Source organism: Pristiophorus japonicus, chromosome 26, assembly GCF_044704955.1.
Source record: "Pristiophorus japonicus isolate sPriJap1 chromosome 26, sPriJap1.hap1, whole genome shotgun sequence".
Lineage (NCBI taxonomy): Eukaryota > Metazoa > Chordata > Chondrichthyes > Pristiophoridae > Pristiophorus > Pristiophorus japonicus.
The window spans coordinates 2969008-3251993 of NC_092002.1; the positions used below are offsets into that span (position 1 = coordinate 2969008).

The window sequence follows — 282986 nt, forward strand, 5'->3', positions numbered from 1 at the left end:
GCAGCTCACACTGCCACCCAACTTAGTGTCATCCGCAAATTTGGAGATACTACATTTAATCCCCTCATCTAAATCATTAATGTACAGTGTAAACAGCTGGGGCCCCAGCACAGAACCTTGCGGTACCCCACTAGTCACTGCCTGCCATTCTGAAAAGTACCCATTTACTCCTACTCTTTGCTTCCTGTCTGACAACCAGTTCTCAATCCATGTCAGCACACTACCCCCAATCCCATGTGCTCTAACTTTGCACATCAATCTCTTGTGTGGGACCTTGTCGAACGCCTTCTGAAAGTCCAAATATACCACATCAACTGGTTCTCCCTTGTCCACTCTACTGGAAACATCCTCAAAAAATTCCAGAAGATTTGTCAAGCATGATTTCCCTTTCACAAATCCATGCTGACTTGGACCTATCATGTCACCTCTTTCCAAATGCACACGGCGGCAAAAATGGGACTTGGGCGCTGAATCAGGGCTGCAGTGGGCAATCAGTCCAACAATTTTGGCCCCATTGACATTTACAGCATAGAAGGAAGCCATTGGGCACAAAGTCTGCATCAGGAAGCGATTTATAGTACCTTTAAAATCACTATGGTAATGTAGGAAACGCGGCAACCAATTTATGCACAGCAAGCTGCAATGACATAATGATCAGATAATCTGTTTTAGTGATGTTGATTTAGGATAAATATTGGCCCCAGGACACCAGGGATAACTCCCCTGTTCTTCTTCGAAACAGTGGCCGTGGGATTTTTTACGGCTCATTCGAAAGACAGCACCTCCGCTCCCTCAGTACTGCCCCTCCAACAGTGCGGCGCTCCCTCAGTACTGCCCCTCCGACAGTGCAGCGCTCCCTCAGTACTGCCCCTCCGACAGTGCGGCGCTCCCTCAGTACTGCCCCTCCGACAGTGCGGTGCTCCCTCAGTACTGCCCCTCCGACAGTGCGGCACTCCCCCAGTACTGCCCCTCTGACAATACGGCACTCCCTCAGTACTGCCTCTCTGACAGTGCGGCACTCCCTCAGTACTGCCCCTCCAACAGTGTGGTGCTCCCTCAGTACTGCCCCTCTGACAATACGGCACTCCCTCAGTACTGCCTCTCTGACAGTGCGGCACTCCCTCAGTACTGCCCCTCTGACAATGGAGGGCTCTCTCGGTACTGCACTGGAGCGTGGGCCGAGATTTCATCAGAGGAACCTCTCTGTGGCAGGCACGGAAAGGCGAGTCTCTCTCTATGTTTTCATCATCATCATCAGAGGCAGTTCCTCGAAGTGAGGATGACTTGCTTCCACCCCAAAAAGAGATGAGTTCACAGGTGTTTCAAGGACCTAATATTCCGGATCCTGAACTACATCCTGAAGGGTGGAAGATGCCTGTGGGTGGATTGTTTTAACGTGGGGTGACCGTTGTACACCAGCCACCACACGGGGCTTGACAGAGCGAGGTCTTGGTCCAGGGGCAAGGGTTAACCAGGACGACTGGAGACCAGCTCTGCTGCACGGACCGAGAGTGCACACATATCGCAGTGTGGGCTGAGCCCGTGCTGCCCCTGGGCCCTCGCCTCTCCTGGGCCCCGATCACTTCCCTCCACAATCTCTTGCTGCTCCTTCGCTCCTCCTGCTGTGCCTGCCCGCTCTGCAATCACCGACCTGACGTCGTAGCCCTTGCCCTCCTGCAGCAACACGCTTTTGATACACCGTGCTTCTATGAATTAATTCATGAGGCGCCTGATTGCTCTCGGTGAAACAGACACAGCAAACATCGGGGAGTATTTGACACCGGCTGGGAAAGCTGTGACTCAACATCTGCAATCAGCCTTTGGAAGTGAGAGACTGTGATACATGAACACTCTTCATTATTTAGGATGATCTGGAGTTCACCTTCTGTGTTCCGCGACCCTCTTTGTACGCTTGGGATTCCGAAGCCTCGCCAGGGTCTGCTTCAGTCTGTGAAGAAATTATTAAGCAATTCTCCACCAAGCCCTCCTCTGAACTCTGGCCCCTGCACTCTGTTTAAATTCTACCCCACGTCTGCACACCGAGCAAGACTCATCCATCAGTCTCCTCATCCAACTCAATCTTTCCCAAAGCCTCAAAATCAAGGCACTCCTGAACTTCACATCAGCCGTGGCTCTGAGTCAGCAGGTCATGGGTTCAAGGCCCACTCCAGAGACTGGAGCACAAACATTATAGCTGACACGCCAGCGGAGGGGCAGGACTGAGGGAGCGCCGCACTGTCGGAGGGCAGTACTGAGGGAGTGCCGCACTGGCGAGGGGCAGTACTGAGGGAGGGTTGGACAGTCGGAGGGGCAGTACTGAGGGAGTGCCGCACTGTCGAGGGGCAGTACTGAGGGAAAGCCACACTGTCGGAGTGGCAGTACTGAGGGAGTGCCGCACTGTTGAGGGGCAGTACTGAGGGAGGGTCAGACTGTCGGAGGGGCAGTACTAAGGGAGTGCCGCAATGTTGGAGGGGCAGTACTGAGGGAGCGCCGCACTGTTGAGGGGCAGTACTGAGGGAGGGTTGGACTGTCGGAGGGGCAGTACTGAGAGAGTGCCGCAATGTTGGAGGGGCAGTACTGAGGGAGCGCCGCACTGTTGGAGGGCAGTGCTGAAGGTGCCCTCTTTCGGATGAGACATTAAACCGAGGCTCCATCTGCCCTCTCGGTGAATGTAAAAGATCCCACGGCCACTATTTCAAAGAAGAGCAGGGGAGTTCTCCCAGGTGTCCTGGGGCCAATACTTATCCTTCAATCAGCACCTAAAATAGATGATCTGGGTCATTTATTCCATTTGCTGTGTGTGGGAGCTTGCTGTGCTCAAATTGGCTGCCGCGTTTCCCACATTACAACAGTGACTACACTCCAAAAGTACTTCATTGGCTGTAAAGTGCTTTGGGACGTCCTGAGGTAATGAAAGGCGCTATATAAATGCAAGTTCTCTTTTTTTCCTCAGTCTTTTAAAGCATTGACTGGCCATAGCTCGCTCAGTCACCTCGTCCGCTTCTCGTGGTGGTCTGTAAATAACAAGAACGCCTGGTTAATCTCCCGTGCTTTGTGTGCAGAGACACCAAGTGAGTGGGGTTAGAGGGCGAGGGATAATTGGAGCAGGCGGGAGCAAACAAGGGCCTCCGGAATCTCCCCACTGTGGCCGAGAGGCTGAAAGTTATCATTTTATACTTTTTAAAAGCAGGAGGCAGCTACACGCGAACAATCCAAAGCTTTCACTTGTGACCTGTCAAGGCTCCTTTAAAGCCATAATCATGCTCCAGGCACATCTTAGAAACAAGCCAGTGCGATAGGTCAGCCTGTACCTGACTGAACACAGGATATATTATAGGTGTCGGGATTCGGAGCGAGGACAGGAGCTGGCCTGCAGCGTAGCTTTCTAACCTATTTGGATTAACAGTAGAAAGAGAAGGTCAGTCAGCCCAGCGAACCTGTATTTTGCTGACAGGCCATGTACAGCCTGCACTGTTCGTGAACATTGCCTCTTCCAATGAGCCGAGTGCACTGGCTGATTCCGTGCTGAAGTCATCGAGTTACAGTACACTTGCGTCTGCGCACATTCAGAGGCCAAACTCCAAGCCATCGTCAACATCTTCACTGAGGCGTACGAAAGCATGGGCCTTACACTAAACATCCGTAAGACAAAGGTCCTCCCTCAACCTGTCCTCAGCGCACAGCACTGCCCCCCCCCCGCACCCCCTCCCCGGTCATCAAGATCACGGCTCGGCCCTGGAAACGTGGACCATTTCCCATATCTCGGGAGCCTACTATCAGACATCAACGACGAGGTCCAACACCGCCTCCAGTGCACCAGCGCAGCCTTCAGTCGCCTGAGGAAGAGAGTGTTTGAAGACCAGGACCTCAAATCCACCACCAAGCTCATGGTCTACAGGGCAGTAGTGATACCCGCCCTCCTGTATGGCTCAGAGACATGGACTATATACAGTAAACACCTCAAATCGCTGGAGAAATACCACCAATGCTGCCTCCGCAAGATCCTGCAAATCCCCTGGGAGGACAGACGCACCAACATCAGTGTTCTCGATCAGGCCAACATTCCCAGCATTGAAGCACTGACCACACTCGACCAGCTCCGCTGGGCAGGGCCACATTGTCCGCATGCCTGACACGAGACTCCCAAAGCAAGCGCTCTACTCGGAACTCCTTCACGGCAAACGAGCCCCAGGTGGACAGAGGAAACGTTACAAGGGACACCCTCAAAGCCTCCCTGATAAAGTGCAACATCCCCACCGACACCTGGGAGTCCCTGGCCCAAAGACCAGTCCGCCCTAAGTGGAGGAAGTGCATCCGGGAGGGCGCTGAGCACCTCGAGTCTCGTCGCCGAGAGCACGCAGAAAACAAGCGCAGGCAGCGGAAGGAGCGTGCGGCAAACCAGTCCCACCCTCCCCTTCCCTCAACCATTGTCTGTCCCACCTGTGACAGGGACTGTAATTCCCGTATTGGGCTGTTCAGTCACCTGAGAACTCACTTTTAGAGTGGAAGCAAGTCTTCCTCGATTTCGAGGGACTGCCTATGATGATGATGAAGTGCGCAGACCAGATGTGATCCTTGGCCTGTGCTGGGCTCACTGACTGTAATACGTTCAAATCTGCCGCCGGGAATTTCCTTGGACCAGTTCCCACTCCCACGCATCTCCGGCGAAGTTATGGTGCCAATTCGGGAGCCTTTCTGAGCAAATTCTCGCCCTATAACTCGTAGATATTTATATATTTAAGGTGGAGATAGACAGATTTTTGAACGGTAAGGGAGTCAAGAGTTACGGGGAGCGGGCAGGGAAGTGGAGTTGAGGCCAAGATCAGATCAGCCATGGTCTTATTGAATGGTGGAGCAGGCTCGAGGAGCCGAATGGCTGACTCCTGCTCCTATTTCATATGTTCTTATTTCCTTAAACCGAGGCCCTGTCTGCTCTTTCAGATGGATGTAAGAGATCCCACGGCACTATTTTGAAGAAGAGCAGGGGAGTTCTCCCCGGTGTCCTGGGGCCAATATTTATCCCTCAATCAACATCACTAAAACAGATAATCTGGTCATTATCACATTGCTGTGTGTGGGAGCTTGCTGTGCGCAAATTAACTGCCGCATTTCCCACATTACAACAGTGACTACACTCCAAAAGTACTTCATTGGCTGTAAAGGGCTTTGGAACATCCTCAGGTTGCGAAAGGCGCTATAGAAATGCAGTTTCTTTCCTTTTGGCCCGTGTTAGTTCAGTTTGCCAGAGTCGGGCAGTGACTACCGAACTGTTATTTGGGGACTGGGCAGTGTGTGAAGCGGGAGCCTGGGGCAGATCTTCCCTCCTGACCTGTAACCAGGTGGAACATTGGCTTGTTTTCATCTCTCGGAAAAGCTTCGCATAATTTTGTGCTGTCTGAGCAAACTGAAAGTGTGATGCACTGTGCAAGGGAGTTGGAAATACAGCGATGATTATCCAGCGGTAACTGGCTGTAGTAACACCAGGACACGGTGCAGATTGTTAGTCATCTGTGTCGATCTGTCCAATCAGCAATCTATTTCAGATTCAGCCATCCACTCTGGACTTCTGAAGTGTTCAATCAGCCCTGCATTTAGTGTTTCCTAATCCCTCGTCTTGCTTCAGATTTGCTCATTTTATATTCAAGTTCTGGGACCACAGTTTAACTTGTGTACACCTACATATCCTGTGACTTCCAACATTCTGTCAAACAGCTTTCCCCCGATGAGAACAGACTTCACCCCTATAACGGAGTCGTGGCATTAAACTTACATTGGAGGCAGTTCAGAGAAGGCTCACTCGGTTGAATCCTGAGATGAAGGGGTTGACTTATGAGGAAAGGTTGAGCAGGTTGGGTCTGTACTCATTGGAGTTTAGAAGAATGAGAGGTGATCTTATTGAAACGTATAAGATTCTGAGGGGGCTGGACAGGGTAGATGCAGAGAGGATGTTTCCCCCCGTGGGAGAATCTAGAACTAGGGGCATCGTTTCAGAATAAGGGATCGCCCATTTAAACTGAGATGAGGAGGAATTTCTTCTCTCAGAGGGTCGTGAATCTTTGGAATTCTCTGCCCCAGAGAGCTGTGGAGGCTGGGTCATTGAATATATTTAAGATGGAGATAGACAGATTTTTGAACAATAAGGGAGTGAAGGGTTATGGGGAGCGGGCAGGGAAGTGGAGCTGAGTCCATGATCAGATCAGCCATGATCTTATTGAATGGCGGAGCAGGCTCGAGGGGCCGAATGACCGACTCCTGCTCCTATTTCTTATGTTTTATGTTATTCCGGTTGCCTTTCTACCAGCCTTCTCTGACATCCTTCCGAAGATAAGGAACTGGGGAACTGTGTCCTCACCAATGGGTCAAACCATCCTGGAACAAGCCACATCCTGACTATCCCCCCTCTTCCAATCTTTCCCTGAAGACCCCAACTCGTGTTGGTTCTATCGGTCAATTCCACTCTCCTTGGTGACACTACCATGAAAAGAAAACAGACTTGCATTTCTATAGCGCCTTTCATAACCACCGGATGTCCCAAAGCACTTTACAGCCAATGAAGTACTTTTGGAGTGTGGTCACTGTTGTAATGTGGGAAACGTGGCAACCAATTTGCACACAGCAAGCTCTCACACACAGCAATGATCAGATAATCTGTTATGTTGATTGAGGGATAAATATCGGCCCCAGGACACCGGGGATAACTCCCCTGCTCTTCTTCAAAATGGTGTCCATGGGATCTCTTACGTCCATCTGAGAGGGCAGACGGTACCTCGGTTTAACGTCTCATCCGAAAGACGGCACCTCCGACAGTGCAGCATTCCCCCAGTAATGCCCCTCCGACAGTGCAGCACTCCCTCAGTACTGCCCCTCCGACAGTGCGGCACTCCCTCAGTACTGCCCCTCCGACAGTGCAGCGCTCTCTCAGCACTGCCCCTCTGACAGTGCGGCACTCCCTCAGTACTGCCCCTCCGACAGTGCAGCGCTCCCTCAGTACTGCCCCTCCGACAGTGCAGCACTCCCTCAGTACTGCCCCTCCGACAGTGCGGCACTCCCTCAGTACTGCCCCTCCGACAGTGCAGCGCTCTCTCAGCACTGCCCCTCTGACAGTGCGGCACTCCCTCAGTACTGCTCGGGGAGTGTCAGCCTGGAGATTTTGTGCTCCAGTCCCTGGAGTGGGACTTGAACCCACAACCTTCTGACTCAGAGATGAGTGCACTGCCCACTGAGCCACAGCTGACACCATGTGGTGTATCATGTCCAAAACTCACATCCTCACCAACACAGCCTCCAGCAATTCACTGGGTCGGGGTCAAGTAGGGTCCCGGCCCATATACCCCTCCCTGAACCGGGAGTAGTGAGGCTGATTATAGCGCTCTGTTAGCCCCACACAGACTCGGACTGAGCTCTCTGCTCGAGGGCAGTGCCATCACCAACTCTGCCAGAAAAGGCTAAAGGCCAGCCTTTCTATTGCCAGTCTGTGATCCAACATCTAATCGCAGTCTGGGCAGCACTTGCTGAACTCTGGTCCAGAGAACCCCTGTGTCGTGACCCAGACCCCAATATCCCATTGGCCCCTACTGGAGAGAGCTCATGTGCAGTCATCAGGTGTGACCCATACCCCAACATCAGTCTGAACCCCAACATCAGTCTGAACCCCAACATCAGTCCCCATCCCGAACCCCAACATCAGCCCATACACCGAACCCCAACATCAGTCCAAACCCCAACATCAGTCCAAACCCCAACATCAGTCTGAACCCTGTACCCCGCCATCAGTCCGCACCCCGAACCCCAACATCAGTCCAAACCCCAACAGTATTCCGAACCCCAACATCAGTCCCCACCCGAACCCCAACATCAGTCCGAACCTCAACATCAGTCCACATCCCGGACCCCAACATCAGTCCGAACCTCGACATCAGTCCGCAACCCGAACCCCAACATCAGTCCCCATCTTGAACCCCAACATCAGTCAATGCCTGTGGAACCCGTACCCCGACAGGGATGTAGAAAGACACAGATTAATCACAGACACTCAGCACGGATTTGTTAAGGGAAGGTCGTGTCTGACTAATCGGATTGAGTTTTTTGAGGGAGGTAACCAGGAGGGTTGATGAGGGCAGTGTGTATGATGTAGTGTTTATGGACTTTAGCAAGGCTTTTGATAAGGTCCCACATGGCAGACTGGTCACGAAAGTAAAAGCCCCTGGGATCCAGGGCAAAGTGGCAAGTTGGATCCAAAATTGGCTCAGAGGCAGGAAGCAAAGGGTAATGGTTGATGGATGTTTTTGTGACTGGACGGCTGTTTCCAGTGGGGTTCCACAGGGCTCAGGACTGGGTCCCTTGGTTTTTGTGGTATATATCAATGATTTAGACTTGAATGTAGGGAGTATGATTAAGAAGTTTTCAGATGATACTAAAATCGGCTGTGTGGTTGATAATGAAGAAGAAAGCTGTGGAATGCAGGAAGATATCAATGAACTGGTCAGATGGGCAGATCAGTGGAAAATGGAATTTAATCCCGAGAAGTGTGAGGTAATGCATTTGGGGAGGGATAACAAGGTAAGGGAATACACATTAAATGGTAGGACACTGAGAAGTGTAGAGAAACAGAGGGACCTTGGAGTGCAGGTCCACAGATCCCTGAAGGTAGCAGGCCAGGTAGATAAGGTGGTTAAGAAGGCATCAATAACAGATTATAAAAGTTTCCCCAGTTTAAAAAGTTTCTAAAAGTTGCTAAAAGTCAAAGATATAGGTTAATAATAAATGTGTAAAAGTATTTCGGTTGAGAGTCTAAAATGTAAGTTTTAAAACTTGTCAGACTCCAGCTCAGCTGCTGAGGTTGGGCCACGCCCCTGGTCGATATCCCGCTGAAGTAGAAGGCAAGCCGGCCTGAAGGTGCAATGTTGGTGGTCTGGATGCGGCTGGGGTCCCTGGAGCTCCGCTGGGCCGGAGTCCCTCCTAGCTCGCCGTCCCGTTCTTATTGATTTACATCTTAGATTTTTAACAACTCTTAGAAACTTCTTAAAACGTTTTAACAACTCTTAGAAACTTTTGAAATGAATTGGGAACCTTTATACACTTTTAATCTTTAAAATCACTTTGGAAGTCACCTTCCTAATGCCTGCCCCCCCAACCCAGCCTCGAGCCATCTACCATCAATGGCACTACCCGGCACCGAGCTTGTGGCCAACACTTCGCCGTAGGCAATTAGGCTTATCGAGCAGTGCCTGGTTTCCAGGTGTCTTGGACCCCCTTGCCACTGGACCAAGACCTTGCTCAGCTAAGCCCGTGTGGTTGCCCGTGTGGTTACACGGGTCACTCCACGTAAAAAGAACTCACGCACAGACATCTTCCACTCCGTCAGTATGAAGTTCGGGAACTGGAACGTCAGGATCCTCATGGACAATCCCAACAGCAACAGGCCGGAACCCCACACTGCCATAGTTGCCCGGGAACTCAGAGGTTTTGACATTGACATCGCTGTCCTAAGCGAGACCCGGCGGGCAGGGGAAGGTCAGTTGAAGGAACATGAAGAAGGCACATAGAATGCTTGCCTTTATTAGCCGAGGCATAGAATACAGAGCAGGGAGCTTAGAAACATAGAAACATAGAAATTTACAGAGTAAAAGGAGGCCATTTCAGCCCATTGTGTCTGCACCGGCCGACAAAGAACCGTACGGCCTTTGGTCAGCAGCCCTGACGGTTACATATAAACCCATGAACAATGAACAATGACAGAAAGGCAAAGAACAACCAGCCCAACAAGTCCGCCTCACACAACTGCAACACCCCTTACACTGAAATATTCTACACTCCACCCCAACCAGAGCCATGTGATAGAAACATAGATGCAGGAGTAGGCCATTCGGCCCTTCAAGCCTGCACCGCCATTCAATGATTTCATGGCTGAACATGCAACTTCAGTACCCCATTCCTGCTTTCTCGCCATACCCCTTGATCCCCCTAGTAGTAAGAACTACATCTAACTCCTTTTTGAATATATTTAGTGAATTGGCCTCAACAACTTTCTGTGGTAGAGAATTCCGCAGGTTCACCACTCTCTGGGTGAAGAAGTTTCTCCTCATCTTGGTCCTAAATGGCTTACCCCTTATCCTTAGACTGTGTCCCCTGGTTCTGGACTTCCCCAACATTGGGAACATTCTTCCTGCATCTAACCTGTCTAAACCCGTCAGAATTTTAAACGTTTCTATGAGGTCCCCTCTCATTCTTCTGAACTCCAATGTCTACAAGCCCAGTTGATCCAGTCTTTCTTGATATGTCAGTCCCACCATCCCGGGAATCAGTTTGGTGAACCTTCGCTGCACTCCCTGAATAGCAAGAATGTCCTTCCTCAGGTTAGGAGACCAAAACTGTACACAATACTCCAGGTGTGGCCTCACCAAGGCCCTGTACAACTGTAGCAATACCTCCCTGTCCCTGTACTCAAATCCCCTCGCTATGAAGGCCAACATGCCATTTGCTTTCTTAACCGCCTGCTGTACCTGCATGCCAACCTTCAATGACTGATGTACCATGACACCCAGGTCTCGTTGCACCTCCCCTTTTCCTAATCTGTCACCATTCAGATAATAGTCTGTCTCTCTGTTTTTACCACCAAAGTAGATAACCTCACATTTATCCACATTATATTTCATCTGCCATGCATTTGCCTACTCACCTAACCTATCCAAGTCACTCTGCAGCCTCATAGCATCCTCCTCGCAGCTCACACTGCCACCCATCTCCTGGGAGAGGCAAAAACCAGATAAAAACCCAGCCCAATTTAGGGAGAAAAAAATCTAGGAAAATTCCTCTCCGACCCATCCAGGCGATCAAAACTAGTCCAGGAGATCACCCTGGCCGTTTTTGATTCCCTGTAGTACTTACCATTATATCTGCACCATCCAACTTTGCTTGAACTGCATGAAACACTAGTTCGGCCACAGCTGGAGTACTGCGTGCAGTTCTGGTCACCACATTATAGGAAAGATGTGATTGCGCTCGAGAGGGTCAGAGGAGATTTACGAGCATGTTGCCTGGACTGGAGAATTTTAGCTATGAGGAAAGATCAGATAGGCTGGGGTTGTTTTCTTTGGAACAGAGGAGGCTGAGAGGAGACTAAGGTGTATACAATTATGAAGGGCCTAGATAGAGTGGATAGGAAGGACCTATTTCCCTTAGCAGAAGGTCAAGAACCAGGGGGCATTGATTTAAAGTAATTGGGGGGAGGTTCAAAGGGGATTTGAGGGGAAATGTCTTCACCCAGAGGGTGGTGGGGGTCTGGAACTCACGGCCTGAAAGGGTGGTAGAGGCAGAAACCCTCACCACATTTAAAAAGTACTTGGATGTGTACTTGAAGTGCCGTAACCTACAGGGCTACGGACCCAGAGCTGGAAAGTGGGATTAGGCTGGGTAGCTCTTGGTCGGCCAGTGCGGACACGATGGGCCGAATGGTCTCCTTCCGTGCTGTAAATTTCTCTGATTCTATGACATCAATCCACACTGTGGGACCCGTACCCCAACATCACCTCTGTAGAGACCGCAACTTCAGGAAGCAAGGAAAAATTATTTGTGGCTTGGGAATGTTTGGCCGAATGTACTTCAAGAAAGTCTTAACGGGGCTGCAATTCTTGCCGGGTCCTGACATTTCCGTTAAATAAAGGTGGAGTGGGATTTTCTAATTGACACTGTATCTGTCTGTATTATAATGAGACAGTCCACTTCACTCTGTTAAACAAACGGATGTTAATAAACTTGTCAGTGTGTGCTGATAGGAAGCTTAAGGAGACGTTTCATAACTGCAACGCTCACAGTTCCGGCTTATCACCATGCCCCATGAAGATCAGACACCATGCCGAGAGAGCCGCAGATTACTCACAATAATAGGCCACTCAATCAGCTGAGAAATTGTCTCCTTCTTTATTCATGTTCCACTCGCAACCGTCACTCATTTTAAAAGGGTTATTTTTTGGTGAATATTCATGGTTCCAGTGTCAGCATCGACATCCAGTCTCCTCAGCTCAGGGAGGGGGAGACTTAGGGAGCCCTCTCCCAGCATTGCATCCGTACCCCAGTGAGAGTCAGTGTGTGTGGGACCCGTACCCCAGTGAGAGTAAGTGTGTGTGGGACCCGTACCCCAGTGAGAGTCAGTGTGTGTGGGACTGTACCCCAGTGAGAGTAAGTGTGCGTGGGACCCGTACCCCAGTGAGAGTCAGTGTGTGTGGGACCCGTATCCCAGTGAGAGTCAGTATGTGTGGGACCCGTACCCCAGTGAGAGTCAGTGTGTGTGGGACCCGTACCCCAATGAGAGTTAGTGTGTGTGGGACCCGTACCCCAGTGAGAGTCAGTGTGTGTGGGACTGTACCCCAGTGAGAGTCAGTGCTGTGGGACCCGTATCCCAGTGAGGGTCAGTGTGTGTGGGGCCCGTACCCCAGTGAGAGTCAGTGTGTGTGGGACCCGTACCCCAGTGAGAGTCAGTGTGTGTGGGACCTGTACCCCAGTGAGAGTCAGTGTGTGTGGGACCCGTACCCCAGTGAGAGTCAGTGTGTGTGGGACCCATACCCCAGTGAGAGTCAGTGTGTGCGGGACCCGTACTGCAGTGAGAGTCAGTGTGTGTAGGACCCGTACCCCAGTGAGAGTCAGTGTGTGTGGGACCCGTACCCCAGTAAGGGTCAGTGTGTGTGGGACCCATACCCCAGTGAGAGTCAGTGTGTGTAGGACCCGTACCCCAGTGAGAGTCAGTGTGTGTGGGACCCGTATCCCAGTGAGGGTCAGTGTGTGTGGGGCCCGTATCCCAGTGAGGGTCAGTGTGTGTGGGGCCCGTACCCCAGTGAGAGTCAGTGCTGTGGGTCCCATACCCCAGTCATTATTAATAACTTGGACGAGGGTGTACAGGGCAAAATTTCAAAATTTGCAGATGACACAAAATTTGGAAAAATAGTGAACAGTGAGGAGGAGAGTGATAGACTACAGGAAGACACAGACAGGCTGGTGGGATGGGCGGGCACAGGGCAGATGAAATTTAACACAGAAAAGTGTGAAGTGATACGGTTTGGTAGGAACAACGAGGAAAGGCAATATAAACTAAAGGGTGCAATCCTAAAGGAGGTGCATGAACAGAGAGACCTGGGGGTATATGTGCACAAATCGTTGAAGGTGGCAGGGCAGGTTGAGAAAGCAATTAAAAACCTTACGGGCTCCTAGGCTTCATAAATAGAGGCACAGAGTACAAAAGTGTGGATATTATGATGAACCTGTATAAAACACTGGTTCGGCCCCAACTGGAGTATTGTGTCCAATTCTGGGTACCGCACTGGAGGAAGGATGTGAAGGCCTTAGAGAGGGAGCAGAGATTTACCAAAATGGTTCCAGGGATGAGGGACTTCAGTGACGTGGATAGACTGGAGAAGCTGGGGTTGTTCTCCTTGGAGCAGAGAAGGTTGAGAGGAGATTTGATCGAGGTTCAAAATCATGAAGGGTCTGGACAGTAGATAGAGAGAAACTGTTCCCATTGGTGGAAGGGTCGGGAACCAGAGGACACAGATTTAAGGCGATTGGCAGAAGAGCGAAAGGCGACACGAGGAAAAACGTTTTTACGCAGCGAGTGGTTAGGATCTGGAATGCGCTGCCTGAGAGGCTGGTGGAGGCAGACTCAATCGTGGCTTTCAAAAGGGAGTTGGATAAGTATCTGAAGGAAAATAAATTAGCCGGGCTACGGGGAAAGGGCGGGGGAGTGGGACTGGCTGAGGTGCTCCTGCAGAGAGCCGGCACGGGCTCGACGGGCCGAATGGCTTCCTCCTGTGCTGTAACCGTTCTGTGATTCTACGATCCTATGGTGGGGAGGGGAGGTATTGAAGCCTTGGATGGCCCGGATCTGGACAATTATTGACCTTGCATGATGTTGAAATTCCGGCTGGTGAGATGGGGCCTGGTGTGTTGAGGCTTTTAGGGACCGCGGGTAACGGACTCCCAGGGCTGCGTGCAGGAGTGGAGTCTGGTATTGTGCAGCACCGAGAACAATGAAGCACTCAACATTAACATTCCAGACATGCTGACGGTATTGCAGGTAATTATGAGCTGCTGTGAATTCATCGAGTGGAGAAATGGCCCGTGTTTATGGACTAACTGCGACAGCTCACCTCTTCAACCTCATTGCTTTGCAAGCGGTTTTACAATGAGCTTTTTCTTGTGAATTCTCTGCGCTGCAGTGATTAGGAGTCACTGCAACCACTCAGAGACGATTAGGTTCATCCCACTCGAAGTCACGGACTCTCACTGGGGTACTGGCTCCTCAGGCAGAGAGGAAGGGGCACGGATAGTGTGCTGGGGGAGGGGGCACGGGGAGGGAGCTGAGGGGAGCACGGGGGGGGGCATGAGGCTGAGGGAGGGGTGGCACGGGTAGGGGGCTGAGGGAGGCACGAGGGGGCTGAGGGGGGCACGGGGATTGTGCGGGGGGGGCACGGGGAGGGGCTGAGGGGGGCACGGTGAGGGCACAGGGCCGAGGGAGGGGTGGCGCGGGGAGGGGGCTGAGGGAGGCACGGGGATTGTGGGGGGGGGGCATGGGGAGGGGGCTGAGGGGGGCATGGTGAAGGCACAGGGCTGAGGGAGGGGTGGCACGGGGAGGGAGCTGAGTGGGGCACGGGGAGGGGGCTGAGGGGGGCACGGGGAGGGGTCTAAGGGGGAGCACGGGGAGTGGGTTGAGGGGGGCACAGGGAGGGGGCTGAGGGAGGCACAGGGAGGGGGCTGGGGGGGCACGGGGATTGTGCGGGGAGGCACGGGGGGCAGAGGGGGGCAGAGGGAGGGGGCTGAGGGGAGGGGGTATGGTCTGTACACCATAAGAAATAAAGACTTGCATTTATATCGCATGTTTCACAACTTCATGACGTCTCGAAGTGCTTTACAGCCAATGAGGTACTTTGAAGTGCGGCGCTCCCTCAGTACTGCTCCTCCGACAATGCGGTGCTCCCTCAGCACTGCCCCTCCGACAGTGCAGCACTCCCTCAATACATACCCTCCAACAGTGCGGCACTCCCTCAGTACTGCCCCTCGACAGTGCGGCACTCCCTCAGTACTGCCCCTCCGACAGTGCGGCGCTCCCTCAGCACTGCCCCTCCGACAGTGCAGCACTCCCTCAGCACTGCCCCTCCGACAGTGCGGCGCTCCCTCAGCACTGCCTCAGACAGTGCAGCACTCCCTCAGCACTGCCCCTCCGACAGTGCGGCGCTCCCTCAGCACTGCCCCTCTGACAGTGCAGCACTCCCTCAGCACTGCCCCTCCGACAGTGCGGCGCTCCCTCAGTACTGCCCCTCCGACAGTGCGGCACTCCCTCAGTACTGCCCCTTCGACAGTGCAGCACTCCCTCAGCACTGCACTGGGAGCGTCAGCCTGGATCGTGTGTCTGTGAGTCAGAGGTAGGATGCTGCCACTGAGGGAGTAGAAAGAAAGGCAGTATTGGTGGGTCATTGTGATTAGAACGAAGTGTTCACGGGGAGGGTTCGCACGGACTGGCCGGGCTGAATGGCCTGTGTGTGTCTGGGAGTGCACGATAACCACGCCATGGTACACATTGTGTAACACGACAGGGGCAGCGCGTGTACTAAAGTTTTGGCTCATGTTTCTGCAAGCGGTAGGTATCACAGGCGGAGACAATCTCTCGCTATTGTTCGAGTATTTAAACAGCACAAAATAGGCCAATGTAACCTGATCGCTGCAACCTCAAACACCACGTTTAACACATCCTCCCACTCCAAACTCTCTTCCTATTTTACACACTCTCCCCTCCCTACCCCCTCCGCCTCCCTCCCCCGCTTCCTCGCTCATTCACACACTCACACTCACCCACTCACACTCACTCCCTCACACACACTCACTCACTGACACACTCACCCACACACTCGCACTCTCACTCACTCACACACACTCACACTCACCCACACACACACACTCACTCACTGACACACTCACACACACACTCGCACTCTCACTCACTGACACACATACTCACACACACTCACTCACTGACACACTCACACTCACACACACACTCGCACTCTCACTCACTGACACACACACATACTCACTCACACACTCACTCACACACAGTCTATACCCATTCTCTTGTCCCTCAGAAGCCTCTGTCACAATAAACAATGTACAACCCCAGTGAGCCATAAAAACCGTGTCCTTTCCCCCGATTCCTGTTGCTTTATTGCTGATTGTAATGCAATTAAAGATCATCAGTGCAGAACATTTCTGTGCACTTAGGATCGGAATAGTTGTGAATGAATACTGTGTTCGTAGCCTCCCTTACAAAGACTGATGTTATGCTTATCTTCAAATTACCAGGTGCTTTTGTCAAAGCTGTAAAATCAATGCAATAAAACTGCAATCATGTGAGCCCAATCGCATTTTACTCTCCAAATAATAGCTGGCAGGATCCGGAGAGCTGCTTCGAGCTGATTGCCTGCGAGATCTATCACTCCCCGTCTCTCCATTTTCAGGTAATTTCACCGCTGACTTTCCCCGACAAACCCGGCATTTAACATCGGGATCCTGCAGCAAGGCTGAATACGCATCAGGGGAAGTGGTGTTAGGTATTGGTTGAGTTGAATCATTTATTTAAGAGGACCAATAGGTTGGACTGATCCTAAAGAAGAACACGCTGGGAATCTATAACAAATGCTGGAAATACTCAGCGGGTCAGGCAGTGTCTGCGGAGAGAGAAACAGAGTTCACGTCTCAGCTCAATGACCCTTCGGCAGAACTGGAAAAAGTTAGAGGTATTACAGGTGTTTAGGGAAGTGGTGGGGGAGGGGAAGGTCTGTGATAGGCTGGAAGGCAGGAGAGAAAGACTTGCATTTATATAGCGCCTTTCACGATGTCGGACGTCCCAAAGCGCTTTACAGCCAATGAAGTACTTTTGGAGTGTAGTCACTGTTGTAATGTGGGGAAAAGCGGCAGACTATTTGCACACAGCAAGCTCCCACACACAGCAATGTGATAATGACCAGATAATCTGTTTTAGTGATGTTAATTGAGGGATAAATATTGGTCCCAGGACACGGGGAGAACTTCCCTGCTCTTCTTCGAAATAGTGCCGTGGGATCTTTTACGTCCACCTGAGAGAGCAGACGGAGCCTCAATTTATCGTCTTATCCGAAAGACGGCACCTCTGACAGTGCGGTGCTCCCTCAGCACTGCCCCTCCGACAGTGCGGTGCTCCCTCAGCACTGCCCCTCCGACAGTGCGGCGCTCCCTCAGCACTGCCCCTCCGACAGTGCGGCGCTCCCTCAGCACTGCCCCTCCGACAGTGCGGCGCTCCCTCAGCACTGCCCTTCCGACAGTGCGGCACTCCCTCAGCACTGCCCCTCCGACAGTGCGGCACTCCCTCAGCACTGCCCCTCCGACAGTGCGGCGCTCCCTCAGCACTGCCCCTCCGACAGTGCGGCGCTCCCTCAGTACTGCCCCTCCGACAGTGCGGTGCTCCCTCAGCACTGCCCCTCCGACAGTGCGGTGTTCCCTCAGCATTGCACTGGGAGTGTCAGCCTAAATTTATGTGCTCAAGTCTCTGGAGTGGGACTTGAACCCACAACCTCTGAGTCAGAGATGAGCCCGAGCTGACAGAGACACAAGGGATGATGGTGAGAGGGGAAAGGAGGTTGAACTAATGCTGTGTGCTCTCACTAATGATGTTCTAACCAGGGCTGCGCGAGGGTAATTGCTGCCCAAGGCAAACTGTTCTGGCACCCTGCCAATCCCCTCCACCTCAACCAATTCCAATATAAAGGAAAAACGCATTGAAAGATATCTTACAAATACTGGTTTATTGTACACTACATAAACAAAATGATGGTAAATGATACACAATTTATTAAATGCTCCACACTTTTCAATAACCCTGGAACACAAATTACACAACCATCAAGTCTAATACAAGTGGTGATATAAGACATGCAAATAAAAGTAGATCCTCGGAAAGCCAGTAAAACAGCAGAACAAATATTAACAATTCAAGCTAACTTCTGTTAAAGCGACACACCTCTCCAATAGTTTCGGAGTTATTGAAGTGTAATGAATAAGAGGGACGGGCTGAGTTGCTCAAAATGAAATTTTTCTCGCAACAGTTCTGTCAAAAATTATAACTTTACTTTTCATGCTTTGAGTTTTGCAAATTTAGAAACAAGTTCTTTAAGCTGAAGCTTTCCTGCAATTGCCTGTTCTGTTGACGCTGTGGCCAGACAACAAGCCTCTCTTGCAGCATTGAAGAACCAAGGTATTGTTTTGATTAATTCCAAATTTGAAAGACTGCGTTCCCAACTGGCAACAGAAACTGCAAGAGTCAAAAAATGCGGAGAACAATGAGAATGTTGGGAACACCGTCTGTCAGTTTTATATTCACAAACAAATTTCAATACATCTTGAGGTGTAAGACGCTTTGGTAATCAGTGCACAGTGGCCTGCAATTCACTGCACAAATCTCCAGCAGCAATATCTGTGCAATTTCTAGGCTGCAAAACTGACACTAGTTTCATGCAATATTCCATTATCTGTTTTGATGGGTTATTTTGTAAACTATGGATATCGTAGAGGAAACCAAACACGGAATTAAGTTAATGTATCTGCTCAAATCATTCTTCAACTGACTGTATTGCTGTATTGAGGACAGCAAAATAGAAGCTTACTTAGAATTTTTGTTTTGGGTCATGAACTGGCTCATCTTCTGCTTCATATTGAATATATTTAAGGTGGAGATAGACAGAATTTTGAGTGATAAGGGAGAAAAGAGTTATGGGGAGCGGGCAGGGAAGTGGAGCTGAGTACATGATCAGATCAGCCATGATCGTATTGAATGGCGGAGCAGGCTCGAGGGGCCGAATGGCCGACTCCTGCTCCTATTTCTTATGTTCTTATGTTCTTATATATAAACTGCTTCCTCTTTCTTCGAATGTGTACTGGCCCTGATTCAAAGTCTGTTGGTATCTCTAACTTTTCAGCAAGTTCACGAGCATCGACCAGCGTCTCCTCAAACCCTCCGTCACTCCTGCAGTCCACAAAAAAATTCTTGGTGTATTCCAGTTGTTGGGTAGCAGAATATGTGTCAAAATCCTTTGCCTGAAGTTATTTACTAGTCAGGTTGATCTCGAAAAGAATATTATACCACAAAATAAGTGAAGCAACAAATTTGAATTTGCAAAGGCCATTTGCAAGAGCTTTTGCATCAGGACGTGTAGTACTGCCAGATGTGCCTGTGAAGGGAGCCACAACGTGGGTGGACAGTCGCTGGAGGTCGAGCCAACAGTACCACCTGAGGAAGAGAAGGAGGAGGCGCAGGATCAGGAGAAGGATCCCCATCACCCCAGAGCTAAGAGGCGTCGACCTATCGCCACCCTGGAAGGGCCGGGTGCAGACTGGCCAGCACCTTCCTGGGAGGGTGCGTCCTCAAATATATGGAGGTGCCTGACACCTCCCCTGCAATCTCCCTCCATGCATTATGTACTGGCAGTCTGCCAGGTCTCCCCACATCAGGAAACATTCTTCTTCTGTCCTCCACACCGTCCATCAGTGTCTCCAGCTCCATATCGGTGAACCTATTGGCTCTCCTTGCAGCTCTTACACCAGCCCTCCTTCCAACCCCCTTCCCCCCCTCAGGTCAGGGCCTTGCTGAAAACCCGGGTCTTTAAAAAGACCAGGGGGCAACTGGCTCATCAGAAACCCTTACCTGCATGCTGAATTTCTCAGTGGTGATAACGCTCAAATTAAGACAGCCACACCGCTGAAAAAGCCACTTTGGAAGGGTTCGTTAGCGCTGGACCCTGTTTGTTCACTTTCAGTGCTGAATATGGGGTGGCCCAGCCACGAAAACATTTCGGCGCGAATGGCCCCGAAAGGTGGGGGAGCACCAACCTTCCAGCGGGACAGAATTTCGGGCCCATGTGGTTTTCGCTCCTCAGTCTCTGCCCTTCCCCACACCCCCTCGTTGTTTTATATTGACCCGAACCGCTCTCTCAGCCCAGATATCTCCACACAGCGCTACCTAGTGGCTTCAAAATCCCCCAACTCCCCCGTGAAGAGATTCCGCTCAAGGCACGCGCCGCCTGAAAGGGCGGTGGGAGCAGATTTAACAATAACTTTCAAAAGCGAATTGGATAAATACTTGAAAAGGGAACTGTTGCAGAGCTATGGGGGAAGAGCGGGGGGAGTGGAACTGATTGGATCGCTCGCTCACAGAGCCGGCACAGGCTCGATGGGCCCAATGGCCTCCATCTGTCTTGGAAAGCCTACTCCTGCTCCTAATGCTTATGTTCTTATGTCTGTGCTGTATAGTTCCATGTTTATAAATCAAGAAGGAGACAGAGAAAAAGGCATTGCGATGCAGTTCTACAAGTCAATCAATAACCGGCCAAACACCTAGCAACCACAAAACTAATTGACTTCGGTGTCCAGACAGGGAGAAAGCATTGAGACCAAACTAATGGCTGTTTCACAGGCTGGGTGAGAAACAGCAGATCTGCATTATTCATGCCCGGAAATTAGCATCTTAATTTCCAGCGGTGGATCTGACTGTAAAACGTGGAAGGGATTCATACTAAAAATATTATCAATTGCAAAAGGCATCTGATAGAAGCAGAAAGGTCAGCTGCAAATGAATGATAATTCAGGCTCATTTTTCATCCTGTATGTAATGCAGGTTTGATCAGTTGATCTTTCGCCTTGTAAACATAATTCCTTGTCTGCATCACAGCCTCCAGCTTCTCTGCGCGTTTCCTTGCTGCTGCCCGAAGGTGAGAGCCATCACAGGGCATTTCCGGGCCGCAAATTCGCCAGCCTTGTGCCAAGCCGAGCCGCAAAACACAAACTGGGTGAGCCGCATCACGGGAAAGATCCCACGCCTGTCCTGCCTCGTCCTTGGCAGAAAAAATAGAAAAGCAAGTTGTTATTTAAATGGAAAAAGATTGCAAAGTGCTGCAGTACAGAGGGACCTGGGGGTCCTTGTGCATGAAACACAAAAAGTTAGTATGCAGGTAAAGTCCTTACTTTACAGCATGAAACCACACGAGGCACATTCCAGGGACAAGGCCACTCTGTGACCTTGACTCTTTATTACAGGACTCCAGAAGTGATGATCCTGTGTGGGACCTCCCTTTATATACCTGTGTGATCAGGTAAGGAGTGTTCTCCCACAAGTTCGCCCCCTGTGGTCAAGGTGTGTATCTGAGTTGAGTGTATACAGTAATACAGTGGTGTTACATTGTAGTTACAAACGTGACATCACCTTCCCCCCCTCCCCCCCGCAAGTCTTATTGGGATCACAGGTTTAGTCTTTCAGGTGATCTACGCTCCCTCGTGGAGCGCCGCAGTTGGGGCTCTGGTTGTTGGACACTGACGTGAGTGTCTGTCACCTGTGGTGATTCCGGCCTGTCCGGGCTGACCGCAGGGACTGTGCATTCTTCTAATTGCTCTTGTTGCTCGTTCACTGGCGGTGTGGTGAGCTCCATCTCATGGTCTTCTTCAGGTTCTTCCGTGTCGATGCTGAACCTTTTTTTTATTTGGTCCAGATGCTTACGGCATATCTGGCCATTGTTGAGTTTTACCACAAGGACCCTATTCCCCTCTTTGTCAATTACGGTGCCCTCAAGTCATTTGAGCCCCATGGCGTGATTTAGGATGAATACAGGATCATTTATTTCGATACATCTCCCCCTTGAATTACAGTCATGGTACTCATTTTGGGACTGGCGTTTGCCCTCAACTATGTCGGTCAGGACTGGGTGGATGAGGGACAACCGAGTTTTGAGTGTCCGTTTCATTAGTAGCTCTACGGGCGGAACCCCCGTGAGTGAGTGCGATCGGGATCTATAGGCCAGCAGGAGATGCGATAGGCGGCATTGTAGGGAGAGTCCTTGAATCCTGAGCATACCTTGCTTAATGATTTGGACTGCCCGTTCCGTCTGGCCATTGGAGGCCGGCTTGAACAGCGCAGTCCTGACGTGGTTGATGCCATTGCCCGACATAAACTCCCGGAATTCACAGCTCTTGAAACACGGGCCATTATCACTAACCAGGATGTCCGACAAGCCATAGGGTTGCAAAGATCACACGTGGGCTTTCCACGGTGGTGGATGACGTGCATGAATTCAGGATGATGCACTCGATCCATTTCGAGTACGCATCTACTACAATGAGGAATATCTTCCCCATGAACGGTCCTGCATAGTCAATGTGAATGCGTGACCATGGTTTGGTGGGCCAGGGCCACGGGCTGAGCGGGGCCTCCCTGGGGGCATTGCCCAGCTGGGCACAGGTCGTGCACCTGCGAACACAGTGTTCCAGGTCTGAATCAATTCCAGGCCACCACACATGTGACCGGGCAATGGCCTTCATCATCACAATGCCTGGGTGCTCGCTGTGGAGTTCCCTGATGAATGCCTCCCTGCCCTTCTGGGGCATGACTACCCGGCTGCCCCATAGTAGGCAGTCGGCTTGGATGGAGAGCTCATCCATCCATCTGTGGAATGGTCTGACCTCCTCAGGGCATGCTCCATGTGCGGGTGCCCAATCCCCAGTCAGGACACATTTCTTAACCAAGGATAGGAGGGGATCTCTGTTTGTCCAGATTTTGATCTGGCGGGCTGTGATGGGGGAGCCTGCACTGTCAAAGGCATCGACTGCCATGACCATCTCAGCGCTTTGCTCCGCTGCCCCCTCAGTGGTGGCCAGTGGAAGCCTGCTGAGCGCGTCAGCGCAGTTTTCAGTGCCCAGCCGGTGCCGGATGGAGTAGTCATAAGCAGCCAGCGTGAGAGCCCATCGCTGTATGCGAGCTGATGCGATGGCATTGACAGCCTTGCTGTCTGACAGCAGGGATATTAACGGCTTGTGGTCCGTCTCTAATTCAAACTTCCTATCGAAGAGGTACTGATGCATTTTTTTTACACCAGAGACACATGCAAGCGCTTCCTTCTCGACCATCCCATATCCCCGTTCTGCTTGAGAGAGCGACCTGGAGGTACAAGCCACAGGTTGTAGCTGACCCTCAGCGTTACCCTGCTGCAACACGCACCCAACCCCATAGGACGATGCATCACATGTCAGAACTAAATGTTTACAGGGGTCGTACAGGGTCAACAACTTGTTTGAACAAAGTAGGTTTCGTGCCCGATCAAAAGCCCGTTCCTGACAGTCCCCCCAAAACCAATCACAACCCTTACACAGGAGCACGTGTGCTCAAGTTCGGCAGAAAGTTCCCGAAATAGTTCAATAGTCCCAGGAATGAACACAACTCCGATGTGTTGCAGGGTCTGGGTGCTCGTCGAATCGCCTCTGTTTTGGATTCGATGGGCCGAATCCCAGCTGCAGCAACCCTCCTGCCCAGAAACTCAACCTCAGGAGCTAACAACATGCATTTAGACTTCTTGAGTCGCAGGCCTACCCGGTCCAGTCGGTGTAGCACCTCCTCCAGGTTGTGGAGGTGTTCCTCGGTGTCTCGACCCGTGATGAGGATGTCTTCCTGGAATACGATCGTTCCAGGAATGGCTTTAAGCAGGCTTTCCATGTTCCTTTGAAAAATCGCGGCCGCTAATCGAATGCCAAACAGGCACCTGTTATACGCAAACAGTCCCTTGTGCGTGGTGATGGTGGTAAGTAGTTTGGATTCGTCGGCCAGTTCCTGGGTCAGATAGACTGAAGTGAGGTCTAACTTGGTGAACAACTTGCCGCCTGCCAGCGTGGTGAAGAGGTCCTCCACTCTTTGGAGCGGGTATTGGTCTTGTAGGGACACCCGATTGATGGTGGCCTTGTAGTTGCCACAGATCCTGACAGAGCCATCCGCTGTTAGAACGGGAACGATGGGGCTCGCCCAGTCGCTGAATTCAACAGGCGAGATGATGCCCTCTCGCAACAACCGGTCCAATTCGCTCTCGTTTTTTTTCCCGCATTACATATGGCACCGCTCTGGCTTTATGGTGCATTGGCCTGGCTTCCGGGGTGATGTGTATCACTACTTTAGTGTCTTTGAAAGTCCCGAGGCCCGGTTGGAATGATGACTCGAATTGATGTAGGACTTGTGAGCACGAACTTCGCTCCACCGAGGACATTGCGTGAACATCCCCCTATTTCCAGTTCATCTCGGCTAACCAGCTCCTCCCCAACAGTGCGGGACCATTGCCCTGGACAATCCAGAGTGGCAGCTGGTTCACTAACCCATTGTGTGTGCCATCATTGCACTGCCTAGCACCAAAATAATTTCTTCAGTGTAAGTCCGTAATTGTGTTTCAATATGTTCTAATTTGGGTCTACTGGCTTTGAGTGGCCATAGCTTCTCAAATTGCTGAACGTCCATGAGTGACTGGCTGGCCCCTGTGTCCAGCTCCATGCGTACTGCGATACCATTCAATAAAACCTTCATCATCATTGGTGGCGTTTTGGTGTATGAACTGTGAATATTCGCCACATGGACCCACTGAACCTCAGCATCCATCAATTTGCCCCAAAAGTCATCTTGCCTCAAAGAACCCTCTTCTGGTCCATCTGCCTCATGTAATAGTCTGGTTGCAGGCTTTCTGCACATTCGAGCTAAATGGCCACTGAGATTGCAGTTTCTGCAGTCAAACTGTTGGAATCTGCAAGATCTGGCTGAGTGTTTTCCCCCACACTTCCAGCATGAGTTAAAGTTTCCATTATTGGGGACGAAGGGACTATGGCCAAGAATTCCGCACTGACTGTCCCTTTGACTGCTCTTAAGTACCCTATTAGTGGGTGTCAATGGCTCCATCCCGGGCCGCATTGTCCACTGTGATGGCGTGAATGTCCGTTCAGCCTGCCATTGTCTCTGTTGAGATCCTACTCTGAGGTCTATTGCTGCCTGGTAAATGTCGGACTGCCCCTGCCTGCCTGCGGGGCTCTGAGTAGCATTGATGATGTTGACTCCCTGATCCATCGCCGCGTTAGAGGCAGAATTGCGCGCGGAAATCATTTTCGTCTCTTCCTCCCCCGCCATGAAAGTTTGAGCTAACAACACTGTCGCTTCCCAAGGTCAAGTCCTTGGTCTCAATTAACTTGCGAAAAATTCCCACATGGCCGATACCCTCGATAAAGAAGTCCCTTAGCATCTCCCCCCTGCAGGCGTCTGTGAACTTACAGAGACTGGCCAAACGCCGGAGGTCCGCTACAAAGTCCAGTATGCTCTGTCCTTCACGACGTCGGTGGGTGTAGAATCTGTGTCGAGCCATGTGTATGCTGCTCGCCGGTTTGAGGTGCTCCCAGATTAATTTGCTAAGCTCTTCAAAGGTTTTGTCCACCGGCTTTTCGGGTGCCAGTAAGTCCTTCATGAGAGCGTAAGTCTTTGTCCCGCAGCTGGTCAGGAGATGAGCCCGTCGCTTGTCGGCCGCTGCATCCCCCAGCCAGTCTTTAGTTACGAAGCTTTGCTGAAGCCTCTCGACAAAATCGTCCCAGTCTTCCCCAACACAGTACCGTTCCTCTGTGCTACCAGTGGCCATTCTCGTGGGTCGTGAATTCCCGTTTCTTGTCGCCAATGTAAAGTCCTGACTCCACAGTATGAAACCACACGAGGCACATTCCAGGGACAAGGCTACTCTGTGACCTTGACTCTTTAATACAGGACTCCAGAAGAGATGACCCTGCGTGGGATCTCCCTTTATTTACCTGTGTGATCAGGTAAGGAGTGTCTCCCACAAGTTCACCCCCTGTGGTCAAGGTGTGCATCTGAGTTGAGTGTATACAGTAATACAGTGGTGATACATTGTAGTTACATACATGACACAAGTGATCAGGAAGGCCAATGGAATGTTGGCCTTTATTGCAAGGGGGATGGAGTATACAAGCAGAGAAGTCCTGCTACAACTGTACAGGGTATTGATGAGGCCACACCTGGAGTACTGCGTACAGTTTTGGTCTCCGTATTTAAGGAAGGATATACTTGCATTGGAGGCTGTTCAAAGAAGATTCACTGGGTTGATTCTGGAGATGAAGGTTGAGCAGGTTGGGCCTGTACTCAGTGGAGTTCAGAAGAATGAGAGGTGATCTTATTGAAACATATAAGATAATGAGGGGGCTCAACAAGGTGGATGCAGAGAGGATATTTCCAGTCACAGGGGAAACTAAAACTAGGGGACATAGAATAAGGGGCAACCCATTTAAAACTGAGATGAGGAGGAATTTCTTCTCTTAGAGGGTTGTAAATCTGTGGAATTCTCTGCCCCAGAGAGCTGTGGAGGCTGGGTCATTGAATATATTTAAGACGGAGATAGACAGATTTTTGAGCGATACGGGAATAAAGGGTTATGTGATGCTGTGATGCATGTCATGGTCAAACAGCCAGCCGACACTCACCAGCTCCATCCCAGGCACTGAGGGTACTGGAGGGCAACTGATTGTGGTTCAAATGGATCCCAGCCCGGGGGGTGCACAGGGCAGGAGGGGGAGAAGCGGTATTTGTAAGAAAAGGGGAAAAGGTTTAACAATAAGAGTGACATGGAGGGCCGTGGATCTGTGGAATTCTCTGCCCCAGGGAGCTGTGGAGGCTGGGTCATTGAATATATTTAAGGTGGAGATAGACAGATTTTTGAACAATAAGGGAATCAAGGGTTATGGGGAACGGGCGGGGAAGTGGAGCTGAGACCAAGATCAGATCAGCCATGATCTTATTGAATGGCGGAGCAGGCTTGAGGGGCCGAATGGCCGACTCCTGCTCCTATTTCTTATGTTCTTATGGAGTGTCTGTCAGGGATGGCGTTAATGCAAGAAAGGAAAGAAAGACTGTGAATTCGCTGACCTTGCCAGCGACGGCCACATCTGGAGAATGAGCGTTTGAGAAAATATGATTAACAAATGTTGTCATTTAAAACCTAAAGTAAGAACTCCCATTTCTACAGCGCCTTTCACATCATCAGCACATCCCAAAGTGCTTTACAGCCAATGAAGTACTTTTGGAGTGTGGTCACTGTTGTAATGTGGGAAACGCAGCAGCCAATTTGCGCACAGCAAGCTCCCACACACAGCAATGTGATAATGACCAGATAATCTGTTTTAGTGATGTTGATTGAGGGATAAATATTGGCCCCAGGACACCGGGGAGGGCTCCCCTGCTCTTCTTCAAAATAGTGCCATGGGATCTTTTACATCCACCTGAGAGAGCAGACGGGGCCTCGGTTTATCGTCTTATCCGAAAGACGGCATCTCTGACAGTGCAGCACTCCCTCAGTACTGCCCCTCAGACAGTGCAGCACTCTCGCAGTACTGCCCCTCAGACAGTGCAGCACTCCCTCGGTACTGCCCCTCCGACAGTGCGGCACTCCCTCAGCACTGCCCCTCCGACAGTGCAGCACTCCCTCAGTACTGCCCCTCCGACAGTGCGGCACTCCCTCAGTACTGCCCCTCTGACAGAGCGGCGCTCCCTCAGTACTGCCCCTCTGACAGAGCAGCACTCCCTCAGTACTGCGCTGGGAATGTCGGCCTACTCGAGTCACGTTCTGGTGATGATATTGGACCCACAGGATTCTGACTAATTGCGCCACGATTGGCATTTCAATTCTGCACTTTCCCCCGTTGGGTCTGTGTTGACACAGTGTCCTTACTCAGGTGGTTGGCTAGCGAACAGAAGCTTTGCCGCAGGTAGAGTCAGCACTGTCAGGGAAGAAAGGGGAACAACAGTACTGGAGGCAACTCCCTTCTGCAGAATATAATGAGGGTTTCAACCTTTTCAGGTTAACAAAAATTCAACAATGAGCAAGCAAAGCCAGAACCCAGAGTCCAGGCAGAAGTCCAATTCGCTTGCAGCGATGAGCCACTTTTCAAATAGATTAGGGGGATTGTGAGGCCTTCCCATAATTGGCTGTTTGTTGTCGGGCGGATTAACAGGAGACAAATAAGGGATTAGTATTATTCTCAATGTAAATCTGTTTACAACAGGCAGCCTAATATTGAGAGCTTTAACGGTATCAGATTTATTTAAACATAAATCTCATCGGGTTTATCAAACACAGAATACAGAAAATGGAATGGGAGTATCGCGGCAGTGACATAAATAAAGTTAACCCGCGAATCCCCTGGTTCCTCCTCGAGACCAGCTTTCTCCAATTCACGGCACTGTCACACACCTTTTCCAACGTTCCTTTCTCCTGTGCCGTTGCTAACTTCCCGAACCAGTGTCAGGTTCCACGGGGACAGGGAAGCAAGTGGCCACGCTTTGTGAGAGAGTCCTGGCCTTGAGAGTCGGCGCACTATCCAACTGTGGACTGCATCACAGCCAAGCCGGAAACTGTCCACACACCAGATGTCGGCATTTCAGGAACAGGAACTCTGCGGGGAATTGTGGGGTCTTCGATAGTGAGGGATCCTCGAGACTGTGCAATCCTCGGTTGATTCTTTACAATTATCCATCTTGAAATTTATTTATCATGTCGTTGAGGCTCAGTGGGCAGCACTCTCACCTCGGAGTCAGGAGGTTGTGGGTTCAAGTCCCACTCCAAGGAATTTAGCACCAAAAAATCTAGGCTGACACTCCAGTGCAGTGCTGAGCGAGTGTTGCACTGTCGGAGGGGCAGTACTGAGGGAGCGCCACACTGTCGGAGGGGCAGTACTGAGGGAGCGCCGCACTGTCGGAGGGTCAGTACTGAGGGAGCGCCGCACTGTCGGAGGGGCAGTACTGAGGGAGCGCCGCACTGTCGGAGGGGCAGTACTGAGGGAGCGCCGCACTGTTGGAGGGGCAGTACTGAGGGAGCGCCGCACTGTCGGAGGGGCAGTATTTAGGGAGTGCCACACTGTCGGAGGGGCAGTACTGAGGGAGTGCCACACTGTCGGAGGTGCCAAATTTCGGATGAGACGTTAAACCGAGGCCCCGTCTGCTCTCTCAGATGGATGTAAAAGATCCCATGGCACTATTTTAAAGAAGAGCAGGGGAGTTATCTCCGGTGTCCTGGGGCCAATATTCATCCCTCAACCAAAATCACAAAAACAGATTATCTGGTCATTACCACATTGCTGTGTGTGGGAGCTTGCTGTGCGCAAATTGTCTGCCTCGTTTCCCACATTACAACAGTGACTGCACTCCAAAAGTACCTCATTGGCTGTAAAGCGCTCTGGGACATCCGAAGGTCGTGAAAGTCGCTATATAAATGCAAGTCTTTCTTCCTTTAACAACGAGGTGCAGGATTTGCGAGCGAAGGGTGTGTCCGAGGATGTGTCGTTTCCAGGACAGTCAGCCAGGGATGTGAACAATACATCCCAAACACCGCTTTATTCCGAATCAGTTTTGTTTGATCACTGAACGACACGAGCTGTCCCTCACTCATTTAAAAATAAATATTTTAAACCGCTTTTGATTCACTTCCCAATTCATTAACAAAAAAACTGAAAAATCGCCTGTCAATTCAGAACTCATTTGTAGTCAAATTAGGTCCAATTTACTGCAGGTCTTCAGAGGGATGCACACTAACAGTTTACCGTCCATTTAACCAGGGACAGCAATGCGAGACTTGTTCTGACAATGCAGCATGGTCGGAAGAGTCACTTTTGCCTCGTTCTGATCAAAGCCATCAAATGGATTCATTAAAAATGCAAATCTGCAGAACCAGCACGATCCCAGCTTCAACTGTGGGAAGGGGATCAACGAGTGAAATCTATCGATCTCTCCGAGGCTCAACCAGACCGTTGGCAACCTATCTGCCCCTGAGCCAAGCCTCCAACCTCATCTCCGCTCCATCCCCCAGACCACCTCCTCCCACCTCCGTAACATCGCCCGTCTCCACCCCCTGCCTCAGCTCATCCGCTGCTGAAACCCTCATCCGCGCCCTTGTTACCTCCAGACTCGACTGTTCCAACGCACTCCTGGCCGCCTCCCATCTTCCACCCTCCGAAAACTCGAGCTCATCCAAAACTCGGCTGCCCCATGTCCTAACTCGCACCAAGTCCCGCTCACCCATCACCCCCTGTGCTCGCTGCCCCGTGTCCTAACTCGCACCAAGTCCCGCTCACCCATCACCCCCTGTGCTCGCTGCCCCGTGTCCTAACTCGCACCGAGTCCCGCTCACCCATCACCCCCTGTGCTCGCTGCCCCGTGTCCTAACTCGCACCAAGTCCCGCTCACACATCACCCCCTGTGCTCACTGCCCCGTGTCCTAACTCGCACCGAGTCCCGCTCACCCATCACCCCCTGTGCTCACTGACCCCGTGTCCTAACTCACACCCAGTCCCGCTCACCCATCACCCCCTGTGCTCACTGCCCCGTGTCCTAACTCGCACCGAGTCCCGCTCACCCATCACCCGCTGTTCTCACTGACCCGTGTCCTAACTCGCACCGAGTCCCGCTCACCCATCACCCCCTGTGCTCGCTGCCCCGTGTCCTAAATCACACCAAGTCCAGCTCACCCATCACCCCCTGTGCTCACTGACCTCCACTGGCTGCTGGTTAAGCAACGCCTCGATTTCAAAATTCTCATCCTTGTTTTCAAATCTCTCTATGGCCCTCGCCCCTCCCTATCTCTGTAAGCTCCTCCAGCCCCACAACCCCCCGAGATGTCTGCGCTCCTCTAATTCTGCCCTCCTGAGCATCCCTGATTATAATCACTCCACCATCGGTGGCCGTGCCTTCTGTTGCCTGGGCCCCAAGCTCTGGAACTCCCTCCCTAAACCTCTCCACCTCTCTAGCTCTCCTCCTTAACACCTATCTCTTTGACCAAGTGTTTGGTCAACTGTCCTAGTATCTCTTTATGCGACTCGGTGTCTGACAGTCGCTCCTGTGAAGCAGCCTGGGTGGTTTTACTGCGTTCGATGGGCTAATTAAATGCAGGGTGTTGTGTACTATATCCCTCAGTTTATAGATCTTTTATGTCCCTGCTAATTTCCACAATTGCTGCATTTTGTCGTAATTTCTCCAGGCAGGGACCCCCACCCCCGACACCCCTCCCCCCTAGTTCCTGTCGTGTTTTCGCAGTGATTGGACGATCTTTAATGGCTCTCTGGGTGTCGGTATTTTGCAAGAAAGCGCAGATATTTGACTCATGAATTTAGCCCACAGACAAATATTCATTCTGCAGCATTGAGCCTTGTCTGACTGCCTGCATTTGTCATGTGCTTACCCCTCTGTTTGCTTTGCGTGGTGGGAGGCACAAGCGTTGCCAAGGACAAGGAAATAAAAGTTTCCAGACATTTGTCTTCCAGAAAACGAGGCCTTAAATTGCAGCCGTTAAACGCAGAGAGGCAGCAGCACAGGGCGGTGTTAGTGCCGATTGTAGGATAGGTATCGCAACCCGGTTAGTGGGGGCTGGGCGGGGAGGGGAGACACTGGGGGGGGGAGAGAGACTAGGGGGGAGAAAGACTGGGGGGGGGGGAGAGACTGGGGGGAGACTGGGGGGGAGAGAGAGACTGGGGGGGAGAGAGACTGGAGGAGAGAGACTAGGGGGAGAGAGACTGGGGGGAGAGAGACTGGGGGGAGAGACGCTGGAGGGGGGAGAGAGACTGGGGGGGGAGAGAGACTGGGGGGGAGAGACGCTGGAGGGGGGAGAGAGACGAGGGGGGAGAGAGACTGGGAGGCAGAGAGACTGGGGGGGAGAGACGCTGGAGGGGAGAGAGAGACTGGGGGGGAGAGAGACTGGGGGAGGAGAGAGACTGGCGGGGGGGGAGAGAGACTTAGGGGGGGAGAGAGACTGGGAGGGGAGAGAGACTAGGGGGGGGAGAGAGAGACTGGGGGGGAGAGAGACTGGGGGGGAGAGAGACTGGGGGGGAGAGACGCTGGAGGGGGGAGAGACTGGAGGGGAGGGGCTGGGGGAGGGAGAGACTGGGGGGAAGACACTGAGGGGGAGACACTGGGGGGAGAGACTGGAGGGGAGGGGAGGCACTGGGGGGGAGGGGAGACACGGGGGGAGAGACTGGGGGGGAAACACTGGGGGGAGACACGGGGGGGAGAGAGACTGGGGGGAAGACACTGAGGGGGGGAGACACTGGGGAGGGGGTGAGAGACTGGGGGGAGAGAGACTGGGGGGGAGAGAGAGACTGGGGGGGAGAGAGACTCGGGGGGGGGAGACTGGGGGGGAGAGACTGGGGGGGAGAGAGAGACTGGGGGGGAGAGAGACTCGGGGGGGAGAGAGACTCGGGGGGGGGGAGACTGGGGGGGAGAGACTGTGGGGGGGGGAGACACTGGGGGGGGGAGGCTGGAGGGGAGGGGAAACACTGGGGGGGCGAGATGCTGGGGGGGGGGAGACATTGGGGGGGGGGGGGGAGATGCCGGGGGGAGATGGTTGCAGTGGGGTGTGAGACACAGATCCATCGAGTTTAACGTATTGTGGAAGTGTTACTTTGCACAAAGAGTGGAAGCAGATTACAGCTGAGTTTCGGCAATCTAATCTCTCGCTGCCGGTTGGCTGCATGTCCGTCACAAAATCTTACAGCACAGAAGGAGGCCATTCGGCCCATCGAGCCTGTGCTGGCGCTGTGACAGAGTGATCCAATCAGCCCCACTGCCCCTGCTCCTTCCCCACAGCCCGGCAACTTTTCCCTTCCAGTATTTATCCAATTCCCGTTTGAAAGTTGTTATTGAAGCTGCTCCTACCGCCATTTCAGGCAGCGCGTTCCCGATCACACGAGGGGATCCCACGATAGAGCGCCCGCCCCTTTACGGGAAGCTGCATTGCCGCTGTAGGAGGCCACAGTCTCACTGGACCCCCGGGAAAAGCAGCCTTCAGCATCGCCCAGTGGGAGGAAGATTTCCCGAGGGGAATGTTCGATCGGCAGGACACACGGTGATGACGAGCTTACCGCGGATCGACAGCAGCGGAGCGATGGGGGGAGGGGCGGGGATCGGGACACCACCGAGAGACCTCGGGGGGAGGGGGGCAATCGGTCACTCAGCGGCCATTCCACCACGCAGCGCGGCCCAGGTTCACGGAGAGGGGCAAATTCAGTCCCAGGGAGGAGCGAGGCCTTGGCGGGATTCGAAAATAAGGAATTTAACACTAAATGATGACGACCAAAGCCCGATAAGTTGTTTGCAAAGTCAAAGCAGTCAGTGGGTGCGGCGAGGGAGGCTTGTGGGTCAGGGGATGCATCATCATCATCATCATCATCATCATAGGCAGTCCCTCGGAATCGAGGATGACTTGCTTCCACTCTTAAAGTGAGTCCTCAGGTGGCTGAACAGTCCAATACGTGAACCACAGTCCCTGTCACAGGTGGGGCAGACAGTGGTTGAGGGAAGGGGAGGGTGGGACTGGTTTGCCGCACGCTCCTTCCGCTGCCTGCGCTTGGTTTCTGCAATATCTCAGCGACGAGACTCGAGGTGCTCAGCGCCCTCCCGGATGCACTTCCTCCACTTCGGGTGGTCTTTGGCCAGGGACTCCCAGGTGTCGGTGGGGATGTTGCACTTTATCGGGGAGGCTTTGAGGGTGTGCTTGAAACGTTTCCGCTGCCCACCTTTGTCTCATTTGCCTTGAAGGAGTACCGAGTAGAGCGCTTGCTTTGGGAGTCTCGTGTCAGGCATGCGGACAATGTGGCCCTGCCCAACGGAGCTGGTCGAGTGTGGTCAGTGCTTCGATGCTGGGGATGTTGGGCCTGGTCGAGGTCGCTAACGTTGGTGCATCTGTCCTCCCGGGGGATTTGCAGAATCTTGCCGAGACATCGTTGGTGGTATTTCTCCAGCGACTTGAGGTGTCTACTGTACATGGTCCATGTCTCTGAGCCATACAGGAGGGCGGGTATCACTACAGCCCTGTAGACCATGAGCTTGGTGGCAGTTTTGAGGGCCTGATCTTCGAACACTCTTTTCCTCAGGCGGCCACTCAGGGGCTGCACGGTCTCGGGGGGTTCTCGGGCGGTCTTGAGGGATGCTCAGTCTCGGGAGTCTCGGGGGGTTTCGGGAGGTCTCGGGGGATGCTCAGTTCGGGGGGGGGCTCTTGGGGGGCTGCATCCAGCGGGGCGACAAGGCACAGCTGTCTTCCTGGCTGAGCAGAATCTTCAACACTTTGCAAACGCGTTGCCAAATTTCACAGCACTCACTGCTTTGGGAGATCAGTCAGCCTGCATTAAACATTACACTAATCTTCACCCAACCGCAAGGCACAACAGATTGACTCAGAATTAGGAGTCGAGCTGGTTGCTGGTGGCCCAGACTTTGGGCAGCAACAAAAATGCAAGCTTTAGATCTGTTATCAATGCAAAATTAATTGAAACCCTTGCAAAATCACAGCGTTCAACACAAAATTTAATGTGCGTCTAATTGCAGACCATTACAGTGAGGTTATTGGTCATGTTACATCTGACAGTCAGCGCGTGCTGCCGTGACGACAGAAACAGTTCAAAGACTTCGATGGAAATGCAAGAAAGCAGCTGTGTCTGGTTAAAGATCCAGGGGGAGATTTCCCCGGGTACTCTCGGCAATATCGAGCCTCCGAGGCTGCCAAGTTCGGGTCTGAAGCCGGTTCCACCCACGTTTAGCGCAAGACGCCATCTTGGTAAAGGAGTGGACCCCTGCACTGGGAACGGTCGCCCAGAGGATCGTTCAGGGACTGATCGCCCGCTAGCGCTCGGCGAGGAGGCTGCGCGGTATTTCAGTGGCTGCCGCTTGACCCAACGCCCTCCCCTGATTGGATGATTGGGAGGCAACTAGTCATTGCTGAGAACTTCGAGCGTTATTGAACTTTACTGTTCACTCGCTGACGGAGGTTTGAAACACATCGGGAGACTCTGGGACACTTTGTCAAGACTTCACCAACACTCGATCAACATTTATTCCGAAAGTTCTCTGAGGACTTTAGCGAACAAGAGCGAGCGCTGCACTGCTCCACCTTATAGGAGTCACCAGGAGAAGGGGAGGGCTTGGTCATCGGCCTCTCGCTGGTCTGCAGGAGGAATGGGAGGTGGGCATGAGGCCAGGCAGAGCTGCACCAACTGCTGCAAGAGAGGCACAGGGGTGCGAGGTGGAGTCCCTCTCCCCTCTCCCCCTCCGACGCTGCTCCCCTCGGCCCCGCGGGTACAGGATACACGGGCATCCCTCCTCCTCTGGACCTCCTCCTCGGGACCTCCTCCTCGGGACCTCCTCCTCTGGACCTCCTCCTCGGGACCTCCTCCTCTGGACCACCTCCTCGGGACCTCCTCCTGGACCTCCTCCTCTGGACCTCCCCCGCCTGGACCTCCTCCTCGGGACCTTCTCCTCGGGACCTCCTCCTCTGGTCCCTCCCTACCAGGACCTCCAGTGCCATGTGCGAGAACCCGGGTGCCCTCTCACTCTGTCCCTGCGCCGACCTGAAACATGCCGCTATGTGACAGCCACAGCATGCCACACCTTCAATGGAAGTGGGTGCGAGGAGCCCACAGACACCGCTGCACGAAAATTGCTTTAAATCCGCAGCTGAGTTACCTCTACACTTGACACTTCCAACGCACTCCCACATTCTACCCCACGTAAACTAGAGGTGATCCAAAACTCGGCTGCCGAGTGTCCTAACTCGCACCGAGTCCCACTCACCCATCACCCCCTGTGCTTGCTGACCCCGTGTCCTAACTCGCACCGAGTCCCGCTCACCCATCACCCCCTGTGCTCGCTGACCTACATTGGCTCCGGGTTAAGCAACGCCTCGATTTCAAAATTCTCATCCTCGCCCCTCCCTATCTCTGTAACCTCCTCCAGCCCCACAACCCCCCGAGATGTCTGCGCTCCTCTAATTCTGCCCTCCTGAGCATCCCTGATTATAATCGCTCCACCATCGGTGGCCGTGCCTTCAGCTGCCTGGGCCCCAAGCTCTGGAACTCCCTCCCTAAACCTCTCTACCTCTCTTTCCACCTTCAAGACGCTCCTTAAAACCTACCACTTTGACTACCTGCGCTAATTTCTACTTATGCAGTTCGGTGTAAAATTTTTATCGCATAACACTCCTGTGAAGCGCCCTGGGATGTTTCACTATGTTAAAGGTGCTATATAAATACAAGTTGTTGTTGGTGTTGAATGCTGAGCCTGTGGTGAGCAGCTCCAGGCAAGTTCAAGTTACGGTAATCAACAATTCAAACCAAAATTAAATGCTAAATACGGACTTTCACACATGTAATTAGCACGGCTCCCATTTAGTGTCTTTCATCAAAACAATCCCGCAGTGCCTGAGCCAGTCTCCGCAGGGTCCCATCGGTTGCTGACTGTGATTGTCAGGCTGAGCAAGAGCATAGTTTGTCTAAAAAAAATCATTGGACTGCTACAGTTCATCCAGGTGGTAATCTTTTACATCCACCTGAGAGGGCAGATGGGAACTCGGTTTAAAATCTCATCCGAAACACTGCCCCTCTGACAGTGCGGTGCTCCCTCAGTACTACCCCTCCGACAGTGCGGTGCTCCCTCAGTACTGCCCCTCCGACAGTGCGGCACTCCTTCAGTACTGCCCCTCCCACAGTGCATGCACCCTCAGTACTGCCCCTCCGACAGTGCGGCACTCCCTCAGTACTGCCCCTCCAACAGTGCGGCACTCCCCCAGTACTGCCCCTCCGACAGTGCAGCGCTCCCTCAATACTGCCCCTCGACAGTGCGGCGCTCCCTCAGTACTGCCCCTCCGACAGTGCAGCACTCCCTCAGTACTGCCCCTCCGACAGTGCAGCACTCCCTCAGTACTGCCCCTCTGACAGTGCAGCACTCCCTCAGTACTGCCCCTCCGACAGTGCGGCACCCCTCAGTCCTGCACTGGGAGTGTCAGCCTGGATTTGAGTTGGAAACCAGATTTGTTTTTAAGATCTGGCAATCTGAAGTGAGTTGGGCAATGCGGGACTGTATTAAATTCAGTAAATATTACTGCACGTGGGGAGACTGTTAATCCTGAGAGTGAGCACCTCCTCAAGGACAGATTACGGGATCAGTACAGCTAATGGATGATATGAGACAAGGTTCACTTACAGGAGCTGTGGTCTGATGGTTGAGTGAGAAGATAGAACACCTGCCCTACCCCACCCCCGAGCCTGTACAACACCAGCTAGCACAGAGTGGACATAACACGACACTATCAAGGCTCTGTGTGGAATGGAGGGAGAGAGGGATCGGGTACGTTTCAGGTACGAGATATAGGAGTTATCGAACTGTCAGCATGGTGATTCGCTCCAGTGGTAAGGCAAATAAAATTCTGGGCCTCACTAGCAGAGGGATAGAGAACAAATTGAAAGAGATTATATTTTTTCTGTGTAAGGTGTTACATAACTGTGTATGGTTCAGGGCATCAGAGGAGTCCTGGGCCAATATTTATGTCTCAACCAACAACATGAAAACAGACTATCTGGTCCGAATCTCATTGCCGATTGTGGGATCCTGCTATGCGCAAATTGGCTGCTGTGTTTCCTACATTACTTCAAAAAGTTGTGTTAATAATGGAACAAATAATGCAAATGATTCAGTTATAATGTAAAATGTATTTTATTCAGAAGTTTAACAAACATTTGTTTGTACTTAACTTTAATAAAAATATTCTTGTACCAAACTTTAAAGTTTTCAGTTAAGATCAGTTACAAACTCTAAGATCACTTAAAAACTTTAAGATCACTGAAACACTTGTAAACTTGTAAATTTACATAACTTACAAAAAACTTTTAATTTGAGAACAGTTACAACAGTAACAGCAACAACAGCAAAGAAAGACTGCACCCATCTCTCCTCCACCTTACTCCACGACCACCTGCTGCATTTGGTCTTGGTGACTCCACCCCTGCCCGCAGGCATCATTTCTTGGGCCTCTTCAGAGGCTGGTCGGGGGATTGGAGTGGGAGTGGCAGTTGATCCTGTCAATGGGCACGAGGTCTGGGCGTGTTCCCTCATTGCAGCAGCTAACTCCAACATTCCCTCCCTCATGTGCCCCGACATTGTTCCCATTTCTCATGAGAGTGTTGTTACTTCTCCCATCCCACTGATGATGTCCAGGAGTGATCGGGTAAGGTCAATGCTCTCCGCACTCATTGCCATCATCTGAACCACATCTGTTAGATCCTGCAGCTCAGGAGAGTGGGATCGAGCTCTCCTTCCCCTCCTCACCCTGGGTGTGGCTCGCTGCTTCCCATGGGACCCAGAGCCTCGGACAGTGGGGCCCTGGGTGTGGCTCGCTGCTTCCCACTGGGACCCAGAACCTCGGACAGTGGGGCCCTGGGTGTGGCTCACTGCATCCCACTGGGACCCAGAGCCTCGGACAGTGGGGCCCTGGGTGTGGCTCGCTGCATCCCACTGGGACCCAGAGCCTCGGACAGTGGGGCCCTGGGTGTGGCTCGCTGCATCCCACTGGGACCCAGAGCCTCGGACAGTGGGGCCCTGGGTGTGGCTCGCTGCATCCCACTGGGACCCAGAGCCTCGGACAGTGGGGCCCTGGGTGTGGCTCGCTGCATCCCACTGGGACCCAGAGCCTCGGACAGTGGGGCCCTGGGTGTGGCTCGCTGCATCCCACTAGGACCCAGAGCCTCGGACAGTGGGGCCCTGGGTGTGGCTCGCTGCATCCCACTGGGACCCAGAGCCTCGGACAGTGGGGCCCTGGGTGTGGCTCGCTGCATCCCACTGGGACCCAGAGCCTCGGACAGTGGGGCCCTGGGTGTGGCTCGCTGCATCCCACTGGGACCCAGAGCCTTGGGCGGACGTAACTCTGGCAATACGCCAAAAAACGGCATTGGGGAAAATTGAGCCCTTTGTTTTGTTTTGAGCCAGTCTCACGGTCAATAAAGCTTAAAAAAAATCTCAAAGCCCGTGTACTATGAATCTTAAGTTGCCTCAGCAGAAAGCAGGTTTATAAAGGTCATCATTACTGTATAAATTGTATAATGGTCTTATGTTCTGCAATATAATGCTGCTGCCGTTAAATCATTTCCTAATGGAAAGCACTTTACGGGGTGTTTTGGGTTTGATTTGATTCCGATCTGTTCTCATTCTGTATGAATGAGAGCACCAGTCGCTCATTCTCCCAGTTTTTGTAAATAACTATTAATAGGTGAGTTTTGCAGCCCCCGTGTAGAATGCACACACCTGGAGATTAATCACAGTAGGGGGGCAGACAGATGATTTCAGAAAAACCTGATTGAGAATTTATGATCACACTAACTGTATCCGTTTACCAGGATGACTCATAGACAAGGAATTAATTGAAGGACATTCCAGGAATGAAGTTTAACAGATGTGCAATTGTTTATTTGTCTACATTTATAAACCTAATTGCATCTTCTCACAGGACTCCGAAACAACCCATAATTACAATCAGCGGCGTGGAAGAATGAAGAGTCATAATTAGAATATGAGGTCACAAATATTCATTTAAAATATCAGCAAGTGTCTGAGGTGAAGCTAAACTCATTCTGGGGCAATTAAGACCACAGAATTTTCTCCTTGCAAACTGCTCCAAGATGGCTGAAACTGGGTTGACCACTTTTTAGTGACCCACAAGGCTGTGCAAATTCCAAAGACTTTCTCATGAGTTTTAACACCCCACAGCTGCACAAGACATTGCCTGGGAACTGTGGAAAAGGAGAGATAAGAAAATGAAAGACCTATTTGTGGTGAGAGAGTGTCCCTCTGTTTTAAACCTGGACAGTTACGTACACGGTAGGCAGACATCCAGAAAAAACAGTATAAAATGGCTGCAACACGCGAGGTCAAACGGTGCAGTCAAGAGATCGTTAACCTAGCCAGTTACAAGAGAATCAAGGAGTTAATTTACAACCCTTGACCATGGCGGAAGTTAACCCTGCGTGAGTGTCTTTGCTTTCTATTAATCACTTAGCGGATAGGCAATTTTAACCGTTATAAGGAATTATAATGGGATAGGTTAGTGCCGGCTAATAATTAGAAATTATTGTGCATTTGATGCTATCGTAAATTGCTTGTATTTCTTTTAATTATTCTAAGTAAAGATAACCCCCTGGATAGGGCTGAGTGAAGAAACATCCGTGCCCACGTTGCTTTGTTTCACAAGTCCGAACTCTGTAAAGTGTAAGGTCAAGACAAGATCTTACAAGTTAAAATCTGTCCTTATAAAAGATAAGTCTTACAGGCATTTGTTTCCGGTGTCATTGCGGGGATCGTTGCACTGTACAAGTCAAGGAGGAGGTGCTCAATCTCTGTGGGGCCCCACCTTTAGAACTGTGTCCAGTTCTGCTTGGCAAGACACAAGAGACGCTATCGAGCGTTGGAGACAGGCCGAGAGCATGAGGCTAATCCCCAGTGTCGGGGGAGTCTGTGGTACTATGAAAGACCAGACAGACTTTTCAACAAAAACAGCAGTTTCCATTTATATAGCGCCTTTAACGTAGTAAAATGTCCCAAGGTGCTTCACAGGAGCGATTATCAAACAAAATTTGACACCAAGCCACATAAAAATATATTAGGAGAGGTGACCAAAAGCTTGGTCAAAGAGGTAGGTTTTAAGGAGCGTCTTGAAGGAGGAGAGAGAGGTAGAGAGGCAGAGAGGTTTAGGGAGGGAGTTCCAGAGCTTGGGGCCCAGGCAACAGAAGGCACGGCCACCGATGGTGAAGCGATTATAATCAGGGATGCTCAAGAGGGCAGAATTAGAGAAGCGCAGATATCTCGGGGGGTTGTGGGGCTGGAGGAGATTACAGAGATAGGGAGGGGCGAGGGCCATGGAGGGATTTGAAAACAAGGATGAGAATTTTGAAATCGAGGCATTGCTTAACCGGGAGCCAATGTAGGTTAGCGAGCACAGTGGGTGATGGGTGAGCGGGACTCGGTGCGAGTTAGGACACAAGGCAGCGAGCACAGGAGGTGATGGGTGAGCGGGACTTGGTGCGAGTTAGGACACGGGGTCAGCGAGCACAGGGGGTGATGGGTGAGCGGGACTTGGTGCAAGTTAGGACACAAGGCAGCGAGCACAGGAGGCGATGGGTGAGCGGGACTTGGTGCGAGTTAGGACACGGGGTCAGCGAGCACAGGGGGTGATGGGTGAGCGGGACTTGGTGCAAGTTAGGACACAAGGCAGCGAGCACAGGAGGTGATGGGTGAGCGGGACTTGGTGTGAGTTAGGACACGGGGTCAGCGAGCACAGGGGGTGATGGGTGAGCGGGACTTGGTGCGAGTTAGGACACAGGGCAGCGAGCACAGGGGGTGATGGGTGAGCGGGACTCGGTGCGAGTTAGGACACAGGGCAGCGAGCACAGGGGGTGATGGGTGAGCGGGTCTCGGTGCGAGTTAGGACACAGGGCAGCGAGCACAGGGGGTGATGGGTGAACGGGACTCTGTGCAAGTTAGGACACGGGTCAGTGAGCACAGTGGGTGATGGGTGAGCGGGACTCGGTGTGAGTTAGGACACGGGGCAGTGAGCACAGGGGGTGATGGGTGAGCGGGACTCGGTGCAAGTTAGGACACGGGGCAGTGAGCACAGGGGGTGATGGGTGAGCGGGACTCGGTGCAAGTTAGGACACGGGTCAGTGAGCACAGGGGGTGATGGGTGAGCGGGACTCGGTGCGAGTTAGGACACAGGGCAGCGAGCACAGAGGGTGATGGGTAAGCGGAACTGGGTGTGAGTTAGGACACAGGGCAGCCGAGTTTTGCATCACCTCTCATTCACGTAGGCAACCATCGACCTGGAGCAGTGGACTGGGCCAATTACAGTGTGCCAAATCACACATACTTAAGGCCTCCATTTCACGAGTACAATTGTTCAAATGAACGAGATTCCCATTGTACTGCGTGAGTTCCTTCTGAAGAGAATGGGCCAGGCAGCACAGTTCCCTTTAGCCAAGTCTGTCCCCATTGTGGACGCTCAGACCATGATGAGCAATTGGATCATAGAAACATAAAAACATAGAAAATAGGTGCAGGAGTAGGCCATTCGGCCCTTCTAGCCTGCACCACCATTCAATGAGTCCATGGCTGAACATGCAACTTCAGTACCCCATTCCTGCTTTCTCACCATACCCCTTGATCCCCTTAGTAGTAAGGACTACATCTAACTCCTTTTTGATTATATTTAGTGAATTGGCCTCAACAACTTTCTGTGGTAGAGAATTCCACAGGTTCATCACTCTCTGGGTGAAGAAGTTTCTCCTCATCTCGGTCCTAAATGGCTTACCCCTTATCCTTAGACTGTGACCCCTGGTTCTGGACTTTCCCAACATTGTGAACATTCTTCCTGCATCTAACCTGTCTAACCCCGTCAGAATTTTAAACGTTTCTATAAGGTCCCCTCTCATTCTTCTGAACTCCAGTGAATACAAGCCCAGTTGATTCAGTCTTTCTTGATAGGTCAGTCCGCCATCCCGGGAATCAGTCTGGTGAACCTTCGCTGCACTCCCTCAATAACAAGAATGTCCTTCCTCAGGTTAGGAGACCAAAACTGTACACAATACTCCAGGTGTGGCCTCACCAAGGCCCTGTACAACTGTAGCAACACCTCCCTGCCCCTGTACTCAAATCCCCTCGCTATGAAGGCCAACATGCCATTTGCTTTCTTAACCGCCTGCTGTACCTGCATGCCAACCTTCAATGACTGATGTACCATGACACCCAGGTCTCGTTGCACCTCCCCTTTTCCTAATCTGTCACCATTCAGATAATAGTCTGTCTCTCTGTTTTTACCACCAAAGTGGACAACCTCACATTTATCCACATTATACTTCATCTACCATGCATTTGCCCACTCACCTAACCAATCCAAGTCGCTCTGCAGTCTCATAGCATCCTCCTCGCAGCTCACACTGCCACCTAACTTAGTGTCATCCGCAAATTTGGAGATACTACATTTAATCCCCTCGTCTAAATCATTAATGTATAGTTAAACAGCTGGGGCCCCAGCACAGAACCTTGTGGTACCCTACTAGTCACTGCCTGCCATTCTGAAAAGTCCCCATTTACTCCTACTCTTTGCTTCCTGTCTGACAACCAGTTCTCAATCCATCCAGTAATACAGATTGAGGATGAGGAAGTTGTGTCAGAAACGAGAGTACTATGCTTAAACAAAGGGGACTACAGTGGGATGAGGGAAGAGTTGGCTAAAGTAGACTGGAAACAAGCACTAAACGGTGGCACAATTGAGGAACAGTGGAGGACTTTTAAGGAGCTCTTTCATAATGCGCAACAAAAATATGTTCCAGTGAAAAAGAAGGGCGGCAAGAGAAGGGATAACCAGCCGTGGATAACCAAGGAAATAAAGGAAAGTATCAAATCAAAGACCAATGCGTATAAGGTGGCCAAGGTTAGTGGGAAACTAGAGTATTGGGAAGATTTTAAGCAACAGCAAAGAATGACTAAAAAAGCAATAAAGAAAGGGAAGATAGATTACGAAGGTAAACTTGCGCAAAACATAAAAACAGATAGTAAAAGCTTTTACAGATATATAAAACGGAAAAGAGTGACTAAAGTAAATGTTGGTCCCTTAGAAGATGAAAAGGGGGATTTAATAATGGGAAATGTGGAAATGGCTAAGACCTTAAACAATTATTTTGCTTCCGTCTTCACAGTGGAAGACACAAAAACCATGCCAAAAATTGCTGGTCATAGGAATGTGGGAAGGGAGGACGTTGAGATGATCACTATCACTAGGGAGGTAGTGCTGGACAGACTAATGGGATTGAAGGTAGACAAGTTCCCTGGTCCTGATGAAATGCATCCCAGGGTATTAAAAGAGATGGCGGAAGTTATAGCAGATGCATTTGTTATAATCTACCAAAATTCTCTGGACTCTGGGGAGGTACCAGCGGATTGGAAAGCAGCTAATGTAACGCCTCTGTTTAAAAAAGGGGGCAGGCAAAAGGCAGGTAACTATAGGCCGGTTAGTTTAACATCTGTAGTGGGGAAAATGCTTGAAACTATCATTAAGGAAGAAATAGCCGGACATCTGGATAGGAATAGTGCAATCAAGCAGACGCAGCATGGATTCATGAAGGGGAAATCATGTTTAACTAATTTACTGGAATTCTTTGAGGATATAACGAGCATGGTGGATAGAGGTGTACCGATGGATGTGGTGTATTTAGATTTCCAAAAGGCATTCGATAAGGTGCCACACAAAAGATTACTGCAGAAGATAAAGGTACGCGCAGTCAGAGGAAATGTATTAGCATGGATAGAGAATTGGCTGGCGAACAGAAAGCAGAGAGTTGGGATAAATGGGTCCTTTTCCGGTTGGAAATCGGTGGTTAGTGGTGTGCCACAGGGATCAGTGCTGGGACCACAACTGTTTACAATATACATAGATGACCTCGAGGAGTGGACAGAGTGTAGTGCAACAAAATTTGCAGATGACACTAAGATTAGTGGGAAAGCGGGTTGTGTAGAGGACACAGAGAGGCTACAAGGAGATTTAGATAGGTTAAGCGAATGGGCTAAGGTTTGGCAGATGGAATACAATGTCGGAAGTGTGAGGTCATCCACCTTGGGAAAAAAAACAGTAAAAGGGAATATTATTTGAATGGGGAGAAATTACAATATGCTGCGGTGCAGAGGGACCTGGGGGTCCTTGTGCATGAATCCCAAAAGGTTAGTTTGCAGGTGCAGCAGGTAATCAGGAAGGCGAATGGAATGTTGGCCTTCATTGCGAGAGGGATGGAGTACAAAAGCAGGGAGGTGTTGCTGCAATTGTATAAGGTATTGGTGAGGCCGCACCTGGAGTACTGCGTGCAGTTTTGGTCACCTTACTTAAGGAAGGATATACTAGCTTTGGAGGGGGTACAGAGACGATTCACTAGGCTGATTCCAGAAATGAGGGGGTTAACTTATGATGATAGATTGAGTAGACTGGGTCTTTACTCCTTGGAGTTCAGAAGGATGAGGGATGATCTTATAGAAACATTTAAAATCATGAAAGGGATAGACAAGATAGAGGCAGAGAGGTTGTTTCCACTGGTCGGGGAGACTAGAACTAGGGGGCACAGCCTCAAAATACGGGGGAGCCAATTTAAAACCGAGTTGAGAAGGAATTTCTTCTCCCAGAGGGTTGTGAATCTGTGGAATTCTCTGCCCAAGGAAGCAGTTGAGGCTAGCTCATTGAATGTTTTCAAGTCAAAGATAGATAGATTTTTAACCAATAAGGGAATTAAGGGTTACGGGGAGCGGGCGGGTAAGTGGAGCTGAGTCCACGACCAGATCAGCCATGATCTTGTTGAATGGCGGAGCAGGCTCGAGGGGCTAGATGGCCTACTCCTGTTCCTAATTCTTATGTTCTTATGTTCTTATGTCAGCACACTAATAATCATAATCACCCGGCTTGGGCGGAGCCCAGGTCTCCCGGTGCGCAGTTGGATTTGGTTCCAGTTTCTGGCAGGGCGGCCCGTGCTTAGATCTGGATTAATACTGGAGCAGGACTTCCACGTACTGAACATTTGCTAATCTCCAAACTGCCGCTGATTGAAACATTCACTCCGCAATTATAAACAACATTAAAAGCACTCATCAAATAGCAGACACACAGCGCTCAATCTGTCGATGAAAACACCACAGGTGTTCGCTTACATTCAGTGTGCCAAGTATTATAATCAGGTGACTAAACGCATCATCCCACGTGACGTGGAGCCAGACAGTGTGCTGTGTGCTGTTGGCTAGCTGCAGAGGGATGGCAGTGGGAGACTGAGGGGGGCGGGCTTCTGCCACTTTATTGGGACTCCCCTGGAGAGTGCGCGTGAGCACATGTGATGAGGCGCCGATCGGGCTCAGCTGGTGGTCAAATAGACCGACACGCACAGTAAAGACTCATACATAACCTTCAAATTAAAGCCAGGCCGTTCGGGGGTGATGTCAGGGAGCACTTCTTCACACAAAGGGCAGCGGGAATCTGGAACTCCCTCCCCCAAAAGCTGTGGATGCTGGGGGCCAATTGGAAATGTTCAAAACTGAGATTGATCAATTTTTTGGGGGTAAGGGTGTTAGGGGATATGGAACCGAGGCGGGTGGGTGGAGTTAAGCCATGATCTGATTGAATGGGGGAACAGGCTCGAGGGGCTGAATGGCCTTCTCCTGTTCCTCTGCCGCTATGGTGAATGGCCACATGCAGTTATATTATAAGTGGCCCTTTGAAAGACATCCTGCGGTCAACGTCAGGTTAATTTCTGCCGGTGAGGGAAATTTGCAAATTGTTAGGTGCTTGTAAAATTTCTGGTTCCACATCATTCTGCAAACTCGAACCTGAATTAAAGTCAGTGTGACATGCCTGCTCTATTCTCTCCTCGTTTTATCCTCTGTACTGTGATAACTAAAACCGCCTATGTCCATCTCCGTAACATCGCCCGTCTCCGCCCTTGCCTCAGCTCATCCGCTGGGGGTCCTTGTGCATGAATCCCAAAAAATTAGTTTGCAGGTGCAGCAGGTAATCAGGAAGGCGAATGGAATGTTGGCCTTCATTGCGAGAGGGATGGAATACAAAAGCAGGGAGGTCCTGCTGCAACTGCATAGGGTATTGGTGAGGCCGCACCTGGAGTACTGCGTGCAGTTTTGATCGCCTTACTTAAGGAAGGATATACTAGCTTTCGGGGGGTACAGAGACGATTCACTGGGCTGATTCCGGAGATGAGGGGGTTACCTTATGATGATAGATTGAGTAGACTGGGTCTTTACTCATTGGAGTTCAGAAGGATGAGGGGTGATCTTATAGAAACATTTAAAATAATGAAAGGGATAGACAAGATAGAGGCAGAGAGGTTGTTTCCACTGGTCGGGGAGACTAGAACTAGGGGGCACAGCCTCAAAGTACGGGGGAGCCAATTTAACACTGAGTTGAGAAGGAATTTCTTCTCCCAGAGGGTTGTGAATCTGTGGAATTCTCTGCCCAGGGAAGCAGTTGAGGCTAGCTCATTGAATGTATTCAAGTCACAGATGGATAGATTTTTAACCAATAAGGGTTACGGGGAGCGGGCGGGTAAGTGGAGCTGAGTCCACGGCCAGATCAGCCATGATCTTGTTGAATGGTGGAGCAGGCTCGAGGAGCTAGATGGCCTACTCCTGTTCCTAATTCTTATGTTCTTATGTTCTGTTGCCTGGGCCCCAAGCTCTGGAACTCCCTCCCTAAACCTCTCCGCCTCTCTACCTCTCTTTCCTTCTTCAAGACACTCCTTAAAACCGACCTCCCCTGCCTTAATTTCTCCTTATGCGGCTCGGTGTCAAATTGTTAACGCATAATACAGCGGTGAAGCACCTTAGGACGTTTCACTACATGAAAGGCACTATATAAATACAAGTTTTTGTTGTTGTTGTATAAAGTAGGGAAGTTATGCTAAACCTGTATGGAACCTTGGTTAGACCATACATGGAGCACTGCGTACAGTTCTGGTCACCATATTATAAAAAGGATATGGAGGCGCTGGAGAGGGGGCAGAGAAGATTTGCAAGGATGATACCAGAGATGCGAGGGTATACATATCAGGAAAGGATGAACAGGCTGGGCCTCTTTTCTCTTGAATAAAGAAGGCTGAGGGGTGACCTAATAGAGGTCTTTAAAATGATGAAAGGTTTTGATCGAGTGGATACAGAGAGAGTGTTTCCACTTGTGGGGAAGAGCATAACTAGAGGCCATCAATATAAGGTAGTCACCAAGAAATCCAATGGGGAATTCAGGAGAAACTTCTTTACCCAGAGAGTGGTGAGAATGTGGAACTCGCTGCCACAGGGAGGGGTTGAGGCGAATAGTATCGATATATTTAAGGGGAGGCTGGATAAACACATGAGGGAAAAGGGAATAGAGGGTTTACGCTGATAGAGTTAGATGAGGAAAGACGGGAGGAGGCTCGAGTGGAGCATAAACGCCGGCATGGGCTGGTTGGGCCCAATGGCCTGTTTCTGTGCCAAATATCCCGTGTAATCCTGTGTAAAATGTGACGTTTCATGAGTGAGATTTGAAATGTGTTGGACAGTCACAGGGCTGTCCTGGAATAACTCGTTCTGTGCACAGATCTATCCTGACGGTATTTGGAGGCCACACCAGAGAGGCCACAGGTCCCGACTGTTATGTATGTAAACTTTACTAGTGTGTAAGACTTGCCAAAGGGGCGCACTTGTTGGAGGCCCAAGGGTCACCTGCACACTTTGGGCAAGCAGGTACAAAAGGCCGTCTACCATACTGCCTCCTCACTCTGGAGTTACATTAAAAAGACCAAGATCACAACAGTTTGAGCTTACAGCATACAGTCTTGTAGAGTTATTCTGAACATAACAATTGGCGATGAGTAACAGATCACGAACTTTCACGCGGTTATGGTTGCCGTTGGTATTCTTGAGAGATTTGTTGAGGGTGATGATTGGGAAGCCTTCGTTGAGCATCTTGACCAGTACTTCGTGGCCAACGAGCTGGATACGGAAGAAACCGCGGTCAAGCCCAGGGCGATTCTCCTCACCGTTTGTGGGTCCACGATATATGGCCTCATCAAAAATCTGCTAGCACCGACGGAACCAACGGACAAGACATATGAAGAGTTGTGCACACTGGTTCGGGAACACCTCAAACCGAAGGAGAGCACCTTGATGGCCAGTATCGCTTTTATACACACCACCACTCCGAGGGCCAGGACGTGGCGAGCTCTGTCGCCGACCTAAGACACCTTGCAGGACAGTGCGTATTTGCTGGATTTTTGGGGGAAGTGTTGCGGGACTTTTTCGTGCTTAGAATCGGCCACGAGGTCTTTCTTCGCAAACTGCTGACTGCCGAAACCCTAGATCTGAGCAAGGCCATCACGATAGCCCAGGCTTTCATGTCCACGAACGATAACACTAAACAGATATCATTGCAGCATCAGAGCTCACCGGCAAGTACTGTGCATAAAATAACGCCTTCAGCCGGCAGAACTGTACATGGCAGGGCTACACGCCCGCACAGGCCAGACCTAGGATGACTCAGAGCCCACCGTGGGGCGTGAATGCGAATCCATTAACACCATGTTGCGCTGCGAAGGTAATCATTGAGCCCATCAATGTCGATTCAAGCACTACGTGTGCAAAGGCTGTGGAACAATGGGGCACCTCCAGCGAATGTGCAGACGGGCTGCGAATCACCGCGTTGGAATCGGCAGAAGATGACCGATCCGGCGCGGATCACGCTGAACGAGCAGGAGAGGCAACTCAACCCGAGGCTGAAGAGGAAGTGTACGGGGTACACACCTTCACCACCAAAAGCTCTCCGATAATGTTGAAAGTCAAATTAAACGTCATTCCAGTTTCCATGGAATTGGACAAGGGGGCGAGTCAGTCAATTATAAGCCAGAAGGCTTTTGAGAAACTGTGGGGCAACAAGGCACAAAGGCCAAACTAAGCCCGATTCACACAAAGTTGCGCACCTACACCAAAGAGCTCATACCAGTCATTGGCAGTGCGGCAGTGAAGGTATCGTACGATGGAGCTGTGCATGATTTACCACTATGAATTGTACCAGGCGATGGCCCAACGCTGTTCGGCAGAAGCTGGCTGGGAAAGATCCGATGGAACTGGGACGACATCAAAGCACTGTCTTCAGTGGATGACGTGTCGTGTGCCCAAGTGCTAAACAAATTCCCGTCGTTATTTGAGCCAGGCATCGGCAACTTCACAGGCGCCAAAGTGCAGATCCATCTAGTCCCTGATGCACGACCCGTTCATCACAAGGCCCGAACGGTTCCATATATGATGCGAGAGAAAGTCGAGATCAAGCTGGACAGACTTCAGCGAGAGGAAATCATATCGCCAGTCGAGTTCAACGAGTGGACCAGTCCAATTGTTCCAGTGTTGAAAAGCGATGGGACGATCAGAATCTGCGGGGACTACAAGGTAACGACCAACCGAGTCTCGTTACAGAACCAGTACCCACTACCCAAAGCGGATGACCTGTTTGCAACGCTAGCAGGGGGGAAGTCGTTCACCAAGCTGGATCTAACCTCTGCTTACATGACACAGGAGCTGGCTGAACCTTCGAAAAAATTGACGTGCATCAACACAAACAGAGGACTGTTCATATACCACAGATGTCCTTTTGGGATTCGCTCGGCTGCTGCCAGCTTCCAGAGGAACATGGAGAGTCTGCTGAAATCAGTTCCGCGCACCGTGGTGTTTCAAGACGACATCCTGATCACTGGTCCCAACACCACCGAACACTTGCACAACCTGGAAGAGGTTCTAAAGCGACTGGACAGAGTGGGACTCAGGCTGAAACACTCCAAGTGTGTTTTCCTGACGCCAGAGGTTGAACTTCTGGGGAGAAAGATTGCGGCGGACGGCATCAGACCCACGGACTCCAAGATAGAGGCCATCAAGAATGCACCCAGACCACAGAATGTGACGGAGCTGCGTTCATTCCTGGGACTCCTCAACTATTTTGGTAACTTTCTACCGGGGTTGAGCACTTTGCTGGAACCTTTGCATTTATTGCTTCGTAAGGGTGACGACTGGTTTGGGTTAAATCTCAAGCGACAGCCTTTAATAAGGCCAGAAACCTGCTATGTTCTAACAAGTTACTTGTATTGTATGACCAGTGTAAACGTTTAGTGCTAGCTTGTGATGCATCTTCGTACGGGGTCAGTTGTGTGTTACAGCAAGGCAATGTGTCGGGCAAACTGCAACCGGTTGCATATGTGTCCAGAAGTTTATCAAAGGCTGAAAGAGCCCACAGTCTGGTTGAGAAAGAAGCGTTAGCATGTGTATACGGGGTTAAGAAAATGCACCAATACCTATTTGGACTCCGGTTCAAGCTCGAAACCGACCACAAACCGCTCATTTCGCTGTTCTCAGAAAGAAAAGGTATTAACACCAACACTTCGTCCCACATCCAAAGATGGGCACTAACGTTATCTGGGTATGACAATGTAATCCGTCACAGACCAGGCACTGAGAACTGTGCCGATGCCCTCAGTCGGCTGCCATTGCCCACCACCGGGGTGGAAATGGCGCAATCCGCAGACTTGCTTCTTGTAATGGATGTTTTTGAGAGCGAGGGGTCACCCGTCACGGCTCGCCAGATCAGGACCTGGACTAGCCAGGACCCTGAGCTATCGCTAGTAAAAAACTGCATCCTTAATGGGAGCTGATCGGCTGTTCCCGGGGAAATGCAAGACGAAATTAAGCGTTCTACCGACGCAAGGATGAAATGTCCATCCATTTGGATTGACTCCTATGGGGAATCGCGTGGTTTTGCCAAAAAAAGGCAGGGGAATGTTTATATGCGACCTACACAGTACCCACCCAGGCATAGTCATGCTGAAGGCTATCACCAGGTCACACGTTTGGTGGCCCGGCATTGACTCGGAATTGGAGTCATGCGTACACCGATGTAACACTTGCTCACAGTTGAGCAATGCACCAAGGGAGGCCCCACTGAGTCTGTGGTCATGGCCCTCCAAACCGTGGTTCAGGGTCCACATAGATTTCGCTGGCCCCTTTCTAGGAAAGATGTTTCTAGTAGCAGTGGATGCTTACTCTAAATGGATTGAATGTATAATAATGTCGTAATGTATGTCCACTGCCACCATTGAAAGTCTCCGGGCCATGTTCGCCACCCATGGTTTGCCCGACGTCCTTGTCAGTGACAGTGGACCATGTTTCACCAGCTCGGAATTCAACGAGTTCATGACCCGCAATGGCATCAAGCCTGTCAGGTCTGCCCCGTTTAAGCCCGCATCCAAAGGTCAAGCGGAATGGGCAGTCCAAACTATCAAGCAGAGCTTGAAACACGTGACAAACGGTTCCCTGCAGACCTGGTTATCTCAGATTCTGCTCAGCTACCGCACGCGACCCCACTCGATTACCGGGGCTCCCCCTGCAGAATTGTTAATGAAGAGAGCACTCAAAACCAGGCTCTCCCTAGTCCACCCGGATCTCAATGATCATGTAGAAACCCAACGTCACCGGCATAACGTGTACCACGATCGCGCGGCTGTATCGCGTGACATTGAGGTTAATGACCCTGTCTTTGTTCTTAATTACGGTCATGGTCCCAAATGGGTTGCTGGCACTGTGTTGGCCAAGGAGGGGAATAGAGTGTTTGTTGTCAAACTTTTGAACGGACAAACGTGCAGAAAGCACTTGGATCAGCCCAAACTGCGGTTCACTGACAACCAAGAACAGTTTGAAGAGGACGTTACCATCATTGATCCACCCTCACACACCCAACCAGCAATCGACCTCGCGCTCAACCACGAGGATGAACCCACCATTCCCGACAGTCCGATCAGACCAGCCACATCACAGTGCAGCAATGATCCGACCCACTCACCCAGGCCAGGATTTCAACTCAGGCGATCAACCCGGAAACGAAGAGCCCCGGATCGCCTCAACTCGTAAATAACTTGTATCTAAGACTTTGGGAGGAAGTGATGTTATGTATGTAAACTTTACTAGTGTGTAAGACTTGCCACCAGGGGGCACACCTGTGGGAGACCCAAGGGTCACCTGCACACCCTGGGCAAGCAGGTATAAAAGGCCGACTACCACGCTGCCTCCTCACTCTGGAATTATATTAAAGAGACCAAGGTCACAACAGTTTGAGCTTACAGCACATAGTCTTGTGGAGTTATTCTAAACATAACACCGACAGTGTCGAGCAGTCAGAGCCACTCCGGGAACCTCCTGTGACAGCGCTGGGAGTGTACAGAAAGGCTCAGTCCCACCCTGAGCCAAATCCACCCTGTGGATTGGCTTTTCTTTAAATTTAGAACAGAGACACAGCGAGGAATTATCTACCCAAATAAAATGAGATTAATTTTGCAAACCTCTTGAAATTGCAAATTACTGAGCATTTTTCAATAGGGTAATTATCTGGATATTGAGCTACTGGTTCTAAAAATGTTCTCTAATTGGAATCACTGAAATGTACAAAGTACTTACTACGAAATTTTCTGTTACCCTAACCCCAAGTGATTGATCAATCTATTTGAACTATTTAAATGGTAAATACATTAATTATATAGAATTACATAGAATTTACATCACAGAAACATGGCATTAGCCCCAACATCTCCACACCAGCCCCCTCCCATTCCTCTCCGTCTCACCCTATCCCCATATCCTTCTATTCCCTTCTCCCTCATGTGTTTATCCAGCTTCCCCTTAAATGCATCGATACTATTCGCCTCAACCCCTCCCTGTGGCAGCGAGTTCCACATTCTCACCACTCTCTGGGTAAAGAAGTTTCTCCTGAATTCCCCATTGGATTTATTAGTGACTGTCTGATATTGATGGTCCCCACAAGTGCAAACATCTTCTCTACGCCTATCCTATCCAAGCCCTTCATAATGTAAAGCCTTCAATCAGCTCGCCCCTTGACCTTCTCTATTCTAGACAAGCCAGTCCCCACCTGTTCAACCTTTCCTGATAGTTCTGGTATAATTCCAGTAAATCTTTCTTGCACCTTCTCCAGTGTTATGCATCTGGACTTGTATTTACTCTGTACAGCCACCAGATGGCTCATTCCCCGGAGTCCCATGGGATCTCATAATCCCTTGGGAGCACAGGTATTTAAGAGTGCTTCACAGGTTGGAGAGGCACTCTGGAGACCTGCAATAAAAGACCAAGGTCACACGTTACTTTGAGCTCGCAGTGTTCAGTCTGATTCTTTCTCCATACAATACAACTGGCGACGAGATACAGATAGCGAACCCAAAGATGCAGAGAACAGTGGGCACCCTGGAGAAATTCTCGGAGGGAGATGATTGGGAAACTTTTGTGGAGCGACTCGACCAATACTTCGTGGCCAACGAGCTAGATGGGGAAGAGAGCGCTGCCAAACGTAGAGTGATCCTCCTCACCGTCTGTGGGGCACCAACGTATGGCCTCATGAAGAAATATAGAAACATAGAAAATAGGTGCAGGAGTAGGCCATTCGGCCCTTCGAGCCTGCACCGCCATTCAATGAGTTCATGGCTGAACATGCAACTTCAGTACCCCATTCCTGCTTTCCCGCCATATCCCTTGATTCCCCTAGTAGTAAGGACTACATCTAACTCCTTTTTGAATATATTTAGTGAATTGGCCTCAACAACTTTTAGTGGTAGAGAATTCCACAGGTTCACCACTCTCTGGGTGAAGAAGTTTCTCCTCATCTCGGTCCTAAATGGCTTACCCCTTATCCTTAGACTGTGACCCCTGGTTCTGGACTTCCCCAACATTGGGAACATTCTTCATGCATCTAAACCCATCAGAATTTTAAATGTTTCTATGAGATCCCCTCTCATTCTTCTGAACTCCAGTGAATACAAGCCCAGTTGATCCAGTTTTTCTTGATATGTCAGTCCCGCCATCCCGGGATTCAGTCTGGTGAACCTTCGCTGCACTCCCTCAATAGCAAGAATAGAAACATAGAAACATAGAAAATAGGTGCAGGAGCAGGCCATTCAGCCCTTCTAGCCTGCACCGCCATTCAATGAGTTCATGGCTGAACATGAAACTTCAGTACCCCCTTCCTGCTTTCTCGCCATAACCCTTGATCCCCCGAGTAGTAAGGACTTCATCTAACTCCCTTTTGAATATATTTAGTGAATTGGCCTCAACTACTTTCTGTGGTAGAGAATTCCACAGGTTCACCACTCTCTGGGTGAAGAAGTTTCTCCTCATCTCGGTCCTAAATGGCTTACCCCTTATCCTCAGACTGTGACCCCTGGTTCTGGACTTCCCCAACATTGGGAACATTCTTTCTGCATCTAACCTGTCTAAACCCGTCAGAATTTTAAACGTTTCTATGAGGTCCCCTCTCACTCTTCTGAACTCCAGTGAATACAAGCCCAGTTGATCCAATCTTTCTTGATAGGTCAGTCCCGCCATCCCGGGAATCAGTCTGGTGAACCTTCGCTGCACTCCCTCAATAGCAAGAATGTCCTTCCTCAAGTTAGGAGACCAAAACTGTACACAATACTCCAGGTGTGGCCTCACCAAGGCCTTGTACAACTGTAGTAACACCTCCCTGCCCCTGTACTCAAATCCCCTCGCTATGAAGGCCAACATGCCATTTGCTTTCTTAACCTCCTGCTGTACCTGCATGCCAACCTTCAATGACTGATGTACCATGACACCCAGGTCTCGTTGCACCTCCCCTTTTCCTAATCTGTCACCATTCAGATAATAGTCTGTCTCTGTTTTTACCACCTGCTCACTCCAGCGAAACCCACGGAGAAATCGTACGACGATTTGTGCACACTGGTCCAAGAGCATTTGAACCCAAAGGAAAGCGTTCTGATGGCGAGGTACCGGTTCTACACCTACAAAAGATCTGAAGGCCAGGAAGTGGCGAGTTATGTCGCCGAGCTAAGATGCCTTGCAGGACATTGCGAATTTAAAGGACATTTGGAGCACATGCTCAGAGACTTTTTTGTACTTGGCATTGGCCACAAAACCATACTTCGCAAACTTTTGACTAGAGACCCCAACCTTGAGTAAGACCATAGCGATTGCCACCAGTGACAATACGAAGCAAATCTCCTCAGCATACAAGTGCTGCTACCAGTACTGTGAACAAAGTGATGTTGTTTTCGAATCGTAATGTACAGGGCAGGTCACACATACCTGCAGCTACATGTCCGCAGATGTCTCAGAGTCCACCATCAAGGTGATGAATGCAAGGCCATTAACACCTTGTTGGCGCTGCGGGGGTGATCATCGTTTCCATTCATGCCGATTCAAAGGATATATTTGCAAGGGCTGTGGAACAATGGGACACCTCCAACGAGTGTGCAGTCGAGCTGCTAGACCTGCTAAACCTGCAAACCACCACGTTGCAGAAGAGGACAGATCCACGGAGGATCATGATGAAATAGAACCTCTGATAGGAGGCAGAGGTACATGGGGTGCACACATTCACCACGAATTGTCCCCCGATAATGCTGAAGGTTGAACTAAATGGACTCCCGGTGTCAAAGGAGCTGGACACGGGCGTGAGCCAGTCCACCATGGGCAAAAAGACTTTCGAAAGGTTCTGGTGCAACAAGGCCTCAAGGCCAGCCTAAACTCCAATTCGCACGAAACTAAGAATTTACACGAGAGAACTGATTCCTGTCATTGGCAGTGCTGCCGTAAAGGTCTCCTACGATGGAGCGGTGCACAAGCTACCACTCTGGGTGGTACCGGGCGATGGTCCCACGCTGCTCGGCAGGAGCTGGCTGGGAAAGATACGCTGGAACTGGGATGACATCCGAGCGCTATCGCCCGCTGACGACACTTCATGTACCCAGGTCTTAAACAAATTTCCTTCGCTGTTCGAACCAGGCATCGGGAAATTCCAAGGAGCAAAAGTGCAGATCCACCTAATTCCGGGGGCGCGACCCATCCATCACAAGGCGAGAGCAGTACCATACATGATGAGAGAAAGGGTACAAATCGAGCTAGATCGGCTGCAAAGATAGGGCATCATCTCACCGATTGAGTTCAGCGAGTGGGCCAGTCCTATTGTCCCAGTCCTCAAGGGAGACGGCACCATCAGAATTTGTGGCGATTACAAAGTAACTATCAATCGTTTCTCCCTGCAGGACCAATACCCACTACCAAAGGCCGATGACCTCTTTGCAATGCTGGTGGGAGGAAAGACATTTACAAAGCTGGATCTGACTTCAGCTACATGTCGCAGGAACTGGAGGAATCATCGAAGGCCCTCACCTGCATCAACACGCACAAAGGTCTTTTTGTTTATAACAGATGCCCGTTTGGAATCCAATCAGCGGCGATATTCCATAGAAACATGGAAAGTTTACTGAAGTCGGTCCTGCACACCGTGGTCTTCCAAGACGACATCTTGGTCACAGGTCGGATCACAGTCGAGCACCTGCAGAACCTGGAGGAAGTTCTTAGTCGGCTCAACCGCGTGGGGCTCAGGTTAAAACGCTCGAAGTGTGTTTTCCTGGCACCTGAAGTGGAATTCCTGGGAAGGAGGATTGCGGCGGACGGCATCAGGCCCACCACACGAAGACGGAGGCAATCGAGAACGCACCGAGACCACAGAACGTGACCGAGCTGCGGTCGTTTCTGGGAATCTTGAACTACTTTGGTAACTTCTTACCGGGTCTCAGCACACTGTGAGAACCACTAAATGTCTTACTACGAAAAGGGGGCGAATGGGTTTCAGGCAAAGCCTTTGTAAAAGCGAGAAAATTGTTATGCTCAAACAAATTGCTTGTGTTGTATGATCCATGTAAGCGTTGGGTACTAGCATGTGATGCCTCGTCATATGGCGTCGGGTGTGTATTGCAACAAGCTAATGATTTCGGGAAACTGCAACAGGTTGCTTATGCATCCAGGAGTCTGTCTAAGGCTGAGAGAGCCTACAGCATGATTGACAAAGAAGCGTTAGCGTGTGTCTATGGGGTAAAGAAAATGCATCAATACCTGTTTGGGCTAAAATTTGAATTGGAAACTGACCATAAGCCACTTATATCCCTGTTCTCCGAGAGTAAAGGGATAAATACCAACGCATCCAGAGATGGGCGCTCACGTTGTCCGCATACAACTACGCCATCCGCCACAGGCCAGGCACAGAAAACTGCGCCGATGCTCTCAGTAGGCTGCCATTGCCCACCACGGGGGTGGAAATGGCGCAGCCCGCAGATCTAGCCATGGTTATGGAAGCATTTGAGAGTGAGCAATCACCCGTCACTGCCCGGCAGATCAAAACCTGGACAAGCCAGGGCCCCTTATTATCTCCAGTCAAAAGCTGTGTGCTTCACGGGAGCTGGTCCAGTGTCCCAGTGGAAATGCAGGAAGTGATAAAATCATTCAAACGGCGCAAAGATGAAATGTCTATACAGGCAGACTGCCTTCTGTGGGGCAATCGAGTAGTGGTCCCCAAGAAGGGCAGAGACACCTTCATCAACGCCCTCTACAGCACCCACCCAGGCATCGTAATGATGAAAGCGATAGCCAGATCCCAACGTGTGGTGGCCCGGTATCGATGCGGACTTAGAGTCCTGCATTCACAGGTGTAATACATGCTCGCAGTTAAGCAATGTACCCAGGGAGGCGCCGCTAAGTTTATAGTCTTGGCCCTCCAAACCGTGGTCTAGGGTACACGTCGACTATACAGGCCCATTCTTGGGTAAAATGTTCCTTGTGGTTGTAGATGCGTATTCCAAGTGGATTGAATGTGAGATAATGTCGGCTAGCACGTCCGCTGCCACTACTGAAAGCCTGCGGGCCATGTTTGCCACACACGGCTTACCCGATGTCCTGGTGAGCGACAACGGGCCATGTTTTACCAGAGCTGAGTTCAAAGAATTGATGACCCGTAACGGGATTAAACATGTCACATCTGCCCCGTTTAAACCAGCGTCCAATGGTCAGGCAGAGAGAGCAGTGCAAACCATCAAGCAAGGCTTGAAGAGGGTAACTGAAGGCTCACTGCAGACTCGCCTATCCCAAGACCTGCTTAGCTATCGCATGAGACCCCACTCACTCACTGGGATCCCACCTTCTGAACTGCTCATGAAAAGAGCACTTAAGACAAGGCTCTCGTTAGTTCACCCTGATCTACATGAACAGGTAGAGAGCAGGAGGCTTCAACAAAGTGCATACCATGATAGCGCAAATGTGTCACGCGAGATTGAAATCAATGATCCTGTATTTGTATTAAATTATGGACAAGGTCCCAAGTGGTTTCCCAGCACTGTTCGGGCCCAAAGAGGGGAGCAGGGTGTTTCGGGTCAAACTTTCAAATGGACTCATTCACCGGAAACACTTGGACCAAATCAAACTCAGATTCACGGACTATCCTGAGCAGCCCACCTTGGACCCTACCTTTTTTGATCTCCCAACACACACACCAGTGGCAACCGACGCCACGGTTGACCACGAAGCAGAACCCATGATCCACAGCAGCCCTGCAGGGCCCAACACACCAGGCAGCCCAGCAAGGCCAGCTGCACAGCAGCCCAGCGAGGACCCAACAAATGATTCAACAACACCAGCTTTCACACCGAGACAATCAACCAGGGCAAGAAGGGCCCAGATCAACTCACATTGTAAATAGTTACACTATTGATTTTGGGGGGGAATGTTGTTATGTATGTGGACTTGTATTTACTCTGTACAGCCACCAGAGGGTTCATCCCCTGGAGTCCCAAAGTACCCCATAATCCCTTGGGAGCACAGGTATTTAAGGAGGCTTCACAGGTTAGAGAGGCACTCTGGAGACCTGCAACAAAAGACTAAGGTCACACTTCACTTTGAGCTCACAGTGTTCAGTCTGACTCTTTCTCCGTACACTACATCCAGTGCCTTCAAATCCCTTCCATAAGATGGAGACCAGAGCTGCACTGTTGTTCCAAATCTCCTCAAAGGAATCAACCTGCTCACTTGCTTATCCTCTGACCCCTCCTTGACCTCTTTTCCTTCCATCCCATTAGGCTTAGATGTTTGTACTCAAGTCCTTGGAGTGAGACCTGAACCCACGACCTTCTGACCGAGTCGAGGGTGCTGCCCACCATGCTGCTGCTGAGACTGTGAGTTATGTTCAGTTTGAGGTCTGCAATCTGTAAACACATATCCCTGAACTTCACACAATAACGCCTGACAACATCAGGAGCCAAAGACAGATGATTAACAAGCCGTTGGCCTTTATTCTGACCAATAATTTCTTTTTCATTAAAGTAATTACTCCATCACTTGCTCTTTGCACTGACAAAGGGAATGGATTCACCAGCGAGTGCTGCACACTTTGATTCAGTCTGAATTGGCCCACGACTTATCAAAGGGATATAATTACTCTTTGTACTGACAGCTATCTGCTCAACTTTCAGTTCTGAACACGAAATAGTAATTTTCTCTTTGATTGTCCTGAGTGCGCTCCGACTGAAGATTAACCGAGCCACTGTCAGCCCCGCTTCTAATTGCTGTCGTTTGCAGAATATCGCATCGAATGGAGGTGTACCATTGCCCAGTCACCCGCAGACATCTCAGCCTGAGTCTCGCCCAGTGATCTCGCTGTGGGACTGCTGACCTGGCACAGTGCAACTTCAAGCGCCCACGCTGGCAAGCCGTGATAGTGTGCACTGAGTAAAGGCATCACCACCCGTCAGATTGTCACAAACGTCCTCGAGGGGAAAGCACCTGCCCGGGTGGCCTACACGTGACTCCAGTCCTACACTGCATGGTTGAGTCTTAATGCCATTAACGGGAGGAGAGGAGGGGAGAGGAGGGGAGGGGGAGAGGAGAGGAGAGGGGGAGAGGAGAGGGGGAGAGTAGGCAAGGGGGAGAGGAGGTGAGGGGGAGAGGGGGAGAGGGAGAGGAGAGGGGGAGAGGGAGAGGAGAGGGGGAGAGGAGATGAGAGGGAGAGGAGGAGAGTAGGTGAGAGGGAGAGGGGGAGAGGGGGAGAGGAGAGGGGAGAGGAGGAGAGGAGGAGAGGGGGAGAGGAGAGGAGGTGAAGGGGAGAGGGGGAGAGGGGGAGAGGGAGAGGAGAGGGGGAGAGGGAGAGGAGAGGGGGAGAGGAGATGAGAGGGAGAGGAGGAGAGGAGGTGAGGGGGAGAGGGGAGAGGGGGGAGAGAGGGAGAGGAGGAGGGGGAGAGGAGGAGAGGAGGAGAGGGGGAGAGGAGGTGAAGGGGAGAGGGGGAGAGGGGGAGAGGAGAGGAGGTGAAGGGGAGAGGGGGAGAGGGGGAGAGGGAGAGAGGGAGACAGGAGAGGAGAGGGGGAGAGGGGTTGAGTCTGGACCGTGTCTGTAGGAACACTCGTTCCACTGAGAATGTCCACAGATGTTTCCTTAATGAGTCCTAACGTCCCATCAGCAAATCTCATGGATATAAACCTGCTGCCCCCACTCCGCCTCCACACTCGAAACTGTACACCGGATAAACTCCTCTGCTCCCTGTGAAACGATATTGATGTTATATTTCTTTCGTTTCTCTGTCCCTCCCCCAGCCGCCCCCAGAGGCAGTGACCAGGGTGATGGACCTACTATTATGGCCATTATTCATGTGCAGGTCCAGACAGGAGATTCCAGCAGGCTATCTGACCGTGAAAGGCATCACAGTATGCTCCTGCCTTCATCCTCTGGAACCTCAGCCTGGTGCCCGATATTCAAGTGTGAGGCTTGGCTGTCAGTGCATGCAGGTTATTCAACTGCACTCCCTGTGCTCACTGACCCGTGTCCTAACTCACACCGAGTCCCGCTCACTCATCACCCCCTGTGCTCACTGCCCCGTGTCCTAACTCGCACCGAGTCCCGCTCACCCATCACCCCCTGTGCTCGCTGCCCCGTGTCCTAACTCACACCGAGTCCCGCTCACCCATCACCCCCTGTGCTCACTGCCCCGTGTCCTAACTCGCACCGAGTCCCGCTCACCCATCACCCCCTGTGCTCGCTGCCCCGTGTCCTAACTCACACCGAGTCCCGCTCACCCATCACCCCCTGTGCTCACTGCCCCGTGTCCTAACTCGCACCGAGTCCCGCTCACCCATCACCCCCTGTGCTCACTGACCCGTGTCCTAACTCACACCGAGTCCCGCTCACCCATCACCCCCTGAGCTCGCTGCCCCGTGTCCTAACTCACACCGAGTCCCGCTCACCCATCACCCCCTGTGCTCGCTGACCCCGCGTCCTAACTCGCACCAAGTCCCACTCACCCATCACCCCCTGTGCTCACTGCCCCGTGTCCTAACTCACACCGAGTCCCGCTCACCCATCACCCCCTGAGCTCGCTGCCCCGTGTCCTAACTCACACCGAGTCCCGCTCACCCATCACCCCCTGTGCTCGCTGACCTACATTGGCTCCCGGTTAAGCAATGCCTCGATTTCAAAATTCTTATCATTGTTTTCAAATCCCTCCATGGCCCTCGCCCCTCCCTATCTCTGTAATCTCCTCTACACCCAAGCTTTTGGTCACCTGCCCTAATTTCTCCTTATGCGGCTCAGTGTCAAATTCTTTGTCTGACAACAACAACCTGACTTTATATAGCGCCTTTAACGTAGTGAAACATCCCAAGGCACTTCACAGGAGTAGTATGCGATAAAAATTTGACACCGAGCCGCATAAGTAGAAATTAGCGCAGGTGAGTGGTCGGTTTTAAGGAGCGTCTTGAAGGGGGAAAGAGAGGTAGAGAGGTGGAGAGGTTTAGGGAGGGAGTTCTAGAGCTTGGGGCCCAGGCAACAGAAGGCACGGCCACCGATGGTGGAGCGATTATAATCAGGGATGCTCAGGAGGGCAGAATTCACTCCTGTGATGCGCCTTGGGACGTTTCACTACGTTAAAGGCGCTATATGAATACCAGTTATTGTTGTTGTTTCTGCAACTTTAACATTTTTGTTCCGATTTCTTTGTGTTCTGTGAACATTTTTGTGTATGTGTGAGTGTGTGAGTGTGTTTCTGTGTGTGTGTGGTAATGTGTGTGTGAGTGTGTGTGTGTGTTTCTGTGTGAGTGTGTTTCTGTGTGTGTGAGTGTGTGGGTGTGTTTCTGTGTGTGTGAGTGTGTGTGTGTGTTTCTGTGTATGTGAGTGTGTGTGTGTGTGTTTCTGTGTGTGTGTTTCTGTGTGTGTGAGTGTGTGTGTGAGTGTGTGTGTGTTTCTGTGTGTGTGAGTGTGTGTGTGTGTTTCTGTGTGTGTGTGTGTTTCTGTGTGTGTGTGAGTGTGTGTGTGTGTTTCTGTGTGTGTGAGTGTGTGTGCTTCTGTGAGTGTGTGTGTGTTTCTGTGTGTGTGTTTCTGTGTGTGTGAGTGTGTGTGTGTGTGTTTCTGTATGTGTGTGTTTCTGTGTGTGTGTGAGTGTGTGTGTGAGTGTGTGTGTGTGTTTCTGTGTGTGTGAGTGTGTGTGCTTCTGTGAGTGTGTGTGTGTTTCTGTGTGAGTGTGTTTCTGTGTGTGTGTGAGTGTGTGTGTGTGAATGTGTGTGTGTTTCTGTGTGAGTGTGTTTCTGTGTGTGTGTGAGTGTGTGTGTGTGAGTGCGTGTGTGTTTCTGTGTGAGTGTGTTTCTGTGTGTGTGTGAGTGTGTGTGTGTGAGTGTGTGTGTGTTTCTGTGTGTGTGAGTGTGTGTGCTTCTGTGAGTGTGTGTGTGTTTCTGTGTGAGTGTGTTTCTGTGTGTGTGTGAGTGTGTGTGTGTGAGTGTGTGTGTGTTTCTGTGTGAGTGTGTTTCTGTGTGTGTGTGAGTGTGTGTGTGTGAGTGTGTGTGTGTTTCTGTGTGTGTGTGAGTGTGTGTGTGTGAGTGTGTGTGTGTTTCTGTGTATGTTTGTGTGACGGCCAGGCCCAGAAATCGGCCCGGTCCCAGCCTGCAAGACCATCAGCAGCCGGGGCCATTGGAGGGAGCAGCGTGCGACGGTATACCACTGCAGGGAGCAGCGCGTGTTGCTGCAGGAGGGCGACGGCTACAAAGCCAGGTCGCTGATTGCAGAGTGGGCAGGCACAGCAGGAGGGGCGAAGGAGCGGCAAGAGTTTGTTGAGGGACGTGATCGGGGCCCAGGAGAGGCGAGGGCCCAGGGGCAGCACGGGACCAGCCCACACTGCGATATGTGGGCGCACTGGGTCCGTGCAGCAGAGCTGGTCTCCAGTCGTCCTGGTTAACCCTTGCCCCTGGACCAAGACCTCGCTCTGTCAAGCCCCGTGTGGTGGCTGGTGTGCCAATCCACCCACAGGCATCTTCCACCCTTCAGGATGTAGTTCGGGATCCGGAATATTAGGCCCTTCATTGAAACACCTGTGAACTCATCCCTTTTTCGGTGTTGAAGCGAGTCATCCTCGCTTTGAGGGACCGCCTATCACGGTGATGACTGTTGTTGATGTGGGGCATTACAGGGAGCAGAAACATTCCTCAAAAGTATATTAAATGCACTACCATTGAGTAATTTACCAATAATACATCCTTTAATCTCCTTTTTAATGATAATATCTTGCCTAAATTAGCATAAGTTTTGCATTTTCCACTTAATACAGGCAGGGAAAAAAATGGGGATCATTAAATATTTTTAGCATTTTAACACAGCGGCTAACTCACAGATGTATTTTTAATGTGTTCAGAGTGTGATCCAAGGTATCTGGGAATTCAAGCCAGAATGTTCGAACTTAGAAGGAAATAATTACACAAAATTAGCATATTCACACAACCAAAGGAATTGAAAGTTATGCTGATTGGGTGAGGCGATACAGGTCTTCAAATCCGTATTACAACAGTGGCCACACTTCAAACGTACTTCATTGGCTGTACGTTTCAGTGGTCGTGAAAGGCGCTATAGAAATGCAAGTCTTTCTTTCTTCTTTCACGGCTGATTGGTGTCTTACCTCCACCCGCCCGCCCTGGTTCCGTAACCCTTAATACCCTTACCCAACGCAAATCTACCCATCTCAGTGCTGACATTTCCAGCCCCCCCCGTGCCCCCTCTCCCCCGCCCTGCGCCCCCTCCCCCCACCCCCCCGCGCCCCCTCCCACCCCGCGCCCCCTCCCCCCCACCCCCCCGCGCCCCTCCCAGCCCCGCGCCCCTCCCTAGCCTCAACAGCTTTTTGAGGGGCCCAGTTGCAGATGGTAAACAGAGAGGAACACGGAGATAATAAAACTGCAAATGCTGTAAATGCACAGGTTCGTGTCGACCTTTGTCACAGCATCAATCGTCCCTTTTAAAAAATAAAAACGAAACTGGTTATTGGGAATATCTGTGTTGTTTAGCTGATGGTGCACACCAGGGACGGGGAGGTGGGGGGGAGGTGAGACAGTCACACTGCCAATGCTGACATGGGAGGGAATTACAGTCATTATCCCAGAGGGACCTCAACCAGAGCGGAGATAATCCATACCAGTCACACCTCTGGGCTGAGCAATTCACCGCAGGAAGCATTGTTCCAGAGAAAAATACAAGCTACGCCTCTTAACATTACTGAGGATTCTTCCCAACAGTTATATAAGAACATAAGAAATAGGAGCAGGAGTCATCCATACGGCCCCTCGAGCCTGCTCCGCCATTCAATACGACCATGGCTGATCTGATCATGGACTCAGCTCCACTTCCCCGCCCGCTCCCCATAACCCTTTATCCCCTTATCGCTCAAAAATCTGTCTATCTCCGCCTTAAATATATTCAATGTCCCGGCTTCCACAGCTCTCTCAGGCAGCAAATTCCACAGATTTACAACCCTCTGAGAAAAGAAATTCCTCCTCATCTCAGTTTTAAATGGGCGACCCCTTATTCTAAGACCATGCCCCCTAGTTCTAGTCTCCCCCATCAGTGGAAACATCCTCTCTGCATCCACCTTGTCAAGCCCCCTCATAATCTTATACGTTTCGATAAGATCACCTCTCATTCTTCTGAACTGCAATGAGTAGAGGCCCAACCTCCTCAACCTTTCCTCATAAGTCAACTCCCTCATCCCCGGAATCAACCGAGTGAACCTTCTCTGAACTGCCTCCAAAGCAAGTATATCCTTTCGTAAATATGGAAACCAAAACTGCACGCAGTACTCCAGGTGTGGCCTCACCAATACCCTGTATAACTGGAGCAAGACTTCCCTGCTTTTATACTCCATCCCCTTTGCAATAAAGGCCAAGATACCATTGGCCTTCCTGATCACTTGCTGTACCTGCATACTATCCTTTTGTGTTTCATGCACAAGTACCCCCAGGTCCCGCTGTACTGCAGCACTTTGCAATTTGGGACAGTTTCAATCAGCCAATCGATAGTGACTCTCAGCTTCTTAAAGCCATGATTCGGTTTTGTCCCTTTGCCCACGGACACTGAAAACCGTCCCTTCTTCCCCAGAAATGTGCCTCAGGAGCCCAGGATTCGGCTCCCGGTATCTCACGGTTAGAAACGCCACCTAGTTCTGTTTCTTACATTCTCATCCTTGTGTTCCAATCCCTCCGTGGCTCTATCCCCTCCCTATCTCTGTAACCCCCTCCAGCCCCTACACCCTCCCTATCTCTGTAACCTCCTCCAGCCCTACACCCTCCCTATCTCTGTAACCTCCTCCAGCCCCTACACCCCTCCCTATCTCTGTAACCTCCTCCAACCCCTACACCCCTCCCTATCTCTGTAACCTCCTCCAGCCCTACACCCTCCCTATCTCTGTAACCTCCTCCAGCCCCTACACCCCTCCCTATCTCTGTAACCTCCTCCAACTCCTACACCCCTCCCTATCTCTGTAACCTCCTCCAGCCCTACACCCTCCCTATCTCTGTAACCTCCTCCAGCCCCTACACCCCTCCCTATCTCTGTAACCTCCTCCAGCCCTACACCCTCCCTATCTCTGTAACCTCCTCCAGCCCCTACACCCCTCCCTATCTCTGTAACCTCCTCCAACCCCTACACCCCTCCCTATCTCTATAACCTCCTCCAGCCCTACACCCTCCCTATCTCTGTAACCTCCTCCAGCCCTACACCCTCCCTATCTCTTTAACTTCCTCCAGCCCCTGCACCCCTCCCTATCTCTGTAACCTCCTCCATGAACCCTCGCCCCCTCCCTATCTCTGTAACCCCCTCTATGAACCCTCACCCCCTCCCTATCGCTGTAACCATCTCCAGCCCCACACCCCTCCCGATCCCTGTAACCTCCTCCAGCCCCACAACTCTCCGAGATCTCTGCCCTTCTCCAAATCTGGCCTCTTGCCCATCCCCCGATTTCCATCGCCCCACCATCGGCGGCTGTGCCTTCTGTTGCCTGGGCCCCAAGCTCAGGAACTCCCTCCCTAAACCTCTCCACCTCTCTCTCCTCCTTTTAAGACGCTCCTTAAAATCTTTGACCAAGCTTTTGGTCACCAGTCCCAATATCTCCTTCTGCGGCTCGGGGTCAAATGTTGTTCGATAATCGCCTCGGGACGTTTCACTACGTTAATGTAAGTTATTGTTGTGTTGTAACAGACACCAAAACAGCAGTAAAGTAATGAGCTAAACTGGAATAAAGCCCGCAAATGGGAAAGTGTGCAGCAGAATATTCAGCACCTACCCTGTGTTGGTCTCATGTTTATTTAGTGACTAAAGAATTGGAGTCGGCCATTCAGCCCCTCGAACCTGTCCCGCCATTTAATCAGATTATCACTGCTCCCCACCCAACTCCATTTACCCGCCTTGGCTCCGTACCCCTCCATCTCCGCACCCACAAAAATCTATCGATCTCAGTCTTGAAAGCTCCGATTGACGCCCAGCATCCACAGCTTTTGGGGGCGAGAGTTTCAGGCAGGGAGTGCCAGGAAACTATTGAACCAAGAAGGGAATCGCAGTCGTGCTCGATCCTGAACTTACCTGACATTCCCAGCAGGAGTCACTCACGGCTCAGGCTGGTGGGGAATGGGGAATCAGTCCCACTCTGACCGCTATGCAATGGACGCTTTCGTGTCAGCTGTGGCTCAGGGGGCAGCACTCTCGCCTCAGAGTCAGAAGGTCGTGGGTTCAAGTCTCACTCCAGGGACTTGAGCATAAAATCCTGACTGGCACTCCCAGTGCAGTACTGAGGGAGCGCCACGCAGTTGGAGGGGCAGTACTGAGGGAGTGCCGCGCTGTCGGAGGGGCAGTACTGAGGGAGTGCCGCGCTGTCGGAGGGGCAGTACTGAGGGAGCGCCGCACTGAGGGAGCGCTGCACTGTCGGAGGGGCAGTACTGAGGGAGTGCCGCGCTGTCGGAGGGGCAGTACTGAGGAAGCGCCGCACTGTCGAAGGGGCAGTACTGAGGGAGTGCCGCGCTGTCAGAGGGGCAGTACTGAGGAAGCGCCGCACTGTCGGAGGAGCAGTACTGAGGGAGAGCCGCGCTGTCGGAGGGGCAGTACTGAGGGAGTGCTGCACTGCCGGAGGTGCTGTCTTTCAGATGAGATGTTACACCTAGACCCTCTCTCTCTTTCTCAGGTGGATGTAAAAGATCCCAGGGCACTATTTTGAAGAAGAGCAGGGGAGTTCTCCCCGGTGTCCTGGGGCCAATATTTATCCCTCAACCAACATCACTAAAACAGATTATCTGGTCATTATCACATTGCTGTGTGTGGGAGCTTGCTGTGTGCAAATTGGCTGCCGCGTTTCCCACATTACAACAGTGACTACACTCCAAACGTACTTCATTGGCTGTAAAGCACTTTGGGACGTCCGGTGGTCATGAAAGGCGCTATATAAATGCAAGTCTTTCTTTTTTTAAGGGCAGGTGCTGCACGCTTCTTTGACTTTATGTTTTTGTTCCAGGTTAACTCGATACTTTGTTGGTGAACATTGCCACAAGTACTTGCATTTATATAGCGCATTTAATGCAGTAACACGTCGCAAGGCACTTCGCAGGAGCGGTTAAATAGGCTAACGGCAGTCAACCAATCACATCTACGCTTGCAACCAGCCCAGATGACCCAGGCGGCCCGAGGGATCGCGTTTGACTTCGGGAGAGAGAAGGTCACGAAAATAACAAACAAAATGAGAATGTGCATCATTGAATCAACGGGGCAAGAGATTGGTCACTTGACTACAGTCCCATGGTGCTTGGCACTGGGGGAGGGGCAAAGAATCTAAACCGAGAGAAGTTTGTTTCCCTTGGCTGGAGTGTCGAGAAACATAGAAAACATAGAAACATAGAAAATAGGTGCAGGAGTAGGCCATTCGGCCCTTCGAGCCTGCACCGCCATCATTCAATAAGATCATGGCTGATCATTCCCTCAGTACCCCTTTCCTGTTTTCTCTCCATACCCCTTGATCCCTTTAGCCGTAAGGGCCATATCTCACTCCCTCTTGAACATATCCAATGAACTGGCCTCAACAACTCTCTGCGGTAGGGAATTCCACAGGTTAACAACTCTCTGAGCGAAGAAGTTTCTCCTCATCTCAGTCCTAAATGGCTTACCCCTTATCCTTAGACTGTGTCCCCTGGTTCTGGACTTCCCCAACATCGGGAACATTCTTCCCGCATCTAACCTGTCCAGTCCCGTCAGAATCTTATACGTTTCTATGAGATCCCCTCTCATCCTTCTAAACTACAGTGAATAAAGGCCCAGTTGATCCAGTCTCCCCTCATATGTCAGTCCAGCCATCCCTGGAATCAGTCTGGTGAACCTTCGCTGCACTCCCTCAATAGCAAGAATGTCCTTCCTCAGATTAGGAGACCAAAACTGTACACAATATTCCAGGTGAGGCCTCACCAAGGCCCTGTACAACTGCAGTAAGACCTCCCTGCTCCTATACTCAAAGTTATGAAGGCCAACATACCATTTGTCTTCTTCATCGCCTGCTGTACCTGCATGCCAACTTTCAATGATTGATGTACCATGACACCCAGGTCTCGTTGCACCTCCCCTTTTACTAATCTTCTGCCATTCAGATAATATTCTGCCTTTGTGTTTTTGCCACCAAAATGGATAACCTCACATTTATCCACATTATACTGCATCTGCCATGCATTTGCCCAATAACCTAACCTGTCCAAGTCACCCTGCAGCCTCTTAGCGTCCTCCTCACAGCTCACATCGCCACCCAGTTTAGTGTCATCCGCTAACTTGGAGATATTACACTCAATTCCTTCATCTAAATCGTTAACGTATGTTGTAAAGAGCTGGGGTCCCAGCACTGAGCCCTGCGGCACCCCACTAGTCACTGCCTGCCATTCTGAAAAGGACCCGTTTATCCCGACTCTCTGCTTCCTGTCTGCCAACCAGTTCTCTATCCACATCAGTACATAACCCCCAATACCATGCGCTTTGATTTTGCACACCAATCTCTTGTGCAGGACCTTGTCAAAAGCCTTTTGAAAGTCCAAATACACCACATCCACTGGTTCTCCCTTGTCCACTCTGCTAGTTACATCCTCAAAAAATTCTAGAAGATTCATCAAGCATGATTTCCCTTTCATAAATCCATGCTGACTTGGTCCGATCCTGTCACTGCTTTCCAAATGAGCTGCTATTTCATCCTTAATGATTGATTCCAACATTTTCCCCACTACTGATGTCAGGCTAACTGGTCTATAATTACCCGTTTTCTCTCTCCCTGCTTTTTTTAAAAGTGGTATTACATTAGCTACCCTCCAATCAATAGGAACTGATCCAGAGTCGATAGACTGTTGGAAAATGATCACCAATGCATCCACTATTTCTAGGGCCACTTCCTTAAGTACTCTGGGATGCAGATGATCAGGCCCCGGGGATTTATCGGCCTTCAATCCCATCAATTTTCCTAACACAATTTCCTGCCTAATAAGGATATCCTTCAGTTCCTCCTTCTCACTAGACCCACTGTCCCCTAGTACAATCGGTAGGTTATTTATGTCTTCCTTCGTGAAGACAGAACCGAAGTATTTGTTCAATTGGTCTGCCATTTCTTTGTTCCCCATTATAAATTCACCTGATTCTGACTGCAAGGGACCTACGTTTGTCTTCAGTAATCTTTTTCTCTTCACATATTTACAGAAGCTTTTGCAGTCAGTTTTTATGTTCCCTGCAAGCTTCCTCTCGTACTCTATTTTCCCCCTCTTAATTAAACCCTTAGTTTTCCTCTGTAGAATTCTAAATTTCTCCCAGTCCTCAGGTTTGTTGCTTTTTCTAGCTAATTTATATGCCTCTTCCTTGGATTTAACACTATCCTTAATTTCCCTTGTTAGCAACGGTTGAGCCACCTTCCCCGTTTTATTTTTACGTCAGACAGGGATGTACAATTGCTGAAGTTCATCCATGTGATCTTTAAATGTTTGCCATTGCCTATCCACCGTCAACCCTTTAAGTATCCTTTGCCAGTCTATTCTAGCCAATTCACGTCTCAAACCGTCGAAGTTACCTTTCCTTAAGTTCAGGACCCTAGTTTCCGAATTAACTGTGTCACTCTCCATCTTAATAAAGAATTCTACCACATTATGGTCACTGTTCCCCAAGGGGCCTCGCACAACAAGATTGCTAATTAGTCCTTTCTCATTACAACTATCGTGGTGTAATGTATTTGCTTCATGGGTTCTTTGCTTAAGAATTCACAGCAACACATTGCTATTAAGAACGAGTTGGTTTATTAGCAAAGGTTTAACAATCACACGACACATTACCAGTTCATTCACCAGGCTCACAACCACCTGCCCCATTGTGGATCCCCCGAACCCAACTGGCTGGGGTTTTATTGAGTCTTGTGAACATCACAAGCTAAGCCACTCACAACTCAACAGCTCTACAAACCCATGAGTACACTCACCGGGGCAGACATTACAGGGGTCACAGTCTCAGGATAAGGGGTCGGCCATTTAGGACTGAGATGAGGAGGAATATCTTCACTCAGAGGGTGGAGAATCTTTGAAATTCTCTGCCCCAGAGGGCCGTGGAGGCTCAGTCTCTGAGTATATTCAAGGCTGAGATCGATAGATTTTCAGACTCGAGGGAAATCAAGGGATATGGGGATCGGGCGGGAAAGTTGAGTTGAGGTCGAAGATCAGCCGTGATCTCATTGAATGGCGGAGCAGGCTCGAGGGGCCAAATGGCTGACTCCTGCTCCTAATTCTTATGTTCTTAAAAGAAAGTGTATAAATAAATAGAGTAACATTTAATTAAGGTTTAGATTCTCACTGTAAATGCCGTCGGTTCCTGATGCCAGCTGTTGCCGCTATGTTACTACACACCTGTTCGCCGCTCCGACTGCTCACGGACCTGATAAAATCGGAAACTTGAAAATCAGCCAATCTCAATTTGAAGACACCATGGGATTGCGACTAAATGAAGGTTAAACAATGGTAGCAGCTCCCGACAATCAGGCACTTCAAGCAACAGTGTGGCTCAGACAACTGCGATCATTGCCCAGGGCTTCAGGACAAACGGCAAAACAAGAAGAGCAAGACTGAGTCAGGGCTGAGCTCTAAACAGTGAGGCTGCAGCACAACTAACAGGGGAGCCTCGGGGAACAGAAGCGGCAATTCTGCACAGCACTGACCATGGAGTGTCGGTAAATATAGAGGGAAAAGGCAGCAATCAAGGGAAAGAGAGAGAGAGAGAGGGAGATAGAGAAAGAGAGAGCGAGAGATAGAGAGAGAGAGAGAGGGAGATAGAGAAAGAGAGAGCGAGAAATAGAGAGAGAGAGGGAGATAGAGAGAGCGAGAGATAGAGAGAGAGAGATACAGAGAGATAGCGAGACAGAGAGAGAGAGAGCGAGAGAGTGAGAGAGAGAGAGTGACAGAGAGAGAGAGGGAGAGAGGGTGACAGAGAGAGAGAGATAGAGAGAGAGGGTGAAAAAAGAGATAGAGCGAGAGATAGAGAGAGAGAGAGGGTGGCAGAGAGAGTGAGACTGAGAGACAGAGACCGAGAGAGAGACTGAGAGAGAGAGATCGAGAGAGAGAGATAGAGAGAGAGGGTGACAGAGAGAGCGAGACAGAGAGAGATAGAGAGAGAGACAGGGAGAGCAAGAGAGTGAGAGACAGAGACAGAGAGAGAGACAGAGAGAGAGAGATAGAGAGAAAGACTGGGAGCGAGAGATAGAGAGACAGGGAGAGATAGAGAGAGAGAAAGGGGGGTATCATGTATCTCACATTACTGTATATAACTGTATCTTACCATGCTATACATGACTGTAACTGGATATGACCTGTAACAATAAGCATACCTTACCACCAGGGGTGCACTTGCAGGAGACACTCCATACCTGTCCCACTGAGGTATATAAAGGGCGGTCTCAGGCAAGTGCAGCACTGGAGAGCTGGAATTAAAGGTGCAGGTCCTGAGTGACCCTGACTTCAGCCTGTGTCTCGCGTAAGTCAGTACATTAGAGTCAGGACTTTACAGTGGTGACGAGTTACGGGATCACAGAATCCACAGAATGGCTACCAACAGCTCAGATGAGAAATACAATGCTGGAGACAATTGGGATGACTTTATAGAAAGGCTCCAGCAAAGCTTTGTAACCAAAGACTGGCTGGGCGACGATAAGGCAGACAAGAGAAGAGCCCATCTCTTGACCAGCTGTGGCTCGAAAACATACGCTTTAATGAAAGACCTGCTGGCACCCGAGAAACCAGCAAGCAAGTCGTTTGAGGAGTTGAGCACACTGGTGAGAGACCACCTGAAGCCAGTGAGCAGCCTACACATGGCCAGACACAGGTTCTACAACTACAGACACTGTGTGGGCCAAAGCATACCCGACTTCGTGGCGGAACTTCGGAGGCTGGCTAGTTCATGTGAGTTCCCCGATGAACTAAGGAGAGAAATGCTGAGAGACTTTTTTATCGAAGGAATAGGCCACGCAGGCATATTCCAAAAGCTTATAGAGACTAAGAACTTGACTCTAGAGGCAGCAGCACTGGTCGCACAGACGTTCTTGGCAGGCGAAGAAGAAATGAGGCTGATCTATACATCGGGTACGACAACCAACGAGGCATCGGAACAAAGGGTTCACATTGTGAAACAAACCGCTACCCCCACACACAGACAAAGGCAGGAGAGCAGGCCTTCAACAGCAGACAGTGGCGCCAGAAGCCATCAAGGGCCACATGAACGGCCGATCACACCTCATCAACCCACAATGTGAGCAATCAACAACAGATTGAGAGAAGCTCCAGGGAGATCAGCCAGACGCAGCTCATCCTTCGGAAACAATGGAAACGGTCTGTGCTGGAGATGTGGGAGAAGGCACTCAACCAGGGTGTGTCAATTTCAGCATGCCGTTTGCAGAAACTGCAATTACACAGGGCATCTAGCTCGCATGTGCAGAAAAACAGCAGCTTGGCTGGTATATGAATCGGAAGGGTCGGAAAGCGGACCAGAAGACAGTTGGAACAGTGCACGGGACGCCAAGGTACAACGGGTTAACACGATCAATGTCCACTGTTCTTACACCAAGACGCCTCCAATTATGATGAGGGTTCTACTCAACGGGATACCCGTCAACATGGAACTGGACACGGGGGTCAGTCAATCCCGTTCAACAATTTGAACAGCTGTGGCCGCACAAAAGCAACAGACCAAAACTCACAAATATCGACACCAAACTAAGGACCTATACTAAAGAAATCGTCCCAGTCCTCGGCAGCGCCATGCTCTCAGTCACACACAAAGGGATGGTGAACCGACTTTCCCTGTGGATTGTCCCCGGGGATCACGGGCAGGGACACCGACTCTCATCTCCGCAATCTTGAGGAAGTACTAAGTCGATTGGATCGGGTAGGCCTAAGAGTTAAGAAATCCAAGTGTCTGTTTCTCGTGCCTGAGGTTGAATTTTTGGGCAGAAGGATTGCCGCTGATGGAATCCGCCCAACCGAATCCAAAACCGAAGCGATTCGCCTGGCACCCAGGCCCCGGAATGTCTCGGAACTGCGCGCCTTTCTCGGGCTACTCAATTACTTTGGGAACTTTAAGCAGAACTTGAGCACGCTGCTGGAGCCTCTCCACGTGCTACTCAGGAAGGGGTGCGATTGGTTTTGGGGGGACGCGCAGGAACGTGCCTTCAATAAGGCACGCAACCTTCTGTGTTCCAACAGTGTTTTAGCCTTTTTTGACCCAGGTAAAAAGTTAGTCCTTACGTGTGATGCGTCAGCGTACGGGGTCGGGTGTGTTTTACAGCACGTCAATGATGCGGGTAAATTGCAGCCCGTTGCTTATGCCTTCAGGTCACTTTCGCAGGTGGAGCGCGGGTACGGTATGGTTGAGAAAGAGGCGCTCGCGTGCGTGTACGGTGTCAAAAAGATGCACCAATACCTTTTCGGGACCAAGTTTGCGTTAGAAACCAACCACAAACCCCTCACGTCCCTACTATCCGAGTGCAAGGCAATAAACGGCAATGCCTCGGCGCGCATTCAGCGGTGGGCACTCATGCTGGCGCCTTACGACTACACAATAAGGCACAGACCAGGCACAGACAACTGTGCCGACGCGCTTAGCAGGCTACCCCTGGCGACCACAGAAGGGTCTGACGAACAGGACTGTGAGGTGGTCATGGCAATCAATGCCTTTGAATCCACAGGTTCGCCCATGATGGCTCGCCAAATCAGAGCCTGGACGACCAGCGACCCCACGTTATCTCTAGTTAAAAGATGTGTTTTAACTGGTGACTGGACAGAGGTTCGCGATGCCTGCCCCGAGGAGGTCAAATTCTTCCATAGGCGCATGCATGAACTGTCACTATAGGCAGACTGCCTGATGTGGGGCAGCCGAGGAGTTATGCCCTTACGAGGCAGGGAGGCCTTTGTCTGGGAGCTCCATCGCGAGCACCCGGTGATCGTCCTTATGAAGGCCATAGCCAGATCTCATGTCTGGTGGCCTGGCATTGACGCGGACTTGGAGCTCTGCGTCCGTCGGTGCACCATTTGTGCCCAACTCAGTAATGCCCCCAGGGAGGCCCCCCTAAGCTCCTGGCCCTGGCCCACCAAACCGTGGTCGCGGGTGCATGTAGACTATGCAGGCCCATTCAAGAGCAAAATGTTCCTCGTTGTCGTTAATGCATTTTCAAAATGGATCGAGAGCACCATTTTAAACTCGAGAACCACCTCCACCAATGTGGAGAGCCTTAGAACCATGTTTGCAACGCAAGGCATTCCTGACATATTGGTCAGTGATAATGGTCCGTGCTTCACCAGCGCAGAATTTCACGATTTTATAGTTGGCCACGTTATAAATCACATTAAGACGGCACCTTTCAAGCCGGCCTCCAATGGCCAGGCAGAGCGAGCAGTGCAAATCATTAAACAAGGCATGCTCAGAATCCAAGGTCCCACGCTGCAGAACCACCTGTCGCGACTGCTGCTGGCATACAGATCTCGTCCGCATTCGTTGACTGGGGCTCCCCCCGCGCAACTATTGATGAAACGAACCTTAAAGACCAGGGTTCTCATTAATCCTCCAAGACATGCATGAAATTGTTGAGGCTAAGCGTCAAAAGCTAACTGAGTACCATGACCGAAATTCGAGGGGGAGGTGGAATGAGATAGGGGACAAAGTGTTTGTGCTAAACTATGGCCGGGGTCCCAAATGGCTTGCAGGGACAGTAACAGACAAAGAGGGAAACAGGCTACTGGTTGTACAAATGGACAATGGCCAAACCTGCCGGAGGCATGTAGACCAAGTAAAAAGTAGATTCACTGATAACACTAAAGAACCAGAGGCAGACTACAATGTGGAACTCACACCACACCTGGTGGACAGACAGGTGGAACAACCTGAGGAAAGGGCAGTCTCAACAGACAGCCCAGGCGAGTTACCAGCAATCACACTGAACGAAACAGACAGCCCAGGCGAGTTACCAGCAATCACACCGAACGAAAAACAGGCACCAAGGCAAACAAGTGAACCATAACTAAGACGCTCCACGCGAGAGCGCAGACCACTTGAGAGACTGAATCTATAAAGGCAATAAGACCTTGGGGGAGGGTGATGTCATGTATCTCACATTACTGTATATAACTGTATCTTACCATGCTATACATGACTGTAACTGGATATGACCTGTGACAATAAGCATACCTTACCACCAGGGGCGCACTTGCAGGAGACACTCCATACCTGTCCCACTGAGGTATATAAAGGGGGGTCTCAGGCAAGTGCAGCACTGGAGAGCTGGAATTAAAGGTGCAGGCCCTGAGTGACCCTGACTTCAGCCTGTGTCTCGTGTAAGTCAATACATTAGAGTCAGGACTTAACGGGGGGGGGGGGTGAGAGAGGGAGACAGAGAGAGACAGAGAAAGAGATATAGAGTGAGCTAGACACAGAGGCAGACAGAGAGATAGACATAGGAACAGAGAGAGAGCGAGAGAGAGGGAGACAGAGAGAGAGAAAGTGAGATGGGGGCAGAGAGAGAGATGGGGACAGAGAGAGAGACACACAGAGAGAGAGACCGAGAGAGAGAGAGAGAGATGGGGACAAAGAGAGAGAGACAGAGAGAGGGAGAGAGAGACAGAGACAGAGAGAGAGAGAGATAGAGATGGGGACAGACAGAGAGAGAGAGAGACTTGCACCATGTGGCATACACTGAACCTTACACAATGGGGCCTGGGGGGGGGGTTTATTTTAAACACCAGTTCACCGGCACGCTGTCTGAGATTCAAGGTTGAGCCAAACTCCTGAATCCAGTGCCGAGTGGTTGGGTCCAGTCCCGGGGATGTATGGGGTCTCAGCAGCTCCCATTACCTGCGTTGGGGATTATCCCCAAACCTCGCCCTCGATGGCGGGCCTTGGTCTGGTGACCAGTCGTGGTGAGTTTGGCCGATCGGCGAGGCGGCCCTGACCTTCCGCTGGCCGTTCCGTGCCGGTCACATCGTGAATATTACCGCATCGTACTCTGACAAAATCTCCCCCGTCTGATATCCACATCACACACATACCGCGAGAGTAGCCAATCCAGAGTGAGTAGTGACACCACTGCATCAGCCAATCAGCTGGAGGCAGGGCGGGACTTACAACAGGACCCCGTATTTACGAAAGTATATACTTGCTTTGGAGGTAGTTCAGAGAAGGTTCACTCGGTTGATTCCGGGGATGGGGGGGTTGACTTATGAGGAAAGGTTGAGTAGGTTGGGCCTCTACTCATTGGAATTCAGAAGAATGAGAGGTGATCTTATCGAAACGTATCAGATTATGAAGGGGCTTGACAAGGTGGATGCAGAGAGGATGTTTCCACTGATGGGGGAGACTAGAACTAGGGGGCATGGTCTTAGAATAAGGGGCCGCCCATTTAAAACCGAGATGAGGAGGAATTTCTTCTCTCAGAGGGTTGTAAATCTGTGGAATTCGCTGCCTCAGAGAGCTGTGGAAGCCGGGACATTGAATAAATTTAAGACAGAGATAGACAGTTTCTTAACCGATAAAGGAATAAGGGGGTGGGCAGGGAAGTGGAGCTGAGTCCATGATCAGATCAGCCATGATCTTATTGAATGGCGGAGCAGGCTCGAGGGGCTGTATGGCCTACTCCTGCTCCTATTTCTTATGTTCTTATGACTCGCAGCAAGCAGTCTACCTCACAGCAAACAGTCCACAGATTATATTTTGCAGATTTCGGGTGATTGACAAAAGAACCTGAGGCGACACGAGAAGTATGTTTTTACAAAGGGCGGGGGGAGCAGATTCAATCGGAACATTCAAACGGGGAGTTGGATAAATACTGGAAGGGGGAATGTGTGGGGCTGTGGGGGACTGGGACTGATTGGATTGCTCTGTCACAGAGCTGCCACAGACTTGATGGGCCGAATGGTCTCCTCCTGTGTTACATCGTTCCACGATTCTATCTCCAATCTGGCCACAAGTTGTTGTGTCACTATAAGAGGCTGTGTCCCACACGGTGCAAAGGTCGGCAGGAGTTCGAGCCAAGGTGGGACTTTAGCCTGTCGACTGGGGCTGTGGATTGTGCGAGAAAGGAAAGTCTTGCATTTATATAGCGCCTTTCACGACCACCGGATGTCTCAAAGCGCTTTACAGCCAGTGAAGTACTTTTGGAGTGTAGTCACTGTTGTAATGTGGGAAACGCGGCAGACAATTTGTGCACAGCAAGCTCCCACACACAGCGATGTGATAATGACCTGATAATCTGTTTTTAGTTATATTTGTTAAGGGATAAATATTGGAAACACGGGGGCAGGTCAGGGGAAGGTTGGGGGGAGGTCGGGGGCAGGTTGGGGGGAGGCCGGGGGGTTCGGGGGGGTCGGGGGGCAGGTCGGGGGAAGGTTGGGGGAGGTCGGGGGGAGGTCGGGGGCAGGTCAGGAGGAAAGTCAAGGGGCAGGTTGGGGAAGGTCGGGGGAGGTCGGGGGCAGGTCGGGGGCAGGTTGGGGGGAGGTCGGGGGGTTCGGGGGAGGTCGGGGGGGAGGTCAGGGGCAGGTAGGGGGCAGGTCAGGAGGAAGGTCAGGGGGCAGGTCGGGGGGAGGTCGGGGGCAGGTCAGGAGGAAGGTCAGGGCGCAGGTCGGGGGCAGGTCAGGAGGAAGGTCAGGGGGCAGGTCGGGGGCAGGTCGGGGGCAGGTCAGGAGGAAGGTCAGGGGGCAGGTCGGGGGCAGGTCGGGGGCAGGTCGGAGGCAGGTCGGGGGCAGGTCGGGGGGAGGTCGGGGGCAGGTCGGAGGCAGGTCGGGGGGAGGTCGGGGGGAGGTCGGGGGAAAGTCGGAGGCAGGCCGGGGGGAGGTCGGGGCAGGTCGGAGGCAGGTCGGGGGCAGGTCGGGGGGAGGTCGGGGGAGGTCGGAGGCAGGTCGGGGGGAGGTCGGGGTCAGGTCGGGGGAGGTCAGGGGGAGGTCGGAGGCAGGTCGGAGGCAGGTCGGGGGGAGGTCGGGGGCAGGTGGGGGGCGAGTCGGGGGGGTCGGGGGCAGGTCAGGGGGCAGGTCGGTGGGAGGTCGGGGGGAGGTCGGGGGGAGGTCGGGGGAAGGTCAGGAGGAAAGTCAGGGGGCAGGTCGGGGAAGGTCGAGGGCAGGTCAGGAGGAAGGTCAGGGGGCAGGTCGGGGGGAGATCAGGAGAAATGTCTGGGGGCAGGTCGGGGGCAGGTCAGGAGGAAGGTCAGGGGGCAGGTCGGGGGGAGGTCGGGGGCAGGTCGGGGGCAGGTCAGGAGGAAGGTCAGGAGGCAGGTCAGGGGGCAGGTCGGGGGCAGGTCGGGGGGAGGTCGGGGGGGGGGAGGTTGGGGGGAGGTCAGGGGGCAGGTCGGGGGGAGGTCAGGGGCAGGTCAGGGGGCAGGTCGGGGGAGGTCGGGGGTAGGTCAGCGGGCAGGTTGGGGGAAGGTCGGGGGAGGTCGGGGGCAGGTCGCAGGGAGGTCGTGGGAGGTGAGGTGGAGGTCGGGGGAGGTCAGGTGAAGGTCGGGGGAGGTCGGGGGCAGGTCGGAGGCAGGTCGAGGGCAGGTCGGGGGGAGGTCGGGGGCAGGTCGGAGGCAGGTCGGGGGGAGGTTGGAGGCAGGCCGGGGGGAGGTCGGGGGCAGGTCGGAGGCAGGTCGGGGGCAGGTCGGGGGAGGTCGGAAGCAGGTCGGGGGGAGGTCGGGGGCAGGTCGGGGGGGAGGTCGGGGGCAGGTCGGGGGAGGTCGGGGGCAGGTCGGGGGAGGTCGGGGGAAGGTCGGGGGAGGTCGGGGGAAGGTCTGGGGGCAGGTCGGGGGCAGGTCGGCGGGGAGGTCGGGGGAAGGTCGGGGGAGGTCGGGGGAAGGTCTGGGGGCAGGTCGGGGGCAGGTCGGGGGGAGGTCGGGGGAGGTCGGGGGAAGGTCTGGGGGCAGGTCGGGGGCAGGTCGGGGGGGAGGTCGGGGGAAGGTCGGGGAGGTCGGGGGAAGGTCTGGGGGCAGGTCGGGGGCAGGTCGGGGGGAGGTCGGAGGCAGGTCGGGGGCAGGTCGGGGGGAGGTCGGGGGCAGGTCGGAGGCAGGTCGGGGGGAGGTCGGGGGGAGGTCGGGGGAAAGTCGGAGGCAGGCCGGGGGGAGGTCGGGGCAGGTCGGAGGCAGGTCGGGGGCAGGTCGGGGGGAGGTCGGGGGAGGTCGGAGGCAGGTCGGGGGGAGGTCGGGGTCAGGTCGGGGGAGGTCAGGGGGAGGTCGGAGGCAGGTCGGAGGCAGGTCGGGGGCAGGTGGGGGGCGAGTCGGGGGGGTCGGGGGCAGGTCAGGGGGCAGGTCGGTGGGAGGTCGGGGGAGGTCGGGGGGAGGTCGGGGGAAGGTCAGGAGGAAAGTCAGGGGGCAGGTCGGGGAAGGTCGAGGGCAGGTCAGGAGGAAGGTCAGGGGGCAGGTCGGGGGGAGATCAGGAGAAATGTCTGGGGGCAGGTCGGGGGCAGGTCAGGAGGAAGGTCAGGGGGCAGGTCGGGGGGAGGTCGGGGGCAGGTCGGGGGCAGGTCAGGAGGAAGGTCAGGAGGCAGGTCAGGGGGCAGGTCGGGGGCAGGTCGGGGGGAGGTCGGGGGGGGGGAGGTTGGGGGGAGGTCAGGGGGCAGGTCGGGGGGAGGTCAGGGGCAGGTCAGGGGGCAGGTCGGGGGAGGTCGGGGGTAGGTCAGCGGGCAGGTTGGGGGAAGGTCGGGGGAGGTCGGGGGCAGGTCGCAGGGAGGTCGTGGGAGGTGAGGTGGAGGTCGGGGGAGGTCAGGTGAAGGTCGGGGGAGGTCGGGGGCAGGTCGGAGGCAGGTCGAGGGCAGGTCGGGGGGAGGTCGGGGGCAGGTCGGAGGCAGGTCGGGGGGAGGTTGGAGGCAGGCCGGGGGGAGGTCGGGGGCAGGTCGGAGGCAGGTCGGGGGCAGGTCGGGGGAGGTCGGAAGCAGGTCGGGGGGAGGTCGGGGGCAGGTCGGGGGGGAGGTCGGGGGCAGGTCGGGGGAGGTCGGGGGCAGGTCGGGGGAGGTCGGGGGAAGGTCGGGGGAGGTCGGGGGAAGGTCTGGGGGCAGGTCGGGGGCAGGTCGGCGGGGAGGTCGGGGGAAGGTCGGGGGAGGTCGGGGGAAGGTCTGGGGGCAGGTCGGGGGCAGGTCGGGGGGAGGTCGGGGGAAGGTCTGGGGGCAGGTCGGGGGCAGGTCGGGGGGGAGGTCGGGGGAAGGTCGGGGGAGGTCGGGGGAAGGTCTGGGGGCAGGTCGGGGGCAGGTCGGGGGGAGGTCGGAGGCATGTCGGGGGGAGGTCGGGGGGAGGTCGGGGGCAGGTCGGGGGGAGGTCGGGGGGAGGTCGGGGGCAGGTCGGGGGCAGATCAGGAGGAAGGTCAGGGGGCAGGCCGGGGGCAGGTCGGGGGAAGGTCGGGGGGGAGTTCGGGGGAAGGTCGGGGGAGGTCGGGGGAAGGTCGGGGGGCAGGTCGGGGGCAGGTCGGGGGGAGGTCGGAGGCATGTCGGAGGCAGGTCAGGAGGAAAGTCAGGGGGCAGGTCGGGGGCAGGTCGGGGCAGTTCGGGGGGAGGTCGGGGGCAGGTCGGGGGCAGTTCGGGGGGAGGTCGGGGGGAGGTCGGGGGGAGGTCGGGGGGAGGTCGGGGGCAGGTCGGGGGCAGATCAGGAGGAAGGTCAGGGGGCAGGCCGGGGGGAGGTCGGGGGGAGGTCGGGGGAAGGTCAGGAGGAAAGTCAGGGGGCAGGTCGGGGAAGGTCGAGGGCAGGTCAGGAGGAAGGTCAGGGGGCAGGTCGGGGGGAGATCAGGAGGAATGTCTGGGGGCAGGTCGGGGGCAGGTCGGGGGGAGGTCGGGGGGAGGTCGGGGGAAGGTCAGGAGGAAGGTCAGGGGGCAGGTCGGGGGAGATCAGGAGGAATGTCTGGGGGCAGGTCGGGGGCAGGTCGGGGGGAGGTCGGGGGGGAGGTTGGGGGGAGGTCAGGGGGCAGGTCGGGGGGAGGTCAGGGGCAGGTCAGGGGGCAGGTCGGGGGAGGTCGGGGGTAGGTCAGCGGGCAGGTTGGGGGAAGGTCGGGGGAGGTCAGGGGGCAGGTCGGGGGAAGGTCGGGGGGAGGTCGTGGGAAGGTTGGAGGCAGGCCGGGGGGAGGTCGGGGGCAGGTCGGAGGCAGGTCGGGGGCAGGTCGGGGGCAGGTCGGGGGGAGGTCGGGGGAAGGTCGGGGGAGGTCGGAGGCAGGTCGGGGGAGGTCGGGGGCAGGTCGGGGGAGGTCGGGGGGAGGTCGGAGGCAGGTCGGAGGCAGGTCGAGGGAGGTCGGGGGCAGGTAGGGGGCGAGTCGGGGGAGGTCGGTGGGCAGGTCGGTGGGAGGTCAGGGGGAGGTCAGGGGCATGTCAGGGGGCAGGTCGGGGGAGGTCGGGGGTAGGTCAGCGGGCAGGTTGGGGGAAGGTCGGGGGGAGATCGGGAGAAGGTCAGGAGGAAGGTCAGGGGGCAGGTCGGGGGCAGGTCGGGGGGAGGTCGGGGAGAGGTCGGGGCAGGTCGGGGGGAGGTCGGGGGCAGGTCGCGGGGAGGTCGGGGGGAGGTCGGGTGGAGGTCGGGGGCAGGTCAGGGGAAGGTTGGGTGGAGGTCGGGTGGAGGTCGGGTGGAGGTCGGGTGCAGGTCAGGAGGACAAGTCAGCGGAAGGTCAGGGGGAGGTCGGGGCAGGTCGGGGGAAGGTCGGGGGAGGTCGGGTGGAGGTCGGGTGGAGGTCGGCTGCAGGTCAGGGGCAGGCTGGGTAACGCGGGGCGATCTGGCCACAGACACTGAGTTTGCTGCACTGTGGGGGCAGTCAGACTGTGGGCCATGATTCAGGGCGCGGAGGGAAGGCTTGTCTCTCGCCTGTTTCCCATCCTCCAGCATTTACCATTGATTATTTGCTCTGTGCTGCCTTTCCCAGTCCAGCAGCCTGACGAAGGCCCGACTCCCCGAGCTCATTAACCCCCTCGCCCCCTCACTCCGGGATTCCTCTTAAAGTGAACCGGCAGGGGGGTGTGGGCTCCACTATCATCACAATCAAATGAGCCCCTCCCCTCATAAATACAGGCCAACACTCCCAGTGCAGTGCTCAGGGAGTGCCACACTGTCGGAGGGGCAGTACTGAGGGAGTGCCACACTGTCGGAGGGGCAGTACTGAGGGAGCGCCGTACTGTCGGAGGGGCAGTACTGAGGGAGTGCCGCACTGTCAGAGGGGCAGTACTGAGGGAGCGCCGCACTGACGGAGGGGCAGTACTGAGGGAGCGCCGCACTGTCGGAGGGGCAGTACTGAGGGAGCGCCGCACTGTCGGAGGGGCAGTACTGAGGGAGCGCCGCACTGTCGGAGGGGCAGTACTGAGGGAGCGCCGCACTGTCGGAGGGGCAGTACTGAGGGAGCGCCGCACTGTCGGAGGTACCGTCTTTTGGATGAGACATTAAACCAAGGTCCTTTCTGCTCCCCCAGGTGGATGTAAAAGATCCCAGGGCACTACTTATCCCTGGTCCCACATGCTTCCCAGCCCAGCCCCCCTGCCCTTCCCCCGACCTGCCTCTCTGGGTCCTCGGCATTCTGATTAACTCACCTTTAGTGGAATAAACCCACGCTGCCACTTCAGGCTAACCACCGATCGTCCTTTGACTGAAACTACCGATGGTTCCAGTTATAAACGATGAGGACAGGAAGCAGCAGAAGGCGATGGACCCGGCCAATAGCTGCTACAAAAGCTGCATTGATCGAGGAGCCAGGCCTCGGTAACTACCTTCCACAGGACACAACCGCAGTCTCACAAATATCTCCGGTAAAATGGATCTCTGCAAAGCCCCCGCCCCTCTCCCTGAATCTACCCCGCACCCCCCCCCACCCCTTCCTGTCTTTCTCTCTCTCCCCCCTCTCTCCATCTCTCTTTGTCTGTCCCCTGCTTCCTGTCTCTTCCTGTCTCTCCCTCTCTCTCCCTCTCCCTATCCCTCTCCCGCTCTCTCTACCCTCTCCCTTCCTCTCTCCCTCACCCCCCTCTCTCTCACTCTCTCCTCTCCCTCTCCCTCTCAGCTCTCTCTCCCCCTCTCTCTCCCCCTCTCCCTGTCTCTCCCTGACTCTCTCCCTCTCTTCCTCCCTCTCTCTCCCCCTCTCTCTCCCCCTCTCCCTCCCTCTCCCTCTCTCTCTGCCTCCCTCTCCCTCTCCCTCTCCCTCCCTCTCTCTCCCCCTCTCCCTCTCCCTCTCCCTCTCTCCCTCTCCCTCTCTCTCTCTCTCTCCCTCTTTCTCTCCCTCTCTCCCTCTCCCTCTCCCTGTTCCCCCCTCGATGGGTGAGGTAGTGTAGGAGCAGGATCAGTCCTCGAGGGACGTGGCTGGGAACCCTCCCGCCTGGGGCTTCTCCCGAGGGTTGGTGTGAGCGTGGCGAGTGCTGTAAGCCCCTCTCCCGGCACTGCTGAGCTCGGACCCCCCCGACAGTGAGCAGGAACTGACGGGAAGACCTTGGCACAATGGGAGACACAGTGGGAGAAACCACATTATCACAGAGTGTGGGGGAGAGGCGGGAGAGGCGGGAATATTCTCGGGAATGATTGGCAGGGAGTGTTTCCTGTTAGCCTGTGTGAAATGTAACCTTGTCATAAACAGCGTCTTCCATTAACAAGATCTTGTCAACCGTTCCTTTCCCATAAATGGTTTCCTGCTGGAGTCAATTTGCTTTTGGTTCAGTGAGAACCTGCCCTTAATGAACACACCGATTGTCTTGCTATTATCTTATCAGGAGAATATTGGTGAATAATGAAAATGGTGACACGGTATTAGCGCACGGAGCGTGTTACAGGCCTATCACTGAGTGTCTGTAACCTCAAACACGTCACGCGGGAGACCCAATCTCCGCCAAGTCTGCCCCCGCATCAGCCAGGAGCCACACGGCAACCAATCAACCAATCGCAATGTTCCCCCGCCAAACGTAGGCCCCCCCCCCCCCAGAGAAACGCGGAAATTGGACAGACCTTCACACCCGCTGCTGCCGTTACCCCCCCGAACAACAAGTGCGCATTTATATAGCGCCTTTCACCACCACCGGACGTCCCAAAGCGCTTTACAGCCAATGAAGTACTTTTGGAGTGTAGTCACTGTTGTAATGTGGGAAATGCGGCAGCCAATTTGCGCACAGCAAGCTCCCACACACAGCAATGAAATAAATGAACAGACAATCTACTTTAAGAGTTGGTTGAGGGATAAATATTGGCTCCAGGACATAATCCCCTTGAGCACATAATCCATCCATGAGCATTCGTTTTAAAGCTTGCTTCTAATGATCAGCGGTAAACTCGAAACACAGTAAGCCGGACCCAACAGGTTGGTGATCCTGCAGCCCAGCTCAATCCTGCTTCGGTTCTCTCTCTGCTGGCCCTATTTATTGCTTGTTACAGCCCGCAGTGTGAGCCGGGATTGGGAGGCTCAGAGCTGGCCCTGTGGTGTATGAAATGATACGATGACCCGTACTGTGAGCCAGTGACCAGGTGTAACCTGGTCAGTCTTTAACGGCTTCCAGAAGTGAGGATACAAAGGTGAAGCTCAGGTTATATACCGGGCCCAGCACGACCCAATGACCCTAGGACCTCCGACGGTAGTGCCTCCTCTTGGTGGGTAGACCTTATGTACATCATTCCCCCCCCAGTTCTTGGCACAAGTCCATATTACAAGTTGAGACGGTCCGGAACCCTTCGCTCCCTGGTTGACCATCTCAGTACAATCCCAGTGCTTTCCGAGTCTCTCACGACTTGGGGCTGGGTGGTGACCACAGTGGGTTCTTCTGATGGCTGGACGTGAGTTGGTTGGTCGTCTAAGCTCGCGGTGTCTTCTTCCAACTGTTCCGGTTGGTCAGTGTGTCTTAGCTTGATTTGATCAATGTGTTTCCTGCACATCTGCCCATTCTTGAGCTTAACCATATACACCCGGCTACCCTCCTTATCCGTAACATTGCCCGGGAGCCACTTGGGCCCTTGACCATGGTTAAGTACATACACTGGGTCATTTACAGATATGTCACGTGACACTGCGGCGCGGTCGTAATACCATTGCTGGTGTTGACGTTGGGTTTCGGCATAATCATTAAGGTCAGGATGGACTAGAGAGAGCCTGGGTTTGAGGCCTCTCTTCATCAATAGTTCTGCAGGCGGGACTCCGGTGAGCGTGTGTGGCCTTGTCCTGTAACTGAGCAGTATGCGTGACAGGCGTGTCTGCAAGGAACTGTGAGTTACATGTTTCAGGCTCTGCTCGATGGTTTGAACTGCCCGCTTGACCATCGGACGCGGGTTTGAACGGGGCTGACCTCACGTGTTTTACGCCGTTGCGTTTCATGAACTCTTGAAACTCCAGGCTCGTAAAACACGGTCCGTTGTCGCTGACAACGATGTCTGGCAGACCATGTGTGGCAAACAAATCTCTCAGGTTCTCAATGATGGCAGTTGAAGAGCTGGATGACATGATCACACATTCTATCCATTTGGATTATGTATCCACCACCACAAAAAACATTTTACCGAGGAAGAGGCCCGCAAAGTTGATGTGGATTCTAGACCACGGTTTGGATGGCCATGACCACAGACTGAGCAGAGCACTGATGCACACATGACTCTAACTCCGAGTTAATGCCAGGCCACCAAACATGGGACCTGGCGATGGCCTTCATCATGACAATACCGGGATGCGTACTATGTAACTCCCGTACAAATCTCACCCTGCCTTTCTTGGGAATTACAACATGATTACCCCACAGTAAACAGTCGGACTGGATGGAAAGCTCATCTTTGCGACGGCTGTACGGTTTGGTTTCATCACCCGTTTCCTTGGGGATGGTCGACCAGTCCCCGTGAAGAACACAACATTTTACAACCGATAGGGTTGGATCCTGGCTGGTCCAGGTCTTTACTTGTTGAGCAGTGACAGGCAACCCTTCACTCTCAAAGGCCTCCATGACCATGAGTAGCTCTGTGGGCATTGGCGTTTCCACCTCCGGTGTGGGCAACAGTAACCGGCTCAATGCATCAGCGCAGTTGTCAGTGCCTGGTCTATGGCAAATGACATAATCATAGGCCGATAATGTCAGCGCCCATCTCTGGATGTGGGACGACACGGTGGTATTGATACCTTTGTGTTCCAAGAACAACGATATAAGCGGCTTGTGATCGGTTTCCAGCTCGAAGCGAAGCCCAAACAGGTGCTGGTGCATTTTTTTTACCCCATAAACACATGCTAAAGCCTCTTTCTCTACCATGCCATAGGCTCTTTCCGCCTTGGACAGGCTTCGAGCCGCGTATGCAACTGGTTGTAGTTTGCCTGACTCATTGGCTTGCTGGAGTATGCAGCCGACCCCATAGGACGACACATCACAGGCTAAAACTAGACGCTTGTCTGGGTCATACAGTACCAGCAGCTTGTGGGAACACAACAGATTTCTAGCCTTCTCAAAGGCTCTGTCTTGAAGTTCACCCCACACCCAGATGTCTCCTTTCCTGAGCAGCTTGTGCAAAGGCTCTAATACTCTGCTCAATTTGGGTAAGAAGTTACCGAAGTAGTTGAGAAGATCCAGGAACGAATGCAGCTCCGTCACATTCTGAGACCTGGGCGCATTTTTGATGGCCTCTGTTTTCGCGTCTGTCGGCCTGATTCCGTCTGCAGCAATCTTTCATCCAAGGAATTCGACCTCTGGTGCCATGAAAACGCACTTCGAACGTTTCAGCCTGAGTCCCACTTTGTCCAGATGACGCAGAACCTCTTCCAGATTGTGTAGGTGCTCAGCGGTGTCATGACCTGTGACTAGGACGTTGTCTTGGAATACCACAGTCCTGGGGACGGATTTCAATAGGCTCTCCGTGTTTCTCTGAAATATGGCTGCCGCCGAACGAATGCCAAAAGGGCTCCTGTTGTAAATAAACGGTCCTTTGTGCGTGTTGATACACGTAAGTTTCTTTGATGATTCAACCAGTTCCTGTGTCATGTAGGCCGACGTTAGATCCAATTTGGTGAACGATTTTCCCCCAGCTCGCACTGCAAACAGGTCATCAGCTTTCGGTAGCGGGTACTGATCTTGTTTCGAAACTCGGTTGATCGTGACCCTGTAGTCTCCACAAATCCTGACCGTGCCGTCGCTCTTTAACACCAGCACAATGGGACTGGCCCGTTCATTAAATTCGACCAGTGAGATGACCCCCTCGTGTTGTACCCTGTCCAATTCGAGCTCGACCTTTTCTCTCATCATGTGCGGGACCGCCCTGGCTTTGTGATGGATGGGCCTTGCGTCTGGGCCGAGGTGAATCTGCACCTTGGCTCCCCTGAAGCTGCCAATTCCCGGTTCAAACAGTGAGGGAAATTTGCTCAGCACTTGAGCACACAAATCCTCATCCACTGATGACAAAACTTTGATATCGTACCATTTCCATTTTATTTTATCGAGCTAAGTCCTGCCGAATAACGATGGGCCGTTGCCCGGGATAATCCATAATGGTAGATCATGAACCGCTCCCTCGTACACACTCTTACTGCTGCACTACCGATCACTGGTATGAGCTCTTTGGTGTAGGTACGCAACTTCGCATTTATCGGACTCAGCTTGGGTCTCTCTGCCTTGGGCTCCCACAGCTTTTTGAAAGTCCTCTGGCTCATTATCGATTGACTCGCACCCGTGTCTAATTCCATGGATACAGGCACGCTGTTTAATTTTACCTCCATCGTTATCGGTTGGCTCTTTGTTATGAACGCACGTACGCCACACACTTCCTCCTCGGAGCTTTGAAATGCCCGGGCTGCATTGCCAGATCCACGCTGAATTGATCATCATCCACGTGGTGTGTCACAGCTCGCTTGCTCCACTGCGGACACATCCGCTGAAGGTGCCCCATCTTCGCACACCCTCTGCGTACATACTGCCTGAAGTGGCACTGATGGGGTCGGTGATTGCCCCCGCAACACCAACACGTTGAGTTCGGATTTGCGCCCGATGACGGGCTTTGAGCGGCTCCCGTTCTCACATACGCAGTCGAGTAGGCCCTCGATGTCGAACTTTGAGCGGCTCCTGGTCTCGCATACGCAGTCGAGTAGGCCCTCGATGTCGAACTTTGAGCGGCTCCCGGTCTTGCATACGCAGTCGAGTAGGCCCTCGATGGTGAACTTTGAGCGGCTCCCGGTCTCGCATACGCAGTCGAGTAGGCCCTCGATGGTGAACTTTGAGCGGCTCCCGGTCTTGCATACGCAGTGGAGTAGGCCCTGCCATGTGCAGCTCTGTCGGCCATCGATACAATTTTGTGCACAGTACTTGCCGTGGAGTTTCTGTTTTGTCACGATATCTGCTTCGTGCTTTTCTGCGTGGACATGCAAGCTGGGCGATGGTGCTGACCTTGCTGAGGTCCGGCATCTCCGCAGCCAGCAGCTTACTTAAGATCGCCTGGTGGTTGACCCCAATCACGAAAAAGTCACGCAGCATGTCTTCCAACGCAGGCCCAAATTTGCAAGGTCTTGCAAGATGTCTCAGGTCAGCAACAAATGCCGCTACGTCCTGGCCTTCTGGACAAACATGGGTATAGAAACGGGAACATAAAAACTGACTGCAAAAGCTTCTATAGATATGTGAAGAGAAAAAGATTAGTGAAAACAAACTCAGATTCAAGTGAATTTATAATGGTTAACAAAGAAATGGCAGACCAATTGAACAAATACTTCGGTTCTGTCTTCACGAAGGAAGACACAAATAACCTTCCAGAAATACGAGGGGATCGAGGGTCTAGTGAGAAGGAGGAACTGAAGGAAGTCCTTATTAGGTGGGAAATGGTGTTAGGGAAATTGATGGGATTGAAGGCCGATAAATCCCCGGGGCCTGATACTCTGCATCCCAGAGTACTTAAGGAAGTGGCCCGAGAAATAGTGGATTCATTGGTGGTCATTTTCCAACAGTCTATCGCCTCTGGATCAGTTCCTATGGACTGGAGGGTAGCTAATGTAACACTATTTTTTAAGAAAGGAGGGAGAGAGAAAACGGGTAATTATAGACCAGTTAGCCTGACATCAGTAGTGGGACAAATGTTGGAATCAATTATTAAAGATGAAATAGCAGCACATTTGGAAAGCAGTGACAGGATCAGTCCAAGTCAGCGTGGATTTATGAAAGGGAAATCCTGCTTGACAAATCTTTTAGAGTTTTTTGAGGATGTAACTAGTAGAGTGGACAAGGGAGAACCAGTGTATGTGGTGTATTTGGACTTTCAAAAGGCTTTTGACAAGGTCCCACACAAGAGATTGGTGTGCAAAATCAGAGCACATGGTATTGGGGGTAATATACTGACGTGGATAGAGAACTAGTTGGCAGACAGGAAGCAGAGAGTCGGGATAAACGGGTTCTTTTCAGAATGGCAGGCAGTGACTAGTGGAGTGCCGTAGGGCTCAGGGCTGGGACCCCAGCTCTTTACAATATACATTAATGATTTAGATGAAGGAATTGAGTGTAATATCTCCAAGTTTGTAGATGACACTAAGCTGGGAGGAGGTGTGAGCTGTGAGGAGGACACTAAAAGGCTGCAGGGTGACTTGGACAGGTTAGGTGAGTGGGCAAATGCCTGGCAGATGTAGTATAATGTGGATAAATGTGAGGTTATCCACTTTGGTGACAGATTAGGAAAAGGGGAGGTGCAACGAGACCTGGGTGTCATGGTACATCAGTCATTGAAAGTTGGCATGCAGGTACAGCAGGCGGTGAAGAAGGCAAATGGTATGTTGGCCTTCTTAGCTAGTGGATTTGAGTATAGGAGCAGGGAGGTCTTACTACAGTTGTACAGGGCCTTGGTGAGGCCTCACCTGGAATATTGTGTTCAGTTTTGGTCTCCTAATCTGAGGAAAGACGTTCTTGCTATTGAGGGAGTGCAGCGAAGGTTCATCAGACTGATTCCAGGGATGGCAGGACTGACATATGAGGAGAGACTGGATCGACTGGGCCTTTATTCACTGGAGGTTAGAAGGATGAGAGGGGATCCCATAGAAATATATAAAATTCTGACGGGACAGGTTAGATGCGGGAAGAATATTCCCGATGTTGGGGAAGTACAGAACCAGGGGTCACAGTCTAAGGATAAGGAGTAAGCCATTTAGGACTGAGATGAGGAGAAACTTCTTCACCCAGAGAGTTGTTAACCTGTGGAATTCCCTGCCGCAGAGAGTTGTTGAGGCCAGTTCGTTAGATATATTCAAAAGGGAGTTAGATGTGGCCCTTACGGCTAAAGGGATCAAGGGGTATGGAGAGAAAGCAGGAAAGGGGTACTGAGGTGAATGATCAGCCATGATCTTATTGAATGGTGGTGCAGGCTCGAAGGGCCGAATGGCCTACTCCTGCACCTATTTTCTATGTTTCTATGTTTTCTATCTGGATCTGAGGATTCCTTCTGTGGCTTTAAGGAGTTCCCAAACTAGAGCACACAGTTCTTTGCAATCATTTTCTGTCGGAAGAGTGTGTGAGAGCAGATTCTTGATGAGTGCATCGATCGTTGGGGCCACAGACGGTGAGAAGAACTGCTCCGCGCTTCTCTGCAACCTTGTATTTGTTTAGGTCGTTTGCCACAAAATACTGGTCAAGACGCTCCGTGAATTCTCCCCAATCCTCTCCCTCATTGAATCTCTCGAGAATTCCAACAGTACTCGATCGTGCTGTGCTCACCGTACTTTTGCGTGGGTTCGTATTTGCCTCGTCGCCAGTTGCGGTGTATGAAATGATACAATGAACTCCGTACTGTGAGACAGCGAGTAGGTGTAACCTGGTCAGTCTTTAATGGCTTCCAGAAGTGAAGATACAAAGGTGAAGCTCAGGTTATATACTGGGCCCGAGGTACCTGTGACCCTAGGACCTCTGATGGTACTGCCCTCTGTTGGTGGGCAGACCTTATGTACATACATTACAGATCCCACGTGTCGAAGTCACACGGAGGCAGAGGTCGCAGGTCAAAGGCTTCCCCCAGGGCCCTGATTGTACCGCGTGCAGCTCACCTTGACAGAAAGGACTGGAGGACACGAGGTGGGGCTGGGGGGTGTGCTGAGATGGGGAGAAGGGTGTGGGTGGGGTTGATTTATCGCAGAGGGAGGGCATTTCTTGCTCTGAAAAATTCTTATTTCTAGATATTATTAAAAATCTAACAGAGGGCACAGACATCCTGTCCACATTAAATGAAGACAGACTTGCATTTATATAGTGCCTTTCACGACCACCGGATGTCTCAAAGCGCTTTACAGCCAATGAAGTACTCTTGGAGTGTAGTCACTGTTGTAATGTGGGAAACGCGGCAGCCAATTTGCGCACAGCAAGCTCCCACAAACAGCAATGCAATAAGGACCCAGATCATCTGTTTTAGTGATGTTAATTGAGGGATAAATATTGGCCCCAGGACACCGGGGAGAACTCCCCTGCTCTTCTTCAAAATAGTGCCGTGGGATCTTTTACGTCCACCTGAGAGAGCAGACGGGGCCTTGGTTTAACGTCTCATCCGAAAGACGGCACCTTCGACAGTGCGGTGCTCCCACAGTACTGCCCCTCCGACAGTGCGGTGCTCCCACAGTACTGCCCCTCCGACAGTGCGGTGCTCTTTCAGTACTGCCCTCTGACAATGCAGCGCTCCCTCAGTACTGCCCCTCCGACAGTGCGGTGCTCCCTCAGTACTACCCCTCCGACAGTGCGGCGCTCCCTCAGTACTGCCCCTCCGACAGTGCGGTGCTCCTTCAGTACTGCCCTCTGACAATGCAGCGCTCCCTCAGTACTGCCCCTCCGACAGTGCGGTGCTCCCTCAGTACTACCCCTCCGACAGTGCGGCGCTCCCTCAGCACTGCATGTATGTTACACTGTGTAACACGCCCTATCATGTATGTTACGCTGGGTAACACGACCTATTATGTAATTGCACGTGTGTTCATGACTGAATCACTATTATTAATTCTACTATTGACCTCGTGAATACAGTCAAACTTTATGGGAGAGATTTTTGTGCTCACGTCTCGGAAGTGGGACTTGAACCCACGGCCTTCTGACTGAGAGACGAGGGGGCTGCCCTCTACGTCACGGCTGACACTAAAGGGTTAACAATCGCTGTAGAATATCACAGACATGATGTTACACACATTAACCAGGCATTACCAGTAACACACAGAGTCAGAAAGTGACCGATTCTCCAAATTAACAAATGCTGCTGGATGGGTGTAAAAGTTGGAAGGAAGATATTTGTAACGAGGTGTGCAGTGGGAAGGGAGTATTTCCTGAATCTGCAGAGTATTGGGGATTCTGAGAATCACCGAGTGAGGCAGAGCCCGCAATGTGTCCAATTAAATGGGTCTGTGAAGGGTCCCTGTGGATCGGAGCGATTCAGTCTGCAGGCAACTTTGCCCGACACTTTCCCCAGTCACTGCTCCAAGGGCATTGTGCCATCCACAGACACAGACTATTTTAAGCTCCGTAAACCGAGTGTGTAAATAAATCTCTCCATGCGTCGGCCCCTGTGCAAGATTCCGAGCTTTTACATTCCAGAAATACTCTGTCTGCCCTTCCTGATTAAAGTCGGGCCAGAGAGAGGGGGATCTAACATACGTCACTGCTGGGCGATGGGAACAAGCTCTATCATGCATGTTAAACCGTGTAACACCCTCTAGCATGTATGTTACGCTGTGTAACACGACCTATCATGTAATTACACGTGTGTTCATGACTGAATCACTAATATTCTACTATTGACCTTGTGAATACAGTTGAACTTTATGGGGGAGAAATTCCCCCATTTAGGGGGGGAGGGGAGGGGGGTAACCTGATCTGGGCAAGTCCCGCCCCGGCCCTGAAGTTGCCGTTTCCGACCCTCAGAGGAAGCGAAACGCAATCTCGCGCGCTCGGCGCGGTGGGAAACGCTGCACGGAAGCTTCAGCGCCCGTCCCCTTTGGTTAAAGGAGAGGCCGCCGGGCGCACTGCGCGGCCTCCGCAGGCTGACGATGGCGGCCCGGACCAACGCTGGCGCACAAGTATCGGAGCCGAGCGGGGAGTCGGCAAAACCACTAAGATGGCAACGTGGAGCGCAAGGCGAGGGCGAGGGGAGCGGGGCGAGGGGAGAGGGGAGCGGGGAGAGGGGAGAGGGGAGAGGGGTGAGGGGAGAGGGGAGCGGGGCGAGGGGAGCGGGGCGAGGGGAGAGGGGAGAGGGGAGAGGGGTGAGGGGAGCGGGGCGAGGGGAGAGGGGAGCGGGGCGAGGAGTGAGGGGCGAGGGGAGAGGGGCAAGGGGAGAGGGGCGAGGGGAGAGGGGTGAGGGGCGAGGGGAGAGGGGAGAGGGGCATGGGGGAGGGGTGAGGGGCGAGGGGAGAGGGGCGAGGGGCGAGGGGAGCGGGGAGCGGGGCGAGGGGCGCGGGGCGAGGGGTGAGGGGCGAGGGACGAGGGGAGAGGGGTGAGGGGCGAGGGGCGAGGGGAGAGGGGTGAGGGGAGAGGGGCGAGGGGCGAGGGGAGAGGGGCGAGGGGAGAGGGGAGAAGGGCGAGGGGAGAGGGGCGCAGGGAGCGGGGCGAGGGGAGCGGGGTGAGGGGCGAGGGGAGAGGGGCGAGGGACAAGGGGAGCGGGGCGAGGGGTGAGGGGAGAGGGGAGCGGGGAGAGGGGAGAGGGGAGAGGGGCGAGGGGTGAGGGGTGAGGGCCGAGGGGAGAGGGGCGAGGGGTGAGGGGCGAGGGGAGAGGGGCGAGGGGTGAGGGGAGAGGGGAGTGGGAAGAGGGGAGAGGGGCGAGGGGTGAGGGGCGAGGGGAGAGGGGCGAGGGGTGAGGGGTGAGGGGCGAGGGGAGAGGGGCGAGGGGTGAGGGGCGAGGGGAGAGGGGAGAGGAGAGAGGGGCGAGGGACGAGGGGAGAGGGGAGAGGGGCGAGGGGAGAGGGGAGAGGGACGAGGGGAGAGGGGCGAGGGGAGAGGGGTGAGGGGCGAGGGGAGAGGGGCGAGGGGTGAGGGGTGAGGGGTGAGGGGAGAGGGGAGAGGGGTGAGGGGCGAGGGGATAGGGGAGAGGGGCGAGGGACGAGGGGAGAGGGAAGAGGGGCGAGGGGTGAGGGGCGAGGGGAGAGGGGAGAGGGGCGAGGGGAGAGGGGAGAGGGGCGAGGGGAGAGGGGCGAGGGGAGATGGGCGAGGGGTGAGGGGTGAGGGGCGAGGGGAGAGGGGAGAGGGGCGAGGGGAGAGGGGCGAGGGGTGAGGGGCGAGGGGAGAGGGGAGAGGAGAGAGAGGCGAGGGACGAGGGGAGAGGGGCGAGGGGAGAGGGGAGAGGGGAGAGGGACGAGGGGAGCGGGGCGAGGGGAGAGGGACGAGGGGAGAGGGGAGAGGGGAGAGGGGCGAGGAACGAGGGGAGCGGGGCAAGGGGAGAGGGAGAGGGGCGAGGGACGAGGGGAGCGGGGCGAGGGGAGAGGGGAGAGGGGAGAGGGGAGAGGGGAGAGGGGCGAGGGACGAAGGGAGAGGGGAGAGGGGCGAGGGACGAGGGGAGAGGGGAGAGGGGCGAGGGACGAGGGGAGAGGGGCGAGGGGTGAGGGGCGAGGGACGAGGGGAGAGGGGCGAGGGGCGAGGGGAGAGGGGCGAGGGGAGAGGGGCGAGGGACGAGGGGAGAGGGGCGAGGGGAGAGGGGCGAGGGGAGAGGGGAGAGGGAGAGGGGCGAGGGGAGAGGGGAGAGGGGCGAGGGGAGAGGGGCGAGGGGAGAGGGGAGAGGGGCGAGGGGAGAGGGGCGAGGGGAGAGGGGAGAGGGGCGAGGGGAGAGGGGCGAGGGGAGAGGGGCGAGGGGAGAGGGGAGAGGGGAGAGGGGAGAGGGGCGAGGGGAGAGGGGCGAGGGGAGAGGGGAGAGGGGCGAGGGGAGAGGGGCGAGGGGAGAGGGGAGAGGGGAGAGGGGCGAGGGGAGAGGGGCGAGGGGAGAGGGGCGAGGGGTGAGGGGCGAGGGGAGAGGGGCGAGGGACGAGGGGAGAGGGGAGAGGGGCGAGGGGAGAGGGGAGAGGGACGAGGGGAGAGGGGCGAGGGACGAGGGGAGAGGGGAGAGGGGCGAGGGGAGAGGGGCGAGGGACGAGGGGAGAGGGGCGAGGGGAGCGGGGTGCTGGGTGGTAAGGTTCGGCGCGCACGGCAACAATTTTGCGGGGGCTGATCGCGCCCCCCTCCCACCCCCCCTTCCCCCCCCTCCCCCCTCCCCCCCCCCCCCCCCCCCCCCCCCCCGTTGGGGGGCACTTAACGGCATCGAACAAAAGAGACCATTTCGACCCCAATCATTTGGTGAATAGTTTGAAGACAATGTTGAGGATTTTAATGTGGGTGCACAGCGCCGCCAAGTGGCGGGACCTGGGGATTGCAGCAGTGACCATTCGCTCGGCCCGACAGGGCTGATAATCTTCAGCAAGCCAGCGGTATCCCCAACTTGCATTTATATAGCGCCTTTAACGTAGCAAAATGCCCCAAGGCGCTTCACAGGAGCGACTATCAGACAGAATCTGACCCCGAGCCACAGAAGGAGATATCGGGGCAGGTGACCAAAAGCTGGGGTCAAAGAGGTCGGTTTTAAGGAGAGAGAGGCGGAGAGGCGGAGAGGTTTAGGGAGGGAGTTCCAGAGCTTGGGGCCCAGACAGCTGGAGGCACGGCCACCGATGGTGGAACGATGGGAATCGGGGGACACTCCTTAAAACCGACCTCTTTGACCCAGCTTTTGGTCACCTGCCCTGATTTCTATTTATGCGGCTCGGTGTCAAATTTTTTGTCTCATAACACTCCTGTGAAGCGCGTTTCACCACGTTAAAGGCGCTATATAAATACAGGTTGTTGTTGTTGTCGAGGAGGGGGTTGTAACAGAGCGGTGCCCCCTCTCGCCAACTCTCCAGCGCGGCCCGTAACGCTAACACCACGGGCTCGCTCCAGGCCCCGCGTTACACGGGGTGACTCACTGCGCCAGCGAGTGTCGGGGACTGCGAGCACGACAGGCAGATAACGACATGCACCAAGTGTTTGCAGCCATCACCGGTTATGGGAAGCTTAAAAATATAGCTGATGCATTTTACACTTGGGTTTATTTTGAGTGGTGTTGATGAAGAGAAATGTTTAGAGGTGTGAGAAACTGGCAGCGTTTTAACACGATAATTATTACTTTGATGAAATCTTTCACCTTGTAAGTTCTCCACACAATGCCACCTGTCTGATGGTCGCTCGTCCCCTCCCGAGCACTCAGACCACAGCCCAGACTGCCCACGACTACCCTAGACTGACAGCTAGACTCCCTTTCCCCTCCCCACCCCTCCCCTCGGCAGGGGAGACAGGGAACTGTGCCCCGGGGGCGGCCTTTAGCCCAGGGGGAGGGACCTGTACCCCAGGGGGAGACCTGTACCCCAGGGAGAGGGACCTGTACCCCACGGGGAGACCTGTACCCCAGGGGGAGAGACCTGTACCCCAGGGGGAGAGAGACCTGTACCCCAGGGGGAGGGACCTGTACCCCAGGGGGAGACCTGTACCCCAGGGGGAGAGACCTGTACCCCACGGGGAGACCTGTACCCCAGGGGGAGAGACCTGTACCCCACGGGGAGACCTGTACCCCAGGGGGAGAGACCTGTACCCCAGGGGGAGAGAGACCTGTACCCCAGGGGGAGAGACCTGTACCCCAGGGGGAGAGAGACCTGTACACCAGGGGGAGGGACCTGTACCCCAGGGGGAGACCTGTACCCCAGGGAGAGGGACCTGTACCCCACGGGGAGACCTGTACCCCAGGGGGAGAGAGACCTGTACCCCAGGGGGAGGGACCTGTACCCCAGGGGGAGACCTGTACCCCAGGGAGAGGGACCTGTACCCCACGGGGAGACCTGTACCCTAGGGGGAGAGACCTGTACCCCAGGGGGGAGAGAGACCTGTACCCCAGGGGGAGGGACCTGTACCCCAGGGGGAGACCTGTACCCCAGGGAGAGGGACCTGTACCCCACGGGGAGACCTGTACCCCAGGGGGAGAGACCTGTACCCCAGGGGGAGAGAGACCTGTACACCAGGGGGAGAGACCTGTACCCCAGGGGGAGCGACTTATACCCCAGGGGGAGACCTGTAACCCAGGGGGAGAGACCTGTACCCCAGGGGGAGACCTGTACCCCAGGGGGAGAGACCTGTACCCCAGGAGGAGAGCGACCCTCTGGATAGAGGGGCGTTATTTTAAGTCTCAATAAATAATGGGTTGGTGAGTTTTTCACAGGGTGGGATCAGGCTGAATAATTTGCATTTATTCTCTGTTACCTTCAGCCACTGAGTTATTCAGGTCTCCAGGGTGTAAACCCACAGTAGATTATTAATCTGTGCTGTGGTTGGGAGCCTGTTTGATCGATGCCCCACCCATCTGGATAAATGACTCCTCTCTGAAAGGTCGGGGGCTTTTGAGCTAAAGTTAGCTGTAATGTATTTGCTTCATGGGTTCTTTGCTTAAGAATCCATAGCAACACATTGCTATTAAGAACTAGTTGGTTTATTAGCAAAGGTTTAACAATCGCACGACACATTACCGGTTCAAGGCTGACTGGTCTTTGGCCAGGGACTCCCAGGTGTCGGTGGGGATGTTGCACTTTATCAGGGAGGCTCTGAGGGTGTCCTTGAAGCATTCCCTCTGCCCACCTGGGGCTCGCTTGCCGTGAAGGAGTTCCGAGTAGAGCGCTTGCTTTGGGAGCCTCGTGTCTGGGGCATGCAGACAATGTGGCCCTGCCCAGCGGGGCTGGTCGAGTGTGGTCAGTGCTTCGATGCTGGGGATGTTGGCCTGGTCGAGGACGCTAACGTTGGTGCGTCTGTCCTCCCAGGGGATTTGCAGGATCTTGCGGAGACATCGTTGGTGGTATTTCTCCAGCGATTTGAGGGGTCTGCAGAGAACAGCACCAACCCTTGTACATGGCCTTCTTTGACCTTACAAAGGCCTTTGACACTGTCAACCGCGAGGGACTATGGAGCGTCCTCCTCCATTTCGGATGCCCCCAATAGGTTGGCACCATCCTCCGCCTGCTCCACGACGACATGCAGGCCGTGAGCCTGACCAACGGATCCATCACAGACCCAACCCATGTCCGGACCGGGGTCAAGCAGGGCCAACCCTCTTCTCAATCTTCCTCGCTGCCCTGCTCCATCTCACCCTCAACAAGCTCCCCGCTGGAGTGGAACTAAACTACAGAACCAGTGGGAAACTTGCTAAACCACTCACACCTCAACAGCTCTACTAACCTGTGAGAATACTCACAGATGCATATACAGTCTCCAGATCACCAGCCGCTGGTGTATTGGAGTCAGTGCCGGAGACCAGTGACAGTCACATCTCCCTTTATACTCATTCCCGCGGCCCAGGGAGATAACGAGGTCACCATCTCTGGTCACATGACCTCCCGCCTCCGGCCGTCCACCCCTCCCCCATCTCCACTCAACCTCCCTACATTGACTCCCGGTCCGGCAACACCTCGATTTTAATATTCCCGTCCTTGTGTTCAAATCCCTCTGTGGCCCTCGTCCCTCCCTATCTCTGTAATCTCCTCCAGCCCCACAACCCTCCACGATCTCTGCACTCTTCCAATTCTGGCCTCTTGCCCATCCCCCCGATTTCCATCGCTCCATCATCGGTGGCCGTGCCTTCTGTTGCCTGGGCCCCAAGCTCTGGAACTCCCTCCGTAAACCTCTCCGCCTCTCTCTCCTCTTTTAAGACGCTCCTTAAAACCAACCTCATTGACCAAGCTTTTGATCACCTGCCCTAATATCTCCTTATGTGGCTCGGTGTCCAATTTTGTTTGATAATACTCCTGTGAAGCGCCTTGGGACATTTTACTACGTTAAAGGCGCTTATATAAATACCAGTTGTTGTTGTTGTGATAGCAGGGATGGGTTGCAGGCAGCGGGCCGGAACACGAGGACCAGGATCCTGGTAGATGCTGGTTAATGGTTAGTGGGGTTGGTCCATCAGCCAGAGGAATAACACCGAGGCTCACTGCTTTGAGTCCGAATCTGTTTTGAGTTCACTTCACCAGCAGATTTGGTGATTATAAACCTGGGTTGAGTCACTGGATCGAAGCCTCCACCCTCGCGAAGGGTGTGTGGGGGTGATGGGGCCGGTGGGCAGTGAGGGTACAACGAGTCTCCGTGTCACAGTGTCTGCGGCAGAGAGAGAGAGAGAGAGAGCAACACAGAACTCCAGGACATAGTCGACGTATTTACCCGAGGCGTACGAGAGCACGGGCCTTACGCTAAACATCCGTCAGACAGAGGTCCTCCACCAGCCTGTCCTCGCCGCACAGCACTGGCCCCCAGTCATCAAGATCCACGGCGCGGCCCTAGACAACGTGGACCATTTCCCATACCTCGGGAGCCTCTTATCAACAAGGGCAGGCATCAACGGCGAGATTCAACACCGCCTCCAGTGCGCCAGTGCAGCCTTCGGCCGCCTGAGGAAAACATAGAAACATAGAAAATAGGTGCAGGAGTAGGCCATTCGGCCCTTCGAGCCTGCACCACCATTCAATAAGATCATGGCTGATCATTCAACCTCAGTACCCCTTTCCTGCTTTCTCTCCATACCCCTCGATCCCTTTAGCCGTAAGGGTCATATCTAACTCCCTCTTGAATATATCTAACGAACTGGCCTCAACAACTCTCCGCGGCAGAGAATTCCACAGGTTAACCATTCTCTGAGTGAAGAAGTTTCTCCTCATCTCGGTCCTAAATGGCCCACCCCCCCACTCCCAGATTGTGACCCCTGGTTCTGGAACTCCCCAGCAACGGGAACATTCTTCCTGCCTCTAGCCTGTCCAGTCCCGTCAGAATCTTATATGTTTCCATGGGATCCCCCTCACTCTTCTAAACTCCAGTATATAAAGGCCCAGTTGATCCAGTCTCTCCTCATATGTCAGTCCAGCCATCCCGGGAATCAGTCTGGTGAACCTTCGCTGTACTCCCTCAATAGCAAGAACGTCCTTCCTCAGATTAGGAGACCAAAACTGAACACAATATTCCAGGTGTGGCCTCACCAAGGCCCTGTACAACTGCAGTAAGACCTCCCTGCTCCTGTACTCAATTCCTCTCGCTATGAAGGCCAACATGCCATTTGCCTTCTTCACCGCCTGCTGTACCTGCCAACTTTCAATGACTGATGTACCATGACACCCAGGTCTCGTTACACCTCCAGTTTTCCCAAAAGAGTGTTCGAAGACCAGCCCCTCAACACACATACAGCCAAAGTGTCAGGAGTTAGGCCGCTGCCAATGTCGCAGGCTCAGTAAAGGTACCCCACACCGCTGCCCTTTCTCTTTGTTCTTTTATTTTTACGGAAGGCTCCCTGATATTTCAATGAAGACGGTAATTGAACCGTTATATCAGTGTCTGACACAGGATAGCACGGTCCTGGCACAAGGAATGGCAACCCTAGTCAGGCACTGCCATCCAGTGGCTCATTGCAATCATTACAACTCAGTTACAGTCAGCTTAAAACAACAGAAGGCTACACACTCAACTCCTCGCTTCTCCCCTGAAGGTGCTGACTCTCCCTGGGGTAGAGTCCCTGAAGGTGCTGACTCTCTCTGGGGTACAGTCCCTGAAGGTGCTGACTCTCCCTGGGGTAGAGTCCCTGAAGGTGCTGACTCTCTCTGGGGTACAGCCCCTGAAGGTGCTGACTCTCCCTGGGGTACAGACCCTGAAGGTGCTGACTCTCCCTGGGCTACAGTCCCTAAAGGTGCTGACTCTCCCTGGGGTACAGTCCCTGAAGGTGCTGACTCTCCCTGGGGGTACAGTCCCTGAAGGTGCTGACTCTCCCTGGGGTACAGTCCCTGAAGGTGCTGACTCTCCCTGGGGTACAGTCCCTGAAGGTGCTGACTCTCCCTGGGGTACAGTTCCTGAAGGTGCTGACTCTCCCTGGGGGTACAGTCCCTGAAGGTGCTGACTCTCCCTGGGGTACAGTCCCTGAAGGTGCTGACTCTCCCTGGGGTACAGTCCCTGAAGGTGCTGACTCTCCCTGGGGTACAGCCCCTGAAGGTGCTGACTCTCCCCGGGGTACAGTCCCTGAAGGTGCTGACTCTCCCTGGGGTACAGTCCCTGAAGGTGCTGACTCTCCCTGGGGTAGAGTCCCTGAAGGTGCTGACTCTCCCTGGGGTACAGTCCCTGAAGGTGCTGACTCTCCCTGGGGTACAGTCCCTGAAGGTGCTGACTCTCCCTGGGGTACAGTTCCTGAAGGTGCTGACTCTCCCCGGGGTACAGTCCCTGAAGGTGCTGACTCTCCCCGGGGTACAGACCCTGAAGGTGCTGACTCTCCCCGGGGTACAGACCCTGAAGGTGTGACTCTCCCCGGGGTACAGACCCTGAAGGTGCTGACTCTCCCCGGGGTACAGTCCCTGAAGGTGCTGACTCTCCCTGGGGTACAGACCCTGAAGGTGCTGACTCTCCCTGGGGTACAGTTCCTGAAGGTGCTGACTCTCCCTGGGGTACAGACCCTGAAGGTGCTGACTCTCCCTGGGGTAAGAGTCCCTGAAGGTGCTGACTCTCCCTGGGGTACAGACCCTGAAGGTGCTGACTCTCCCTGGGGGTACAGACCCTGAAGGTGCTGACTCTCCCTGGGGGTACAGTTCCTGAAGGTGCTGACTCTCCCTGGGGTAAGAGTCCCTGAAGGTGCTGACTCTCCCCGGGGTACAGACCCTGAAGGTGCTGACTCTCCCTGGGGTACAGTCCCTGAAGGTGCTGACTCTCCCTGGGGTAAGAGTCCCTGAAGGTGCTGACTCTCCCTGGGGTAAGAGTCCCTGAAGGTGCTGACTCTCCCCGGGGTACAGACCCTGAAGGTGTTGACTCTGACCGATTGGGCACGGCGATGTCACTGACCCCCGCGAACTTCCCTGGCGGGTTTGCATGGCGCTAACATCATCATCATCATCATAGGCGGTCCCTCGAACGAGGATGACTTGTTCCACGGCTTCACAGGTGTTTCTATGAAGGACCCGATGTTCCAGTCCTGAACTCTAATTGAGGGGGTGGAAGATGCCTGTGGGTGGGTTTTATTTACGTGGGGTGACCGTTGCACACCAGCCACCACACGGGCTTTAACCAGGGGCAAGGGTTACCCAGGACAACTGGAGACCTGCTCTGCTGCACGGACCGAGTGCGCGCACATATCGCAGTGTGGGCTGGGCCCGTGCTGCCCCTGGGCCCTCGCCTCTCCTGGGCCCCGTACCCTCATCTGTCGCACCTCCGCCACAAACACTCGCCGCTCCTCCGCCCCGACCTTCCCATCCTCTGTACCTGGGCCCCGCCGATGTTCCTGCCCACGCCCCAAAATGGTGACCAGGGTTTGATGATGTCACCCAGTCAAACACTCATCTCAAACACTTACCGCTAACACTTACCGCCTCGCTCTCCCGCGCCCCGTAGACCGTGACGTGATCCGGTGCGCCACGCCCCGTTACTGCCCCGGATGCGATATTCGCTCCCGCCCCCTGCAGCATCGCCGGGCGCCGACAGCAGCAGCGCAGGAGGCTTGGTCACCGCGGGCCGCTCGGGGAGCGAGATTTAACGGCAGCAGCGGTCGGGTAGATGTATATCAGGCGCGGTGTATAACGGGCGGTGTATAACGGGCGGTGTATAACGGGCGGTGTATAACGGGCGGTGTATAACGGGCGGTGTATAATGCACTGGTGTATAACAGGCGGTGTATAATGCACTGGTGTATAACAGGCGGTGTATAATGCACTGGTGTATAACGGGTGGTGTATAACGGGCGGTGTATAATGCGCTGGTGTATAACGGGTGGTGTATAACGGGCGGTGTATAATGCGCTGGTGTATAACGGGCGGTGTATAACGCGCTGGTGTATAATGGGCGGTGTATAACGGGCTGGTGTATAACGGGCGGTGTATAACGGGCGGTGTATAACGGGTGGTGTAAACGGGCTGGTGTATAACGGGCGGTGTATAACGGGGTGGTGTATAACGGGCGGTGTATAACGGGCTGGTGTATAACAGGGTGGTGTATAATGGGCTGGTGTATAACGCGCTGGTGTATAACGGGCTGGTGTATAACGGGGGGTGTATAACAGGCGGTGTATAACGAGGTGGTGTATAATGGGGAGATGTATAATGGGCGGTGTCTAACGGGCTGGTGTATAACGGGCTGGTGTATAACGGGGGGTGTATAACGGGCGGTGTTTAACGGGCGGTGTATAACGGGCGGTGTATAACGGGCGGTGTAACGGGCGGTGTATAACGGGCTGGTGTATAACAGGCTGGTGTATAACGAGCGGTGTATAACGGGCGGTTTATAACGGGCGGTGTATAACGGGCGCTGTATAACGGGCTGGTGTATAACAGGCTGGTGTATAACGGGCGGTGTATAACGGGAGGTGTATAACGGGCTGGTGTATAACGGGCGGTGTATAACAGGCTGGTGTATAACGGGCGGTGTATAACGGGCTGGTGTATAACGGGCGGTGTATAACAGGCTGGTGTATAACGGGCGGTGTATAACGGGCTGGTGTATAACGGGCTGGTGTATAACAGGCTGGTGTATAATGGGCGATGTATAACGGGCGATGTATAACGGGCGATGTATAACGGGCAGTCTATAACGAGCGGTGTATAACGGGCGGTGTATAACGGGCGATGTATAACGGCCAGGGTGTATAACGGGCGATGTATAACGGGCGGTGTATAACGGGCGATGTATAACGACCGGGAGTATAACGGGCGGGGTGTATAATGAGCGGGTGTATAACGGGCGATGTATAACGGGTGATGTATAACGGCCAGGGTGTATAACGGGCGATGTATAATGGGCAGTGTATAACGGGGTGTATAACGGCCGGGTATATAACGGGCGGGGTGTATAACGGGCGGTGTATAACGGGCGGTGTATAACAGGGTGTATAATGGGCGGTGTATAACGGGCGGTGTATAACAGGGTGTATAATGGGCGGTGTATAACGGGCGGTGTATAACGGGCGCGGTGTATAAACCATTGTGAGTTTGGGAGCGAGGGCTTCTCGTCTCTCTGGTCAGACAGCGACTGAGCACAGACTGCAGCAGCTGGCCCGGGAGCAGGGGATCGACACCAGTATTTCTTTAGCTGGTGAATATTATTTGCAAGATCGGAATAACAAGTGCATCGTGAGCTGGAGGAGTGGGGGAAATCTGAGAGTAAGAAATCGTGCTGTGTGATATCAGCAGAATATGATATTTCATTGTCTTCTCCCTTAACACCTTAATTTAAATAGCCCACGGGAAGCTTTTTATAGAATTGTTCTAATGTGTTTTATGCTAATATCACACAGCACTAAATTAATCCATTTATGGCTGGTTTATGTTTTAGAAATTTAAGAACAAAATGATGCATTTAAGGGGAGGCTGGATAAACACATGGGGGAGAAAGGAATAGAAGGATATGGTGATGGGGTGAGATGGAGAGGGGTGGGAGGGGGCTGGTGTGGAGCATAAACCCCGGCACGGAGCGGTGGGACATAAACCCCGGCACGGAGCAGTGGGACATAAACCCCGACACGGAGCAGTGGGGCATAAACCCCGGCACGGAGCGGTGGGGCATAAACCCCGGCACGGAGCGGTGGGGCATAAACCCCGGCACGGAGCAGTGGGACATAAACCCCGGCACGGAGCGGTGGGGCATAAACCTCGGCACGGAGCGGTGGGGCATAAACCCCGGCACGGAGCGGTGTGGCATAAACCCCGGCACGCAGCGGTGGGGCATAAACCCCGGCACGGAGCAGTGGGACATAAACCCCGGCACGGAGCGGTGGGGCATAAACCTCGGCACGGAGCGGTGGGGCATAAACCCCGGCACGGAGCGGTGGGGCATAAACCTCGGCACGGAGCGGTGGGGCATAAACCTCGGCACGGAGCGGTGGGGCATAAACCCCGGCACGGAGCGGTGGGGCATAAACCTCGGCACGGAGCGGTGGGGCATAAACCCCGGCACAGAGCGGTGGGGCATAAACCCCGGCACGGAGCGGTGGGGCATAAACCCCGGCACAGAGCGGTGGGGCATAAACCCCGGCACGGAGCGGTGGGGCAGAATGGGCTGTTTCTGGGCCGTACAACCTACACGTTGACGCTAATGCTGGAGCAGAGGCAACCAGCAAGAAACAGGTAATAGAACAGAATAATGCAAAAAATCTAAAAAGATAATTAAATTAATCAGCATTAATTTCTCCCCTTTTATCCCATCTCTACATGAAACATTCCCCAGGCAGACAGTGATTGGTCGGGCACAGTGGAGAGAGAATCTGACAGACGGAGAGAAAATAAAGAAGTCACCAACTGGTAACTGAGGGCAACAAGGACGAGGCAGACAAAAGAAGGGAGAGTGATACCGGTAGATTTGATATCATGTCACCTTGGGGTCATATTTGACCCTAAAATGAGCTTCTGGCCACATATCCGCAGCATAACTCAGACCGCCTATTTCCACCGCCGTAACATCGCCCGTCTCTACCCCCGCCTCAGCTCATCCGCTGCTGAAACCCTCATCCGTGCCTTTGTTACCTCCAGACTTGACTATTCCAACGCACTCCTGGCCAGCCTCCCACATTCTACCCGACGTAAACTAGAGGTGATCCAAAACTCGGCTGCCCCGTGTCCTAACTCGCACCCAGTCCCGCTCACCCATCACCCCCTGTGCTCGCTGCCCCGTGTCCTAACTCGCACCCAGTCCCGCTCACCCATCACCCCCTGTGCTCGCTGCCCCGTGTCCTAACTCGCACTGAGTCCCACTCACCCATCACCCCCTGTGCTCACTGACCTACATTGGCTCCCGGACAGGCAACGCTGTGATTTCAAAATTCTCATCCTTGTTTACAAATCCCTCCATGGCCCTCGCCCCCTCCCTATCTCTGTAATCTCCTCCAGCCCCACAACCCCCCGAGATGTCTGCGCTCCTCTAATTCAGCCCTCCTGAGCATCCCTGATTATAATCGCTCCACCATCGGTGGCCGTGCCTTCTGTTGCCTGGGCCCCAAGCTCTGGAACTCCCTCCCTAAACCTCTCCGCCTCTCTCTCTTCCTTTGAGACACTCTTTAAAACCCAAGTCTTGGACCAAATGTTTGATCAGCCTTCCTGATATCTCTGTCTAGACATCTGTGAAGCACCCTGGGATGTTTTCTACATTAAAGGATTTTTGTGTTGCTCATTCATCCCCAGCCTTGGCAAACAGGCACCTCGCCCAATGGCTCACCTTGAATATAGTAAACATAACATAAAAACATAAGAAATAGGAGCAGGACTTGGCCATTCGGCCCCTCGAGCCTGCTCCGCCATTCAATAAGACCATAGCTGATTTGATCCTGGCCTTAGTTCCACTTCCCCGCCCGCTCCCCATAACCATTCACTCCCTTATCATTCAACAATCTGTCTATCTCCGCCTTAAATATATTCAATGACCCAGCCTCCACAGCTCTCTGGGGCAGAGAATTCCAAAGATTCACGACCCTCTGAGAGAAGAAATTCCTCCTTATCCCAGTTTTAAATGGGCGACCCCTTATTCTGAAACTATGCCCCCAGTTCTAGATTCCCCCACGAGGGGAAACATCCTCTCTGCATCTACCCTGTCCAGCCCCCTCAGAATCTTATACATTTCAATAAGATCACCTCTCATTCTTCTAAACTCCAATGAGTACAGACCCAACCTGCTCAACCTTTCCTCATTTTCTCAGGAATCAACCAAGTGAACCTTCTCTGAACTACCTCCAATGAAAATATATCACTCCTTAAATACGGAGACCAACACTGTACGCAGTACTCCAGGTGTGGTCTCACCAATACCCTGTACAGTTGTAGCAGGACTTCCCTGCTTTTATACTCCATCCCCCTTGCAATAAAGGCCAACATTCCATCTGCCTTCCTGATCACTTGCTGTACCTGCATACTAACTTTTTATGTTTCATGCACAAGGACCCCCAGGTCCCGCTGTACTGCGGCATTTTGTAATCTCTCTCCATTTAAATAATAATTCTGCCGACCAAAGTGAATAACCTCACATTTTCCCACATTATACTCCATCTGCCACATTTTTGCTCACTCACGTAGCCTGTCTATATCCCTTTGCAGATTCTTTGCGTCCTCCTCACAAGTTACTTTCCCTACTATTTTTGTATCATCAGCAAATTTGGCTACGTTACAATCCGTCCCTTCTTCCAAATCATTAATATAGATTGTAAAACTTCGATCCAACTTGTTCCACTGGCACTGGAGGTGACATCTCAGTATGGTACCTGGACTATACCCAGAAATCACAAATGCAGATTAAAGTATTTTTCTGACAATTCTCACCCAGGGACAATCTGTTCTGACTGATAACATGGTGAAGAATTGCACACAAAGCAGTGTCGGTTTACCCAACACTCCCAGCATGGGGTTAGATACAGAGTAAAGCTCCTTCAACACTGTCCCATCAAACACTCCCAGGGCAAGTACAGCACGGGGTTAGATACAGAGTAAAGCTCCCTCTACACTGTCCCATCAAACACTCCCAGGGTAGGTACAGCAAGGGTTAGATACAGAGTAAAGCTCCCTCTGCACTGTCCCATCAAACACTTCCAGGGCAGGTACAGCACGGGGTTAGATACAGAGTAAAGCTCCCTCTGCACTGTCCCATCAAACACTCCCAGGGCAGGTACAGCACGGGGTTAGATACAGAGTAAAGCTTCCTCTACACTGTCCCATCAAACGCTCCCAGGGCAGGTACAGCACGGGGTTAGATACAGAGTAAAGCTCCCTCTACACTGTCCCATCAAACACTCCCAGGGCAGGTACAGGGGGTTAGATACAGAGTAAAGCTCCCTCGACACTGTCCCATCAAACACTCCCGGGGCAGGTACAGCACGGGGTTAGATATAGAGTAAAGCTCCCTCTACACTGTCACATCAAACACTCCCAGGGCAGGTACAGGGGGTTAGATACAGAGTAAAGCTCCCTCTACACTGTCCCATCAAACACTCCCAGGGCAGGTACAGCACGGGGTTAGATACAGAGTAAAGCTCCCTCTACACTGTCCCATCGAACACTCCCAGGGCAGGTACAGGGGGTTAGATACAGAGTAAAGCTCCCTCTACACTGTCTCATCAAACACCCCCAGGGCAGGTACAGGGGGTTAGATACAGAGTAAAGCTCCCTCTACACTGTCTCATCAAACACTCCCAGGGCAGGTACAGGGGGTTAGATACAGAGTAAAGCTCCCTCTACACTGTCTCATCAAACACTCCCAGGGCCGGTACAGCACGTGGTTAGATACAGAGCAAAGCTCCCTCTACACTGTCCCATCAAACACTCCCAGGGCAGGTACAGCACGGGTTAGGTACAGAGTAAAGCTCCCTCTACACTGTCTCATCAAACATTCCCAGAGCAGGTACAGCACGTGGTTAGATACAAAGCAAAGCTCCCTCTACACTGTCCCATCAAACACTCCCAGGGCAGGTGTCATGTATTCAACTATCATTGCAATCCATGTATAAGCTGACCTAAGTTGTACACCTTGAGAACACTGACCACAGGGGGCGAACTTGTGGGCGACACTCCTAACCTGGACTTTCCGGTATAAAAGGGGAAGCTCCACCCATCTTCAGTCTCTTGAGGTCTTGGTAATAAAGGTAACTGGTCACAGAGTGACCTTCTCTAAAGTATGAGCCTCATGTGCATTTAAACTGTATAGTAAGGGCATATCATTGGCGACAAGAAACTGGGATTTAAAGCACGCGAGCATGGCCACTAGCAGCACAGACGAGAGGTACTGTGTTGGTGATGATTGGGACGATTTTATTGAGAGACTGCAGCAAAGTTTTGTCACTAAGGAATGGTTGGGACAGGATTCGGCCGACAAACGCAGGGCTCATCTCCTGACGGTTTGTGGATCCAGGACGTACTCCCTGATGAAGGACCTTCTAGCGCCAGAGAAGCCGGCGGACAAGACTTTCGAAGAGCTCAGTCAGTTGATCGGGAAACACCTTAAACCGGCGAGCAGCATGCACATGGCGAGACACCGGTTCTACAAGCACCGGCGGCGAGAAGGGCAAAGCGTTCCTGACTTCATGGCAGACCTCCGGCGACTGGTGAGCCTATGTAAGTTCCCAGATGCATGCAGAGTGGAGATGCTGCGAGACTTTTTTATTGAGGGCATCGGGCACGCTGGGGTTTTCAGGAAACTGATTGAAACCAAAGACTTGACCTTGGAAGTGGCGGCTCTGATAGCCCAGACAATTATCTCAGGGGAGGAAGAGACCAGAATGATTTATGGCAAAAATCTTGGCTCAAATGCGGCAAATGACGAGGGAGCCAACATTGTTAAAACGACACACAGTTCTCTACGCAGACAAGGGCAATCGGACATGCCCCAGCATGCAGTCGAACCCAAAGGGAGAATTCAACAGAGACAATGGCTAGCTGAACGGCGATTCATGCCATCGCAATGGACAATGCGGCCAGTAATGGGGCCATCAACACCTGTCAATGGTGCGCTTAAGGACAGTTACAGAGACAGTAATGGACCTTTTGTTTCCAACAATGGGGCCTCCAGCTCATGCTGGAGGTGTGGAGGCAAACACCCAGCCAGAGCTTGCAGGTATCAGCAATATACCTGCAGAAACTGCAACGTCAGCGGTCACTTGGCGCGTATGTGCAGGAAGCCTGCAGCCAGGTTGATGTACGAGGAGGACGGGCCCGATGTAAGCCCTACGAGGCCAAATGAATACTGGGGGAAATCGCTGGAAGCTGAAGTTCAGCGAGTTCATGTGGAGCACGTATACAATTCATACACCAGGACGTCACCGATAATGATGAAAGTGCTCCTCAATGGCATCCCAGTATTAATGGAGCTAGGCACAGGGGCCAACCAGTCCCTGATGAGTATCAAACAATTCGAAAGGTTGTGGGTGTCCAAGGCCAGGAGGCCAAAATTATTGCCGATTGATGCACAGCTACGGACATATACAAAGGAGATAATTCCGGTGCTAGGCAGCGCCACGGTAGTCGTGATCCACAAAGATTCGGAGAACAGGTTGCCACTCTGGATTGTCCCAGGGGATGGTCCCACACTACTGGGGAGGAGTTGGCTTGCTGTCATGAACTGGAAATGGGGCGATGTCAATGCAATTTCTTCTGTGGAGCGAGTATCATGCTTACAGGTCCTGGACAAATTTGACTCATTATTTCAACCCGGCATTGGCACTTTCATGGGGACCAAGGTAGTGATTCACATAAACCCGGACGCCAGGCCAGTACACCACAAGGCCAGAGCGGTGCTGTACGTGATGCGGGAAAAGATAGAATGCGAATTGGACCGCCTGCTGAGGGAAGGCATCATCTCGCCAGTCGAATTCAGTGACTGGGCGAGCCCGATTGTGCCGGTGCTCAAGGCGGATGGGTCGGTCAGGATATGTGGCGATTACAAGGCCACCATCAATCGGGTGTCACTCCAAGACCAGTACCCGCTACCGAGAGCGGAGGACCTCTTTGCGACGCTATCCGGTGGCAAACTTTTTTCAAAATTGGACCTGACCTCAGCTTACATGATCCAGGAGCTGGCGAGTGAGTCGAAGAAGCTGACCACCATCACGACACACAATGGGTTGTTTGAGTAGAACAGATGTCCGTTCGGGATTCGCTCGGCCGCCGCGATCTACCAGCGAAATATGGAAAGCCTCCTCAAGTCGATTCCAAGGACGGTGATTTTTCAAGACGACATCCTCATCACTGGTTGCAATACTGAAGAACACCTCCACAACCTGGAGGAGGTGCTACGCAGACTGGACCGGGTAGCAGCATGCTCGGTTGCCCTCTCAGTGGTGGCTAGTGGGAGCCTGCTGAGTGCATCGGCGCAGTTTTCGGTGCCCGGTCTGTGCCGAATTGTGTAATTATAGGCGGCTAACGTAAGTGTCCAAGTCTGTATGCGAGTCGATGCATTCGCATTTATGGCCTTGTTGTCGGCCAAAAGGGACGTTAGGGGTTTGTGATCTGTCTCCAGCTCAAATTTCCTGCCAAACAGGTACAGGTGCATTTTTTTTACTGCATATACACATGCGAGCGCCTCCTTTTCTACCATCCCGTAGCCCCTTTCTGCCCGGGACAGACTTCTGGAGGCATAAGCTACCGGCTGTAACTGACCCTTGACATTCACATGCTGCAACACACACCCGACACCATAGGACGACGCATCGCACGTTAACACAAGTTTCTTACACGGATCATATAGTGTTAACAGTTTGTTGGAACATAACAAATTGGGTGCTATATCAAAAGCCCTTTCCTGGCTGTCCCCCCAGACCCAATCATGACCTTTGCGTAGGAGCACGTGTAGCGGCTCTAGCAGCGTGCTCAATTTGGGAAGAAAGTTACCAAAATAGTTCAGGAGCCCCAGGAACGAACGCAGCTCCGTCGTGTTACGGGGTCTGGGTGCTCTCTGGATCACTTCCGTCTTGGACGCAGTAGGTCTGATCCCGTCTGCTGCTACCCTCCTCCCCAGGAATTTTACCTCTGGAGCTAGGAAGACGCACTTCACCTTTTTCAGTCGCAGAAGATTTCGAATGCGAAGGCTACCTGTGACAGCCTGTCAGATTAAAGTTTGGATAAATAAAGACCCGCTACTGTCTTTAGTTAAGAAATGTGTCCTGAATGGGGACTGGGCAGCCATGTATGGGGCATGCCTTGAGGAGTTTAAACCATTTCACAGGCGCAAGGATGAACTCTCGATTCAGGCCGATTGCCTACTGTGGGGAAACCGCGTAGTCATGCCCCAGAAGGGCAGAGAGGTGTTTATCAGAGAACTCCACAATGGTCACCCGGGCATAGTCATGATGAAGGCAATTGCCAGGTCACACGTTTGGTGGCCAGGGATAGACGCAGATCTTGAACTTTGTGTTCGCAGGTGCAACACGTGTGCCCAGCTGGGCAATGCGCCCAGGGAAGCCCCCCTTAGCCCCTGGCCATGGCCCGCCAAGCCTTGGTCACGCATCCATGTGGACTCCGCAGGTCCTTTCATGGGAAAAATGTTTTTGGTTGTAGTAGATGCCTACTCCAAATGGATTGAGTGTGACATTTTAAAATCAAGCACATCCTCTACCACGGTAGAAAGTCTACGGGCAATGTTCGCCGCCCACGGTCTACTGGACATCTTGGTCAGCAACAATGGCCCGTGCTTCACAAGCACTGAATTCCAGGACTTCATGGCAGGCAATGGAATTAACCATGTTAGAACGGCACCGTTCAAGCCGGCCTCAAACGGCCAGGCAGAACGAGCAGTGCAGATAATCAAACAGGGGATGCTCAGATTCCAAGGGGGTTCCCTACAAAGCCACTTATCATGCCTCCTGTTGGCCAATTGATCCGGACCACACTCGCTCACAGGGATTCCACCCGTAGAGCTGCTAATGAAAAGGATGTTCAAAACCATTCCTTATACACCCCACGATGAAAAAAATTGTTGAGAGCAGGCGTCAGTCACAATGTGACTACCATGACAGGAATGAAAGGGCGCGATGTATTGATGTCAATAACCCTGTGTTTGTCCTTAATTACGCTGCAGGGCCCAAATGGCTTGCAGGCACTGTGATTGCCAAAGAGGGGAATAGGGTTTTGATAGCTAAACTTACCAATGGACAAATCTGCCGCAAACGCATAGATCTAGCTAAAAGGAGGTTCAGCAACCCCATAGAAGAAGCAGTGGAAGAACACGATATAGAGTTCACTCCTCTACAGGTGACCGAACACCAGAACCAAAGGGAGGAGAGCCCAGTCACTGTGGGCAGTCCGGACAGGCCTGAGGCACTGCAAACAGCAGACACTCAGGCCAGCGCCCAACAACCGGAGCCCCAACTCAGGCGCTCTACAAGGGAGCGTAAACCACCAGAGAGACTCAACCTGTGATCCCAATAAGACTTTGAGGGGGAGGTGATGTCATGTATTCAACTATCATTGTAACCCATGTATAAGCCGACCTAAGTTGGACACCTTGAGAACACTGACCACAGGGGGAGAACTTGTGGGAGACACTCCTAACCTGGACTTTCCGGTATAAAAGGGGAAGCTCCGCCCACCTTCAACCTCTTAAGGTCTTGGTAATAAAGGTAACTGGTCACAGAGTGATCTTCTCTCAAGAATGGGCCTCGTGTGCATTTATACTGTATAGTAGGAAATATCAGCAGGTATAGCACGGGGTTAAATACAGAGTAAAGCTCCCTCTACACTGTCCCATTAAATACTCCCAGGGCAGGTACAGGGGGTTAGATACAGAGTAAAGCTCCCTCTACACTGTCCCATCAAACACTCCCAGGGCAGGTACAGGGGGTTAGATACAGAGTAAAGCTCCCTCTACACTGTCCCATCAAACACTCCCAGGGCAGGTACAGGGGGTTAGATACAGAGTAAAGCTCCCTCTACACTGTCCCATCAAACACTCCCAGGGCAGGTACAGGGGGTTAGATACAGAGTAAAGCTCCCTCTACACTGTCCCATCAAACACTCCCAGGGCAGGTACAGGGGGTTAGATACAGAGTAAAGCTCCCTCTACACTGTCCCATCAAACACTCCCAGGGAAGGTACAGGGGGTTAGATACAGAGTAAAGCTCCCTCTACACTGTCCCATCAAACACTCCCAGGGCAGGTACAGGGGGTTAGATACAGAGTAAAGCTCCCGCTACACTGTCCCGTCAAACACTCCCACATCAGGGAACCTTACAGCAATCAGCAGAGGGAAGGTGACTGGAAGTTGAAAATTAACATTTGAATAGCGATAGTTGAGGTGCATCTGAACATCACGTCACTAATGCTTTGGTAATTTCATTTATTTATATGGTATAAAATTCCACGATAAGAAAAAGTAATATCCCTCGATAGACCAAATGAAACTTTCTGAATGAAGAAGTTTTATAATTGAAGGGCCGAGGCTGCAATCCCCACCTCAGCGGAAGAAGGCAAGCTTCTCTTGGAGCCAATCCTCTGTCAGTTCATCAATGTTCCGGATCTCGAACACCTGTTTTACATCGGATTACACCAGATTACACAGGATTACACAGGATTACATGGGATATACAGCACAGAATCCGGCCATTGGGCCCAACCAGTCCATGCCGGCGTTTATGCTCCACTCGAGCCTCCTCCCGTCTTTCCCCATCTAACTCTATCAGCATAACCCTCTATTCCCTTCTCCCCCATATACTTGTCCAGCCTCCCCTTAAATACATCGATACTATTCGCCTCAACCCCTCCCTGTGGCAGCGAGTTCCACATTCTCACCGCTCTCTGGGTAAAGAAGTTTCTTCTGAATTCCCCATTGGATTTCTTGGTGACTATCTTATATTGATGGCCTCTAGTTATGCTCTTCCCCACAAGTGGAAACACTCTCTCTGTATCCACTCCATCAAAACCTTTCATCATTTTAAAGACCTCTATTTGGTCACCCCCTCAGCCTTCTTTATTCAAGAGAAAAGAGACCCAGCCTGTTCATCCTTTCCTGATATGTATACCCTCGCATTTCTGGTATCATCCTCGTAAATCTTCTCTGCACCCTCTCCAGTGCCTCTATATCCTTTTTATAATATGGCGACCAGAGCTGTACGCAGTGCTCCAAGTGTGGTCTAACCAAGGTTCGATGCAGGTTTAGCATAACTTCTCTACTTTTCAATTCTATCCCTCTAGAAATAAACCCTAGTTCTTGGTTTGCTTTTTATGGCCTTGCTAACCTGTGTCGCGACATTTAGTGACTTGTGTATTTGTATCCGAGATCCCTTTGTTCCTCTACCCCACCCAGACTCTCACCCTCCCAGTAATAAGTGACCTCCCTATTCTTCCTCCCAAAATACAATACCTCACATTTATCGGTGTTGAACTTCATTTGCCAATTACATGCCCATTCTGCAAGTTTATTAATGTCCCCCTGTAGTTTGTTGCAGTCCCCCTCAGTATTGACTGTCCGCCCAATTTGGTGTCATCCACAAATTTAGAAATTGTGTTTTTGATTCCAAAGTCTAAATGGTTAATATAAATTGTGACCAACAGTGGTCCCAGCACCTTCTGCCCCTGTGACTAGCTACCCTTTACCCCTACTCTCTGCTTTCTATCGTGAAGCCAGCCAGCGATCCATTTTGCTACTTGTCCCCTGGCTCTGCATTCCCTGACCTTGTGCATCAGTCTATTATGGGGTACCTTATCAAACAATGAGAGATAATGCAGTGTGAGAGAACCATCTGTACACACATACCTTCCTTATCAAACTCTCAGAAAATCACAGATGGCCCGTCACTGATGTGAAGAAGCTGAAATTGATTCTCAATTATGAAAGAGCAAAACGCAAAAGGTTTGAACGCTTCAGCAGTGTCATCTCGCCAACAAGAATCTGCTTCCCACTATTTTCCTTTCCCTGGATCACACCACCATTATTTTGGAGACTGAGATGATCAGGTAATGGGCCGAGACATCCCGCAGAGAATCTCGTGGGGTTCACAGGGTTTGCAGAGTGGTCCTGGTGGGTGATGGTAGCCCAAGGTACAGGACAGACCAGACCGTCCCAGGTTGGATCCTTTGGTCTAGGGAGAGGGAGGCGAGGGTCCCAATACTGACGGCTCACCGTGGAGTGAGTGCGCATACTGTGGAGTGACCACTGCAATGCCTCACACAGCCAACCTGTCAACACACTAACCTCAGGACCGGTCACCTGGTGAGGTACTGGACCTTCGAGGAACATGCCGAATGTGAAACATTCGACAATCGACGGTATGGATACATGTGTCCAGTTCCTTTCAGTCATGGGGATAAGGGGCTAACAATATCTTTTACACTGCTGGCTGATAGCCCAGGACCTCCAATAGAAATGGGAGTGTTGGGTGGGAATGGGATTGTTGGGTGGGGATGGGAGTGTTGAGTGGGGATGGGAGTGTTGGGTGGGGATGGGAGTGTTGGGTGGGGATGGGAGTGTTGGGTGGGGATGGGAGTGTTGGGTGGGAATGGGATTGTTGGGTGGGGATGGGAGTGTTGAGTGGGGATGGGAGTGTTGGGTGGGGATGGGAGTGTTGGGTGGGGATGGGATTGTTGGGTGGGGATGGGATTGTTGGGTGGGGATGGGATTGTTGGGTGGGGATGGGATTGTTGGGTGGGGATGGGAGTGTTGAGTGGGGATGGGAGTGTTGGGTGGGGATGGGAGTGTTGGTGGAACAATGTCCCCTGGATGAAATCCACCAGAGTTACTCGTTCTGGTCATTTCCAGACCGGACATAGCTCGGCTGTGATTACCCCCACGGTGCAATAGCCTGCCAAACCCACGATCGAGCCTCAAACACAGTGAATGGGCGAGGTGTTGACGGCTGCCTGTGGAATTGCTTCACGACAGAACTCACTACAGCCCGGAGAGAAGGGAACAGTGTCAGCGTTTACAGACCCAGTGAATAGCGCCGGTTTTAGACACACACCCACCTTGGTCAGCTCACCCAGTTGCACCAGTCTGTTTTTGCTCCCAGCGTACATCATCTGCTGTTGGGGGTTGCATCCTGCGGTCCAAGAGGAGAGACATTCAGGGCGATATCAAGCGTGAGTGAGCACCGGGTCAGACACACCGGGAGGCTGTTGGGGTCAACGGTGACCATTTTCATCCCATCGACCATTCTATGTGATGAATAACAAGGACTGGACAGTATGTGTCCCCCCCCCCGCCCCGTCCCCTCCCCTCACTCGTTCGCCACCCCCCCCACCCCCGTGCCCCACCCCCCCCGTCACTCAGCTCCTGACCCAATAGGGCACAGACCCACTCTCTAAGTCTCCATTAGTCCCTGTGGGATAAGCAACTGACTGTGGCTCTCCTTGGCCACAAACTGAGAGGAGGAAGTTACAACGTGAGTAATTCTGAGCTCCATACGGCTCCAGGCGTCAACCAATCACTGTTGCTTTTCCTGATGTGCATTATCCACTTACAGGAGCTTACATGGTCACTGGAAGAATCTGCAGGCCGCTCCTTCACCGTGTCCGGGTGATGGTCGATTAGGCTGCTGCCCCTCTCACATACAATGAGCCCACCTCCCATCCCACCTGCTGCTGAAACTCTCATCCACACTTTCACCACCCACAGACTCGACTATTGCAGTGCTCTCCTGGCCAGCCTCCCATCTTCCATCCTCCATCAAGTTCAGCTCATCCATAAAACTCTGCTACCCGTGTCCTAACTCACACCGAGTCCCGCTCACCCATCACCCCCTGTGCTCACTGCCCCGTGTCCTAACTCGCACCGAGTCCCACTCACCCATCACCCCCTGTGCTCGCTGCCCCGTGTCCTAACTCGCACCGAGTCCCGCTCACCCATCACCCCCTGTGCTCACTGCCCCGTGTCCTAACTCGCACCGAGTCCCGCTCACCCATCACCCCCTGTGCTCACTGCCCCGTGTCCTAACTCGCACCAAGTCCCGCTCACCCATCACCCCCTGTGCTCACTTCCCCGTGTCCTAACTCGCACCGAGTCCCACTCACCCATCACCCCCTGTGCTCGCTGCCCCGTGTCCTAACTCGCACCGAGTCCCGCTCACCCATCACCCCCTGTGCTCACTGCCCCGTGTCCTAACTCACACCGAGTCCCGCTCACCCATCACCCCCTGTGCTCGCTGCCCCGTGTCCTAACTCGCACCGAGTCCCACTCACCCATCACCCCCTGTGCTCGCTGCCCCGTGTCCTAACTCGCATCGAGTCCCGCTCACCCATCACCCCCTGTGCTCACTTCCCCGTGTCCTAACTCGCACCGAGTCCCACTCACCCATCACCCCCTGTGCTCGCTGCCCCGTGTCCTAACTCGCACCGAGTCCCGCTCACCCATCACCCCCTGTGCTCACTGCCCCGTGTCCTAACTCGCACCCAGTCCCGCTCACCCATCACCCCCTGTGCTCGCTGCCCCGTGTCCTAACTCGCACCGAGTCCCGCTCACCCATCACCCCCTGTGCTCGCTGCCCCGTGTCCTAACTCGCACCCAGTCCCGCTCACCCATCACCCCCTGTGCTCACTGCCCCATGTCCTAACTCACACCGAGTCCGGCTCACCCATCACCCCCTGTGCTCACTGCCCCGTGTCCTAACTCGCACCCAGTCCCGCTCACCCATCACCCACTGTGCTCACTGCCCCGTGTCCTAACTCACACCCAGTCCCGCTCACCCATCACCCCCTGTGCTCGCTGACCTACATTGGCTCCTGGTTCCCAAACGTCTCGAATTTAAAATCCTCAGCCTCGTGTTCAAATCCCTCAACCTCGTGTGTACACCCCTCCCTCCTCCAGTCCTCCGAGAGCTCTACGTTCCTCCAATTCTAGCCTCTTGCGCATCCCCTGATTCCCATCGCTCCACCATTGGTGGCCGTGCCTTCAGCTGCCTGGGCCCCAAGCTCTGGAACTCCCTCCCTAAACCTCTCTGTTTTAAGGATTGGCTGTGAAGTACTTTCTCGTCAAATCACCTGGTGACACAATGTCTGAGCTCACACTCAGAGACTGGTTTGTTGGACAAGATACCAGAAGCCCCCAACTACCCAACGTCTAAACCCCAGTAAGAGGCGGGAGATTGGGGAAAGAAGCGAGTCCTTTGTAATATTACACTTTTACTTTGGACCAACCACCCATCACGCAAAGTTTCACAAGAAAGCAAACTCTCGCAATCCCTCCGCCTGGATCGCCGAGCAGGGGAACAGACGGACTGGGAGCACTGACTCCCTCGAGCAGCCCAACAATCCAACAATCACACCTTCCCGTACCTCCGCCATACAGCGTTTCCTGAGATGGGTACAGTCAAGGAAGCTGAGAAAAGGAACAGCAAGTCAGTGTGTAGGGAGCAAGAGCCAGTGGATGGTGGGCGGTGATTTAGCCATTTGGCGATGCCGGTGAGGGCACGCGTATTGGGAACTGCCAAGTGTGCCGGCCATGATTTCCTGGCCTGTGCGGTTGGTGGCTAAGGCTCCTCAAAGGCATCGTGAACACAGATCCTCACCTCTGTTGTGCATCTTCCCTCTTCCCTCCAGAGAGAAACTGTTCCCATTGGTGGAAGGGCCGGGAACCAGGGAACACAGATTTAAGGCGATTGGCAGAAGACCCAAAGGCGACATGAGGGAAAACGTTTTAACGCAGCGAGTGGTTAGGATCGGGAATGTGCTGCCTGAGAGGGTGGTGGAGGCAGACTCAATCGTGGCTTTCAAAAGGGAGTTGGATAAATATCTGAAGCAAAAGAAAATTGCAGGGCTACGGGGAAAGGGTGGGGGAGTGGGACTGGCTGAGGTGCTCTTGCAGAGAGCCGGCACGTGCTCGATAGGCCGAATGGCCTCCTTCTGTGCTGTAACCGTTCTGTGATTCTATGAGTCTATGCTCAGGAATCCTAGCCTAGGGTTAGGGTTCGGGTGAGAAATGAGCACCAGACACAACTTCATAAAACAATGCAGAAACAACCTGGCCATTATCACTGCAAACAAGACAGGCCTCTGATCAGTCACAGTGAGGCCCAGGCCCTTACACCACAGGTGGGCCGAGGGAGGGACTTAGTGCACTTACCCGCTGGGCTGCTGAAAATCAGGCAGAGTGGGTACGACACCCTCTTGTCCTGGTGCACGTATTTATAGCTGTAAACTATGAATCTGATCAGTCGTCAAGGAAAAAATATAAACATTTCCCGCTGCATGAAAATGAATAGGAATAATTAATGGCGATCAGGATCATTAATAATAATAATTAAGAATAATCAATAACAATAACAAAAATAATTATTAATAATAATGGTGAAGAATCAATAGGAAGAAGGAAGAAATAAATTGCATTTCAGAACATAAGAATATAAGAATTAGGAGCAGGAGTAGGCCATTCGGCCCCTCGAACCTGCTCCGCCATTCAATGCGATCATGGCTGATCTGATCATAGACTCAGCTCCACTTCCCCACCCGCTCCCCGTAACCCTCGACTCCCCGATCATGATAAGAACATAAAAAAAAATCAACTTCACAGCAGCCTAAGGTTGGATGTGAACACCAAATCATTAGTCCAGGTTAAGCAGTAATATCACCATTACCCCACCACATCAAGCATTTATACCAAGTCTTTCACATCCTCAGAACACCCAAAGTGCTTCACAGTCAATTAATTACTTTGGAATTCTGGTCACTGTTATGCAGACAAACATGATAGTTAATTTGCAAACAGCATTGAGAAAAATGAACAGTTAATCTTCTTGGGTGCTGCGGTTTGACCAGAAAGATACCAAACACTCCAAACACTCTCAGGGCAGGTACAGCACGGGGTTAGATACAGAGTAAAGCTCCCTTTACACTGTCCCATCAAACACTCCCAGGGCATGTACAGCACGGGGTAAGATACAGAGTAAAGCTCCCTCTACACTGTCCCATCAAACACTCCCAGGGCAGGTACAGGGGGTTAGATACAGAGTAAAGCTCCCTCTACACTGTCCCATCAAACACTCCCAGGGCAGGTACAGGGGGTTAGATACAGAGTAAAGCTCCCTCTACATTGTCCCATCAAACACTCCCAGGGCAGGTACAGGGGGTTAGATACAGAGTAAAGCTCCCTCTACACTGTCCCATCAAACACTCCCAGGGCAGGTACAGCACGGGGTTAGATACAGAGTAAAGCTCTCTCTACATTGTCCCATCAAACACACCCAGGGCAGGTACAATATGGGGTTAGATACAGAGTAAAGCTCCCTCTACACTGTCCCATCAAACACTCCCAGGGCAGGTACAGCACGGGATTAGATACAGAGTAAAGCACCCTCTACACTGTCCCATCAAATGCTCCCAGGGCAGGTACAGGGAGTTAGATACAGAGTAAAGCTCCCTCTACACTGTCCCATCAAACACTCCCAGGGCAGGTACAGCACGGGGCTAGATACAGAGTAAAGCTCCCTCTACACTGTCCCCATCAAACACTCCCAGGGCAGGTACAGCATGGGTTAGATACAGAGTAAAGCACCCTCTACACTGTCCCATCAAACGCTCCCAGGGCAGGTACAGCATGGGGTTAGATACAGAGTAAAGCTCCCTCTACACTGGGCACCATGGGACAGTGCCTTTACTGCACAGTGTGTCATTCCCCACAGATTCTGTGAGTGAGATTATTAATGTTCAAGATTCGTGCCGTGCCCTGACCCCACACCCACTGAGTAATGGGCTAACGCCCAAACACTGAGGGCCTTTATAACCAGCACAGACGTTTCATCTCATCATTGTGGGCCTGATTGAAAGCTGGAGCGGGGGGGGGTGAAAGGACCTCATGCTTCAGACCCAGTGAGCCAGCTGGCAGGCTTAAAGAGACACTGCCAGCCTGGTAAAACGTGCCACCAAATTTACAAAGAGAGAAATACGAAAGGAAGCCTTTGGTCCGATGATGACATTGACAGCTATTTCTGAAAGATCTGTTCTAAGATTGAGACATGGTTTTTGTATGAACTCTTCGGTTGAACTTTCCAGAGATAACTGATGCTGTCACCACACGACCAATTTCTCTATTGCCCCACAATCTCTTCAACAGGGGCAACATTGTGCAATTGGAGACACACAACTGTACAGGGTATTGGTGAGGCCACACCTGGAGTACTGCGTACAGTGTTGGTCTCCGTATTTAAGGAGGGATATACTTGCATTGCAGGCAGTTCAGAGAAGGTTCACTCGGTTGATTCCTGAGATGAAGGGGTTGTCTTATGAGGAAAGGTTGAGCAGGTTGGGCCTGTACTCATTGGGGTTCAGAACAATGAGAGGTGATCTTATTGAAACATATAAGATTCTGAGGGAGCTGGACAGGGTAGATGCAGAGAGGATATTTCCCCTCGTGGGGGAATCTAAAACTAGGGGCATAGTTTCAGAATAAGGAGCCGCCCATTTAAAACGGAGATGAGGAGGAATTTCTTCTCTCTGAGGGAGGTGAATCTTTGGAATTCTCTGCCCCAGAGAGCTGTGGAGGCTGGGTCATTGAATATATTTAAGGTGGAGATAGACAGATTTTTGAACAATAAGGGAGTCGAGGGTTATGGGGAGCGGGCGGGGAAGTGGAGCTGAGTCCATGATCAGATCAACAATGATCTTATTGAATGGCGGAGCAGGCTCGAGGGGCCGAATGGCTGACTCCTGCTCCTATTTCTTGTTCACGCGGAATGGACCAGAATGGTTTCCCCTTTATAAGGGGCAGATGTTCCCCCGAGATCGAGAGGGGACTCACTGCAGCCCAGGTAGCGATGGGTTGCCGCGTGTCGGAGCACAACGGTAGCAACACGATTCGCGCTCAAAGCTGTCCGACAATTGCAAACAATTCAATAGAAATGACACGTAACCAGTCCGTGTTGTGGTTTATCTGCCCCACGAGCGGTCGATCTAATCCCACGTCCTCGCCCTATCCCCACATCCTCCTATCCCCCCTTCCACTTTGGGGGGGCAGAGCGAGAGACTGGGGGGGCAGAGAGAGCTGGAGGGGGGAGAGAGAGAGAGCTTGGGGGTGAAAGAGAGAGAAACTGGGGGGGGAGGAGGAGAGAGCCTGGGGGTGGGGGCGAAGAGAGAGAGAGCTTGGGGTGGGGGGGCAGAGAGAGAGCTGGGGTGGGGGTGAAAGAGAGAGAGCTGGGGTGGGGGGGCAGAGAGAGAGCTGGGGTGGGGGTGAAAGAGAGAGAGCTGGGGTGGGGGGGCAGAGAGAGAGCTGGGGGGGTGAAAGAGAGAGAGCTGGGGTGGGGGAAGAGAGAGCTTGGGGCAGCAGAGAGAGCGAGTTTTGGGAAGGGAGAGATTGGGGGGCGGGGGAAGAGAGTGAGCTTGGGGGGAGGGGAGAGAGAGAGCTTGGGGGTGGGAGCTTGCTGGGTGGGGGAGGGGGGAAGAGAGAGGGAGCTGAGGGGGAGCAGAGAGAGAGAGTTTGGGGGTCGGGGAGAGAGAGCTTGGGGGAGGGTGCGGGAGAGAGAGAGATTGGGGGGTGGAAGAGAGAGAGAGACCTTGCGATCTATCCTAATGCTCAGAGCCAGGGGGAGGTAGCTGAGCTGAGACAAACCAGTGGTAGGCGGACACTTGCTCTCAGTTGCTCAAGTTAATTGGTGACTCATGACATTGTACGGTCGTGATGAGCACAAAATGGCTCCAATGTTTGGCTCTGCAATGTACGCCTCTGTGAGTATGCTCACAGGTTTGTAGGGCTGTTGAGTCCGAGCCAGGGTGTCCCTGGAGATGGATCACACGGTGTCCACTGGCACGCTCGCGGCCATCCGCGAAAGGTGGGCACCGGAGGGACTGGAGTGCTTCATCTCCCCCGGCAACCAAATTTTAATTTGATTGTTTAAAGTTTCATTTGTTTCATTTGTTTAATTTGCCGGTTTTAGTGCCCCTTTAACAAGGGGGCACTTGATTTATAGGTTGACAAAAATAGTTGTGGAGCTGTTCCTGGCACTTGATTTAAAGTTTCTACTCAAATAGTTGTAGAGCTGTTGAGTTGTGAGTGGCACAAGACTCAATAAAACCCTGGCCAGTTGGGTTCGGGGGATCCACGATGGGGCAGGTGATTGTGAGCCTGGTGGATGAACCGGTAATGTGTCGTGTGATTGTTAAACCTTTGTTAATAAACCAACTAGTTCTTAACAGCAATGCGTTGCTATGGATTCTAAGCAAAGAGCCCATGAAGCAAATACATTGCAGGTTCCATAAGAAGGGTAAGCCAAAGTAATTTACTGTCGGTGAAGTGCGTTGGGACAGGATAAGGTCGTTAATTGCTAAAGGATATCGAGGTTGCCTCTCTGGTAGTTCATTCCTTAATGAATCCGGAGAAATGTCCTAAAAGGAAAAGGCAAAGATTGGCAACCCTCACAAGCTCATGATATGCGCGATAAATCCAGGGGCTGCGTGCGGACTGGTGCAAACAATCGCCCTGGTATCATGCATTTACACACGGTGTGCCTGTGCAGCGTCAGCCTGGCCCAGTCTGACACACGGACCGTCACTACTGATGGGCACACCATGAGGGGACAGTGTTCCCCCCCTCCCCCGGCACGTTATCCTGGGATCACTGGTCTCTGGCACAGCTCCGTCAAGGAGCAGTGGGCGACAGATCCATGTGGCACTGAGCACTGCAGGATCACCAAGATCCCGAGTTTGTGCTGACTGAGTTAATCTCAGACAAGGCAGCCACTGCACTTAGCCTCAGTACCAATGGGCTAGCGAGCAGGAAGATCAGCCGGGTGTCCTGCCGTTGGTCACCGTTCAATGGCCCTCCCCCCGCCCCGATGGAAAGTGACATAGGGTGAGGGTAGGAGGGGGTTCCGGGGCCATGGAGCACAGCCTATCAACCCCTCACCCTCACCCCTGAACAGCAGCCATTATCTGCAAGCAACTACAGCCCAACAGAAACTTCCGCGGGGGAGGAGGAACTTGAGAAAAGCTTTGAACCTCCTTTCGTTTCTGTTCATTTTCCAAATGTCTGTTGGAACGAGCGATTCTGTTTGTCTCACGGTCGGGGACTGAATGGGAATGGCTGACACTGCAGAGGAATTAAACCTCAAGCCCACCACTGGCTCCCAACCCGCACTTTGGGCACAAACATATCAACAACTTGCATTTATATAGCACCTTTAACATAGTCAAAACGTCCCAAGGTGCTTCACAGGAGCGATTATCAGAGAAAATTTGATATTAAGCCACATAAGGAGATATTAGCGCAGGTGACCAAAATCTTGGTCACTGAGGTAGGTTTAAAGGAACGTATTAAATAGAGTTAAAGTAATTGGTGGAAGGATTAGAGGGGAGAAGAGGAAATATTTCTTTACCCAGAGGGTGGTGGGGGTCTGGAACTCACTGCCTGAAAGGGTGGTAGAGGCAGAAACCCTCACCACGTTTAAACAGTACTTGGATGTGCACCTGAAGTGCCGTAACCCACAGGGCTACGGACCCAGAGCTGGAAAGTGGGATTAGGCTGGGTAGCTCTTGGTCGGCCGGTGTGGACACGATGGGCCGAATGGCCTCCTTCCGCGTCGTAATTTTTGTATGATTCTATGATTAAAGGAGGAGAGAGAGGCGGAGAGGTTTAGGGAGGACGTTCCAGAGCTTGGGGCCCAGGCAACAGAAGGCACGGCCTCCGATGGTGGGGTGATGGAAATAGGGGATGCCCGAGAGGGCAGAATTAGAGGAGCGCAGAGATCTCGGGGGGTTGTGGGGCTGGAGGAGATTACAGAGATAGGGAGGGGCGAGGCCATGGAGGGATATGAAAAGCAGGATGAGGATTTTAAGATCACCGTCAGTAAGATTACACTCTCTGCCCAAGGTGCCAGACATTATACAAGGCTCAGTTACACGGCTGTGAGATACCCACCTCATGCTCTTCCTCCACCACCATCACCTGGTTTACTTTGTCAACTTTGACTGGAAGAAAGAAGAAAGTGAAATATTGACATTTGTAGCAAGGTAACAGTCCCCTCGAGGGGCCCAGTGGGTAAATGCACGGCACGATATAATTTAATTCATTCTCGGGATGTGGGCGTCACTGGCAAGGCCGGCATTTATTGCCCATCCCTAATTGCCCCTTGAGAAGGTGGTGGTGAGCTGCCTTCTTGCACCGCTGCAGTCCGTGTGGTGAAGGTCTTTGTTGGTGTTTTGATATGACTCAGGGGCTTGTAGGCCAATGTAATGTAGGCCCCTGTGAGTGTGCTCACAGATTTGTAGAGCTGTTATTCCATTATTTGAAGGGGCTGCTCCTGAAATTCTGGCTGCACTTCAGTCCCACACTCCTGATCTTTGGGCACCCTGTGCGGAGGGGAGCGGGTAGGTCCGAGGGCCTCCTCGTAGAACTGCTCCTGGGCACGGCCAAGGGGGCCATCAGCCGGTCCAGGCAGCGGGCGGTCGAGGGGGTCGTTCAGCCCGACTGCCTGCCTCTCTTCCGCGGTTACATCTGAGCTAGGGTGTCCCTGGAGATGGAGCACGCGGTGTCCACCGGTACGCTCGCGGCCTTCCGCGAGAGGTGGGCGCCGGAGGGACTGGAGTGCATCATCACCCCTGGCAACCAAATTTTAACTTGATGTGTTACTATAAAAATGTCATTTGAAATTTGTCGTTCTGGTACACTTGCAGAGGGGGCACTTGATTTTACGTTCAACTAAAAATACTTGTAGAGCTGTTGCATTGTGAGTGGCTTAGCCAGTCACGTGATGACTCAATAAAACCCCAGCCAGTTGGGTTCGGGGGATCCACGATGAGGCAGGTGGTTGTGAGCCCGGTGGATGTGTGATTGTTAAATCTTTGCTAATAAACCAACTAGTTCTTAATAGCAATGTGTTGCAGTGAATTCTTAAGCAAAGAACCCGTGAAGCAAATACATTACGGACACCTAAGAGTCAACCCCGTTTGGTGTGGGTCTGGAATCACAGACTGGGCAAGGATGGCAGGATATCAATGAACCCATTGGTTTATTACAAGAGCACCGAGAGTGCAGCCAATGCCACTCCTTGGCTGTAAACAGGCCTCTGAATTTGGACAAGACTTCGAAGTGAAGCGTTGGGCTGAGAGGATGTGAGTTTGGGGCGCGTTCCTTTACCTGAGAACCAGCTCACATGAGGGGTTGGTTCGGGGTGAGGGGGGGGTCACTATCTGGGGTGGAAGGGGGAATGTTTAAGGACTGGTTTTCCTCCCTCAACCCCCTCCCTGACTGTGGCTGGGCAGCACACAGGTATAGCTGACCTGAAGCCCCCTGTATTTCAGGGTTGGGTCATTATCCATGGTCTCGCTGTCCCCTCCCACCAAACGTCCCTTCCGAATGGGGCAGTGCCCGTTACCCACCCCCACCCCACCTCATTTACATAGGATCAGAATGCACGCGCCCGGGGCAGACATAAGCAGCCCCCCCCGCGGGTGGGGATGGGGAGTGGTTGCGCGGAAGCCCGTCGCCCTGGCGCCCGGCGCACGTACTCACTGATGATGGCGGCGTTGGTGGTCTCTCGGCGGAAGCGGAACTTCTTCAGCCGCTCCAGGAGTTGGGGGTCCACCTCGCACACGACCAGCGAATCCGACTGCCGGGAGAGAGCAACGCAGAAAAAAACATGGCGTCAACCACAAGGCATTGTGGGATGGTGGAGGAATGGCCTCTGACTCAAGGGGCTGCCTTTACTCCACACACAGCAAGATCCCACGGTGAGTCCAGCGGCAAGTTTGTAACCTATGCACCTGTGAGTGTGCTCACGGGTTTGTCAAGCTGTTGTTGTCGCAGCTCCTGTTTGTCAGCTTGGGGGGGCGTCAGGACCGCCGTCCAGGGGCTGCCTGTCTTTTACCAGGGACTCACCAGGGTCTGGAACAAAGTGTCCACCAAGCGCAGCTCTCCCCCATCTGGAGTGGCGGCTGTCCTGCAGGAGCCGCTGCTCAGGAATCCGTACCTCCACGACCGAGGTTTTAGGTGGCGGTCGGACGAGAGGGCTGTGGCTGGTGAGGTGACCAGGGTCAGGGACCTGCTCGATGGCGGAGGAGCGGGCTGGATGGCGCCAGACCTGCTGGCGCGGCGCCTAAACTGGGCCGACGTCCGCCGCGCGGCCGATGCCATCGAGTCGCTAAAACCAGCGCTGGGCCCTGACTCCGTTAGGTGCATCGAGGAGGCTCAAGCACGTGGGGAGATCCCGTCCGAACTGACCCCCGTCCGGACGGAATTCCTCATCGGCCCCAAACCCCGGAACCTCCCTCGGGAGCCGGCGCCTCACAACTTGAGCCGCCTCGGGGAAATCCCCTCCGTGCCTTTCAGTTCTGCGCGGAGGGGTTTCCTGTACGGGCTGCTCCTGCACACTCTCCACCTTGCCATCCTCGCCGGCCGTCCGGACACGCCATGGCGCACCATCCTGCCGTCCGGAGGAGGCGGGGGTCCCCGATGGAGTGTACTCTACGCGGGAGTCCTCCCACTATTTATTGGGGACTTGGCCTGGAAGGTGGTGCACGGAGCAGTCCCGTGCAATAAGTTTTTGAGTCAGTTCACGGGCTCCCAGGCCACCTGCAATTTCTGCCGTCTGGAAGAGTCCGTGTTCCATGTTTTTATGGAATGTGCGAGGTTGCAGCCCCTGTTCCATTATTTGAAGGGGCTGCTCCTCAAATTCTGGCTGCACTTCAGTCCCACACTCCTGATCTTTGGGCACCCTGTGCGGAGGGGAGCGGGTATGTCCGAGGGCCTCCTCGTAGGACTGCTCCTGGGCACGGCCAAGGGGGCCATCAGCCGGTCCAGGCAGCGGGCTGTCGAGGGGGTCATTCAGCCCGACTGCCTGCCTCTCTTCCGCGGTTACATCCGGGCCAGGGTGTCCCTGGAGATGGAGCACGCGGTGTCCACCGGTACGCTCGCGGCCTTCCGCGAGAGGTGGGCGCCGGAGGGACTGGAGTGCATCATCACCCCCAGCAACCACATTCTAATTTGACCGTAGTTTTTCAAAAGTTTAATTTGTTAATTTGTCTGTTCTAGTGCCGATGATGATTTAAAGTTTTACATTAATAGTTGTAGAGCTGTTGCATTATGAGTGGCTTAGCCAGTCACGTGATGTTCACAAGACTCAATAAAACCCCAGCCAGTTGGGTTTGGGGGATCCATGATGGGGCAGGTGGTTGTGAGCCTGGTGGATGAATCGGTAATGTGTCGTGTGATTGTTAAACCTTTGTTAATAAACCATCTAGTTCTTAATAGCAATGTGTTGCTCTGAATTCTTAAGCAAAGAATCCATGAAGCAAATACATTGCAAAGTTAATCTGTAGGTCTGACTGATGGCCAAGGGAGGAGTGGGTGGTAGAGGCAGAAACCCTCACCACATTTAAAAGGTACCTGGATGTGTACCTGAAGTGCCGTGACCTACAGGGCTACGGACCGAGAGCTGGAAAGTGGGATTAGGCTGGGTAGCTCTTGGCCGACCGGTGCGGACACGATGGGCCGAATGGCCTCCCTCCATGCTGTAAATGTCTCTGATTCTATGAATGTTGACCAAGACTCCCTGTTCTTCAAACACCCCCTCCCCCATAGCCCCCACCCCTCCCCCACCAGTCCCCACCCCTCCCCCACCAGCCCCCACCCCTCCCCCACCAGTCCCCACCGCTCCCCACCAGTCCCCACCCCTCCCCCACCAGCCCCCCACCCCTCCCCCACCAGCCCCCCGCCCCTCCCCCACCAGCCCCCCACCAGTCGCCACCCCTCACCCACCTGCCCCCAGCCCCTCCCCCACCAGCCCCCCACCCCTCCCACACCAGCCCCCTGCCCCTCCCCCACCAGCCCCCCACCAGCCTCCACCCCTCCCCCACCAGCCCCCCACCCCTCCCACACCAGCCCCCTGCCCCTCCCCCACCAGCCCCCCACCAGCCTCCACCCCTCCCCCACCAGCCCCCCACCCCTCCCCCACCAGCCCCCACCCCTCCCCCACCAGCCGCCCACCCCTCCCCCACCAGCCGCCCACCCCTCCCCCACCAGCTGAACAGGTAGATTCCTCATCCAAAGGCTCGGGTCTTTAATGCCTGGCCATTCACGTTCGCTTTGGAATTTTTATCCAGCCACAAATCAAGATAACTGTTTTCACATTTTGAAGAAGAGCAGGAGGAGTTCTCCCTGGTGTCCTGGGGCCAATATTTATCCCTCAGCTAACATCACTAAAAACAGATTATCTGCTCATTATGTCATTGCTGGCTGTATGCAAATTGGCTGCTGCATTTCCCACATTACAACAGTGACAACACTTTATAAGTACTTCATTGGCTGTAAAAATTAAAATTTGCCCGGAGGGATAAAGAGGGAGGGAAATCAGCCAGGGCCCCCCTCCCCTCCGCCCCTCCTCTCCTCGTCCCCCCCCCACCCCCTCACTTCCGCTCACTCTCCGTGTAACCCCTGTGTGTGAAGACAGGATCAGGCACTGCCGCGATGCCCCCAGTGGAGAATAGCTAGCTCACTGCCTGGCCTCACACATGACGGATGGCCAATCTGGTGAGATTCCTGCGGCCTGCCACCCAACAAGAAGAGGACAGGGGAGAACAATTGATAACAGAGAAAAACTGGCCCTGAACAGGAAGTGACTGGGTGACTGTGGTGGGGGAGGGGCTGAAACAAGATTATTGATGAGAAAGAGGATGTGAAAATGTTGCTTCACTGCGTAGATTATAAATGAACCATATTAAACAACATGGCTTCAATATTTACTCAAACTGAAACGCTGCCTGTTAAACTCCATTTTGTGTGATTTCAGCGGGCTGGGTGGGGTGGCTGGGTGGGGAGAGAGAGTTTTATTTATTTGTTCACAGGATGTGGACACCGCTGGCAAGGCCAGCATTGAGAGGGGTTGCAGTCAATGCTGTCATGGTTTGGTACAACTGAGTGTCTCGCCGGGTCATTTCAGAGTCAACCACATTGCTTGTGGGTCTGGAGTCACCTATCAGCCAGACCGGGTGAGGGCGGCAGATTTCCTTCACAAAAGGGGCATTAGTGAACCAATTGGGTTTTTACGACAATCCGGTAGTTTCATGGTCACCGTTACTGACATTGGCTTTTTATTTCAGATTTATTTAATTAATTGAATTTATATTCCCCAGCTGCCCAGGGTGGGATTTAAACTCATGTCTCTGGATCATCAGTCCAGGTCTCGGGATTACTGGTCCGGTACCATAACCACTCTATCCCCCATTCCCGACACTTACATTCTCTCTAACTCTCCCTTCCAGCCCAGTGGATTAACTCACCGGAGAAAGGAATGGGACTGAAGCTGTGGGTGACTGGAGTTCAGAAGAATGAGAGGGGACCTCATAGAAACGTTTAAAATTCTGACGGGGTTAGACAGGTTAGATGCAGGAAGAATGTTCCCAATGTTGGGGAAGTCCAGAACCAGGGGTCACAGTCTAAAGATGAGGGGTAAGCCATTTAGGACCGAGATGAGGAGAAACTTCTTCACCCAGAGAGTGGTGAACCTGTGGAATTCTCTACCGCAGGAAGTTGTTGAGGCCAATTCACTAAATATATTCAAAAAGGAGTTAGATGTAGTCCTTACTACTAGGGGGATCAAGGGGTATGGCGAGAAAGCAGGAATGGGATACTGAAGTTGCATGTTCAGCCATGAACTCATTGAATGGCGGTGCAGGCTCGAAGGGCCGAATGGCCTACTCCTGCACCTATTTTCTATGTTTTCTATGAAATCCTTACTGACTCGGCTAGTTTGCGTCGGACGTCAGCAGGTCAAGCAAGCGGGCTGGGGAGGGGTCCATGCTCATGGCCTGAGATTTCCTCTGATGATAATTTACAGAAAACTCGAAGCAGGAACAGACCCACCCCAAGGGGACGCTGGAATAGTGCACCATTTCAAAAAAACAGAGCTGTCCAGTTGATAATTTAGAAATCTCTGGACAGTCTCTCCCCTCTGGGAACTCTCCCCAACAATGGGCAGAATGGCCTCCTTCAGTGCTGTAAGTTTCTATGCTTCTCCCAGGATTTATAGATGAGTCTAGACTAAGTGTTGCCGATCTATTTCACCATGCATCAGCTCTGGCCCCCCCAACCCCCACCACGAGCCCAGAATACTCAGCTCATTGTTCCCGGTGAGCGTTGACAGACTGAGGGGTAATCATACAACACCTGATTCTGCCCCCTGGTCCCCTGCAGCCTCAGCCCCACACACCACATTACAATAAATCACATTAATATTCAAATGTGTTTCGTTTCTTATTTCTAGGCGCCATTTTCAAAGCTGATAAATGCACCAAGCAATGTGATTGCACGGACCAGGAGGATCCCGTGCTCGATCCCGGTCTGCGCAGGGTGAACTGGTCTCAGTCCAGTTCAGGAATTCACCTCAAAATCCCTGAGCCTGGAAGGAGGAAAAAATCATCAGGGTATTTGCTCCTGATCACTAGCCCTTGCTATAATGCAGTGTGCATGTGAGTCTGTGTGAGTGTGAGTGTGTGTGTGTGTGTGTGTTTCTGTGTGTGCCTGAGTGTGTGTATGTTTCTGTGTGTGTCTGTCTGTGTGTGTGCGTGTGTGTCTGTGTGTGTCTGTGTGTGTGTGTGTGTGTGCCCAAGTGTGTGTGCATGTGTGTGTGCCTGTGCCTGAGTGTGTGTCTGTGTGTGTGTGTGTCTGTGCGAGTGTGTGTCTGAGTCTGTGTGTGCGAGTATGTGTCTGAGTGTGTGTGTGCAAATGTGTGAGTGTGTCCGTGTGTGTGTGTGCCTGTGTGTGTGTGTGTGTGTGTGTGTGTCCCCGAGTGTGTGTGTGTGTGTGTGTGTGTGTGTCCGAGTGTGTGTGTGTGTGTGTGTCCGAGTGTGTGTGTGTGTGTGTGTGTGTGTGTCTGAGTGGGTATGTGTGTGTGTGTGTGTGAGTGGGTGTGTGTGTCTGAGTGTGTGTGATGTCAGGTAGCAACTGGCCTAGCCTGAGATGTGATGCCCCCACACTTGAATAGCCAGCACACACTCACTATCTAGGATCACATATGAGGAATGGAGGCAGCATCAGGTCGACGTGTTGTTCACAGCCTGGGAGTGCAGCCGAAGAGTTCTCCCATTGTCCTAGTCAATATTCCTCCTCAGCCAACACTAGCAAAACCAGATTAACCAGTCACTCATCATATTGCTGCTTGTGGGATCTTGCTGTGTCCAAATTGCCTGTCATATTTGCCTACATAATAACAGTTACTGCACCGGGGATAACTCCCCTGCTCTTCTTCAAAATATTGCCATGGGATCTTTTGCGTCCAGCTGAGAGAGCAGACAGGGCTTCGGTTTAACGTCTCATCCGATGTGCGATCCCAGTGCAAACTGACCTAGCATCAGGGTGAGTGGGAGCCACCAACTATCCTGGCCCTACTGCTGGGGTTGGGGCAGAGAAGCAACTGAGCCCTTGCTCAGGAAGTCACCGCCCTCCAGACACGGAGCACCAGTTACTTCCAATACACATGGAGCCATGGGCGTCAGAGAAATACTGAAAGTGAAATTTACCCTCAGTAAGAGTGAGACAGTTCACAAGCCCAGTTAAATAGACGCATTTTGCTTAGGATTAGTGTCGAAATCGATAACCTTTTCACCTCGAACGAGGCTCAAGGAGGTCTCATAAAACATAAGAATTAGGAGCAGGAGTCGGCCATTCGGCCCCTCGAGCCTGCTCCGCCATTCAATGAGATCATGGCTGGCCTTCTACCTCAACTCCACTTTCCTCTACTGTCCCCGTATCCCTCGATTCCTTTAATATTCAAAAATCTATCGATCTCCATCCTGAATATACGCAACGACTGAGCCGCATTACCCCATGGCACCTTACCGCATTTTCTGCAACTCTCCCAGTCACCAGAGCAGGAGCAGAAATCTCCAGTGAAACAGCACGTTCCCAGCCTCACTTTCCCACTGGCCCCTTGCTGACAACCCCGGCCCAGACTGCTCCCCTCGCTCCTGTGCTCATCACCGACATAGCAGGGCGCGGGGCTGAAGTTCGCCGTTGTGGAAGAGGCGAGGGGAAGCAAGCTGGTCAAGGCCGGTGTCGGTCGCAGTGGGAGGAAGACTGAGGAGCGACCTCGGGCACACTCACTCTTTACAGCGCAATATGTGAGAAAATGGCGAGACAGCACAAGTTCCTTACCATGTTCAGTCCTCTGTAGGCTTCACGTTGCAGTCCTGCTTGCTCAAACTCGCCCTGGTCTTGTGACAGGATGCTACAACTGTTAGTTCCTCAATACGGCTGACAGCTGATAAGTCAGCCAGCTGCAAATCTGAGTTTAAAAAAAAAATTCTTTCAAAAACAAGACTGCAATGGCAAATTTCAAAACCGATCCGCGATTTATCGATCCGTGGGTGTCCTCAATCGACCTGACACTCGAGAAACCTGTGGCTTATGTCAGTCGGGGGGGTCAGTGTGTGAATGTCACCCCTCCCCTGACATGCTCTGGATGGAGACGCTACTCGCACAACATCCTGTTCAGCTCACCACAGAGTTGCTTCAAAGAAATTCACCGGATCTCTCGCAGATCTAACTTCTGATCGGAAAGTCAGCGTCCCTTTTGCTGGCTGTTTGAGTCTTAAAATTAAAGTTGTATTTTCAGCGAGGGCGGGGGGGGTAAGGGGCACAAAACCGGGGAGGGGGTTGGAAAGCAAAAAGAAAACGACACTTGACATACGGAAAAATCTTCTTCATCGAAACCAAAGAATCGTCTCTATCGAAATCAGAGAATGGGTCTCCATTGGAAGCAGAGAGTTTTCCTCACTCGAGTCTATTTCGTGCTTGCGGAAATTGTGGGCCATCCCAACCTGTGCAATGACAGGGAAGTCCAGTTGAAACTCAAGGTTCTGTAATCCCATGGCCACAGCAATATTGCTGCCTAAACTGAAACTACCAAAGATTGCCTGGTGATTCGCTGCTGTTTGTGGGACCTTGCTGCATCACTGTTCCCCCTGCAGTAACAGCACTCCTCAAATATTCGACAAACCAGAGGGGAGAGGAGGAGAATGTTTTTATGCAGCGAGTTACGAAGATCGGGAAAGCGTTGCCTGAAACGGCAGTGGGAGCAAATTCAATAAAAGAGGGATTGGATAAATACTTGAAAAGGAATCGTCTTCAGAGCTATGTGGAAAGAGCGGGGTGGGGGGAATGGGAACAATTGGAGAGTTCTTTCAGAGAGCTTACGGCACAATGGGTCCCAAGGCCTCCTTCAGTGCTGTTTGATTCTATCATACATTGTCGGCGAAGTCATTTGAGATGTTTCTGCGCGAGGTGATGAAATGAGTCACTGTGTATAAACGTGAGTTTGTCCTTATATTTCTTCTGGTAAACATTTATAAAACACAGTTCAGCCCCAACTGGAGTATTGTGTCCAATTCTGGGCCCCGCACTGTAGGAAGGATGTGAAGGCCTTAGAGAGGGAGCAGAAAAGATTTACGACAATGGTTCCAGGGATGGGGGACTTCAGTGACGGGGATAGACTGGAGAAGCTGGGGTTGCTCTCCTTGGAGCAGAGAAGGTTGAGAGGAGATTTGATCGAGGTGTTCACCATCGTGAAGGGGACTGGACAGAGTAGATCGAGAGAAACTGTTCCCATTGGTGGAAGGGTCGGGAACCAGAGGGACACAGATTTAAGACGATTGGCAGAAGAACCAAAGGCGACACGAGGGAAAACGTTTTTACGCAGCGAGTGGTTAGGATCTGGAATGCGCTGCCTGAGAGGCTGGTGGAGGCAGACTCAATCGCGGCTTTCAAAAGGGAGTTGGATAAGTACCCAAAGGAAAAACATTAGCAGGGTTACGGGGAAAGGGCGGGGGAGGGGGACTGGCTGAGGTGCTCCTGCAGAGAGCCGGCACGGGCTCGATGGGCCGAATGGCCTCCTTCCGTGCTGTAACCGTTCTGTGATTCCCGGTCACTAGAAGAGAGCCAGCGACGGACGTGGTGTGGCCAGTGAACACGTTTACCCAGCCAGCTGCTTGTGACCCTGTCCCCGTTTTATCATCTCGAGCTGTCGCCTCGGGTCGTGAGCATCTGGTGGAAACCCTCCACGGTTATATATTGGCCAGTGAGGCTGGCCCGTGCCTCGCAGTGTCACACCGTGCTGTAAGCCTCCTCACGCTCACACGTACGAGGTGGCAGTGCACACAGCTCCCGTACTGATTCCACCACCTCCTCTTTTAGTTTAAAACTTAATTGTTGCCGGGACTGGAGAATTTTAGCGATGAGGAAAGATTGGACAGGCTGGGGTTGTTTTCTCTGGAACAGAGGAGGCTGAGGGGTGACATTATTGAGGTGTATAAAATTATGAGGGGCCTGGATAGACTGGATAGGAAGGACCTATTTCCCTTAGCAGAAGGGTCAACAACAGAAGGGGGCATAGATTTAAAGTAACTGGGGGGAAGTTTAGAAATGTTTTCACCCAGAGGGTGGTGGGGGTCTGGAACTCACGGCCTGAAAGGGTGGCAGAGGCAGAAATCCCCATCACGTTTAAAAAATACTTGGATGTGCACCTGAAGTGCCGTAACCTACAGGGCTATGGACCGAGAGCTGGAAAGTGGGATTAGACTGGATGACCGGCGCAGATATAATGGTAAGTACTGCAGGAAATAGAATATGGCCAGGGTGATCTCCTGAACTAGTTTTGATCGCCTGGATGGGTCGGAGAGGAATTTTCCCAGATATTTTTCTCCATCAATTGGCCTGGTTTTTGCCTCTCCCGGGAGATCACATGGCTCCGGTTGGGGTGGAGTGTAGAATGTTTCAGTGTAAGGGGTGTCGCAGTTGTGTGAGGCGGACTGGTTGGGCCGGGTGCTCTTTGCCTTTCCGCCATTGTTCATTGTTGATAGGTTTATATGTAACCTTCAGGGCTGCTGACCGAGGGCCGTGCGGCTCTTTGTCGGCCGGCGTGGACACGATGGACCGAGATGGCCTCCTTCTGCCCTGTAAATTTGTATGTTTCTATGATGCACTCCAGGCCCTTCGGTACCCACCGGTTGTGGAAGGCCTCAAGATGCCAGTGGACACGGCGTGCTCCATCTCCAGGGACACCTGGGCGCCAACATATCCGTGGGAAATCGGGCCGGACTGCCACCCGGCCGCCCGCTGCCTGGGCAGCTGCAGGGCAAAGCAGGTCGTACACCCCAGTCACAGCGTCCATTAAATAAAATCTCTGGCGTCTGCTACCCCACAATGTCGCTCGCTCACTGTCGCTCCATTCGCTTCCGCCTCATTGCTTCTCTTTTTCAGCCGTTGTGTTTTATCCTCTTTTCTAACTGTTTATTTTCCAGTTTTGTCATTTGCCAATCAAATGACACAAAAGCTTTCTCCCCGATTACATTCCAGAACAACACATTCTCACAAAGTACGGACTCTCCCGAGGCCACACCTGGACACAGCGACGGCTAAACTGGTGGGTGTGAAGTTGTACTTTTTCATCCCTTCTCTGTCCCAAGGTTTTGTCTTTAAGGGCTGCCTGCCCATTGGGTACAGAGTAACGTACGATTGTGGGGGTGGCTTGGCAACAGTGTACAGGGAGCTTTACTCTGTATCTAACCCCCTGTACCTGCCCTGGGAGTGTTTGATGGGACAGTGTAGAGGGAGCTTTACTCTGTATCTAACCCCCTGTACCTGCCCTGGGAGTGTTTGATGGGACAAAGTGTAGAGGGAGCTTTACTCTGTATCTAACCCCCTGTACCTGCCCTGGGAGTGTTTGATGGGGACAGTGTAGAGGGAGCTTTACTCTGTATCTAACTCCCTGTACCTGCCCTGGGAGTGTTTGATGGGACAGTGTAGAGGGTGCTTTACTCTGTATCTATCCCCGGTGCTGTACCTGCCCTGGGAATATGTGATGGGACAGTGTAGAGGGAGCTTTACTCTGTATCTAACCCCCCTGTACCTGCCCTGGGAGTGTTTGATGTGACAGTGTAGAGGGGGCTTTACTCTGTATCTAACCCCGTGCTGTACCTGCCCTGGAAATGTTTGATGGGACAGTGTAGAGGGAGCTTTACTCTGTATCTAACCCATGCTGTACCTGCCCTAGGAGTGTTTGATGGGACAGTGTAGAGGAAGCTTTACTCTGTATATAAGCCGTGCTGTACCTGCCCTGGGAGTGTTTGATGGGACATTGTAGAGGGAGCTTTACTATGTATCTAACCCCGTGCTGTACCTGCCCTGGGAGTGTTTGATGTGACAGTGTAGAGGGAACTTTACTCTGTATCTAAGCCGTGCTGTACCTGCCCTGGGAGTGTTTGATGGGACAGTGTAGAGGGAGCTTTACTCTGTATCTAACCCCCTGTACCTGCCCTGGGAGTGTTTGACGGGACAGTGTAGAGGGAGCTTTACTCTGTATCTAACCCCCGTACCTGCCCTGGGAGTGTTTGATGGTGACACTTGGTTACTGACATGGGAAAGTTTTTCATTCTCAGCAGTGACATTGCACATTAATAAACATGAACTTGTGAATTAAAATGTCTTATCAATGCAATGGGCACAGCGAGTAATGAGGCTGTAATTAACCAGAGGAGATAAACCAAAGTTTTGCCCGCACGGTTAATGTCATCTCTGGAACACTCAAAAAAAAGAAACGTGTTTAATGGTGCTTCCATGAAGGGTTTGCACAGGGCAGAAGGTTGTGTTCTCTGACATGAGTCATTGGATATAATCTTCTTCCGCAGTCCCTCGGACACTAATATGAGTTCTCAGGTGACTGATGAGTCCAATGCGGGACATACAGTCTCTGTCACTGTAATGACTCAAGAGTCGGGTTACTGTAAGCTCACTCAGGTGCAACCTGATCCATCTTTATTCCAGCCCGAGAGTGCCAGCGTGACAAAGCTTATATACGGGTGACCAAGCACACATGCCACATGCGTACAGCCCGATGACCTCCGACCGCGGCGCCCTCTGGTGTCTGATGGCCCCCAAGCATTAACACATGACATTCCCCGGGGGGCGGGGGGCAGACAGTGGTTGGAGGGACGGTTGGGCAGGGTTCTTGATTTATCATACACTCCTTCCGCTAGCTTTGTGCTTGGCTTATGTTCTTATGATCCGCGTGCTCCCGGCAAAGAGACTCGAGGTGTTTGGCGCCTTCCCGGATGCTTCTCCTCCACTTTGAGCGGTCTTGGGCCAGGGAGTGCCAGGTGTCGTTGGGGATGTTATAGCGTCCCCTCACCCTAAACTCTCTGCAACCGACCAATATTTTTTAAAAATCAGCAAAAAAAAAGAATCAAAGCCAAGCTTTAAAGGCGAAGTGTTGGATTGGTGAGATGGTAGAAGGCTGAAATACTTTCAACACCTTACTTAGTTTATAAATGTCTACCCTCAGCTGGTGAATGGACGTGTGTGGGCTATGAGGGAAGACTGGAATGGGCTTTATTGGGGTCCCCTCCCTGAGAGAACAGACTACAAGTATTCACGGTTGTGGAACACACACCCCTGTGCTCGCTGACCTACATTGGCTCCCAGCCCAGCAGCGCCTCAAGTTTAAAATTCTCATCCTATCTCTGTAACCTCCTCCATCCCTTTAACCAACGTTCCCTGTAATTTGTTTCAGTATGCGGTCTCTTTAACAGGCAGCGTGACCCATTCAAATTTCCGCTAATGCTCAGTGCCTTGCATTGAAAAGCAGGTGAGTGGCCGCGGAGCTTAGCGGGAACGTTGCCTGCACCCTCTCCGAGATCTCTGCGCTCCTCCAATTCTGCCCTCTTGCACATCCCTGATTTCCATCGCTCCACCATCGGTGACCGTGCCTTCAGCTGCCTGGGTCCCAAGCTCTGGAACTCCCTCCCTAAACCTCTCTGATTCTCTCTCTTCCTTTAAGACGCTCCTTAAAACCGACCTCTTTGACAAACTTGTCCCAATATCTCCTTAGCTGCCTGGCTGTCAAACTTTGTTTGATATTTGCTCCTGTGAAGTGGGGCATTTTACTACATTAAAGGTGCTATATAAATGCAAGTTTTATTTATTCGTCCACAGGATGTGAATGTCACTGGGGAGGCCAGCATTTATTGCCCTCGAGAAGGTGGTGGGGAGCCACCTTCTTGAACCGCTGCAGTCCGTGTGGTGAAGGTGCTCCCACAGTGCTGACTTTGTTTGGTACAACTGAGTGGCTCGCTGGGCCATCTCAGAGGGCAGTTCAGAGTTGACCACATTGCTGTGGGTCAAGAGTCACATATGGGCCCAGACCGGGTAACAAATTTCCTTCCCTAAAGGGCATTAGTGAAGCAATTGGGTATTTACGGCAATCCGGCAGTTTCATGGTCACCATAAGAACTAGGAGCAGGAGTAGGCCATTCGGTCCCTCAATAAGATCATGGCTTATCTTTTACCTCAATACATTCCTGCATTATCCCTATATCCCTTGATTCCCAAAAATCTATCGCAAATATACTCAACGACTGAGCCTCCACAGCCCTCTGGGGCAGAGAATTCCAAAGATTCACCACCCTCTGAGTGAAGAAATTTCTCCTCATCTCAGTCCTAAATGGCCGACCCCTTATCCTGAGACTGTGACCCCTGGTTCTAGACTCCCCAGCCCGGGGGAAACATCCTACCTGCATCTACCCTGATTGATACCATCTTTTTAATCCCAAATTTATTTAATTAACTGAAGTTTAAAGTACAAGAGCAGGGAGGTTGTATAGGGCCTTGGTGAGGCCACACCTTGAATATTGTGTACAGTTTTGGTCTCCTAATCTGAGGAAGGACATTCTTACTATTGAGGGAGTGCAGCGAAGGTTCACCAGACTGATTCCTGGGATGGCATGACTGACATATGAGGAGAGACAGAATATAGGTTTATATTCACTGGAATTTAGAAGAATGAGAGGGAATCTCATAGAAACATATAAAATTCTGACGGGACTGGACAGGTTAGATGCAAGAAGAATGTTCCCAATGTTGGGGAAGTCCAGAACCAGGAGTCACCAAGGATAAGAGGTAAGCCATTTAGGACCGAGATGAGGAGAAACTTCTTCACTCGGAGAATTGTGAACTTGTGGAATTCTCTACCGCAGAGAGTTGTTGAGGCCAGTTCGTTAGATATATTCAAAAGGGAGTTAGATGTGGCCCTTATGGCTAAAGGGATCAACAGGTATGGAGAGAAAGCAAGAGTGGGGTACTAAGGTGAATGATCAGCCATGATCACATTGAATGGTGGTGCAGGCTCGAAGGGCTGAATGGCCTACTCCTGCACCTATTTTCTATGTTTCTATGACCCCTTATTCTGAGACTGTGACCCCTCAGCCAAGGGAAACATCCTCCCTGCATCTAACCTGACTAATTCCAAATTTATTTAATTAACTAAAGTATAAATTGCCCCAGCTGCTGTAGTGGGATTTGAACCCACATCTGTGAAACCTCAGTCCAGCCCTCTGACTCACTACACCATTAACATAAACACTATGCCATCCTCCCCCTTGTTATTAGAGAGGAGGATGAGGGCAGACCTGAAGTGCGACTTTGGCCATGACTCACAGACTACGGAACACGTCACATCAATCTGCCCACTAAGATCATAGAAACATAGAAACATAGAAAATAGGTGCAGGAGTAGGCCATTTGACCCTTCGAGCCTGCACCACCATTCAATAAGATCATGGCTGATCATTCCCTCAGTACCCCTTTCCTGCTTTCTCTCCATACCCCTTGATCCCTTTAGCCATAAGGGCCACATCTAACTCCCTCTTGAATATATCCAATGAACTGGCCTCAACAACTCTCTGCGGTAGAGAATTCCACAGGTTAACAACTCTCTGAGTAAAGAAGTTTCTCCTCATCTCAGTCCTAAATGGCTTACCCCTTATCCTTAGACTGTGTCCCCTGGTTCTGGACTTCCCCAACATCGGGAACATTCTTCCTGCATCTAACCTGTCCAGTCCTGTCAGAATTTTCTATGTTTCGATAAGATCCCCTCTCATCCTTCTAAACTCCAGTGAATACAGGCCCAGTCGATCCAGTCTCTCCTCATATGTCAGTCCAGCCATCCCAGGAATCAGTCTGGTGAATCTTCGCTGCACTCCCTCAATAGCAAGAATGTCCTTCCTCAAATTAGGAGACCAAAACTGAACACAATATTCCAGGTGGGGCCTCACCAAGGCCCTGTACAACTGCAGTAAGACCTCCCTGCTCCTATACTCAAATCCCCTAGCTATGAAGGCTAACATACCATTTGCCTTCTTCACCGCCTGCTGTACCTGCATGCCAACTTTCAATGACTGATGAACCATGACACCCCCAGGTCTCGTTGCACCTCCCCTTTTCCTAATCTGCCGCCATTCATATAATATTCTGCCTTCGTGTTTTTGCCCCCAAAGTGGATAACCTCACATTTATCCACATTATACTACATCTGCCATGCATTTGCCCACTCACCTAACCTGTCCAAGTAACCCTGCAGCCTCTTAGCGTCCTCCTCACAGCTCACACCGCCACCCAGTTTAGTGTCATCTGTAAACTTGGAGATATTACACTCAATTCCTTCATCTAAATCATAAATGTATATTGTAAAGAGCTGGGGTCCCAGCACTGAGCCCTGCGGCACTCCACTAGTCACTGCCTGCCACTCTGAAAAGGACCAATTTATGCCGACTCTCTGCTTCCTGTCTGCCAACCTGTTCTCTATCCACATCAGTACATTACCCCCAATACCATGTGCTTTAATTTTGCACATCAATCTCTTGTGTGGAACCTTGTCAAAAGCCTTTTGAAAGGGGCCTCGCACAACAAGATTGCTAATTAGTCCCTTCTCATTACACATCACCCAGTCTAGGATGGCCAGCCCTCTAGTTGGTTCCTCAATATATTGGTCCAGAAAACCATCCCTAATACACTCCAGGAAATCCTCCTCCACTGTATTGCTACCAGTTTGGTTAGCCCAATCTATATGTAGATTAAAGTCGCCCATGATAACTGCTGTACCTTTATTGCACGCATCCCTAATTTCTTGTTTGATGCTGTCCCCAACCTCACTACTACTGTTTGGTGGTCTGTACACAACTCCCACTAGCGTTTTCTGCCCTTTGGTATTCCGCAGTTCCACCCATACAGATTCCACATCATCCAAGTTAATGTCCTTCCTTACTTTTGCGTTAATTTCCTCTTTAACCAGCAACGCTACCCCACCTCCTTTTCCTTTCTGTCTATCCTTCCTGAATGTTGAATATCCCTGGATGTTGAGTTCCCAGCCTTGGTCACCCTGGAGCCATGTCTCCGTGATACCAATCATATCATATTCATTAATTGCTGCCTGTGCAGTTAATTCATCCACCTTATTACGAATACTCCTCGCATTGAGGCACAGAGCCTTCAGGCTTGTCTTTTTAACACACTTTGCCCTTTTAGAATTTTGCTGCAATGTGGCTCTTTTTGATTTTTGCCTTGGGTTTCTCTGCCCTCCACTTTTACTTTTCTCCTTTCGATCTTTTGCTTCTGCCCCTATTTTACTTCCCTCTCTCTCCCTGCATAGGTTCCCATCCCCCTGCCATATTAGTTTAACTCCTCCCCAACAGCACCAGCAAACACTCCTCCTAGGACATTGGTTCCGGTCCTGCCTAGGTGCAGACTGTCCGGTTTGTACTGGTCCCACCTCCCCCAGAACTGGTTCCAATGCCCCAGGAATTTGAATCCCTCCCTGCTGCACCACTGCTCAAGCCACATATTCATCTGAGCTATCCTGCGATTCCTACTCTGACTAGCACGTGGCACTGGTAGCAATCCCGAGATTACTACCTTTGAGGTCCTACTTTTTAATTTAACTCCTAGCTCCCTAAATTCAGCTTGTAGGACCTCATCCCGTTTTTTACCTATATCGTTGGTACCAATATGCACCACGACAACTGGCTGTTCACCCTCTCTTTTCAAAATGTCCTGCACCGGCTCAGGTAGGCAACATACCATCCTGGAGTCTTGATTGCGGCCACAGAAACGTCTATCTATTCCCCTTACAATCGAATCCCCTATCACTATCGCTCTCCCACTCTTTTTCCTCCCCTCCTGTGTGGGAGGCATCTCATTTCTCCACTCGGCATCTCAGGAGGCCATCGAATGGATAATCAAACTAGACGTCCCGTTATAAGCTTTTACCATCATACGAAACAACAATGCCAGATTTTGTTATCTAAATTGCTGTTTGTGGGAGCTTGCTGTGTGCAAATTTGCTGCCGCGTTTCCTAAATTATTACAATGTGGTACTTTGGAATGCCCAAGAGATGCTATTTAAATGCAAATTCCTTCTATCTCGTAACTTAAATACTAAATTGCTTTGGGGATATTAAATACAGTAGGTAAACCAGAAATGAGGACTTCTCATCTTAAGGGTTTTAGTGTGAAAATTCAAACATCTTTATTTGGACGGCAAGACTATGGAAAGACCGTCCAGGTTTGGAGCAAATGTAGTATCATAGAAACATAGAAAATAGGTGCAGGAGTAGGCCATTTGGCCCTTCGAGCCTGCACTGCCATTCAATGAGTTCATGGCTGAACATGCAACTTCAGTACCCCATTCCTGCTTTCTTGCCATACCCCTTGATCCCCCTAGTAGTAAGGACTTCATCTAACTCCTTTTTGAATATATTTAGTGAATTGGCCTCAACAACTTTCTGTGGTAGAGAATTCCACAGGTTCACCACTCTCTGGGTGAAGAAGATTCTCCTCATCTCGGTCCTAAATGGCTTACCCCTTATCCTTAGACTGTGACCCCTGGTTCTGGACTTCCCCAACATTGGGAACATTCTTCCTGCATCTAACCTGTCCAAACCTGTCAGAATTTTAAACGTTTCTATGAGGTTCCCTCTCATTCTTCTGAACTCCAGTGAATACAAGCCCAGTTGATCCAGTCTTTCTTGATAGGTCAGTCCCGCCATCCCGGGAATCAGTCTGGTGAACCTTCGCTGCACTCCCTCAATAGCAAGAATGTCCTTCCTCAGGTTAGGAGACCAAAACTGTACACAATACTCCAGGTGTGGCCTCACCAAGGCCCTGTACAACTGTAGCAACACCTCCCTGCCCCTGTACTCAAATCCCCTCGCTATGAAGGCCAACTTAAGAATGCCATTTGCTTTCTTAACCGCCTGCTGTACCTGCATGCCAACCTTCAATGACTGATGTACCATGACACCCAGGTCTCGTTGCACCTCCCCTTTTATCTACATAACCTCACATTTATCTACATTATACTTCATCTGCCATGCATTTGCCCACTCACCTAACCTATCCAAGTCGCTCTGCAGCCTCATAGCATCCTCCTCGCAGCTCACACTGCCACCCAACTTAGTGTCATCCACAAATTTGGAGATACTACATTTAATCCCCTCGTCTAAATCATTAATGTACAATGTAAACAGCTGGGGCCCCAGCACAGAACCTTGCGGTACCCCACTAGTCACTGCCTGCCATTCTGAAAAGTCCCCATTTACTCCTACTCTTTGCTTCCTGTCTGACAACCAGTTCTCAATCCATGTCAGCACACTACCCCCAATCCCATGTGCTTTAACTTTGCACATTAATCTCTTGTGTGGGACCTTGTCGAAAGCCTTCTGAAAGTCCAAATACACCACATCAACTGGTTCTCCCTTGTCCACTCTACTGGAAACATCCTCAAAAAATTCCAGAAGATTTGTCAAGCATGATTTCCCGATTATCGTGCACAGGATCTGTAACTGTAATTAGAGTTTCTGCTTTCGTGTACTTCCTGGTGTTTTCACTGGTGGAGCAGATGGCCGCATCGCTCGTGCCCTGTGCAGATTCGGTTGAGCGCTGTCCCTTGTCTCCAAGGAAGGTCAAAGCCAGGGCCCTCTGCTGTTGGCTCGGTGATGAGGCGTTGGTTCTTTTTGTCGCTTGCGTCCCACGATTCCGTCCGCCTGGATAGTGCATCGTTACCAGCTGCGTGAATATCAGCTGCTGTTTCCCAGAAAGTCCGGCGCCATTTTAAGCGCTTTCCTGTTGGGTTTGTCAAGTCTTTGTGAACGGGAAGGTCTATGTTGCTCATGGTGTTTTTCCCATCTCACGGAGCACGGTGGGGCGTGGCGAATGGTGGGGGGGAGGGCAATGTGGGACTGCACTGGGAGCCACTCAGTTGGAGCGGACTTGAGTGTCCCTGACACCATCCTCATTCCAGTGTTTAGCTGCACGTGACGACGTCTGGTGTACTAGCCATTGCCGAACCTGTGGCCAACATCTCGCCGTAGGCAACTTGGCCCATACAGCAGTGCCTGGTCTCCAGTCGTCTTGGACCCTCTTGCCACTGGACCAAGATCGTGCTCAGCTAAGCCCGTGTGGTAGCCGGTGTACAACGACCACCCCACGTTAGTAGCGAGGGGATTTGAGTATAGGAGCAGGGAGGTCTTACTGCAGTTGTACAGGGCCTTGGTGAGGCCTCACCTGGGATATTGTGTTCAGTTTTGGTCTCCTAATCTGAGGAAGGACGTTCTTGCTATTTAGGTAGTGCAGCGAAGGTTCACCAGACTGATTCCAGGGATGGCTGGACTGACATATGAGGAGAGACTGGATCAACTGGGCCTTTATACACTGGAGTTTAGAAGGATGAGAGGGGATCTTGTAGAAACGTATAAGATTCTGACGGGACTGGACAGGTTAGATGCGGGAAGAATATTCCCGATGTTGGGGAAGTCCAGAACCAGGGGACACAGTCTTAGGATCAGGGGTAGGCCATTTAGGACTGAGATGAGGAGAAACTTCTTCACTCAGAGAGTTGTTAATCTGTGGAATCAAGGGGTATGGAGAGAAAGCGGGAAAGGTGTACTGAGGGAATGATCAGCCATGATCTTATTGAATGGCGGTGCAGGCTCGAAGGGCCGAATGGCCTACTCCTGCACCTATTGTCTATTTTTCCATGTTTCTATGTTAAAAGAACTCACGCACGGGCATTTTCCACTCCTCTAACATGAAGTTTGGGACCTGGAACGTCAGGATCCTCATGGACAACCCCAACAGCGACAGGCCGGAACGCCGCACCGCCATAGTTGCCCGGGAGGTTAGACACTTTGATACTGTCTGTCCCACCTGTGACAGGGTCTGTTCAGCCATCTAAAAAACTGATTTTAAGATTGGAAGCAAGTCTTCCTCGATTCTGAGGAACTGCCTAGGATGACATAGAGGGGATTCCAAGCCGCAAAGAACTACAACTCCCAGCGTCCCTGGCGTCAAGCCCACCTTCTATATCCGGTCGCTTTCGCGTCAGTTCCGGTGTCGCTCTCTCTCCCACCGAACGCCCCAAACGCAGCGGCAACCGAACGTGCTGGCGAGGGGCGGGGCGGGGCACTTGCTGATTGGCAGGCGGCCCGGCCCATGGGAGGAGGAGGGGGCGGCGGCGGGGCGAGCCGGCCGGCCAATGAGCGGGCGGCGGGCGTGCCGAGCAAGTTAGTGAGGCCGGGCGGTGGCGCGGCGGCTTTTTCTCTCTGTCTCCCGCTGTCGACGGCCGTCCCCCTCCCCCCCCCCCCCCTCCAGGTGAGGAAAATCGGGGTAAACTCGACAACCGGCGGCGGTTCTGAGTGAAAGTCGGGCGCGGGCTGTCGTTTGGCGCCGGAACCGGGTCGATCGGATGACATTTTGTTTTACCTCAGTTTCCCCCCCACCCCCTCCCTCCCCGGTGTGTGTGAGGGGGGCGAGTTAGGCCTCGGCCAGCAGGCTGTGAGGGAGTGCGAGTGGTCCGGGGGTGAGTGTGCGGTGGGCCCGGGGGGGTGGGGAGAGAGAGCGAGAGCCTGAGGTGTTGGCCATTGCTGGCCATCCACACCGTCACAGCTGGCCTCTGAGCTGCTTCTGTTTCACGTTTTCTATCATTTATCTCCCCTCACACCCCACACACACTCACAGCAACAAAACCCCAGCTCATTCCTCCTGCAACTCTCTCTTGAGCCCTTGGTATGTACATCTCTCTCCCTCTTCATTCTGCTCCCCTTGCACACTTCTTTTTCCATGTTGTAAAAATGTCTTCAATCCCCTGAATATCATCTTCAATCCCCTGAATATCTTCTTCACTCCCCTGAATATCTTCTTCAATCCCCTGAATGTCTTCTTCAATCCCCTGAATGTCTTCTTCAATCCCCTGAATATCTTCTTCAATCCCCTGAATATCTTCTTCAATCCCCTGAATATCTTCTTCAATCCCCTGAATGTCTTCTTCAATCCCCTGAATGTCTTCTTCAATCTCCTGAATATCTTCTTCAATCCCCTGAATGTCTTCTTCAATCCCCTGAATATCTTCTTCAATCCCCTGAATATCATCTTCAATCCCCTGAATGTCTTCTTCAATCCCCTGAATGTCTTCTTCAATCCCCTGAATGTCTTCTTCAATCCCCTGAATGTCTTCTTCAATCCCCTGAATGTCTTCTTCAATCCCCTGAATATCTTCTTCAATCCCCTGAATATCTTCTTCAATCCCCTGAATGTCTTCTTCAATCCCCTGAATGTCTTCAATCCCTGATACAACACTCTCTCTCTCGGTCTTTTCATGTATTTATTCCCACATTACAACAGTGAAGCACACTCCAAAAGTACTTCATTGGCTGTAAAGCGCTTTTGGGACGTCAGTTGGTCGTGAAAGGCGCTATAGACAGGCACGGCTTTCTTCCCTTTCTAATTAACTCAAATCGTTTTCTTTTTAATTTGACGACCCACCGTCGCCCGACAACAGGTTATCCGGTCGTTTACCTCACTGCTGCCTGCGGGAGCTTGCTGTGCACAAATTGGCTGCTGCCAAATTTCCGTCTGCGCTTCGAAAAGCGCTTCGTTGGGCTGGAGAGGGCAATGGGACGTCCCGAGGTGGTGGGTGAAAGGTGCCTTGTAAATGCAAAGTCTTTCTGACCTGTCTTTTCATTTAATGTTTTTTTTTCCCCCCGCGAGCCGAGGCTCAATGGGTATTGACAGTAGGGAGACTAGTTGCTGAATTACTGTAAAACCGACTCCGGGTCACGTCAGGACGTCTTAGTAAGTGTAATGAAAGACTGCGCGGTCTCGCTGACCGATTCCTGTCTCACACGTTTGAGATTAGATTAAAAAGCTGATCTTTCTGTATTTTTATAATCTCCATATTGTACTGTAGCTCCCTTAGAAGTTATAAATGTCAGTGCATTGTGTCAGAAATGTTTTTAGAGTTTACCAAGATATAATTAATCTAAAAATAAACTTGACGTCTATCCAAAATGTTGTACAAAATGAGGTGTTACATATGATGAACTATTGACTCTTTTTGTTCGGGGCATTTTACCACAAAGGTTAATGGAGTTTGAAAGCTGTGGTCGGGAGATCTTTTTTAAAAAAAAAAATAATTGAACTAAATTTATTAATAGAGCAATTATTTCTATGCTTTTCTTGCGGTTGGCTATGCATCCTGTTGGTCACCTGTTGCTATCACTCACTATTACCTGCTGACGGGACGCTTGTGAGAACTGTTTCCTTCTACCTGAAGGCTGTTTGCCAATTACGTTCAACGTCTCAGTTCATGGTTTTTAAGAAATGTGTCATGGCTTTGCAATGAATCTGGAATATATATTGACTTTAAATGAATTTTGTGCATCAAGATGAGGGATGATAACAATGGGCGATGCCACGCTTTGCCATTTTGGGCATCGGATGTCGGTATCGAGCAATTCCAGGTCAAAATATACAGTGAGCCTCCCTCTATTCTGCCTGGGCAATGTACCTCAGTCTCTCAGAGCAGCTTCTGCCACACTCATCTGTCACTCCAGTTATCACGCCAGCTTGTCCTGTGCCCACTCCTAGTCAGATTGCTAAGTTAAGGGGTAGTTTGTGTTGTGACCTCCTGGTCATTATGGTTTGAGATTGCCATGATTTCTCACTTGATGTAGGATTGTTGCAGACAAGAGGAAACCTATTCTGAGCCTGGGTTGGGGAGGGAGCTTTTTTATTTAGCAATAGAAGAGATAATATATATTAAATTTTTTTTTTTTTTTAAAAAAGCAAATTTCACCAATATATTTTGATGGTTATTTTAAATTTATTAAGGCATTGTATTCGTTGTACCTAATAAATTTGCAAATGGCCATTTTTATTATGTGAGCCTTCACAGTGATTATCCATTGGCTATTCAACTGTGTGAGGTGTCCTGGGTGCTATCGGGAGCAGGATCTCTGGCTGATTTCTGTATCCTAACCCAGGGGCACCAAAGTGAATATTAGCACTCCTCGCTCACCTAAGATTAGTTAACTCGGCATGGACATCAGCCAGTATTTCAAAATGATTATCCTGGAAGAGCGCAGGTATGTTGCTGTGCTTGGGTGTCAGTAGATATTCAAATTAAAATCAAATCTGGATGATATTTGCATGTGTTTTCATTGGTTAATGTGAAATTGTTAAAATTAAAAGGCCCTTTTTCAATGCTTGCAGATTAATATATGGCTAATGTAAGATTCAAGGCAGCAATGAAATCAAAAGCTTCTGATACTGTGAAGAAATACCATGTTGTTATCTATGTGGCTTGTGTGTTTCTCCTCTTTCTCATCCCCTACCCCACCGAACCGCCCTTTTACAATTTTCTTCCCGTCGCCCCTGCCATTCTGACGTGCAGTTTGTGGGGTGCCGGGCACTGTCGATACCTCGTACCCACTCTTCGCACATGAGCTGACACTTCAGGCTGTGGTGGGCATCACGGATGAGCCAGATTTTGACTCTCTATCCTTTTTTTCAGCATGGGAGGAGGGTTCCCGTTGATCATGAAGAGCAGCGGTGTCCTCTGGCTGATTTCTCACCCCTTAGCTGGGCAATCAAAGCTGACTGTAGCATCCTTGTGGTACAGTTGGTATGCTCCGTTGAGAGCAGCTAACACTCAGATCAGACCTTGGACATTCTGGTTTTGAACGGCTCGGCTGCACAATAGGGCAGTGATGTAGCAGCTGACCTGACGTGCTTTGTGGTGCCCATCAGTCACGCTGTCGGTAAAGTTATTCTGAGTTAGACGTAGGTGAAAAGGTATTTATAGGAAGGCTGATATCTTGCCTGAAAATATTTTAATATCGCATGACAGCAGAATGCAGAAATACAGCAGGTATCTTGAAGCTGGAGTCGTTTTTAATGTGCTCTGATTCTTTGTACAGTTTATAGATAAGTGGGTGGGAGCATGGGGTACCAATGACTACCCAGTGATTCATGATGCAGTGCTCGTGTGTCATGCACTAGGCCATACAGACCTGAAGATCACTGGTTGGATTCCTGGCCTGTGTTGTTAGCATTACAGTTGGGGCTTAATGCTACTGGGCTGTGGAAGGAAAACATAAGACCGGATTTCTGCTCCTGATCGCAAAAGTGTGTCTAGAAATGGGAGTGTTTGGTCCTGAACGGTTGAACCGTCTCATGGCCTCAGCTGAATCCTGGGTGAGGTTCCAGAGAGTTGGTGCTTGTGAATTGTATTGCAGTAAAAAGAAAGACTTGCATTTATATAGAGCCTTGCACGACCTCAGGATGTACCAAAGCACTTTACAGCCAATGAAGTACTTTTGAACTGTACCGCGGCAGCCAATTTGCAAACAGCAAGGTTCCATAAACAGCAATGTGATCATGATCACATAATCTGTTTTAACGATGTTGATTGAGGGATAAATATTGACCAGGTCTCCCCTGCTCTTCTTCGAATAGTGCCGTGGGATCTTGTATGTCCAACTGAGAGAGGGAAGATGGGGCCTCGGTTTAACATCTCATGCGAAAGACTCCACCCCCGACAGTCCATCACTCCCTCAGTACTGCGCTGGGAGTGCCGACCTGGATTATGGACGCAAGTCCATGGAGTGGGACTTGAACCCACAACCTTCTGACAGGCGAGAGTGCTACCCAGCAACTGGGCAACTGGTAGAGTTTGAATGATAGCATTGATGGTGTGAAACCGATCATGGCCCAGTCGGGCTCTGTCCCGTAGTCAATAATCCAGGTGTGCAGACAAGGAGGATATAACGGGACTGCAATGGGTCAAGACCGCACCGCACCTTGCCTTTAATTAGGGGCCTCAATAATTTACTTTGACATTGGTTTGGATGAAGAAGGCCCAAATCTCATTTGATCTTTTGCTTCTGGCATACCAGTGCTATCATCTTCCCATTATAGCATCTGACTCGAGTCCAGAGCCCTTGCCTGAACCCATTCCAGCTGATCATCACCCGCTGTGCAAATAAATACCTGATGTCTGTTTTAAATTTGCCCTTTACAAATTTGAACCTGTGCACTGTCCAAAAGTAACATCTGAGAGCAGACGGGGCCTCAGCACTAATCCCTGGGGTAGCCCACTCAGTACTTCCCCCTCATACGCTGTACGTTGCTCCTTTATTAGTTCATTCTTGGCCATAAGCCTTGCGCAGTTGAGGAGACTGAGTGGGCAGTACTTTATGCTGGAAATATAGCAGGTCAGTCTGCATCTGTGGCGAGGACAGATGAGTTATTGTCTTTGAAGAAGGTTTTCCACCCGAAGCATTAACTTGTCTGGCCTGGCCACAGATGCTGATTGACCTGCTGTGTGTTTGCAGCACCTTCTGTTTCTTTCAGATTTCCATGTCTGCGGTATTTTGCTTTTTTACTCATTTTTTGCTGGCTGCCAGGAAGTGTGCGAGAGCGTCCCGGTGAGGAGTCTTGTCCATGTTGTTGCTTTTTCTGTTTTTTTCCCCCTTCACAGGAGCAGAGCAAAGATTAGCAATTCAGTTGGGTGAGCACTAATCCCTTTCACTTCCGATTTTCTCTTGAAGCCGCCCCCTTTTGAAGAGGCGCAGTTTTATGAGAGCCATCGGCTCATTGGTCCCGCAAATGACCTTACTTTGTGTCAGATTTGACGGTGAACTTGAAGCTATTTGAGGGAGTACAGCACAACTGAGCCTGATCCTGTCCAAGCCTGTGTGCATTTTCCTGGATTGGGACCTCCGTGGTGATTTAATTATTCCCTGCTTTAATGCACCATTCCTGAAGCCAGCTTGGTGGCTGATCGCCATGACTTTATCGGTTGCTCGAAAGTTCGTAAGTGGATTGCAGGAGGGGTTAGGGGCAACTCTCCCGTGCGAGCACATGAGTATTTATGTTGCCTCGAACGCATACTCTTTCCCCCCTCCTAATCTGCGGCAACTGCTTGGCCATAGGATGGAAACAATCATATCTTTCCATTCCTTTTGATGGGTAAATGTGCCTTTTTATTATTTCTGTTACTGTAGATCAGAAACTTCTGTTAGTTGCTCACTTTCTTGCATGTATGCCTGCACTACAGCGACTACATTTTGATCTGTTGGACTGGCTCTGCTTTGTTCCGAATTGGAAAATGTAACGGCAACCCCTGGAGCCAGGGTGGGGGGGAGAATTTGTCATTCTTGACCTCATCACCTGGAAGAGAGGGAGGGGGAGCGGCTCTGGAAGGGATCTATGCCTTCGACAATTTAGTGTGTTGCCTCGTATGTTGCTTATGTGGCGCTGATAGTTAGGCAGAAGGAAGGATGGGAGCTGTGTACATTCGTGTGGCTTGCTCACCCTGTATTGGGCAGCAGCTGGGGTGCTGCACTTTGCCTCAGCACCCTGGACCGGGGAGGTGGAAAATAGGCCAGCTTCAGATCACTTCCTGCGAATTGCAAAGTCCCAGAGAAGGGCATAGAAACATAAAAAATAGGTGCAGGAGTAGGCCATTCGGCCCTTCTAGCCTGCACCGCCATTCAATGAGTTCATGGCTGAACATGCAACTTCAGTATCCCATTCCTGCTTTCTCACCATACCCCTTGATTCCCCTAGTAGTAAGGACTTCATCTAACTCCTTTTTGAATATATTTAGTGAATTGGCCTCAACAACTTTCTGTGGTAGAGAATTCCACAGGTTCACCACTCTCTGGGTGAAGAAACTCCTCCTCATCTCGGTCCTAAATGGCTTCCCCCTTATCCTTAGACTGTGTCCCCTGGTTCTGGACTTCCCCAACATTGGGAACATTCTTCCTGCATCTAACCTGTCTAACCCCGTCAGAATTTTAAACGTTTCTATGAGGTCCCCTCTCATTCTTCTGAACTCCAGTGAATACAAGCCCAGTTGATCCAGTTTTTCTTGATAGGTCAGTCCCGCCATCCCGGGAATCAGTCTGGTGAACCTTCGCTGCACTCCCTCAATAGCAAGAATGTCCTTCCTCAGGTTAGGAGACCAAAACTGTACACAATACTCCAGGTGTGGCCTCACCAAGGCCCTGTACAATTGTAGCAACACCTCCCTGCCCCTGTACTCAAATCCCCTCGCTATGAAGGCCACCATGCCATTTGCTTTCTTAACCGCCTGCTGTACCTGCATGCCAACCTTCAATGACTGATGTACCATGACACCCAGGTCTCGTTCCAACTCCCCTTTTCCTAATCTGTCACCATTCAGATAATAGTCTGTCTCTCTGTTTTTACCACCAAAGTGGATAACCTCACATTTATCCACATTATACTTCATCTGCCATGCATTTGCCCACTCACCTAACCTATCCAAGTCGCTCTGCAGCCTCATAGCATCCTCCTCGCAGCTCACACTGCCACCCAACTTAGTGTCATCCGCAAATTTGGAGATACTACATTTAATCCCCTCGTCTAAATCATTAATGTACAGTGTAAACAGCTGGGGCCCCAGCACAGAACCTTGCAGTACCCCACTAGTCACTGCCTGCCATTCTGAAAAGTCCCCATTTACTCCTACTCTTTGCTTTCTGTCTGACAACCAGTTCTCAATCCATGTCAGCACACTACTCCCAGTGCAGTACTGAGGGAGCGCCGCACTGTCGGAGGTGCCATCTGTTCTCTCAGGTGGACGTAAAAGATCCCATGGCATTATTTTGAAGAGCAGCAGGGGAGTTATCCCCGGTGTCCTGGGGCCAATATTTATCACTGAATCAACATAACAAAAACAGATTATCTGGTCATTATCATATTGCTGTTTGTGGGAGCTTGCTGTGCGCAAATTGGCTGTCGCGTTTCGCGCATTACAACAATGACTACACTCCAAAAGTACTAATGAAATGCTCAGCTTGTGAAATCCAAGTGATCTTTTTTTCTTTTATGTTGAATTTATCGATAGGATTTTGGGTGCCGAGGTCTTCCTGTTCGTAGCACTCGGCTGGGGATTTGTCATTCGTATTGAGTACTGAAGTTAATACTGAACTTCTGCACTCTGAGGACGTCCTAAAGCGTTTTACAGCCAATGAAGTACTTTTGAAGTGTAGTCACTGTTGTCATGTTGTCTGAATTCTGAGCGGAACCAAATTATAAATGAACCCCAAGCGATTCACTTCAAATCTATTCAGAGTTGGTATGCAGTAGAAGAAGCCTAACTGAGCTCTGAACAAACATAGTAAGATGAAATCAAGGAAGAATGATAATTTCTGGAGAATGCGGTGAAGGTGCAAGAGCTGTGACAAAGGTGCAACCCTAACCCTGCGGCATTTCCTTGCAAGCAGCTCTCTCATTATTGTAAATAGCGTTCTCTTGTAGGACTTGTAGGAGTCCAGCAAGGTGACGTTTTGGAATATTTACTTTTCTGGGAATTGATCTGACCTCCACTTAACAGTTTTCCCTGATGGGAAGCGCGGTCGGGAATGTCCAGTGTATAGAATCACAGGGAAGAAAACCATCTTCCACCAATCAATGGTGCATAGTGCAGCATATTGCTTTTCCTGCTCAGTCAGACTGCACTGGAAGTTTAGATTAGGCTACTGAAGGAAGGAAGACGACCACTGGATGTCTCAAAGCGCTTTGCACCCAATGAAGTACTTTTGGAGTGTAGTCATTGTTGTAATGCGCGAAACGCGACAGCCAATTAAGTAATGAGTGTTGTACGTTACACACTTGTAGTGAAGTGATTTATCATTTAGGCTGAGACCAAAGTTGTTGGTGATTTATTTTGTATTAATGCTTTCACGCTTGCAAGACAGGCGTTGTCTGTGTCGAAGTGTTGGAGCATTTCTTACCGTAACTAACTTCTCCCCACCTATTACAGTCCGTTAGCTGAGAGGGCAGGCAGACAGCAACTTGCCAGCTCCCTGCCAATGCTGATTTGTCTTTTAGTTCCATAGGTCATTAAGAGCTCCTGAGGTGGAATTGTTAGTGACTGATGAGTCCAAAGCAGGAACAACCGATTTGGTCACACTTGGTTGCAGCATTGGGAGGTCTGTGTGGAAACAGTCAGTTGTTGAAGCCACTGTGTGGTTTTGGTGCTCAACACTCAGTTTTGAAATGAGCTGCTTTGCAGAGCAGTGTGCCACGTTGCCCGTAAATGGGAATATTGCAGGCTTTGAAGTTTCTTTTAAAAGGTGCTTTTGTCATTTTTCTTTCACCCATAGTAGATGTAGCTGCCCAAACAAATTGACCAGTCGGAAATATGCCAGAGTGATTTTGGGCAGTCCCTCGGGCAATTGAAATCTGGAGTTTGCATTGCAAACCACTTCATGGGCTGCCTATTCTCCAATTTCATCCTCCTCTCTGATGGTGCTGTTCCACGGGTACCAGATATCCTCTAGTGTCGTGCCCAAGCCTGCCCTGTTTCCTGTATTACCCCACAAAGTGTGGGCAGGCTTTTCGGCTGTGGGAGCACACCCTAGCTGGGTCTCGTCATGTCTTTATGCGTTATTTCCAGGAGGGTCATGTTTGAGTGGAAAAATTGACTCCTCACCCCATTCCTCGGACAATGAAGCCAATTATAGTACAGTACTCCCAATTGTGACCAGTGATGGCGTAGACCACAGATCAAACTTTGAATCTGTATAGCTCAGCCTGTCGCCTTACCCAGCTGAACCACTGTGGGATTATTTTTTTTTAAAACTAAATGGATGCCCTAATCACAGTAAAATATACTTAAATAAAACAGGATTCTTTCCCTTTACAGTCAGGTCTCTGATCAGCAAAAGTTCTGCTTCCTTTCGAGGCAATACTGTGGTCAAGTGATTTGCAGTGTGATTTTGTGCCGATTTCTCGCTCTGTATCCAGTGTGTGCCAGCACTGAGTGCTCTTTGAATGCTAATGAATGCCAGATGTAGGTGGCTGAAGGGATGATGTCATATACTGATGGAAGTTAGTTCTTGGCTTAATAACTGCTCCAGATGGGGCTGGGGGGGAGCGGACGTGCAATGGGGTGGGTGAAAAAATATTGTTTCTTGGCAGAGCTCTTGCTGTATCAATTGGCAGTGTGTGCGCATTCAGGGGAGATTCACCGACTTCGTTGCATAAGGGGGAAGCTGAGAATCTGATTCTGCAAGCCTAATGTCTTCAGTGTATATACGTAAAGTTTGAGTCAATTCAAATGGCCCCTTCCCAATCTGTTGCCACACTTATTGGGGATGTGCTGGGCACAGTATCTACATGCTGGCATTTATTTATATGCAGCAATTTTGCAGCTGAGAAATCTCTTATGTTGTCTTGCAGCTATCCCAAATTCTACCTTCTCTTCCCCCCACCTCCCGCCACTACCCTCAACACACACATTTTTCCTTTTTCTTCCTCCTCTTGCTAAACTTTCTGCTTAGTTTCTCCCTGCGATGTCCTAGTTGCAATGAGCAATTTGTAATGAAGTGAATTGTTGGTGCAAATGCAAATCCAAATGTCCGCAAAACCATGCTGACATTTTTACAAGTGTCGGTGATGTACTGAGGGGGAGGAGAGGGTACCTGGGGACTGCCAAGTGAGCCAGGAGTTTGTGCGCTCATAATTCTGCTCCACACAACTGCTCTGTTAATCCATCTTGTACATTGCTGCGGGGCTGGTGCGAAGCAGAGTGTGAGGACTTGCACACTGGGGTTGTGTGAGAAGGGGTGGGGCATGAGGGAGAAAGTCGCACCGAATGGTGGGGGAACCGATTTTAAATTTTTCTCTCTCCACTGGTTTCCAATTTTAGCTGCATCATTTTGAAGAAAAGAGAGAGTATTGGCAGCGACCTGAGAGCAGGGTGGGCTGCACAGGCTGTGGCCAAAAGCTTGGGGAAGGGAGGAAAGAGAATTGTGGAAAATTGGCGCGAATGTATGCTTAGAAATGTGTTTAGTATTTCTATATTTTTATACCTTTTTTTTGTTTGTTTTCAACAGTGACGATATGAAACCCTAACTGCAAGAAACAAGGACAAATAAGCAGGTGTCGAGCTTCCAACGGCCTCCTGTCAGAAGTTGCCTGAAGTCGATTCTCCGTTCAATTGCCAGTGTTGACGTTGGTCTTTCTGGACTATTGTATCTGGGGGGGGAGGGGGGGGGGGGGAAAAGGAAGAGGAGGGTGAGGAAAAGGGGAAAAGAATACTCTTCTTCACCCAAAAAATGTTTTGACAGAAAAGACACCGACTGTTGCAAAGACGATAATCTTGCTTCTCAGACTGACAATATGTGACGTTCTTCTGTTGTGTTGGAGCCCGAGGAAAAGAGAGACAGATAATCGTGCAGGCTTGCGATCATGATGTTTCGGGATCAAGTTGGCGTGTTAGCTGGGTGGTTTAAGGGATGGAATGAGTGCGAGCAGACAGTCGCCCTGCTGTCTCTGTTGAAGAGGGTCAGTCGGACCCAGGCTCGATTTCTTCAGATCTGCTTGGAGCATTCGCTGGCCGACTGCACCGAAATCCACATACTCGAGGGGGAGGCCAACGATGCTGGTGAGTCGCTTCTGCCAACCCGTCCTTGATCGTAGAATTTAAGCAATAATTAAAATTCTGATTCCTTGATGTTTTAACGAGAGGGCGCTGAGAGCTTCCGTGCATTTTGCAACAGGGATTACTAGATAGCAATTGGCAGTGGGAGCCATTCAGGCCCTGCTGCGACAGGTAGTTCATAAGGACATAAGAAATAGGAGCAGGAGTCGGCCAATTGGCTCTTTGAGCCTGCTCCGCCATTTAATAAGATCATGGCTGATCTGATCTTGGTCTGAATTCCACTTCCCTACCCGCTCCCCATAGCCCTTGACTCAATTATCGTTCAAAAATCTGTATTTCCACCTTAAATAAATTTAATGACCCAGCCTCCACAGCTCTCTGAGGTAGAGAATTCCAAAGATTCACGACCCTCTGAGAGAAGAAATTCCTCTTCACTTCCGTTTTAAATGGGCGACCACTTATTCTGAAACTATGCCCCCTAGTTCTAGATTCTCCCAAGAGGGGAAGCATCCTCTCTGCATCTACCCTGTCAAGCCCCCTCACTAAGATCACCTCTCATTCTTCTAAACGCCAATGAATATAGGCCCAACCAGCTCAACCTTTCTTCATATGACAACCCCTTCATCTCCAGAATCAACCTCGTGAACCTTCTCTGAACTGCCTCCAATGCAAGTATATCCCTCCTTAAATGAGACCAAAACTGTACGCAGTAATCCAGGTGTGGTTTCACCAACGACCTGTACAGTTGTAGCAAGACTTCCCTACTTTTATACTCCATCCCTTGCAACAAAGGCCAACATTCCATTTGCCTTCCTACTTGATGTACCTGCATACTAACTCTTTGTGTTTAATGTACAAGGGCACCCAGATCCCTCTGTACCTCAGTATTTTGTAGTCTCCATTTAAATAATAATTTGCTCTTTTAGTCGAAAGCAGCTGTTGATTAAACCAGGGACTTTCTTGTCTGTCTGACTCAGTTGCACACTGGCCAGCTAAATCGAGTGTTCGTGCACCTCGTCTTTGCAGCATCTGGTTTAATTTTTTGAGGAGGTAATGAGGAGGATCAATGAGGGTATTATGGTTGATGTAGTTTGTAAGGATTTTAGCAAGGCTTTTGATAAGGTCCCACATGACAGACTGGTCACAAATATAAAAGCCCATGGGATCCAGGGCAAAGTGACAAGTTGGATCCAAAATTGGCTGAGGCAATGGTCGATGGGTGTTTTTGTGACTGGAAGGCCATTTCCAATGGGGTTCCACAGGGCTCAGTACTAGGTTCCTTACTTTTTGCGGTATATATCAATGATTTAGACTTAAATAGAGAGGTTATGATTAAGAAGTTTACAGATGAAACAAAAATCGGCTTTGTGGCTGATGATTAAGAAGAAAACTGTAGTCTGCAAGAAGATATCAATGGACTGGCCAGGTGGGCAGAATAGTGGCAAATGGAATTCAGTGTGGAGAAGTGTGAGGTAATGCATCTGGGGAGGGCTAACAAGGCAAGGGAATACACATTAAATGATAGGATATTGAAAAGAATAGAGGAACAGAGGGACCTTGGAGTGCATGTCCTCAGATCACTGACTGTAGAAAGCCAGGTAGATAAGGTGGTTAAGGCGCATACGCGATACTTGCCTTTATTAGCCGAGGCATGGAACACAAGAGCAGGGACGTTATGCTTGGACCGTATAAAACACTAGTTAGGCCACAGCTAGAGTGCTGCGTGCAGCTCTGGTCACCGCATTACAGGAAAGATGTGATTGCATTAGAGAGAGTACAGAGGAAATTTACGAGGATGTTGCCTGAGAATTTTAGCTATGAGGAAAGATTGGATAGGCTGGGGCTGTTTTCTTTGGAACAGAGGAGGCTGAGGGGAAGCCTAATTGAGGTGTATAAAATTATGAGGGGCCTGGATAGAGTGGATAGGAAGGACCTATTTCCCTTAGCAGAGTGGTCAATAACCAGGGAGCATAGATTTAAAGTAATTGAGGGGAGGTTTAAAGGGGATTTGAGGGGGAATTTGTTGACCCAGAGGGTGGTGGGGGTCTGGAACTCGCTGCCTGAAAGGGTGGTAGAGACAGAAACCCTCACCACATTTAAAAAGTACTTGGATGTGCACCTGAAGTGCCGTAACCTACAGGGCTACGGACCGAGAGCTGGAAAGTGGGATTAGGCAGGGTAGCCTCTTTGTCAGCCGGCACGACACGATGGGCCGGATGGCCTCCTCTGCTATAAATATTTTTGATCCTAAGGTAGAAAATATGCTGACTTTTTGCAATGGGATAATGGAGATTTCAGACAGTTGATTCTGCATTGACCAGTGCATGATTTTGCATCCTTAATGTAGCATGTCTGTAGTACTGACAGGACAGTAATAACTTTAAAGTGCATATTAAGTAGAGAGTTGACACACAAAACCATTTCTGTGACTGAGCGTTGGTGGTGAATTTGGTGTATACCACCTTGTTCAATTGTGGTTGCTGTGGGAGATGGATAGACTACACCGTTCGATCTCGCGTCTCAATCATCCAGCCCAACATTATTTTGGCGACAGAAAATAATTGGAAGTTCAGGATTGCCTGATTAATTGTTATCGAGAAACATTATTTAAAAATTGAGACTTTGTTAGCATCACAGTAATCCATCAATTTTTTTTACAAAGCTTTTTCTCTCATGTTTGTTTTGACATTGCATTACATAAGCTAAAACTGGTTGTCCCAGAGAGACAGGAGTTTACCTGAACCTGCTGATGGTATAAGATGTATCACTATTTTTCAAAAAGTATTTCTGTATCGATCTAATGTTAGAACTGTATAAAACACTAGTTAGGCCACAGCTGGAGTACTGCATACAGTTCTGGTCACTGCATTACAGGAAAAAATTGGCAGATGGAGTACAATGTGGGAAAATGTGAGGTTATCCACTTTGGCAGAATAAATAGAAAAGCAAATTATAATTTAAATGGAGAAAAATTGCAAAGTGCTGCAGTACAGAGGGACCTGGGGGTCCTTGTGCACGAAACACAAAAAGTTAGTATGCAGGTACAACAAGTAAGGCAAAAATGGAATGTTGACCTTTATTGCAAGGGGGATGGAGTATAAAAGCAGAGAAGTCCTGCTACAACTGTACAGGGTATTAGTGAGGTCACACCTGGAATACTGCATACAGTTTTGTCTCTGTATTTAAGGAAGGATGTACTTTCGTTGGAGGCTGTTCAAAGAAGGTTCACTCGGTTGATTCCAGAAATGAGAGGTTGACTTATGAAGATAGGTTGAGTAGGTTGGGCCTATACTCATTGGAGTTCAGTAGAATGAGGGGTGATCTTATTGAAACATCTAAGATAATGAAGGGGCTTGACAAGGTGGATGCAGAGAGGATATTTCCACTCATAGGGAAAACTAAAACTAGGGGGCATAATCTCAGAATAAGGGGCTGCCCATTTAAAACTGAGATGAGGAGAAATTTCTTCTGAGGGTTGTAAATCTGTGGAATTCTTTGCTCAGAGTTGTGGAGGCTGGGTCATTGAATATATTTAAGGTGGAGATAGACGGATTTTTGAGCGATAAGGGACTAAAGAGCTATGGGGAGCGGGCAGCGAAGTGGAGCTGAGTCCATGATCAGATCAGCCATGATCTTATTAAGTGGCGGAGCAGGCTCGAGGGGTCAAATGGCCGACTCCTGCTCCTATTTTTTATGTTCTTATGAAAGATGTGATCGCACTAGAGAGGGTACAGCGGAGATTTGAGTATGTTGACCGGACTGGAAAATTTTAGCGATGAGGACAGATTGGATAGGTTGGGTTGTTTTCTTTGGAACAGTGGGGAGACAATTGAGGTGTGTGAAATTATGAGGGGCCTAGATAGAATGGATAGGAAGGACCTATTTCCCTGAGCAGAGAGGTCAATAACCAGAGGCTATAGATTTAAAGTAATTGGTAGGAGGTTTAGAAGGGAATTGAGAAGAACATTTTTCACCCACTGGGCGGTTATGGGTTTGGAACTTGATGCCTAAAAGGGTGGCTGAGGCAGAAACCCTCATCGCACTTTAAAAGTACTTGGAAGTGCACTTGAAGTGCTGTAACCTACAGGCTTACGGACCAAGAGCTGGAAAATGGGATTAGGCTGGATAGCTCTTTTTCGGCCGGCGCAGACACAATGGGCCGAATAGCTTCTGTACTGTAAAATTTCTATGATTTTATCTATAATATAAATATATGCACAGCTTTAGATCGTCATGCACTATTGACTTTATATACCCACATGGGGTTTCTGTCTTTTATTTTATTTTTGAATGATTTAGTGTAGCCAGTTTGGACTAGTGTTCCAATAATCACTTATGAATGCATAGGAACAGGAGCAGGCCATTCAGCTCCTTGAGCCTGTTCCACCATTCAATAAGCTCATGACTGATCTGTATCCTAACTCCATTGTTAGAAAAATAATTGAGCTAGGATCTACTGCGTTTTGTGGGAGAAAGTTCTACATTTTTAACAACTTTTGCGTGAAGTGTTTCCTAACTTGTTTCCTGAGTGGCCTGGCTCTAATTTTAAGGTTGTGTTCCCGTTCTTAGACTTCCCCTACCTGCGGAATAGATTTCTCTATCTACCCTATCAATTCCTTTCAAATCTTAAAACCCTTAATCAAATCACCCCTTCTAGATTCGGTGCAGTAGCCTATTTGGGTGCGTAAAAGGAACGTTTGGAGAATCACTAACCATAGTAGTATTGGTCTAGTAGAAAGAAAGACTTGGATTTATATAGCGCCTTTCACGACTACCGGATGTCCCAAAATACTTTACAGCCAATACTTTTGGGGTGTAGTCACTGTTGTAATGCAGGAAACGCGGCAGCCAATTTGTGCACAGCAAGCTCCCACAAACAGCAATGTGATAATGACCAGATAATCTGTTTTTGTTATGTTGATTGAGGGATAAATATTGGCCCCAGGATACCGGGGATAACTCCCCTGCTCTTCTTTGAAATAGTGCCACGGGATCTTTTACGTCCACCCGAGAGAGCAGACGGGGCCTCGGTTTAACGTCTCATCCGAAAGACAGCACCTCCAACAGTGCGGCACTCCCTCAGCCTAGATTTATTTGTGCTCAAGTCCCTGGAGTGGGACTTGAACCCACAATCTTCTGACTCGAAGGCAATGTTACCCACTGAGCCACGGCTCACAGTAGAGAAAGCAGTCTGGATAGAGTTTGATTAGCTGACACAGTAGGTCAACCATGACATTTGGTTCAAATGTTTATCAGAATATAGGGAAGTAGAGCTATGGTGAACACTTTTATAACTTGTCTGATGTTCTGGATTGGAACAGTATCCCAGATTTCTTGCATGTGCCCTTTTTATATTCCTGTACTGTCTTAAGCAATTTCTCTCTTGAATGATCCAATTGCCTTCTGCAGTATGTGTATGTGTTTATTTTGCAACTTTGCTTCTGTAATTGAGAGCAGTTTCTATATTTTGATTGGGATATAGTCCTAATTTTAACCTTGTAATGTCAAAAGTTCCCAGATTTAAATATTTATAGTTTTAAAGGCTTTTTAAAAATGAATTTTCTGTTGGTGCTGGGAATGGAATACTTTGCTTATTCGGCATCCAGTGACGTAACCAAGCACTTCCAGGTCAGGCACAGATGGTTAGATAGTGTACAGCTCCCTCTACTTTCCCTCTTCTATAGCCTCCGAATGAAAATGTTAATTTAGTACTGATTGAGGCTGACCAAACTCATTTCTCATGGTGGAAACATTCAGATAGAGAAGTAATTTTTATTTTAAGCAATGAATGTTGTCGTCCTTCAGCATATGTCTCTCTTTTTTTCCAATGGAGAATAATTTGAATGAAATAAATAGCACTTTTTTTGCTCATAAGAGTGTAACAGACAGCAAATGCCTGTTGGTGGACTTGTATATAAATGACCCAGCCCACCTTCCTTGTGGGTCTATCATTGATGCAATGACCTCCTCCTTCAGCCTGCTAAACTCAGCGGATGTTTAAGTCTATTCATCATCATCATCACCATCATCATCAAAGCCAGTCCCTCGGAATCGAGGAAGACTTACTTCCACTCTTACCATGAGTTCTTAGGTGGCTGTACAATCCAATACGAGAACCACAGTCTCTGTCACAGGTGGGACAGATAGTCGTCGAGGGAAGGAAAGGATGGGTGGGACAGGTTTGCTGCACGCTCTTTCCGCTGCCTGCGCTTGTTTTCTGCATGCTCTCGGCGACAAGACTCAAGGTGCTCAGCGCCCTCCCAGATGCACTTCCTCCACTTAGGGCGGTCTTTGGCCAGGGACTCCCAGGTCTCAGTGGGGATGTCGCACTTTATCAGGGAGGCTTTGAGGCTGTCTATTACAGTGCACGTGTTAATAATGCAAGATGGCATCATGGCATAAGCCAGTGACCAGCTCAGCATCAGGTTCCCTGGCTGTGCCACGCTTCTCCCAAGCGTGGCCCTACACTGATGTCTGGGCTTGCAAGAAAACAAGGTGCAGTGTAAATGAGGGAATAAAGTGCACTGAAGTTGCTCTCAAGACCAGAATTTAAAAAAAATACAAAAGTGCCTATTGTTAACTGTATACAGTAAAGGGGGTGATCTTCCTGTTTATCAGTCTGCTCATTCTGTGTGCCGGATTCAATGCATGATTCATCGTCTTTTCACTTTTAAGAAGAGCGAGAACTTGCATTTCTACAGCACCCTTTATAAGGTCTGGACGTCCCAAAGTATTTTGTTGCCAATGAAGTACTTTTGAAGTGTAGTCACTGTTGTAATGTAGGGAAACGCAGCAGCCAATTTGCGCACACGATCCCACAAACAACAGAAAGATAAATAACCAGCTAATCTGTTTGTGATGCAGGTTGAGGGGTAAATATTGGCCAGGACATTGGGAGGACTCCTTTGCTCCTCAAATAGTGCCGTGGGGGATCGTTTATGTCCACCTGACAGGGCCTTGGTTTAATATCTCCTCTGAAAGAGGGCACCTCTAACAATGCAGCAGTCCCTCAGTACTTGAACTGTCAGCCTAGATTATGCTTCAAGTCTGTAGGATTGGCTTGAACCGTTGACCTTCTGACTCTGGTGAAAGTGCTACCACTGAGCCATGGCTGACATCCCTTACATTTGGCTTTGCTTTTGAGCAATATGTGCAAATCTAAGGCTCCTGTTTTGATGTGCCTGGTGCAAAATTCTACTCTTGATCCATGCTGCATTAGCTGATCTTGACTAACGAAGCATTTGGGGTGCTACACTTGGGCTAAAGAGGGGGAAACCAGCCAGCATTCCTGTTCTTGTTTGCCATCCAGTGATTTGCTACTGGAAAATACAAGTGTGGATGTCCAATGAGGACGAGAACATTTTTTTGCTGCGGTGATCTCTATAAGCAAAGATCCTCTTGACACACATGGAGGCTTGCACTTGAAGTCATCTTGAGTGAGTTACCAGTGGACTGCTGTGTCTCTGGATATGTATCCCAGCAGGGGCCCAGAAGAGGCGAGAGCTGAGGGGCAGCAAGGGCCAGCTCACACTGCAGTCTATGGACAGTAGGAGTATGTGCGCGCACTCAGTTCGTGCAGCAGAGTTTGATCTCCAGCGTCTTGGTTAACCCTTGCCACTGGATCAAGACCTAGCTCTGTAAAGAATCCACACAGTCATCTTCCATCCTTCAACATGTAGTTCGGGGCCTGGAATATTAGGTCCTTCATCGAAACACCTGTGAACTCATCCCTTTTTGGCGTGAAAGCAAGTTATCCTCGATATGAAGGAATGCCTAATACTAAATCGCAGCAGGACTCTGCCTTCGGGAGAGGGGAGGGGAATACTGGGCACGGGAGAACATGTAAAATCTCAACAATGTTGGTTTCTCAAATCTCAGTGATCTATATATTTTTTTTAAATGTTAAATGGCTTGGCTCCAACTTTGTTCACATCTGGATTATTTCCTAAAATTAGAATTTTGAACCAAACACTCCAGGGTAAAGTTATTCAGATGCTGATGACATGTCCAGGTTATAATTCAAAAGGAAGAAGTTTGATGTGTTGGCACTCCGATTTCTCGTATGCCAACTCTTGAGGCTATTGGTGCAAAGCTCCTGTAGTTTTTGTTTCTTTTTGATTGTTCATTGTTACACACAAAGCTTTGCTCACTGTACAAGGCTGTCTTGTTTATCTGCAAGCTGTCGGATTTCATTCACAAGCCCAATAATCTGATTACTTCATCTTGTGTCTGCGTCCTGTCACTTCCATTGTACAACATTTAAAGGGGGTGTCATAAATGTTGTAGAATTATGCAACTGTTGGAACCAGCTTTTTTTGAATTTTTTTTTTAATGGTTACAGCATGGAAGGTGGCCATTTGGCCCTTCGAGCCCGTGCCGACTCTCTAAGAGCACCTCAGCCAGTCCAGCTCTCGTGCCCTTTCCCTGTAAACCTGCAAATTTTTTTCTTTCAGGTACTTAGCAACTCCCCTTTGAAAGCAGTGATTGAGTCTGCCCCCACCAACCTTTCAGGTAGTGCATTCCTTGAGGTGTATGATGTGGTGAATTGCATATAGGATGTCAAAAGAGTCTCAAAAGCCATCTTGATCATTTCAATTATAAAGAGGAAAATCAAGAGGGAAAACTTGCATTTATATACCACCTTCGGAACATCCCAAAGTACTTTACAGCCAATGAAGAACTTTTAAAGTGTAGTTGCTGTTATAATTTAGGAAATGTGGTAGACAATTTGTGCACAGCAAGGTCCCACAAGCAGCAATGTGATAATGACCAGTTAATCTGTTTTAGTGATTGAGGTTGGCCAGGTCACCGGGAGAACTCTGCTGTTCTTCAAAATAGTACCGTGGGATCTTTTACATCCAACTCAGCCCTTTGCCTCTCCATTCAGTGTTTCATCTGAAAGACGGCATCTCTGACAGTGCAGCACCCCCTCAGTACTGCACTGGAGTGTCAGCTTAGATTATGGGCTCCAGTCACTGGAGTGGGACCTGAACGCATAACTTGTTGAGAAAAAAAATCCTGTTGGGGTGGGGGGGGGGGGGGCAATTGAAAGTTTTTTAAACTGAGAATCGTTTTTTATCAGTCAGGGATAGAGAGGGTTATGCAACCAAGGTGATAGATGGAGTTAAGATGCAGATCAGCCATGATCTAATTGAATGATGGAACAGGCTTGAGAAAGGCTGAATGACTTATTCCTGTTCTTATGTTTTGGCTAAGGCAATAGTGCTACCATTGAGCCAGAGCTGGCACCTAAAGAATTGCAAGACTAGGTATTTGAATGTACCGTACTCAAAGACTATTGTGGCCCATCTGTATTGTATTTGTAGTAAGTTATTTTGAGCGTGTTACATCCATGTGCAAGCTGTGCCAGTAAGTGCGATTTGACCAGCCTTGATCCAGTCCATCCACTTTCATTTCCAGTGGAGATTGCTGAATGGAGATGGGGAGCAAAGATCCTGGCAATGGTGAGTCTAATTATAGCAACCTTCTCCTCATTGCTGCCTTTAATAAGATCACCCGAGTTAGCACAAGCCAGTGGTGGAACCTTCCCGATCCTAATTTTTGTTCAGTTACCTGATCCATTGGAGGAGTTTCTGTTGAAAATTGTACTTGGATTTTAAATCTCGTGTTATTGTTGGGGTAATAATCATTGTTGTTTGTGGGAGCTCGATGTGTGCAAATTGGCTGGTGTGTTTCCCACATTACAACAGTGACCACTTCAATTGATACTTTAGTGATTATTAAATCCTTCATCCCAATTTTGGGATTTTTGGTCTAATTAACCACTTTGAAACTTTTGGTACGTAAATTAAGGGATGCAACAGTCACACATTCCATGTTCTCACTAGGATACGGGAAGCCTAATGGTGGGTGGGTAACATTTTTAGTATTCCACATGAATGGAAAACGTCCATCAGGTATCACAATAAAAATAAAAAGAGGAAATAATGGGCAGCTGGTCCATCACCATTTGACAGGAGAAAAGTTAGGTTAGCATTTTGAATAGAGGTCCATCCATCATCAGACAGAGTCCCCCCCCCCCCCCCACCCCCAAAACCACTAATGTACCAATTCTCTTGTTAAATGCTGACCTTCCTGCTGTGTATTTCCAAACTTTCGGTGCTTGCACTTTCTATCCGTACAAAATTAGATTTTGACTTTTTCAATTGTAGATTGTATTTGGAGAGAGCATGTTGAGCTGCGTAACCGTGAAAAATGCTGATGGTTACAGATCTGTCACAGGTAGTGAGTGGTGGGAACAGTTTGAAGTGATGAATTGAGAATATCTCAATATTGAGGCATAGTGCCTTGTGCATTTTTTTCCCCATGGCCTAAGTGTACATACTAAATAGTCCTGGTGATAACACGGCAGTCCCTTTCTATAAAATAGCATTTAGCAGGACTCAGAATTGATTATTCAGTTTTGATTTTTTTTTTCTCTGTCGCTTGGTTCTGTCTGATGCAAAGAAACTTTGATTTTTTTTTTACCCTAAATATTGAACAGTCGACGACCCAATTTGAGTCTGCCGTCTCCTGATGAGGCACATCTAAATGTGTTCAACAATCAGAATACATAACATAAAATGTTAGCTTTGGTTATGAATTTTAATTACCTTTCTGACATTGGTGTGGAGAGTGTACTGAAAGTTTAAATTGAAAATGAGCAGCCACCCATACTGTACTAGGAGCTATGTTAAGTTGCTGCCAGATCTCTGGATAATAAATGAACCCCACATTATTCCTGTTTGCGAGCGGGTGCCGTTACTGTCAGAGGTGTCACCTTTCAAGTGAGATGGTAAACCGAGGTCCTGTATGGCTGTTCAGGTGTAAATAGAAGATTGCATGGCTGGGTGTTTCCTGGTCAATGTTCCTCTTTCAAACACCACCAAAGAAAAAATAATTGATCGTCTTATTTGCTGTTTGGGGGACCTTGCTGCGTGCATTTCACTGCCGCATTAAACTACATAACACTTCGAAGCTAACTGTCAGCGGTGAAGCGACAGCACTCACTGCTGACCTTGGAGAAAGCTGCCCACATAGATCGAGCGATCTCTGTGTTGTGAATTCCAGCTCTCCCGTTCTTTGTTTGAATCTGGCGCCAAATCAAGCGAATCTCCAGCATCCAGCAATACTGATGTCATGAAGTAGGCTGAGCAGCCAATCATATTGAACAATTCTCAGACAGCAAACCAGGAAGTAAAATGCACAGATTCTAATTTACTTTTTATAAACTTTACAGAGAGCAAAATAAAGGTTGGGGCATATACAAAGGTAGAAGCTAAGATATAAAACTTATAATATATATTTTAAAAACCATTATCTTGTGCAGGGTTATTAGTATCCCTTTACCAGCCTGTTAATGCAAGCTGGTGTTAATCAGCTAAAAACATATTCTATCCCCTGCCCCCGGCATTAAACACCCAACGGTGGGGCAGGTCTAGACTTGAATATAGGGGGTATGATTAAGAAGTTTGCAGATGATACTAAAATCGGCTGCGTGGTGGTTGATGAAGAAGAAAGCTGCGGAATACAAGAAGCTATCAATCAATTGGTCAGGTGGGCAGAATAGTGACAAATGGAATTTAATCCAGAGAAATGTGAAGTAATGCATTTTGGAAGTGCTAACAAGGAAAGGGAGTACACATTAACTGGTAGGATACTAAGAATGTAGAGGAACAAAGGAATCTTGGAGTGCATGTCCACAGATCCCTGAAGGTAGATGAGGTGGTTAAGAAAGCATACGGAATGCTTGCCTTTATTAGCCGAGGCACAGAATACAAGAGATGACGGGGGGGGGGGGAGGGTTTAATGCTTGAACTGTATAAAACACTGGTTAGGCCACAGCTGAAGTAATGCGTGCAGTTCTGGTCACTGCATTACAGGAAGGACGTGATTGCATTGGAGAGGGTACAAAGGAGATTTACGAGGATGTTGCCGGGAGTGGAGAATCTAAGCTATGAGGACAGATTCGATAGGCTGGATTTGTTTTCATTGGAACAGAGGAGGCTGAGGGGAGACCTCATTGAAGTGTGTAAAATTATGAGGGGCCTAGATATAGTGGGTAGAAAGGGCCTATTTCCCTTAGCAGAGGGGTCAACAACCAGGAGGCATAAATTTAAAGTAATTGGTAGAAGGTTTAGGGGGGATTTGAGGGGAAACTTCTTCACGCAGAGGGTGGTGGAGGTCTGGGGAACTCACTGCCTGAGGGTGGTAGAGGCAGAAACCTTCCTAGTATTTAAAAAGTACTTGGATGTGCATCTGAAGTGCCATAACCTGCAAGGTTACGGACCTAGAGCTGGAACGTGGGATTCGGCTGGATAGCCTCTTGTTGGCAGGCGTGGGCATGATGGGCCGAAATGGTCTCCTTCCGTACTGTAAACTTCTATAATTATATTTTATGAGGTCTCTTTGTACCGACGACCATTGGTAGGTGTTTAATAGTAGCCCAGGATATTTGGTTTGCTCGCTCTTCACCCCTCCAGCCGCGCCCTCACCCCCGGCCCCCAGGGTGAAATGTTTGGCTATTATTCCATGCTCTGTTTGGCCCAGGTGCGATCAGAAGCTTTTCATGATTCCTAAGCACAGCCTTGAAGTTTTACCGATGCAATGTAAACGTGCATTACAATTGAATTTCAGTACGTCTGTTAGCTCGTCCAAGTAGCCACATATTTGTGTGTGTTTTTGCCTTCAAAAGCTTCCTTTAAAAACCCTTTTGACCTCGCCCTCTTCTCCTGCTCACTGTGAAACATTCCATTAAATTCACTGGCCAGATATTTTTCTTTGACTAATGTCCAGGCTGTTGTGGTTATTGTACAGCAGTGTCTTCGTGAAGCAGCCCTATAATATAAAGAGGGTAGAAATTTTAATTACTTCTGAATTTAAGCCTTAATGCAACCTTTTTCATTTATTCCCTTCCCTTTGGGATTGCATGTGGGAGGCAGAGAGTGAAGGAGATTAGCATGGAAATGATGGGATGTTCAGATTGAATTGCAAAATGCTAGGAAGCTAAACAGACTGGTGTGCGGTTATGGTTTTTCCAATTTAAAAAAAAAAAAATGATTCTGGTTCTCTCCTCCCTCCCTCCCAATTCTTGAGCAACCTCTAAGATTAAATATAAAGGACCCTTGGCATTTGGGAAAACATTGCAGTGACACTGAGCAACTGCATAGCTCAACTGTGAGCGCTCTCCACTGGCTAACGGCACTCACGTGCAGTCTGTTGTTTGTGGACTCCTGGAGAGCAGTAATTGGATGGCAATTCCGCTAAGTTGTCAGTCCTGGTTGTTTCTGAATCTTGCTTTTTGAAAAGTATCGTGTCGGTTAACTCTATCTGTTGGCATTCTTATGGACGCCAGTTGTGTCCAAATGAGGTGTTGGATGTGGAGGGAAATGAGTCATTCATTGCTATTCATCCCAGTGCTGTCTAACCTTTCAAGTTATGTAACTTTAGCTCATGCTTTAGCTTACCCCCATCAAGTTTTCCTTGCTCGTTTCCTGAAGATGGTTACAGTAACTAGGGTACAGATTTTACAAACCCTAGCAACTTTTCCTACCTTGTCCAAGTGGCCGTTCTTTAGTGTATAATCCCAGCAAGAGTCAGAATCGAGGTGAGACTAGGAGAAAATTAGGACTTGCAGGGGAATGAAAATTAATGCATAGCATCAGCCGTGGCTCAGTGGGCAGTACTGTGGCCTCTGAGTTAGGAGGTCGTGGGTTCAAGTCCTTCTACTTAAGAGGTTGGAGACCACAAAATCTAGGCTGGCACTCCAGTGCAGTGCTGAGGGAGTGCTGCACTGTTGCAGGTGCAGTAATTCGGATAAAGCATTAAACCGAAGCCCCATCTGCCCTCTTGGGTTGGTGTCAAAAAAAATCCCACGGCACTGTTTCGAAGAAAAGCAGGGGAGTTCACCCTGGTGTCCTCAATTAACAACACGAAAACAGATTATCTGGTCATTATCTCATTGCTGTTTGTGGGAGCTCAATGTGTGAAAACTGGCTGCCGTATTTCCTACATAATAACAGTGACTACACGTCAAAAAGTACTTCATTGGCTGTGAAGTGCTTTGGGAGGTCCTGAGGTAGAGAATTCCAAAGATTCATAACCCTCTGAGTGAAGAAATTCCTCCTCATCTCAGTCCTAAATGGCCAACCCCATTCTGAGACTATGCCATTACTTCTAAACTCCAGTCAGTATGGGCCCATTCTACTCAATAGCTCCTTATAGGACAGCCCTCTCGTCCCAGGGATCAATCGAGTGAACCTTGGTTGCACTCCCTCCAAGGTAAGTATGTCCTTCCTTCAGTAAGGCAACCAGAACTGTAAACAGATGTGGTCTCACCAAAGCCCTATATAATTACAGCAAGACTTCCTTACTCTTGTACAACAATCATCTTGGAATAAATTGCCTTCCTAATTGCTTGTTGTACCTGCATGATAACTTTCTGTGATTTGTGTACAAGATCACCCAAATCCCTCTGAATACCAACATTTACTAGTCTACCCACCTTTTTAAAAAGAAAATTCTGCTTTTTCATTCTTCCTGCCAAAGTGTATAATTTCCCACTTTCCCATTCTTCTTGTCCTGTAAGCCAGAGAGTCTAAAGGATTTAAAAGTCTTGACGAGTGGTAGCAAATTTCAAACTGGCCATCCATCAGAGGTTTGCAAGGTCATGGGATATTTGTACAGGGTAGTTTGAAAATCTTGATTGTTGCGTGGTAACCCTTCTACACCATAAACTTAAACCATGTTAACAGGAAAAAATATAGCCTTCATAAAGTCATAGCTTGTTTATACAAAACCTGCAGCTTCAGTGAGACGCATGGAAGGCTTTGGATTCTCTCTTACCGCAGTAGTTCCAGGTTGCCAGCAGTACTCCATCCAATCAGTCATTCTTCATCATCATCATAGGCAGTCCCTCGGAATCGAGGAAGACTTGCTTCCACTCTAAAAATGAGTCCTGAGGTGGCTGAACAGTCCAATACGAGAACCACAGTCCCTGTCACAGGTGGGACAGATAGTCGTTGAAGGAAGGGATGGGTGGGACTGGTTTGCCGCACGCTCCTTCCGCTGTCTACGCTTGGTTTCTGCATGCTCTCAGCGACGAGACTCGAGGTGCTCAGCGCCCTCCCGGATGCACTTCCTCCACTTAGGGCAGTCTTTGACCAGGGACTCCCAGGTGTCAGTGGGGATGTTGCACTTTATCAGGGAAGCTTTGAGGGTGTCCTTGCAAAGTTTCCTCTGGCCACCTTTGGCTCGTTTGCCGTGAAGGAGTTCCGAGTAGAGCAATTGCTTTGGGAGTCTCGTGTCTGGCATGCGGACAGTGTGGCCTGTCTAGCGGAGCTGATCGAGTGTGGTCAGTGCTTCAATGTCAGGTGTAGTCCAGACAATGTGAGGCTATTCAACCAGGGAAAAGGACTAAGGGCATCACAGCCCAGCCTGATTTCCCCCCCGCCCCCCCTCATCCCCACGTGCACCTTTCAGCCGGAATCCTGGATTTTCTCACCTCCCTGGCCTTGGGGTGTCGAGGTCAATTATAGCACCCCAACTGCTTCCGAACTCGGCACAGAGCAGAAATCAAACCTGTGACTATACGGGGTTGTACCACAGCCTGTAGAAAGAATGTAAAGGGCACTAATATTGAATTGAAATCCATGTGAATTGCAAAACTGACTTGATCGTAACTCAGTAGCTACTGAGGAATTCTGTAAGAATAAGGACTTTTGTTACTGCCTTAATATTTAATGTATCTTTTTTGGAAAAGTGCATTCTAGTGCATTTGTCGGGTTCAGATATCCTCCAATGTAAGAGCAACGATGGAGCTGTGTATCCTGAATTGAATGTTCTATACCCTCGAAGAGATTTGCTGCCATCTCTCTTAAACAAGTATCTGACAGTAATTGGCTGGTACTGAATTACAAAATTGGACCACATGTCCAGAAATGAAAGATACTGATCCCCAGTGAATGAATTTAGCTGCTTGCTGATTGAACCCTGCATGTTGTAACTAAGCTCATTTGGCATATTGATGCCAATAAGCCATAGGGAGAATCGCTTCAGCTACGATGTTTCTTGTGATAATCTTCAATTCATCATATCAAATTGCTGTCAGCACTGCCATCAAGTGACAGACTTGTAACCGCTAGTACTTCACCAGAGTATTATATTACTCAAATTACACAATCTATAAATTAACTGTACCCCTGGGTGTGTCATCGTTAAAGTGGACACACAATTTCATATCTACCATCATGCCGAAATAAAATCCTTGTGTTAGTATTAGCTGGCCAATAAATTCTGTACCTGAAATTCCATATCTTCGTGTTAAATATGACTATTTCTCCTTCTGCTAGGAGAGGGTTTATATTTAAAAAATCATGTGGCAAATTTAAATTTTAATTGAAGCGACCAAGGAGTAATTCTTGTTTTGAAAAAGTATTCCTGTGCAGTATATGCTTGAGTTCATGTTTTATACCACACTTCATGACCTCCAGGCGTCCCAAAGCACTCAGTGCCAATAAAATATACTCAACGTGCAATCACTGTTTTAACGTGGTCAAATGGAGCCACAAATGTGTGCACTGAAAGATCCCACAAACAGTCACGAGATAAATGACCAGTTAATCTTTTTAGTGATGTTGGTTATGGGATAAATGTTGGCTGCGACATTTGGAGTACTCCCCCTGAACAATTCCTGAGGGTTCTCTGAGTCTGCCTCTTCGGTCTGTGCGGATAATCTTACTGAAAATCCACAGATAGGCTGTTTTCCGTGCAGCTCCGTCTCGTGATGAAGAGAATGCTTATTTCACAAATGTGATTGATCAGCTGACAGTGAGAGAGGGTTTTAGTGAAAGATAATGGGTCTGCAGAGTGATAACAGTGCTTTATACATTGTCTCGACTAAATGTAGCTCTACACCTTATTTACACATTATGAAATGACTTTGTGTGTGCGCGCTAATTATAAACATTTAGAAAGATTGACTTTGAGAATATCAGCTGTAGCTTCACCTTCTGTCAGGATTGTAGTTTTTATTGAGATTGGAACATAGGAATGGGAGTAGATTATTCAGCCCCTCGAGCCTGTTCACCATTCACTTAGATTATGATTGATATGTATCTCTCCTCCAGTTACCCGCTTTTGTTCCATATCCCTAGACGCCCTTGCCCATTTAAAAACAAACCTATCCATCTCTGTCTTGAAATTTGAAATTGACTCCATATTGTCACCAGTTCCCCAAATGGCTGTTAGTAAAGGGAAAATGTACCATCTGTACAGATCAAGAAGGTGACAGGTTTAACTGCAGTCTCCAAGTTAGCTGAGTCTAGCACAGCAGTGTTGTAGGTGAGTACCCCTGCGATAGGTGGGGGGGGGGGAAATCATTTTGGGATCCCGCCCCATCTCCACCCAGTGACTCATGCTGGAAAGTAAATGTGCAGTGAAGATAGGACATTAAAAAGTAGGACCTCAAAAGTAGTAATCTCGGGATTGCTACCAGTGCCACGTGCTAGTCAGTGTAGGAATCGTAGGATAGCTCCGATGAATACATGGCTTGAGCAGTGGTGCACCAGGGAGGGATTCAAATTCCTGGGGCATTGGAACCGGTTCTTGGGGAGGTGGGACCAGGACATACCGGATGATCTGCACCTGGGCAGGATAGGAACCAATGTTCAAGGAGGAGTGTTTGCTGGTGCTGTTGGGGAGGAGTTGGACTAATATGGCAGGGGGAGGGTAGCCAATGCAGAGAGACAAAGGGAAAGAAGCAAAAGACAGAAAGGAGATGAGTAAAAGTGGAGGGCAGAGAAACCCAAGGCGAAAAACAAAAAGGGCCACTTTGCAACAAAATTCTAAAGGGTCTAAGTGAGTTTAAAAAGGCAAGCCTGAAGGCTCTGTGTCTCAATGCGAGGAGTATTCGGAATAAGGTGGACGAATTAACTGTGCAGATAGCAGTTAACGGATACGATGTGGTTGGCATCACTGAGACATGGTTCCAGGGGGGTGACCAAGGCTGGGAACTTAACATCCAGGGTATTCAACATTCAGGAAGGATAGGCAGAAAGGAAAAGGAGGCGGTGTTGCCTCTGCTGCTTCAAGAGGAAATTAATGCAATAGTAAGGAGAGACATTATCTTCGATGATGTGGAATCTGTATGGGTGGAGCTACGGAATACCAATGGGCAGAAAACGCTAGTGGGAGTTGTGTACAGACCTCCAAACAGTAATAGTGATGTTGGGAAGGGCATCAAACAGGAAATTAGGGGTGCATGCAATAAAGGTGCAGCAGTTATCATGGGTGACTTTAATATGCATATAGATTGGGCTAACGAAACTGGAAACAATACGGTGGAGGAGGATTTCCTGGAGTGCATAAGGGATGGTTTTCTAGACCAATATGTCGAGGAACCAACTAGGGGGGAGGCCATCTTAGACTGGGTGTTGTGTAATGAGAGGATTAATTAGCAATCTTGTTGTGCGAGGCCCCTTGGGGAAAAGTGACCATAATATGGTGGAATTCTACATTAGGATGGAGAATGAAACAGTTAATTCAGAGACCATGGTCCAGAACTTAAAGAAGGGTAACTTTGAAGGTATGAGGCGTGAATTGGCTAGGATAGATTGACGAATGCTACTTAAGGGGTTGACAGTGGGTGGGCAATGGCAGACATTTAGAGACCGCATGGATGAATGACAACCATTGTACATCCCTGTCTGGCGTAAAAATAAAAAAGGGAAGGTGACTCAAATGTGGCTATCAAGGGAAATCAGGGATAGTATTAAAGCCAAGTGAGTGGCATACAAATTGGCCAGAAATAGCAGCGAACGTGGGGACTGGGAGAAATTTAGAACTCAGCAAAGGAGGACAAAGGGTTTGATTAGGGCAGGGAAAGTAGAGTACGAGAGGAAGCTTGCAGGGAACATTAAAATGGACTGCAAAAGCTTCTATAGATATGTAAAGAGAAAAAGGTTAGTAAAGACAAACGTAGGTCCCCTGCAGTCAGAATCAGGGGAAGTCATAACGGAGAATAAAGAAATGGCAGACCAATTGAACAAGTACTTTGGTTCGGTTTTCACTAAGGAGGATGCAAACAACCTTCCGGATATAAAAGGGGTCAGAGGGTCTAGTAAGAAGGAGGAACTGAGGGAAATCCTTATTAGTCGGGAAATTATTTTTGGGGAAGTTGATTGGATTGAAGGCCGATAAATCCTCAGGACCTGATGGTCTGCATCCCAGAGGACTTAAGGAGGTGGTCTTGGAAATAGCGGATGCATTGACAGTCATTTTCCAACATTCCATAGACTCTGGATCAATTCCTATGGAGTGGAGGGTAGCCAATGTAACCCTACTTTTTAAAAAAGGAGGGAGAGAGAAAACAGGGAATTATAGACCGGTCAGCCTGACATCAGTAGTGGGGAAATTGATGGAATCAGTTATTAAGGATGTCATAGCAGCGCATTTGGAATGAGGTGACCTGATAGGTCCAAGTCAGCATGGATTTGTGAAAGGGAAATCATGCTTGAAAAATCTTCTGGAATTTTTGAGGATGTTTCCAGTAGAGTGGACAAGGGAGAACCAGTTGATGTGGTGTATTTGGACTTTCAGAAGGCTTTCGACAAAGTCCCACACAAGAGATTAATGTGCAAAGTTAAAGCACATGGGATTGGAGGTAGTGTGCTGACGTGGATTGAAAACTGGTTGGCAGACAGGAAGCAAAGAGTAGGAGTAAATGAGTACTTTTCAGAATGGCAGGCAGTGACTAGTGGGGTACCGCAAGGTTCTGTGCTGGGGCCCAGCTGTTTACATTGTACATTAATGATTTAGACGAGGGGATTAAATGTAGTATCTCCAAATTTGCGGATGACACGAAGTTGGGTGGCAGTGTGAGCTGCGAGGAGGATGCTATGAGGCTGCAGAGTGACTTGGATAGGTTAGGTGAGTGGGCAAATGCATGGCAGATGAAGTATAATGTGGATAAATGTGAGGTTATCCACTTTGGTGGTAAAAACAGAGAGACAGACTATTATCTGAATGGTGACAGATTAGGAAAAGGGGAGGTGCAACGAGACCTGGGTGTCATGGTACATCAGTCATTGAAGGTTGGCATGCAGGTATAGCAGGCGGTTAAGAAAGCAAATGGCATGTTGGCCTTCATAGCGAGGGGATTTGAGTACAGGGGCAGGGAGTGTTGCTACAGTTGTACAGGGCCTTGGTGAGGCCACACCTGGAGTATTGTGTACAGTTTTGGTCTCCTAACTTGAGGAAGGACATTCTTGCTATTGAGGGAGTGCAGCGAAGGTTCACCAGACTGATTCCCGGGATGGCAGGACTGACATATCAAGAAAGACTGGATCAACTGGACTTGCATTCACTGGAGTTCAGAAGAATGAGAGAGGATCTCATAGAAATGTTTAAAATTCTGATGGGTTTAGACAGGTTAGATGCAGGAAGAATGTTCCCAATGTTGGGGAAGTCCAGAACCAGGGGTCATAGTCTAAGGATATGGGGTAAGCCATTTAGGACCGAGATGAGGAGAAACTTCTTCATCCAGAGAGTGGTGAACCTGTGGAATTCTCTACCACAGGAAATTGTTGAGGCCAATTCATTAAATATATTCAAAAAGGAGGTAGATGTAGTCCTTACTACTAGTGGGATCAAGGGGTATGGCGAGAAAGCAGGAATGGGGTACTAAAGTTGCATGTTCAGCCATGAACTCAGTGAATGGCGGTGCAGGCTCAAAGGGCTGAATGGCCTACTCCTGCACCTATATTCTATGTTTCTATACCTGAACAGCTACGATCTTTTCCTTTGCATTTGATCTCTACAAACTATGTATTTCATGATATAGATTTACTTTTCATACAAAACTAGATCTCCCAGTCCATATACCTGAGCCACCCTGCAAGCTGGTTGATTTTATAGTCTATTTGGCTTGGTAAATGGCCACATGTCCTTGAGTTGCTTTGAAATTCCCACACTCGGTGGAGTGCCAGTCTTTTTTATTTTTCACTCTAACTCGGTTTGAAACATACTGCAGTGAAGTCGTGCTCGGTGATGGAACCGGAGTCGTCTTCATATCATCATTATCATAGGCAGTCCCTCTGAATCGAGGAAGAATTGCTTCCACTCCTGAAGTGAGTTCTTTGGTGGCTGAACAGTCCAATACGAGAGCCACAGACTCTGTCACAGGTGGGACAGACAGTGGTTGAGGGAAGTGGTGGGTGGGACTGGTTTGCCGCACGCTCCTTCCGTTGCCTGCGCTTGTTTTCTGCGTGCTCTCGGCGATGAGACTCTCGGTGCTCAGCGCCCTCCCGGATGCACTTCCTCCACTTAGGGCGGACTTGGGCCATGCTTGCTGCTCTTGTTACAAGAGCTAATTGAATTTTTCATCTCGCGATGCTAATTCCTGCTTATCTACAGTCTCCATGAATTAAAGCAGTGTCGGGATGGAATAGTTGCTTGTTCACCACTGATTATTGCTCATCTTTTTGTTCCACAATGCATGTCTTTGAAAGTGACTCCTCCCTCCCCCTACCCCTTCAGATGTTGATTTCTTTCCTTCTTGGATGATCTTGTAGCTGCTTCCTGATTTTTCATGGCCTTAAGCCCTTGTTGATTTCCCAAGACATTTGCCATTGCAATTTATACAATCCTCCTGTCTCCATTATTCGGTATAAATATTAACGCAGTGCCTCTGAAGTTGCTTGGGCCTGAAATCTGCCACTAAAGGTAACTCAAACATGGGCTTCCTTCCCTACTGGATTAAAATTTTAGACCCGAAACAGGGAGAGCATTCTAATCAGTCCACACTGGAGCACAGACCCCAATATTGTGTCAGACCCCCATGTGGGCGAGCACCTAGGAAAGTGATCACAATATAATTGGATTTAATCATCTTCACCAAGCAAAGGTTTCTGACAATTTAATGCTGGTGACTGATTTTGAAAGGGACTAATTTTACAAAACTTGAAGATTTGTAAATTAATGCTGAGGAGAAATGGGTAGTCTTTAAACCATTCGAAAGCAAAACGAAGCCATGAGTTTTTAAAAAAGGCACATGGCAAAACAACACCAAAATGTCTGACTAGCTATGTACATGAACAAATTAGATTTAACCAAAAATATTTTTACAGTTTAAAGGAATATAATTCTCTGGAGAATGGAGACAAATATTGTGCAGAATTAAGGTGCAGTGATGTGCAAAATAGTGAATTCACTTGCTGAGCTGTTGTGAAGCAGGTAACCTAATGGGTTGAGCTAGTTGGAAGGATTTGTTGGGTCCGAACTTGTAAACATGATGGTTAAACTTTCAGCTTCAACTCTATGCAGTCTGATTCATTCGGCCAGCCTCTCCTACAAATGTCAGCACTCAAGCCCAGCCAGCGCAGATCGGGCATCGTCCCCTAGGGAGAGGGAGGTTGCCGGACAAGTAAGCTTGGGTGCCTCTGTCTCGCATCCTTGCAGTTGGTTGAGAAGCAGTGCTGGAGTAGGTCTGTGAATTGTTTTTTAAAATAGAGCACTATCTTCCTGAGAGAGCGCCAACAAGTGTGCGACACTTTCTCAACTAAATATGTCGGTGTTTCTGCCACTTCTCGTGTGCATGACATTTTAAAAACTTGGTTTGTGATTTTGTGGCTTGTGGCGACTATTACTATAATGTATATTTGTGATTATTTTTAGTCCCAGTCTAAAGACCTAAATGTGTTGTATCATAGTACTTAAAATAAAATGTAAGGCTCCACTTTGCACCATGCTATTTCTAGAATATGTTTAAAACTTGACTATTGAGTAAAATGTAATTACGTTTCATTCAAGCATGCGCCTGTGCCATCATTACTTCAGCGTTCAGCTATTTTTATATTTGGCTTTGGTGTATGACGTGCTCCGTTTTAAATACCATTTTTACAGATGCCTGCTTCATTGTAGTAATTTTTTAATTGACGTTGTGTGAATTGCTGTTTACAGTAAAAGTGTTGTAAGCTCAATTTTCCTTGGCTGTACCTGTGTCTTTTTTTTTTTCCTTTTTAACTCTGGTGTTATTTTGCTTTCGGTTTAAAGTTCAAATTCTCTGCATATTGGCTGATGCTCTGACTCACAGACATTATTGTGGTTTTATTTATTTTTTGGTTTGTTCTCCAGATGTATTGAACTCCAGGAGCTGGTTGGGAGGGATGGACTTAAGTGTTCGTCCACTACCATAAGGTTATGGAGGGTTATGAAGCAATCTTGCAGCACAGACTGCGGCAATTCGTGCAATGGATATCACAATGGGCATGGTCAACACTGTTTTATGAAAGAGAAATTGTGTTTGACAAATCTGTTCATTTTTTGAGGGTATAACCAATGCTCCCTCTAAGCTGCGCAGCCTGGGACCGACCTTTATAATGTTAGTTACTGTGAATGGGCCGTGCTTCTCCTTTAAAGGAGCTATGCACCCAAACAAAATTATGGGCAACATTAGGGTAACTAGATAAGGGGGAGCCAGCGGATGTTGTATATTTGGATTTTCAGAAGATAAAGGTGCCACATGAGATTCTTGCATGAGATTAGGGATAATAGTTTTTTTTTAATCGTTCCGTATGTGGGCATCGCTGGCAAGGCCAGTATTTATTGCCCCATGAGAAGGTGGTGAGTTGCATGGATTGAGGATTGGTTACCAGACAGAAAATAGTGCAAGAACATAAGAAATAAGAATAGGAGTAGGCCATTCGGCTCTTCGAGCCTGCTCCGCCATTCAATATCATGGCCGATCTGCTACCTCAACTCCACGGGCCCACCCGATCTCCATATCCCTAGAGTCCCTTAGTATCCAAAAATCTATTGATTTCTGGCTTGAATATATGCAATGATTAAACATCCACAGCCCTTTGGGGTAGTGAATTCCAAAGATTCACAACCCTCTGAATGAAGAAATTTCTCCTCATCCCCATCCTAAATGTCTGCCCCCTTTTATTCTGAGACTCTGACACCCAGCCAGGAGGAAACATCCTCTCTGCATCTACCCTGTCAAGCCCTGTAAGAATTTTATATGTTTCAATGAGATCACCTCTAATTCTAATAAACTCCAGAGAATGTAGGTTCGTTCCACTCAATCTCTCCCCAGGAATCAATCTAATGCACCTCATTACATCCCCTCTAAGGCAGGTATATCCTTCCTGGGGTAAAGAGACCAAAACTGTACACAGTATGCCAGACATGTTCTCACCAAAACCCTATATCATTGCAGTAAGACTTCTTTACTCTTGTATTCCAATCCCTTTGTAATAAAGGCTTAATGTACCATCTGTCTTCCTAATTGCTTAGAAACATAGAAAATAGGTGCAGGAGTAGGCCATTCGGCCCTTCGAGCCTGCACCGCCATTCAATAAGATCATGGCTGATCATTCCCTCAGTACCTCTTTCCTGTTTCTCTCCATACCCCTTGATCTCTTTAGCCATATCTAACTCCCTTTTGAATATATCCAATGAACTGGCATCAACAACTCTCTGCGGCAGGGAATTCCACAGGTTAACATCTCTGAGTGAAGAAGTTTCTCCTCAACTCAGTCCTAAATGGCCTACCCCTTATCCTAAGACTATGTCCCCTGGTTCTGGACTTCCCCAAAATCGGGAACATTCTTCCCGCATCTAACCTGTCCAGTCCCGTCAGAATCTTATACGTTTTTATGAGATCCCCTCTCATCCTTCTAAACTCCAGTGAATAAAGGCCCAGTTGATCCAGTCTCTCCTCATATGTCAGTCCAGCCATCCCTGGAATCAGTCTGGTGAACCTTCGCTGCACTCCCTTAATAGCAAGAACGTCCTTCCTCAGATTCGGAGACCAAAACTGAACACACTATTCCAGGTGAAGCCTCACCAAGGTCCTGTACCACTGCAGTAAGACCTCTCTGCTCCTATACTCAAATCCCCTAGCTATGAAGGCCAATATACCATTTGCCTTCTTCACCGTCTGCTGCACCTGCAGGCCAACTTTCAATGACTGATGAATCATGACACCCAGGTCTCGTTGCACCTTCCCTTTTCCTAATCTGCTGCCATTCAGATAATCTGCCTTCGTGTTTTTGCCCCCAAAATGGATAACCTCACATTTATCCACATTAAACTGCATCTGACATGCATTTGCCCACTTACCTAACCTGTCCAAGTCACCCTGCAGCCTCTTAGCATCCTCATCACAGCTCACAACGCCACCCAGTTAAGTGTCATCTGCAAACTTGGAGATATTACACTCAATTCCTTAATCTAAACCGTTAATGTATATTGTTAAGAGCTGGGGTCCCGTCACTGAGCCCTGCGGCACTCCACTAGTCACTGCCTGCCATTCTGAAAAGGACCCGTTTATCCCGACTCTCTGCTTCCTGTCTGCCAACCAGTTCTCTATCCACGTCAGTACATTACCCCCAATACCATGTGCTTTGATTTTGCAAACCAATCTCTTGTGCGTGACCTTGTCAAAAGCATTTTGAAAGTCCAAATACTCCACATCCACTGGTTCTCCCTTGTCCACTCTGCTAGTTACATCCTCAAAAGAATTCCAGAAGATTCGTCAAGCATGATTTCCCTTTCATAAATCCATGCTGACTTGGACCAATCCTGTCACTGCTTTCCAAATGTGCTGCTATTTCATCCTTAATGATTGATTCCAACATTTTCCCCACTACTGATGTCAGGCTAACCAATCTATAATTACCTGTTTTCTCTCCCCCTCCTTTTTTAAAAAGTGGTGTTACATTAGCTACCCTCCAGTCCATAGGAACTGATCCAGAGTCGATAGACTGTTGGAAAATGATCACCAATGCATCCACTATTTCTAGGGCCATTTCCTTAAGTACTCTGAGATGCAGACTATCAGGCCCCGGGGACTTTTAGGCCTTCAATCCCATCAATTTTCCTAACACAATTTCCCGCCTAATAAGGATATCCTTCAGTTCTTCCTCCTCACGAGACCCACTATCCCCTAGTACATTTGGAAGGTTATTTGTGTCTTCCTTCGTGAAGATAGAACCGAAGTATTTGTTCAATTGGTCTGCCATTTCTATGTTCCCCATTATAAATTCACCTGAATCCGACTGCAAGGGACCTACGTTTGTCTTCACTAATCTTTTTCTCTTCACATTTATAGAAGCTTTTGCAGTCAGTTTTTATGTTCTCTGCAAGCTTCCTCTCGTACTTTATTTTCCCCCTCTTAATTAAACCCTTAGTCCTCCTCTGTTGAATTCTAAATTTCTCCCAGTCCTCAGGTTTGTTGCTTTTTCTAGCCAATTTATATGCTTCTTCCTTGGTTTTAACACCATCCTTAATTTCCCTTGTTAGCCATGGTTGAGCCAACTTCCCTGTTTTATTTTTACTCCAGACAGGGATGTACAATTGCTAAAGTTCATCCATGTGATCTTTAAATGTTTGCCATTGCTTATCCACCGTCAACCCTTTAAGTATCCTTTGCCAATCTATTCTAGTCAATTCACGCCTCATACCGTCGAAGTTACCTTTCCTTAAGTTCAGGACCCGAGTTTCCCAATTAACTGTGTCACTCTCCATCTTAATAAAGAATTCTACCATATTATGGTCACCAAGGGGCCTCACACAAGATTGCTAATTAGTCCCTTCTCATTACACATCACCCAGTCTAGGATGGCCAGCTCTATAGTTGGTTCCTTGACATATTGGTCTAGAAAACCATCCCTAATACACTCCAAGAAATCCTCCTCCACCACATTGCTACCAGTTTGGTTAGCCCAATCAATATGTAGATTAAAGTCGCCCACGATAACTGCTGTACCTTTATTGCACATATTCCTTATTTCTTGTTTGATGCTGTCCCCAACCTTGCTACTAATATTTGGTGGTCTGTACACAACTCCCACTAGCGTTTTCTGCCCTTTGGTATTCCGCAGCTCCACCCATACAGATTCCACATCATCGAGGATAATGTCTCTCCTTACTATTGCATTAATTTCCTCTTGAAGCAGCAGAGACAACACCGCCTCCTTTTCCTTTCTGCCTCTCCTTCCTGAATGTTGAATACCCTGGATGTTGAGTTCCCAGCCTTGGTCACCCTGGAGCCATGTCTCCGTGATGCCAATTACATCATATCCGTTAACTGCTATCTGCACAGTTAATTCGTCCACCTTATTCTAAATACTCCTCGCACTGAGGCACAGAGCCTTCAGGCTTCTCTTTTTAACACACCTTGCCCCTTTAGAATTTTGCTGTAATGTGGCCTTTTTTGTTTTTTGCCTTGTTTCTCTGCCCTCCACTTTTACTATTCTCCTTTCTATCTTTTGCTTCTGCCTTCATTTTATTTCCCTCTGTCTCCCTGCATAGGTTACCATCCCCCTGCCATGTTAATTTAACTCCTCCCTAACAGCACTAGCAAACACTCCCCCCTAGGACATTGGTTCCGGTCCTGCCCAGGTGCAGACCGTCTGGTTTGTACTGGTCCCACCTCCCCCAGAACCGGTTCCAATATCCCAAGAATTTGAATCCCTCCCTCTTGCACCACTCCTCAAGCCATGTATTCATCTGAGCTATCCTGCGATTCCTACTCTGATTCGAATGTGGCAGTGGTAGCAATCCTGAGATTACTACTTTTGCATGTTAACTTTCTCTGATTCATGTACAAGGGCCCCCCCAAATTCCAAATATCTCATTTACTAGTGTGTCTCCTTTTTTTTTAAAAAAAAAATATTTTTTTTCCATTCTTCCTATCAAAGTGGATAATTTCACACTTCCCCAAATTACATCGGATATATGGCACAGAAACAGGCCATTCGGCCCAACCAGTCCATGCCTCCTCCCGTCTTTCCTCATCTAAATCTATCAGCATAACCCTTTATTCCCTTCTCCCTCATGTTTATCTAGCCTCCCCTTAAATGTATTTATACTATTCGCCTCCACCCCTCCCTGTGGCAGCGAGTTCCACATTCTCACCGCTCTCTGGGTAAAGAAGTTTCTCCTGAATTCCCCATTGGGTGTCTTGGTGACATTATACTCCATCTGCCACCTCCTTGGCCAATCAGTTGAAACCTCTAAACTTTGGCAAACACTTTGAGCTTAGCATACTGATGTAGGAGCACAAAAAACCCCCAGGAGTAGGCCATTCAGCCCCTGCAGACTGTTAACTGGTCTATATCCTATAAAGTGCAGTTGATCTGGATGATCTAATTGAATGGTGGAGCAGACTGAAGGGCTGAAGGACCTCCTCCTGGTTGGGTTTGTGTTCCTACAGCACTATGCTAAGCTCAGTCTGGGTACAAAGTTTTTTGTCAAAGTTTAGAGGTTTTAAACTAGGAGAGCATTTTTTTATTTCTAATGGTCAGTGAATAATGAAGTCAAATAGCATTGTATTTCTAAATTGTAAGTTTAAAAAAAGAACATTCAATGTTTAATTTTCCTTAACAACTCTCTGCCAGTTTTCTCCCCTCCCACCCAGAAACACGGACTTTTTGTTTGGATTGGTCCCATGTGTGAAGGGTGTGCCCAGTACCTCATGCATTGCTTATGTATGAGACTTCACAGTGAGTATCGGCAGGCTGCTTGACTGTGGAGGTGGCTGGAGGAGTTGAGTGATACTGCCTCGCAAGTTTGATCAACGGTGAAGGAACTGATATCGGCCATTTCCCAATTGAGTTTTTAATGCTCCTATTGTCCTCCTGTCCTTGGGGTGGTGCCACTTACTGGGGTTAGTGTAGAGGAAGAGTGTGTTTGAAGGCCAGGACCTGAAATCTGGCATCTAGCTTATGGTTTACAGGGCAGTAGTGACACCCGCCCTCCTATATGGCTGAGACGTGGACCATATACAGTGGACACCTCAAAGCACTGGAGAAAGTACCACCAGCGCTGCCTCCGCAAATCCACTGGGAGGACAGACACACCAACATCTGTGTTCGTGCTCAGGCCAACATCCCCAGCATCGAAGAACGGGCCACATCGTTCGCATGCCTGACGCGAGACTCCCAAGGCAAGCGCTCTACTCGGAACACCTACACGGCAAGCGAGCCCCAGGTGGGTAGAGGAAGCGTTTCAAGGACACCCTCAAAGCATCCCTGATAAAAGTGCAACAACCCCACCGGCACCTGGTAAACCCTGGCCCAAGGCTGCCCTAAGTGAAGGAAGAGCATCCGGGAGGGTGCTGAGCACCTCGAGTCTCATCGCCAAGAACATGCAGAAATCAAGTGCAGGCAGCGGAAGGAGCTTGCAGCAAACCAGACTCCCCATCCACCTTTTCCTTCAACCAGTGTCTGTCCACCTGCGATAGAGACTGTAATTCCCGTATTGGACTGTACAGTCACCTGAGCATTCACTTTGAGTGGAAGCAAGTCTTCCTCGATTTCGAGGGACTGCCTATGATGATGATGTGTTTAATGTCTGTGTATGCCCTCTGATGCCTTGCCCAAGTGACTAACCTTGGTGTGTACCCAGGCGGGAAGTGTCGGATCATTTGGTTGTCAAGCTAAAGCCAATCGCAGCAGGCCAACTACTGCCCCCATCATTTGGCTAACCCTGCTCAGGGATCAGACATGTGACACTCTGGTCTGTACAGCTTACATGGGGCATGCTTTTACTATTCGACTTGGGCGGAACTTTCCCCATTGATACAGTCACGGTTACTGAGTTAATCGGTTTTACGTTACTGTGATGGCAAATAAGTGTCTTGTGACGCTATTACATTTTATCACCTTGTGTTGATTTAAACTCTTGAGCTGCTCTACAATTGAGTTGCTGAAGGTTTGAAACAATTCACTCAATATGTGCCGAGATTGAATGTTCTGACCTTGACCATGCTGATGTGATTGAGAGGGTTGCTGGTGTGATTAGGTTTGATAGTTGGATACAGAATTTCCTTTGAAGCTTACCCAGAACAATCTTTGGTCTTCTGTCATTTCCATTTTTTTTAAATGTGAGCTTTTCAAATTGAAACCTTACGGTCTAGAATGTCTGAATGGAATAATAGTTCGGGACTGTAGCTAATCTTGGGATGATTTGATACAGCTAAACTGCTTTCTGAATTTTAGCCTGGCCTATGTGTAAAATAATTGCAACATAATTTGTAAGAAAAATATTGGTGTTAAGTGCCCGGATTCAAAAAAAGCCTTGCGTTTGGAGAGTGACCCTCAATAGCCCTGGGCCATATTGGAAAGTTCGTGTCGCTGCTATGTATTTCCAACAAGGTCGTTTTCTTTCTGACCCCTCCACTTTGTTTTTACCCCTGCTGGAAAATGCTGACTTATGCTGAGGCACAGTTCCAAAGATGTCCGTTGCCCAAAGATACCAGTCCAAAACGACCATTTTTCATTTTTTACCAGAACCGTTGTGTTAGGCTGTCACAGTGGGGAGGTGGTGGAACATCACAACCAACCCTCAGTCATCCTTGCATAATGTCCACACAGACACACTTTGAAGCGGGATCACTGGATAGTGACCGAGTCGAAGCACTGACTAAATTTTTAAAAATTCGGTCCCCATCGCAGGAGTGCCGAGGCCAGTCATGCACTCGTGCTGCCATCCCAGTTGAGATCAGCAGGTTCAGCCTGAGGTTGAACCCAGAACCTTGCTGATCTGCATGCCTCCGGATGAGAAAAATCAGCTGCGGGTTCCAAGTGAACGTAAAAGATCCCATGGCACTATTTAGAAGCAGAGCAGGGGAGTTCTCCCCAGTGTCCTGCGACCAATATTTATCCCTCAATCAACATAACAAAATAACAGATTACCTGGTCATTATCACATTACTGTTTGTGGGAGCTTGCTCCTCATCATAATCATAGGCAGTGCCTCAGGATCGAGGAAGACTTGCTTCCACTCTTAGCATGAGTTCTTGGGTGGCTGTACAGTCCAATATGAGAACCACAGTGTCTGTCACAGGTGGGACAGATAGTCGTTGAGGGAAAGGGTGGGCAGGGAGCCTGGTTTGCCACACGCTCCTTCCGCTGCCTGCACTTGATTTCTGCATGCTCTCTGCAACGATACTCGGAGCTCAGCGCCCTCCTGAATGCACTTCCTCCACTTGGGGCAGTCTATGGCCAAGTACTTCCAGGTGTCAGTGGGGATGTCGCACTTTTATCAGGGAGGCTTTGAGGGTGTCCTTGTAACGTTTCCGCTACCCGCCTTTGGCTCGTTTGCCGTAGACGAGTTCCGAGTAGAGCGCTTGCTTTGGGAGTCTCGTGTCTGGCTTGCAAACGATATGGCTTGCCCAGGAGAGCTGATCAAGTGTGGTCAGTGCTTCAATGCTGGGGATGTTGGCCTGGATGAGGACACTAATGTTTGTTCCTCCCAAGGGATTTACAGGATTTTGTGGAGACATCGCTGGTGGTATTTCTCCAGTGACTTGAGGTGTCTACTGTACATGGTCCAAGTCTCTGAGCCATACAGGAGGGTGGGTATTACTACAGCCCTGTAGACCATGAGCTTGGTGACAGTTTTGAGGGACTGATCTTCAAACACACTTTTCCTCGGGCAGCCGAAGGCTGCACTGGCGCACTGGAGGCGGCGTTGGATCTCATCATCAAGGCCTGCTCTTGTTGATAGGAGGCTCCCGAGATGGGGGAAGTGGTCCACGTTGTCCAGGGCCGCGCCGTAGATCTTGATGTTTGGGGGGCAGTGCTGTGCGGCAAGGTCAGGCTGGTGGAGGACCTTTGTCTTACTAATGCTTAGCGTAAGGTCCATGCTTTCATGTGCCTCGGTAAATACGTCGACTATGTCCTGGAGTTCAGCCTCTGTGTGTGCACAGACGCAGGCGTCGTCCGTGTACTGTAGCTCACAGGAGCTTGCTGTGCACACGGCTGCCGTGTTTCCTACATTACAACAGTGACTACACTCCAAAAGTACTTCATTGGCTGCAAAGCGCTTTGTGAAAGATGCTATATAAATCCAAGTCTTTTTCTCTTTTCCTGCTTCCAATTCTTGAATTATACACCAGGAAGATTGAAGAGAAGAGCAAAGTGAGTGGGTAATTGTGAATACAAATTAAACTGGCGTAGTCCATGGACGTGCCACCGGGTCATCTGTTTATTTTTAAACTTGACGGCTGGGACAGAGTTTGAAATAAGAGCTTACTTCAGTTTGTAGCTTCCTGTTTAGACATAGGTTCATCTCCCTGAAGTTCACATCAGAACTGACCAAGGGGGAACCAGCTGGAGACCTATTCCAGACTTGCACTGGTGCACCAGGAGGCACCAAAGAGTGGCCTCACTGATCTCTGGTGGGCTCTTTTTTTGAATGATCTGCTTTGAGGGAATGTGCCTGGCCTGCTTATAAAGACATCATAGAGTCTGGGGAATTCACTGCATATGGAATTATGGGTGCCAGCATGTTAGCCACTCCTTGGTCCAGCCCATTAGAATACCATGCCACCATTTGCATTTGTACTAAAACTTCATTTGAGGTTGTGCTTGTTTACTAAAATCTGTAAGACTTGCGTACGGTCAGCAATGCAGTGCAGTATTTTGACATTAAACTGGACTGATCGAGGTGCTACATTGTTGGAGATAATTAACACTGTGACCATATTTATTTTCTTCTCGCCCCCTTACTGCCGGGACATTAAACTGAGGCCCCGTCTGCCCCCTCAGGTGGACGTAAAAGATCCTACGGCACTATTTTGAAGAAGAATGGGAGTTATCCCCGATGTCCTGGGGCCAATATTTATCCCTCAATCAACATCACTAAAAACAAATTATCTGGTCATTATCACATTGCTGTATGTGGGAGTTTGCAAGTTGACTGCTGCATTTTCCACATTACAACAGCGACTACACTCCAAAAGTACTTCATTGGCTGTAAAGCGCTTTGAGACATCTGGCGCTATAGATATACAAGTCTTAAGTTTGTAGAGATCTCTGTGGTTTTCCTCCAATCTTGTGTGCAGTCTGCTGTCCCATTTTCTATTACCATTTGCTGTTCTCATACCCGCATGTCCAGCTTATGGAACAGGGGTGTGGTGAATAACTGGCTGGTCCTCTATCCAGACAAAGCACAGTGCTTGGGGAGGGAGGACAGTCTGGCACAGCTGGAAATATCCCAGGAAGGAGGAGGGTAATGACCTGGAAGGTGACTTGTTCAGTGTGGCACATAATGGGAAACTGCTGGATGAGAGATATAGAAAGTCTAAAAACCTCAAAGCTGGAGGTAAACCAAAGTGAATTTCTCTCAATTTCCAGTCCTATGATTTACATCAGTATTCTACATTATGGAAAAAGGTGTCTCCTATTATAATACTGATGGGTACACGTCTGCTATAAGGATAGTGGGAGGAATTGAATCGAGCAGCTCACACAAGAAATACATTGACACATTGAAGTGTACTGCTGGAAGTGCAATTTTCCAGCAGTATGTTGATACCAATATGTTAAATAGGTCGAATGACAATGCTTCACTTGTGTATAAATGTTGACCGGGTTAAATGAAAATCATTGTTGGCAGTTAACAAACATGCAAGTTCCAAAAGACATTCACAAAGGTTAATAAATGGTGAAAACATACTTTGAACATTTTCAGTTTTGTGAACTCTTAAACTGCAGCTGTTTTTTGAGACTATTCCACCCTGTGCCATCTCGTGTTTAGTGACAGTTGAGATGTTTTGTAAGCTTGGTTACACTGCATTTTCCATCCCATCCAAAATGAAATGGTTGGGTACGAACTTTGTGCAGAACAAGTTATTGATGCAGTTTCCCTTTATTCATGTGCAATGACTTGAGTCTGAGTTTGGCGGGGAGTTACTGACCATTCCACTTACATAGGCTAATGTTGCATGTTGTTTTATGAAGGTGAATGAATGGAGGTGAAAACTTAGTGACCGAGCAAATCTTCATCTCCAGAAGTTTGAATTGTTGTACTTAATTTTTCAGCTTTCATCAGTCAGTGGCATCAGGACCCGAAGGAAAAAGTCGTTTTACAGCTGCTTTCTCACCTTCCTTTACTTCAGCCTGGAAATGTGGAGGCCAAGTCTGAGTACATGAAGTTGCTGCAGAAGGTGCTGGCCTATTCTATCGATAGCAACCTCTTCATCGAGGAGAGTCGGCAGCTCCTATCCTATGCACTAATCCATCCTGCCACCTCACTGGATGACCGCAGTTCTCTGGCCTTATGGTTAACCCACTTGGAAGAGCGCATGTCGAGCAACTACAGCTCGCAGAATGTGGGCCGGGCAGACTCCATCTATGCAGGGGTGTACAACCAAAATCAACGGCAGAATGTCGAAGACAAGCTGAATGAATGGCAGAATCGAGCGGATAGCAGCATGTGCGTCACTGTCCCTACTTGGCAGGACAAGGCAATGACCTGCGAGAATGGACATTTGCCTCTGCATACATCTGCATCGGTGCCATCTGCTATGAACAACATTGGAAGCAATACAAGTACAGGTAAGGTCGACATTTAATTTTCGAATTTGAGCATAAAAAGGTGGCTTGCGCTTGAGCCTCTGTGCTGAGTGCTTCTGGCATTGTTGCAGGATTTTGTCACAATGTGGCTAGTAAAGATAAATTTGTTGACCACAAAAGTGGATTTTGCATTTATCGATTTCTGTTCTACATGTACTGTCTTCATTGGCTAATCCTGAAACATTTTGGCATCCAGTGCGTATGTGCTGAAACTCTTTACTCTCTCTCCTCCGCCACTGGGTAAAGGCAGCACTCGGTGTAATACTGATCCACACTGACCTGAAGGGCCTGGACTTGATAAAGTGCTATCCGTCATGTGTAAATCCAGACTTGATGTGGCCGATTTGATCATGGGGGACATCACAACCATACTTGGAAGTTTATCCATACTTGGCCACTCTCCAGCAGAAGTCTTGGACATTATTTGGGCCCAGTAACCCCGGCTGAATTTTTCTTATTTGCCACCACTCGAGTTTCTTTTACATGCAAATCAATAGGCAAACTAAATTTAACACAAAGACTAAAACAGTGGCTCATAAACCATAGAAATTACAGCATAGCGTGAGGTTATTCAACCAATGGCACCTGTTATCAACCCTGAATACACTTCCCTGCCCTTTCACACATTTTTATATTTTTCGATATTTATCCAATTTCCTTTTAAAAATATTAGAATCTCTGTCTCAATAGCCACTGTGGTTAAGCTTTTGTGCTCTGACCTCCCCTTCCTTCCTTCCAATGATTATCCGGAGTCTATAATCTCCTTGTTGCCAATCGCTAATAAATCTTTCCCTATTCACCCTTTCATAATATATATTGAGATACAACCATCACTGTTCCAGTCAAAAAAGCCCTAATTTGGTGCCAGAAAGCCAAAAATATATTTAAGTGATCAACGAAGCAAACAGAAAAGCTTGCGTTTATGTGGTACTTTTCATGTCCGCGCAATGTCCCAAAGCACTTCACAGCTAATGAATTACTTCAGAAGTGTAGTCACGGTTGTTACATTTCACTAGCAGTGGTATAACGTGAATTAATGCCTGTGGCACCTGCCATTATTGAGCTCTGCTTACACCAATGTTTTCATTGTTATTTATACTGGGCCACGATTTCTCCGTCCCCTATGCTTCCGTTCAAAATATAAATTTTCATTGGAAATAAACAAGCAACCTTTTATGCAGATTTCGGGTCAGATAATGCAGTGTCTAATAGTTTTCATTCATTTGGTGTAGTTTGCATTACCTGATTTTTGCCTAGCCTTGCAGCAATGCTATTGGTGTGAAAGAAGCACTGAAAGATCTTTTCCCACGGGTCTGTGTGAGTGGTTTGCTCATGGGAGCTTGCTGTGAGTTGGTGTGTTTGCCAAGTTCAACATTACCTGATAATGACTTAACCCTTTAAAGACTTAAAAGTTGTTTGTTAAAAGCTGTATTCAGGTGTACTCTCCAAAGAAGAGACAGATTCAATCGTGCCTTTCAAAAGGGAATTGGATAAGTACCTGAAGGAAAAACATTTGCAGGCTGCGTGGGCTTGACTGGCTGAATGGCCTCCTGTGCTGTAACTATTCTAAGATACTCGTCTAAAATTCACTTTTTGTAACCAGTCTGTGAGAACTCTCTTTGCATGGCATTGCATCAAAATGTTCAATTCTCATGGTAGTTTAGTTGGTGAATACACCCCAGTGTGGAAGCAGCTCCCGCTTCTGCAAAGTTATCTGGTGGTAATCGAGGTGCTGGAGTTGGGTGTTGGCTCCGCTGAGCTAGGAAAGGGCAATGACCAGGTTTCTGCTTCTGAATTATGTCCAGTGACCCCTGCTGCAAAGTTTCCTTGTACCGACGTTTGGCGAGCACAAGGTTCTATGATTTCTCCTCCACCACCACTATCCCATTGTTCAGTACCCTGTGAGTTCATACATGATTAATAGCTACTTGCAAAGGGCTGCTGATGTCTGTGCAGCTATACGAAGCTCAACGCAAGCTTGAGGAACAGCACTTCTTTTGTTTAGGCACTTTATAGCCTTCTGGACTTAACAGAGTTAAAAAATGTCAGAGTGTAACCGCTGCCAATCTTTGGCTCCCTTCCCCCCCTTCCCCCCCCCCCCCCCCCCCCCCCCCCAGCCCCGCGCAGAGCCTGTTTCTTTTTTCCCCTCCTTGTCTCTAATGGCAGCTGGTCATTATCCTGCCATTCACACCCTATCTTGACTAGTCGTCCTGGTTAATCCTTGCTACTGGACCAATACCTAGCTCTGTCAAGCTCGTGTGGTGGCTGGTGTGCAACGGCCACCACATGTTTAAAAAATCCACGCACAGGCATCTTCCACCCTTCAGGATGTAGTTCGGGTCCTTCATTGAAACATCTGTGAACTCATCCTTTTTTAGCGTGGGAGCAAGTCATCCTCGTTTCGAGGGACTGCCTATGATGATGATCTTGACTAATGTTTTTCTAACTCCTGGCATTACCATTTGAATTTGGGCCATCATCTCTTTTATCTCTCTCATCTCTCCTGTTTTCCACCCTATCACAGACCTTCCCTTTTGTTCTTTCTTCCCCTCCTCCTTTCAGTGCTTGTTGAGTGTGTTCGGAAAGAACAGATTCTTCAGTTCTGACGAAGGGCCATCGACCCAAAACGTTAACTCTGCTTCCTCTCCACAGATGCCTATCCTGCTGAGATTTCCAGCATTTTCTGTTTTTATTCCAGCTATATCCTAGCCTGAGTTGAGTGTCCATAATTTTCCTGAATATACTGTTTCAATGCAAAGAGCTAACGATCTGTGCAGGAAAATTGTAAACCCAATTTGAAAATGCTGAAGTTTACTTGAACTGTGTTGAGGTCTGAAGTCATTGTGCCTCATTCTCCATGCACTGTGAAATTGGTAACCACATGAGAATACGGACATGGTACACAGTGATCTCATTACAGGCTGGACCTCTGATTGTGGAAACATCATTTGTGCCCTCGCAGAACCTTGTAGATTTGGCACTTGGCTCTGAAGTAATGATTTATTTCTACACTGGAGTAGCTGACATTGCATATTCAGAGACATTGGGCTCAATTTTCCCCAAAGCATTTTTTTGGCATACTTGAAGAGTTACGGCCAATTTTTTTTTTGGAGCCTAAGTACGAACCAAAAATAGATTCTAAGTTTCCCCATTGGATTTGTTCATTTTTGGCGTGGCCTAACCCAACCTTTAGTTTTGGGGGTGGAGCCTTGATCTGCGGCAAAAAAGGTTGGGCTGCCATGGTAACCAGGGACACAATGCGAGCTGAAGCATACAGCCAGCTCCCAATACATTAAAATAATTGAAAAACTCATAGCAGCAACTTGCCTCCAACCCCACCCGAGGGGCTTGCCGCTCCGGCTCGCGCGGACGTGCTCTCTCTCTCCCCCCTCCACCCCCGCCGCCACATACTATGCACCCTTTGGCTGAAAAAAAAACTGGTCCAAAAAAAATCGTAACTAACTGACTTACACTGGTGCAAATTGATTAGGGAAACTGGTTTTTCAACTTGGGCCAAAAAGAGCAGCCTACTCCAAAAAAAAAAGGGCGCAAATCACTGGGGAAAATTGAGCCCATTGTGATACCTGCCCTCCTATATGCTTCAGAGACGTGGACTATGTACAGCAGGCACCTCAAAGCACTGAAGTACCACCAATGCTGCCTCTGCTAAATCCTGCAAATCCATTGGCAGGATAGGTGCACCAATGTCAGTGTTCTCTCTCGGGCCAGCATCGAGGCATTGACCACGCTCGATCAGCTCTGATGGACGGGCCACATTGACCACATGCCTGATACTCGACTCCTGAAACAAGCGCTCTACTCCTAGCTCCGTCATGGCAAGCGAGTCCTAGGTGGGCAGAGAAAACACTTCAAGGACACCCTCAAAACCTCCTTGAAAAAATGTAACATCCCCACCGACTCTCGGGAATCCCCGGCCCAAGACCATTCAAAGTGGAGGAGAAGCATCCGGGAAGGCGCCAAAGACTTCGAGTCTCTTCGCCGGGAGCACGCGGAAGCCAAGTACAAACAGCGGAAGGAGCGCACGACAACCCAAGCACCCCACCCACCCGTCCCTCCAACCACCATCTGCCTCACCTGTGACAGAGACCGTAGGTCCTGCATTGGTCTCATCAGTCACCTTAGAACTAATTTTGGTGTGGAAGCAAGTCATCCTCGACTCCAGGGGACTGCCTAAGAGGAAGATTACTTATCATGAGGATCTTTCTGGATTGCATACTAGAGTTCACTGCAAATGGAGAGAAGTATCAAGCGTAGTGAATGTGCCCATCTATCGTAATGTTCGTGTTCAGTTTAAAAGTTTTATAATTTCAGAGGAGGACTTTCTATGGACTCAAACGTCTAATGTTGCACAGAAATATTCGAAAAGCTGAAAAAAAGAGCTCCCCCCCCCCTTCCAGCCATGACCTAGTGGGCAAAGGTACTACTAAAAAGGTCTGTGGTTTAGTTCTGGTCTGGGTTGAGTTGGGTATGTGACTGGACAGCAAGCGGAAGTTATGCTTGGGCTCAGCGCCCCAGACTAGAAAGGTTTCCGACTCCTGCTCACTATCTAGTGATTACTCATGGAAAGTACATAGGTGAGAACAGAATCCGTCCTGCTGCGATGTTCTCTATGATTGAAAAGTATGTCTGCACTATCTTGGCTCAGGTTCACGTGGAAAGAATAGCCAGGAACTCTAGGGTGAGCTGCGCCTATGGAATGGCATCCAGCTAAAGGGCTTAGTTTTCCCCAGTGATTTGCGACGCTTTTTTTGGCCTAAATTAAAAAAAATCTATATTTCCCCAATCTTTGTGCGCGAGCGTAACTCAATTAGTTACGATTATTTTTAAGGTTTGTTTTTTTTTTGCCTGAAGTCTGCTCCAATTTTTCACAATTATGCAAGTTTGGCCAATTTAAATTTCTCCTAGGATGGCGTATGTGACCACTCCCAAAAAACCTAATGGACACTTAAGGAAAACCAGTACACATTTAAAAAAATTGGCGCAAAAGGACACCATTGTTTTTAGGCAAAGCTTTGGAGGGAGTCAAGAACACACAAATGTGCATGATAAAGCTTAAATTTTTTAAATTTAAAAAGCAAGTAATGGAAGTTTAATGGAATTCTTTAAGTTTTGATTTTTTTTAAACTGACACGCCACCACCGAACGTCTCCAAACCAGGCTCGAGGGTTGGAGCATCGACCGACAGAATCGGTCCCTCGCCTGGACACATGGGCTTGTGGCTTGGCTTGAAAAGAAGCCCGGGGGAGGGGGCTGTGGAAGGCATGAGATACCTTGCACTATGTATCAAATGAAGCCCTGTGGAGGGGGGGGGGGTCCAATCATTGCGGCTGCTCAGACCAGGGTGTGGTCCATACTAGGGCATCGACCTTGGGGAGAGAGAGAACAAAGAACCTTGTCCTGTCTGCCATTTTGAGCTTCTTGCAAAGGTACAATTTAATCATGGGGGCAATACAGACAATGCCATACCTTGTGCAAGCCTTCTGCATGATGGTGCTGCAGAGGAGACAATTGATTCAAAGTGATCGCATGATGAACCTCGGAGCACGTAGGGTGATGGGCAGGAGGCCTTGCCCAAGTCGGGTATATCGAGACATGCGTTTGTACCTGAACTGAGTGATGCAGACTGTGAGAGAAGGCTGCGTTTCCGCAAAGAAATTGTAACCGAAATCTGTGAGTTAGTAAAAGCAGACCTGCAACCTAGAAGCGTCAGGAGGACTGCTTTGTCAGTTGAAGTGAAGATTACAGCTGCACTTTCATTCCATGCAACTGGATCGTTCTAGGCCACAACTGGGGATGTGTGTTCCATTTCTCAACATGCAACATATATCTGCATTCGGTAGATGACTGCTGCACTATATGCCCGGAGGAATGACTACATAGCGTTCCCCATGACCGCCCAGGCAATGCATGAAAGGGCTGTGGGCTTCTTCAGGATTGCTGGCTTCCCAAAGGTACAGGGCTGCATTGATTGTACCCACATCGCCTTGTGAGCACCGTTGGAGGATTCCGAGATATATAGGATTAGAAAAGGCTTCCACTCCGTTAATGTGCAGTTCGTGTGTGACATTGAAACGTAGAAAATAGGTGCAGGAGTAGGCCATTCGGCCCTTCGAGCCTGCACCCCCATTCAATATGATCATGGCTGATCATGCAACTTCAGTACCCCATTCCTGCTTTCTCTCCATACCCCTTGATCTCTTTAGCCGTAAGGTCCACATCTAACTCCCTTTTGAATATATCTAACGAACTGGCCTCAACAACTTTCTGTGATAGAGAATTCCACACGTTCACAATTCTCTGAGTGAAGAGGTTTCTCCTCATCTCAGTCCTAAATGGCTTGCCCCTTATCCTTAGACTGTGCGACCCCTGGATCTGGACTTCCCCAACATCGGGAACATTCTTCCTGCATCTAACCTGTACAATCCAGTCAGAATTTTATGTTTCTATGAGATCTCCTCACATTCATCTTAATTCTGAATATAAGCCAGTCGATCCAGTCTTTCTTCAAATGTCAGTCCTGCCATCCCGGGAATCAGTCTAGTGAATCTTTGCTGTACTCCCTCAATAGCAAGAATGTCCTTCCTCCGATTAGGAGACCAAAACTGCACACACTATTCAAGGTGAGGCCTCACCCAAGGCCCTGTACAACTGCAGTAAGACCTTCCTACTCCTATACTCAATTCCTCTCGCAATGAAGGCCAACATGCCATTTGCCGCCTTCACCGTCTGTTGTACCTGCATGCCAACTTTCAATGACTGATGTACCATGACACCCAAGACTTGTTGCACCTCCCCTTTTCCTAATTTGTCACCATTCAGATAATCTGCCTTCCTATTTTTGCCACCAAAATGGATCGCATCATGTCAGTTGATGCAAGATACCCTGAGAGCACCCATGATGCGTTGTTCCTACGCAAGAGAGTTATATCTGCCATGTTTCAGCAGCAGCCAGAAGGGCAGAGCTGGCTACTGGGAGACGAAGGGTACGGCCTCACCACCTGGCTCATGACTACCCTACGTATAACCTGGGCGGAAGCTGACCGGGAATACAACATGTCGCACATTGCAACACGCAGCATAATAGAAAGGACCATTGGCATCATGAAACAGCGTTTCTGATGCCTGGACCATTCTGGAGGCTACTTGCAGTACTCCCCTGTGATTGTCTGTCGGTTCACTGTCGTGTGCTGCATGCTGCATAACTTAGCCATAATGAGGCAGCAGCAGCTGGTAGTAGAAGACCCACCTGAGGTGAGAGAGGCTGATGAGGAAGATGCAGATGACGAGGAGGAGGAGGGCGGGCCGTCGTGCCCCTTTAACGATTGCTCGAGCCTTGCGTCAGCAGCTCATCTGTGAACGCTTTGCTGCCTGAATGCTCAGTGGCAACTGTTCCACATGGACCAAGTTTACTGTTTGGACTTCTTCCGTAATGTTAATGTGTAAATGGAAAAAATAATGGAAATGATTCTTGTTTACTTCAGAAAGTTGTGTTAATAATGGAACAAATAATGTGAATGATTCAATTATAATTTAAAATGTATTTTATTCAAAAGTTTGCATTTGTTTGTACTTAACTTTAATAAAACATATTGTATCAAGCTTTAAAGTTTTCAGTTAAGATCACTTACAAACTTTTAAATTTGTAAATTTACATAACTTACAAAAAACTTTTAATTTGAGATCATCATAGGCGATCCCTCGAACGAGGATGACTTGCTTCCACGAGTTCACAGGTGTTTCAATGCACGACCCAATGTTCCAGTCCTGAACTACAATTGAGGGAGTGGAAGATGCCTTTGTGTGAATTTTTTTTAACATGTGACAACCGTTGCACACCAGCCACCACACGGCTTGACAGAGCTAGGTCTTGGTCCGGTGGCAAGGATTAACCAAGACGACTGGAGACCAGCTCTGCTGCACACATCCAGCGCGCGCACATCGCAGTGTGGGCTGGCCCGTGCTGCCCTTGTAATAACAACAATAATAATAACAGCAGCAAAGAAAGACTGCACCCATCTCTTTTTCTAAGACCGCCCACTGCGCTTGGTCTTGGTGAATCCACCCCTGCCCGCAGGCAGTGGCGCAGCGTTTCTCGGATTGGTACCAAGCTTATTCTTTCGAACATGTCTGGTAATGCGCACCTCTTGATGGGGGGTGCAGGTGGAAATGTGGAGGGTCCGGCTTGGGCCTCTTCAGAGGCTGGTCTGGGGATTGGAGTGGGAGTGGCAGTTGATTCTGGGCATGAGGTCTGGTCGTGACCCCTTATTGCAGCTGCTAACTCCAACATTCCCTCCCTCGTGTCCTGACAGTGTGTCAACTACCTGCAACATTCCCTCCCTCATGTTCGCCAACAGTTTCTCAGCTACCTGTGACATGCCCTCCCTCATGTTGAGCAACAGTGTGTCAGCTACCTGCGACATTCCTCCCTCATGTGCACCAACATTGTTTGAACTGACTAAGACATTCCCTCCCTCATGTTCAAAGCAGCGCCCCTCCCTTCCAAGTGTATCAGTGAGTGCAGATTTGCCGGGCCTCCTCCTGTTCTTGCTCGTTTATTGTTTGCCACCTTCCTCTGCAAAGATGAAAATATCACTTTTTAGCGAGGGTGTCTTTCTGCTGGGTGGCACATATACAGCTGGTCACACTTACAATTGCAATTCCATTGAACAAATGAAAATATTACTTACACAAAGTCCTGAACCAAGGTCCTGCCACTTTTTGCACTGGCCTCCAGACCTCCAGACCTCGGGGTGGTCACCATTGCACAGTAATCTTCTGAAAGTTGGTTCTAGCGTTTCTTCATTTCTTTTGATAGAACTTTTTAATGTGACGCCTACTGGTGTCCAGCTCGTGCCATCTGCTCTCAATCACAGTAACCAGTGCCTCCACTTCATCCTGTGAGAAATTCTTGGTCCTGGAGCCACGTTGCATCTTGTATTGCAGCTCCGATTTTACCACTGAGAATTAAAGTTCTCACACACAACTGGCTCTTTAAAAATGGCTGAATGCAGACCGGGAGCTGTATTGGGCATGCGCGCCCATAGGAATCACATCAAAAACGTCCTTTTTTTTCATAATATGGTAGAATTTTTCATTAAGATGGAGAGTGACACGGTTAATTCAGAGACTAGGGTCCTGAACTTAAAGAAATGTAACTTTGATGGTATGAGACGCGAATTGGCTAGGATAGACTGGCGAATGATACTTAAAGGGTTGACGGTGGATAGGCAATGGCAGACATTTAAAGATCACTGGATGAACTTCAACAATTGTACATCCCTGTCTGGCGTAAAAATAAAACGGGGAAGGTAGCTCAACCGTGGCTAACAAGGAAAATTAGGGATATTGCTAAATCCAAGGAAGAGACATATAAATTGGTCAGAAAAACCAGCAAACCTGAGGACTGGGAGAAATTTAGAATTCAGCAGAGGAGGACAAAGGGTTTAATTAGGAGGGCAAAATAGAGTATGAGAATACATTTGCAGGGAACATAAAAACTGACTGCAAAAGCTTCTATAGATATGTGAAGAGAAGATGATCAGTGAAGACAAATCCTTGCAGTCAGAATCAGGTGAATTTATAATGGGGAACAAAGAAATGGCAGACCAATTGAACAAATACTTTGGTTCTGCCTTCATTAAGGAAGACACAAATAACCTTCCGGAAGTACTAGGGGACCGGGGTCTAGCCAGAAGGAGGAACTGAAGGAAATCCTTATTAGTCAGGAAATTGTGTTAGGGAAATTGATGGGATTGAAAGCCGATAAATCCCCAGGGTCTGATAGTCTGCATCCCAGAGTACTTAAGGAAGTGGCCCCAGAAATAGTGGATGCCTTAGTGGTCATTTTCCAACATTCTATAGACTCTGGATTAGTTCCTATGGAGTGGAGGGTAGCCAATGTAACCCTACTTTTTTTAAAAAAGGAGGGAGAGAGAAAACAGGGAATTATAGACCGGTCAGCCTGACATCGATAGTGGGAAAAATGTTGGAAACAATTATTAAAGATGTAATAGCAGCACATTTGGAAAGCAGTGACAGGATCGGTCCAAGTCGGCATGGATTTATGAAAGGGAAATCATGCTTGACAAATCTTCTAGAATTTTTTGAGGATGTAATTAGTAGAGTGGACAAGGGAGAACCGATGGATGTGGTGTATTTGGACTTTCGACATGGTCCCACACAAGAGATTAGTGTGCAAAATTAAAGCACATGGTATTGGGGGTAATGTATTGACGTGGATAGAGAACTGGTTGGCAGACAGGAAGCAAAGAGTAGGAATAAACGGGTCCTTTCCAGAATGGCAGGCAGTGACTAGTGGGGTACCGCAAGGTTCAGTGCTGGGACCTTATCAATATACATTAATGATTTGGACGAAGGAATTGAATGTAATATCTCCAAGTTTGCAGATGACACGTAAGCTGGGTGGCAGTGTGAGCTGTGAAGAGGCTGCAGGGTATCTTGGACAGGTTAGGTGAGTGGGCAAATGCATGGCAGATGCAGTATAATGTAAATAAATGTGAGGTCATCCACTTTGGTGGCCAAAACAGGAAGGCAGAATATTATCTGAATGGTGACAGATTGGGAAAAGGGGAGGTGCAACGAGGCCTGGGTATCATGGTACATCAGTCATTGAAAGTTGGCATGCAGGTACAGCAGGTGGTGAAGAAGGCAAATGGCATGTTGGCCTTCATAGCGAGAGGATTTGAGTATAGGAGCAGGGAGGTCTTACTGCAGTTGTACAGGGCCTTGGTGAGGCTATACCTTGAATGTTGTGTACAGTTTTGGTCTCCTAATCTAAGGAAGGACATTCTTGCTATTGAGGGAGTGCAGCAAAGGTTCACTAGACTGATTCCCGGGATGGCAGGACTGACATGAAGAAAGACTGGATTGACTAGGCTTATATTCACTGGAATTTAGAAGAATGAGAGGGGACCTCATAGAAGCAAAAATTTCTGACGGGATTGTACAGGTTAAATGCAAGAAGAATGTTCCCGATGTTTGGGAAGTCCAGAACCAGGGGTCACAGTCTAAAGATAAGGGTAAGCCATTTAGGACCGAGACGAGGAGAATTGTGAACCTGTGGAATTCTCTACCACAAAGTTGTTGAGGCCAGCTCGTTAGATATATTCAAAAGGGAGTTAGATGTGGCCCTTACGGCTAAAGGGATCAAGGGGTATGGAGAGAAAGCAGGAATGAGGTACTGAAGTTGCATGATCAGCTATGATCATATTGAATGGTGGTTCAGGCTCGAAGGGCTGAATGGTCTATTCCTGCACCTATTTTCTATGTTTTTGCGCATGCGCAGAAGGCGGCGTGGGGGACACATCGGTTTTTCAGCGCAGACATTAGGCTCCACCCCCCCGAGGCTACAGGACTGGCTATGCGGCACCAATTTCAAAAAATCGAATGGGGAAACTGGCTATTTTTTTGGAGTAGTTGAGGCCAAGAAAAACGGGTGTAACTTTGGCAATCTGCCAAAAAGCGGCATTGGGGAAAATTAAGCCCATAGAGTCGGTACCTTTTAGAAGAAGGGAGGAAAAAGGTTGCAATGTGCTTGCTTAGCTTGGATCGTCTCGAACTAACTGCTGTTTGCACAAAGTAATTTTATGCCAGAAATCTCTGACTGCTGTGCCATATTTTAAGAATAGTTCACTTGTTCCATCCATTCCTCTCCAGGGTATTTGAGCAGCAGAAACATTTTAGGCAGTTCAGTGAGTTGTTGCAGCAAACTGCGCCACAGAATAGGTTATGAATTTTCACCGCAAGTTTCTGAATTTGGATACATCACTTGTGATGGGGGAAGGGGAGAGAAAGGAAGAACAGCACTTCCTCTCAAAGAAGGATGAAATAGCCTAGAAAATCACCAAACTCTTACGTGCATCTGGTTTTGGTTTGAGAGTGGCATTGACAGAGGTCTTGGGAGCATATCAACTGTCCACTCTCTTGCTGAGGAGCAATGGTCCAGGAACAGGGGCAGGGGCAGGAAATGGAGCAGGGGGTCCTAAAGGAAGGAGAAAATAACTTATTTAAAACAACACTCAGAAAATGTCTGCTGCAGATGTTACATAATAGAAAACATGTGCATTATAAAAGCTACAGAGAACATTCAGTACTCAACCATGCCAGTGGCGTCAGCCTATATATAGATTGGAACAAAAATGCCTGAAGGCAGTTACAAATGCACAGCTGTTTTTCTCCTCTGCAGTCAACTAAAATTACGCATCTTGGGCTTTCTGTGAATGACATGCACATGAAACCAATAGAAATAAATAATGGACTTCGATCAGCTATGGTCAGATGTTACTGTTGAAAATACATTGGCAGCAGGCCAGTTCTGATTAGGGTTTTATTCAGGAAATAATGACTTCTCTGCTGGAATGTTATAGTGATGTACAGCCTCATGGGGAAGGGCGCTTTTGCTCCCTTCGAGAGATGCAGGAGTGGCATTATGAAGTGAGTGCTGACATCTGCTGCTGGCTGCCATTTTATTCTTGCTGTGGACAGGACAGAACTGCCATTCTCACATTGCTTGCTTGCTTCCCAACATGACCGAAGGTCTGTGGCCAGATGTTGAGAGTCACACCTGCGACTTTATAGTAACTGCGCACGCACAAATGTTTGCACGTGACGGATGTTTGTGTTACCAAATTTACTGCCGATTATAAACCAAGCAAATTAGATAGAAGATAAATCCGCTAACTGGCCCTGCAATATAAATGTAGTTTAAAGGTTCGTCTACAGGGCCATCGTCATCATAGGCAGACCCTCGGAATCGAGGAAGACTTGCTTCCACTCTAAAAAATGAGTCCTGAGGTAGCTGAACAGTCCAATGTGAGAGCCACTGTCCCTGTCACAGGTGGGGCAGATAGTCGTTGAGGGAAAAGGTGGGTGGGACAGGTTTGCAGCACACTCCTTCCGCTGCCTGAGCTTGGTTTCTGCATGCTCTCGGCGATGAGACTCGAGGTTCTCAGCGTCCTCCCGGATGCACTTCCTCCACTTAAGGCAGTCTTTGGCCAGAGACTCCCAGGTGTTAGTGGGGTTGCCGCACTTTATCAGTAAGACTTTGTGGGTGTCCAGGGGACATTGGTTGTTATTTAATCGACTTGGTGTGCTGAAGGGACACTCGCGCAGTCTAATCTTCACTGGTACCGGTGGGATGCATGGAGCAGAGATCAGCTGCTTTTCCAGTGTCTTTACTGGGATAGGCGAGCCCCAGGTGGGCAGAGGAAGTGTTTCAAGGACACCCTCAGAGCCTCCTTGATAAGGTGCAACATCCCCACTGGTACCTGGGAGTCCCTGGCCAAAGATCGTCTTAATTGGAGGAAGAGCACCCGGGAGGGCGCTGAGCACCTCGAGTCTCGTCGCCGAGAGCATGCAGAAACCAAGTACAGGCAGCAGAAGGAGCGTGCGGCAAACCAGTCCCACCCACCCCTTTCCCTCAACCACTGTCTGTCCCACCTGTGACAGAGACTGTAGGTCTTGCATTGGACTCGTCAGTTACCTGAGAACTAACTTTTGAAGTGGAGCAAGTTGATTTTGAGAGACTGCCTATGATGACTAAAGAGTAGCACTGCCAGTTGTGTGGAGCATAATCACTGGCATGGACCTATTGGGCTGAATGGCCTTTCTCTGCTGTAAATACTATCGAATAATCTCAGTCCCACAGAACATCGAGGGGAACTTGATGTTTTCCATACCGAATGCTGTCTTTGTAAAATGTATCACGAACACTCTCTAGAGTACTAAACAAATTTGTGTTGTTGTGACTCATTGATTTTTTTTTCTTCTTCGGTTTCGATTTCAGGGAAAACAATTCATATGTAGATTATTCGCCAGCTGAGATTTCACCCAGGCAACTGGTTCCTAAGCATCAGCCAGCACTGCCATGAGCCGGCTGGCTGCTAGGACTTCCTTGCAGCTTATATTTTGCCTTTTTCCCTTCTGTTGGGAAGTCACGTTTCTTTAATAACATCTCGCAGACTGGCGATTTCCCCAAGTGTGGAGAAAGATTTGCCTTTCTATAGCGCCTACCACAACCACTGGATGTCTCAAATTGCTTTACAGCCGATGAAGTACTTTTTGAAGTGTACTCACTGTTGTAATGTAGGAAACACAGCAGTCAATTTGCATAGAGCAAGCTCCCACAAACAGCAATGTGATAATGACCAGATAATCTGTTTTTGTTATGTTGATTAAGGGATAAATATTGGCACGAGGAAGAACTTCCCTGCTCTACTTCGAACTAGTGCAATAGGATCTTTTCCGTCCACTTGAGAGCAGACGGGACCTCAGTTTAACTTCTCATCCGAACGATGGCCCCTCCGACAGTGCGCCGCCCTCCTCGGCGCCGCCCCTCTGACAGTGTTCCGCCCCCTTGGCTCCGCCCCCTCGGCGCCGCCCCTCCGACAGTGCTCCGCCCCCTCGGCGCCGCCCCTCCGACAGTGCGCCGCTTGGCGCCGCCCCTCCGACAGTGCGCCGCCCCCTCAGCACTGCACTGGGAGCGTCAGCCTGGATTTATGTGCTCAAGTCTCTCGAGTGGGACTTGAACCCACACCCTTCTGACTCAGGCGCGGGTGCTACCCACTGAGCCACAGCTGACACTTTCCTTATGATCAGGGAATGGTGAGCGTGAGCACGCGTTCATCACTTCTTTGCAGTGCACTAGAGCTGTGCTGGATCACTTTTTTAAAGAAATATTAAAATGTGTTTTTTTAAATTAGGAAAATATTGCCAGGGAGCTCTGGCTTGATGGTGTTATGGGTACAACAAACCTCATTGGAGGTTAACTTCATTCCCCTCTTTTTTAAAAAAAAACTGAAATGTGTATGAACTATTTTAATGGCTTCCTGACTAACCTATGTGGTGATGCAATAGCTTCAACCCACACAAACTTTGACGTCACGTTCATCTGTTTTCACTAACTGGATTTTGTGCGGAGAGTTTGTCTTGGCTGCATATTTACATATCTAACATACTTGTGTGTGATCTGTCTATCTAAACTGTATTTGCATACCTCAGGAAATGTGCCTTGTTTGTTAACTTAGTTGTCTGGTCTGTCTCCCTAATGGGGATTTTTAATATGCTGTGTTCTCCTTTCCCTCCATGAAGAAAAATTATGTAATGGAGATGGTTGGATATTCTTGGTAATGGAAATGCTTCCCTTCGGAAGCTATTGCTTTGGGATGTACAATTGAAAATGCTTCTGGGAGAATCTTGCTCAGTAACTGAAAAGATTGGCCTGCCTGCGGTAGGCTGATTTCCCCTGTCCCTGCAAAGGAACAGAATTAATGAAGTAATAATATAGCTACAGAGAAAAGGTAAAATGAGAGGGTGCAAACTACAAAAATTTGTTAGAAATTTGGAGAGGAATGAGAAAAGCCCCCCTTGATTTGGATTATTCAATCCACTTCATTTCTATTAGAATTACTTATCGGCTCCACCAGTGATTCATTTCGATACTGTGTACTGCCGTGGTAAATGGCCAGGAAAGGTCCCAGGGTTAAACCCTCGGTCTGTGAGTTAGCTTGCATTAGTTGGGGCAGTAGTGATGTCACAGGTAGCTGTGTATCTGTGATAGAAACATAGAAAATAGGACCTGGAGCAGGCCATTCGGCCTTTCGAGCCTGCACCGCCATTCAATATAATCATGGCTTATCATGCAACCTCAGTATCCCACCCCTGCCTTCTCTCCATACCCACTGATCCCTTTAGCCATAAGGGCCACATCTAACTCCTTTTTGAATATGTCCAACAAACTGGACTCAACAACTTTCTGTGGCAGAGAATTCCTCAGGTTCACAACTCTCTGGGTGAAGAAGTTTCTCCTCATCTCAGTCCTAAATGGCTTCCCCCTTATCCTCAGACTATGACCCCTGGTTCTGGACTTCCCCAACATCGGGAACGTTCTTCCTGCATCTAACCTGTCCAGTCCCATCAGATCCCCTCTCATTCTTCTAAATTCCAGTGATTGAATACAAGATTGGATCAAGCTATGATTGCACTCCCAGCCCCCACCCCCACCCACTAATCTGCATAGTCTGCTGATGGTAATTGTAGAGGCTCAAATGTCTACAATGGGAAATATACTTGACTGGTACCAACTTCCTTTTTGGGAGAGGAGGAGCAGAATTGTCAGCAACTGCACTCTAACAGTCTTCAGTCCTCAAAAATACTGGAGACCCCTGTTTCTCTTTCAGGGCTTTTATTATAAAAGTGTGCAGATTTCAACAGAAAATTAGTCAAGCTACTGCTTTTGGGAATAATATGGCTATTTTCAGCAGTCTGTGTGGTAGAGTTTGCTTACTGTTTAATAGGGAAATAAACTTGGTGGGAGACATGCAATGCAGAAACAGCAACACCAGTGAAAGGAACCATCGACGTGCCTTCCTCTCCCCACCCCAACACACAAGCACGAACGTAATGCCGAACGAGAAGATGATGGGCCAAATTCCTCTCCTCCACTGAGTCACAGCATAAGCATTTTTACTTTGTGTCTGAACATTTCTCAAAGTAGTTGGACTAGTTCTTGTGAATGCTCATATTTAAATTGAGTTTCATTCATTGTAAAAGTGCGGCTAATTTTGTTTTGGGGGAGTTTTTATTTATTGATGGGGTGATTCCCCCTGCGCCACCTTGGTGTTCTAAGTTGTCGGATTTCATAAATGGCAAATATTAAAAACTTGTGGCAAAAGGTTGTTTGATATTTCACCTAATATAGGCGTGGGAGATTGAGCATGGAGCGTCCCAAACATGGTGAAAACTCACACACCCACCGCCCAATGTTCTCTATAAGCTGTCCTTTGTTCTGCGTGGTATTTTCAATGTAAAAGCAGGTGAACCGCCTGCATGGAACCTTTTCAGATTACTGCGTGTCCACACGCGTGCACTCCTTAACGGGAGCATTGCCGCAATCTCTGGGGCTCAGGTCCAGATGGATATACAGGCAACTTCAGTAAGGTGAGCATGTGACTTCCAAGAGTTTTTTTTTAATTGTCTCCGCTGAATTTCTGATCTCGGTCGTATCTCCTGACTAGGACCTAAAATAGGGAACAAGACCCATCGGAGGAATAGCTTCCTGAGCTGTTCTTGTGAAAACGGCTTGAGTAGCATTGGTGGAGCAGGGCAGACTCTGTACGATGTGATGGGTGGGAAAACCTAGAGAGAGAAAGGAAATAATTATTTTTCAAATGAAAGTAATGCAAAGCTTCCCACGGCTTAGTGGATACATACACTAAATCTGTGGTTTGGCAATGAGTCCGGTCAGTCTGATTGCAGTTGTGGCAGAAACAGTTGGTATCTGAACTGGGAGGTGGAAAATTTACCAGGGTTCTTGCTCCTGATCATTATCCATTCACTCCTGTAGGAATGTACATGTGTGAATGTTTGATGGGGGACAGGATTGTGGCCCCAGTGAGCCCATGAAGAACAACCCCATGAGTGAGGCGCCATAGGATTGATGGCACCCATTGAACCGTAACGTGAGGAGGAGGGAAATTGGCAAAATATACTTTGTGTGATTTGAGGCCTGTTCTATTGAACAAGACCAAATCCATCCTTTTGGAAGTGTCTAGTCTGTGCACACCATACATCATTGGATTAATTTTGCCTATTTGAGCCTTTGTAAATGCAACAGTCACTTGCTATTGAGTTTGTTGTTTCGTTATTCACTGGCTACAATCTAGGGTCTGGAAACTGCCCGTCGTCCTAATGCCGCTGAGTATCTGTTGAACAGAAAAGCTCATTTTTAGTTGGATACGCTGAGTTTAGATCTCCCACATTTTTTTAGAAAGTGAAAAGTAAGATGGTTTTCCTACTTGCAACATTCTAATTCTGATACTGAAAAATACAAAAAAGATAAAGAATCTGCTTTAATAGTTTTCTTGCACATATATACATGCTAAGGATAAAAAATCTACACATTTGGAATAAATATTAGATTGCGTGTGCATACAGGGGCATTTTTGAAATGTGTTGTGTATTTCTGCTTTGAGTCCTATTTGTCAGATCCTAGGTCAGAAATGCTGAGATTATTGGAGTGTTTTAAATTGCACGGTGTCCAAATGGTTGTGCCTTGACTTAAGTTGACTGAAGTTTGAAGAACATTAGAGATGATGTTGGTGGGGTCGGAGTATAATGCGCTTTCTAGCACTAACTTAGTGAGCTTTCAGGGGCTCAGATTTACCTTTTTGGCTCAAGGCTCCCTTCAGTTGCGAGGAGCAGAGGCAGCGCAGGAAGGGGACCCTCACACTGCTTGTGTTTCTCCAGCTGCAGGTGGAGCCCATCCATTACCCTCCGAGACTGACCAGACCCTGAAATGTTCACATCATAAATGTACTTTTTAAAAACTCCAAACACTGGAGATGCCCAGCAATGTTAATTAAGAGAGAGAGAGAGAGAGAGATTAACCTTTTGCAACGCAGTCAGGCTGGGGAGCGAGTGACTCTTGCAGGACTGAACACCTGAACCCCATCTTTTCAGCCTTTTTTTTTGGTTTTGCCCACTATATTTGTTGCAGGAGGAGGGGGGGGGGCAGGTTTCTTCATTTAAATTTTTCAAATAAATTAATGTACCATTTTTAATTTTCAGTTCTCCAAGGCCAAACCCAAACCAACCACAGTCCTCTGAAGCGCTCGGTTTCCCTCACCCCACCGATCAATATGACAAACCAGTCTGTGGTCAGCGAGTGGATGTCTCCGGACGACCTGCGTACCAGGGCAGTCTACGCCCCATCAGACCATGCACCGCTCTCCCCGCAGAGCAGCATAGCCTCCTCTGGGAGTGGCGGCAGTGAGCAGACAGAGGAGCAGGGTTCAAGTCGCAACACATTTCAGGAGGAGGGGAGTGGAATGAAAGGTAAGAGACAATGACCAGGTTATTGGCTCAGAAAATGTGATTGAACCTACATAGCATTTAGGCTGAAAGCAGAACAAAGTCTGCATAAAGATTAGGAAGTTAGAAGCCAGGCGAGAGGCAGGTGGACCTTTTTCAGGCAGAGTTGTGGACATAGCTACAAAGAAGGGCATTGAAGCGGACAGTAAAGATGAGGAGTTTAAAAAAACCTGATGGCTAGTCTTGGTGAATGTAACCTGTTTACTTCGAGGGTGATTCTGGTTGCACAAGACCAACGTGTCGGGAACCAGCAGCGCAGCTCTCTACGGCCAATGTAAAGGCAGCTGTAATGACGTGGATAGTTGGATTTGATCGGTGACGGATCTAGCCAGCGTCACGTGTTTCATTTGCTCTGAGAAGGGGTGACTATTGCACCGACCCAGTGCAGTCCTTCATTCTGCAATAGCTAGCACACTGGCCTTGCATTTTGTATTTCATTTATCAGTAAGCAGGAACGACAGTAACATGCACATCCTTTGATCAATAATTAGTAAAATCTTGGAATAGATTTCAATAATTGAAAAATATTCCATTGTCAATCTCTCTTTCATTTTCCTGGGTATTTTGGCAATATTATTATCTGGCAGCATGAAATTTTAAAATCTTTGTTTTCCAAAGCAGTAAATGGCAGCATCAGTATATGCTACGGAAGCTGGGAGCTCAGGAAATACTCTTCTGTGTATTAAAGATTTCCTTTCACGTGAGCCCTTAAATAACCTGCTTTTGAAGTTACAGCCAGTTTTGAAAAGAAAGACTTTCATTTCTATAGCACCTTTCACATTTGCCCCAAAATGTCTCCACATTTATCGCAATACATTACTTAGGGCAGTGACTGTTCTGCGGACAAATATGGCAGCCACCTTGTGCACAACAAAATCCCACAGGCAGCCCTGTTAATCTATCTGAGCAGGCATTGGTTGAGGGGAGAATGTTGCTAGGAAACAGAGAACTTCCTGATCCTCGAATATTCCACTGGAAAAGACACATTTAGCCTCAGTTTTAACTTCTCATCTAAAAGATTGTTCTTGGAGTTCGAATGCCCTGAAGGTGCCGACTGTTGTTGTTATGGCATCATGGACGTCAGTCGTCCTCTGATAATCTTGACCGAGAGCTCGTGTGAACCTAGAATACAGAGCGTGACGCTCTATTTGACCATGGGAAGAGGGAAATTACAGCACAGCCAGATCCTGACCTCACCATTCCAGCGGTGGGCACTGAATAATGAGTAGGGTTCCTGTGTGATTGTCTTCTCTCGTTTGCATTTCAAGCTGCTGTTCATTTAGCTGGCAGTATTTTAGCATTTGGGAAAATCACAAGTGACGTCAGTGCGCTTGGGTGTTATTTTTTTACCTCCTATGCACTGTGCATTCGCACTCTTACCTTAGGTGTCTGACACGATTGCATCTGTTGCGGGCGAGAGAAAAAGTGTCTTCTATATTTGGGGGCGGGGGGAAGAATTGCTCCCGCCCCACCCCCTCCCCGCAGTGCTGCTCTCTGCCTCCTCAACCAAGTGACCATTCTCGCTGTAGATAATGCCCAGGTAATGTAGTGTTGGAGGCACAAATTAATGAAACAGGATGTTTGGAAGTAACACCATTTTCTGATATCTGGCAATAACGGGGTTTGTTTGGCTTAAGTTCAGATGCATGCAAATTCCATTTCCGTCCCTCTGTCTACATTTCTTCCTCAAGTGTGCATTTAATGTCTAACACTGTGTACTGTAAATGCCAGCAGGTGTGTTACAAGGTAGTGTTCAGATTCATAAATTGCTGGAGCCTAGCGTGCTGGTTTATGACATCATTTAAAACCCTCTGTTGTGCTGTTGTCTTGTAACATGACCCAGGAAATGGTGCTTCTATTCTGGATGTTTTCCCGCATCCTGTGAGTTTTATCCTCTGCTCTGCCCACTCTGTACTGTCTCAGGCCTACACAACTTAATTGCCCTTTACATAGCATTAGTAATATCAGTGGTAACATCAACAGACTGTTCATTTATCTCCAGTTCCTCAAGACAATAAGTGTGAGGAATTATCTGAATCACAAACAGCAGTTAGTGTGAAAGTAATTGCTCAGTGAAGGAAATGTCAGGATTTAACCATGTCGCTCCTTAAACAGAGTGCTGAATAGATGGAACCCAGACAGAACGAGATCTCGCTCACCGCTCAAACCTCCCAGTCTTGGCACTAAGCTTATTTAGTGGATTGGTGCCAAGATGTTACAATAAGAATTGGAAATAAGCCAGTATACGGTGTGCTCTTAATTCATATCCAAACTACTTCTGCCACAGTGATAGACATGTACCCAGTGCTATTTAGGACCAAATACTCGCTCTAGACCCAGGCTTAGATTGGAAGGATGCGTTCTATAATAGTACCGATTTTTTTTTTTTTCGTTTTGTTTTTCACAGTTTAGTATGATATGGTATACAAAATTCATGCACCCATCGTTACACATTTTTGAAATCTTAGCAATAATACTGCTTTCTCGAGCAAATCGTGAGACTCCAGATATACCGAATAAAAGAAACTGATTAAAGATATTCTCAATTATTTCTGCTCTTCTGGGTTGTGTGCGTGTCTCTCTCGCTCTCTGTCTCTCTCGCTCTCTGTCTCTCTCGCTCTCTGTCTCTCTCGCTCTCTGTCTCTCTCGCTCTCTGTCTCTCTCGCTCTCTGTCTCACTCGCTCTCTGTCTCTCTCGCTCCCTGTCTCTCTCGCTCCCTGTCTCTCTCGCTCTCTGTCTCTCTCGCTCTCTGTCTCTCTCGCTCTCTGTCTCTCTCGCTCTCTGTCTCTCTCGCTCTCTGTCTCTCTCGCTCTCTGTCTCTCTCGCTCTCTGTCTCTCTCGCTCTCTGTCTCTCTCGCTCTCTGTCTCTCTCGCTCTCTGTCTCTCTCGCTCTCTGTCTCTCTCGCTCTCTGTCTCTCTCGCTCTCTGTCTCTCTCGCTCTCTGTCTCTCTCGCTCTCTGTCTCTCTCGCTCTCTGTCTCTCTCGCTCTCTGTCTCTCTCGCTCTCTGTCTCTCTCGCTCTCTGTCTCTCTCGCTCTCTGTCTCTCTCGCTCTCTGTCTCTCTCGCTCTCTGTCTCTCTCGCTCTCTGTCTCTCTCGCTCTCTGTCTCTCGCTCTCTGTCTCTCTCGCTCTCTGTCTCTCTCGCTCTCTGTCTCTCTCGCTCTCTGTCTCTCTCGCTCTCTGTCTCTCTCGCTCTCTGTCTCTCTCGCTCTCTGTCTCTCTCGCTCTCTGTCTCTCTCGCTCTCTGTCTCTCTCGCTCTCTGTCTCTCTCGCTCTCTGTCTCTCTCGCTCTCTGTCTCTCTCGCTCTCTGTCTCTCTCGCTCTCTGTCTCTCTCGCTCTCTGTCTCTCTCGCTCTCTGTCTCTCTCGCTCTCTGTCTCTCTCGCTCTCTGTCTCTCTCGCTCTCTGTCTCTCTCGCTCTCTGTCTCTCTCGCTCTCTGTCTCTCTCGCTCTCTGTCTCTCTCGCTCTCTGTCTCTCTCGCTCTCTGTCTCTCTCGCTCTCTGTCTCTCTCGCTCTCTGTCTCTCTCGCTCTCTGTCTCTCTCGCTCTCTGTCTCTCTCGCTCTCTGTCTCTCTCGCTCTCTGTCTCTCTCGCTCTCTGTCTCTCTCGCTCTCTGTCTCTCTCGCTCTCTGTCTCTCTCGCTCTCTGTCTCTCTCGCTCTCTGTCTCTCTCGCTCTCTGTCTCTCTCGCTCTCTGTCTCTCTCGCTCTCTGTCTCTCTCGCTCTCTGTCTCTCTCGCTCTCTGTCTCTCTCGCTCTCTGTCTCTCTCGCTCTCTGTCTCTCTCGCTCTCTGTCTCTCTCGCTCTCTGTCTCTCTCGCTCTCTGTCTCTCTCGCTCTCTGTCTCTCTCGCTCTCTGTCTCTCTCGCTCTCTGTCTCTCTCGCTCTCTGTCTCTCTCGCTCTCTGTCTCTCTCGCTCTCTGTCTCTCTCGCTCTCTGTCTCTCTCGCTCTCTGTCTCTCTCGCTCTCTGTCTCTCTCGCTCTCTGTCTCTCTCGCTCTCTGTCTCTCTGTCTCTCTGTCTCTCTGGCTCTCTGGCTCTCTGGCTCTCTCGCTCTCTGGCTCTCTCGCTCTCTGGCTCTCTCGCTCTCTGGCTCTCTGGCTCTCTGGCTCTCTGGCTCTCTGGCTCTCTGGCTCTCTCGCTCTCTGGCTCTCTGGCTCTCTGGCTCTCTCGCTCTCTGGCTCTCTCGCTCTCTGTCTCTCTCGCTCTCTGGCTCTCTCGCTCTCTGTCTCTCTGGCTCTCTGGCTCTCTGGCTCTCTGGCTCTCTGGCTCTCTCGCTCTCTGGCTCTCTCGCTCTCTGGCTCTCTGGCTCTCTGGCTCTCTGGCTCTCTGGCTCTCTGGCTCTCTGGCTCTCTGGCTCTCTGGCTCTCTCGCTCTCTCGCTCTCTCGCTCTCTGTCTCTCTCGCTCTCTGTCTCTCTCGCTCTCTGTCTCTCTCGCTCTCTGTCTCTCTCGCTCTCTGTCTCTCTCGCTCTGTCTCTCTCGCTCTCTGTCTCTCTCGCTCTCTGTCTCTCTCGCTCTCTGTCTCTCTCGCTCTCTGTCTCTCTCGCTCTCTGTCTCTCTCGCTCTCTGTCTCTCTCGCTCTCTCGCTCTCTCGCTCTCTCGCTCTCTGGCTCTCTCGCTCTCTCGCTCTCTGTCTCTCTCGCTCTCTGTCTCTCTCGCTCTCTGTCTCTCTCGCTCTCTGTCTCTCTCGCTCTCTGTCTCTCTCGCTCTCTGTCTCTCTCGCTCTCTGTCTCTCTCGCTCTCTGTCTCTCTCGCTCTCTGTCTCTCTCGCTCTCTCGCTCTCTCGCTCTCTGGCTCTCTCGCTCTCTGGCTCTCTCGCTCTCTGGCTCTCTCGCTCTCTGGCTCTCTCGCTCTCTGGCTCTCTCGCTCTCTGGCTCTCTCGCTCTCTGGCTCTCTCGCTCTCTGGCTCTCTCGCTCTCTGGCTCTCTCGCTCTCTGGCTCTCTCGCTCTCTGGCTCTCTCGCTCTCTGGCTCTCTCGCTCTCTCGCTCTCTGGCTCTCTCGCTCTCTGGCTCTCTCGCTCTCTGGCTCTCTCGCTCTCTGGCTCTCTCGCTCTCTGGCTCTCTCGCTCTCTGGCTCTCTCGCTCTCTGGCTCTCTCGCTCTCTGGCTCTCTCGCTCTCTGGCTCTCTCGCTCTCTGGCTCTCTCGCTCTCTGGCTCTCTCGCTCTCTGGCTCTCTCGCTCTCTCGCTCTCTGGCTCTCTCGCTCTCTGGCTCTCTCGCTCTCTGGCTCTCTCGCTCTCTGGCTCTCTCGCTCTCTGGCTCTCTCGCTCTCTGGCTCTCTCGCTCTCTGGCTCTCTCGCTCTCTGGCTCTCTCGCTCTCTGGCTCTCTCGCTCTCTGGCTCTCTCGCTCTCTGGCTCTCTGGCTCTCTGGCTCTCTGGCTCTCTGGCTCTCTGGCTCTCTCGCTCTCTCGCTCTCTGGCTCTCTGGCTCTCTGGCTCTCTGGCTCTCTGGCTCTCTGGCTCTCTGGCTCTCTCGCTCTCTGGCTCTCTCGCTCTCTGGCTCTCTCGCTCTCTGGCTCTCTGGCTCTCTCGCTCTCTGGCTCTCTCGCTCTCTGGCTCTCTCGCTCTCTGGCTCTCTCGCTCTCTGGCTCTCTGGCTCTCTCGCTCTCTGGCTCTCTGGCTCTCTGGCTCTCTGGCTCTCTCGCTCTCTCGCTCTCTGGCTCTCTGGCTCTCTGGCTCTCTCGCTCTCTGGCTCTCTCGCTCTCTGGCTCTCTCGCTCTCTGGCTCTCTCGCTCTCTGGCTCTCTCGCTCTCTGGCTCTCTGGCGCTCTGGCTCTCTGGCTCTCTGGCTCTCTGGCTCTCTGGCTCTCTCGCTCTCTGGCTCTCTCGCTCTCTGGCTCTCTCGCTCTCTGGCTCTCTGGCTCTCTGGCTCTCTCGCTCTCTGGCTCTCTGGCTCTCTGGCTCTCTCGCTCTCTGGCTCTCTGGCTCTCTGGCTCTCTGGCTCTCTGGCTCTCTGGCTCTCTGGCTCTCTCGCTCTCTGGCTCTCTCGCTCTCTGGCTCTCTGGCTCTCTGGCTCTCTGGCTCTCTGGCTCTCTGGCTCTCTCGCTCTCTGGCTCTCTCGCTCTCTGGCTCTCTGGCTCTCTGGCTCTCTCGCTCTCTGGCTCTCTCGCTCTCTGGCTCTCTGGCTCTCTGGCTCTCTGGCTCTCTCGCTCTCTGGCTCTCTGGCTCTCTCGCTCTCTCGCTCTCTGGCTCTCTCGCTCTCTGGCTCTCTGGCTCTCTGGCTCTCTCGCTCTCTGGCTCTCTGGCTCTCTGGCTCTCTGGCTCTCTCGCTCTCTGGCTCTCTCGCTCTCTGGCTCTCTCGCTCTCTGGCTCTCTCGCTCTCTGGCTCTCTCGCTCTCTGGCTCTCTGGCTCTCTGGCTCTCTGGCTCTCTGGCTCTCTCGCTCTCTGGCTCTCTGGCTCTCTGGCTCTCTCGCTCTCTGGCTCTCTGGCTCTCTGGCTCTCTGGCTCTCTCGCTCTCTGGCTCTCTCGCTCTCTGGCTCTCTCGCTCTCTGGCTCTCTCGCTCTCTGGCTCTCTGGCTCTCTGGCTCTCTCGCTCTCTGGCTCTCTCGCTCTCTGGCTCTCTCGCTCTCTGGCTCTCTCGCTCTCTGGCTCTCTCGCTCTCTGGCTCTCTCGCTCTCTGGCTCTCTGGCTCTCTGGCTCTCTGGCTCTCTGGCTCTCTCGCTCTCTGGCTCTCTGGCTCTCTGGCTCTCTCTCGCTCTCTCTGTATTAGTTTCCACTTTCACTTCACCCCTTTCTCCAGGCTCGAGCCGAACTGCTGCCAGGCTCCTGTTGCTTCTCTCTGGCCAGTGCTCGGTGGTTTATGAGCGTAGTCTGTGCAGCTTAATCTCAAAGATTTTCTTGCATATGGGCACTCAATGCAGGTTTAACTTTGCAGTATATTCATTGACTGTTTCAGTTTTGTCATTTTGGTGATCAGTTGCTGGTCTCCATCTTAAATTTTGAGACTTGCAGCAGCCACCATTATGAAATTGATTGGTCATAAATAGAATACCAATGCATTACAGCCATATTTGCAGGATGCATTTCAGTGTTTGGAGTAACCAGCTATTCTGAAACCATGTAATGAAATTCAGCAGTGTATTAGAGAGGCTTGATGTATTCACTAGGTGGACCGGCACTGTGTAGCACCAATGCGTTGGGTTTGAGTCCTCTCCGGCTTTTCTCTGTCTCCTCATTTGGGAACGGCTCCACACCGCTTACAATTTTGCGTTCATTTCTCTTCTCTCCCCTTTCTCATAAAAGGAGGAAAAATTGAAAGATTAGTTTTGCCAGAACATTTTCTCTTCCTGGTAGCTGATTGCAGAATGGCATCGAGACACATCTAGGCAGGAGTAACTGTACATATTCTCAGCTCAGTGAATGTTACAGGGTCACAGGAAAGTGGGGAAAAGTTCTGAACTAAAATGTTGTTTAAAAGGTTTACTTGTGGGCTGTGATACAACAGGAGGGAGACTATTCAGCCCCTCAATCCAATTGCACCCTTCAATTAGATCATGGCTCATCTGTACCTAAAATTAATTTACCTGCCTTTGATCCATATCCCTTGATACCATTACCAAATTTAAAAAATCTCTCTCTCTCAATCTCGACCTTGAATATTTCTGTTGACCCTGAGCATCCACAGCCTTTGAGGAGGCGATTCCAGATTTCCACTGCCCTTTGTGAAGGAGTGCTTTCTGATTTCACTCTTAAATGGCCTAGCTCTAATTTTAAGATTGTGCCCCTTGCTCTAGATTCCTCTACCTATCAGGAAATCGTTTCTCCTCTCTCTCTCTCTCTCTCTCTCTCTCTCTCTCTCTCTCTCTCTCTCTCTCTCATCAAATCCCTTGATCATTTTAAACACCTCGATTAGATCACCCCTCAACCGTCTAAACTCTAGAAAATGCAAGCCAAGTTTTTGCACCCTGTCCTCGTAACTTAACCCTTTAAGCTCTGGTATCATTCTAGTGAATCAGCAGTGTACCTCCTCTAAGACCAAATGTATCTTGCGGTGCAGTGCCCAAAACTGAATGCAGTTACTCCAGATGGGGTCTGACCAAGACTCTGAACACCTGAAGCATAACTTACTCCCCATTGTATTTCAGCCCCTTCGATACAAAGGCCAACATTCCATTAGCCTTTTTAATTACTGTTTGTATCTGCTGCCTGTATCCTAACTCGCACCATCATCGTTCACCCATCACCCCTATGTTCGCAGACCTAAAATTGCCTCCCGGGCCAGTAACGCCTCGATTTTAAAATTCTCATTTTTGTTTTCAAATCCATTCCGCTACCCCTCGCCTTTTTAAAACATTCTTAAAACCTGTCACTTGTCCTACTATTTCCTTTTATGTGACTTGGTGTCACATTTTGTTTGATAACATGCCTGTGAAGCTCATTGGGGTGTTTTACTGTGTTAAAGGCGCTATATAAATGTTGTGTGCTAGCTATCAATGATTTTTGTACCTGAACACCCAAACTCTTTCCTAGTCTCTCGCCATTAAGAAAACATTCCAATTTTGTCTGTCTGGGATCCAAAATGGATGACCTCACACTTGCCCACATTGAACTCCATCTGTCACAGTTTTGCCCACTCACTTAAGCTGTCTGTAACCCTTTATAGCTTCCTGCTCCCAGACACATGTTGATGTTCCTCCTCACTAAGTGATCATCGACAATAATCAGGTGTTTTATATATTGTAGTGAGTTTGTGTTATTGTGGGGAGGACTTGGTCAGAGTTGATGAATATATGTTACAGTGTAATGTGAGATTAGGCTGTGTAATGTCCTGCTGTTGTAAGAATCCATTGTATTACTAGCAAATGGAAGGCAACAAACGGAGTACTGTATGCAGCTCTGATGAGCAGCAATGATTCCACATATCAAGAATTTAAATTGAAGAATGTTAAAAGAATTAAGTTTGTTTTCTTTAAAAAGTGGAGAATTTAACATTATCCAATTTAAGTTCGGAGATTATGAAGGGAGCTTCATAACTTGAGCTGATCCAGGAAGTGTGTTCCTCGTAGTGAAGGGTTCTAATCCCAGGGGACATTGCTTAAAAATAAGGAGGGAAGTCGAGGGGAACTTTTTCACTGAAGGGGTAATTGTGTTGTGGAATAAGTTACATAGGGAGGACATTAACGCAACCGTATGCATGGCTTTAAAGCACCGTGAATGTTTCCTAGTTTGAGGGCTATGTGGTTAATCCATCTAAAAGAGCCTGGTTTATTTGGGCCTAATCAGCTTTTCCGAAGAGCATTTTATGTTGCTGCTGAATCTCATGCCATTACTCTCAATAAATCGGAAGATGTGTTTTCTCTCTTGCCTGTCTCGTGTTTGTGGTGGTGCTCGTTAAATTAAACCACGATTACAGGGCAAGGACATGGTAAAAGGCTAGGAACATTAGAAGTAGTGGAACTAGTGTAAATTAAAACTCAACTGCAACATAAGGATGAAATAAAATAGTTAAAGGATAGTTCTTCAGGCACATGGTGATCAGTGCCTTGACTAATCTTCACGTAGGATAGTGGAGGCAAAAACTCTAATCAGTCAAGAGGCACTTGGATGCTGTGATGGAAGGATAGTTAAGCTAAATTCCCTCCCTCTTCTGTACTTGTCTTTTGATCTTTATGGTTTATATTAGTTGCTCTGAAATTGCTTTTGTTGGGAGTATTAGAAGTAATTACAAACTCATTTCATCTCTGGATCTGGCTTCAAATCCACATCTCTTGTTCGCTCTCTCTGTGGTTCCCTTGTTTTGCTTTCCTCACACACTATAACCCAGGCCAAGACAACAGTGCTTCTCTCTCCATTCGTTGGGTCCTTGGGAGGTGCCTTAGGTGACTCATTTTCCCATTCTCCCATTCTCCCTGTCCCGTGGCCGAGTCTGGTCTGTTGTAGGGTGGCTGCTCCGGTGGTACATTTGAGATTATGAATTTGTTCCGGAGAATGATGTCAGTCACCAAGTAATTGCTGTGGAGGTGACCAGCAGTCATGCTGTGCAGCACATGGACAAGTGGTGACTGTGGCTGTTGTGGATAATACGGAGCTCCTTGTTGAGATGTGACTGCACAGCGGGTGCATAATAATTATGATCAATTATGCAAGTTCATTGAGTGATTGCCCAAATTGATTACTGGCATTTCGAAGTCCGATGTAGAACTATAATTGTCATACGATGTATAACAAATTGAAATATTTATTATCGATGGGCTATCACTGGAATGCTGTACTATAAAGCAGACTTGTGAGTTCGTGTTTTGTCTCCATGTTTCTGTAACTGATCCGTTTCTCTCTCTCTCTCGCAGATGTGCCCACTTGGTTAAAAAGTCTTCGGCTACACAAGTACGCATCACTCTTCTCTCAGCTAACCTATGAGGAGATGATGACTCTGACCGAACACCAGCTGGAATCTCAGGTTTGTCTTTTATCGATGTATTGCCCAGTAATGTTGATCAATGTGACGATCCACAGTCGGTCCCTTGCAGTCAGTCGCAATAGTTTGGCTACTAAACTTCAAATTTTGGAGAGTCAAGGGGCTGCCATTGCATCTTGTGGTGAATGCGCACTTACCCGCACATGTCAAAGTGCTAAAGTTCACTGTTTATTGTCTTGTAAACCAGGGAGATATACAGTGAGCGACAACACTCCCGTTAATCTGTGACCGCACAGTGGTCTGGCAGTCCCATGCAAGCCGCTCACCGGCTTTTCAATGTAAATAACCGCGAATGCGCGGAAAGTTGAAAGTGCTGCGCAGCCACTTAAAGGGTCCACGCACCAAACCGAAATGACCAGAAACATTGCTGAGCGGGTCCCAGATTTCTACGTTGGGCTACCAACTATTTACTTTATGCGGCTTTCATTATTCCTGCTTGCTAATACAAAACCCGAATTAAAAACCCCTATAATCCACGGAGTTCAGGTAGCTTTTCTGCAGTAATGTGCTCTTCAAGGTGCATTGTCAATATTGGAGAATGGGGCATTTTTTTTTGTTTCAGGTGCCTGGTGTCAGAATCAGATTTCTTTTATAATAAAAAAAAATTAAATGCTGGCTACCAGTGAGTGGCAACAAGACTGCAGCATAATGGAGAGCTCTGGATGGTACCATAACCAACAACTTGCATCTATATAGCTCCTCTTTAATGTGGGAAAATGTCCCGAGGTGCTTCATGAAGCAAGGGATGGATGCAAAGTCTAGGTTGTGGAAAGTTAGCAAGCTAAATTGAAGCGGTCACAGAGTGGCTTTTAGAAGGCAGGGAGAGAATGAGCGAGGTGGCGGGGGTTGAGGCCAGTAAGACTGGGGCGGTTCAAGGCTCTGCCATTGATGGTGGGGAGGAGAGGATGTGCAGAGGTCAGAGTCAGAGGACTGAAAGGAGCTGTAAGCCTGGATAAGGTTAGAGGGAGGGTGAAGTGAGCCTGTGACAGGTTTTGTAGCCGAGGGTTTTAAATGTGATGGGCAACAAGGAGCTTGTGTGGGTCAGTGAGGGCAGAATGCTGGCCAAGCAGAACCTCGTACGGGAGGCTGCTTGCAGGCAGTGCGGATTAGACAAGGGCTCCGAATATTCTAACAGTATAAAGACCGTTTCACGATTATCTTGTAGCTTGTGCCTTTTTGAAATTTCTGTGTAATGTGTTCTTGCTGGTCTACTGTTCCCGTATTTCTCACTTGTGAAAAGAGCTGTAATGACTGTCGGCGATAGACTGTTCCGTGCTGTTTTATGTTGCCCTCCCTTCCTCTGCTGAAGGTGCCGTGTTGTGGGGTACAGTTCTACAGCTGCCAGCCACCCTCAGCCAAGCGGCTATCCGTTTGTGGTTCCGGATACTGCCACAGGGAGGCATCATGCATGCGCCCAATGCTATCCTCGTCTGACTTCCACACAGGCGGGCTTCACGAGAGGGGATATTGTATGGGAATCAGGAGCAGGATATCTGGTTTCATTTTTTTCCCCCACTTTCCTTTTCCTGTTCTCTTCACTGTCCCCTTCGCTCCCTTCAATTCCCCACCCCAACTTCTCAATAAATCTGTTTTTTTTTGTTCTGCAGAATGTCACAAAGGGGGCACGGCACAAAATAGCCCTGAGCATTCAGAAGTTGCGTGAGCGACAGGGCGTGCTGAAATCCTTGGAAAAGGTGAGTTGAGGGATATTTCTCTTTCTCCATTTGCCTCTCTCCTTCAAGTACTGGGTATAAATTCATAGAGTCAGGCCTCTGACATCTCGCCCAAATGGCCAGTCAGCATGTGAGCCCAGGCTCTGAATGTTGGCAGCAAACTCTGTCAGGCAGATTGCTGCTCCTGATCCTGCACTTTTCTGCAGTGGTCACCGGATAGTGACCAAGGGCAGGAATTCCTTTCCTCAGTGTTTTCCCTTCCCAGAGGCGCTGGACCAACTCCAGCACCTTTACTGCCATTCTGGTTAAGATCAACTGTAACAGCACAGTCTCTGACTTGAATCTTGCTGCAACGTGTGCCCCATATCGCAAGGTGCAGTAACACACTGAGCCATCTGCGCTGTAGCATGTGAGGAATACTTGATGAGATGGCGGGGGGAGGGTGTGTTGTTCATGTGCGTATTTCCCCCCCCATCCCTCCCAGTAATTGTAAGCTTAGCTACCATGAGGTATTCCTGATTGACACTTGGCAGTAGCAAGTAAGCCAAGTTTGAATATTGGAAATGAAATCGAAGTTATGTGACACTGGTGCACAGTTTATGCAACATTAAACAAATTCCACAGTTATTTGCAGGAAATGTGACATTTCTTTAAAAAAAAAATCTGGAAGCCAGCTGCAATGAGGTTTTATTTAATCCTAAATGCTTGGGTTTCCAGTAATGCACCTTCTGCTCATAGTCGCTCATTCGCCGAGACTTCCACTTAAATAAAGCGTGTTGCCAACTTTCCCCCTCCCTGAAAATGCTAATTCTTGCTGGCGTGGAGTGATATAATAGACTCCAAAGTGGCCTTGTGTAATGCCACTGAAATCAATTGTAGCACACTGACTGCTGCCCTGGCTGACATCAGCCAATTCACCACAGACCAGGATCAAACCTGGGATCTCTTGATCTGTTTGAATTGGAGTCTTCTCACACAGTGCCAGAGCTGGAATACTTTGGAGATGCAGTCGCTGCCTTTGCCTGTATCAGCTCTGCGGTTCGGGACTTGAAATACCAATAGTAACATTTTAAAATTCTGTTTAGTAATGGATCATTAAAAAGACTTGCGGCTTTGTTGTGGGTGGGTGGGGGAGATTGGGGTGAATAGGTAATGGTGGGACACAGCTCTGTCCTCTGACTATTGGGATAACAACAGAAAATGCTGGGAATCTCAGCAGGTCAGGCAGCATCTATGGAGAGGAAGCAGAGTTAATGTTTCGGGTCGATGACCCCTCGACAGAACTGGAGAGGGTTCAGAAAGAACAGATTCTTAACAAGCACTGAAAGGGGGAGGGGAAGAAAGAACAAAAGGGAAGGTCTGTGATAGGTTGGAAGACCGGAGAGATTGGAGAGACAAAAGGGATGATAGCCCAAATTCAAATGGTAATGCCAGGAGTTAGAAAAACAGATAAGAGTGGATAGGAAGGACCTACTTTCTTCGCAGAGGGGTCAATAACCAGGGGGCATAGATTTAAAGTAATTGGTAGGCAGTTTAGAGGGGATTTGAAGAGAAACTTTTTCACCCAGAGGGTGGTGGGGGTCTGGAAGGGTGATAGAGGCAGAAACCCTCACCACATTTTAAAAAGTACTTGGGGGTGTGCACTTGGAGTGCGGTAACCTGCAGGGCTACGGACCGAGAGCTGGAAAGTGGGATTAGGCTAAGTAGCTCTTTGTCGGCCGGCACGGACACGATGGGCTGAATGGCCACTTCCTGTGCTGTAAATGTCTATGTTTCTATGAGCACCTGCTGTACTGTTCACTCTCAACAGGACATTCTCGAGGGAGGAAACCTGCGAAATGCCCTCCAGGAGCTGCAGCAGATAATTATAACCCCGATCAAAGCTTACACCCCACCTCAACTGACCCCCAAAGAGAGGCACAACACAGACCCCAATAACTCCTCCAATACTATACCCGGACTGGGCACAGACAGCCGAACAGCCAAAGCAGCTGCTGAAAAGGAATCGACGTCCGATGGCTTTCAGTCGCAGAGTGTGTCGACATGCGATGGAGAGTCAGCAGCAGCCCCGGTATCTGAAGGCGACATTCCTGGACAGTTCACCAGGGTCATGGGCAAAGGTTGGTTCTTTTCTTTTTCACTGAGGAGGGAAAAGACCAAATGGAAGTAAACATTGGTCCTCGCCCTCCCCAGAACTGAGTTTCTGAAGATATCGGGGAACAAAATGTAGAAACACAAATTGCAAGTCGTTTGCTTGTTCAGGTTCGGTTTTACTTGGATCACGAACAGCAGCAGTTTTTTTTGTTTCTCAATTGCCCATAAGGTGTCTCATCCCTGATTCTTGACATTGTTTGCCCCTCTCGTACCTCGTACCTTCTCCGTGTTGGTCCCTGGACTGTATTGGGGAGGGGCTGTTGATTCTAGGGATTGCCAACTTCCAAGCCATGCTGGGGATCACTGGATAGTGATTAGGCCACCGGCTGGTTTCTCTTTAATTATTGATGAGACTTTATTTGGGCTATTTTGTGCAGGTTAAACTACCTTGCCCTCAAAAGAGCATTGGTTCATTCCAGAGCGAGTTGCAGAAAGGGAAACCAGGGCTATTCTGGCACTTAGAGGATAATAGTTGGACTGAAATTGGCTTTTAGCCAACTGATGTGAAAGAAAATTGATTGAGTTTTATGATTATTTCTCCTTTTGAAAAGGGCCTCAATGTTTGGTATGAGAACCATTGAAGGCATTACGGTAAGTACAGGCTCTCAGACCGTGGAAACTATCCCATGCTTTTTCAGAAGTAGTATGAATTGTACAGGCACCACCCCCACCTTTCAGCCCAGTGTGTTGAAATCGGGACTCTTTGTCTTCTACTCTAACTCATTCCTTCCAAGAACCCTAAACTGCGGAACTCCTCGCTTCTGTTAATCTTCCATTCTTCAGACGTTTAAAACATAAGCAGCCAGTCACTGCTTCCTGATCGCCCTCAGTTTCTCTCTCGAACCTTGCTGCATTTGGCTTGTCACCTAGCCCCCTCAGTAATAGCCTTGTTCCAAGTTTTCTTGAGTTCCTGATGTCTTTATGGAAGAGAGAAGGTTATGGGCATATTGGCATGCTAGGCAATAGAGTGTGCGACACTGTGGATACTTTGAAGCAGAGAGTGAAAGAATGGAAATGATTTCTGCATTGTTGATTGTAGGATTTAGTCCTGTAGAGCAGGTTTTAATGCTTGCATCTCTTATTTCCCTCCAGTTTGCACTCAGCTGCTGGTGTCCAGACCAGATGAAGAAAATATAAGCTCTTACTTGCAGCTGCTAGAGAAGTGCCTGGCTCATGAGGTGGGTACTTGTGTGTTATGGTGCGGGCAATCATCCTTGGAGAATGGTGTAGGGTGGGGGGGGGGGGGAACCATCCTGCGGTGTGGAGGGGGGGAGAGAGAGACCATCCCGCGGTGTGGGGGGGGGGGGGGGGGGGGAAGAAGAGAGAGACCATGCCGCGGTGTGGGGGGGGGGGAGGGGGGAGAGAGAGAGCATCCCGCCGGGGGGGGGGGGGCGGGGAGACCATAGAGACCATCCCGCGGTGTGGGGGGGAGAGAGACCATCCTGCGGTGTAGGGGGGGGGTTGGGGAGGGAGAGACCATCCCGCGGTGTAGAAGGGGGTGGGGGGGGGGAAGAGACCATCCTGCGGTGTGGGGGGGCGGAGGGGAGAGACCATCACGCGGTGTGGGGGGTGGGGAGGAGAGACCATCCTGCGGTGTAGGATGTGGGGGGGGGGGTGGAGGAGACCATCCCGCGGTGTGGGATGGGGGTGGGGGGTGGAGGAGACCGTCCCGCGGTGTAGGATGTGGGGAGACCGTCCCGTGGTGTGGGGGGGGGGTGGAGGAGACCATCCCGCGGTGTGGGGGGAGGGGGGAAGAGACCGTCCCGTGGTAATGGTATGACCTTCAATGCACATCCCTTTCCAATTTCTAGAACCGTTTTCCATTTTCAGAAGAATTGTTCAACCTGGTGGAACAGATTTGAGGGGCTGGATGGCTTACTCCTGTTCCTATGTTCCATTCTGAGCCCAAACCCCTCAGCAATGGCCTAATTAGAATCTGCAGCGTAAAAGGGCCTATTGATCCCAAATCTAATTTCTCTTTTGTCTTTCAATTCCACATCCTCTTGGGCAGAATAAAACTTGCATTTATATTGCATCTTTCAGAACATCCCAAAGTGACTCGCAGCCAATGAATTACTTTCGAAGTGTAGTCGCTGCTTTGTCGGCAAATGCGGCAGCCTTTATTTGCACACAGCAAGATCCACAAACAGCAATAAAATAAATAACCAGATACCGACACAATGGATCTCTTCCTCCTGTGCCGTAGATTTCTATGGTTCTATTATGTGTTTTGGTGTTGATTGAGGAAGGAATGTTGGCCAGGACACCAGGAGAACTCCCTGGTCTTCTTTGGATAATGCCGTGTAATCATTTACATCCGCCTGAACCGGGGGATGGGGCATTGGTTCCGATGGCGCTGCCTCGGTGCTACAGAGTGCCGGCCTGAAATTCTGCACTGGAGCCTTGGAGTGGGGCTTGAAGCCTTGACCACCTGAATGAGGGCGAGAATGCTGCCACTGAGCTAAGCGGACATGTGCAGATATGAACGTTGCTGGAATACCAAGGGCCCAGCATTATGTCACCCAACAGGCCATTCCTCGTGTGTTGAATTAGACTGTGGCTGGTCACAGCCGACTCGATCCTGCTCCCATCCAGTGTCCATGCTCACACTTTCTAGCGACTCACTGGATAGTAGTCAGGAGCAGGGACCCTGGTTGACCCAACTCTGCTCTTTATGCCTAGCCCAAGTATGCTGGTGCAAATTGTCACCTTCCTGCTCGAGCCCTTGCTGAGGTCTGTTCACTTGCCACATGCTGGGTTTTCTTCCTGAAAAATTCTGCTTTACATCAGTGTTGCCATTTCACACCAGTGTGATTAATCAGTTCGGGCTGTGTTTCGTTGTTTGATGAAGATGTTGTGATCTAACAAAGTCTGCAATGTTGAGTTAATGCTGTTTCGTTCAGACGTGTCCATTGTTACTCCGAGCTACAGGTGCTCAGTCTGCTTTTTTAGATGCACATTTTAAAACTTTTTTTCCCCTTTCTGGACTAGTTGCCCTGCTTCTCTTTCCCCCCCCCCCCCCCCCCCCCCCACCTTCTCTATTTTTTTTCTGTTCTTTCTGACACCTTGTAGTTCAGAGGGCAGGTACATGGCCTGCTGCCATTGCTCCATCAACAGGGCACAGGCTGCTCGCAGGTCCCGGGGATTGCCATGGAATGGTTCTCCTGTCCTGGTGGGAGACACTGCAGTTTATGGTCAATTGTGCAGTTTGCTGGGCCTCAGACTTGCACCAATTCCCACCTGGTGAGCCAAATGTTGGTGCCATCGTACCACCACAAAGTGTGACCTCCTTTAACTGCTTACTCTTGGGTCTCTGATGTGTCAGTGTCTTTACAACAGCACTGAACTGCTCAAAATGGTACTCCTTACATTTTTGATGAGGGCCATCTGTTCCACATCAGAATGCGCACATTACATATTGTATAAAGATATTGTGTTGTGTACGGAAAGCGGAATCGAGCTGTCTACAGTCCTGACTGATTTTCATCTCTTAATAAGTGACTGGGAAACCACACAAACTGCATGCACTGCTTGGGGGTCACATTTGTGTGTACTTTCTTTCAGGCATTTACTGAAACACAGAAAAAAAGGCTATTCTCGTGGAAGCAGCAGGTGTTTAAGCTGCTGAGGTCTTTTCCTAGAAAGGCCTTGCTGGAGATGCCAGGTGTCCGCCAGAGAAGGTGCGTTTTCTGTATCAAATGGGGAATCTGGGGATTGGTAAACACTGCTGGAAATCTGAAATCAAGGCTTCACAGCACAGCCTGCAATATCTGGAACATGGTTGGCATTTTGGGAGGAGACCCTTTATCAGCTTTCCGTTCTGATGGAGGGTCTTCACTTGAAACGTTAGCCCTTTATTCTTCTGTTGGACGCTTGCGATCCTGCTTTGCTTTTCTATAAATTTACCCATCTGCCTTTCCCTCGCGTGCTCCACTTTCTCTTCTACCTCTGACTGTGGCTCTCCACTCTATGCCACCTCTAACTAGTCACGCTCTCCCACTTGTTCCCTATTGCAGCTTTGATTCCAGGAAGAGAATAACTCCAAGGGGTGGGTGCAATGGGGGGTCAAGAGGGACAGATTGGTTGGGAAAATCGGTGTCGAGAGGGTCATCAGTCTCCTTCGATCCCTAAATGTTCATCCAGAAAGTACAACGGCTATTTAAAGAACACACTTCAGGCGTACCTGTGATGGGAGTGTGCCATGGAGCAGTCCCAAGCTCTGTATAGGGCTATGGATAACCAGCTGTACTCGGGGCCAGTGCTGCTGAGCTGTGGAGCCTCCCTAGGAACTGAAATAGTGTGGGTGGAACCCGAGCACGCACGTGCCACACAATTGGTCTGTACGCGTGCGTTCTTTGCATCGGATGGTGCCCGGACTGAGCAATGTGTACAGGGGTGTAATGCTGCGCTCCTGGGTGAGATCATACTCTGGATCAAGATTATTATTGATGTATGGCTGGGGTGGAGTGAGGCAGGGCAGATAGACCAGAGAAATTGCAATGTGGATGGGAAATTTTAAATGGAATTTAATTTGCTGATTGACAGTTTGTTTTTAAAGGGGCTGGGGAACTGACATGACAGCAGTGTGCGGCGGCAAATATTTGGAATATGATCATATTTGTAGCTGAACTGATCATAAATAAGATGATATAGTTCTGGAAGCTAATTTGACCCTGGAAATATAGTTTGTGGATCTGATTGGTTGTTGGCACTCAATTTCTGATTCGTTGACGGGACAATGGTCTCTGGTCCCATGGTCCAGTTGAAGAAACTGTACAAAACGGAGGAAAGATTTTTAAATGGTGTAGTTCTGGCACAGACCCTTGCCACTTGATTCCTTTTAGTCTTTATTTTGGGCTTTAATTCCGATCCTGGCAGCATGGCATTTGTGAGGCGGTTTCCATAGACCAGAGATAACAGCTGAACACCAGGCGCCCACTCCCAGATGCTGGATTTCTGGGGAGGCAGGTTTAAAAACGTCCAGTGCAAAAGGCCCGAGTGCGCAGCTGTAAGTGTGGTCGGTGTACAGAGCGGGGAGACCAGCGAGGAGATGGGGAAAGTGAGTTTATGTCACCTTTTCATAGGTTTTTTTTGCAGCAAGTTTTAAACTTTGCACACTGAAAACTGATAGCGAGGGTCGGCAAGTCGTTCAGAGGAAAGAAGGGGGCAGTGTTTAGCCACTCGATAGTCATTCCCTGTAAGGTTCATCGTGCACTGGACATTGCAGAATGTTGGTTTGAAACACTGAACATACTGATAATGCAAGGCACAGTTGCAGCAAACTGCATGTGTACCACTGCAGAAGTACCGGTAAATCCGTGCCAACCTTTAAACCTGTGAATCCCAGTCACACCCAGATCATTCATTACCTGATGGTTGTCAAGATAAATGAATACAATAGAGTCTAAGTAACTATATGTAGGATCATTGATTGTTGGCAATGAGTAACAAAGGATGTATTCAATCCAGGGATTTTACAAGCATCAGCAGAATGCCTGAGTTTCAATTACTGCATTAAAGTCACCGCCATCCTATATATTATCATTAAAATGTACAGTGCAGGACATGTGTAGCAGACGTAAGTATCTGTGCCGACTTGATTTATCTCGTACATCTCCTAACCAGAACAACTCTGAGCTGGTGTGTGGAAGTAGAATACCAGCACTGTGCTCGGTCTCTGAATCATTCTGAAACTGGAGTGAGTGGCAAGACACGAGTGCATAAAATGCAGTGGGAAAGACTCTCATGAAATGTGGGATTTCCCACTCTACACGTGTGTTTTTTTTAAAGCAAACCAGCGCAAGGGAAACTGCCCGAGAGTGATGCATGTGTTATCGGTCTGTCGGAACAAAGCAATACTGCACACATTATTTCTAATTCATTTGGTTCATGTGGGTACCATTTGTCCAAATTACTTTAATGTCCATCTCTGCAGTAGGTGGCGTGCACTGTGTAAGAAAGAAGGGCAGACTTGCATTTATTTAGTGCCTTTCATCACTTTTTTCTCCTCTTTCCAGCTGGGGTTTCAGTCAGTCCAGTTCCCTTCCCACAGCCGGTTCTGTGGTTGGTGGGCTTGGCAGGCGAGGCCAGCGGCCATTCCAGGTACCTCCGCGGGGTCTGTCTGCAAACCGCATGGGTCTGATTGGCACTTCTGCTGCTAGTCTGGGAGGTGTTTCTCCAAGGCATTCGCTTAACCCGCTGACAAGCCAAGGCAGGCAGGTTAGTACATGTTTACTGTAATACAGGGGAACAGAGAATATGGAGGTATGTTTTATTCAATTTATTTGATGCCAGTACCGTCAGGAGACTGGGCCAATGGAGTCTCCTGTGTCCTGACTTCAAATACAGCTCGAATTGATGGGATAAATGTCTTCTCTGTTTCATGGCTGCAAGTCTCAGTCTCCGGGCAGTCTCTGTCCTGTTCCCAATGGGCATGGGCACGGAATGCCTGGTACGAGATACGGAAAACATCAGATGCTGATTCGGAGTTGTGTGGCCCACCGTCTCAATTGTGTGAAAGAGCGAGAGCAGGGGCTGCTGTCCTTGCCAGTGTTCATATTGTTTCCGAACCTGCGGTGCAGTTCCTAGCCAGTTACCGTGAATGAGATTGGTATTCCTCCATTTGCCAGTTTTGGTATCAACCAAGTCACGGGCGGAATGCAATAAAATTGACTTCGACATTTTGCTAACGTCAGTGAGCCGAGGGAAATAATTCTCTTCATACCCCTTTTCTCCCGGGTGTTCAAAGTTCTGGAGGAAAAGCAAGTATTTAAGAAAAGAAGTATGCCGCTTTTTGTTTTTTAAACGGTGAAACGAAGTTTTGAAAGTGCTGCATTGCTGGTGAGAGGTGGGTAGCATGAGTTTGGCTGCTACTTTTAATGACTAAGTGTGTTGTCTCTCCACTGTTGATCCACTCCACCGCTGCCCTCTGGAACTCACTGTCCAGATTCCTCCACCCTTCTCCTCGACATATCCGGTGTTGCACTTTTGTCCTCTCAATGCAAGTGGGCCAAAAGAAATGGGGTTTGTCACTCTACCTTTCCTTAACCTGAGCTGTGTTTATAGTGGGCGTTAGAAGATGAGGGGGTGAACCTATTTGGCTGCTGTTTATTACAGTGAATGCTGTGTTGGAATCCTCCACTCTCCTCTCTCTCTGGCCGTGAGTATTTAAAATAAAAATCAATAAGATGCACGTCGGCCGTCTCCCTCTGGAAAGTGGGCGTCCAGTGAAAACCCGATCCAGCTCTGCTCTGGTGTAGCCGGGTCTGACTGACCAGAGGGCTCCAGGGCCCTGGTCTGACTGGAATTATAGCCGACCTCGGCTGATTGGGCCTTTGGGGCACTACTGTAGGACTCTGCACTCCTGCCTTAGGGACGGCAAATTCAGCCAGCGTTCCTGCCCTGATCGCCATCCAGCAATCCCCTGCTGGAAAGTGCGGCCGTTGGGTGAGGACGGATCAGGGTCAGCTCTGCTGCTCTCCGCCGTTACCCGCTGTCTAATCTCACATTGGAAAATAGCCACTTGAATGAGGTATCAAAGAGGTGGCAGCACCCATGGAACTGTAATCCAGCGAGTGTCGGCACCTTCAGGCAAAGTGGGATGAAGAAACTACACCAACTAAATTCTCATTATTAACAGCACCGTTAGTGTGTCATGCGACTGCCAGGATGGTAGAAGACAAATGGACCTTGGTCTTTTATTGTCTAGCAGTTCCCGTGTTCCTATTATTAAAAAGAGAAAAATGTAATCAAACTATGACTGAGATGGACATGTTTGCCTTTATTCCTGCAGAACCTATGGTTTGCAAACCCAGGTGGCAGTAACAGCATGCCGAGTCAAAGTCGCAGCTCTGTGCAACGGACGTACTCACTACCTGTGCACACCTCCCCACAAGCCATCCTGATGTTCCAGCAGTCAGGTTTGTCGTGTTTCCTCCCATCAACCTACAGAGCGGGGCAGGTTCATGGGTGGGAAGGAGGTGCAGTTCTGCTGGTTGGGGAGGTCTCAGGCAATGTTCTCCTCGTCCAACGTAGAGCCGGGCCTTTCAGGAGTGAAGTTAGGAACTGCTTCTGCACGCACAGGGTGGTCGAGGTTTGGAACACTCCGCAATTGTCAGTTGCTCGGTCAATTGTTAAATTTAAATCTGAGATTGATTTATTTTGTTAACCAAAAGTAGCCAGGGGCATGGGGCAAAGGCGGTTAGGTCACGGATCAGCCATGATCTCATTAAATGGTGGGGCAAAAGCCTACTCCTGATTCTATGTTCCTGTTTGCTTGTAAGACAGGTTTTGGTGTTTTTCCCGCTGATTTTTGAAACGAGGGAGGGACACAGAAACTACACTGGGACACAGTTTCTTAACCGATAGGGGTTATAGGGAGCGGGCAGGGAAGTGGACCCGAGTCCATGATCCGATCAGCCACGATCGTCTTAAATGGCGGAGCAGGCTCGAGGGGGCGTATGGCCTCCTGCTCCTAGTTCTTAGCTTCTTATCTGAGAGGGGAGGTTTTGTATTCTGCCGAGTGTCCGGATAGAAGGTTGACTGAGGCTCTGCTCTTTCACCAGAATGTCAAGTGCCAGTGACTGAGCCGGAGATTAATACAAGACTGGAGTCTCTGTGCCTCAGTATGACGGAGCATGCCTTAGGAGGTAAGTGCCTGCAGCCATGGGTTCCACAGTTGAATTCTAAGCACTGGAGCATTTATCCTGTGAGATCAGTCCCATTCCAAGTAAGATTGTTCAGTATTATAGTGGAAAATATTGGGAGAAGGAAGGCAGGTTGGTGCAGTGGATTCAATATTGATTTGCCTCTGGAGCCTTGGGTATAAACCCCACCCTGACGAAAGTCTGCTGACAGTAAAAGTTCTATGGTAAAACACATTTTTAAATGATGCATGTGTTTTTTTTTTATCCGTGGCTCCTGTATTGGGTAAGGTTGTGCCCCATTACCTCACCCAAGGGGAGCTTGATAGCTGCCCACTGTGGTGTTGGGGGCAGGGGAATCACAGCCAAGCCTCGGTGCTCCTCCCAACGGCACCATCATTCAACCTGAGCTCGTTTGATCGACAGCAGAATCACTGGCTAGCTAGCTTTCTTCCTCCCTCACCAGCCCCGGGCGCTTAGGGGCAGTTTCTCCCCTTTCCTTAAATCGGTGTGGACCGTGGATACCTCCGCTGGTCAGTGCAGCTCCACAACGCTCTGACACACAAACCATCAGAAGCAGTGTTCCTGTTAAGCTGTGCAGCAGTCTGGCGGTGGCGCACATCCGGCTTTCAGACGGAAAAACTGCGCGCGCACGGAAATTTGAATGGGCCGCACACCCAAAAACACTTAGAGGGCAGATTGATTTTTTTTTAACGTGTATTTGAAGAGATTGCACCGATACCGAGTCGCAGTGGTGTGTGCTGCAGCAAAGGTTAAAGCTGCTCCAGTGCAGGCTTTCCTCAGCACTGCCTGGAGCTGCTAGAGTGAGTCCCCAGAACCAAGGCTGCTGCAAACATTATCCTCTCCCCTCCCCGCCCAAAATAGAAACATAGAAAATAGGTGCAGGAGTAGGCCATTCGGCCCTTCAAGCCTGCACCGCCATTCAATGAGTTCATGGCTGAACATGCAACTTCAGTACCCCATTCCTGATTTCTCGCCATACCCCTGATCCCCCTAGTAGTAAGGACTACATCTAACTCCTTTTTGAATATATTTAGTGAATTGGCCTCAACAACGTTCTGTAGTAGAGAATTCCACAGGTTCACCACTCTCTGGGTGAAGAAGTTTCTCCTCATCTCGGTCCTAAATGGCCTACCCCTTATCCTTAGACTGTGACCCCTGGTTCTGGACTTCCCCAACATTGGGAACATTCTTCCTGCATCTAACCTGTCTAAACCCATCAGAATTTTAAACGTTTCTATGAGGTCCCCTCTCATTCTTCTGAACTCCAGTGAATACAAGCCCAGTTGATCCAGTCTTTCTTGATATGTCAGTCCCGCCATCCCAGGAATCAGTCTGGTGAACCTTCGCTGCACTCCCTCAATAGCAAGAATGTCCTTCCTCAAGTTAGGAGACCAAAACTGTACACAATACTCCAGGTGTGGCCTCACCAAGGCCCTGTACAACTGTAGTAACACCTCCCTGCCCCTGTACTCTAATCCCCTCGCTCTTTTTAAACTTCTCCACGCTCTTTATCTCTAAGATGTTAAAAGTGTGTTTTTTTTTTAAAACATGTTTCTTTATAGCTAGCTGGAATGAGTTACGAAACGCCAAGGAAGTTGAATAAACACTTGCCATTGAGCTCAAATCATGATGGGTGTATGAGTTTTTTGTTAATGAAAATTTATGTTGAATTATTCAATATTTACGTGATTTGTTCAGTCATAAATCAGGTTACCCAAAACATGCAAAAAATTTTTATTGAGAAATGTCGGTGAGGTGCAGGCCACCAAAATTGGAAGGGGTGGAATAAGGACATAAGAATTAGGAGCAGGAGTCGGCCATTCGGCCCCTCGAACCTGCTCCGCCATTCAATGAGATCACGGCTGATCTTCGACCTCAACTCCACTTTCCTGCACTATTGCCCTATCCCTTGAGTCCCTTAATATCTCTAAATCTATCGATCACTGTCTTGAATATACTCAACGACTGAGCCTCCACAGCCCTCTGGGGCAGAGAATTCCAAAGATTCACCTCTGAGTGAAGAAATTCCTCCTCATCTCAGTCCTAAATGGCCGACCCCTTATCCTGAGACTGTGACCCCTGGTTCTAGACTTCCTAGCCCGGGGCAAACATCCTCCCTGCATCTACCCTGTCAATCCCTGTAAGAACTTTGTATGGATGGAAGATGTTGTACACTTTCTTGGGTTTGAAGAGGCAGAAAGTTGTAAGAAACAGGGCAGACTGAGGGAGGTGAGGAATTCCACACTTGGAGAAGTCTTGGCGTAGAAGGTGTAATGTGTCTTGATTTCAGTGCAAGGAGTAAATGTGTAGGATGGAGCACAGGAGAACCGTTGCTTACGGCACTGCCTTTTCTGAAATATTTTCCTTTATTTTAACAGATGGAGTGGACAAGACATCGACTATTTAGTACACTGTACTTCGCTTGTGAACACTTATTGAGAGACTGACATTATACAGCAGCTGCAGGAAATGCCACTGAAGTTTGAGGGGTCACTACACCTTACAATGTATATCTTCGCTGACCTTTATTTAACCTTGGGGGAAATAGGCCGGTACCCAAACTACTTCCGGTCTGTTTTCCGGTATATTTGTTTTTTTTTGTTTTAACTTTTTTTCAGTACCCATCTGGTTTAAAAAAAAAACTATTCTGCACCGGTACAAGTGAATCGTATAGCTCAAAACTTAATTTAAAGAAAACTGGGAACTAACCTGAAATTAGTGATTGACAGTGTAAAGGTGGTGAGCAGTGCTCATGACAGAGAGAGAGGGGAGACGGGAGCTCTTGGGCTGATGTTACAATGGTCTTAACGGAAACCTGTGCATGTTGATCGCAGTGCTGTCATATAGGTCTGGTACCAGTGCATGCAGTACTTGGCAGTAGTACAGGGCTGGCATTTGTATCTGTCTATCACTAATTTAACCTAAAACCTCTGGTCAACTGGCAAAGTGGTGAATACAAGTTAACCATTAAAGTTTTAAACATATATAAAAGAGATGTTCTGTTCTGAAGCCCGCATTACTAAAAAAAAAAAAATTTCAGAAACTTGTTGCATTGTCCAATCTGCTGCAGCATACCCCAGTTGAGCTGCAAAGAGCACTAATCAAGGGCAGTGAGCAAACTGGGGAAACAACTGACTTTTTGCCGGGTGGTTGCGTTGCTTATATCCGTCTGTATATTTGTGCTTGTATCAACGGCAAAAATACATCTGTGAACGGGCTCCAAAATAGCACGGTTTGGACTGAATTTACTCTCTTTCACGCAAATGCTTTGTGGTTGATATTGTTTGTCCGGTTACTCAACTATGGGCTTGTAGCAGGAGGCACCTGTTCTCTTTCCTCCCCCTCCCCCACCCTGCAAGAATTGACCGCAGTAAAGTATCCCCCACCCAACCCCACCAGCAACTATGTCAAGGACTGGGCTCCCGAAGGAGGCTCGATGTCTCTTGCTCGTCTCATTTGGCTGTGGGTCGGAGAGTGGTTGTGTTTTTGATCTTTTGGGACGTTGGAGGAATGGCGAGCTGGCCGACTCGCACAACACAGCCCACGGACAAAGAGCTCGGGATTCCAGGGGGTTGGAAGTGGTGTTTGACTTCTTCCGGACGCAATTTCCATGCTCGCGTGGATTTTGGAAAGTTGAAAGAAATGGCAGGTCCTGAAAGAACCTTGTTGGGTGGCCACCAGTTTCGACTCCAGTAGCAACGCCTGCAAGCAGAGATAAAAGAACTCAATGTCTATCTCAACCCCTCCAGGAGCTGAGCTTTCCAGTGCTTATCGCACATTAACTGAGCGAGTGTTTCTGGTGTTGGGTCTTGGCCATTCGAAACTAGACTGTTTATTCAGCTCCATGAAAGAATGACCCAGGCGGATCGATGATCCTTCCCTCCCTCACCGCATGTCCAACCAGCCATCTTCGTCAGTGTGTAGGGCTTGAAGCTGCACATTAATCTTGTGATACTCCCGAGTAGAACACACTTTACATCCAGAGCTCTTGGTCACACTTTATATCAGAGCAGCTGAGAATCTTGCTGCAGTAATTCTGGGCTCGGATCTATAACGTGTCTTTCCCCCCCCCCCCAACCCAAGGGAACTCTTTGCTTACAGAGTCTCGGGATGGAATTGAAGGTCTATCCTGAGCTTTATGCCGGTTCCGCCTGTAATGAATTTTGCCAATTCGGAGCTGTTGGGCCAGCTTTCGGTTTGGGGTAAGGCGGGAGGGTGGTGGGGAAAAAAGTGTGTGAAAGTTGGCTTGCTGTAAGGCCACCCTGATTGGATTATTGAGCAGTGACACAGCCGGGGAGGGGGGGGGGAAAGACCCATAGCCGCTTTGTTTAAGCATCCATGGAGAGGCCCGGACAATTCCCAACGTCATCGCGTACTGAGAACTCCCGTTGTCTTTGTTTGCTGCCCAAACGCAAAAGTGTTTTGTGGCCGAGTGGGATGTCAGTGTTTCACTATTTACACGCACGGTTGCTTTTCACGCCTTTCTCATGGACGACAGGAAATGTCTAAATCTAAATACGCAGCTACGACACTGCATGGTAATGAGACCCAAAACAACCGGTGGTCCTGCCCCTAGTCTGAGCGAGGGGGGGAGAAAGTCCAGTGTCTCCCCTAATTGATCACCAATGCAACATCTGTATCGACAACAAAAGAACTGTTTTCCCACAGTTGTGTGATGTCGGTGCTTTCAGAACAAGATATTTCTTTTTTTTTTGTAACGATGTAAGGAAAAGGTAACCTTATTTTTTTGAAAAATTTAACCGAAAAAGCAGGAAATCGGGGAGCTGTGTATTTGTGTAACCCTCCCCGATTGCTCACAGTTGCATTTAAAGAGAGTTCATAGGTCATAATTTTCTAGCATGAGGCACAGAATGGGGGAGTTGGGTTGGGGGGGGGGGGGGGTTGGGGGGAGGGGGGGAATGTGTATGTTCAAAGAAAAAAACAAAAGGTTTCCTGTATATAGTAAATGTATGTATGGAAAGTGAGAATAATTCTCAGAAGGGTTTCAGTTGTATAAGGGCCTGTTTATATGAATCACATTTTGGTTTTGTTTGGAGTCTTGTGGCTTCGGCAAAGAAGGTTTTATGTGTTTACATTTTAGGAGGGGGGGGAGGGATGTACAACACGGGTGTGACTTTAAATGACTTTGCATCTCCTGTTTTAGTGGTCCTGTCACACTGGTCAACAGATTTGTTCTAAATTTGTTCGGGAAGAAATGCCGCCCTAGTTGTCGTCTTGAAGAGGCGCGTGCGTACGGGGGCCGGATGCCTGCCACCTGCTCGGTCCCAAACCAGACGCGCAGTTTTTTACAAAATAAACTTTAAAAAAAATAATTAAAATGGGCGTGGTGATGTGTGCATCAAGACTGGGAGGTGCTTGCTCCATGCACAGAATCGCCCGCTCGTGGAACCTTTTTTTTAAACCCTAGGATTGGAAAAGCGCAATTTTTTTTGTTTTTCTGACCATTTTTCAGACAGCGCAATTGCTTAAGTGGCTGTCCCAATCGAAACTGGACTGTTCCAATTGAACGGGGGAGTGGGGGTGGGGGGGGGGGGGCTGGTCAATGCTGCTTGTGGAAAGGGCGGAGGTGAACTTCTCCTAATCACCAATTCCCTGCCCTGTGTGGTGAAACCCTTCTTTTGCAAAGTTCCAAAGACATGACTGAAGACAGTAAGGAGGCACTCAGTTGAGAATTATGTTTTCACGAGCTCCAACTGAAAATATAATTTTGTACAAAAAGAACCATCTTGCACAGCGTCAAAAAATCTCCGCCTTTGATTTTGAGACTTGTGCACGAAATGTACTCTCCCAAACCCTGCCCCGGAGTCGCAGGACAGGTATTCTTTAAAATGTGGATTTATGCAGCAAAATCCATGGGCACATTAGTAAACCAGGATGGGTGCCTTGATTGTTTAGCAAAGAATCTGACTCTGGGCGTAGCTGTGTGTGGAGTGAATCGCTGCTGCTTGCGTTTGAATCTCCGTGTGTGGTTTATCCAGACTCCGAGGGGAGGTTAAATTAACCATGTAAATCCATGATCTGTCACCATCTACACTTCTGGTTTGTGTAAACACAAGACCATCTGATAAATGTGTGAAGTTAGGCTTGAATGTTCAGCTTCCATCATCCTTTGCAAAGGCGAGTGCATTTGGCATGGATTTTGCCTGTTAAATGTAGTGAAATTGGAAGTGTAGCTGGGTTCTGTGGGAATGTAACTACCTGTTTCAAACTGCATGAAAGGGTGATTACTGTCATAGAAGCCAGGTAGAAGGCAACTAACTATATTTTTATCATTTCTTTCCTCTTAAAGCTATTTGCCTCCCTCTTAAATTAGCTGAAACATACATCCCATGCTGCAGCCCCAAGTTGTAAATGTGCCAATACAGTGAGGCAGTCTTCATACTTGGCCCTTTGAATCACCATGTTCTTTATACTTTCTCAGCCCCAACCCAGTTCTGTCCCTCTTCCTACAACTGAACTCTCAAACCAGTTGGAGTGCTGCCATCAATCCATGGCCAGCTTGTGAAGTTCACTCCCTCAACGACTTGTTTGCCATGCTGATGAAAGGCTGACCTGTGACTAACTGGGGAACAAGGTTACAAGCTGCATGACCCATCGTTTTTTTAAAATTTAATATAAGGACAGTTGTCCCAAAAAGTCATGGTTTAAATCCTTTCCGATCTTTGGCTAAGAAATAGATTTTGCCAGATTTAGTCAGTGAAACAGTCGGACTGTTGATCTGTGGCGGTGTTGTTAATGCTGCAGGTGGTGAATAAAGCCCATGTGGGGTTAATGACATTTTAAATGTTCTTTTTGCAGGAGGTAAAAACTAATCGGGTTGGGGGGGGGGGGGCTGCCAGGGTACAGCCTGGGGGTGAATCGCCCTCTCCCTCCCCCGTCCCTTGATACGAGGAAGTGCAGAATGTAAACACATCTTGCGACGCCTCACCGTTATAATTTTTAAGCAAATAAAAAAACAATTAAATATTGCACCTTTTTTTTTAAAGTTAGGGTCCAAATTTTTAGTAATCTTGAATCACTTGTCTGTCACGTAGACACACTACAACTTCTACTGAACTGCTTTAACTTAAAATACTGTTCGTCATTGTGCAAATAAATGTGGCCTTCAAGACAGTCTGGAACTTAAACCATGCACTGAGCATCACAAAACGCAATTCTGCAAAAGTTTCAACATTTGCTGGCTTCACCCTTTTTATATTCGGCCAATGTAGCTTGCAGTAATTTAGTGTGAAGTCATTTTAAGGAATCTTCTCTTCTCCCTCCCCACAGATTAAGTAAAATAAGATTTGGGCTTTATAAATATCCCATTTTACCACCCTCGGGTGTATTGGTCTGTTTTGGAGATTTCTTTTTTGGTATCAACAGTTGTACAGCTGCCCAGGATATTACCATAGCAACAGTTTCCTGTTTTTGAACAACACTTGAAATTAGAGGCTTGAACCTGGGTATAGAGGGGCAGGCCCCCCCTGTGTGAGGTTCAACCCTGCTCCTATTCACACATCTGTACAGCGTATGTTGCAGCCGTGTAAGTGCCGTGTCTGCTGAGCGCACGGTGCTATTGTGAGGTAGGTATTGCACAGCCTTCTGGGTAACTTGACACAAACTGAACAACCACTTCATCTGTCTCCATTCCAGACCTTGTGAATGGATAATTTGTGGCAGCATTGGACTATTTAACTGACCCACTTAAAGGTTCATTTGGGAACACGCAAACCCTGAACTGTGCAGGCCCTGATTCGAGGCTGTGTGTGTTCCAGCCTCCAGCTTTTTTTTTAAAAAAAATTCTGAATCGATGAACTGGACAAACTTCATCTCTTGCAGGGGCCCAACCACATGTCCTGATTCTTTCTACCCAGCTTGTTCTCTTTCTCCCCTCCCCCTTCCTCATTTGTGTACCAACACTGGTTTCGAAAGCTGCACTGTGTGTAAGTTTTACACCATGTTTTTTTTAAACTTCTTAAATAGTTTAAACCCCACTAAGGACAGTCAATGGGATTAAGCATTTGAGTTTTCATGCTTTTGAATTGACTGGCCTGGAGCCGAGTTCGAGGTTTATCTATTGCTGGTTATCTGCACAGCTCAGGAGGGCAAAAACCCTAAATGGAATAATTTGGTGACTTGAGTTCAGTTCTGAGTTCCAACTGAATGAATTGGGGGAGAGGTAGGGGGTTATACACTCTTTAAGGGGGGGGGGGGGTTACTCTCTTGCTCCAGAAACCTGCGCAGACGTACCTGGCCATGTTCCATTTAAAAATGAAGGAGAAAAGCTTGCCTGTTTTTTCTGGGTATGGAGGCTCATCGCCCCATCACTGAAGTACAGTGGCTGGCGAACTCGGGCACAAGCTGTTTTTTAGGAACTTGCTAAGATCTGGAGTGGATCAAACCGGATTGGGATCTAAACCAAAGTCATTTAAAGTTCATTGTGTTTGAAGGTTCACCACCTCCCCCTCGCCCCCCCCCTTTTTTTTTTACAAGCTACGATACATGTTTAAAACACAAGTTAAGTAACCCTTTTTTTCTATTACACAGTTATTATTTTTAAAAGCCTTTGCAGCAGGTTTGCTTCCTCGTGTAAAAGGGGAGTTGTACTTCTCGAGACATAATTGGGGGGGGGAGGGTTTGAAATATCAAAGAATAGAGGAATGTTGAAGCATTGTTGGAGCTGGTGTTGAAAAGTTTTAAGTCTGTAGCAGCTGGGTTTTTGCTGCCAGGAGGGGAAGGGGGCCGGGTGGGGGGTGGGGGGGTGGGGGAGATTAATAGCCAAACTTCGGAATATGCCTGTTCCTTAAATATTTTGCTTTCTCAAGGCCGGAACGGATGCATTCCTGGTTTCTAAAGCTTCACTTCACTTTCCTTTTAGCACCTTGACAATTAAAAATGCTGGAACATACGTGTTTCTGGGAGCACGTTAACTAACTGTGGCGCAAGGTTGTTTAATTTCAGTATAGCTGTTCATGTAGCTCACAGACCACAAGTCCAAGCACCACCTGGATACAACCTGGTGAAGTCCTGACTTAGTTACTTTGAGTAGTTGGGAAGCATCCAACACGTGCAACCTACTCGGTGTGGTACTGAGCCCCTGCAGATCTGAAACACCCCGGGTTTGATATCTGGGCTGCGCTGATCTCCCCGGGGTGGGCAGTAATCGATCCTCGAGCTAAGCCGGAGGAAGTGAAAGTCGGACAGGTTTCCCACACTCGATAGCAATTCATTCCTCCGCTCCCGGAAAGTGCATGTGTGGATGTTGGGCGAGAGTGGAATTGGGCCTGGCTGTGCCACCCACCACATACAGCCGACATGCCGACACTTGCTGCCTCGGCTTTCTGCTGCCGAGTAGTCACACCACATTAATTGGCTCCTCTGGGAGAGGAGGGGAAGGAAAACCACATTGCACCAGCTCCGGGTCTGGGGGTCAGGTGTCCTTGTATACAGAGGCTTTCGTGCATCGACACTGTGAGAAATGGGATTTCGATTGCAAAGGCCCATTCTGTGGTTTATTTGTACGCCTCACACCTATTCACTCTGCTAAAAACACACAATTAAAAGCCACAGTAACAAGTTGGCATTCCTTTCACTTTGCCTCTTGATTCCAGAATTTGAATCAACCCTTATCCATTTACTAAACTTCAAAACAAATCCACCTCCAGAGTGAAGCTTCTGAAGGAACCAGGAATCTCTGCTCTGGTGTAAAGTTAGGACATCCCTTTGTGTTCTGTCTGATGCCAGGAAAATAATTTTCTTACTAAACAATAAATATCCAAAAGTGCTTAAAAGTTGGAACTCTTTATTTTTTTTCCTGGATTGCTCTGTTATTTCCTGTTCCTGGAAGTTGCTGTTTATTACAGAAAACAACAGTAGTGTTGGTCAGCTTTGATCCCAAGCTGAATTTCAGGTGATTGCTAGTTTCTGGTCCAGTGCAACAATACCTCCCCTTCTCCTTGCACCTCCCCTCCACCCCTCCAGCAGCTTCTACCCTTCCTGAGGCCACGTTGAGCACGGAGGGGTGCTGATATTGGGGTACTGGGGAGGGTGGGAGCGGACACACACTTGGCCATCTGAAGATTCAGAAACCAGCAAGGGGCTTGCTGGGCACATTCTGTGCATTTATTAAAAAAATGAAACTGCTTGGGACACATTAAAGCTGCCATATAAATGCAGGCTGTTGAAACTTGCAACAGCTAATTCGTGCAGAAATATTTACCCATTATTGTGGGACGAGGGACTAGGTACTAAACTCTGGTACATCAGAGCATTGCACTGAGCATCAAACCAGAAGAGTCAAACCCTTCTACAAAAATGAGAATATGTTTCTTTAACATGAGTTGCTACAAGAGGCTTTTAAAATATTAAGTGGAAATTTTGGCTTATTGTATGTTAACGGGCATCAGACATCTGGTACTAGCAGGGATGCAGTACCCACTGTTCATCTTTAGGGTCGCTTTGCAGTCGTCCTGTATCAGGATGTTTTATTTCCCTTCCGTGTGTTTCCCTCAACACTAAAAGTTGTTTCTGTGAATTATCGCATCTGACTTAAGTTATTTAACACTCCGACAGTGAATTTGCTTTTTAAAACTTTGGCTGTGATGGGAGTGTTTGAAGCATCTCAACAGATGATCCCTCTCTCTGGTGTCACAAATGTTTACAGGAGGCGTTCCATTGGAAGTGAGCTTGGAACCTCTCGTTCACACAAACACGGACCTCCAAACCTAATCCACGCTTCTAGTAACACATTTTCCATCTGAGCTATACTCTCATTTGATATGGGAATTTCTCCCTCATGTGACCTCGGCTTACAGCCCAAGAGGGCTCGGTGGGTAAATGGACAACCCCAGTATGGTACTGAGACCAATACAGCCCAACGCACTGCCTATACTGAGTTAGCTGATGCCCACGAGGGTGGCGATATGGGTGCTATAATTGGAAGTCGTGAAATGCCATCAGAACAGTTTGGTGCAGAGTTTGCGGCTCTTCACTGGGGCGACACTGTGGGCTAGAATGGACCTCGGCACCCCTCGGTTAGCAAGGGTAGAATCACGGGGGTTCCTGCTCCTGATCTCTATCCAGGGGCCCCAGCAGAGTGTGTTTTTAGTTGGGTATCGAGTGGGAACTGCATCGGGCTTGGCTGTGTTGTGCCCTCCATGAAACGATCTCATTGCAACACTCTCTGAGATTGACCACTTGAGTGAGGTACTGGAGAGCAGCAAGTACATTTCCACAGACACTCCAGATTCGCAGGCTTTGATCAGACTAGGGGGATGAATTTTAGCAGTGACAAACTCCAGGGACAGGAGGACAGTGAGTAACCACATAAGCAGCCACTGCCGCACTCTGCTTTACCTGGTGGTGTAAACACATTTACTTCAGTTAAAGTCATGGCTCAGTGGGTACCACTCTCACCTTTTGAGTCAGAAGGTCGTGGGTTCAAGTTCCATTCCAGGGACATGAGCACAAAAATCTAGGCTGACACTCAGTACAATACTGAGGGAGTGCCTCACTGTCAGAAGAGAGTCTTTCATACGAGATGTTAAACCGAGGCCCCATCTGCCCCCTCAGGTAAAAGATCCCACGGCCACTATTTCAAGAAGACCAGGGGAGTTTTCCCCAGTGTCCTGGGGCCAATATTTACCCCTCAATCATAAGATAATAAGAACATATTATCTGATCATTATCACATTCCTGTTTGTGGGAGCTTGCTGTGTGCAAATTGGCTGCTGTGTTTCCCACATTACAACAGTGACGACACTCGAGAAAGTACTTCATTGGCTGTAAACCGCTTTGGGATGTCCGGTGGTCGTGAAAGGCGCTATATAAATGCATCTTTCTTTAAAGGCTCGTTTCCATTTCAAGACTTGAGCCAGCCACAGAGACTCTGCTCACTCGCTGCTGATCACAGCGAGTCTCCAAGTGGCTAACTTGCTCCCGTTACAGTGGAAGCCCACCTTTTTTTTTGTCGGTCTTTAGAGCTGCAGTCGGACTCTCCAGATTAGCTTCTACCTGAGAGAGAGAGCGGTGCCACGTGTGCGTGTGAAGGGAGGAGGGGGCGAGCACGGAGTTGGGAGATTGAAATAGCGCTGGGGTGAGTGAAGAAGTGTTTACTGGGATAGAAAAAACAAACTTTTTGTTGATCCTGGTTCTGTGTGAAATCTGAATAGCCAGATGTGGAATGAGTGCTGCTTTGTGGAAGGCCAGTGTAATACGAGACTGGAAAATACTTCAGCAGTAACCTTTTGTTCTGCCAAGAGAAAATTCCTGTGGTGATTGAAAACGGCTGCTTAATAGGTTTGTTTTATTTTAAATATTTATCCTTCATATGATACATAAGACCATAAGGAAAGTGACACGCCTTGAAATATTTATCCCAACAGACTGGAATGGTTGGAATATTTGCACTACCCAAATTGTGGAAACTCTCAAAGAAAGACTTGCATTTCTATAACATCTATCACGACCACCAGAAGTCCCAATGCTCTTTACAGCCAATGAAGTACGTTTTGAAGCATAGTCACTGTTGTAATGTAGGAAACGAGGCAGCCAATTTGTGCACAGCAAGCTCCCACAAACAGCAATGTGATAATGACCAGATCATCTGTTTTAGTGATGTTGATTGAGGGATAAATATTGGCCTCAGGACACCGGGGAGAACTCCCCTGCTCTTCTTCCAAATAGTGCCATGGGATCTTTTGCATCCACCTGAGAGAGCAGACGGGGCCTCACTCTAAGGTCTCATTTGAAAGACGGCACCTCCGACAGTGCAGCACTCCCTCAGCACTGGAGTGTCGGCCTAGATGTTTTTGTGCTCAAATCTCGAGTGGGACTTGAACCCACAACCTTATGACTCCGAGGCGAGGGTGCTGCCCACTGTGCCACGGCTGACACTAAGCAGATTTCTGATACCTTCTGGCATCCATGGAGATTTTAGTGACGCCTTTCACACTCCACTCCCTACTGACTGGTTTTATATTCCAAATCTTGTGTGTCAATAATTGTGTTTACCTTGTCGCAGGTCGGGGCCGGCTCACTGCCCATGGCTGCCGCTCACCACTCCTTTTATAGCCCATCAGCGGTAGGTTGGGGCCATAAAAGGAGCGGCGGGCAGTGGCCAGGAGCAGCGTGGTGGCGTACCACTGCAAGGTACAGCGCGAGGGCAACAAAGAGGAACGTCATCAAGGTCCAGGTCGGTGATTGGAGCATGGGCAGGTACAGCAGGAGCGGCGAGAGATTGTAGAGGGACGTGATCGGGGCCCAGAAGAGGTGAGGGCCCAGGGGCAACACGGGCCCAGCCCACACTGTGCGATATGTGAGCGCACTAGGTCCGTGCAGCAGAGCTGGTCTCCAGTCGTCCTGGTTAACCCTTGCCACTGGACCATGACCTAGCTCTGTCAAACCCGTGTGGTGCCTGGTGTGCAACGGCCACCCCGCGTTAAAAAAAAAATCCACGCACAGGCATCTTCCACCTTCAGGATGTAGTTCAGGACCTGGAATATTAGGTCCTTCATTGAAACACTTGTGAACTCATCCTTTTTTGGCGTGGAAGCAAGTCATCCTCGCTTCGAGGGACTGTCTATGATGATGATTACCTTGTATTCAAGTATTAATGTGCAGTCTTTTAATCCAAGAAATACCAGAGTTTGCATAACAGAAAATGCTATTACAACATTTAAACCATGACAGTAGGACAAGAGGATACAGGTTCAGATGGGAGATTCTGTGTGCAAACATCAGCCAGGATCCCTCCTACTGGCTGCCATGCAGTGAATAAGAACATAAGAATTAGGAGGAGCCATTCAATAAGATCATGACTGATCTTTGACCTCAACTCCACTTTCCTGCATGATCGCCATATCTCTTAATTTCCTTGGTCCAAAAATCTAGCGATCTCAGCCTTGAATATACTCAATGACCCAGCCTCCACAGCCCTATGGGGTAGAGAATTCCAAAGATTCACAACCCTCGAGTGAAGAAATTCCTCCTCATCTCTGTCCTAAATGGCTGACCCCTAATCCTGAGACTATGACCCTTGGTTCTCGACTCTCTAGCCACGGGAAACATCCTCCCTGCATCTATCTTGTCAAGCCCCCTCAGAATCTCATGATTCAAATTGTGCTAGGAAGTGTGTGGACATTAGTTGGGAATAGAATGGAGTTCAGCTGTATTTCCCTCGGGATAAATTACCCGTTGAATAGTAGCCACTTGGTTGAGGTAGAGAAGGACCATGTGTGCTCATGGACCCCAACAACTGTGATTGGTTTCTTTACCTAGATCCATCTACACCTTCCTTTCCTCATTCCCACTCAAACTGACTGCTGCCTAGATGGCAAACCCAGGTCAATCTCGAGGGTGGAGTTGGCTAATAATCATTAGCGAATAGCAAAGATGCAAGTTGTACTGTGAGCAAGTTGGAAGACTCTATCGAGCCAGACTCAAGACTTGCTTCTCGATGAATCATTACATGATCCGTGGGGACTGAATGAAGCAGTAATGATCTTGGAGTAAAACAGTCTGATGTAACCAGGAATTTTAATTTTGCTCTCCACCCCGTACCCACCACTAACTCCCCCGTGAAAAGGAGCAGACATTCGGATCTGGTTTCCCTGCATTCTCCTCATTGTTCACTGATTCATCCTTTTTTTTAAAAACCCCAGTGGGATTTGAATTGATTCTGAAGAAAAGTTGAGGCATGAGCTGGGGAAAGTAGCAGGAAGTACATCTTCTTGGATATTAAACTAATTGGGGGAGGGTGCCACTGAATGTGGGAGATTGCGGAGGGCCCCAGTGAAAGGGGGGGGGACGACACCAAAATTGTATATTCAAAAGAAATTGAAGAACCTAATTTTTAAACAAAACCCCTGTTAGTAAAGACAATTTAAATTTGATTGCTGTTCAATCTGAAGCCACTGGTCACTCCAATGTGCCAGTCAATCATTCTTAAGGTTGCTAGGTGGCGTGCTTCTCAAGAAGGGTATGGGTACCATTGGTAATGGGGGGGGGGGGGGGGTTGTCTTGAGATGAGGGGGCTGAAATTCAGGGTCCGTATGAGGCCCATTATTCGGCGGCCATGTTGCAGTCCAATAGCCGCCCCAACCCAAATTCAGGTCGGGGAATTTTCGGCCTGTCCCCAATTCCGCTCCGCTACTGATGACCGCCGCTCTCCCTCACCTGCAGAATACTCCGCCCGAAATTTAGGTTAAAAGATCGTTGCCCCACCGCACGGTGCCCCCGACAGCTTTCTCTGTCGGTGCCCCTTGTCTGCTCTCTCTGCCCTGGCAGTGCGGCGGCCATTAAAGACGAGGGCCAAATGCTGCGGCCGCCATCTTATTATTTTTGCCAGCCAATTTCCATATCGGCCGGACTATTGCACCCCCGGGTTCGACCGGGCCACCAACAGGTAGCCTGGCACCCCCGCTGGCCCAGCCGAAACCCTCCCTGGTGGCTGAAGATAAAGAAATGCCCGATTCTCTCCACTTTAACGGAGGGGAGAGAGCATGGTGACGCACACGTGCAGTGATGTCACCGCCGCTGGGTGACGGTCACTTAGTCTCGATCGCACCCCAACTTCCACCCCTCGGCCTGACTTACCGCCGCATGTCTGCCCCCACTATGACTGACTTCCAGTCCAACGTTAAAAAAAGTGCCGAAAACCAATCGAAAGGCCGCCTCAACGCTCCGCGGGAAAAACTCCAAAAAAAAAAGGTAGGTGCGGCAGCTTTTTTTCAGCCCTGGGGTCTCCTGACCAGGATCCAATGCTCCTGCTGCTGGGTGAGGATGGAATGGCCTCCCGTGCTGTATGATTCTATATCGCCAGTTGACCATGTGGCGAGGGCGAGCAGGGCAGGGGTATAAGAGGGTTGCCCAGCAGCTGGGAGGCTGTTTTCATCCAGCCAGAGTCAGCATCTTCAGAAAAGGAGGGAAGCAAAGGGACACATAGAGAGATTCCAATGTCCCACTGCCCATCAGTGGTGCCCAGTACCAGGACTGCACTGGCAGCAGTTGCCAAGTGTGGGGGGGGGGGGGGCACATTCTGGTGGCAGCAGTGGGAGAGAAATAATGGTAATGGTGGGGGAGAAGAGAGGGACAGAAGTGTAAGAATGTACAGGCCATTCGGCCGAACTGCTCCGTGCCAGGGTTTATGCTCCACACCAGCCCCCTCCCACCCCTCTCCATCTCACCCCATCAGCATCTCCTTCTAAACCCATGGGTTGTTAAATAAGCTGCAAAGGCTGCTTTGGAGAGTATGACATTGCAGTAACTATTTCTTTTTATAAGGTGGAGAACCCTCTTTGAATTGACATTGGATTATAGAAAATAGGTGCAGGAGTAGGCCATTCGGCCCTTCTAGCCTGCACCGCCATTCAATGAGTTCATGGCTGAACATGCAACTTCAGTACCCCATTCCTGCTTTCTCACCATACCCCTTGATCCCCCTAGTAGTAAGGACTTCATCTAACTCCCTTTTGAATATATTTAGTTATTATTCGGCCTTTATTACTGGGAAACTTTAGCTATGGCTGGTCACCATAAATAAATCTCAACTTAAATATTAAAACATTTTTTAGTTTGCTTTATTGTTACTTTACTTTACAAAGGCAAATTGCTATTTTTTTTAAGTAACTTTTCTCCTACAGTTAAGCTTATTACTTTGTAAGGTTTTTTTCTATTTAAAAAGAAACCTGAATCTGCCATGGAGTTTCAATTTAGTTCAATAAAATTCTCTGGTTAATTATGCTTCTTTTCCTCAATGACTTTTAGTTTGTATTATATATTGGTGCATTAATTTAAGAACTTATTAAATTTTGACACACTGAGTGTGCCCCACAATAAACAAAATGTTTGCACCTCTAATTTTTGTCTGTTTTGTCTTTAATTGTAAAGTCTTTTAAATGAGACATTAAACCAAAGCCATGTCTGCTCTCGGGTGGATGTAAAAGATCCCACGGCACTATTTTGAAGAGCAGGAGAGTTCTCCCCGGTGTCCTGGGCCAATATTTATCCCTGATGTTGCTGTTTGTGGGAGCTTGCTGTGTGAGAATTGGCTGACACATTTCCTACATTACAAGCCCCAGTTGCTATCCCCCTGCCCCTACCCACTGTCCAGGTTTGGAGTTGCCAAAAGGTTGACCAGGATTATGAATCAGAACTGTCTGAGTGTCGCTGATGCTCTCAGCAAAGAGGTGGTGTGTCGGTGAAGGAGCTGGGGAGACACTTCTGACAATCATTGATATGAACAACCTGACCCAGGACTTTCTCCACAGGTTGCATTTCCAGGGCCTTGCACCAGCTGCAATGGGATATCCTGTTCAAACATTGATGAGGGGGCAGCCAGGGTTCCCTTGCAGTAAAAGGGGAATTGCAGGGGTCTGAGCTCCAGCAGTACCAGATAGGATCGGTGGGTCAAGGCAGCCAGGGTTGCCAACACATTAGAACGCAGCTCAACCTGTGTATATGATGGGTTTAGATAAGGAGAACCTGTTTCCAGTGGCAGGAGGGTCGGTAACCAGAGGACACAGATTTAAGATAATTGACAAAAGAACCAGAGGGTAGATGAGGAGAATGTTTTTACGCAGTAAGTTATGATCTGGAATGTACTGCCTGAAGGGGAATTGGATAAATACTTGAAAATGAACATTTGCAGGGCTATGAGAAAAGAGCAGGGGAGTGGAACTAATTGGATTGGCACAGGCTCGGTGGCCTGAATGGCCTCCTATGCTGTAAGATGCTATGATCCTATATTGCCTTGTTGATCAACCAATGATCTAATTGAAAGGCAGAACAGGCTCGAGAGGTTGAATGGTCTCCTATTCCCATGGAGTGTGAGGAGGGTTGAATTGTGCAGTGCGAACGGGTTGCAGGTTTGGGGCTGGCATAGCACAGCCCTGTGCCACATGCCCAGCGAACCCCACTGCTGCATTAACACCTGTTGTGACAACCCCGACTGGTGGGGCAGAAGCAGTAACACCACCATCTTGCGATGGAAAAATACCCCTGTGAGAGTCAGTGTGTGTGGGACCCGTACCCCAGTGAGAGTCAGTATGTGGGACTGTACCCCAGTGAGTGTGTGTGTGTGGGACTGTACCCCAGTGAGTGTGTGTGTGTGTGGGATCCGTACCCCAGTGAGAGTCAGTGTATGTGGGACTGTACCCCAGTGAGAGTGTGTGTGTGTGGGACTGTACCCCAGTGAGAGTCAGTGTGTGTGGGACCCATACCCCAGTGAGAGTCAGTGTGTGTGGGACCCGTACCCCAGTGAGAGTCAGTGTGTGTGGGACCTGTACCCCAGTGAGAGTCAGTGTGTGTGGTACCTGTACCCCAGTGAGAGTCAGTGTGTGTGGGACCCGTACCCCAGTGAGAGTGAGTGTGTGTGGGACCCGTACCCCAGTGAGAGTCAGTATGTGGGACTGTACCCCAGTGAGTGTGTGTGTGTGGGACTGTACCCCAGTGTGTGTGTGGGATCCGTACCCCAGTGAGAGTCAGTGTATGTGGGACTGTACCCCAGTGAGAGTGTGTGTGTGTGTGGGACTGTACCCCAGTGAGAGTCAGTCTGTGTGGGACTGTACCCCAGTGAGAGTCAGTGTGTGTGGGACCTGTACCCCAGTGTGTGTGTGTGTGGGATCCGTACCCCAGTGAGAGTCAGGGTGGCCTATGATGGCGAAGGGCCCTCGGACATCGTGGCCACCCCGGCCTGTGTGAGAACACCAGCACAGGTCAGGGCTTCAAAATGAGCTGGAGCGGCCACTGCAGCTTTCAGTGCAAGTTGACACAAATGTGCGATGGGTTCGAGGTGGGTGACTGGGTGACATCATCAGGACCCAGGTAACTGCAGCGTGGGCAGGAACATCGACGGGTACAACAGAGGAGTGAGAAGGTCGTGGCGCAGGTGCGGCGAATGGGGGTTTGGGGCCAGGAGAAGCGTGGGTTCGGGGCCCAGGAGCGGCGAGGGCCCAGGGGCAGCACGGGCCCGGCCCACACTGCGGGAAGTGCGCGCACTGGGTCCGTGCAGCAGAGCTGGTCTCCAGTCGTCCTGGTTAACCCTTGCCACTGGACCAAGACCTCGCTCTGTCAAGCCCCGTGTGGTGGCTGGTGTGCAACGGTCACCCCACGTTAAAACAATCCACCCACAGGCATCTTCCACCCTTCAGGATGTAGTTCGGGATCTGGAATATTAGGTCCTTGAAACACCTGTGAACCTATGTGGAAGCAAGTCCTCCTGGTTCCAGGGAGCGCCGGTGCTGCTGGTGAGTGGCTCCAGTCCGTGGTTTGCCCGGGGGGGGGGGGCGGCGGCGGCTCCGGTCCGGGGTTTACGGGGGGGGAGGCTCCGGTCCGGGGTTTGCGGGGGGGGGGGGGGAGGCTCCGGTCCGGGGTTTGCGGGGGGGGAGGCTCCGGTCCGGGGTTTGCGGGGGGGGGGGGGGAGGCTCCGGTCCGGGGTTTGCCGGGGGGGCTCCGGTCCGGGGTTTGCGGGGGGGGGAGGCTCCGGTCCGGGGTTTGCGGGGGGGGGGGGGGGGGCTCCGGTCCGGGGTTTGCGGGGGGCTCCGGTCCGGGGTTTGCCGGGGGGGGCTCCGGTCTGGGGTTTGCGGGGGGGGGGGCTCCGGTCCGTGTTTTGCCGGGGCTCCGGTCCGGGGTTTGCGGGGGGGGCTCCGGTCCGGGGTTTGCGGGGGGGCTCCGGTCCGGGGTTTGCCGGGGCTCCGGTCCGGGGTTTGCGGGGGGGGCTCCGGTCCGGGTTTGCCGGGGCTCCAGTCCGGGGTTTGCGGCGGGCCGCCTGCAGTTGGCGGTGCGGCCGGCGGGGGCGGTGTCTGCGGGCGGCCGGGGCGGGCGGCGCCTCCTCGGCGGGCGGAGCGGGGCAAGGTGCGGGCCGGGGCCGGAGGCCGGAGGTGAGAGCCCGGGGTAGCGGCGTATGTGTGAATCCCTGAGTGGTGGGGGGAGAGGCCGCGGGGCCCGGAAACCCGGCCCGGGGCCTGAGCCTAGGCCGGAGCCGGCTCCCCGGGCCTGAGCCCCCCCGGCCCTCTCCCTCCCTCCCTGGGGCACTGAGGTACTGGGGACCCCGGGCCTTCTCCCCCCGCCCCCCGGATCCTGCACCGCCCCGGCCCCGTCCCGCCCTCCCCTCCCCGGGCCCCGGCCCCCGGCCCCAGTCCCTCCCCCCCCCCCCCCCCCCCGCCCCCCCCCCCCCCCCCCCCGGGCCCCAGTCCCTCCCCCCCCCCCCCCCCCCCCCCCCCCCCCCCCCCCCCCCCCCCCCCCCCCCCCCCCGGGCCCCAGTCCCCCCCCCCCGGGCCCCAGTCCCCCCCCCCCCCCGGGCCCCAGTCCCTCCCCCCCCCGGGCCCCAGTCCCTCCCCCCCCCGGCCCCAGTCCCCCCCCCCCCCGGGCCCCCAGTCCCCCCCCCCCCCTGGGCCCCAGTCCCCCCCCCCCTGGGCCCCAGTCCCCCCCCCCCCCTGGGCCCCAGTCCCCCCCCCCCCCCGGGCCCCAGTCCCCCCCCCCCTGGGCCCCAGTCCCCCCCCCCCCTGGGCCCCAGTCCCCCCCCCCCCTGGGCCCCAGTCCCCCCCCCCGGGCCCCAGTCCCCCCCCCCCCTGGGCCCCAGTCCCGCCCTTTCCCCCCCCCCGGCCCCAGTCCCGCCCTTCCCCCCCCCCCCCCCCGGCCCAGTCCCGCCCTTTCCCCCCCCCCCCAGTCCCGCCCTTTCCCCCCCCCCCAGTCCCGCCCTTTCCCCCCCCCCCCCCCCCAGTCCCGCCCTTCCCCCCCCCGGCCCCAGTCCCGCCCTTCCCCCCCCGGCCCCAGTCCCGCCCTTCCCCCCCCCCCCCCGGCCCCAGTCCCGCCCTTCCCCCCCCCCCCCGGCCCCAGTCCCGCCCTTCCCCCCCCCCCGGCCCTTTCCCCCCCCCCCGGCCCTTTCCCCCCCCCCAGTCCCGCCCTTCCCCCCCCCGGCCCCAGTCCCGCCCTTTTCCCCCCCCCGGCCCCAGTCCCGCCCTTTCTCCCCCCCCCCCCCCCCCCCGGCCCCAGTCCCCCTCTCCCCCCCCCCCCCCCGGGCCCCCTCTCCCACCCCCCCCCCCCGGGCACCCTCTCCCACCCCCCCCCCGGGCCCCAGTCCCTCCCCCCCCCCCCCCCCCCCCCCGGGCCCCCAGTCCCCTCCCCCCCCCTGGGCCCCAGTCCCCCCCCCACCCCCCCCTGGGCCCCAGTCCCCCCCCCCACCCCCCCCTGGGCCCCAGTCCCCCCCCACCCCCCCCTGGGCCCCAGTCCCCCCCCCCCCCCGGGCCCCAGTCCCCCCCCCCCCCCCCGGGCCCCAGTCCCGCCCTTTCCCCCCCCCCCCCCCGGCCCCAGTCCCGCCCTCCCCCCCCCCCCCCCCCCGGCCCCAGTCCCGCCCTTTCCCCCCCCCCCCGGCCCAGTCCCGCCTTTCCCCCCCCCCCCCCGGCCCCAGTCCCGCCCTTTCCCCCCCCCCCCGGCCCCAGTCCCACCCTTCCCCCCCCCCCCCCCCCGGCCCCAGTCCCGCCCTTCCCCCCCCCCCCCCGGCCCCAGTCCCGCCCTTTCCCCCCCCCCCCCCCCCCCGGCCCCAGTCCCGCCCTTTCCCCCCCCCCCCCCCCCCCGGCCCCAGTCCCGCCCTTTCCCCCCCGGCCCCAGTCCCGCCCTTCCCCCCCCCCCCCGGCCCCAGTCCCGCCCTTCCCCCCCCGGCCCCAGTCCCGCCCTTCCCCCCCCCCGGCCCCAGTCCCGCCCTTCCCCCCCCCGGCCCCAGTCCCGCCCTTCCCCCCCCCCCCCCGCCCTTTCCCCCCCCACTCCGCCCTTCCCCCCCCCCCAGTCCCCGCCCTTTCCCCCCCCCGGCCCCAGTCCCGCCCTTTCTCCCCCCCCCCCCCCCGGCCCCAGTCCCCCTCTCCCCCCCCCCCCTGGGCCCCAGTCCCCCCCTCCCCCCCCCCCCCCCCCCCCGGGCCCCAGTCCCCCCTCCCCCCCCCCCCCCTGGGCCCCAGTCCCGCCCTTCCCCCCCCCCCCCCCGGCCCCAGTCCCGCCCTTTCCCCCCCCCCCCGGGCCCCAGTCCCGCCCTTTCCCCCCCCCCCCCCTGGGCCCCAGTCCCGCCCTTTCCCCCCCCCCCCCCCCCGGGCCCTCCCTCTGCCCCATCAACTCCGTTAATCATCTCAACATCTCCATTACATCCCCCTCAATCATCATCATCATCAGCAGCCCCTCGGGGTCGAGGCAGACTTGCCCCCGCTCCAACAGTGAGTCCTCAGGTGGCCGAACAGCCCAATACGAGAGCCACAGTCCCTGTCACAGGTGGGACAGACAGTGGTTGAGGGAAGGGGAGGGTGGGACTGGTTTGCCGCACGCTCCTTCCGCTGCCTGCGCTTGGTTTCTGCATGCTCTCGGCGACGAGACTCGAGGTGCTCAGCGCCCTCCCGGATGCACTTCCTCCACTTAGGGCAGTCTCTGGCCAGGGACTCCCAGGTGCCGGTGGGGATGTTGCACTTTATCAGGGAGGCTTTGAGGGTGGTCCCTGTAACGTTTCCTCTGCCCACCTGGGGCTCGCTTGCCGTGAAGGAGTTCCGAGTCGAGCGCTTGCTTTGGGCAGTCTCGTGTCTGGGGGGCCATGCATAGAAACATAGAAAATAGGTGCAGGAGCAGGCCATTCGGCCCTTCGAGCCTGCACCGCCATTCAATGAGTTCATGGCTGAACATGCAACTTCAGTACCCCATTCCTGCTTTCTCGCCATACCCCTTGATCCCCCTAGTAGTAAGGACTTCATCTAACTCCTTTTTGAATATATTTAGTGAATTGGCCTCAACAACTTTCTGTGGTAGAGAATTCCACAGGTTCACCACTCTCTGGGTGAAGAAGTTTCTCCTTATCTCGGTCCTAAATGGCTTCCCCCTTATCCTTAGACTGTGTCCCCTGGTTCTGGACTTCCCCAACATTGGGAACATTCTTCCTGCATCTAACCTGTCTAACCCCGTCAGAATTTTAAACGTTTCTATGAGGTCCCCTCTCATTCTTCTGAACTCCAGTGAATACAAGCCCAGTTGATCCAGTCTTTCTTGATAGGCCAGTCCCGCCATCCCGGGAATCAGTCTGGTGAACCTTCGCTGCACTCCCTCAATAGCAAGAATGTCCTTCCTCAGGTTAGGAGACCAAAACTGTACACAATACTCCAGGTGTGGCCTCACCAAGGCCCTGTACGACTGTAGCAACACCTCCCTGCCCCTGTACTCAAATCCCCTCGCTATGAAGGCCAACATGCCATTTGCCAACATGCGGACAATGTGGCCCTGCCCAGCGGAGCTGATCGAGTGTGGTCAGTGCTTCGATGTTGGTCTGGTCGAGGACGCTAACATTGGTGCGTCTGTCCTCCCAGGGGATTTGCAGGATCTTGCGGAGACATCGTTGGTGGTATTTCTCCAGGGAACACAAGACTACTCTCCGCAACCTGTCTCCTGGTTTAACAACCCTCATCCCCTGCCCCCTGATATTGTTCCGAATTCCGGCTCGCTTACGGGGCAAATACGCTCAGGAAGTTGTCAATGATTATTACCCGGGGTGCTCCACATGGGTCCGGTTAGATGTGTAATGAGGATGTTCCTGGCCAGGACCTCCCCCACCCCCGAGGTTCTCGGCCCCACGGGGACACTCTCTGCTAGCTGACCGCACCCTTGAAGGGAGGCAGCCATTAGACTCCGTGCCCCCCGGGGCTAGGGGAGTTCATCCGCCCGGGTCCCTGCCCCACTTTAGCTCTCCGGCAACACCTGCCCAAAACTGGATGAGGGGCGAATATCAGGCAGGGGTTCTCCCTGTATCTCCTGTCTCCCCGTCCCATGTCTCCCCCCATCCCGTGTTCAGAAGGGGGGGTCTGATCAGAAAATGGTTTGTTTTTTTACACACCCAGTGATGGTATTTTCTCTATTTTTGCAGGAATTGAGTTTTTTGCCGTGGCGTTTCTGGGAGATTCCCGGATCGAACCCAAATCAAGGAGCGGGGGGGAGGACTGCAAATGCAACAGGGTGAGGGACGCGATGGCTGCTCAGACCGTTCTCCGTGTTCCCGGGTACCGGCCTCCGGTGAGGGATTCGATTAGCCCTCACCCCCTCGCCAGGCACTCGTGCTAAACCCACCACCGATCGGCGCTTCGAGTCGGAGGAGACGTGGATTGCCGCTCGCGGCCTGGAGAACAATGTCACAGGCGGGCGAGGAGAAGCGAGCCGTCAGGCCCAAGGTCCGGCGGGGAGAGCCCGAAGACCGGCGAGAATCCCGCAGCAAGAAGAAGAACAGGAATTCCCACAGGTCCGAACTGTGCGGCGGCGCTTCGGGAACCGGGCAGGGGAAGGTCAGGAACGCCTCGGGCGGGAAAGCGGGAAAGCAGGACACGGATGTGTCTCAGGAGACGGATTCCCACGACTTTGGGGAGGACAAGCTGCCGAGCCGGACCCTGAGGCAACGTATCCAGGACGCCGTGGGCCAGTGTTTTCCCATCAAATCCCACGGCCTGCACTCCGCCATCTTATCCTCCTCCAAGCGTAAGATCCACCTGAGCGAACTGATGCTCGATAAGTGCCCCTTCCCCGCTGGCACCGACCTGGCCCAGAAGTGGTACCTGATCAAGCAGCACACAGCCCCCGTCTCGCAGAGCCCGCCCTTCCTGGACGGGGCCTCCGCGGGAGGGACGCCGGTCGAGGACGAGGACGACCGCCTGCGGGAGAGGAGGCGCATCAGCATCGAGCAGGGGGTCGAGCCCCCGCCCCACGCGCAGATTCACACCTTTGAGGTGACGGCCCAGATCAACCCCCTGTACAAGCTGGGGCCCAAGCTGGCGCCGGGGATGAACGAGCTGGCTGGTGACGATCGGGCCACCCTGTCGCTGCAGGAGGCCGAGGAATCAGCGGCCCCGCCCTCTCCCCAGCCCCCCCCCGAGCAGGTGGAGTCCACCGACGGCTATCGCGCCCACACCCAGATTGACTACATCCACTGCCTGGTGCCCGACCTGCTGGAACTCACCACCTTCCCTTGCTACTGGGGGGTGATGGACCGCTACCAGGCCGAGGCCCTGCTGGAGGGCAGGCCGGAGGGGGCCTTCCTGCTGCGGGACTCGGCCCAGGAGGACTACCTCTTCTCGGTCAGCTTCCGCCGTTACAGCCGCTCCCTGCACGCCCGCATCGAGCAGTGGAACCACAACTTCAGCTTCGATGTCCACGACCCCAGCGTCTTCCACGCTCCCACCGTCACCGGCCTACTCGAACACTACAAGGACCCCAACTCCTGCATGTTCTTCGAACCCCTGCTCTCCAGCCCCATCAACAGGACCTTCCCCTTCAGCCTGCAGCACATCTGCCGGGCAGCCATCTCCAGCTGCTCCACGTATGACGGCATCGACCTCCTCCCCATCCCCAGCACCCTGAAGGAATACCTGAAGGAATATCATTACAAGCAGAAGGTCAGAGTGCGGAGGCTGGACACCAGGTGATAGCGCTGACCGACAGAAAACTGCTGAAAACTGACCTCTTCGAACCACCCGAGACCGAAGATCAACTTTAAGTAACGACTTTCTTAACCGTAACTATTTATTTGAAGAATCCTGGACTGCAATATCCGCAATCTTAACCCAACAATGGGTCTTTTTTGTGCGAATTCTGTGGTCACCAAAGTATTGCACCATAAAGCACTGGTTAGATACAGAGTAAAGCTCCCTCTACACTGTCCCATCAAACACTCCCAGGGCAGGTACAGCACGGGTTAGATACAGAGTAAAGCCCCCCCTCTACACTGTCCCATCAAACACTCCCAGGGCAGGTACAGCACGGGGTTAGATACAGAGTAAAGCTCCCTCTACACTGTCCCATCAAACACTCCCAGGGCAGGTACAGCACGGGGTTAGATACAGAGTAAAGCTCCCTCTACACTGTCCCATCAAACACTCCCAGGGCAGGTACAGCACGGGGTTAGATACAGAGTAAAGCTCCCTCTACACTGTCCCATCAAACACTCCCAGGGCAGGTACAGCACGGGTTAGATACAGAGTAAAGCCCCCCCTCTACACTGTCCCATCAAACACTCCCAGGGCAGGTACAGCACGGGTTAGATACAGAATAAAGCCCCCGCTACACTGTCCCATCAAACACTCCCAGGGCAGGTACAGCACGGGGTTAGATACAGAGTAAAGCTCCCTCTACACTGTCCCATCAAACACTCCCAGGGCAGGTACAGGGGGTTCGATACAGAGTAAAGCTCCCTCTACACTGTCCCATCAAACACTCCCAGGGCAGGTACAGGGGGTTCGATACAGAGTACCCTCCTCCCAAACCTCACAACAGTAGGTTTCCCCCCCATCCCCACTGCACCAACGGGATATCTTATCCATTTCCTCCACCCTTGATGCAAATGAATGCCCAATTGGGACTCATTTCACATGGGACCCCCATTCCCACCTCATCAACCCTGACTGCACTGAAAGCCAGGTCTCAGTGTCTACCCGACTGCATAGCCCGCCCCACGTATTATCTTTATTGACTAGATTCCCACCCCCCCCACACCCGTCTCACCTCAGTTTGATCTGTAACCCAAACTTTGTAACTTTGAGAAGTATGGGTGCTCGATAAGACTGAAGATACAAATGTCAATGCGGACCACTGTCGAGAGCTGCTTTAGAACAGGTTTATTTGCTAAAATTATGCGGTGCGAATATGGACCATGTTATTTGCGGGTAGTTGACTGGACACCGTAACCACAGACTCCACCGCCATCGATTGACCGAGTCACCTACGGCACAAGGTGCACGGTCCCGTCGGCCTGTGCTGCTATTGAGTGGAACAGAATCTTAATCTTCGCCCATGAGAGTCGCGGTGCATGTCATTAAATGCTGACGGGTGCTTAATCTCATCGAGTAACTCTCCAGTGGTCCAGCGGGTAAACCGCCGTGTGTTTCGGTCCTGAGACATTTGTGCCCGGTCCCAGTCTATCCCAAGTTTGATGATCTCGGTCGGGATCAGAGATTGTGGGGGTGGGGTCACTGCACCAGTCCTCAGCACCCCTTAGGCTAAGGGGAGACAACATTCCCGATCCCGATTAGTATCCAGCGACCCCCCTCCACTCCACGCTGCAAGGTGGGCGAGCATGGGATTGGCCTTGACCATGGTGCCCCCCCCCATGTTCAAATAGCCCGTGGTCACCCGCTGTCTCGGCTGCGACACGGGTCACTTGCGATGTGGTTGCACAAACCCTACTTGGGACACCACCCGGGGAGACTTGATACTAAGGTCACTGGATAACGGCTGGTTGAAGTGGTTCGATGAGGTTTCAATCCCTGAGCTGCCCGTTACTCTGTATTATGTATAGTTACGTTTTTCACCTGTGTCATTCTTTGATAAAAAAGAGCCTTTGAACAAACGCTGAGAGCGCGAGTGGCAAAAGAAAGAGTTTAAATGATGCAAAGTGCTTTTGTGGCCTCTGACGGTTGCCACTTCGATGAATCAAAGCCAGAACTGAGCTCAACCAGCGTCCCTCTGTTCGTCGAGCTTATTGGGCAGGGTTGTTGCACGTGGCCCGATACACTTTGATGGTCCAGTGAGCTTTGGTCAAATATCGTAATGGAGGCAGACGTTTACTGAGCAAGAGGGAGACCCCTTCTATTATATGCACATACACCAGGGCCTGGGATTTCCGCAGGGATTCTTTCCAACCCCACGGAAACTTTGGTGCAAGATCGGCTGTTTACCGTGGGGTCTCCGCTGTAATCACGGCCAGGGATCCGCGCGCGTAAGTTCTACCCCCAGAGTGTTTCGCGCCTCAAGTGTGTGTCCAACACACTCCTGCGTCACAACTTGTCACAGACGTAAAAACTGGAGAAACCCCAGTCACCCTGAAATTTACAAGCAGTTGCAATTGCCCTCTCACTGACCTCGGTGCATTATGAGTAGCTACAGGGACTTAAGATTGTCCATTTGGGGCTTAATTTTGTTTGATCATCGCTCCTGTGAAGCATCTTGTGATTTCCTTACGTTAAAGGCGCTATATAAATGCAAGTTGTTGTAAAGGGACAGGCCAGATTATCAGCTAAACATCATAACCTGAGACTATCTGTGAGCAATGCCACGGGAGATCTATCAGCAACCAATGCAAGTTTTGAGCCGCGTCACTCGCTAAGCAGTATAGGTAAGAGCGGTCGCCCTTGGCAGGAATCCTGGTGATATGGCAAGAGAAGCAAATAAGGGAAATAAAAGCAAGTTGAGAGACAACAAGATGAACAGATACTTCACATCGGGGGCTGTGACAGTGTCACTCGGAGCCACAGTGACGGGAAAAGTCGGTCGTCTCTTGTGTGTTTCAGCGACTGGGAATCCTGGTTCTGCTGGTTGCCTCCCCACCGAGACCGAGTAATTGGGGGGAGGTTTAGAGGGGATTTGAGGGGAAATATTTTCACCCAGAGGGTGGTGGGGGTCTGGAACTCACGGCCTGAAAGGGTGGTAGAGGCAGAAACCCTCACCACATTTAAAAAGTACTTGGATGTGCACCTGAAGTGCTGTAACCTACAGGGCTACGGACCCAGAGCTGGATAGCTCTTGGTCGGCCGGGGGGGGGGACACGATGGGCCGAATGGCCTCCTTCCGTGCTGTAACTTTCTCTGATTCTGAGACTGGCTGTGGCCCCCACCGCGGCCCTGACTGCGATCAGCTGGCTTTTAAAAAAAAAACTTGAGGCCAGTTTGTTGCAAGAACTTGTGAACTGGGCTGTTTGTCATTGCAGAGCACTGCCTCTTGAGAGTAGAAAGGGGAGGCCCCTCAGACAGATGAATCAGCTCAAAACGTTTATTTCTGTCTGTTTAAAGAGAATGTTCAAATAATTGTAATTAGCAACGAAAGAACTGGCTCTCCCAGGGAGTGGCTCGGTGGGAAACACCCAGGCTGGAGCCATCCCAGCAATCGAGGCCTCAGCCCCACCCCGTCTCGGATGACAGAGCTGATCTCAGGCATTACCAAGGTGGAGATGCTTCACTTGCCCTGGGCTAGGGAGGGGCGAACCATTCATTTAACTTTCCTGTCCCCCATTTGCTGGAACGTGGGGAAGTGGAGTACGGAGGGGCTTGGGGAGCGACTGTGATGTTCTCCTCAGTCTCCGAGCGATCACGGTCCAGGCTGTAGCTGGCCACGTGTGTGGGTATTGGTGGGTTTCCAGACTCCCCGTGAAAGGCCAGAGCCTTCAACAACCTTTATTTATATAGCGCATTTAACCGAGTGAAACATCCTAAGGCGCTTTGCAGGAGTATTATGAGATTAAAAAAATGTGACAGCGAGCCACGAAAGTAAAAATTAGGGTAGGTGACAAACAGATTGGTCAAAGAGGTCGGTTTTAAGGAGCATCTTGAAGGAGGAGAGAGAGAGAGGTTTAGGGAGGGAGTTCCAGAGCTTGGGGCCCAGGCAACAGAAGGCACGGCCACCGATGGTGGAGCGATTATAATCAGGGATGCTCAGGAGGGCAGAATTAGAGGAGCGCAGAGATCTCGGGGCGGGGGGGGATGTGGGGCTGGAGATTACAGAGATAGGGAGGGGCGATGGCCACGGAGGATGAGAATTTTGAAATTGAGACATTGCTTAACCAGGAGCCAATGTAGGTCAGCGAGCACAGGGGGTGATGGGTGAGCGGGACTCGGTGCGAGTTAGGACACGGGGCAGTGAGCACAGGGGGTGATGGGTGAGTAGGACACGGGGCAGTGAGCACAGGGGGTGATGGGTGAGCGGGACTCGGTGCGAGTTAGGACACGGGGCAGCGAGCACAGGGGGTGATGGGTGAGCGGGACTCGGTGCGAGTTAGGACACGGGGCAGCGAGCACAGGGGGTGATGGGTGAGCGGGACTCGGTGCGAGTTAGGACACGGGGCAGCCAAGTTTTGGATCACCTCTAGGGTAGAAAGGAGGGGAGAGCTGGAATAAAAGCAACTTGGAACAGCTAGGAGCTTTCCTGTTTCTGTGGGGAAGGGGAGTTATTTTGTGACGATGGTGATGTGATTCCTCTCACAACCTGTGTCCAGGGATCGGCCGGGGAGCACGGGTCTCTCGTATATCAGCGGTTGGAATATGTGGGACTGGGAAGGTCGAGCAGTCTCTCTTCTGATTAAAATGGCTCTCTCTAAATTCTTTGTATATTTCAGCCTATTTTTGATGTTGCTGGGGGAAGGAGCGCTGGCCATGGCACTGGGGGAACTCCGCACTCTTTAATCGTGGAATCCCTGCAGTCCCCCTGAACAGGCAGATTGGGCTTCGGTTTGAGATTTCATTGAGAGACTGGTACCCCCGTGTTATACAGTGACAGACCTGTACCCACCAGTACTGTACCCCAGTGTTATACAGTGAGACCTGTACCCACCAGTACTGTACCCCAGTGTTATACAGTGACAGACCTGTACCCACCAGTACTGCACCCCAGTGTTGTACAGTGACAGACCTGTACCCACCAGTACTGTACCCCAGTGTTATACAGTGACAGACCTGTACCCACCAGTATTGTACCCCAGTGTTATACAGTGAGACCTGTACCCACCAGTACTGCACCCCAGTGTTGTACAGTGACAGACCTGTACCCACCAGTATTGTACCCCAGTGTTATACAGTGACAGACCTGCACCCACCGGTACTGTATCCCAGTGTTATACAGTGACAGACCTGTACCCACCAGTACTGTACCCTAGTGTTATACAGTGACAGACCTGTACCCACCAGTACTGTACCCCAGTGTTATACAGTAACAGACCTGTACCCACCAGTACTGTACCCTAGTGTTATACAGTGACAGACCTGTACCCACCAGTACTGTACCCTAGTGTTATACAGTGACAGACCTGTACCCACCAGTACTGTACCCCAGTGTTATACAGTGACAGACCTGTACCCACCAGTACTGTACCCTAGTGTTATACAGTGACAGACCTGTACCCACCAGTATTGTACCCCAGTGTTATACAGTGAGACCTGTACCCACCAGTACTGTACCCCAGTGTTATACAGTGACAGACCTGTACCCACCAGTATTGTACCCCAGTGTTATACAGTGAGACCTGTACCCACCAGTACTGTACCCCAGTGTTATACAGTGACAGACCTGTACCCACCAGTACTGTACCCCAGTGTTATACAGTGACAGACCTGTACCCACCAGTACTGTACCCCAGTGTTATACAGTGACAGACCTGTACCCACCAGTACTGTACCCCAGTGTTATACAGTGACAGACCTGTACCCACCAGTACTGTACCCCAGTGTTATACAGTGACAGACCTGTACCCACCAGTATTGTACCCCAGTGTTATACAGTGACAGACCTGCACCCACCGGTACTGTATCCCAGTGTTATACAGTGACAGACCTGTACCCACCAGTACTGTACCCTAGTGTTATACAGTGACAGACCTGTACCCACCAGTACTGTACCCCAGTGTTATACAGTAACAGACCTGTACCCACCAGTACTGTACCCTAGTGTTATACAGTGACAGACCTGTACCCACCAGTACTGTACCCTAGTGTTATACAGTGACAGACCTGTACCCACCAGTACTGTACCCCAGTGTTATACAGTGACAGACCTGTACCCACCAGTACTGTACCCTAGTGTTATACAGTGACAGACCTGTACCCACCAGTACTGTACCCTAGTGTTATACAGTGACAGACCTGTACCCACCAGTACTGTACCCCAGTGTTATACAGTGACAGACCTGTACCCACCAGTATTGTACCCCAGTGTTATACAGTGACAGACCTGTACCCACCAGTACTGTACCCTAGTGTTATACAGTGACAGACCTGTACCCACCAGTACTGTACCCCAGTGTTATAGTGACAGACCTGTACCCACCAGTACTGTACCCCAGTGTTATACAGTGACAGACCTGTACCCACCAGTACTGTACCCCAGTGTTATACAGTGACGGACCTGTACCCACCAGTACTGTACCCCAGTGTTATACAGTGACAGACCTGTACCCACCAGTACTGTACCCCAGTGTTATACAGTGACAGACCTGTACCCACCAGTACTGTACCCCAGTGTTATACAGTGACAGACCTGTACCCACCAGTACTGTACCCCAGTGTTATAGTGACAGACCTGTACCCACCGGTACTGTACCCCAGTGTTATACAGTGACAGACCTGTACCCACCAGTACTGTACCCCAGTGTTATAGTGACAGACCTGTACCCACCAGTACTGTACCCCAGTGTTATACAGTGACAGACCTGTACCCACCAGTACTGTACCCCAGTGTTATACAGTGACAGACCTGTACCCACCAGTACTGTACCCCAGTGTTATACAGTGACAGACCTGTACCCACCAGTACTGTACCCCAGTGTTATACAGTGACAGACCTGTACCCACCAGTACTGTACCCCAGTGTTATACAGTGACAGACCTGTACCCACCAGTACTGTACCCCAGTGTTATAGTGACAGACCTGTACCCACCGGTACTGTACCCCAGTGTTATACAGTGACAGACCTGTACCCACCAGTACTGTACCTCAGTATTATAGTGACAGACCTGTACTCACCAGTACTGTACCCCAGAGTTATACAGTGACAGACCTGTATCCACCAGTACAGTACCCCAGTGTTATACAGTGACAGACCTGTACCCACCAGTACTGTACCCCAGTGTTATACAGTGATAGACCTGTACCCATCAGTACTGTACCCCAGTGTTATAGTGACAGACCTGTACCCACCAGTACTGTACCTCAGTGTTATACAGTGACAGACCTGTACCCACCGGTACTGTACCTCAGTGTTATACAGTGACAGACCTGTACCCACCGGTACTGTACCCCAGTGTTATACAGTGACAGACCTGTACCCACCAGTACAGTACCCCAGTGTTATACAGTGACAGACCTGTACCCACCAGTACTGTACCTGTGTTATACAGTGACAAACCTGTACCCACCAGTACTGTACCCCAGTGTTATACAGTGACAGACCTGTACCCACCAGTACTGTACCCCAGTGTTATACAGTGATAGACCTGTACCCATCAGTACTGTACCCCAGTGTTATGCAGTGACAAACCTGTACCCACCAGTACTGTACTCCAGTGTTATACAGTGACAGACCTGTATCCACCAGTACTGTACCCCAGTGTTATACAGTGACAGACCTGTACCCACCAGTACTGTACCCCAGTTATACAGTGACCGACCTGTATCCACCAGTACTGTACACCAGTGTTACACAGTGACAGACCTATACCCACCAGTACTGTACCGCAGTGTTATAGTGACAGACCCGTACCCCAGTGTTATACAGTGACAGACCTGTACCCGCCAGTATTGTACCCCAGTGTTATACAGTGACAGACCTGTACCCACCAGTACTGTACCCCAGTGTTATACAGTGACAGACCTGTACCCACCAGTATTGTACACCAGTGTTATACAGGGACAGACCTGTACCCACCAGTACTCTACCCCAGTGTTATTCAGTGACAGACCTGCACCAACCAGTACTGTACCCCAGTGTTATACAGTGACAGACCTGTACCCACCAGTACTGTACCCCAGTGTTATACAGTGACAGACCTGTACCCACCAGTATTGTACCCCAGTGTTATACAGGGACAGACCTGTACCCACCAGTACTGTACCCCAGTGTTATTCAGTGACAGACCTGCACCAACCAGTACTGTACCCCAGTGTTATACAGTGACAGACCTGTACCCACCAGTACTGTACCCCAGTGTTATACAGTGACAGACCTGTACCCACCAGTACTGTACCCCAGTGTTATACAGTGATAGACCTGTACCCATCAGTACTGTACCCCAGTGTTATACAGTGACAGACCTGTACCCACCAGTACTGTACCCCAGTGTTATACAGTGACAGACCTGTACACACCAGTACTGTACCCCAGTGTTATAGTGACAGACCTGTACCCACCAGTACTGTACCTCAGTGTTATACAGTGACAGACCTGTACCCACCGGTACTGTACCTCAGTGTTATACAGTGACAGACCTGTACCCACCGGTACTGTACCCCATTGTTATACAGTGACAGACCTGTACCCACCAGTACAGTACCCCAGTGTTATACAGTGACAGACCTGTACCCACCAGTACTGTACCTGTGTTATACAGTGACAAACCTGTACCCACCAGTACTGTACCCCAGTGTTATACAGTGACAGACCTGTACCCACCAGTACTGTACCCCAGTGTTATACAGTGATAGACCTGTACCCATCAGTACTGTACCCCAGTGTTATACAGTGACAAACCTGTACCCCAGTGTTATACAGTGACAGACCTGTATCCACCAGTACTGTACCCCAGTGTTATACAGTGACAGACCTGTACCCACCAGTACTGTACCCCAGTTATACAGTGACCGACCTGTATCCACCAGTACTGTACACCAGTGTTACACAGTGACGGACCTATACCCACCAGTACTGTACCGCAGTGTTATAGTGACAGACCCGTACCCCAGTGTTATACAGTGACAGACCTGTACCCGCCAGTATTGTACCCCAGTGTTATACAGTGACAGACCTGTACCCACCAGTACTGTACCCCAGTGTTATACAGTGACAGACCTGTACCCACCAGTATTGTACACCAGTGTTATACAGGGACAGACCTGTACCCACCAGTACTGTACCCCAGTGTTATTCAGTGACAGACCTGCACCAACCAGTACTGTACCCCAGTGTTATACAGTGACAGACCTGTACCCACCAGTACTGTACCCCAGTGTTATACAGTGACAGACCTGTACCCACCAGTATTGTACCCCAGTGTTATACAGTGACAGACCTGTACCCACCAGTACTGTATCCCAGTGTTATACAGTGACAGACCTGTACCCACCAGTACTGTACCCCAGTGTTATACAGTGACAGACCTGTACCCACCAGTACTGTACCCCAGTGTTATTCAGTGACAGACCTGTACCCACCAGTACTGTACCCCAGTGTTATTCAGTGACAGACCTGTACCCACCAGTACTGTACCCCAGTTGTAATAGTGGCAGACCTGTACCCACCAGTATTGTACCCCAGTGTTATACAGGGACAGACCTGTACCCACCAGTACTGTACCCCAGTTGTAATAGTGGCAGACCTGTACCCCAGTATTATACCGTGACAAACCTGTACCCACCAGTACTGTACCCCAGTGTTATACCGTGACAGACCTGTACCCACCAGTACTGTACCCCAGTTGTAATAGTGGCAGACCTGTACCCCAGTGATATAGTGACAGACCTGTACTCACCAGTACTGTACCCCAGTGTTATAGTGACAGATCTGTACCCACCAGTACTGTACCCCAGTGTTATACAGTGACAGACCTGTACCCACCAGTACTGTACCCAGTGTTATACAGTGAGAGACCTGTACCCACCAGTACTGTACCCCAGTGTTATACAGTGACAGACCTGTACCCACCAGTACTGTACCCCAGTGTTATACAGTGAGAGACCTGTACCCACCAGTACTGTACCCCAGTGTTATACAGTGACAGACCTGTACCCACCAGTACTGTACCCAGTGTTATACAGTAACAGACCTGTACCCAGTGTTATACAGTGAAAGCCTACTATTGGAAGGACAGAATGTATAATTGTACTGCTGGGTGTCTTCACACTCTCACTGTTACACCGAGTGTACCATTTTGCCCCCGTTGTTTCTCTGGAAGTCTTTAACAGGTTTGTGTCCCTTAGCTGACAGACCTCCCCGCTCCCCTCAGCGTGGTGAATCTCCGCGGTGCGGAGGAGGGAGTGTAAAACGGACCGTTGCGTTTTCCCGGGATTTCCCTGCCTCTTGCTCCGAGCTGACGGCGGGATTCTGCGCCCCCGGGCCTGGCAGCGGATATGCCGCTGTGGAGGCCGTCACCTCGAACGCGATCCTCAGCGAGGGGCGACAGGGCAGCGATCGGGGAGCAGGGACCTTGGCCTGTAGCCGCCGCCCCCTCTCGACCAGTGGTGCTGAGACTAACTGCGCCGGGGGGGGGGGGGGTGGTCTGTCTGGGTGAGTGCGGAGCAGGAAAGCGTTGCAGAAAATCAGCCCAGCCGAGTGTGGGGGTGCCACGCCGTTTAATAGTCCCAGGTTTTAATAACGCGACGGTTTTTACTTTTTCTTCTGCACGTGTGCACAGTCGTACTTCCCGCGCACGACCTTGAGCTTGACCCCTGGCAGGTCCTGGGTCCTCCCGCCCTCCACCAGCACGATGTTGTGTTCCTGTAGGTTGTGGCCCTCGCCCGGGATGAAGCAGATGGCCTCCCGACCGTCACTCAGTCTCACCCGGGCACACTTGCGGTTGGCCGAGTTGGGCTTCTTCGGTTTGCGCACCATGGTCTTCAGCACCACCCCCTTGAGCTGCGGCCGGCCGCAGGTGGGGCCCAGCTTGGTCGGCTGGCGCTTGGCCTTGCCCTGCTTGTGCATCTGGTGCAGGGTGGCCATGGCTCGGCTGCTCTGCCGGCAGGCAGGAAGAGGAGGAGGAACCGCTGCTCCTGGCAGGAAAGCTCGCGGGAGGAGGGAAGCTGCCGCGGTCCCGGTCAGTCTCGCTGCTCCTAGAGGGAAACACAGAAATGGTAATGGCCACTTTAAGACAAGCAATATTCCTCTTGCGGAATATTAAGAAACCAAAGACTTGCATTTATATAGCGCCTTTCGTGACCACAAGACATCACAAAGCACTTTACAGCCAATGAAATACATTTTGGAGTGTGGTCACTGTTGTAATGTGGGAAACGCGGCAGCCAATTTGCGCACAGCAAGCTCCCACACACAGCAATGTGATAATGACCAGATAATCTGTTTTAGTGATGTTGATTGAGGGATAAATATTGGCCCCAGGACACCGGGGAGGACACCGGGGAGAACTCCCCTGCTCTTCTTCAAAATAGCGCCATGGGATCTTTTACGTCTGCCTCAGAGCGCAGGCGGGGCCTCGGTTTAACGTCTCACCCGAAAGACGGCATCTCCGGCAGTGCAGCGCTCCCTCAGTACTGCCCTTCCAACAGTGCGGCACTCCCTCAGTACTACCCCTCCAACAGTGCGGCGCTCCCTCAGTACTGCCCCTCCGGCAGTGCGGCACTCCCTCAGTACTGCCCCTCCGACAGTGTGCCGCTCCCTCAGTACTGCCCCTCCAACAGTGCGGCACTCCCTCAGTACTGCCCCTCCGGCAGTGCGGCACTCCCTCAGTACTGCCCCTCCGACAGTGCGGCGCTCCCTCAGTACTGCCCCTCCGGCAGTGCGGCACTCCCTCAGTACTGCACTGGAATGTCTGCCTTGATTTTTTTGTGCTCAAGGCCCTGGAGTGGAACTTGAACCACACGCTTCTGACTCAGAGGCGAGAGTGCTGCCCACTGAGCCACAGCATAGCAACAGGCTGTTTGGCCCAGCAGGTCTACGCCGATGTTTATAGAATCAGAGAACGGTTACAGCACGGGAGGAGGCCATTTTTTTTCATCCACCTTGGAAAAAAAAACAGTAAAAGGGAATATTATTTGAATGGGGAGAAATTACAACATGCTGCGGTGCAGAGGGACCTGGGGGTCCTTGTGCATGAATCCCAAAAAGTTAGTTTGCAGGTGCAGCAGGTAATCAGGAAGGCGAATAGAATGTTGGCCTTCATTGCGAGAGGGATGGAGTACAAAAGCAGGGAGGTCCTGCTGCAACTGTATAGGGTATTGGTGAGGCCACACCTGGAGTACTGCGTGCAGTTTTGGTCACCTTAAAGAACGATATACTGGCTTTGGAGGGGGTACAGAGACGATTCACTAGGCTGATTACGGAGATGAGGGGATTACCTTATGGTGATAGATTGAGTAGACTGGGTCTTTACTCGTTGGAGTTCAGAAGGATGAGAGGTGATCTTATAGAAACATTTAAAATCATGAAAGGGATAGACAAGATAGAGGCAGAGAGGTTGTTTCCACTGGTGGGGGAGACTAGAACTAGGGGGCACAGCCTCAAAATACGGAGAAGCCAATTTAAAACCGAGTTGAGAAGGAATTTCTTCTCCCAGAGGGTTGTGAATCTGGAATTCTCTGCCCAAGGAAGCAGTTGAGGCTAGCTCATTGAATGTTTTCAAGTCACAGATAGATAGATTTTTAACCAATAAGGGAATTAAGGGTTATGGGGAGAGGGCGGGTAAGTGGAGCTGAGTCCACGGCCAGATCAGCCATGATCTTATTGAATGGCGGAGCAGGCTCGAGGGGCTAGATAGCCTACTCCTGTTCCTAATTATTATGTTCTTATATGTTCATTCAGCCCGTCGAGCCCGTGCCGGCTCTCTGCAGGAGCACCTCAGCCAGTCCCACTCCCCCGCCCTTTCCCCGTAGTCCGGCAAATATTTTTCCTTCGGGTATTTATCCAACTCCCTTTTGAAAGCCACGATTGAGTCTGCCTCCACCAGCCTCTCAGGCAGCGCATTCCAGATCCTAACCACTCGCTGCGTAAACACGTTTTCCCTCATGTCGCCTTTGGTTCTTCTGCCAATCGCCTTAAATCTGTGTTCCCTGGTTCCCGACCCTTCCACCAATGGGAACAGTTTCTCTCTCGATCTACTCTGTCCGGGCCCCTCATGATTTTGAACACCTCGATCAAATCTCCTCTCAACCTTCTCTGCTCCAAGGAGAACAACCCCAGCTTCTCCAGTCTCTCCCCGTCACTGAAGTCCCTCATCTCTGGAACCATTCTCGAAAATCTGTTCTGCTCCCTCCACATCCTTCCTAAAGTGCCCAGAATTCGACACAATACTCCAGTTGTGGCTGAACCAGTGTTTTATAATCCGCCTTCTCTTTCCCATACTTGTTCTCGCCCGAGTCTGAGCTCGTACATAGAAAGGGAAAACAAACAAGTTGTGATTTTGTTCTAATTGTTGGTCACGTTGATACATGCAATTCATGCTTACAGGAGAGATAATCATCTATTTACATTCTCGACCTCTCTTAATCAGGAGTGAATCTCCACACAGCCTCCATCACTAAAGCTTCTCAGGTTCCTTCTTGTCCCAGACACTCCTTTAATCCTCACCAGGTGGAACTCTCAATAACTGTTGGAGGGGGACTGTCTTGGCGAGAGAGAGAGAGCGAGAACTTTGCATATACGAATTCAGACTAGGGCGAGATGAAGTATGGGGAGGAGGAGGCTGATGTGCAGCATTATAAAACACTGGTAGATGCAAGGAGGATGTTTCCCCCGGGCTGGGGAGTCTAGAACCAGGGGTCACAGTCTCAGGATAAGGGGTCGGCCATTTAGGACTGAGATGAGGAGAAACTTCTTCACTCAGAGGGAGGTGAATCTTTGGAATTCTCTGCCCCAGAGGGCTGTGGAGGCTCAGTCGTTGAGTATATTCAAGGCTGAGATCGATGGATTTTTGGATATTAAGGGAATTGAGGGATATGGGGATCGGGCGGGAAAGTGGAGTTGAGGTCGAAGATCAGCCGTGATCTCATTGAATGGCGGAGCAGGTTCGAGGGGCCGAATGGCCAACTCCTGCTCCTAATTCCTAATTCTGCCCCAGAGCAGAGGGTCGTCCATGTGCTGGAATAAATGAGAGGATTGGACTCGGGAGGGGCAGAGCTGCTTTGAGGTCGTCTGGCCCGATCTAGCACTGGACAGTCGGGCTCAATTCGGCCCATCATCCCTTTTGTCTCCCTAATCTCTCCTGTCCCACCCTATCACACACCTTCCCTTTTGTTCTTCACCCTCCCCTCCCCCTTTCACTGCCCCCTCCCCCGCACTTCCTCAACAATCTGTTACATCTCCAACTTTTCCAGTTCTGACGAAGAGTCATTGACCCGAAACATTAACTCTGTTTCTCTCTCCACAGACGCTGCCTGACCCGCTGAGATTTCCAGCAATCTGTTTTTATTTCAGGCTGGGCCAGGGGCCTGAGGAGAGGGTCAGGTTGAGGGGCATTTTGTTCCCCGGGAGGGTGGAGAGAGTGGGTAGAGGCAGGGAGCGGGTATATGAAGTAGACCAACCTGTACTGAACGCTTAACTTCTTAAAACAACCCATCCATCATAAACTTTCATGGGATTACACGGGATATACGGCACAGAAACAGACCATTGGGCCCAACCAGTCCATGCCGGCGTTTGTGCTCCACTCGAGCCTCCTCCCGTCTTTCCTCATCGAACTCTATCAGCATAACCCTCTATTCCCTTCTCCCTCATGTGTTTATCCAGCCTCCCCTTAAATGCATCGATACTATTCGCCTCAACCCCTCCCTGTGGCAGCGAGTTCCACATTCTCACCGCTCTCTGGGTAAAGAAGTTTCTCCTGAATTCCCCATTGGATTTCTGGATGACGATCTTATATTAATGGCCTCTAGTTACGCTCTTCCCCACAAGTGGAAACACTCTCTGTGAGAGAAAAATGATTTCTCTGCCGCCGCCCCCCCCAGTATTATTTTGTCCTCTACTCCTGAAGACCCTAGCACCAGCGCTGTATTCAACAAGCTATTTGACCATGACATCCCAGTTCGATCCTGTCCTTGCCCGATACCCAAGCGCTGGATAGTGGTCAGGAGACGGGGCAGAAGCACTGTCCACAACCCAAGGCCAATTAAACAAGAAGAAAACCTGACTCGAATAAAACTCCTCACCCAAAGTCAAGGACGACATCCAGGTCCTGATCACACCGGCGGAGAACATCTTGTCAGGTGAGCCCACACCAAGGCAGCAACACGGCTCTCAGTCCTGCACAAGGAAAGGAAACGATTGGGATGAGGGACTCCAGTGACGTGCTGGGATTGTTCTCCGTAGAGCGGAGGGGAGATTTAATACAGGTGTTCAAAATTATGAAGGGTTGTGATAGCGTCGATGGGGAGAAACTGGTTCCACTGGCAGGGGGTTGGTAACCAGAGGAAACAGATTTTAAATTATTGGCAGAAGAGCCAGAGGGGAGATAAGGAGAATTTTTTTTTAAACGCAGCAAGTTGTGATCCGTAATGCGCTGCCTGAAAAGGCGGAGAGAGCAGATTTAATAACTTGTCCTACTCTGACAATTAACTTTGAATTAATTTTTGGGATGTGGGCATCGCTGGCAAGGCCGGCATTTATTGCCCATCCCTAATTGCCCCTTGAGAAGGTGGTGGTGAGCCCCCTTCTTGAACCGCTGCAGTCCGTGTGGTGAAGGTGCTCCCACAGTGCTGTTAGGGAGGGAGTTCCAGGATTGTGACCCAGCGACGATGGAGGAACGGCCGATATATTTCCAAGTCGGGATGGTGTGTGACTGGGAGGGGAACGTGGAGGGGGTGGTGTTCCCATGCGCCTGCTGCCCTTGTCCTTCTAGGGGGTAGAGGTCGCGGGTTTGGGAGGTGCTGCCGAAGAAGCCTTGGCGAGTTGCTGCAGTGCATCTTGTAGACGGTACACACTGCAGCCAGGGGGCGCCGGTGGTGGAGGGAGTGAGTGTTGAAGGTGGTGACAATTTTAACTCGTATTCCGGCCTGACCCCATGTTTGGGAAACCTTTGATCTTATATGGAAGTGAGGAAGTCGGGGAACCACCTCGGCACAATCTAAGGTACGAGATGGCGGGGTTTGTTCTGGGAAATATTCCTCCTCCTCTCCCGCAGACGGTGTGGGTACAGCTTGCAGGGTCGCCGGCCAGTGCCCCTGGGCTCTGAGCAGTGTCCACGCAGGACATCGAGGGTGGGCTTGATATTTGACCATGGGGAGCATCGTGGCCCGGCCGGATTCTCTCCAGCACGGGTGGCCGGGAAATAATTGGCCCACGGACTCCAACCAACAATTCCCCTCCCCCCCCCCCCCCAGGGTACTGAGGCCAACAAGCTTCCCCCCCCCCGAAACCCAGGGTACTGAGGCCAACAAGCCCCCCTCCCCCCCAACCCAGGGTACTGAGTCCAACAAGCCCCCTCCCCCCCACAACCCAGGGTACTGAGTCCAACAAGCCCCCTCCCCCCCACAACCCAGGGTACTGAAGCCAACAAGCCCCCTCCCCCCCCCCCAACCCAACCCAGGGTACTGAGTCCAACAAGCCCCCCTCCCCCCCCCCAACCCAGGGTACTGAGGCCAACAAGTCCCACCCCCCAACCCAGGGTACTGAGTCCAACAAGCCCCATCCCCCCCCCAACCCAGGGTACTGAGGCCAACAAGCCCCCCCCCCGAAACCCAGGGTACTGAGGCCAACAAGCCCCCCCCCCCAACCCAGGGTACTGAGGCCAACAATCTCCCCCCCCAACCCAGGGTACTGAGTCCAACAAGTCCCCTCCCCCCCCGAAACCCAGGGTACTGAGGGCAACAAGTCCCCTCCCCCCACAACCCAGGGTACTGAGGGCAACAAGTCCCCTCCCCCCACAACCCAGGGTACTGAGGGCAACAAGTCCCCTCCCCCCACAACCCAGGGTACTGAGGCGCCAACAGGCCGGTATTGCGCCCGGTGCCGCTATCACTACAGGCGCGCGGGGGGGGGGGCGGGGGGCGACTCCAGGCTGAGGCCCAGTCCGGGGACCTTTATTCGGGGTAAACTCACCCGCGGGGCCGCCACTAAACTCAGGCTCCAGGCGGAGCTAGGCCGCGCTGCACTGGCGGGCGGGGGGGGGGGGGGGGCGGGGCCTCAAACATCCGGGCACTGAGCCCGGGGCCCCGCCCACCTGGGAATAGCCCCGCCCCCGGCCCAGGGGGCCCCGCCCACAGCTGCTCTGGGTTATTGATATTTGACCATTTCTCCTGAACTTGAGGGCCCCTGAAAAAAAAAACCCATCATCATCAGAGGCAGCCCCTCGGGGTCGAGGCAGACTTGCCCCCGCTCCAACAGTGAGTCCTCAGGTGGCCGAACAGCCCAATCCGGGGGCCACAGTCCCTGTCACAGGTGGGACAGACAGTGGTTGAGGGAAGGGGAGGGTGGGACTGGTTTGCCGCACGCTCCTTCCGCTCTCGGCGACGAGACTCGAGGTGCTCAGCGCCCTCCCGGATGCACTTCCTCCACTTAGGGCGGACTGGTCTTTGGCCAGGGACTCCCAGGTGTGGGTGGGGGATGTCGCACTTTATCAGGGAGGCTTTGAGGGTGGTCCCTTGTCACGTTTCCTCTGCCCCACCCTTTGGCTCGCTTGCCGTGAAGGAGTTCCGAGTCGAGCGCTTGCTTTGGGGAGTCTCGTGTCTGGGGGGGGGGGACAATGGTCAGCGGAGCTGGTCGAGTGTGGTCAGTGCTTCGAGGCTGCGGGATGTTGGCCTGGATGAGGACGCTAATGTTTGGCCGCCTGAGGAAGAGAGTGCGCGAAGGCCAGGCCCTCAAAACTGCCACCAAGCTCATGGTCGACAGGGCTGTAGTGATACCCGCCCTCCTGTGTGGCTCAGAGACGTGGACCAGGTACAGCAGACACCTCAAATCGCTGGAGAAATACCACCAACGATGTCTCCGCAAGATCCTACAAATCCCCTGGGAGGACAGACGCACCAACGTTAGCATTTAAAGAAAGACTTGCATTTCTATAGCGCCTTTCACCACCACCACCACACGCCTCAATGCGCTTTACAGCCAATGAAGTGCAGTCATTGTTGTAATGTGGGAAACACGGCAGCCACTTTGCGCACAGCAAGCTCCCACACACAGAAATGTGATAATGATCCAGATAATCTGTTTTAGTGATGTTGATTGAGGGATAAATATTGGCCCCAGGACACCGGGGAGAACTCCCCTGCTCTTCTTCAAAATAGTGCCATGGAATCTTTTACATCCACCTGAGAGAGCAGACAGGGCCTCGGTTTAACGTCTCATATCAAAGATGGTACCTCCGACAGTGCGGCGCTCCCTCAGTACTGCCCCTCCGACAGTGCGGCACTCCCTCAGCACTGCCCCTCCGACAGTGCGGCACTCCCTCAGTACTGCCCCTCCGACAGTGCGGCACTCCCTCAGTACTGCCCCTCCGACAGTGCGGCACTCCCTCAGTACTGCCCCTCCGACAGTGCGGCACTCCCTCAGTACTGCCCCTCCGACAGTGCGGCGCTCCCTCAGTACTGCCCCTCCGACAGTGCAGCGCTCCCTCAGTACTGCACCTCCGGCAGTGCGGCTCTCCCTCAGTACTGCCCCTCCAACAGTGCAGCGCTCCCTCAGTACTGCCCCTCCGACAGTGCGACACTCCCTCAGTACTGCCCCTCCGACAGTGCGGCACTCCCTCAGTACTGCCCCTCCGACAGTGCGGCGCTCCCTCAGTACTGCCCCTCCGGCAGTGCGGCACTCCCTCAGTACTGCCCCTCCGACAGTGCGGCGCTCCCTCAGTACTGCACCTCCGGCAGTGCGGCGCTCCCTCAGTACTGCCCCTCCGACAGTGCGGCGCTCCCTCAGTACTGCCCCTCCAACAGTGCGGCGCTCCCTCAGTACTGCCCCTCCGACAGTGCGGCTCTCCCTCAGTACTGCCCCTCCGACAGTGCGGCGCTCCCTCAGCACTGCCCCTCCGACAGTGCGGGGCTCCCTCAGTACTGCCCCTCCGACAGTGCGGCGCTCCCTCAGTACTGCCCCTCCGACAGTGCGGCGCTCCCTCAGCACTGCCCCTCCGACAGTGCGGGGCTCCCTCAGTACTGCCCCTCCGACAGTGCGGCGCTCCCTCAGTACTGCCCCTCCGACAGTGCGGCACTCCGTCAGTACTGCCCCTCCGACAGTGCGGCACTCCCTCAGTACTGCCCCTCCGACAGTGCGGCGCTCCCTCAGTACTGCACTGGAGTGTCAGCCCCCGGAGCCACACCTCAGATTGTGACCAGAGGAACTCTCTCTCAGTTATAAATGTTATTTCCAGGCCCAGGCTCAGAGTTTGCTCCCTTCCTCCAGCCAAATCCCAGACTCCCATCAAAACAGAAACAGGTTGTAACTCAGCCACCCTCTGAGTCTAGGGCTCACTTCCGGGTTCTCCTCAATGCCGCTTCCGGGGCACCAATAACACTTCCGGTTCGTTTCCCTGGCAACCGGAAATGGAATGCAATGTGAGGATGGAGAGAATGTCAGAGTGAGGGATGGGAGGTGTGTGGGAGGGGGATGAAGGGAGTGTAGGAGGGATGGAGGGAGTGAGAGAGGTATGGAGGGAGTGGGATGGATGGAGGGAGTGGGATGGATGGAGAGAGTGTGGGAGGGATGGAGGGAGTGTGAGACGGGGATGGGAGGAGTGTGGGAGGGATGGAGAGAGTGTGGGAGGGATGGAGGGAAGTGTGGGAGGGATGGAGGGAAGTGTGGGAGGGATGGAGAGAGTGGGATGGATGGAAGGAGGGAGTGGAAGGGATGGAGAGAGTGTGGGAGGGATGGAGGGAAGTGTGGGAGGGATGGAGAGAGTGTGGGAGGGATGGAGAGAGTGCGGGAGGGATGGAGGGAAGTGTGGGAGGGATGGAGAGAGTGTGGGAGGGATGGAGAGAGTGGGAGGGATGGAAGGAGGGAGTGGAAGGGATGGAGAGAGTGTGGAAGGGATGGAGAGAGTGTGGGATGGATGGAGGGAGTGTGAGACGGGGATGGGAGGAGTGTGGGAGGGATGGAGAGAGTGTGGGAGGGATGGAGGGAGTGATGGAGGGATGGATGGAGTGGGAGGGATGGAGAGAGTGTGGGAGGGATGGAGAGAGTTGGAGGGATGGAGGGAGTGTGGGAGGGATGGAGGGAGTGTGGGAGGGATGGAGGGAGTGTGGGAGGGATGGAGGGAGTGTGGGAAGGATGGAGAGAGTGTGGGAGGGATGGAGAGAGTGTGGGAGGGATGGAGGGAGTGTGAGACGGAGGGATGGAGGGAGTGTGAGACGGAGGGATGGAGGGAGTGTGAGACGGGGTGGGAGGGAGTGTTGGACGGGGATGGGAGGAGTGTGGGAGGGATGGAGGGAGTGTGGGAGGGATGGAGGGAGTGTGAGACGGGGTGGGAGGGAGTGTGAGACGGGGATGGGAGGAGTGTGGGAGGGATGGAGGGAGTGTGGGAGGGATGGAGGGAGTGTGAGTCGGGGATGGGAGGAGTGTGGGAGGGAGTGTGGGAGGGATGGAGGGAGTGTGAGTCGGGGATGGGAGGAGTGTGGGAGGGATGGAGGGAGTGTGAGACGGGGGTGGGAGGGATGGAGGGAGTGTGAGAGGTTCGGAGGGAGTGTGGGAGGGACGGATTGGGGAACGTGGGCTGGATGTGATTAATGAGATTGTTTGATTGCAGCGATGCACCTCAGCCTGAGCGGTGCTGATGTGGAGCCACAGGAGTAACGGGACGGCCTGGGTTGCTGAGATGTGGAAGTATGTGACGAAGAGAGATGATAAAACGATTGTGTGCAGCATCTGTGGCCAGGAGCTGGCACTTTCCGGCAGTGCCACCAGCCTCCGGCTGCACCTGGAGCGCAGTCATCACATCCACTTCCGCGAGGACTCTGAGCGCAGTAAGCTGCAGGGAGCGGAGAGTGTCACGGAGCGCATTCCTGGCTGTCCCAGCGCCAAGGACAGGACTCCGAAGATCACAGAGCTCATTGGGATAGACAGCCCTGTGAGTCATCGTACCAAACTTAAACATAACTTCAGAATTGTGAGGCGGTGATGGCTGGGGTACAGTCTCACACACACTGACCCTCACTGGGGTACAGTCCCACACACACTGACCCTCATTGGGGTACAGTCCCACACACACTGACCCTCACTGGGGTACAGTCCCACACACACTGACCCTCACTGGGGTACGGGTCCCACACACACTGACTCTCACTGGGGTACAGTCCCACACACACTGACTCTCACTGGGGTACAGTCCCACACACACTGACTCTCACTGGGGTACGGGTCCCACACACACTGACTATCACTGGGGTACGGGTCCCACACACACTGACTCTCACTGGGGTACGGGTCCCACACACACTGACTCTCACTGGGGTACGGGTCCCACACACACTGACTCTCACTGGGGTACAGTCCCACACACACTGACTCTCACTGGGGTACGGGTCCCATACACACTGACTCTCACTGGGGTATGGGTCCCACACACACTGACTCTCACTGGGGTACGGGTCCCATACACACTGACTCTCACTGGGGTATGGGTCCCACACACACTGACTCTCACTGGGGAACGGGTCCCATACACACTGACTCTCACTGGGGTATGGGTCCCACACACACTGACTCTCACTGGGGTACGGGTCCCATACACACTGACTCTCACTGGGGTATGGGTCCCACACACACTGACTCTCACTGGGGTACGGGTCCCACACACTGACTCTCACTGGGGTATGGGTCCCACACACACTGACTCTCACTGGGGAACGGGTCCCACACACACTGACTATCACTGGGGTACGGGTCCCACACACACTGACTCTCACTGGGGTACGGGTCCCACACACACTGACTCTCACTGGGGTACGGGTCCCACACACACTGACTCTCACTGGGGTACAGTCCCACACACACTGACTCTCACTGGGGTACAGTCCCACACACACTGACTCTCACTGGGGTACGGGTCCCATACACACTGACTCTCACTGGGGTATGGGTCCCACACACACTGACTCTCACTGGGGTACGGGTCCCACACACTGCGGTGCTCAAGTCCCTGGAGTGAGGACGAACCCACGACCTGCTGACTCCAGGGTAAGGGAGCTGCCCCATGTGCCACGGCCAACACATAAATAATCCCCACATTCGAATAATCCATTCACAGTTGGCGAGTGCTGTGCCAAAGGGAACGTGGAGAGGAGCAGTAAGCCGGATAGTGACATGAGGGAGAAAGGAATAGAAGGAGATGGTGATGGGCTGAATGGCCTATCGCGATGTAATTCTATCAGCAGGAGTCCCTGCATTCTGGGGATGGGGAGGGGGGAGGCAAGGGGTGAATTTTGCCGGTGAAGTGCCCCCTCCCTCAATCTCTCCCCCCTCCCTCTCTCCCTCACTCCCCCTTGCTCTCACCCCTCCTCCCTCCCTCTCACCCCCCTCCCTCCCTCTCACCCCCCTCCCTCTCACTCCCCCTACCTCCCTCCCTCTCAACCCCCTCCCTCCCTCTCACCCCCCCTCACTCCCTCTCACCCCCCTCCCTCCCTCCCTCTCACTCCCCCTCCCTCTCACTCCCCCTCCCTCTCACTCCCCC

At 50.6% G+C, this 282986-nt stretch overlaps 5 protein-coding genes across 17 annotated transcripts in view; 3 read left to right on the forward strand and 2 right to left on the reverse strand.

Moving 5' to 3' along the window:
• Positions 1-114633: 114633 nt before the first annotated feature.
• On the reverse strand, positions 114634-134778 carry gmfb (glia maturation factor, beta). Its single transcript, XM_070867649.1, has 7 exons — positions 134373-134778; positions 127737-127833; positions 126144-126193; positions 124561-124612; positions 120363-120443; positions 117272-117345; positions 114634-114836 (listed from the first exon to the last, which is right to left on the reverse strand). Exons 1-7 carry the CDS (start codon positions 134373-134375, stop codon positions 114765-114767), a joined length of 429 nt encoding a protein of 142 aa, XP_070723750.1. The 5' UTR covers positions 134376-134778; the 3' UTR covers positions 114634-114764.
• Positions 134779-135179: 401 nt separating this feature from the next.
• LOC139239116 (protein Smaug homolog 1-like) lies at positions 135180-237970 on the forward strand. 10 transcript variants are annotated; one of them, XM_070867645.1, is made up of 13 exons: positions 135180-135528; positions 158252-158802; positions 192633-193148; positions 211773-212039; positions 222355-222464; positions 224090-224176; positions 225966-226275; positions 227402-227487; positions 229874-229989; positions 232327-232528; positions 234102-234228; positions 234874-234957; positions 237354-237970. In XM_070867645.1, the coding sequence occupies exons 2-13, from the start codon at positions 158607-158609 to the stop codon at positions 237380-237382; spliced, it is 2130 nt and encodes a 709-aa protein (XP_070723746.1). In that variant the 5' UTR covers positions 135180-135528; positions 158252-158606; the 3' UTR covers positions 237383-237970. The 10 variants fall into 10 exon arrangements, with proteins under 10 accessions (XP_070723746.1, XP_070723745.1, XP_070723743.1 ...); XM_070867644.1 differs by lacking the exon at positions 135180-135528 and adding an exon at positions 137590-137637; XM_070867642.1 differs by lacking the exon at positions 135180-135528 and adding an exon at positions 147626-147692.
• A 16816-nt stretch (positions 237971-254786) lies between these two features.
• On the forward strand, positions 254787-262324 carry socs9 (suppressor of cytokine signaling 9). 2 transcript variants are annotated; one of them, XM_070867650.1, is made up of 2 exons: positions 254787-254855; positions 258860-262324. In XM_070867650.1, the coding sequence occupies exon 2, from the start codon at positions 259119-259121 to the stop codon at positions 260403-260405; it is 1287 nt and encodes a 428-aa protein (XP_070723751.1). In that variant the 5' UTR covers positions 254787-254855; positions 258860-259118; the 3' UTR covers positions 260406-262324. The 2 variants fall into 2 exon arrangements, with proteins under 2 accessions (XP_070723751.1, XP_070723753.1); XM_070867652.1 differs by lacking the exon at positions 254787-254855 and adding an exon at positions 257123-257229.
• An 8679-nt stretch (positions 262325-271003) lies between these two features.
• mrps12 (mitochondrial ribosomal protein S12) lies at positions 271004-279766 on the reverse strand. 2 transcript variants are annotated; one of them, XM_070867559.1, is made up of 3 exons: positions 279642-279766; positions 275545-275638; positions 271004-271497 (listed from the first exon to the last, which is right to left on the reverse strand). In XM_070867559.1, exons 2-3 carry the CDS (start codon positions 275591-275593, stop codon positions 271055-271057), a joined length of 492 nt encoding a protein of 163 aa, XP_070723660.1. In that variant the 5' UTR covers positions 275594-275638; positions 279642-279766; the 3' UTR covers positions 271004-271054. The 2 variants fall into 2 exon arrangements, with proteins under 2 accessions (XP_070723660.1, XP_070723659.1); XM_070867558.1 differs by lacking the exon at positions 279642-279766 and adding an exon at positions 277433-277503.
• A 112-nt stretch (positions 279767-279878) lies between these two features.
• Positions 279879-282986, forward strand: part of LOC139239054 (E3 SUMO-protein ligase ZBED1-like) — a 9330-nt gene continuing 6222 nt past the window's right edge. The window contains exons 1-2 of one of the 2 annotated variants that reach the window (XM_070867561.1): positions 279879-279913; positions 281064-281384. In XM_070867561.1, coding sequence (XP_070723662.1) covers positions 281091-281384 — 294 coding nt within the window. In that variant the 5' untranslated portion in view covers positions 279879-279913; positions 281064-281090. Of the gene's footprint in view, positions 279914-281054; positions 281385-282986 lie in introns of those variants that run through there. The other variant, XM_070867560.1, reaches the window with a different exon arrangement.

What these genes read in the sequence shown, in the direction of transcription:
- socs9 (XM_070867650.1), top strand. Translation starts at nt 259,119, where the DNA reads ATGTCACAGGCGGGCGAGGAGAAGCGAGCCGTCAGGCCCAAGGTCCGG.
- LOC139239116 (XM_070867645.1), top strand. Translation starts at nt 158,607, where the DNA reads ATGATGTTTCGGGATCAAGTTGGCGTGTTAGCTGGGTGGTTTAAGGGA. An exon ending in CCAGGTGTCCGCCAGAGAAG is followed by an intron (nt 229,990 to 232,326) that starts GTGCGTTTTCTG and finishes TCCTCTTTCCAG; the next exon opens with CTGGGGTTTCAGTCAGTCCA. An exon ending in TGACAAGCCAAGGCAGGCAG is followed by an intron (nt 232,529 to 234,101) that starts GTTAGTACATGT and finishes TTATTCCTGCAG; the next exon opens with AACCTATGGTTTGCAAACCC.
- gmfb (XM_070867649.1), bottom strand. An exon ending in CACCAACGCCGCCATCATCA is followed by an intron (nt 126,194 to 127,736) that starts GTGAGTACGTGC and finishes TCTTTCTTCCAG; the next exon opens with TCAAAGTTGACAAAGTAAAC. An exon ending in AACTGGGTGAGCTGACCAAG is followed by an intron (nt 114,837 to 117,271) that starts GTGGGTGTGTGT and finishes GATGTAAAACAG; the next exon opens with GTGTTCGAGATCCGGAACAT.
- mrps12 (XM_070867559.1), bottom strand. Translation starts at nt 275,593, where the DNA reads ATGTTCTCCGCCGGTGTGATCAGGACCTGGATGTCGTCCTTGACTTTG. An exon ending in GATGTCGTCCTTGACTTTGG is followed by an intron (nt 271,498 to 275,544) that starts GTGAGGAGTTTT and finishes GTTTCCCTCTAG; the next exon opens with GAGCAGCGAGACTGACCGGG.